The 288,358-nt window shown below is 44.8% G+C and overlaps 5 protein-coding genes, 1 long non-coding RNA gene and 1 other non-coding gene across 16 annotated transcripts; 3 read left to right on the forward strand and 4 right to left on the reverse strand.

Moving 5' to 3' along the window:
* Positions 1–10,494: 10,494 nt before the first annotated feature.
* DISP1 (dispatched RND transporter family member 1) lies at positions 10,495–128,263 on the reverse strand. The gene is made up of 10 exons (XM_054712963.1): positions 128,146–128,263; positions 95,753–95,817; positions 94,448–94,510; positions 51,808–52,333; positions 34,578–34,607; positions 27,370–27,493; positions 26,388–26,515; positions 25,954–26,051; positions 22,574–22,671; positions 10,495–14,073 (listed from the first exon to the last, which is right to left on the reverse strand). Exons 3-10 carry the CDS (start codon positions 94,491–94,493, stop codon positions 10,510–10,512), a joined length of 4,614 nt encoding a protein of 1,537 aa, XP_054568938.1. The 5' UTR covers positions 94,494–94,510; positions 95,753–95,817; positions 128,146–128,263; the 3' UTR covers positions 10,495–10,509.
* Positions 128,264–154,179: 25,916 nt separating this feature from the next.
* Positions 154,180–176,825, reverse strand: BROX (BRO1 domain and CAAX motif containing). Of its 3 annotated transcripts, XM_028158026.2 has the most exons (13): positions 176,496–176,824; positions 172,904–173,020; positions 170,942–171,048; positions 170,510–170,606; positions 167,218–167,313; positions 165,958–166,030; positions 164,663–164,768; positions 163,289–163,378; positions 161,268–161,353; positions 160,132–160,213; positions 159,693–159,843; positions 157,548–157,707; positions 154,180–156,362 (listed from the first exon to the last, which is right to left on the reverse strand). In XM_028158026.2, the coding sequence occupies exons 2-13, from the start codon at positions 173,002–173,004 to the stop codon at positions 156,279–156,281; spliced, it is 1,233 nt and encodes a 410-aa protein (XP_028013827.1). In that variant the 5' UTR covers positions 173,005–173,020; positions 176,496–176,824; the 3' UTR covers positions 154,180–156,278. The 3 variants fall into 3 exon arrangements, with proteins under 3 accessions (XP_028013827.1, XP_054569095.1, XP_054569096.1); XM_054713120.1 differs by lacking the exon at positions 163,289–163,378 and having other exon boundaries at positions 176,496–176,825; XM_054713121.1 differs by lacking the exon at positions 167,218–167,313.
* A 73-nt stretch (positions 176,826–176,898) lies between these two features.
* AIDA (axin interactor, dorsalization associated) lies at positions 176,899–207,021 on the forward strand. 4 transcript variants are annotated; one of them, XM_054713122.1, is made up of 11 exons: positions 176,903–177,225; positions 184,456–184,525; positions 190,768–190,821; positions 191,074–191,142; positions 191,265–191,319; positions 199,581–199,644; positions 199,802–199,908; positions 200,783–200,905; positions 203,126–203,248; positions 204,962–205,079; positions 205,206–207,021. In XM_054713122.1, the coding sequence occupies exons 1-11, from the start codon at positions 177,116–177,118 to the stop codon at positions 205,300–205,302; spliced, it is 990 nt and encodes a 329-aa protein (XP_054569097.1). In that variant the 5' UTR covers positions 176,903–177,115; the 3' UTR covers positions 205,303–207,021. The 4 variants fall into 4 exon arrangements, with proteins under 4 accessions (XP_054569100.1, XP_054569099.1, XP_054569097.1 ...); XM_054713125.1 differs by lacking the exons at positions 204,962–205,079; positions 205,206–207,021 and adding an exon at positions 203,737–204,239 and having other exon boundaries at positions 176,899–177,225; XM_054713124.1 differs by lacking the exons at positions 191,074–191,142; positions 191,265–191,319 and adding an exon at positions 187,270–187,324 and having other exon boundaries at positions 176,902–177,225.
* Positions 207,022–209,428: 2,407 nt separating this feature from the next.
* On the reverse strand, positions 209,429–244,691 carry MIA3 (MIA SH3 domain ER export factor 3). Of its 2 annotated transcripts, XM_054712903.1 has the most exons (29): positions 244,558–244,691; positions 241,321–241,454; positions 237,506–237,592; positions 232,095–234,924; positions 230,275–230,436; positions 229,065–229,180; positions 225,009–225,134; positions 223,749–223,770; positions 222,921–223,009; positions 222,563–222,640; positions 222,360–222,470; positions 221,113–221,184; positions 220,806–220,910; positions 220,056–220,178; positions 219,853–219,964; positions 219,017–219,072; positions 218,832–218,922; positions 218,358–218,496; positions 216,634–216,735; positions 215,464–215,524; positions 215,328–215,363; positions 215,184–215,251; positions 214,963–215,060; positions 214,174–214,308; positions 213,370–213,435; positions 212,943–213,019; positions 212,764–212,835; positions 211,165–211,315; positions 209,429–210,244 (listed from the first exon to the last, which is right to left on the reverse strand). In XM_054712903.1, exons 1-29 carry the CDS (start codon positions 244,688–244,690, stop codon positions 209,937–209,939), a joined length of 5,760 nt encoding a protein of 1,919 aa, XP_054568878.1. In that variant the 5' UTR covers position 244,691; the 3' UTR covers positions 209,429–209,936. The 2 variants fall into 2 exon arrangements, with proteins under 2 accessions (XP_054568878.1, XP_054568877.1); XM_054712902.1 differs by lacking the exons at positions 229,065–229,180; positions 230,275–230,436; positions 232,095–234,924; ... (1 more) ...; positions 241,321–241,454; positions 244,558–244,691 and adding an exon at positions 226,572–226,814.
* LOC114234518 (uncharacterized) lies at positions 226,984–231,640 on the forward strand. Of its 2 annotated transcripts, XR_008555330.1 has the most exons (3): positions 226,984–227,457; positions 227,891–228,056; positions 231,546–231,640. It is a non-coding gene; the product is annotated as an uncharacterized LOC114234518 (long non-coding RNA). The 2 variants fall into 2 exon arrangements; XR_008555329.1 differs by lacking the exon at positions 231,546–231,640 and having other exon boundaries at positions 227,891–228,557.
* A 5,694-nt stretch (positions 244,692–250,385) lies between the features above and the next one.
* Positions 250,386–273,404, forward strand: TAF1A (TATA-box binding protein associated factor, RNA polymerase I subunit A). 3 transcript variants are annotated; one of them, XM_054712967.1, is made up of 11 exons: positions 250,386–250,441; positions 252,764–252,886; positions 255,142–255,311; positions 259,286–259,399; positions 260,713–260,911; positions 264,344–264,474; positions 265,712–265,870; positions 266,453–266,519; positions 268,099–268,222; positions 270,117–270,271; positions 273,067–273,404. In XM_054712967.1, exons 2-11 carry the CDS (start codon positions 252,766–252,768, stop codon positions 273,177–273,179), a joined length of 1,353 nt encoding a protein of 450 aa, XP_054568942.1. In that variant the 5' UTR covers positions 250,386–250,441; positions 252,764–252,765; the 3' UTR covers positions 273,180–273,404. The 3 variants fall into 3 exon arrangements, with proteins under 3 accessions (XP_054568942.1, XP_054568944.1, XP_054568943.1); XM_054712968.1 differs by having other exon boundaries at positions 250,394–250,426; XM_054712969.1 differs by lacking the exon at positions 268,099–268,222 and having other exon boundaries at positions 273,067–273,136.
* Positions 273,405–277,775: 4,371 nt separating this feature from the next.
* Positions 277,776–277,848, reverse strand: TRNAT-UGU (transfer RNA threonine (anticodon UGU)). Its single transcript has one exon. It is a non-coding gene; the product is annotated as a tRNA-Thr (tRNA).
* Between the last annotated feature and the right edge of the window lie 10,510 nt (positions 277,849–288,358).

Consider the following 288,358-nt stretch of genomic DNA (forward strand, 5'->3'; position numbering starts at 1 on the left):
TTCTCCTGAAAACCTCAGCAGCTCAGAATGCAAAGATGTTGGGGGACAAGCCAAAGGAGTGTTTACTGTGGGGTCATGGGGGTCACTGGGGGGCAGGTCTGCGATCCCAGGGGAGACAGGAGGGGAGGCAGTTAATTTGCAGGACCCGGGGCCGCGCACGGACTAGTTTGCTGGCCGGGAGCGAGGGGCTGAGGGATGCAGACAGGAGCTGGCCCTGCTGGGTCCCACACTGAGCCACCGACCCTCACCCACAGGGATCCATCACTGGCCCCTGTGTCCGCTCAGGCCCTGTCCTCCCCGCCCCTGCGGCCTTGGGTCAGGCTGCTCATCTATTTTGTTTATTTTTTGCTTTGTTTTTTAAAAATATATTTAATTGATTTTTTTACAGAGAGGAAGGGAGAGGGATAGAGAGTTAGAAACACCGATGAGAGAGAAACATCAATCAGCTGCCTCCTGCACACCCCCTACTGGGGATGTGCCCGCAACCAAGGTACATGCCCTCGACCGGAATCGAACCTGGGACCTTTCAGTCCGCAGGCCGACCCGGTGGTCGGCAAACTCATTAGTCCACAGAGCCAAATATCAACAGCACAACGACTGAAATTTCTTTTGAGAGACAAATTTTTTCAACTTAAACGTCTTCTAATGCCACTTCTTCAAAATAGACTCGCCCAAGGCCGTGGTATTTTGTGGAAGAGCCACACTCAAGGGGCCAAAGAGGCGCATGTGGCTCGAGAGCCGCGGTTTGCCGACCACGGCTCTATCCACTCAGCCAAACCGGTTAGGGCAGGCCGCTCGTTTATATTCCCATCCTTGGGGCAGGTGTAGCTCCTGAATGAGCAGGGTGCACAGCCCTGACGCCTCCTAGGCAAGGTCACCAGGGCCCTGGGTCCCGTTTGAGGGAGTGAGGGGGGTGAGGGGGGTGCACTGGTGTCCCAGACAGCTCAGCAGGAAGCAGCCATTCACCCCGCAGCCCAGCCAGAGACTCAAAGGGGCCAGCCTCAGGGCCCCTGGAGAGGGCGGCGCTGGGTTTGTGTCTCTCCAGGGCTCCCGGGACCTTAACTTCCCTCGGCGCCGACTCGCCCAGCCTGGCCTGGGGGGAATCGGCGCCCACCCGAGGCCTGGCGTGTCCTGGCCGTCGGGTCACAGGACAAAGCCCGCAGCCCGCCCTTCCGTGTGGGTCTGGAAAGATGCTGCGGGGGGACCATCTCCCCGATCAATGTCAGGATATCCCCTCCTCCCGGTTGTAAAGAAAGGCCTCCCTCGGGAAGTTCCAGCCTCCTGTTTACTCCCGCCACCTGCCCCGGCGGACGAGGGGGGCCGGCCGTCCTCTCCCGCACCCAGCCTGCTTCCTGCCGACCCCGGCAGCCGCGTCCAGGCCGGGCTTTGTCCCAGGGGGTGAGGGGGGACGCCATGGGCCTTCAGCCTGGGAGCGAGCGGGGCGGAGGGGTCCCAGGAGAAAGGCCTGCGGGCGGGGTGGCGAGAAGGCAGGGCCCGCCCGCGGTGGGCAGCTCCTTGCCCGGGGAAGCCTCTGGACCCTCACAGACGGTGTGCACAGACGGCAGCGCCCTCGCCTCGTCCGTGGACCCCAGCCTCTGCGCTTGACGGAAACCCAAACAAGAAACTGACGGACCCGCTGGGCCCCCCCAGCCGGGTGCCCCAGGCACACCTGCCTGCCAGGTGCTGGCTCACGGCCTGGCACCCCTCCCTCCACCTCGCCCCACCTTGGACACAGCAGAGGCCAACCCCGCCGCCCCCAGTGGGGCATCGCACAGGCTGCCACCAACAGCCAGCCTCCTGCACCAGCAGACGCCGGCCCCCACCACAAACTCGTCACCGAGACAGGCCGCAGGCCGCGGGCCTGAAAGACCTACCTCCTTCTCTGCCGCCGACCTTGACCCTCGGAGCCTCGCCTGCTCACTCCGTTTCCAGCTGGACAGCCAAACTCTCCCGCTCAGCATTCAACCCTTGGCGTCTCCGTCTTTATTTTCGCGTTAACGACCCTTTGCGCACAGGACAAACAACGCTGCCTCCGAATATAACGGGTCCTGAGCATCATTAAGCCGCAAACTGGCCTCAGCTGGGCGCGTGGGCTCAGCCCCACCCACGTGCAGCCCCAGCCTCCCGGAGGCAGGCGGGCCGGCAGGTGCGAACCTAACTCAGGTTTTTTCCCTTAAGATCCGACTCCCCTGGCCTCTCCTTGGCGAGTCAGGCCTCCAAACGCCCTCCCATCGTGAAGGGGGACGGAGAGCCCAGGCCCAGCCCTGCAGGCTGTGTGAACTCCAGCTGAACCTGGGTCTCAAGGATGTCATTCCCCAGCGCCTGTGGCCAGGTGGCCTAATGAGTGTTTCCTGACTTTTCTGCTCCTCAGTGTTCGCATCCATAAAATAGGGAGAATATTGCTGACTTCTTACCGAAGGTTGTTAAGGGATCCACTGGCTCATAAATGAAAAGGGGCTAATTACATAGATCCGTGGTCGGCAAACCGCGGCTCGCGAGCCACATGCGGCTCTTTGGCCCCTTGAGTGTGGCTCTCCCACAAAATACCACGGCCTGGGCGAGTCTATTCTGAAGAAGTGGCGTTAGAAGAAGTTAAGTTTAAAAAACTTGGCTCTCAAAAGAAATTTCAATCGTTGTCCTGTTGGTATTTGGCTCTGTTGACTAATGAGTTTGCCGACCACTGGACTAGACTAAATGTTACCGTGTAGTTGGAAGCTGTGAGGATTAGGCAATTGTGGCATATTGTGTGCAAAGGGGTAAAGAGTATATGACAGTGGTCGGCAAACTCATTAGTCAACAGAGCGGCAAGCCGCGGCGGCTCGCGAGCCGAGGTTTGCCGACCACTGATATAGATCACAGGCAATACTCAGCGCTCCTTCCACTTTTCCTGCTTCTCTTTCCCATGCGTCTCGTACACACCTTGATCACAGCACACACCTCCATTACAGGCCACACTTCGATTCCAGCATGGAGACTGACCTGTGTCATTGGATGATTTTCTTACGTTAAAAATGTTTAAAGCAAATAAAGTTAAAATCGCATCGAATAAAGAGCACATACACAATGGGAAATTACTCCCTCCTTAGTCACTAGTCATTAGAATCTACACATGGATGGCAGGCGAATCAAGGGGAATTCAGCTCCAGTCCGCAGAGGGAGCCTCTGCTAAAAGTTTTGTCTGACTCGTCCTAAACATTTTTATTTGCAACCCTTTCCCCCACTTCCTTCTGCACCGTGGGCATCTCTCCACGCAGCTAAGCAACGCCTGCATCATTTTTTAAGGGCGATGCAAAGCACTCCGTGGTTTTATTTAACCGGGGGTCTGTTGGTGGACGTGACCTCTGTTTCAAATTCTCGCCACGAGCATCCCCACACATGTATTTGGCGCCCGCGTGCTATCACCGCTAGAGGAAAGGTCCTTAAACACGGGGCTCTTGTGTCACACACTAGAAACATTCACAACTGTTGTCAGGAGCTGACGTTCCGAAATACTGTGCTGATTTTCTCTCATCCAAACGGCCTCTTTCCCCCACGTCCTCTCCGACGTTGGGCGCCATCGATCTTTAAAATTCTGGCCAACCCGATGGCTTGAGTGAGTCATCCAGCGAATAGATGGCCCATTTGTAAGCCTCCGCCGGTGAAGTGCCCTTTTCCATCATCCGCCCGTTTTTCTGCTGGGTTTCCTTCTCTTTTAGTCCTGGATGAGAGAGATATCGATCCTTCGTTATAGGTGTCGTAAAGGTATTGTTTCTTCCAGGCAGCATTTATTTTTTATTTTTTAGAGAGAGAAGGAAGGAGAGAGGGAGAGAAATATCAACGAGAGAAACATCCAACGGCTGCCTCCTGCACGCCCCCTACTGGGGGTAGAGCCCACAACCCGGGCATGTGCCCTGACCAGAATCCAACCGGTGCGTGGGACGTGGCTCCACCGACTGAGCCACACCGGCCAGGGCTGCAGTCATTTGTTTTTTCAGGTTATTTTGTTTACTACTCTGGGCTCTTGGAAGGCAGGATGGGGGGCCGGCTCCCAGCGCTTCCTGTTGTGTAAATGAGCGAACCTACACCTGGATGGCAGGCGAATCAAGGGCAGGCAGTGTCTGCGTAAGTAAAACCTCTACGTCAGAGGCCTTTAAAATACACTGTATATTCTGGAAAATCTCAATTGTGTCTGTTTTCTGAAAGTTACATCTCCAGTTCATTTCAGTAAAAACCACTAGGGAGCTTGGGTTTCCCGTTTCAATTCCTGAGACCCTTAAAAATGAATGTGAAATCGATATTAGGTGGCCGTATGCAGATGGATAAACAGCAAATAAAACACTAGGAAAATACGTGTCTACCTCGAATAAGAACTAAATAAAGATGAACAGGCTGATGAATATTTGTATCATAAGAGTGGTCATATAGACTGTTAAATGAAGATAATGTCAAGAAATCATCAATCGTTTTAAAAACGACTTAATCATGGTCGGTTTATATCATGGGGGGGAAATACACCTGGACTCCTAGGTTGGCACATGTCAATTGAGTGATCAAGTTAACTACCTTAACCTCGATTTCATCATCTGTAGATAGAGGAAAAGTGTCTGCTCAGACTACTTTAACCATCTAGCCATCCTTCCATCCATTCTTTCATCCATTCACTCATTCATTCATTCCTTCACAACTTACTAGCTCACATCTTATAGTGTAGGTTGATTGCATTTAAACGAGGGTGTATGTGAAGGTGACTTGTAAGCTACAAACAAATACTCTACAACCATAATACGAAGGATAATCCTAAAAACGTTTTGCTCTGAAAGCTGGCGGAGGGAACAGCTCCGTGGTACCCGAGAATACAATGTATGAGAACATGGACACATGCAGCTCATTTAAAACACTGTGGTGGTCACAGTGAGACAGACTCGGAGAAGATAAAGCTCTTATTATATTGAAATGTTTGCACAAATGTACACACTGAAAACATGTATGTACCCACATTTCTATACTGTAGAATACACACAATAGTTGCAATAGAGGCAAGTATGTAGATAGCAAATGACAATGGTTTGTGAAGAGTGTGACAGTGGTAGCTACAATATAGTATCTACCGTCTCATCTCATTCAACCCTTGCAACTCGGTGAGGTAGGTGTCCCCAACGTTAGGTTATAGATGAGGAAACTGAGCGAGTAGAAAGGGCTGGTCTTGCTTTTCAACCTAGGTCTTTGTTTTTTAAACTCCAGAATCCCTGATTTTTTTTTAAGGACTTGCTGCTTCATAACGGGGCAATTCTAAAATGCAGATTATTTGAAGCATAATTTCAACTTTTTAAAAAATATATATTTTATTGATTTTTTTTTTTTACAGAGAGGAAGGGAGAGGGATAGAGAGTTAGAAACATCGATGAGAGAGAAACATTGATCAGCTGCCTCCTGCACACCCCCCACTGGGGAAGTGCCCGCAACCAAGGTGCATGCCCTTGACCAGAATCGAACCTGGGACCCTTCAGTCCACAGGCCGACGCTCTATCCACCAAGCCAAACCGGTTAGGACTAATTTCAACTTTTTAAAAAGGTCTTCGTTGTACAATGACAGGCTTTGGGAATCCCTTTTTCTCAGAGGGCATCAAGCTTGCTTTTTCAGGGCTAGAGTCTTCTTGAAGGTTCTGTGTCGTCGTAAGCCCTCGTCCGGGACCTGAATGCAATGGGCAGTCCTTCAGTCGAGTTTTGTAACTTCGGCGTCTGCTCTCCAGGACTTCGTCTAGCGAGGAAGACGGATGATCCATCACAACACGGGATGACGGATGCGGATGGTGCACCCCGGTGTTGGGGTGACTCTAACGGGCTGTGGAGTTTGACCACGTGAGGTCACCTGGAGTTCCCTCCAGGATGGCCCAAACTGCTTACAAAGATGGATCAGACTGGTTGGCCCTGAACCCAAATATGACATCAGAACACAGAGAGCGTAAGACCTGCCCTCCACTTCCGGAGTGGCTCCAGACGCGTTCTCCCAGCCCGTGGGGTTTGTAGCCATCGACGCCCAGGTGAGGAAAACCACAGCTCTTGCTCTCAGGACCGGATCTGTGCCTTCTGGGTTTCTGAAGGATTTAGAGGATTTAGCGGATTTAGTGGAGAGGGAGAGAAATATCAACGAGAGAAACATCCAACGGCTGCCTCCTGCACGCCCCCTACTGGGGGTAGAGCCCACAACCACGTTTTGTCTCGAAGTTGGCTTTTTAACCTCTGCTCACTCTCTGATGGTAACGTGTAGATGTCTAGCTAAGTGCTGTGTATTCACTATGATTGGAAATGTCCCCCTGTGTGCCAGTCAGAGCCCAGGGTTCTTCTTCTTATTATTATTTTAAAATATACTTTTATTGATTTCAGAGAGGAAGGGAGAGGGAGAGAAACATCAGTGATGAGAGAGAATCATTGATCGGCTGCCTCCTGCACGCCCCCTACTGGGGATCGAGCCCACAACCCAGGCATGTGCCCTTGACCGGAATCAAACCCGGGACCCTTCAGTCCACAGGCCGATGCTCTAACCACTTAGCTAAACCAGCTAGGGCTCAGGGTTCTTTTCAGGTCCTTTTCAGAATAGGGTAAAAATTCAAGTTGGGATCTTATTCAACGATCCAAGATTGTTTAGCATCTACCTCTTCCCATCCGATCTATCCCACTAATCACAAACACACTATTCAGAAAACTGAAGGTGAAGAGATCAGACTGCAGAAAAGGACAGACACTGGTGAACTTCAACCTGAGTGAGGATGCCGCCCGAGATTGGCTGGTTTCCCAAAGCCTTCTCTCAGATCTCTGCACGGAAAGCAATTTTGCTGGAGGGAGTTGGTAAGCCTGCGGCGTTACTCCACATCCCGCCTTCCTGGCCACGTGGGATGTCGCTGGCCAGCGGCCGGAGTGCTGAGGACCGGAAGTGTCCCTGCAGACCAGGCAGCTTCCGCGGCCGAACAGCGGCCCTCGTGGGAGCGAAGAGCATCCAACGAAGATCACAGCTACGTCTGCTTAAAAATAGATGCTGTGGTATTATTCTCAGCTAGTCCTTCAACATCTGGTAGAGATCTGCCTAGCCCTAGAGAGCGCCAGTCCTGCTGGGACCGTTCCTTATCGGTGAGATTTGTACGGGTCACATTATGCTGCCAAAAATACTGCACTGACGTCGTGTTGTAAACTCCGGAGGTTTGATTTCTTAGGCAGGCAAATAGCCTCCTTGTAATCTCGTTTAGATTATTGATTTACTTAGCAAATCCCTTCTCCTTTAAATAGTGGAAATCGAAAGTCCAGATCACTGACCAAAAGGGTCCAATTAGTGGGTAGAGGTTGAGCGAATTATCCTGATTGTCACTTTGTCTCAAGTTCAAACCAGCTCCTTTGTAAGAATCTTACTAGTTAAAACAACAAAGCTCTTGCTGAAAATGACCTGCCCTTCCTTCATTGTTCAGGAAGATGTAGTTACAGTACAGAAAGTTATGTGAAAAAAATAATGATAAACGTCGAAGTCTGGCTATTCCAGTTGGTTTGAGTATATGAAGTGTAACTTGATTCACTGTAATTGTCACAGGGTCGGGGATATCACAGAGTCATTACTAATAAGCAACAAGTCAAGAAATGGATTGCATTTTAGGGGTCTGGGGAGGACGGGGGAGGTGCTGACTGGTGTTTCAAATGTTGGCTTCAACCCCCTCTGAGGAAGATGTATGCTCTACAGAGACGCTCTTAATCCGGCCATTGACTTATCTTCTTTAAAAATATATATATATTGTTGATTTCAGAGGGGAAGGGAAAGGGAGAGAGAGAGAAAACATCAATGATGAGAGAGAATCATTGATCGGCTGCCTCCTGCACATCCCACACTGGGGATGGAGCCTGCAACCTGAGCACGTGCCCTGACTGGGAATCGAGCTGTGACCTCCCGGTTCCTACGTCGATGCTCAACCACTGAGCCACGCTGGCAGGAGTGACTTATCTTCTTATTCAAGATTAAAATTCTACGGGCCTCAAGGTGGCCTAAAAGACACTCTTGAAGAATGTCCATTCTAGGAGGACCCCTTTTTTGTACGACTGAAGGTAGGACATCAGTGCTTTTTTCCCCTGCCCGCCCTGCAATTAGAACAGCACTCTCGCGCCGAAACCGGTTTTGGCTCAGTGGATAGAGCGTTGGCCCGCGGACTCAAGGGTCCTGGGTTCGATTCCGGTCAAGGCATGTACCTTGGTTGCGGGCACATCCCCCGTAGGGGTTGTGCAAGAGGCAGCTGATCGATGTTTCTCTCTCATCGATGTTTCTAGCTCTCTATCCCTCTCTCTTCCTCTCTGTAAAAAAATCAATAAAATATATTAAAAAAGAAAAAAAAAAAAAACAGCACTCTCGCATCCCATGCTCAGGAAGGTCTGCCGATTAGCAAGCTGCGACCTAGCTGGCCGGCGTGTGGTCACGCTCATGCTGCAACCGAGGGCTCAGGGAAGTCCAGGGAAACGGTGTTGATCCGGTCACTTGGCGCGTTGTTCTTGGGTGTGCACACTAGTTTCTTAAGCTCAAGAAAAGAGACACACACAAAATCCACACAAAAAATCCAGAATCAGGGCAGTTAAAACACTGTCAAGAGCAAAAGGTACAAGATTCTGCTAGTCAACTACGGATATTCATGCCTTATCTCTTTTTCTTTTTAAATATATTTTATTGATTTTTCTCAGAGAGGAAGGGAGAGGGAGAGGGAGAGAGAGTCAGAAACATCGATGAGAGAGAAACATTGATCAGCTGCCTCCTGCACACCCCCTGCTGGGGATGTGCCCGCAACCAAGGTACATGCCCTTGACCGAAATCGAACCTGGGACCCCTCAGTCCGCAGGTCGACGCTCTATCCACTGAGCCAAACTGGTTAGGGCGTCTCTTTTTCTATTTAATGCAAAGATATAAAACCTCTTAGTGTATAAAAATCAAACATTAATGAAAGTGGCCGTTTTAACAACAAAAAACCACATCATCGATTACATGGATTAGTGTAGCAACTGGAGATAAACGAAATGCCAGCAAGCACTATGGAAAAATCCTCGGTGCAGTAAAGAATATTTGAACATGATAGTTACCTCTGCATTAAAAAAAAAAAAAAACCCTCATAATTTCAATAAATTTCTACTCTCATGGCTATGTCTGAATCCAATGAGAAGCAACCTCAATTGAGCCCTTGAGTTATTTTAACCTAGGCTCCATTTGTTTCTTCTCACGTGACCCTCCTCTTTTAAGAGAAAAGACAGCTGTTTTCAAAGTCATTGTTTCCTCATGTTTCCTTCAGAAACGGTCCTAACTGCTGGTGGAGAGATGGTTTCCATGTGAACCAACGTGAATCAGGAACATTTAATCGTCCGTAAGACCCCATTTGTAAAACGACTCTTCCTATTACCCGTGACACAAAGTTTCAAAAGTTAGAGTGACTGAGGCTGGGGCATATATTATTGCGGTGGGATTTAATATCGGAGCAGCTCAGCGTAACTTTGAAGAAGATTGTCTTGGGGGGATGTGCATTTCACGGCAATTACATGCAAGGGGAAGCGGGGTAGCTTCTTTCCAACAATACACCCCGCTCTGGGCCCAGCCCACTTCCCAACCAGCCGGGGATTAAAAGGTGAGCTTGCAGGGAAGTCAGGAACGACTTTGGTCACGGGGACCCCAAGCTCAAAGGCATGTCCTCGGAACAGCCTGTAACTCCTTCACTAAGCAAATACCCTCCAAGTTACACACATTTCACAGTGAAGGGTCCCTTTCCTCTTATAATTTAATCTATTATCTTTGATTAAATTCTCTAGGACAATGCAGTTAGAAATAGTGATACTGCGCTGCCCAGTGACAAGGAATTAACGTCCCAGAAATATTCAAGTAAACGCTGGAAAGCTACCTAGAAGCGTGGTTTGGTGGAGGTGGCTTGGAGTCAGAGCACCATGAGATCCCTTGCAACTCTTTTTTGAAAGCCCCGAATAACATGCAGATCTAATTTGGAAAACTATTCCTAGAAAATAACAAATGTAACTTTTTTTTTTTTGGTGGGGGGGGGGGGGAAGTGGTATTTAGAAGTATCTCCACCCGTTTTCTTCAGAGGACCAACCTGGAGGCAGGATGCCGAGGGTTAGACTTCCTGAATTCGGCGGAAGGAGCTCTACTCCGTGGTGTGCAATCAAATGTCCTGACTTCGGACACCCACAGGCACCAGAAGAGGCCACCAGGCAAACGGGGTTCCCGGAGAACGGAAACTTCTAGGTAACTCACACTCCGCTCTGGCTCACTGCTAGGGGAGACCCTTATTTTTCAAACCGGATTTAGATGTAAAACAACTGGGTTTTTTGAAAACATAAACCAGATCCTCCACCACGTCTCAGATATGGGTCCGGCCGTTCACACGGAATACCCAGTCTCCCGGGGCCTTTAACAAAGTGAGACCTCCTTCCTGCACATGTGGGCTCCGTTTCCCCTTCAAAGGAACAATCGAGGCGCCGTTCGGAACTCAGGGTTTAATACTGCATTTATTAAAGTGTTTTTATTAACAGACTTTCGCCAGAAAGTTCCGCGTGTGCTGAGACAGCGGGCACGGCGGCCTCGAAGGCGGGCGCCCGGCAGTGCGCGGACCCGCACCGCGCCCGCGCCGTCCTGCCGCAGCCCTGGGGGCGGTTCGGGCAGGCCCCGCGACCGGCCTCCCCCACGAAATGGTTCAACAGGAATTTCGGTTCGTTCGGGTGTAAACGTTCCGAGTTCACGGGGCCGCCGGTCTGTGACGGGCAGGGCTGGGCGCCCCTCTCCGCCCGGTCGGGCTGCCCCGCGGCCCCGGCGTCCTGGTCCGCGGCCCCCGCCCCGCCCACCGCGGTCCCCGGGTCCCCGTGTGCACCGGGCCCCCTTTGGCTCTCCTCAGGGTCACCTGCTTTCCGCGAGGACCCCGCGCTCCTGCGGACCAGCGCTGCCGGCTCCTCGAGGCCCTGCGGGCCGTGCCCGCCGCCCCTGCCCGCCGCGTCCTGGGCCTGCGGGTGCTGCGGGTGGAGGAAGCAGCTCGGCGGCACGGGACCCGGCACTGCGGGGGGGTGCGCTCTGGCCTGCAGGCAGGGGCAGTGGTGGGCGTGCGGGACGGGGTGCGGCCCGGGCACAGGAGCCACGCCGTTCTGCACGTGCACGAAGCCGCCGGCAGCGCGGGCACACGGGTGGCACGGGCAGTCGCCCATCTGCTGGCAGGAGGGTGGCCCGTACTGCAAACGTCTGTAGGCATTGGGGCAGCTGCAGCTCTGACCCAGAGAGAGGAAGTGGCGCACGGCGCGCTGGTCCAGCGCCGGCTGCAACAAGGCAGAGCCTGGCTCGCTCCCGGCGCTCTGGCCCAGCTCGCCGGGGTACGCTGCGGGCACGGGCCGCCCCGCACCCTTGGCCGGGCCGCCGAGAAACTCGGGGCAGACGTGGGTCTCTTCGTAAGCGGCCTTCTCAGAGGCGGGGCGGCTGGGGGACGCCAGAGGCTCCAACTCGTAGAACTCGTGCTCAGCGCCGGACTTCGGGCCCCGCGGACCCACCTGGTAGGCGCTCGCGCCGTGCGCTTTGCTCGGTCCCTTGTCCGGCGGCCTGGCGGGCAGGCGGCGGGAGAAGGCGCCGCACTGCAGCTTCCCGGGCAGCGGGATCTGCCCGCAGGCGCCCTGCGGCCCGAGGCAGCGGCACAGGCACTGGAAGAAGAAGGTGGCGAAGGCCCAGCTGACGCACATGATGAGCATCATGAAGGTGCCCAGCTGGGTGTAGGCCAGGACGGTGGACGGCATCATCATGGCCCCGGCCACGAAGGTGGTGAGGGCGGCCATGGCGATGGCGGAGCCCATGCGGCTCAGGGAGAAGACCACCTTCCCCTCCCGGTCGGCGTCCGGGGCCAGGCGGTAGGCCACCCCGTAGTGGACGGCGAAGTCCACCGACAGGCCCACCGCCACCGAGATGGTGACGGACTCCAACACGTTCAGCTCCCAGCCCAGCAGGACGAGGGAGCCGACCGTCACAGATATGGTGCCGGCGATGGACACGATGGCGTAGAGGCTGATGATCACGTTCCAGGTGGTGAGCAGCATCACGCTGAAGGCCACGGCCACGGACAGCCCCATGGCGACCAGGGTGCCGTCCGAGAGGCTGTCCTGCAGGTCGTAGAACTCCAGGTTGCTGACGAACCAGCCGTTGCCCAGGCCCTCGGGGGCCGAGCTCAGCTCGCGGGAGATCCACGCGTCCACCTCCCCGTAGAACTGGTGCATCTTCTCGTAGGCCAGCGTGAAGAGGTAGGTGCTCGGGAACTCCAGGACCACCGCCCGGATGGTGTCGTTGATGTCGAAGCGGGGCCCCGGGGTCTTGCTGTCCAGGTGGTACCCCGTGCTGCGCTCCAGCTCCATGATGGCCCGCTTGATGCACAGCTCGAAGACCTCCTGCTTGTAGGGGAAGCTCCAGCGGCTGCAGCAGGGGTACAGGGCCGGCTCGTCGCAGTCCTGGTTCTCCATCCAGCGCTTGAAGGTCTCGATGAAGCAGCTGGTGAAGTCCTGCTCGTCCGTCTGGTAGAAGAACGTCTGGTTCCGCAGCTTTTGGCAGAAGTGCAGGATCCAGACCTGGGACGCGGGGCTGGCGATGTTGAAGCTGCTGTCCAGGGTCAGCTTGCCTTTGCTCTTGGGGTTCAGCGGGTTGCCGTTGTCCTCGGGGGACACCCCCCAGATCACCGTGATGGGCATGTGCAGCTCCTCGCCGTGGTGGACGCGCTCGAACATGAAGAGCTTCTTGTACTCGGCGTCGTAGCGCTCGAAAGGGTGCGACGACCGGAACACCTGGAACTCGGCCAGCTCCAAGGAGGGCAGCTTCATCTTGGGGTTCACGCACACGATGTAGGCGCCCCCCACGGTCAGGGCGAGGAACCAGAAGAGCCAGAGGTAGCGGAACTTGATGACGATGCAGGGCAAGACCTTCTCGAAGAAGATGCGCGACGCCTCGGAGACGGCAAACAGCGCCCTGTGGCCCGCCCGGCACGCCGCCGCCCAGCAGCTCTTGTGGGGGTACGCCTGCGGCTGGGGCTTCCGGAAGCAGGGGAACATGTTGAGGAGGTACCGCTCGTGCAGCACGACCACGGCGGGCAGCCACGTGACCATCAGCAGGTAATTGACCAGGATGGCGGTGCCCGCGTACACCCCGAAGCAGCGGATGGCCGTGATGTTGCTCACGTAGTTGGCGTAGAAGGCGGCGGCCGTGGTGAAGCTGGTGACGAACATGGAGAGGGCGGCGTGCTGCAGGGTGACGCCCACCGTCTCGGCGGTGTCGGCCTGGGGCCGGTCGAACTTGGTGTGGTTCCAGACGTCGCACAGGACGAAGGCGTCGTCGGCCCCGACCCCCACCAGGATGATGAGCGCCGTGAGGTTCATGAAGGGGAAGAACTCGAAGTTGAACACCACGCGGTAGAGGAAGTAGGAGACGATCAGGGAGCTGATGATGGCGAACATGGTCATGAGCGTGATGAACACGGACCGGGTGTAGACGCACATGACGAGCAGGACGATGGCGATGGCGATGGCGGGGTACACGGTGTCCATCAGCAGGTAGTCCTGGAACAGGCTGTGCTTGATCCCGAACTCGATGCCGGTGACGGTGGTGACGCCGTCGGACGCGTTCCAGTGCTCGAAGTTGTCCAGGTAGATGCGCATCATGCTCTCGCCCTTCTCGGTGGGCGAGAAGAGCATGCTGTACTTGAGGGCGGGCGCGGGGTGGTCGGCCGCCCTGGGGGCCATGAAGTCCTTGTCCACCAGGTAGTGCAGGATCTGGTAGACGGCGTTGTACTTGGTGCACTTGCGCGGCACGTGGGCGCACTTGAGCTGGTCCTTCCGCCGGGCCGCCGCGTCCCAGCAGTCGGGCTCCAGCGTGCCGTTCTGGTAGTGCTTGGCGCAGGCGCGGAGCAGCTTCAGCGTGTGGGTCACGTCCCGCTCCACGATCTTCTGACAGGACGACCGGTTGTTCAGGATGGCGATGTAGTTGCCCAGCGTCCAGCTGGGGCAGCAGGAGGCGGCCGTGGTCCTCTGGCAGAGGTCGCTGAACTGGGGGTGCGCCCTGATCTGCAGAGACAGACACACGGAGGACTGGCGTTTAAAAACAGGGTCGCTCACCGGGGCAGCATGGCTCAGAGGTTGAGCATCGACCTATGAACCAGGAGGTCACGGCTCGATTCCCGGTCAGGGCACAGGCCCGGGTTGCGGGCTCGGTTCCCAGTGTGGGGCGTGCAGGAGGCATCTGATCCATGATTCTCTCTCATTGTTGATATTTCTCTCTCTCTCTCTCTCCCTTCCTCTCTGAAATCAATAAAGACATATTTAAAATAAATAAATAGGACGGGTTGCTCAAAGGTCTGGGTTAAGGTGGCCTCGAGGGCCAGGGAGTTACAGAAGGTAAACAGCCATCCCCGGTGTGAATGCCGAGTGTGACTTCCCCCCAGAGCCCTGCTGTGGCCAAGTCCTCGCTAGGCTCCTTTCTCTGGTTGGGGATGACAGGCAAGTGTGAAACAACTTCAACCAGGCTGGTGTGGTCTCAGAAAGGGGAGGAAATTAACACCTCTTCGGTAAACAAGCCTTTTCAAAGTCCCTCTAAAAAGCAATAAGGTGGAAAGGCTGAGAGAGTTCTGCATGCACACCTACCGGATCAGTTAAGAGGACAACGGTCCAACTGATTCATGACACAAATCTGTGGCTTTGCCCCAGATTTCTGGTTATCAGTGTGAAATGTTGGGTGATGAAGGTATATTGGCTCAATCAACCTGGCTGGAAGCAACATGCCATCCCCTAGAAACTGTCAGTGAATCAGGAAGCAAGTGGCTGGGGTGGCTCAGCTGGCTGGGCCTCGCCCTGTGCACCTAAAGGCTCAACTCCAGGTCGGGACACATCCCCCCAGCTGGCAGGGAGCTGGGAGGGGGCGTGCAGGAGGCAGCCAACCATGGTTTGTGCTCATCGATGTTTCTCTCCCTCTCCCTCTTTCTCTAAAAAAATCAATAAAAAATCTCTTTAAAACAATTTTTTAAAAAAGCGACTGTTGATATCAGAAACGCTGATGACAAAGATGCATGAAAGCCCTGGAGTGAAACTGTTTCCTGAAATATATACACTCACAGGGGTGGGCAAAAGTAGGTTTAAATATAGTTGTACCAAGAAATAACACAGCAATCAATCATACAGGAATATAAACTCTTGTGTTCTGCATACTCACAACTGTGAACCTACGTTTGCCCTGGGATAGATCTGATTTTGAATGAACATGTACAGTTAATACCGTAAATAAGAGAGAGTTTAAGGATTTCCTCCGCATCCTTGAACGTTTACGCTGAACCCCGGGGAGAATGTCCTCTCTCGCACACAGGGCCCTGCTGCCTGGTGGTACAGGGGTGGCGACCCAGGTTCCGCGGACGGCACTTCCTCTAGGCCACGCTTCCCGGAGGAGGCTTTTCTGCTGACGGCTGTTCTGGTTACAGAAAACGGGAAAGTTGTCCCAGCGCCAAGCCTGGCACTGCCGATTCACGCGGAGGCCCGCGCCCGTCCACGGTCTCCGAAGCCTGGAAAGGCCACGCGTGGCTCCTCCTCCCCCGAGGGAGAACAGGAAACAGCCCCTCCCGGGAGCCCGAGCAGACTCCTCTCCGAAGCACCAGAGCGAGAGAGACGACCCACTTCTCACGGCCCCGAGTCTCACTTGCCAAAGGCTGTTCCAGGGAGGAAACGCCGAAGTTCAAGAAGGGTGTGAGCGCCCGGCAGGCCGGCGTGGCTCAGTGATTAAGGGTCGACCTAGGAACCAGGAGATCACGGTTCGATTCCTGGTCAGGGCAAATGCCCCGCTTACAGGCTCGATCCCCAGTAGGGGGCGTGCAGGAGACAGCCCATCAATGATTCTCTCTCATCATGGATGTTTCTCTCTCTCTCCCTCTCGGAAATCAATAAAAACATATTTAAAAAAAAAAAGGGTGCAAATATTTTTTATTAAACCCATCTTGATCTTTATTCAAGTGGGCTTTACCAATCACGCATGAAATACCTTCTCCAAGTGAAGGACATGTTGGTACAAATCACCTCTTTGGAACTGAAGCTTACCAAAGAACCAAGTCACTCAGAACCTAAGCTGTCAAGATACGCAGTTAAGCTTTTGGGGAGTCAAAAGTTTTATGTGGATTTTTGATAGCACAGAGGGTTGGCACCCCAAACCCCCATGCCGTTCAAGGTCAACTGTACTTTATTGGGACTAAGATAAAATAAATTGGCCATGTACTGGGAACTGCTGAAGTTGGGAGGAATTCTTCTGTTATTCTACTTCTGCATTGGTTTGAAAATTTCCATAAGAAGAAGTTGTTGTTTTTAAGGATACTCTGGCCCTAGCTGGGTTGGCTCAATGGATAGAGCGTCGGCCTGTGGACTAAAGGGTCCCAGGTTCAATTCTGGTCAAGGGCACATGCCTGGGTTGCGAGCTCGATACCCAGTAGGGGCATGCGGGAGGCAACCAATCAATGATTCTCTCTCATCATTGATGTTTCTATCTCTCTCTCCCTCTCCCTTTTTCTCTGAAATCAATAAAAATATATAAAAAAATAAAATAAAGATAATCTGTTGGGGTTAAAAAAAAAAAAGAGCCAAAAAGGCTATCATTCAAGCGTACTAAATTAATGTTTAATTTAACGGAGCCCTCATTTTTAATCTCACTTCCAAAGAGCGATAATTACTTGACATTTCACCAAATAGGATAATTCATATTTAGCTGCTTCCAGGGGAAGACAGTCACATGGGCTGTCAGGGGAAGCAGCTGCCTAGCGGACACCAGGGGACTCCGGGAGAGCACCCTCCGGGCGTCGTGGAAGATACCAGTTCCCTCCCCACAGAGAGAACCCGCAGCTGCTGCACTCGGCCTGGGGAGCTGAGAGGCAAAGCAGCCCCAATGTCTGACCGCTTCCACCGGAGGAAGACAAATCGCACCCATTAGGAAACCCAGGATCTGCTAGAAGGAACCTGTCTGTAGCGGATGAAGTGACCGAACGGAAAGATAAAGGAAGCAGGTTGCCAGCTGAAGCTGGGAAAGCGAACACAGAATCCTGTCCTTGAATAACCTTCACAAATAATAGCAGGGTTGTTGTTTTCCACGAGGGTATCTGATCCAAGGTGAAAATGCTGGACCAGATGAACACTACTTGGACGGCCACTATCAAAAATAAACGCCAGCAGCCTCCGGAGAGGCGATCCCGGTTCCAAGGCGGTGCTGGCGGATGGACCACCTTGCAACACCAGTTTCGAGGGCGCGTGCAGGGTCAGGAATAAGGACAGCGCTGAGACATCGTGACGTGCACTCACCCGGGGCTGGAAGCTGGTGCCTGAGGCCCTGAGCCTAAAGGAATGGAGTACAGGGAACTGCCTACGGTCAGGAGTGAGGCCGTATGGTCCCATCCGCCCTCCGTTCAAAAGAAAAAAAATGTTCCTGACACCTATACCAGATGAATACGGCACAGTGGTCCTTGCCCTCAAGTGGCTCACGAGCGACAGGGAAATCAGACCAGAAACCAGTAATTCTAACTCGGTGTGAGAAGGACCACCGTGTTATGTGCAAGGGTCTGTGTGAAACCTGCAGAAGGGATGCAAGGGCGAGTCTGTGTGTGGACAGCGGCCCTAACTTGGTGGTGCGATTCAGCCAGGTAACACTCGGTTATACACTGAGTGGCCAGATTATTATGATCTCTGAATGCATAATAATCTAGCCACTCAGACATATATATATATATATATATATATATATATATATATATATGTATATGTTAGAGGACCAGTGCATGAATTCGTGCATGGGTGGGGTCTGGCCAGCCTGGCCAGGGGGAGGGGACATGGGCAGTTAGCTGGCCTGCCTGCTGGTCGAACTCCTGGTCGAGGGGACAATTTGCATATTAGCCTTTTATTATATAGGATATACACTGAGTGGCCAGATTATTATACGTTCAGAGATCATAATAATCTGTCTACTCAGTGTATATTACCCTGTGGGGCTTGGCAAGCAGGTATGTCTTCATGCAGAAGACATAGATTTCTGCCATATTTTGGGGAAAAGAGTTCATACGGATGATTTCACAATCCTTGACATTTATAAAAACAGGAACGGGGTGAGTGAGAGCGATTTCTTGTAACTCGTGAGCACCGTAACTCTTAGTTGGAGGCATTCGCAAATTGGCTGCTGTCGAAAGCCATGCTGCTTATGTGGCTGCAACGTGTCCCTGCACAGTCCCTGGTTAGACAGCAGCAGGGTGGGGCTGGCTTAAAATAGCGGGTAAAGGAAGACGAGAGAAAAAGGAGGCGGCAGCAGAGTTTTAAATAATACCTTCACTTGCAAAACTAGCGGCTGAGTTGGAGCTATTTTAAGAGGCTGAGAAAAAGCTAAAGGGAAGCAAGTCAGCCCCTAATCCCAGGTTCTAGTAACTGCTGGCCGCTCCTCCCCACGTGACCCCGGGCCTGTGACTGAACAACTGCAGGGACCCGAGAGAAAAGAAAAGGCGGGGGCGCCGCGGCCTTCCTTAGAATAAGCACTGGCGAGGGCCTAGCTGTCCACGGAAGTTGCCCTGGAAAAGGGGGTCGTAGGCACCGAATTTCAAATCCCTTCTACCAGCTGATCGCCCAGAGTCCCGACTCCGACGATGTGCAGAGACTGAGAGGCAGGGACAGGGTTTCCGGCAGAGACAACACAGAGAAGCACGCTCCCGGCACCAACGACCAACTGCCAGTGGGCCCCGAGGTCAAAGGGCAGGAAAGGAACGGAGAAGATGGGGCGTCAACTGAGGCTCCTGCGAAAGGCTAAGGAACAGACTGTCCGGAGGGAGCTGACAGCTTGGGAACGGGAGGGGGGGGCAGGGCTGTCTGGACTCCGTGTGTCTGGGGCTTGTCATGGGAACGAACGCTGGGGTTGAACTCAGTGTGCTGTCAGCACAGGCAGGCGACAACGGAAGCATCCGGTCCCCCTGGATATGACACTGAGGACCAGATGTTTTCTAGGGTCGACCTACCGACCGTTAAGCTCTTCTGCTCTGTGTCATTTGATGTGTGACCCATTCAACGTGATATTGTTAATATAATCAAGTGCTTAAGTACAATACTAGCATTTGGGGGGAGAGGGCGGAGGGAGATGGCCAGGTAGCCTCGGGACACAGTTTGCTCAAACCACGGCAACAAATAAAAGCCCGAAAAGGGTCCAGAGCTGGGAGACTAAAAAAGGCACAGCAACAATCTGAAATAATCTGAAATCTGACCTGCTAACCAAGAGGTAAGATGCCACTGAATGTCTTATCCCTACGGGAAAGGTTTCCGGTTCTGGGTTCATGGAAGAGTTAGTTAGAGGCTAGAATACAAAGGCACTAGCCATTGGCAAAAATAGCATTTAATTTAACAAGTTAAAATGACAAGCATGCCCTCTGAGGCAGAATTTGGGGACCCCCGTGAATCGTGCTGGTGTGGGTCTGTCACTGGCTGGGCCACTCACTGAGATGCGTGTCTTGGGCGTGTTCCGCACGTTTCACAAGTGGACCACAATGCTTAGGGCAGTGATGGGCAACCTTTTGAGCTTGGTGTGTCAAACTTCGCCAAAAAACTGAGCATAACTCGGGTAGTGTGTCACTTTGAGGAAAAAACATGATTTCGCAAATGTTTCATCCTCAGGAGCAGCAAATGTTTCATCCTCGGCATGTGGCCGCCTCAGCGGCCGCGTGTCATCAGAAATGGCTACGCGTGTCAGTGCTGACACGCGTGTCATAGGTTCGCCATCACTGGCTTAGGGTGTCCTTGCTACGGATTACCAATCTGACCGCACAGCTATCCAATCCTTATTCGGAGCCCAGGGGAGAAAAACACTCCAAGAAGCAGAGTGCACCATCCCTTTATAGTCTGCATTCTGCAAGTGTACTGAAACCACTACAAGGCCACATACTTAGATTTCCTCGCATTCACCTCTTGTAGAAATGCTTCTACTATAACGTGTGCCTGCCTCCAACCTGCTGAGATGGGGTCTATCAACCAGCTAAGGGTCCATACTGTGCCTCTGTGAGCAGGGTCAGAACCTTGCACACACCCTGCTTTTTGATGGAGGCTGTGAGGATCGAGGGGCGGTCCTCGCCTGCCTTACTATCAGGGGGTGCAGGGCATCCTCTAGAAGCAAACTGGTTACCCTATTTCTACGGCTTTCCCCGGACTGTGAATTGCTTTTGGCGGCGGCTGTCAGGGAGGGTACAGACAAGCCTGCTGCTCCCGGCCAGGAAGTGTACAGGATTACGGGGTATGTGTTCTTTCATGTCAAATCTCACCCTCATGTCAAATCTTCCTCCCGTTACTTTCCCTTCGTGTCATTCATTCCACTTTTTTTTATCATGTCCGTTCTGAATGCCTTTTGGTTAGCCACCGATGGATGCTGATTTATCCATCTGCTCTGTCTGAAGACGGGTTATATGTGAAATTGTACTGCTCCCACTCAGGAAAGCTCTGGTGCCTCAGCATTCTGGCTTTTGAGTCTTTGAAGGCATCACGGAATAAGCTGCTAGCTCTAACAGTGACACTTATTCCAGGCCATGGTGCCTCTCTGAGGTTCGTTTGAGTGGGAAATGGCGTCTATAGTAAAACTGAACAAAAATGGGGTATTTCCTGCATTTTGGGAGCATGAGGCACAGGCTGGAGACCTGGCCGGGCTCAAATCCTCCATTTGCCACTTCCCTCCTGTGCGAACTTTCCTCATCTATAAAATGGGCAGTAAGTCCAGCCCGTGGGGCTCAGTGGTTGAGCACTGACCCATGAACCAGGAGGTCATGTTCATGGGCCGATGCTTAGGTTGCGGGCTTGATCTCCAGTAGGGGGTGTGCAGGAGGCAGCCGATTGATGTTTCTCATCATTGACGTTTCTCTCTCTCCCCTCCTCTCTCTGAAACCAATAAAAAATATTTAAAAAATAAATAAAATGGGCACTAATAGTACTTAAGTCATAACACTATGGTGCAGATGAATAATAACTCAATGAATAATGAAATAATTCCTTAGGTGTTTGGGACACGTCCTGGCAGACATCAGCAGCACTCAAGAAACATCAGCTATTAATCAACAGCGTGAATTCAGTCACTACAGCGCCTTCGGGGGAGGAAGATCTAAAGATCAACTGTGAAGGTGGGATAAGGAGAACTAGGAGGTATGGACGGGAAGGAGCTGTTCTCACGCAAGGTGTGAACATCCAGTAACCAGCTTGTACCGGCTATAAGTTCCAAGGTCACCAGCCTCGTGAGTAAGGTAAAGGACGGGGCATGCAGTCTACTCATCGCAGATACTCTACCATCTCCTCCTCCAGGCCTCACTGTCCACAGAGGAAGGTGGAGCCCGTGACAAGGAGAAATACCTTCACAGCTTCCAAATAACGAACTGATCGCTGTGGGGAAGAAGAAAATGCGGCCGACGAAAACCGACCGCTGGGAGGGAACCGCTGTCTGTTTACTGATGGTCTGCGCCTCCGGTCTGTTTGGAGCTGGACAGAGACAAGATGGCACTTGCAGCAAATCCTGATAGCTCAGCCCACGGGGAAGTTCCTTTCAAAAGGTATCAACGCCTCTCAGGAGGAAGAGAGTCAGGAGATCTGGGGCCAACTAGCTAACCTGAACAGCCACGTCCGTTCTCACAATGAGACTGCTGGTCTGGGGGACCTCAGCGTCCTTTCTCCTCGTACCCCATTAAGGAACGCTGTTGTCAGAACAGGCCATTGCCCCGATGGCCAGGCTAGCTCTTAGCATTGCATGCGCTTCCATTTCCAGCGGCACCTTAGGGGGACGTGACGCTAAGAATGCAATGAGTTCCTTCCTGCCTGGTCACTGTGCTTGGACAGGCCCAGGAGTGACATCAGACAGCAGTTTCTACCTGGAGAAACTGCCTCTGAACTCGTGAAACTGACAGCTCTCCCAGGCCCAGGGGCGGCCTTGGCACGCTCTGGCCTGACAGCTTTAGGGCTCCAGGACAGGAAGTGCTGTCTGCCGGCATCCTCTGCCTTCTCAAGAGCACAGTGTGTGGAGGTTACTCTGGCCATTTGCACAGATCCCGCTTTCTAGCCTTGGAGGTCCCTTTCCCCAGCCTGTGCCCTACATTTTCCTTTGAGGCCACAGGGAAATGGCCCCCGATTGCTAGGCAGGCAGCATTCGGCTGTATGATTAAGGTGCTGACAGTTGCCTCAGGGGGAAGCGTGGTGAACAATGAAAGCAGATTAGGAGAGGAAATATGACAAAAGAAGGAAAAGAGTCTTAACTATGTATGATCCTGAAAGGAGAGCTGCTGTGAAAGAATACAAAAGACTGTCAAGGACAAAGAACAGGAGAGCGAAAGAAAAAAGTCCTTTATTAGGGTAGACAGCGTGGGAGGGTGGGGACAGAGACACTTTGATCCTGGGATCTAAGAGACTGCCAATCAGCCTGACTCTGTTTACTCCTCAGCAGGTGAGCCGGCAAGGACTCCCATCCGATCAGACAGGGCTCGGCAGTAAGAGGAGTTTCAAAAACATCGCCTCATGGGTGCCAAACCTATTTCAGTTTCCCTTTACATACCCTTGAATTATCTACATTGCACATCGATTTAATTGCTGGTAAGTTCCATAACGTCTCTCCGCCGGCTGAAGTAAACACTACTCGGGAATAGCGGTCACCTGTGGATATGAAACAAGAAAAGAAACAGGGCTATAAATTATTCATGGATTCATAAGACTGGGCATTCAGAAGCGATTCAAACTGGGAAGCCACATGGACAATTCATTACCGGCAGGGGAGCCCTCCCTTCAACAAATTCCAGGAGAAAATGTTAAAAAAAAAAAAGCAACTCTATGACATTGTCTTCGCTCAAGGCCTTTGTCTACTGTACTCTCTGCACCTGAAAAACCAGAGTCACATGACAAATGAAGTCCGGGTCAGACTCAATGAGGAAGAGCCATCCATACGAACGTTCAGCAGGCAGTTAACTGAACGCCTCCCTTTTAACCCCACCACACGTCACCACGATGGCATATCACATCCGAGAATGACGCACGAGGGACTGTTGAGGGTGGATGGTAAGGATGCTCTCTGGCAGCTAACTAGAGAGGAGGCAAGGCAGGTGATCCATTAAAGGCACTAAAAACAGTCCACTAAGTACAGACTGCTGGCCAGGACCACAGACCCCTCCACGTCCTGGCTGAGCTCACCAGAGTAGAGAAACTGTGCGGAAAATCATCTTCATATAAAATTGTGGACGAAAGGGGCCACATGCTGACCTGACGAGCTCAGGGGAGGCCTGCATGGCGGTCTTGCAAACTCAGAGACCTAAAGTAACCACAAAGGATGGTCTGAAATGAAACCTTAACTAAATGCAGTTATGGTGGGCAGTTACATCCTAGGCCAGTATCTTTACCTACAAGGTCAACCTTTACCTTAACTGAGCCTGTCTGTCTTTTTGCATCTATGATAACATACCCTTGAAATGTCTGGGTAACTTGTAACTTCCCTTTTTTTGGAGCCCCTGGGGCACAACCAAATGTGGTGGGCGCCAGGACAAATGCCACAAATTCCTTCATTATCATGTTAATTGTCCCTGCACCCACCTAAGTATGTGTCCATCATTTTACTTTTTATCCAATCCCAGGGTTTCCTCCACTTTGCTTTATCCCACCTCCTTGATCTATCACCAATGGATTTCATGTAACCCACCTATGTCCCTCCTTTGATTGCAATGTATAAATACAGGTGTAACCCGCCATTCTCCGGAGCATTATCTCAATTTGTTGAGGTTCTGCTTCCGGGCATATGTCGACAGTTTGGCTCAAATAAACTCACAAAAATTCTTTACAGGTTTCAATGGTTTTTTTTACGTTAACAAAATATATTTCTCAGTAAGGGAGGCTGTGTGATATTCTGGAAAGGGCGTGGTCTTTGGCGTTAGACCTAGCAGGTGATCTTGGGCAACCAACTGCTTCTCTGCACCTCGGCTCCTCACTGGTTAGATGGAGACAGCAACACCATCTCAAACAGCCGTGGGGACTAAATGAGACGGAAAAGGGGTGCTCGATAAGTCCTCTTTCTGCTTCCCTGGCCGTGACAAAAAATCCAAACCAAGGAAAACAAAGCTAATGAGTTTCACATGATCTAAAATGCCTAACTGTGCTAACAAAGAAACTCAACTTGCAAATGAATGAATAAAGCTTTATTACATAAACTTTGTTCACGATTATGAAGTTTTCTTTAGCAAACTCTTGTCTTCATCAAATGGCTGTTATCTTATGTTGATTGGTTTTGCAGATCAAAATAAGCTTTGTGGAACAGTTCATTCGAGTAGTCAGAGAGGACTTTATCAGGGAGGGACCTACTGCTCAAGGGACAAATATTTAGTGCTGACTACAGAAATATAAACGAGACTGTATCTCGTGAATTTGCTAATGTGCTTCCTGGTTAAGAGAGATGCTGGTTAAGCAATATCTAGCAACACTTTGAGAGAGACAAGCTAGCTGAACATGCAACTAACCAGAAACCAACTTTTCTAATAGGAGAAAAGAAACTTGCATTGCTTCCTAAGATCAGTATAAAATACTCCCTAATCTCCTTTCTATCTCGCTATGACTATGTAGGGAAACAGTATCCAAAACAAAGACCCAGGGGCTTGGCAAGATCTAGAAACATCCGAGAGCAGATCAAGTCCTCTGTGATCTGATCTACAGGAAGCTACACATTTTAAGAGATTTTCAACAACCAAAAAGGCTAAACTCAAAAGAGCTTAATGCTAATGCTCACTGACAGAAACCAGTTCTCCAGTACCTCACTCCTCCTCTAGGCTGATCGGTGACTGCCACACTCGCATGCATTTCCTCTAGCCCAGCAGTCGCCAACCCGTGGTCCCTGAGGTCCAAAAGGTTGGCGACCGCTGCCCTGGCCGGTACCCATCCCTCCGCGGCAGCTGCAGAGGGGCTAGGCCAACTCTAGGCGACGGAAGATTTTCAGCAAGTTTGCTGCCAACATAAATCTGGCTTCCTGGCCTCGGGGAAGTTCTTACAATAATATCTGGGCTCTCATTTCTGCTGCAAAGTAGCAATTGCTTTCTTCCCAGAGGAGCTCTCCAGCTCCCCACGCCCATCGCTTCTTGCTGTCTCTCTCCCGCTAGGCTAGCGTCACTCACTCACAGCATGACCCAGGTCCCTGTGGCACTCAAGCTTTGGGCTTCTGGGCTTGACTTTGCTCATCTCTCGGTCTCTAATGCCTAAGGACAAGGCAGGCACACAGAAAACATTTTGAAGGAATCAAAATTTTAAAACTACATTTTTGGTCAGACAGATTATTTCAGGGTTCAATCCCAAAATGTGTACTATTTTTTAAATAGTACGAGGAATTTTAGCAAGTGACATGAGCCCTAGACAGTTTGGCTCTGTGGTGGGAGCATCGGCCCGAGGACTGAAGGGTCTCGGGTTCAATTCTGGTCAAGGGCATGTACGTTGGTTGCAGGCTCAACCCCTGGCCCAGATTGGGGCTTGTGCGGGAAGCAACCAATCAACCAATCGATGTGTCTCTCTTACATGGATGTTTCTCTCTCTCTCTCCCACTCCTTTCCATTCTCTCTGGGGAAAAAAAAAATCAATGGAAAAAATAACCTCGGGTGAGGATTAACAAAACAAAACAAAACAAAACAAAAAGGTGAGTTGAAATTTGGGGCCAGCACAAGAATTTTACTAGATTTATATCCTCCTTAAAATCAGATACAACTCAATCATCTCTTCCATATTCATTTTCGTTACAGGTAAACAAATTCAGAGCAGTGGCTGACTGACCTAGAGATGTAACTGACAAGTTAACGAAGCTAAAATCCCTTTACGACCAGCCACACAGTCTATCAGTCCCGATTTTAATCGTGTTCAATCTCAAGAGGGCCAGGAAGCCGCTGAGCGCTGTGACCACCCACAAACACCACTCACTTGGAACATCGCAGAAAAAGCTGTCTTTGTGGAAGTTCCAGTCAACTTCTCTCTTTTCTCTCTCATAATGGTCGTCCGACCATCTGTCATCCCGATGGCTGAAACAGAGCAAGTGGATCTTCAATAAGGTGCGAGCTATTTCAAGGCCCATCAACGGGCCTGTAACAGTACATCCTCAAAGTCATGGCCTACTTAGCACTTGAAATTAAGTTGGAAGAAATTAATATAAGCAACCAACATTAATTTTCTCACTTCTGAAAGAAAAAAGCCCCCAAATGCTCTTTTTTATCCCAATACAACGAAACCTTACTAGACAATGACAATTTAAACATGATTTTGAGCCACACATTTCATATTTTATCTTTTTGCTCAGGCAATGTTTAAAAGTGGAATTCACTAAGCAATGTTTTGTCTGAACGTTAATAAATGATTACCTTTTGGCTTGCTCATCTGCATATTTAAAGGGATAATTGGCTAAGGTTGCTTTGTATCCTGTATTTTTCACCATGTTATTCCACGTGACCAGTCTCTGGCCTATTGTAGTCCCTCTTGGTTCAAAACCCTAAGGCAAAAAGTGACAAATTCCTGTTAGTGTACTTCATTTCAGGCTGAGGGTAGTTAAGCAGTTTGGAAAAGCAATGTCAAGGTGATGAACAGCTTTTAACTGAAAATACACACACAGAGGTTCCTTACAGCTACCCCAGAGGTGACCAACATTAAAACAGATGACTTAACCTGATAATGATCACCTATTTGCTGTGGCAAAACATTTTGACTCTTTGGTATGTCACATGTCTCAGGGAAGGGGGAAAAAACTTATCTAAAGCTTTTCTTTCAAATTCATACCTAAGCATTTCGTAAATGCCTACTTTTAGGTTATAACGTATTATGGTCAAATTAAATTATATTGTGCATGTTACAGTGTTTTACAAAGAGGATATCATTAAACTTGCTCACATTTTCCTCATTATTCTGCCCCAAAGCAGATTTTACTTAAAAACAGACCCTACTATCGCTTAGCAATGCCGAAATTCCTTTAGCTTTTTTGGGGGGTGGGGGTGGGGAGGGGGGAGAAGCCAGTTTAAAGAATTCATGAAAATCTTTTGTAGTAAGAGATTCTCCAATGTCTTGCTCTTTAGATTAAACATGGGGACCAAGAAGCACAATGCCCGGATATTTCACGGTGAGCATGTTTCTTGACCTTTAAGGATCTGAGAACAGAGAAGTGACACCTCTAATTGGCAGAAAAGGCTTGAGAAGGTTTTTAAAAAACCCCTCAATGGCTTGAGAAGGTTTTTAAAAAATTGGATCCCATATACCATAATGCAATTGGTATTAACATACTTATTTTTTTTTTTTCAAGATGGTTTTGGGCTAAAGAAAATAGATAAACGCTCCCGGCCCAACCCTCCTTACCAGCAATGGGTCAGAGAAGTCAGGAAGCTCCGGCACCAATACTCCGACCAAGGCACAGACCACGATGAGCACAGTGCACATGCCCAGGACCACCACGGGCCAGTCGGCAAGCAGGGCCGCGTAACTACAGGGGCAGAGAGAAAGCGCCGAGAAGGCCTCTTAGAAGCAATGGAGAGTTGTGCTATCTCCGACCTAGTGCAGGTATGTGTCCAGAAGAGCCCCGATGAGTTGTGAGTATTTCTGTGTAATTGTAGGAGATTACAAGATCACTGTCCTCTCACTCGTGCGATGACGCAGCAGCGGTCCTCATGCCACAGGCTGAGAGTCAGAACACGGTCTATTTCTGACAAATAACATGTCTATCGACCTCTGTGTCTGGGAAAGAGGATCTGAAATTCACACTTCCTCCGTGGGAAGATGTATTCTAGCAGAGGATCCAAACTCCTCTCCTCTCTCCCAGAACTCTGGGTGTCTGTTTATCCCCTTTCTCCAGACTTTTACTCTGGAAGTTCTGGAAGAAGAATTCAGCCCATAAACAGATTCCTAGAGCGTACATCTTCAAAACAGCCGAACCGAACCAAAGAATCCCCTGAACCTGTAACTGTCGTTCCAGCTAAAACTGTAATGAACATGCCCACTGGTCTGTGAGCTCCAGGCGGCACAGCTTTTTGCTTTATGTATTTATTAGTGCAGTATCAGAGCCTAGAACAGTATCCTTTCAAAGGTGCTCAATAGCTACCGACTGATTAGATGAACAACCACTCTCCAACCGCTACCGCCTGGCTTTAGTCTCTTACCACGCCTCGGAAACCCCTCTCTGCTTCCCAATGCTTCCCACGCCCTCCTTCACCAGCTCTGACCCAAAGACCTACTTCTGTGCCCCCCCCCCCCAGACCTGGGCCACGCCTTATTACCTTGGCGCTCAGCAGAACCTAACTACACTGAACTTCTGCTAAAATGCAAAATCTGTCTTGCCAACTCCAAGTTTCTTGAAGTTTTATTACACGTTTAAGTTGTGGACAATTACTCTCAAATTCTCATCAATGCCAGCTCACTGGGCTGCTGTGATGGCCATTTCTGGCTCACCTGAAACCGGCTTCTTCTTCTTCTTTTTTTTTTTAATATATTTTTATTGATTTCAGAGAGGAAGAGAGAAGGGAGAGAGAGATAGAAACACCAATGATGAGAGAGAATCATTGATCAGCTGCCTCCTGCACGACCCCTACTGGGGATCGAGCCCACAACCCCGGCATGTGCCCTTGACCAGGATTGAACCTGGGACCCTTCAGTCCACAGGCCGATGCTCTATCCACTGAGCCAAACAGGTAGGGCTGAAACCGGCTTCTTACTCATGTATTTGTGCACGGCTTCTCCAGCATCATGCGAGATGCTGGCTGTGTAAACAAAGCTGGGGCTGTAAATTCCATTCTGAAAAATAGCTGCTATGTGTCTCCAAGAATAGATTGTTGATGTTTACATCCTACTCTCGCAGCTTCACAGATCTGGCTTTGTGGGGATATTTGCTTCCAACTACATTTTAATAAGGAAATTAAAATATAACAATTATGCTTTAAGGGAGCATTTGCAGGGTTGTGTTTTTAAATTACACCTTTATTGATTTCAGAGAGGAAGGGAGAGGGAGAGAGAGATAGAAACATCAATGATGAGAATCACTGATCGGCTGCCTCCTGCACACCTTCCCATCTCTCCCCCGACGGGGATTGAGCCCACAACCTGGACATGTGCCCTGACTGGGAATCGAATGGTCTCCTGCTGGTTCACAGGTCGACGCTCAATCACTGAGCCAATGGGCGCCAATGGGCGTAGAGGTGTTTTTCATTGTTATTCTTTTAAAAGTAATCTTGGGAAAATAAAGCATGCTAGCCTGCACTTACAAGGAGTTCCTTTATATAGATTATCATCTCATTGAATTCTCACAACAACTTATGAGATGAAACCAAGGTGCAGCCTGCTATAAAATAAATAGCAGAATGTAATGCACAGCATGGGGACTAGAGTTAATCATATTGTATTGCATATTTGCCAAAATAAAAGTTCTCATCGCAAGAAAAAAATCTGTGTGGTGACTGATTTAACTAAATTCACTGTAGTAATCCTTTTGCAATATATAAAATATTGAATCATTAAGTTGTACACCTAAAACTAATATAATATTACGTCAATTATATCTCAATAAAAAGTCCCAAAGCTTGGAATCCAGGTAGTCTAGTTCTAGAATCTGGCCTCTTAACCACTATGATATCATCTCTGCTTCAAACACAAGAGAAGCAAAAGCCATCTGGAATAAGTCAGCTTCTTCCCAAGTTCACATTTTAAATTAAATTCCTAAGCCACACTCACAGCTCATTTCTCGAGGCAAAACCACCTAGATCCGCATGACTTCAAGTCTGACGATCCCTCGCTCATCAAGGGAAGATTCCGCCAGATGAGATGGAATGACCTTTTAAGAATAATTCTGAATGTCATGAGGAGCTATAAACCACAATAGGCTGGCGGTGGTTGTTCAAACGTAACAGCACACACCCAGCGCTCCTATTCTTCATACTTTATTTCCTCCCCCACCAAACGCAAACTAAGGGGCAAGGAACGGTTCTGAAGCAGTCAAGTCCTCGGTCAATAGCACACTCTTCCTTGCTGCAGACTGAACAGAGGCCCTCACACGCCAGACCTTGAAAAGATCAGCCCTGCAAAGTGAAAATGCCCCGGGCTTCCATCATGACTCACGAGACTCTACTTTAAGTGGATCATTTTCTTTCAAAGGAGCCAGAAGTTACTCATGTTTACCTCCAAGCACGTTATCAATAGAGGGCAGTGGGCCCCCAATCACTCAGCTTTCCTACTGTGGTTTACATCACCCCTACAATGACTTGTTTTGTGTTCTCGAAAACGCTGCATGCACATGCGCAGCCACCTTCAAAGGCCCGCTGCCAGTACTGCTTCCCTCCCTTGAAAGCATTTGGTTTTGATTTGGCAGCGCCGCTACCCACGACACACATGTGCTGACTACAGAGGGCATTACGGTTTCAGCACGCTTCTTCCCCGCGTTTCACCTGACTCGATCACAACCCTCCTCACCCAGATGTTTGGGGCGCCAACCTTGCGGGGTGAGCTGTTCCCACCAGATCAGTGGTTCTCAACCTTCCTAATGCTGCGACCCTTTAATACAGTTCCTCATGCTGTGGTGACCCCCAACCATAAAATTATTTTCATTGCCACTTCATAATTGTAATTTTGCTACTATTATGAATCGTAATGTAAATATCTGTGTTTTCTGATGGTCTTAGGCTCTACAGCAGCGGTTGACCCACAGGTTGAGAACCGCTAGCAGGGTTGCCTAAGACCATCGGAAAACACAGATATTTACATTACGATTCACAATAGGACCAGGCTGTGGCTGAGGGCGTTTCTGCGCCTCCGGCTCCCTAGGCGGAGGCACATGGAGCCCTGGGCACCACGCGGGAACACAAGTGTCGTGCACAATGTGCAACGCAGACAGGGGCTGAAATATTAAGATGAAAACCAGTAAAGCAGGAGAGTGGGGACATAAAGGAGATTAAAAGGGCCTGTGAAATCTCACTGCTGTGCACTCTCGCTAATTCCATTCCTGGCAAGTCCTGGTTCAAGGTATATATTCTAACCAAGTTTAAAGAATTAAGCACTTGAACATTATTTTCTTTGGAAAGGGGACCAATGGAAGAATTTTCAAAAAAGACCACTCCTGCCTGGCCGGAGGGGCTCAGTGGTTGAGCACTGACCCAGGAACCAAAAGGTTGCTGGTTCGATTCCCGGTCAGGGCACATGCCCAGGTTGCAGGCTCGATCCCCAGAAGGCAGCCGATCAATGATTCTCTCTCATCATTGATTTCCTATCTCTCTCCCTCTCCCTCCCTCTCTCTGAAATCAATAAAAAAGTATTTAAAAAAAGGACCACTCCTTTCACTATTGTATGTTCTGCATATCTAGCTATCACAGAGTACGTGCTTTCATCTGCCTGTTCTGATTTTGGACAGCCTGAGATTGAAAATGCAGCCCACCTCCGTGACACCTGGCTGCAGCAGGCAGTCACCTCTAGTGACTGGCCAGTGCCCGTTTTCCCTGAGGCCCAGCTGCCCAGTGCGGGCCCACAGCCCCACCCAGAGCGAGGCCAGGTAGTACACAGACCCACAGGCCTCGCCTCCTTCCACAGGGTGAGGGAACGGAGGAGCCGAGTGAACAAAATGTGCTCGTGGGTGAACTGTGGGTCTGAGTGGGTGGCACGCTGCCTGGCATCCTGGTCCAGGCTGTTACTGCCACGCTGGCGTTTTCATGAGCATCCAATGGGAAGTCCCTCAAATATACTCTTAGATTCGCAGCCACCTTATCATTGGGTTTATGCTGCAACCACATCAGAAATAACTGTGAAAAGAAAGAAACTAAGCCCCTGCCGGGTGGGGCTCAGATGTTTTGGTTGGAGCATCGCCCCATATACCAAAAAGTTGCAGGTGCAATCCCTATTTGGGGTGGGGGGGTGGGTATGGGAGGCAACAGATCGATGTCTCTCTCTCTCTCTAAATCAATAAACATATACTCGGGTGAGGATTAAAAAGAAAAATGAATAAACTAAGTGTCTTACAGGGCAAACTTACTGTTCAGGTGACATCCTAGGGGCCTCTTGAAAATGGGCCCTTTATTACAGTAAGGCCCTCTGCAGCACATGGTCCTCTTAGCTTACAAAGATACTTTTCTCCCCCTCCCCCCGCCCCCCCCCCCCATGGCTTTCTGGAAATACTTTTCTTTCTCCCTCTCCCTTCCAAGCAGCCGGTCACGCTGCAGAGTGGCAAGTGCCTTGGGCCTGAGGCCCTCTTTTCCTGACCAACCCCCAACCCCGAACCCTCTTCTAGCCTGGACCTTGCGCTCATGGCTCCTCTGAAACCGCTCAAATCAACTAGCCCAGTGGTCGGCAAACTGCGGCTCGAGAGCCACATGCGATTCTTTGGCCCCTTGAGTGTGGCTCTTCCACAAAATACCACGGCCTGGGCGAGTCTATTTTGAAGAAGTGGCGTTAGAAGAAGTTTAAAAAATTTGACTCTCCAAAGAAATTTCAATCGTTGTACTGTTGATGTTTGGCTCTGTTGACTAATGAGTTTGCCGACCACTGGACTAGCCAGTCTTGGTTTTCAGGTGTCTTGACCTGAGCCATATTTAACACTCTAGCTACCCCTTTCTTCCTAAAAATGCCACCTTCGGTTTCTCCCTTTCTATTTCCCTCAGCAACCCTTCCTTATTCCTCTTGTCCCTTAAAGGTGAGCATTTCAAAATGTGAGTAATCATAGGTTTCCCACTTTAAATGGATCCATTTTCTTTCTAATGAACCAGAAGTTATGCGTTTTTACCTACAAATCCAGTGGCATCAACGATCAATTTAGTGGGAGGAATGACTGAAACTTGAGAAATGTCACGAAAGAAAACAGGATAAATAAGTCTTTCTTTCTTGTGAAGCGATGAGATTTACATAGTAACACGCAGGGCATTCTGGGAGTATAAAACTGGCAGACGTGGATCTTAGCGTTTAATGCAGAAAATCAGGTGCACGAACACCCACTAACCAGGAAAGCAGAGAGGGGTTTTCGAAGGGAGAGGCAAATGCTTTGTGAATCCTTCCAGCGAGGGTGGGGCCAGGACAGGCCTTTTCGAAGAAGTTGCACTGATATGTGTAAATACTGAAAAGAAATGAGGATTTGAAAAAATACCAATCTAATAGAAAAAAATATGTACACGTTTTTAAAATGCAAAATTTTAGTCATTTGAGAAGGCTCTAGTATTTCTAAAAAAAAAGAAAAAAGAAAAAGAAAAGAAAATTCGCCCTAGCTGGTTTGGCTCGGTGGATAGAGCATCAGCCTGTGGACTGAAGGGTCCCAGGTTCGATTCCGGTCAAGGGCATGTACCTTGGTACATCCCCAGGGGGGGGTGTGCAGGAGGCAGCTGATCGATGTTTCTCTCTCATCGATGTTTCTAACTCTCTATCCCTCTCCCTTCCTCTTTGTAAAAGATCAATAAAATATTTTTTTTAAATGAAAATCCATCTTCATAATATGCCATCTCTACTGATATAGCCTCTTCCCTTTATTTTTTTCACATTTTTTTTCAGAAAAATGGGTAAAGAGAATGTAGTATATGCGTACAATGGAATTTCATTCGGCTTTTTAAAAGGAGGGGAATTCTGACACATGCGTCATGGATGAACCCTGAGGACAGGATGCTGAGCGAAACCAGCCTGTGATGAAATCACACAGAACACTGTCTGATCCCTCTGAGATGAGGTATGAGGGTGTCTGATTCACAGAGGCAGAAAGAAGAACGGGGGTTGCCAGGGGTTGGACGGGGCGAGTTCCAGTTTTGCAAGATGGAAAAAGTTCTGGAGATGGGTGGTGGTGATGGCCGCATAATAATGTGAATGCACTTCATGCCACAGAACTGAACGCTTAAAAGTGGTTAAAATAGTAAGCTTTATGCTGTGCATAAATTTTACCAGCATTTAAAAAAATAAGTGTTTTTTAAATGGAAGGGGAATTTACTTGTATTAAAATTTATGAAGTCATTTTACTCCAAAGACAGGGCTTCAGAGTGATCACATCTGAGCATTTTTAGCAAGTGAATTCCAAAGATGGCTTTGCGTGTTTTCCGGTGTAATCACATTATACCTGAAACCATAACGTTCAAGGACATCTGACGAGACAAGACTGTGTGTTCAGAAACTCGTATTCATTTAAAATTTCGCTCTCCCACTGGAAAGGCAGAACTTTAACATTTTCACGCAGAACAAGTCCTCCACCGCAATAGGGCAACACAATTTTTAGGGAGAAACACAACCCATGTATTTGAAAAAAACTGCCATGAATTCAAGCCATGTGGGTCGGCACAATATGATGCATCTCTCTTCTCAATCGATCCATTACAGGAAGGAGAGCAAAATCATTAGGCCAATGCGAACGATGAAACACAAAGAGAATAAGGCTAGAAATCCACCTGGAGATGAAAACCACTGAGGAGATAGGGTCCATCAAGCAACCAGCTCAGGGGAAATGTATTTCTCCTTCACAAAACTATGAGTGAGGAAGGTGGAGGCAGCAGCGAAACGTGGAGAAAATACGAGGCGGGGAAAGCATGCAGGCAAGATTGCTATTTAATAAAATGATCCGATCACTTTACCTTTTTGGTAACTTGAAAGGTCTGGATGGTCTGGAAAAAAAAAAAAAGCAAAGGAAAAACCATCAGAAACAAAGCACTATGACATAAAGGCTTAATGTCTGTAGTCAGCATTTCACTCCTCTCTTCTTCTGGAAGAATCCTGGGAGGGCAACAGGGATTTGCTATCTCTAGGTCAAAAGTGATCCTCAGAACCACTGGGACAGGCTATACTAAGATCTGCATCTGCAAAGGAATATTTTATTATACACGTTCTGGGTTGTAACAAATGTAAATATTCTATTTCTTCCTACATAGCACTGCTATCTTCTTGTTGCTTTTTTTTTTCGCTGAGAAATTCATGGGTCTGTGACTAGTTTACTCCTCAGAGACAGAAACTACGGATTCATCGCATTCTTTCTGCTTGAGTAACGACTTCATTTTATGTTCAACTTGAGACCCTAAGTGGAGATTGTCGACATCGATTGAGAAAGAAAAATTGAGGTTCCCACATAGATCCCTCCTGGGAAAACACTGGATCCTTTTGAAGTTTTTGTACTAATGGACATGACAAGCAGATGTTTGAAACGCCCAAACCACAACTACAGGTAAGACATGAAATCCCTTTGATTCGCCGTGTGTTATCTATCTTTCCCTCTCCCCTGACAGCCGCCCCAGAAAACATCTGAGAAAGCAGGCAGGCAGGCACCCATCGCACACTTTCACCCCTCAAATGGAGTCTTCCTCCATCTGTGAAATCTTTCTACTTGCAACTTTTCATACCTGTCTAGTAAAAGCTGCAGGGTGATTTTTCATACTCCAGACTTATGCAGACAAATAAAAACTCATAAAAACAAACAAATCTAACTTCTGTTATAGAAAGAAAATGTTTTCCCAGCATTCTTTCACCTTTTAATACCATACGGCTAAAACACCCCCCAAAATAACCACCTCAGCTGGGCACCACTGCCTGCACTTCAGTTAGGTCTTCAGGGATGACACTGGCAGGTTCCAGGACCCTCTCCCACAGGCTGGGCGCGGATAAGCTGGGCTGGCCCCATCCCCAGAGGGCTAGGCGGAGTGTCATCCTTTCTCTCCCACTCAAGAAAGCGTTTCTGTGTGAAAGTGCGAGACAGTGACATTGTTACAGGGCTAAGCTCAACTCTGCCCTAAAAAGGTGAGTAGATAAAGCACTTACAGACCCGGGGCCCGTGGTTAGGAATCAATGGCCCTGGCACTGCACGGCTGAGAACTGTCACAGCAGCTGAGGACCCTGGCTTCACGACTCCGATGACCAGTGAGCTGGGGTATGTCAAGGGGACAGCTAATGAGACTGTCAAGTTCTCAGAAGGAGGGAACTTGACATGATGAGGGGCACTGGGGCAGATACAGAGGCAAGGAACAGAAAAAAGTTAAAAAGCTACCAGTGAGCTTCCCTCACCGTTTTGCTCTCTTTTAATAATTTCTGAGGAGAGCGTGGGAGATTGAAGGGCGAGGGAAATGGAACGCTGAAACATGAAGACATGTCACCCGTCTAGAGAACTCTACTGTGGACAGAGCTGCAGGATTAATATCACAACTTAGAGAGGGACAGTTATCAGTTTGCACCAATTCCAGATGGCTCTGCCCAGCACTTGGGAAAATCCAAGCTCTGGAAAAAACAGCTTTGTGTGGTTCGGAACAACTAGTAGCCAAACTTAGGTAAACAAGTGCTCCAGGCAGCATGTCTTAGTCCCGTGGTCGGCAAACTGCAGCTCGCGAGCCACATGTGGCTCTTTGGCCCCTTGAGTATGGCTCTTCCACAAAATACCACGGCCTGGGCGAGTCTATTTTGAAGAAGTGGCGTTAGAAGAAGTTTAAGTTTAAAAAATTTGGCTCTCAAAAGAAATTTCAATCGTTGTACTGTTGATATTTGGCTCTGTGGACTAATGAGTTTGCTGACCACTGTCTTAGTTGCAACAGTTCCATGGGATTGGGCCCTGTTGCCTTTTCACACATATCCTGCAAGTAGTAACTCGGTTTCAGTGCCGACATGTTATGAAGAAAGCGTTTGAAAATAAAGAATCCACACTTTAGTGAGCATTCTTGAAAAGATTTCCATCAAAACCACCACCATTCTTCATCGTTAAGTGTTTGCATGAATGACACTGGCACACGGGTTCAGCCACGAGGATGAAACAGGAGCCCTGGGGACATGCTAAGGCTGCCGCTAATTCATCTCTCATGCACCAGCTCTAAATGCTCTGGTCTTGTCCAGTGATCTGAAGAAGAACAATAACCACAACCACTCGCACGATGCATTTCCTGGACGCTCAAGGGATGCTGACTCAAAGTACTGGTCGTGTTGACGTCTGAAATTGTTGATATGAACAGAGTCCCAACTATTACACCAAATATAAAATAACCTAGGAGGCAGGAGGGAAAGGTTGGGATTGGAGTTCTAATATTTACAGTACCAAGCACTTTTTACTAGTAAATGTTAGAAAAGAAATTGAGCAAATACGTAAATGTCTTTTAAAAGTTTGGAAGAGAATATGGCAAATCAATAGCCCTGCTTGACATGGGAGAAGAAATCAAGAGTAAGTTTTTGTATCTTTAAGTTCTTCGTGAGGCTATATTCATTAATTATTTGTGTAATTAAGAAGTGGAAAGAATTTTTACAAAGGGAAATTGCACATGTGTTCATTTATGTATGTGGCTGAAATATTTTATTTGAAGATGTCTCTCACTGATACTGATTTGGGGAGAATGGGGCACCCTGGCTAACTCAAATAGATTAAAAAAGAGTAACACTACACACGGATCATAAGCTTTCAAAGAACTTAAAAAATACATTTAATACAAAATCTACAGTTCATTCTGTCAGCTGATTTACTACACAGTTGAAGTGACACCGAGTGATTTGATCATCATTGGAATCACCTGGGAAGCTTATTAAAACAGGGATTTCCAGGCTCCTCCCCAGGGTCTGGCTCAGTGGGGCTTGGAGTAGAGCTACATGGTCAGAGCTTGAACCACTGCCTGGGACGACCTGCCAGGAAAATGTGACATCCAGAGAGGAAACAACTGGAGAGTAACACAAGGACCATCAGAACTTAAAGGACTAGGACAAACATTCAGTTGAATGAGGCACAGGGAGGTGATATTGGAACAGAGTGGTCCAAAGAGTAGCCTTGAACTTGACGGAAGAAGTAGAATTTGAGCTAGGTCTTAAAGGACAGGTGGGCTTCAGATGGATAAACAGGAGGGAGAGAGAAAGGAAATAAATGTTGTGAAAAACCTCTGCTAAACAGCACTGCGGGGCAGCGTAGCTACGTCAACAGGCCTTCCCGAGAGGGAAGAGGGAGGAGGGAGGCTTGTTGGAGCAGCAGTTGTTTGGCGGGGGGGAAGCAGGAGACTAGAATGGGCCATAGAAACAGGAAGCTGCTACAGTTTCTTGAGCAAGAACGAGGATGATGAAAACACTATTTAGGATGAATGACCTGGTGGCAATGTGCAGGATGATCTAGAAAGGGAAACGCTACAGATAAGGAGACGAGGTCGGAGCTGCTGCAGTGGTCCAGGTACACAGTGCCGAGAGAGAAAAGTGGAAAAGACTAAGTCTTCCTTTAAGGACTCAGAAAGCTTCTGAGACGCTTATAAACATGTGAATCAAAACTATGAGCATCAGCCCTAACCGGTTTGGCTCAGTGGATAGAGCGTCGGCCTGCGGACTCAAGGGTCCCAGGTTCGATTCCGGTCAAGGGCATGTACCTTGTTTGCGGGCACATCCCCAGTGGGAGGTGTGCGGGAGGCAGCTGATCGATGTTTCTCTCTCATCGATGTTTCTAACTCTCTAACCCTCTCCTTTCCTCTCTGTAAAAATCAATAAAATAAAAAAAAAAACTATGAGCATCAATTGTCAGAAATATGCATGGTGTTACAAGAAAAAAATTATGATGAAATTTCAGATAAACCAAGATTTATACACTGAGTGGCCAGGTTATTATGACCACCTGACGTTTGTAGGCAAATTAGCCGTACACTGCATCATATGGGATATGGAAGCCGAAGGCCTGTTCGAACACCTTTGCTGTCTGCAGTTACCAAGATAAAACGTCTCCAATTCGCACAGGAACACAGGATTGGACAGTCGAGCATTGGAAAAAAGTCATGCGATCCGATGAATCACATTCCCAGTTGCATCATGCAGATGGCAGAGTGAGAATTTCACGGAAACAGCATGAAAGCATGCACCCCACATGCATGAGTACAGCCCTTCAAGCTGGTGAGGGCAGTGTTATGGTTTGGGGCATGTTTTCCTGGCATGATTTGGGCCCTTTAATTCGTGTGGAAAACGTCTGAATAGCACAACATACCTAAGTATCGTTGCTGATCAAGTTCATCCTATCATGTTGATGGCATATCCTAATGGAGATGGCTTCTTCCAACAAGACAATGCGCCATGCCACGGCACTTGTATTGTGCAGGAGTGGTTTCAAGAACATGAGAGAGACTTTACCTTGCTTAGGTGGCCCCCACAATCACCAGATCTCAATCCAATTGAGCGTTTGTGGGACGAAGTTAAAAGAGCCATCAGGCAGCTGGTTCCTCAACCATCAAATCTCACAGAACTGGACAGTGCTATTCGTCAGGCATGGTGTCAGATTCCTCGCATCACCTTTCAACATCTCGTGGAGTCGATGCCAAGAAGAATCGCCGCAGTATTGAAGGCAAAAGGTGGCCCAACGAAGTACTGACGGGGTGGTCATAAGAATCTGGCCACTCAGTGTGTATCCTATGTATATTATAACAATTTCCACACACACTGTTGTTTAATATTTACCTATAATGAGGTCCCTTAAGTACAATTAGAAATGCTGAAAGCTACATTTAATGCATACTTATATAATGAATTAAAAATAGTGGCAGTGCTGACGGAAGTGAATTTCGTGACGATTTGGATTACAACATAAAGAGGTTTTCCAAACGATTAGTTTTATAAGTACATTTTGGGGGCTTAGTCAACAAATATTGTAGTAAAATAAGAAAGACACACACATTTCTCCACTTTCAAAGTTTTATGGATCTTATCTATAAATAGTAAAATGTTCTGCATTTTCATTACCAACTGTACAAATTATATCAATAAGAGTAATATATTAATTATAACCTCGGTGAAGATATATTTGCATTTCTGAAAATAGGTTTCAGTTATCTATTTTATTAATATGACAAGGCCTCCATCAATTAGACCAGAGATTAAAAGTATAAACAATCATAATTTATAAACTTTATAAACTTGCCAATTATCTTCTCCTCTAACATCTGCCAGTTCTCAATTTTTAGTATAACATGTCTGTATTTTGTTCAATGTAAGAGCTATTATTTGAGCTCAAAATTACATGGAAAGATTACTAATCCTTCTTCGATTAGTTTCCCACATATTTTGGATTATTTTGCCCCTTCAAAATTACTCGCTATTGTACAATTTCAGTTTGGAAGGTTAAAAGTCACACCTGCTATTAAAAAAAAAAAAAAAACATTGGGGGGAGTTAAAAAAATAATAAAAATCCACTGTATCAAAATGAATTCCAACAGTGAAACCAATACTCTGCAGCTGCTGTGACATCTTCATTTTACTAGCCAGGAGAATAGACTATTCCCTCCCCTTCTGCAGAAATTCTTTAGTTATGCTTTTAAGAACAACAATATATAGTGAATTGATTTTCCTTCCTAACCTACATTTTCTCATAGTCCTCCTTTAGCATAAAAATTAAATTTAGGTATTCCAAATAAACGCCAAAAGCTTTCATAAATAAAGATCAAAAGCAAAACTCTAACACAGATTTTTATAAAAATAATACTGATAGAAAAGGGTTTTCTCAGCCAAAAGTCTGAGTTAAAAAAGAGAATCTGAGACTGAGGACAACTGAGAATTTTCTAAGAAAAATGAGGACCCTCCCCCCCAGGGTGGGACCTCATGTTCTCAGGCTGTAGTGGGGCCCCTGTGACACTCTACTTCCGGCTAAAACCTTAAATTCAATGTAATCATTTCACAACGGTGTAGATTCTGTTTGCAGCCCCAAAACTATGATATATGCCAATGATACCCAAGTGCCACTCCAAAGTTTAGGAACTTATTCTAAGGAGAATGTATTAAAAAGACCACAGGAAGAAGAAGTTATTAAATGGGGGTTCATCTTGGGTTTTAACCTCTCTGTCTTCCATCCTCGTCTGTAAAATAGAGTTGGATTAAATTATTTCTAAGGTCTTCTCCTGCCGTGAAATTCGACTGTATTCTCCTGTGGAATTTCCACTCATAATTATTTTAACACACTGCTAGGCAAAAGCTAAGAAGCCAGGTTCCCCCATCAAAATTCTATATTGAAATATTCCATGTGACCAATAAAAACAGTCCTCCTGTAAGGGAGGTAAGATGCTTTGAAAAGTAATGCTGGCTCTTTATGTGAATAGCTAGAGAGGCGTTTTAAATGGCCAGACAAATGGTTTAACGAAAAAGTGCTGGTGGGAGGAGAGGGCAGAGTCCCCCGTCTGTTAACTTAGATGGACAGGAGGCTGATGAACTGGATGCCAGGAACACACCTGTACCAGCAGGTGTCAAAGGAGGAAGTGCTATAGGCAATGGGGCCAGGTCATCAAAGACACTCGTGGTAAGAAGTGGTCAGGACTCATCCAGTTCACCAACCCAAAGGGTTTTACCAGAAGAGCAAACGTGAGAGCGTGCGCAAGTGGAAAGAGTTGTTTTTAAATTTCCAAAGCCTCGTTCCTGAGTTTCCCATCCACTATCTAAGAAAGGCAAGATAACATCTTTATTTAAAATATATATATATATAAGTATATATAAATGCTTTTTATTGACTTTAGAGAGAAAGAGTGAGAGAGAGAGAGAAACATCGATGTGAGAGAGAAAGATCAATTGGTTGCCTCGTGCATGCCCCCTACCAGGGATCGAGCCCCAAACCTGGGCATGTGCCCTGACCTGGGAATCTAACTGGTGACCTTTTGGTGCCTAGTATGACCCTCAACCAGCTGAGCCACACCAGCCAGGGCTCTTCTTATTTATTTATTTATTATTTATTTATTTATTTAAGATCTTTGATAAACATTTCTTGCTTAATGTTTTCCCATTCTAAAACATGAATTTTAATTTTTAAAGGAGCCAAGCTTTAATGAGGAGATCAATTTTGTTTTAATGTTGGTTTTGTTTTCTGATTAAAACACACATTCATTTTTTTGTCTGAAAATGCAGAAAATTATAAAGAAAAAATCACCCTTACTCTCACTACACAGATCTAACCTCAGTTGGATCTATTTCCTTTCAGTATTTTACCCCTTGTGCCTAAATATACACATTAAAGATGCACAATTAGGGTCATAGTCTCAAGTGTTATCCATCTGGATAATGAGCTTTTTGCCATGTAATTAAAATCTGAAAACATGATTTTTATTAGCTGTATAATGTCCCATTCTTTTACCATTACTTATATGCACATAACTAGTCACACTCACACATTTCTTCATGTCTCTTTTGCTTATATACATCTGTGTTTCCTATTTATTTAAAAGAGGTCTGTATGAAAGCTAAAACATCACAATGGTGGCCAGTATTTTTTCCTGTTTGTAGCATGTTTTTCGACATGACTTCTTGGACATGCATTTTAAGTTTCGTTAGTAATTCCTATCACTTCTTTTACAAGCAGAGAGTCATCCGTGACCCGACGCCAGTTTGCCCCCCTATTTCGCTTACTCTGCCTTTGAGAGGCGCCAGGTATCATCTTCTGTAAAGCCCTGTTTTATGGAGAAAAGTAGAATCGGAAAATCCATTTTCCTAAAACCCGTGGCATCTGATATTGTGACAATCTCGCGCTGATCGTGGCACACTGCGGCCAGGAGACTGAATTTCCCCGGTCGGGCCGAGCCCCCGAGCCGGCCCAGCACGGGCTGTGGGGTGGTGCCGTCTAGCAAGAGCTGCTCCCTCGAGCCCAGTGATGGCTGGGACAAGTGCGGGCTCTGACTGGTCCTACGACAGTGGGAACAGACACCTCTCGGTGAGCTGGGGCCCGCTTTGTGAGCCAGACGTGGGGAAACGGGAGGAATGGAATAGGGGATCCGCTTTCTGCGGTCCTGCGTCCTGAACGAGGGCTGACTAGGGTTTCCTGGCTTGTCAGAAGTCTCAATGTTAGCCCGGCCGCATTGAGAATGGGGACGAGGCAGAGTGGGGAGCCCGCGGAGCCGCCCAGGGGCTCATGATTCAGGTTTCCTACACACTGGGGTCTGTCCCATCCGTCCTAGTGGACCCACTGACCCAGTTCTCCTCACAGAGTCACACTGTTTTGGTAATTTTGGCTTCAGGATGGGCAAGTCCCACGCCGGAGTATGTAGGACATCCTAATTCCCTTTAGAAAACCGATGGGCAATTTAGAGCGTTATTCTTGCATCTGTTACTTGAAAACAACTCCGGTTCATGAAAGATCAGATGAGATTATTAAATGGGCCCCCAATCAAATATGAGAACTTTAGTTCCCCGAGGACGCGCACATGCTAATTTATAATCTAGAACAAAAATCCTAAAAGGAAATTGCACAAGCCTTTCTACTCCTTGAGAACAACCCCAGGGCAGTGGTGTGACAGCAGACCCCTGTGCTCGCCTTGTACACAGACTATTTCTCGCAAAGTAAACTCACATTCAAGCCTAAGTCAACTGAGCACAGTGCGTTTTCCCAGACCCTGGCTTCCACTGCGCTGTTTTGGAGGGAAAGGCTCTCATACGTAGAATCCAAGGGCTCTTTCTTGTCAAAAACGTTCAAAACACGTTTCTGTTCCTTCCTCCTGGCCCCGAACCTGGCTCTTCCGTATGGAAACCTTAAATCTTTCCATAACCTTGGCTCACCTGTGCGAGAACATCTTTGGCCGAGGGACAAAGATGCGTTACTGTCCTCCCAGAGGGAGGCTGCCTCGGGACAGCCCTGCACTTCCCCAGCGTCTTTAAATCAGTCCTTTGTCATCTCTTCTCCCTCCTGGAAGTTTCAGTCCCCCCCCCCCCGGCCCCCACCCTGCGTTGAGCAGCGAGCAGTAAAGCACCAAAACAGGAAGGCGACAGGCGGACAGGGACCCAGGGAGAAGGCGAAGAAGCCCGGATGTGCACAATGGACCAGGTCACTAACGCCCTCCCGTTCAGATCCCGAGGAAAATGCGACCTAACTCTGCTATCTTCAAATCAAGAAAAAAATATATAAACAAACTCTCTGTATAAACCATGGTGGCAGCTCAGAGTGGAGTTGGCTTTACGGTGAAACTCTCCTGCTAGCCCTTCACATCGATCTACTTTAAAGGCCTGGTAAGCATTCAGTGGCTATTGATCAACTCAGAAAACAACCCCCCCCCCCAACTTAGCTGTTAAATAATTTGCAATATCCCTCTAGAGACACCAAGAATATCGCCGAGATGTGATAAAAGGCTGCAGTGAAAATGACAAAAATGTGCATTTTGCACGTATTTATAAAGCCCCAAGCCAACCTAACCAAACTCGTTGGCAAAAGAAAGATACCAGGATTCCAAAGAAGAACGTTTTGTGTGCAATGTACGTGAGTCTGTCCGTCCCACTCAGACTCAAAACCCCTGAAAGCTGGAACAAATCAAATGTTCATGGAACAAACAGCTTGAGTTCCAATGTAAGTTAAAAGACTCTTTTCTATTCTTAGCAGAGCTTGGTCCTAAGAAGCAAGCAAGCAAAAAAATAAAATGAAAGAAAATGATGCTATTTCCCCCCCAGTTATTTCGGGAAACAAGAAAGGAACTGTATCAGACAAAACTGGATGAGCATGGGAGAGGGGCCCACTTCCTCTTCTATTATTAATTATTTCTCCTGAAAACGAGGAGCGTTCTGAGGTCTGGCAGATCACTAGTTAAAGGACAGTTATTCTGCGGCCCCGGAGAGGTGAGGGGAGCAGGGCATGGGAAATTCCTTTTCAAACACATTTTTGTCCCTGCCACTTACGAGAGGGAGGGGGAGGGGCACCCCAAAGGTCAACACACCACATGGCTCAGGCCCTGCGCAAGGCACACCCTCAAAGAGGAGGCTAAGAGTGCCTTATTATTTATTTATTTATTTTTTATTTATTTTATTTTTTTAAAGAAACCATTTAAAGCAATTTGAATTCTGCAAAGGGCAACTGGTTAATCCAAAATATTTTGAAATGGTTGCAAGGTAGCCTGGGTTAAAAGGAAACCTTCTTCGCCAGCCAGGAGGTGAAGGCCGCGTGGTTTGGTTGGAGGTCTTAGAGCCAGCAGCCCTGTGTGCCCCATTTTAAACGTATTCTCGATTATAAAGTGCTTGCCCTTAAACTCGAGCCGCTCCCTGCCGGACTGCTGCTGCGAGCCCCGTACAAAACATCCTAAATAGGCACATCGGTTAGACTTCTCTTAATAAGATGCGAATAATCGCTAATAAGAGATCCAAGAAAAGCTCATAAGAAAGCCAGAAAAATCTTATTAAACTTAACTAACTTAAGAGCATGGGATGCTGGAACAAGGTCCAAATTTCTTAAGCCAAAATCCCAGGCACTAGAATTCTAAGCTTTGGGAGAAGGAGGTTGGGGTAAGAGGGGGGGAAAAAATCCCTAGAATTTGAAGCTTAATGTAGGGTTTAATTCTGTGTTAGAGGGGAACATTATAACAAGCAAATAGTACACTTAAGTAAATCTCCCCAGGGGTAGCTTTACAATGAAATAGCTTCAGTTTCTGCTGGCCAACATGGTAGGCCGATCGATGGCTGAGCGCGGAAAACCAAGTCCCAGACGCATGCCTGAGAAGCAAAGGCCCAGAATAGTTAGTGTCGGCCAGGACCAAAATAATGATCCGAGTCCAACTGCCAATGAAACAGCAGTGGGAACGAAGACGCGGTCAATGATCAGATTCCTGTTTAAACGCCTAGAGTGCAGGGGGAAGGCGCTACAGGAATCTCCCTCACTGAGCTCTGACTTGTTCCTATGGCCGGCTGCAAGATTCCTCCCTCTGAACACCCTTCTTCCCAAGACCCACGCCATCCCTGAAAGGACTCTCGATGCCAGGTCTAGGAGTCCGGGGGAACCATGGCAGATTTCTGAGCAGGGACAGGAGCGACATAATGGAAGCAGTGTTTAAGGAAGGGGGCGGTGGGCAGGCCCAAGGGACCGCAGCCGCACAGACGGCCTGGAGGAATGAATGCGCTAAGTGTCCCCCTGTGCTGCTACGGACTGGACGCACCGAGTCGCGCTCGGAAGCAGTCAATTGCTCCCATTCCCGCAGAAAGCACCCTGCTTGAATCGCAAGCCATTTGGTAACTCCGAGTCCTGCAGCAGTCCAATGGGGTTAAAGCAAACCGATTTAGCTAACCCAGCAGCTCAGCAAAGTCACACAGAAGGAGGCATCGCGCCTGCTCCAGGCCCCTCTCATCTTCTTCCACCTTCTAAATTCATAAAATACACAGGCACGAAGGTAAGCCCAAACTCTTATTCGGGAATCCGGTTCATCCACCCGTTTTATACCTTGCTGACTGCTTATAGAGTCACTTACGCCAGATTTGCAAATCCCCAGGAGGTGCCCGAGCTGAGCAAACAGAAAGGCTACTGGGGGCTCAGCCTCCCGGCCCCTCCCAGGATTCCTCAAAGGGGCCCCAGCATCAAGTCAGAAAGCAGCTTAGGAACTGGGGGAGTGGACTGGGCCTCTGACTTCCTTCTTTCCTCTTCTTAGTAGGCTATAATTTTTGAAATGTTAGAAACCACGTTATTTGGGGAGGTGGTGGTGGGAGGGGAGTTAAAGGACAGGATGGGCTATCCCCAAAATGAACTCAAACGACAGTAATCAGACACCTTTCAGACGGACTCAAAGCCTGATGAACCTCCTCCTGCTGTTTGGCAAACAGCTCACTGCGCTGGACCCATGGGGCCTGATTTTCATTATTCAATTAGAACAGCCTCAAATCAAGCTCTGCAGCTGAAGGACCTGAGTGGGACTCAAATATTTCCTCCGTTCATTCAATAATCACTTTCTAGTGTTCACTCAATACCTGGCTCCTTGCTAGGCCCTGGAGCAATGCATTCGTACAAAGAAATTGGCTCAACAAGCGTAGGGAAATAGCAAGGAATCAAAGGTGTAAGAAGTACAGAATTACTGCATTTAGAGTACTTAGATGCTTAATAAATACACAAGTAAATGAATACACAGTATGTGGAACCCGCTGTTCCTAGCGCTCTGGGGAGCAGTCTTCCTTGACTATGGCATATTGGTTTCAAAGGCCTCCTCGGGTCCCCACTCCAGCGCAGGAGACCGCCTGCCAGGCTGCCTCCACTTGCTCCCCGGCTCCCATCCTCCAGGCCTCCTGTTCCCTTACTTTGGGCAGCTGGCTCCCCCATCTTCCCTGATGCTTCCTCTAAGTGCTCCTAAGCCCCCTTTTCCTTTTCTGGGACTCACCGAGCCCTCGACACTTTGATTTTGGTCCTCAGAGAGTGTGGTTATTTTTGCCTTGATCATCTCTTTCCTACTAGACTATAAGCTGCCTGATGGCAGTGACTAATCTAACTTTGTGAGGTTTTTAAAAACACACACATTTAAGCTTCATAAATTAAAAAAAATTTTTCCTGAGATTTTTTTTTTTGTAATCACTCATTCAACAAATATTTGGTTCCAGATATGCCCCAGGCAGTCGGCTTATTTCCAACTCCCAAACACTGAGCAATTGGTTATCTGGTTTGTATATTTAAAAAAAGAGCCTGGCCAGTGTGGCTCAGTGGTTGAGCGAGGACCTATGAACCCGGAGGTCACAGGCAGATTCCCAGTCAGGGCACGTGCCCCCCCACACCCCCCGCCCCCGTTGCAGGCTCCATCCCAGTGGGGGGTGGTCAGGAGGCAGCCAATGATGATTCTCTCTCTCTCCCTCTCCCTTCCTCTCTGAAATCAATAAAAATATATTTTTTAAAAGATACAATTTTGTAGAGTCAATTTTTCTGAAAAGAACACAAAATAGTACAGCAATCAAAATTCTCCTATAAATATTAAGTTCTATAAATTCTTTTAAATTACACTTAACAATCCACCTAAGTTTGAGAAGAAGATACTACAGATAATTGCCTTTTTCCTGGAATTAGAGCTGCAGTTGATCCATAACAATGACGTGTATGTTTGCCAAATAGTTTACATTTTTGAAACTTTAGTTTTAACCACAACGAAAAAGGAACAGTTGAATCATTTCTTTTTTGTTCTTCCCTCTAAGTACCTGCTAAGCAATAATATGGAAAGGGGGTAAAGAACATATTACTTCACGGCAAAATGTTATATTAATTAATTTTATAAAATAAGAAGGGCATTGTTTCTTGATATTGATGGTTAAAATACAAGATGACCAAAGCTCATATTCTGAAATGTATTGCAGGCTGTGCAAAGCATTCCACGAGGCACAGCACACTCTAAAATCTGCTCATTTATAGCATAAAAAAGTCTCTAAAAGAAGTGCTGCTAATAAAACAGGCCTTCGCTCAATCCGGCTGCCAAACTCACTTACTTTGGCAAGTGAGCTTGGAACATTTAAAATTTTACAAACATTATCCTGTTTTAAAAAGTTAATTTGGACTACTTTAAGGAAAGTAAAAATAAACCCTGGTTGCAGTGAAATCAAGATTTAATCTGACCAGACCTCTAAAATTAACTATCTAATCAGATTATATAATTAGTATAAGGTCTAGGGGCCCTGAGTTGGGACTGGAGAGGCCCACTGATTCCCAATAGCCCCCTTCCCCTCTCCGGAGCCAGATCTGCGACCTGTTCCACTTGCTCTTTCCTGGAGGCTGATGGGGCGAACTGTGCGATTGATAAATAAGGATGAAAAGCCATACTTAGCTACATCAGGATTCAGGAATGGCTTGGCTTCCAAAACAATGTTAACAGAATTAGCGCAGGCAGTCAAGAATAACACCAACGAAACAGAGAAGACAATGAAAGGAATAAAGAGGAGAAAGGAATGACTGTTTGGTGCTCTGTGCAAAATGGCCACAGTTATCCATCTTTACAGAGAGAGACGCTAACGCTGAGAGCTGAAATACTACCCAAGGCCACAAAGCTAGCAAATGGCAGAACCCGGATTCCAACGCACCTGCCATAGTCCTAGACAGGTTACAACGACTATCAATAAACAAAGACCAATGATTTTTTAGCTGTTAGTAACCTTTCAGTGCGAAGAGAGGAAAAGAGGGGGAAGTGAACTTATAAAACTGGCTCTCTTTGTGTGTTAATAGAAGAACAGGAGATGCCCCTGACAAAGCACTGGTATTTACCTTCACTGCCCTCGGGAACAAAGCAGCTACTCAGTCAATATTTGCTGATCAAGGAAGGCAACCTGCCTGTGGACGGCTCACGCCCCATCCAGGTGGCTTACCCTCCACGTTACTGCCACGTCTGTGAAGATGGGGACATGGACTGCAGTTTTTAACCTGTCCCCAGCACTTAACACTTAGCAACTACTCATTAAATACTTGCTAAATAAGTGGGTAACTAACTTGAATTTCTCCACTCATGGCTCCAACATCTTACAAAAGCCATTGGGTTGAGTCTGGTGATGTGGGCAAATCGGAGACTCTGGGGTCTGTGTCCATGTCCAGGTTCATGCTACCCTGCTGATGAAGTGTTCACAGTGATGTTGGGTTCAAATTCCCTAGCTAACTACAATCACACAGTCACCAGGGCTCAGGAAAGGGGAAAGGGTGGCTCACCGAAGGCCAGGGGTAGCAAGGTAAGACACTTCGGAAAATGTTGTTCAACGTTGTAACTACCCCTGGACATGATGATACAGCATATACAAAAGAGCAAGGCTTCCAGTAGTAGTTCCTATCTCTTTTGACATAAGACAAGAATCCTTACTTCTAAAGAGTTCCCGCCACAGACAGTAACTAGTGTCCTAAGGGGAAACAAAAAGAAAACCTCTGAAAAGAGTCAGAAATTGGAAAATTAATAAAGAGCCAAAGAAGAAAGGAAATAGAGGTTACAAAAAATTACACAGTCACAATATATGGGGGGTGGAGGGGGGGTGGGGACAATGTTTATTTAACCTTTAAGGGGCTGAGCTAATGCTGGGGGGTGCTGGGCCCCTCTGTGCCAAGCCTTCTTAACTCTGCATAGCTGTAACTCCTCCAGGGTGCCACGGGGAACACTCAAACTGACCATCTGTCTACGAAATCACCTTCAGGGAAATAAAAATGCAGCTGGCAGGTGCCCAAAACCATCACAGGTTGCCTGCCACGGTCATGCGTCTGTGGCATTGCCAAGTATCATTTACGGAGTCCTCCAGTACCACTGAGCTCATTTCTCTGCGACACCAAATTAAAAGGTAAGTGCAGTTTGGATTAGAAATTTTGTATGCTATTTTTGGATGCAGAACTCCTTAGTAATTGTCATAAACCATTGCCCCTTCCATTTAATATGGCAATAAGAAGATCCCCGATGAATACTTTGCTTCAACCAGCACACATGGAACGTGACTGGCTCCTGCGAGACATTTTCCAGATCTCGGCAGGACAAAGCGCAGGCCAGGAGCCTGGAGGCTCGGAGACAGCCCGACTGTTCAGGATGGAACACTATCGTCACTCATGACCAGCCAAATGACCCTTCACCCGCCATCCATTCTCCTCACTTTCCTTCAGCATGGCTTTATTCTTGCATACTTCCTCCCACTCCCATGCTCTGCCTCCTCGTCCTTTCTCACGTCCTGCTCACCCTTCGAGGGTCACTCAATTCTCTCTTCTCAATCAGACTGTCCCTGACCTCATTCCACAGGGATCCTTCCCACCTCTGAACTCCTAGGGGTCTCTACTGTTTCTGGTGCAAAAAAAACCTTCTTATTATTCGTATGTTATTTTGTAATTCTCCAGGTGTTCTCATGACCAGCTGATGTAGGACCTGTAAACCTCTCCAGCATGAAATTATTTCTAAACCCTGGTTCAAGTCACCATCATCTCTCACCTGAAGTACTGCAACAAGCCTTCTCCTGGTCCTCCTCTCTCCAATGGTCCTGACCCAGTCCAACCTGCTCTCTACCATGCAGAGATCATGGGCCTCTCTAACAGGCAAATCTGACAGGATTTCTTTTTGCTTAAAAATCTGTGATGTCACAGCCATTAAGACGGCTGTAATTAAAACACACACACACACACACACACACACACACACACACACACACACACACACACACAAAAGAACAAGTGTGAGCAAGGATGCGCACTGCTGGTGGGAATGGAAAGTGCCACAGCAGCTGTGGACAGTTTGCTGGCTCCCCAAAAAGTGAGACAGAATGACCATATGATCCAGTCATTGTACTTCTGGGTGTAGACCCGAAAGAAGTGAAAGCAGGAACGCAAACAGCTATTTGTTTACCCCTGTTCACAGCTGCGTGAGTCACCACAGCCAAAGGGCGAGGCAGCCCAACTGCCCACTGACAGATGACTGGCTAAACGCACCGTGCTCTAGCCATGCCTACAACGGGGTGTTATTCAGCCTCAGGAGGGGAGGGATTCTGACATACTACTCTAAGGCTGGGATGAACCTTGAATGAACCTTGCTAAGTGAAATCAGCCATTCACAAAAGGACACGAGTACTCTATGATTCCAATTCTATGAGGTCCCTAGAGTAGCCAGATTCCTGGTGACCGACAGGAGAATGGTGGTTGGCAGGAGCTGGGGGTGAGGCTAACAGGGAGTGACTGGATTTCATGGGTATGGAGTTGCAGTTTGGGAAGACGAAGAATGTTCTGGAGATGGGATGGTGGTGACGATTGCATGGCCATCTGGAAGTACTTAATACTACTGAACTGTACACTTAAAAGTGATCGCTTTTGTTATATATATTTTTCCACGATAGAAAAAATAACAAACAAAAAACATGCACACACACAATACCTTCCACTGGCACAGGATCAAGTCCAGCGATCTCCTGAACGTGACTGACAGTGCTCATAGGACTTGGTCCCAGTGTCCCTCTCCTCTCCAACCACGCGCCCTTCCTCCAGGGCCCAGCCAGGCTCAGCCATGCTGGAGTGGGCTCACACTGCTCTATAAATCTTTTTCATTTTATTTTAATTTATTGGTTTTGAGAAAAAGAGAGAGAGAGAGAGAGAGAGGTTTGTTGTTCCACTTATTTATGCACTCACTGGTTGTCTGTGCCCTACCAGACAATACAATCAGTCACATTATGAATGCTAACGGCTCGCCAAGCTTTGGGACCACTCACCTGATGCTGGCTATGTGCTGTGGCACAGGCTGATGCTGAAAATGGTCGGGCCAGGGGTGGTGCAGGCAGAAGGATGGAGAGGGCTGGAGGCAGCAGGCGGTATGGTAAACAGGAGCATGGTGCGGACACAGAGGTGCCGAGTACTCGGAGTGGGGCTGCATGCAACACGAGGCCAGAGCAGAGGGGGACGCCGCGCCGGCCTCGGGGTGGCACTCCTGGTGACTGCTATGGCTGGTCAACGGGTGATGGTATGGGCAAGGATGGCAGCACTGCGGCAACAGCGGAGTCGCTCTCTGGTTGTCTAAAGGCAGGAAGGATGATCTGACTGTGCCATTCACTGGCAGGCATCCGTTTGGACTCACTTTTGCTCTTGGCGCTTCTTTGGGTGTGAGCTGCTGGGCTGCGAGGTCTCCGTCAGAGGGGGGCAGGGGACTGGGGGTGGCTGCGCTGGCTGCGAGGCTGCCATTGCTCAGAAGCACGCAATCGCTGTTTCCATTGCTCATAGCCATGCTCCGATCTCTGGACCCTAAGGAAGACATATCAAATCATCCAGTTATCGTGAGGCAGGCGGATCTGTGGAAAGTCAGGAAAGATACTTAAAAACAGCTCTTTGGAAACAAGGGTTGTGGTTATGACTGGTCTAGTTAACCTTACATGAAAGCCAACAAGAGGAAGAGAATGGTTTGGCTCGCTAACCTTTCTGGAACAGCACTCTTCTGTACAGACAAAACAGCTTCAGGAGAGCCCTCTCTCCAGCCTCCCCCACTTCTGCAGACCTCAGGTACCCGGAGAAACCACCCCTTTCCCGTCTGAGGCCATGGTGTTTTCACCCCCTGTGAAAACTACTCAACAGGGGCATTGCTGAGCAGAACATGCCAGAACAATGCACAGAGTTCCCACCTGCATCCTCATGCCCAGAAGATACCCATTATGCTAGGAGACAATTTTAGCATTACTGATTTACTTACCTTTTAGATAAAACTCCTCAAACACACACCAAGACAGACACAGACACACAGACATTCCATTATATAAGTATCACAGCTAAGAGAGATGGAATTTAATCAACTGTTTTAGTAAAAAGACAAAGCATTTAGAAATATGAAAAATGTACATCAAATCAAGGAGCTGTTTGTTGCCTCTCATCAGCCTTATCATCGCTTTGAAAGGGGCCTGCCAATCCCACTGCCTTTATAATGGCGACGGAGAGGGCTTTTGCATTGTTGCAGTCAATACTGTTGCTCTCTCCTTCACTGAGTCACTCCTGGGTATAACTATGTACTATAAAATATAGTTTCATGTGTTTTATAAAACATTCAGATAACATACCTAACACCAAGCAATGGCAGTGAAACGTATTCTATTATCCCAGGAGTAGGAAGGCGGGTAGGGAGCTAGAAGAGCCCTAACTGACCCAGGAGGCACCAGCTCTAATCCTCCATCCCTTTCTCAATGTGCCAGCTCAGCAAGATCTGCTCACTTAAGCTTCTGTTTACTAAAGAACAGATCCTCCCTTCTGTTGGTAACAAAAGGAAAACGCTGTGTGCAAATGCTCTGAAAACAATAGAACATAAAGGCCATCTAAAAAGGCACTTACTCTTTTTTTTAAGTTAATTGAAATGTAAGACATTTATTTGTATGCTTAAGAGAAAGGCAGTCTAGATAATGTAAGAAGCTGGATGAGATAAATGCAGTCATTTCCCAGAAGTGGAAACTCTCACTCTACAAATACTGAAGGCACATTCTTTTTCTCGCCTCCACCCATGACTCATGCTCCGGAGCCTCCCCTCCAGACCTCGGCCAAGCTACCCCAGTAGATGGGATCTACTGGGCTGAATGGGAAACTCAATGCCTGCCTTTCACCTCCCATCAGGAGGACGGAAGGAAGGAAGACTTTTCTGGTTTGATGGTTTGGTTCCACCATCCCAGGTTGGTTAATATCTCAGAGTCTATTTTTTTTAAGTATTTAATTCAGTCAATCCTATTGACTCTAATCATAGCTGTTGGGTGAGTTGTGCTAGTGAAAGTATCTATATATATAAAACCCTAAGCGTCTGGCCAACCATTCAACCGGTTGACCGTCTGACCAATTGGTATGATCAAACGGTCAACGCAGGAGCTTCCCCCTGGTGGTCAGTGCGCTCCCACAGTGGGAGTGCGCTGCTCAGCTGCCTGACGGGTGCCAGACGCCAGGCTTATGGCTGGCAAGTACAGCTGTGGTGGCGCAAGCCTCTCCCGCCTCCGCGGCAGCAGCAGGCACAGCGGGGCTGGGATGAGCAGGAGTGGCGTGGCGCCCAACCCAGGCTCGGGCTCCTCCCCAGCCACCTGCCGCTTTGCACACTACTGCACCCCTCGGGGAATATTGGATTGCTGGTTTCAGCCCAATCCCCACAGGACAGGGGACGCAGGCCAGGCTGGGGACCCTACCTGTGCAAGAATCCGTGCACCGGGCCTCTAGTCTAATAATAAAATCCTCAGTTTTCAAGTGAAACTGGGCTTAACACAGAGGCTATCAAACTTTCTCCAACACCCTCCCAAGTGCCCTAACATCCCCTCTGAGCTCTTGTCAAGTCCATGTTTCCCTATCTTCTTACGGAATCTACTCCTCAGGAAAAAGTAATTCCTCGCCCAGCCAGCATGGCTCAGTGGTTGAGCATCGACCTATGAACCAGGAGGTCACAGTTCAATTCCCAGTCAGAGCACATGCCTGGGTTACAGGCTCGATGCCCAGTGTAGGGTATGTAGGAGGAGCCGATCAGTGATTCTCTTTCATCATTGATGTTTCTACCCCCCTCTCTGTCTCTCTCCCTTCATCTCTGAAATCAATAAAAATGTTTTTAAAATAATTATAATAGTTTTTCTTTTCCTTTGTAACCAGAATAACAACTATCATTCCCTCTTTTTTTAAAGTTACAAATGTATCATTTTGTAGTTACAGAAGAGTTAAACAGATTTTTGCAGGCCAGCCAACGGACTTAATCACCATTTATAACATTTTCCCCCCGATGTGGTAAAACGCAGCTCAAATGCCAAATCACTGACTTACAAATGAATTTCTGGAACAAAACCTGTTTCGTAACTTGGAGACTTCTTGCGATGAATTAGGAGCTAGTGGACAGTAAAGAATAATTTGAACTCTGGCTTGTCGTGGAAGTAAGTCACATGAGCTTTCTATGATTGTGTCTTTAATCATAAAATGAGAAAAATCACATTGACTTTATAAGTTGTGAATTACAAGGAAAAAATAATAAAAAGCAAAACCAGAAGAAAGATTGTCCTAAGAAATGTCTATGGATCAAGTTCAGTAGATGCACTTGTGTAGGATTCGGGGACCAGGAGAACAGCAAAGCTTCCATCTGAACTCAAGAGCTGACCCAGAGCCATCAAAGAAAGAGCTTCTCTCTTTAGAACCGAGACAAATGAGAAAAAGATTTGATTTGAGCCTTGAGCCTAGGATAGAACAGGAAAGGGGATGAGACAGAGGGAGAGTCCACATCATAAAAAAAAAAAAACACTACTGTAAATGTAATGCTCTGTGATTATAAATGCAATGATCATGGTATTCATGGTGGGAATTTAAACTCCGTTTTGGACCAAATATAATGAACAATTTTAAAAGCAGCTATGTTGCAATCACCCGTTTTCCCCGGGGCCATAATACACAGGCCTGCCAGAGAAAAACTCTTCTGGAGGTGTGATGGGGCCCATGGCCAGAGACTTTAGTGCGTTTCCTGCTCATGCATTTAATATGCCAACAGCAATACAGTCACAGCCACTAATCTCATCTCCCCATTTCACCTCTTCTACTAGCATTTTAATATTCTGGGTGCTTCCGCGGTGTGGGGCTTACGAGGCCTTTGGCCAAGCACCATCTTTTGATTATATTTTAAAATTTAAGTGTTTTTTTGCCTTTGAACCTCAGTTCTTCAAATGTATAAATCAGGCTAGTAATCACTGTCCATCTCATAGGATTATTATGAGAATATAAAAATGTTTTGAAAACTATAAAGGGCAATGTTTTTATAATGGAAGAATTATCATTATTGCTTCCTTGAGTGAGAATATAAAAAAATACAGAAGGCTGCTCCCTACTTTGAAAGCCAGAGTTGTGTTTTAAGATGGCAGCTGAGACATCTGTATCTTGGAAGAAACAGCCTGGCTGGGTCTGCGTTTGAAAGTTGAGAACCTGGGTCACGTTACTCACCCTCTTAGGGTCTCTAAGTCTTGCTTGTTCTTAGAGTTAAATCTGTTTGAAATGCAAATTGGCTCAACCCTCTAAGAGAGCAATTAATCAAAATTTAAAATACCCTCATCTTTGACCAATAATTCTACTAGGCACTATCCTTGGACATATTTGAACAATGTGTGAAGATGATGTATGGATAAAGTTGTTGACCGCACCACTGTCTGTACCAGTGAAAACAGGAAACGAACTAAATCAATACGAGAAAGAAACTCTGTCATGTCCATACGTTGGGTGTGCTGTACAACAAGAACAAAAATGTGTTGGCTCAGGGTTACTGCTATGGAAAGAAGTCCAAAGCCGATCTTCATGTGTAAATAAAACCTAGCTGCAGGACAGCCTTTATGGTATGAATCCAGTTTGTTAAAAATGTGAGGGAGACACAAATACATGGTTAGAATACACAGATAATTTCTAGAAGGACTTAAGAAAATGCTACCATTATTTTGCGACAGAAGGTTGGACTAGGCCATTGGAAAGGTGGAGAAGTTTCACATTTTACTTTCCATACCACTTGCAACTTTTACTACAAATGTATCTTCTATATAGGATTTTAACAAAACAACACAAAGTTTCTAGCATGGTGACTAATAATGAACAAAAGGTAATTAATATTAATATGCAAAAGCAAACTTGTTTTACCTTAAAGGATAACGAGATACCTATTCACTGGATACATTTAAAAATGTTTATCTTCTGATATATATGTGCTAGTTTACAATAACACCCTACACAATATATCAAATAGTTAGAGAAAGCAGGGAATGAAAATGGAGCTAGGGAATAAGAACAGATGAATACAAACTACTCAGAAAAATAAATATTCAAACATATATATAAATATATATTCCAAAAATATATCTTATCTTACAGCTTCCAAATTCTTAGAAACATAATTATTGTTTGTTGGACTAAAGCTACCTAAATCAAGAGCACTCTGACTAGTTCCATAAACATTAAGCAGACACGACAGAGAAGACACACACCACATTTCAGTCATGCTGACATGTAGAGAGAAAAGTCATCCGAGTTCACGTGAGGAGAAGGGTCGGGCAATTGCATCCTACTCTGGTCTGGGACTCAGGAAACTCAACACCTATTAAGACATAAGGAAATTACAATGCTCCGAAGACAAAAAGTTGTATCTCACTGAAAATGTTATCATCTACACTAATAAGAGAAATATGCAAATTGACCACACCTCCATGACACCCATCAGCCAATCAGGAGTAAGTATGCAAAATAACCCAACAAAGATGGCAGGTTAATTTGCATGCGCAGGCGCTGAACGGCTGGGCGGGACACCTGCTATGAGGGGAAGGGCAGGGGGCGGAGGGAGCTACAGGAGCGGCGCTCTGGCCAGGAGCAAAGATTTGCAGGCTCCGGGCAGCCGGGAGCAAAGCCAGGGGAAGGAAGGCCTATTCTTGTACAAATCTTCGTGCAATGGGCCTCTAGTATAATCCTAATAGGGTCTGTTTGAATTATGGACATTTTATTTGTCAACATATGACATGCTAAGACGTGCTAATGATGCCAAATTTACCCAAAGGTTGCAAACTGTTGAGATGGTTCAACATCTAAAAAGAGTGTTATGAAAAGCTCATGGTAACTTCTTGGAACTGGAAGTCAGAACTGCTGGCGTGGCCAGAAAACTGTCAAGTTCAAATCTAAATGTATTGTTGAAGAGGATACACAGACCTGCCCCAATTACCACAGGAACCATTTAGCAAAGCCATCACTATCCTTCACCAACAGCTCCTCTGGCCTGCAGGCACATCACCTCATCCCACAATGGCCACACCAGGGCACCGCTTTTTCCAAGCACTTTCCCATGCTTGAGCTCTCCTGAGTTGATCCTCCTAATAGCCCTCAGAAAAGCAGGAGTGGCAGGCATTGCCGCTCCATTTTGCAAAAGACAATCTGAGACACAGTCCCCTCAGAGCCCGATGCCAAGGTTTGGAGGGCTTTCGGCTAAACTACATTCAAAAGCTCAGGTGACGTATTCCAGGGTAACTGGATGCTTCATCAGGTTCCGTAACACCAAACTTAACAAGAAATGGCAAGACTGGATCACCAACAAGGCCCCACATTGTACCCAATCATCCTTTTCAGAAGAGTGATGCTCTGATAGCACAGTTTCACTAGATAAAATACACAGCACTGCCTGGCCGTGTGGCTCAGTGGTAGAGCATCAACCCATGAACTAGGAGATCACAGTTCAATTCCCAGTCAGGGCACATGCCCTGGTTGTGGGCTCAATCCCCAGTAAGGGGTGCGCAGGAGGCAGCCAATCGATGATTCTCTCTCATCATTGATGTTTCTATCTCTCCATCTTCCTTCCTCTCTGAAATCAATAAAAATATATTTTAAAAAAAAAAAAAACACAAAAAAACTAGCCCAGTGCTTCTCAGAGAGTAAGGACCGCTTGGGAATGATGCTGGAGTGCAGATTCTGATAGAGCCCATGTGGAGTGGGGCAGCAAGCTGCCAACTGCATGCCCACCCTGCTGGTCCCGGAGAACACTTTGTGTAGCAAGGCCCGGCCACAGACAAGGTGGGGAAACAGAGAATGAGGCCGAAGCGAGGACAAAATGATGCACAATTAAAACAAGTAGGGAAAGGACAACACTCGACAGAGAAATAAAGGCCCATTTTTCTGATTAAAACAGAGAAAAGTAACAATTTTAACAACAGTGGTTCTAATTCACAGCCAAGTTTAATGCTGGCTTATTTTATGACCCACACTGTTGTGTGCATCGAAAAACAACCAGTGAAATCTTTAATCTTTTTAGAGCAACACATACATGGACTGAAGCACCTGCCCAGCTAACTGGGGGAGATTGTCTTTTTCTCTCCAGCGGTCCTACATATCAACAGATGGGTGTAGAGAGACCCCTGGAGTCTTTTCACAATGGGGATAAAGGCAGGCTGGGAGTACCGCACCCATTATTTACCAATCCTGTTTTAATATAAAACAGCTCCTCTTGCCCTAGCTGGTGTGGCTCAGTGGATAGAGCGTTGGCCTGCGGACTGAAGGGTCCCAGGTTCAATTCCAGTCAAGGGCACATGCCTGGGTTGCGGGCTCAATCCCCAGTAGGGGGTGTGCAGGTGGCAGCCGATCAATGATTCTCTCATCACTGATGTCTCTCTCTCTCTCTCCCTCTCGTTTCCTCTCTGAAATCAATAAAAATATATTTTAAAAAAACACACACAGCTCCTCTTAAAACTGCTTGATGCTTAGCCCCAAATGATGGTCTCATTTCTGATCACTGGTACTAAGCTGACTTATTCATACTTAGTGCTGTGGCCAGAGAATAGATAGCTTCTCGAAAAGCACCAGAGAAACTGACAAAGAATTGGGTTTTAGGCATCGGCTGCCGTGGGCTATTCAAGACGGGTAGTATAAGGACATCAACTAGGTTTTGTCTCCCAGAATATTTTTCCCCTCAAAGGACTATTAAAAATGTGTGTGTTTTTTAAACTCACTGTGTGAAATACTTTCTTTGCAACACCTCTATGAAGATATTGTTAAACCATTATAGAGAACACTGAGGGTCAAAAATATTAAAGTATAACCCATCCAAATCACATGGTTAAAATTCAATCTCAGACTAGTACGACTCAAAAAGCAAGGCTTTTCCACTACCTCAGGATGCTCCTAGGGCATTGCCAAGTTCAGCTAGCTTTTATAGGCCCACTAGAGGCTACTGATATAAAGTTCAGTCTGAAGGTCCACATGAAAAATATTGTCTGAATTCAGTATTTCCCAAGATAGTTTAAAAAGGCACAATCCAGCACTTAAGAAACATATTTCAGTGAATTAAGTATCATATTATGCAGACCTGAAAAGCAAGGCCATGGACTGGGTCATGTAGCATTTTAAAATATATATTTTTATTGATTTTAGAGAGAGAGGAAGGGAGAGGGATAGACAGATAGAAACACTGATCAACTAACACCTGCACACCCCCTACTGAGGATCGAGCCCACAACCCAGTCCATGTGCCCTGACCAGGAATCAAAACCAACAACCTCTTGGTTCATGGGTCGATGTTCAACCACTGAGCAACACAGGCCAGGCGGTCATGTAGCATTTAGACTATTTCACAAAAATGTCACTGTGACTTGACAGCAAATCTGAATCTTTAATAAAGAACCGGCACTTTTAAGGAACTATAAAGAATGGTCTTAAATAAGGAAATATAATCTTCTTCCCTGCTGAGACAAATTAAATTTTCTTATTTTTCTTCGAGTTCATGAACTTTCTACCATTAAACTCTCCTTCAGTAAGAACATTTCTAAATATCTTCACTTAATCACCTATAAACATTTTATATGTTGCAAAGAACTATACAAAAATAAATTATTATAGTTTTTATTTCCCTTCAGCATAAACTGCAATGCGTTAGAAACCATTTTCCCAAGACACTGTCATCCATTTGAGAATACCCTAAATATACATTTCATAAGAACTTTCTAGGTATTAGTATGCTTTCTATCACACCATGAAAAAGCAAAAAATCCAAAAGTAAAGATTACTATTCTTTTACAATGAAAATGTACTACTTTCCTATTAAATTTATATTATTAAGGTAGATAAAACTTATGATAACAAATACCAATGTTGAAAATGGAAACCTACCTAACACTTTTATATAACTTCTTTTAATATGAGGTGTGTGTGTATATATATTATTTTTTAATGTATTTTTATTGATTTCAGAAAGGAAGGGAGAGGGAGAGAGAGAAACATCAATGATGAGAGAGAATCATTGATTGGCTGCCTCCTGCACACCCTAGATTGAGCCCCCAACCCCGGGCATGTGCCCCTGACCAGAATCAAACCTGGGACCCTTTGGTCCACAGGCCGGCGCTCTATCCACTGAGCCAAACCAGCTAGGGCAATATGTGGTATATATTGATAAAGGCCCCCATAAACTGTAGATGTTATACGTTTCATTATTACCAAAAACGTTCATAATATTTACAAAGAGCTTTATGATACAGGGAAAACTTAAAATTGCCAGGCAAAGTCCTCTACCCTTCATATTTGCAACAACAAAAATAAAAATCAAATAACCTTCGGAAGTGTACGTGCCATAGCAAATCTGAAGACCCTGAATTTAGGAAGCATCTTATTGCTGGATGTGAGTTAGGCTGTCAAGGCAGAGCTATTATACCTGCAGGGTGAGCAATAGCAGTGTCAGGGCTGCGGAGACATGAATCTCATTGCTCTCCTTTATTTTATGTCCAGTGTGCCTGTGGTAACAGATCAATGTGGGAAGAGAAATGTGGGTATAAAATAAAGTTTATCTTTCACAGTCTGGGGTAAATGATAGTCAATAACATCCTCTTTTTAGCATAAAAGCTATCTTCCTACATATATATTTCAAGAGAGATATATTTCCCAAGTTCATCCATAAAAATTATCATTCCACACAATCTTCACCACTTCTCCCCACGCTTACAAGGGCTATATTCATAAGCATCAATGCTCTTGATTGAAAGAGAGAGGTTTCTTATATCTTTGAGTTCCTATTCCAGATGAATTTAAATTCCCCTTAAAATATTCTATTCCAGTTTGGCTCAGTGGATAGAGCGTCGGCCTGCGGACTCAAGGGTCCCAGGTTCGATTCCGGTCAAGGGCATGTACCTTGGTTGCGGGCATATCCCCAGTAGGGGGTGTGCAAGAGGCAGCTGATCGATGTTTCTCTCTCATCGATGTTTCTAGCTCTCTATCCCTCTCTCTTCCTCTCTGTAAAAAATCAATAAGATATATATTAATAATAATAATAATAAAGTCTTATTATTAAAAAAAATATTCTATTCCAGTTTGGCTCAGTGGATAGAGCGTCAGACTGCAGACCAAAGGGTCCCAGGTTTGAGCCCAGTAAGGGCATGTACCTCGGTTGCAGGCTCCTCTCCGGCCCAGGCCCTGGTCAGGGCTCATGTAGGAGGCAACCAATCAATGTGCTTCTCTCACATCGATGTTTCTCTCTGTCTCTCCCTCTCTCTTCCACTCTCTCTAAAAAAATCAATGGAAAAATATCCTCGGGTGAGGATTTTTAAAAAATTACATTTCACTAGTTTTATTAAGCTGCACTAATTTCTACTGAATCTTAAGTCTGGAGACTTATGTTCATTTGGATAATTAAGAATATACAAAACAAAACTAGAGAAGTTTTCTATAATCAGAAATATCAATAGTCTTTCAAATTCTAGAAAATCCTCTAGATAAGTTGTCAACTAACCCAAGAACCAGCCAAGACATTCATTGAGAGTCTGCGGCAAATCTTGAAGGAAATGCGATAAATATCATAAATATTCACAAGTTACAAATCTATAGCAGTCTCAGCCCTTTCTGCACATTACAGTCACCCCAGTGATAAATAAGTAAAAAATTACAGACACGGTCCCTGGCTCTGAGGATATGATTTAATCCATACTGTAATGTGGTGTGGCCATTAGTTGTTGTTTTTTTTTTAATATATTTTTATTCAAAGGCCAAAGCTCTATCCACTGAGCCAAACCAGCTAGGGCAGCATTAGTATTTTTAAAAATACTCCCCAGATGATTCTATTGTGCAGCTAGGGGTGAGAACCAATGACTTACAGTTTATAAAAGTAATGCTAATCCTATATAATAAAGCCTAATATGCTAAGTGTCCAGTCATCTGGTCAACCAATCAAAGTGTAATATGCTAATGATATGATAAGGCCACTCAAATTTTCACTATGACGTGCACTGACCACCAGGGGGCAGTCGACCAGTCACCTATGATGTGAACTGACCACCAGGGGTAGACCTCTGACTGGTAGGTTAGCTTGCTGCTGGGGTCCGGCAGATCGGGACTGAGTGAGACGGGCTGGACATGCCCTGGAGCCCTCCTGCAGTCCCTCTCTGGCTGGCTAACCTCCCGTGTCCCTCCCAGGCCCTGATTGTGCACTGGTGGGGTCCCCTGGCCTGGCCTGCACCCTCTCGCAATCTGGGTTGAGGGACCTTCTCTCTCCAGGGCACAAATTTCGTGCACCGGGCCTCTAGTCAATTTATAAGAGCAAGCAAATGCCACTCAAAATAGTCAACATTCAAAACATATTGCTTGAAATAAAGAATGCTGCTGTATAGTTATAAAAAATTGGACCAAGTACTTCATGTTAGATATGCTTTGAAGTATTTGATTATCTTAACTTTTTTTTGGTTATAATGAAAAGGGGTTTCATCTATAGTACTTTTAAAGTATAAGCATGGGGACAAGGGTGCAGCAAAGAGAAATCTTTATTAAGACATTAGTTTGAGAGACAACAGTGCAGAATGTATGTGAAATAATGTTGTGGAGACATAAACGAGCGGTCACATACCCTCAATCACTTAGAGATCATTTGAATCAAGTTTAGGATACAGCCAATTTGTCTCATGAGTTCATTTAACCCTCAAGAAAAACTATACCCCAACACCTGCCAATCTCTAAAAAATGAAGCATGTTAGAAAAGCTATTAGAAAAGCATGTTTTCTTAAGTTTTATGCAAAAAGAATAAACCAGTAAGACAGAAAAGATTTTTTACTGCATTTTAAGCATCTTAAATGTTCCAATTCTCGGATCAGACAGCCTCCAGACAGCAGGCCTGCTACCCCGCCCCACCTCCCCGCCAAGTAAGAATTACAAGATGTCTTGGTCATAAACAGGTCCCTCAAGATGGGATAGGTCTATCATGAGACCATAATACTTCATCTCGAACTATTTGGCTCCACTAACATCGCAAAACAGGCAAGTTTACAAGTGAGCAGTGTTACTGTACCACCCCAGTCCTGCTCAGAAACAGGCTCACATTACTGAGCTTCACCAATGCTGCGAAGGGATCACACGCGTCTGAAGTCACCACGCATGTCTAGGACTTCACACATCTCAAAACCTCAGACTTAGCAGGAAACATCCATCACGGAGGTCAATCCCATTAAGAAACGTCTATTCCCAGACGCTGCGAGGCAAAAGAATGGGAGAGTTTTGATGCCATCTTCCATAAAGTCAGAAATGGAGACCAATCACCATAAAGGCCCTGGAAGTTGTCTGACTTAGATGGCAATGTGTGGGTTTTAATACTACACTTGGAATTATCTCAGCTTTTCCCACAAATGCTAAGTATCTGAGACCACCAGGCCCCACTCCCTGCTGCTTGGGGAAGTCTGAGAAGCAGCAAATCAGATTCCTAGAGCAGCTCCCAGTTGGGTTCTCCCCGCAGAGCGCCCCCCCGACCCCCCCCCCCCCCGCAGCCCCATGACATCTCAAGGGGTCCCTCCGCCCACTGAGCGACCTGGGAAATGGCTCTCAAAGTTTTTGCATGAAGCACATTTCACTTAAAGGACTCTGAGATGTTAAGCGTAGGAAAACATCTTTTCTTACTTGAATTGGGTCAGGAAATTAACTTAGTAATAAGAGCCTGGATACACCTTTCAGAAGCCTTTTTTCTATTCTTTACTTAAATTACCACTATAAATGCTTATGATTTCTGCTGTTTGCTTTCTTATGAACTGAAATTATATTTACTGTTCCTGTGGGATTCCTGCTTGCACACAGAGGTAATTAAATCGTATTGTTCAGTTAGCTAGGTGGCTTCCTTATTTATAGGCCTATGAGCACCTGCAGTGTTCCCTCTGAATACTTCTCTTACAGTCTAATATGTGGGCCTGTCCTAAGCGAGCCTGTTGAATAGAGATTAAAATGATGAAAGAATAGAAGATAGAGAGAACAAAGGCACCCTTTTCCCCAAGTCTCCCTTTCCTAATTTGCTATAGTAGCTTTGTTTTATATTTTTTCCAAAAGGCTGGCAGGCTAAGCAGTTCGTTTGTCTACTCCCTGTGTTAGGATGTGATCAATAAATTACAATTTTTTAAAAAATGGGCAATGTTCACAGTCAGCGTGCCAAGACTGTGCATCGCCCACACGAGGGGTAAGAGCCCCAACAGCTCAGCAGCTATAAGGAAAGGTGCTCAGCAAACACTGAAAAGCGGGCTCCCCAACGCTTGCCAAAAAGGGCTGACGGGTTCAGTGTAAATGACAAAGCCAACTGGGATGAGGTGAAAATGTTGGCTGAATCAATTTTATAACACATATAACTCATTTCCCAGACCGAGGCAAGGGTAACATGCATTTTCTTTTCTTTCATTTTTAAATTGAATTTGTTGGGGTGACATTGGTTACGACTTTGTAACACATCATCTGCACACCGGCCGTGTGCTCACCACCCAAAGTCAGGTCTCCTTCCACCACATTCATCCCCACTCTGCCCTCGACCACCTCCCCCAAACACCCTCACCCTCTGGCAATCACCATTCTGTTATCTGCATCTCTTATTTTTTCTTAATCCCTTCACCTTTTTCACCAGAAACATGTATTTTCTCAACTGACTTGCAGGGCCATCATTCCAGATTCTTAAGTATAACACATTTTTTTCATAATCAACACAACTAGCTCATGCTCACGGTTCTATAATTCAGGTTTGAAGTGTAAGCTAGATGGAGCGTGGGAAGCATAAAAAATACTCCGCCTTGTTTTTGCATCCTGCAAGCTACAAGTGGAGCCCAAGCCAATGAAATACTCGGATAGACAAGGTTTTGGCAGCGAAAGCATTCTAAGAGAGTTTTTTGTAGAAATGCGAAATTGTAAAATAAATAAAATATTGCAAAGAGACTACTTACTTTAACATTTTAAAAAGTAGAAATGTGTCAGCCCACATTAAAACCATGGGAAATAGTGACCCTACTGTCTACAGTGAGACACTGGTTTAGAGCTTATTGCCAGAGTTTGGTGACTTCCCAGCCATCAGAGGGAACTGGGGTTTCATTAAATTATAAATACTAGCATCTATTATAGCCTTCTGGTGGTTAGAAGTACATATTTCATTTACTTTCAACAGGAATACCTGTCAAATAATATTCTAGCAAATTGTGAAGTACGTTGTCTATTTATTTCTTGCATTTTCACTGAAATCATTATGATCAGTCCATGATTTGCATGAAATACCTGTTTTATGAAATTTTTATCGAATTTTCTAAGATGTACATTTTGCTATCAGACACACAAATATTTCACAAGTTAAACTAGTTTGAATTTTTCTACCAGTCACATATAAATGATCCATCCTCATTTTAAACAAAAGTCAATGTGGCAAATATATTCTGACTTGTGCTTTAAGTAATGAATCCAATTATAATGTAGTTGCCATTGTTAAATTAAAATGCATACAGTACATCATAAGGCATTTAATGGACTCAAATACAACTGGAGGATGTATACCAAGTTGTGTCTTCGAAACGAACACTGATAAGAATTAAACTTGCCTGGAAGTTCAGTCCCCAAGTGGTTCTTCACAAGACTTCTATTTTTGTAGGTGGGAAGATGCTGCTGTCTTATTCCTTTCTTACAATATCTGATTCACAAACGCGATTCAAGTCGTTCCTACAGGCCTGCATCTAGTTTGCTACGAATGGGTAGAGTAGCACATATTTTTTAAATTCTCTGATTTAGATAGTGGTTACAGGAAAACCTCAAAGCAGGAAACAATGGTTTACGGTGCTTTAAATCTGAGGTTTCCTTCCAGCTTCATAAAGAAAGCACATTTGAATAAACTCTCCTAAGAAACAGCTTGCCTCGCCTTCTAATGCAAGAGGACAATTTAAATACATATCGGATTTTAATGCATGGGGAAGCCCTTCCAAGTTTACACGGAAAAGCAATTGCAAGTTGGAAGTTTAAGTTCGATTCTAGAAGCACAGAACAAAGTCCAGTTTTCAGAGTCCGGTCTCCCCAGATAACACATGGGCACATACCCACGCAGGAGGCAAAGGATTACCTTGATGTTGAAAGAAGAAACTTCCCGTCTCCTCTGGGTCGGCAAAGGATCGCAGCAGCAAAAGCCCCAGCGGGCTGCAGGGACACAGCCCAACAGCAAGCGAGAACTGGGCAGGAGCAGCTCCCGGCGAGCGCAGGGCAGACCGACCGAATGACAAGAAGGTGCAGCTCGCTCTGAATGAGGCGTGTTAGGGGCTGGGACTTGCAGTGTTTGCTCTCCTATAGGGCAGGAGTTTCCCTCCTACTTAACCCCTAGGGGCAAGGTCTTAATAATGGTAACAGCTGGCATACAGAGGGGCTTGATCTGAGCACAAGGTCACCAGCCAGGATATGAAGGTGACATGTAATTTCTAGCCTTTTCCTGCTTCTACAGAGAAATTGCACGAAGGGCTGTTTTCAGTTATGCGTTCCTTTGATCTCTTGGATTTAGAGTTACTTAGTAGATTAAAGCCATGCTAGCTGATATTATTTGCTTGCTTAGACTAACTTCAGTGTCGCAGGATCCGTCTTCTGACACTCGGGGCTACTGCATTTAAACTAACACAAATAAACGCCAACCCGTGTTTATTTCCGAGTTCCGGGGATTCTGCTGTTCCTTCGCAAAGGGCTTTGAGACCCTGCTTTTTAGGGCAGCAAGTTCATCGTTTTTAAAAGAGGCAGAGTCTTCTTTATCAAAGAAGCAAATATTGTTTAAAGGTTATAAGTGATTCTCTGCAGTTTTCCCAAACGAAACCAGCACTTTGTTAAAGGAAACTGACGTGGCCTTCACACGTGAAGCCACAGTCACAACATAAAAACCTGGTAAATACCTGCAAACAACCACTTTAAACTGACAAATGACATCCACTGGCAAACAAGTGATAATTTACTGAAATCATGAAATCTAACTCTTCATGACTTCTTTAATGAAAACGTGGAAACAATTCTTTTAACAGGCTGTACTGATTAATTATATGAAGACAGCACTTGCAAAATGAAAGAAAATAACGCCAAAGCACAAGCAATCAGACAAAAAAAATAGGTAAAACTGGATTTCATCAAAATAAAAAATCTGTATGCATCAAAAAAGACAACCCATAGAATGGAAAAAAATATTTGCAGATCATATATCTAAGAGGCTAGTATCCATAAAACATATAGAAACTTACAATTCAATAATAAAAAGACAAATAATCCAATCTAAAAGAAACCAAAGAATTAAAATGGACATTTTTCTGAAGAAACTACACAAATGGCTAATATGCACATGGAAAGAGATGCTCAACATCGCTCATCACTACGGAAATGCACATTAAAACCACAGTGCGACACCACTTCTCGTCCACTCAGATAGCTATAACGGAAAGAAGGAAGGAAAAACATATGTTGGCAAGAATATGGAGAAAGTGAAACCCTGATGGGAATGTAAAATGATGCAGCCACTATGGAAAACAGTCTAGCAATTCCTCAAAAAATTAAACATAGAGTTACCATATGACTCAGCAATTTCGCTCCGAGGTGCAGTTGATTTTCATTATTTGAGGATTCTGTAGTTACAAACTTGCTGAAATTTATTTGTAACCCCAAGTAACCCCCTCGGAGCGTTCGCAGGCATCAGGCATGCGTGTGCGGAGGTGGAAAATGTGAGCCCCGGTGAGGATGAGCAGGCGACTGCCTCCTTGGTTCAGCTCTCAGGCTGTAAACAAGTGTTCTTTCCACAGTCTATGTAATGGCCCTTTTTTCACATGTTTGTGCTTTTTCTTGGTAATTTCACTGTTTAAAATGGCCCCAAAATGTCATGTGAAGTGCTGTCTAGCGTTCATAAGCTCAAAAAGGCTGTGATGCGTGTTAAACAGAAACACACACAAGACAAGTATTGATTGGTTGTCAAAAATGTAACTCTAGCCTGGCTGGTGTAGCTCAGTGGTTGAGTGTAGACCTATGAACCAGGAGGTCACAGTTCGACTCCAGTCAGGACACATGCCTACATTTCAGGCTCCATCCCTAGTAGGGGCGTGCAGGAGGCAGCCAATCAATGATTTTCATCATTGATGTTTCTAAATTTCTCCCTCTCCTTTCCTCTCTGAAGTCAATAAAAATATATTTTATTTAAAATGTAACCAGAAACTCAAAGTAACCTAGTCCTGTATTTCCCTGTGAAGTGATCACTCAGTAGTCACCAATTCGGCACTGGCAGTCTTTCTGAAATACAACTAGGACAAATAAAGAGAATCAACTGTATACACCCAAGAGAACCGAAAACATATTGATAAAAAAATGTGTACACAAATGTTCATAGCAGCATTATTCGTAACAGCCAAGGAACAACTCAAATGTCCATCAGCGGAAGACTGGATCAACCCAATGTGTCCATCAACGGGACACTATTTCGCCATAAGTAAAAGAATCACCAATACATGCTACAACATGAATGGACCTTGAAAATATTATGCTAAGTGAAATCCAGACAAAATAGGTCACATATTGTATGATTCCATTTACACGAAATATCCAGTCAAATCCATAGAAACAAAAGGTAGATTCGTGGGTACCTGGGACTGGGGGGGGGAGGACAGAAGATAGGAAGTGACTGCTCATAGGTATGCAGTTTCTTTTTGGGTGATAAAAATATTTGGGGATAGTGGCTCTGGCCCTGCCAAGGCAACCGCAGGCGGGACTCAAAATTCAATAAATCTAGGAGCTTTTTTCATAGCAACATAAACTTATATGAAGTGAATTATATTAAGCGAATGATGTTATAAATACCCAAATGGCCCTTGGCAGAATCAAGGTTCCCCACCCTGCATGAGACCAGTAGTTCTAACGGGCATTCATTCGCAAACGTGAGTGTGCGTCAGAACCTCCTAGAAGACCTGCTAGGAGGCAGACTGCTGAGTCCCATCCCCAGGGATCCTGGCTCTCAGGACTGGGGGCGGGGGGGACTGAGAGTGTGCTTTTTTGGAAGTTCCCAGGTGATGCTGCTGCTGGTCTGAGACCACATGCTGGGAGTCCCTGCGTGAAAGACCACGCATGAGCTCATGAGCTCACAGCGGGGAGAAGAGCCAGTCCTGCGGCGGAAAACGACAGGAAGAGGGAGGGAGGGAAAAGCAGAAGCACTTAGTCAAGTAAATATATTGAAAGAGCCAGTCCCTGCGATCTCAGGGTATGCTGACGTCATGCCGTATGGATGCCAACTGCTATAATACCCAAAAATCCCCACGGAGGGATTGGAGAATTCAAATGAAAGCGAAGGCGTTCACCCTTCTTGGATGGTTTGGTTGAGTTTATTGAAGAGGCCAATGCCATTTCATTGTGCTTGTCCTTGCAAGAAAGGCAAACACGGGCTCTGGGGTGGTTGATCCCATAAACAACTTCAAGAAGGCCCTTCAATGAGTTCAGGTGTCACAGAAACCGAAGACCTGAAATCTCCAACTCATACACTTGCAAATTCTAAGTTACGTTAGTAGGTAGGTTACTGGTTTGTACATTTAACCACGTGATTTAAAACTGTTGGGTTCGCTCGGTTAGTTGGAGCATCATCCCAATATGCCAAGGTTGTGGCCTTGATCCCCATACGAACATCAAATCAATGTTTCCCTCTCTCTCTCTCTCCCTCTCTCTCTCTCTCCCTCTTTTACTTCCTCTCTCTCTCTAAAATCCATAAATAAACATTTTAAAATCTTGTTGTGTTCATGTAAAAATAGACCATTTAAAGCACACTTTAAGTATTGTCACATGGAATACATTATTTTATAAATAATAGTATTATTTCCAATCACTTCAGTATATTTCTCAATATATTATTTAGAGTGAAAAGGAAAATGCTAGTAACTTTATCAAAGACCCAATGTTCTCCGAAACCAATATCCCTGTTTTTTTTTAAATCACTTATTTGGGTTTCTTTCTGTCTTCAATATTAGAGAGAGAATACGGGAGAGGGAAGGAGAGACAAGAGCTAGCAGGTACTTTTTAAAAACTGGGGCGGGGGGGTCTGGGGGGCGGGGACCCAACCACCTGCTGATTAACAAACTCTTTCACATCTGAACTCAGGCCAAAACGTAATCCTAGATTTTGTTATATTTATTGACATTTAGAAATTCCACCTAGTAATCTGTGTGTGTGTGTGTGTGTGTGTGTGTGTGTGTGTGTTTGTGTGTGTGTGTGTGTGTGAGTGTGTGTGTGTGTGTGTGTTAAATGTGCAGTTATAAATGAGTAAACTGTGGACTCAGCTAGACAGTAGAGTCCCTTAAAAATCAGTCAGGTTTCCTTCCAGTTCGGTCAAGTCACAGCTTAGCCATTAGAAAGGACAAGTTCAGAAAAAGAAGCCATGGGAAAGTTTTGCAGATGACGCCCTACATTGCATTGCGGTGTTCCTGGAATACCGATGGCTGGGGATGGGGTCTTAGATTTCAGACGTGAGAGGGGCCTCTTACAGGGAGCTGAGGAAGAGGGGAACGTACGTGGCAGGCAAATCCTTGCTGGGCAATTCACAATGGGACACAGGAGGTAACCGCTAACCAGCCCTGCCTGACGCCCTCTTGTTCACCACGCTTACTTTAAATGAGGCTAAGGTGGCATCCTAAGAACTCCTTCCTAAAGCAGGCTTCTCTCCTTAATCTTTCAGGCAGGAAAGAGGGGGAGGGTCAAAGGGTCCCTCTAAGTCTTCTCAATAAATAGCTTAAGTCAATATCCCAAAAAGGCAGCTCAGGGGGCAAAACTTCGGTCCCTTAAACTCTCCAAGGACATTTCAGTATGTGTCCTGTCAGAAGCTCCAACTCAGTAATCTAAAATACAAATTACCTCATCATCCTCAAATAGCATCTTGACTTTTCTTTCAGTCTTTGTCCCCTGACCCCCAAATTTTCACTTAGGTATTTATTTACCGATCTGTGCTGCATCGGGATCTAGGATGAGGGTCATCTTTGGCCGTTATGCCACCGCCTACCCTTGTTTGCTTTCAAGAGCAGCCACTGGCACGTATACCCACCCCTTCCTTCCCATTCCCTCTCCCACTTTCTACGTCCTAATGCCCCTCGGATCGCTGCCACAGCGTAATGATGTGACTCACCTCTGCTCTCCTACATTTCAACCTCAGCAACACAGAGCTTCCAGATTCATCATCGTAACAGCGGATCCCCGAGCTGCTCCCAACGCTAACCACTGAGCCACGATGGCTGGGCTCTAGTATCACTTTTCTACCCTTCAGGAAGATCTAGTACCTGGCAGTACTTAACAAATGTTAATTTTTAAAAATGACGTTTTATAATGTGTTACTGTTACATATGTCCTTTATTAAACAGAATATATGTAGTTTTGGAAGGCAGTCTGCAAAATAAAACTCAGTACACAAATCCCATTTTCCTGCTGATGTATATGGGCCCCAAGGACCACGGTTGTGGGAAAGAAACAACGGCCAAGATTCCATATATTTTAAGGATGACTGCTATGTTGCACTGTTCTCTGCTTTTAAATTCTGAATATTAAACTGCTGCTGAATAATAAGCGATGTCAGTCATTGGCCTTTATCTCTAACCAGTAGAAGTCACTCAAGAAGCCGATACGCAAGCTTATTCTTGGGCAGTTCTGAACATTTCTTTTTGTTTGGTTTCCAAGGTAGGATTGTCCTTGGCATTAGCAGAAATATTTTTAAAGAATGAAAACAAATAAAAGAGGTCTCCCCCACAGTGAGCCATTAACTTTAATGGACTTTCTGTTTAAATGCCAATTGATTTTATTGTAGCAATTATGAGTTCTGTGATAAAGTGTCTTGGAAATAGGTGAATCTAGGAAACTTAATTTTTACTCATTACATCCTGTGCTTGATTCGATGAAAAATGATCCATACAGTTGACCTTAAACAGTGCGGGAGGGAGGAGAGGGATAAAGGTGCTGATCTGGTGCAGTGGAAAATCCACATATAACTTCCGACTCCCCAAAAAGTTAACTACTAATAATCCACTGCTAACCAGAAAGAAGCCTTACAATAATATAAAGTTGATTAATGCATATTTTATCTATTATATGTATTACATACTGTATTCTTACAATAAAGATAGAAAAAAACAAACTGTTATTAAGACAATCATAGCCCTGGCCAGGTGGCTCCACTGGCTGGAGCATCATCCCATACACACAATGGTTGTAGGTTCGGTCCCCATCAGATGCACATAGGAAGCAACTGATGGGTGTTTCACATGGATGTTGCCTTCTCTCTCTCTCTTTCTCTCTCTCTCCCCCTTTCTCTCTCTCAAATCAATTATATATAGCCGAAACTGGTTTGGCTCAGTGGATAGAGCGTCGACCTGTGGACTGAAGGGTCCCGGGTTCGATTCCGGTCAAGGGCATGTACCTTGGTTGCGGGCACATCCCCATAAGGAGGTGTGCAGGAGGCAGCTGATTGATGTTTCTCTCTCATCGATGTTTCTAACTCTCTGTCCCTCTCCCTTCCTCTCTGTAAAAAATCAATAAAATATATTTAAAAAAATAAAAAATAAAAAATAAAATCAATTATACACACACACACACACACACAGACATCTATATGTATATACATATATAAATATGTAGATATATCCTCAGGTGAGGTTTAAAAAATTTTTTTAACCATAAAAAAGAGACGATACATACAATATCCACGTATAAGGGGACCCGTACAGTTCAAACCTGTGTTGTTCAAGGGCCAACTGTAATCCAGAAAGCATTTTGATCATCCAGAATGCAATTCACTTACTGATCTGTACATACCAAAAATGTTAATGAAGATCAAAAGCTCGGGTGTATATATTTTAAAGCAAAAGGTACAGAGATTAGTAACTTTCAGACAAAAGGCAGTCTTCTTTTTTTCTGCGAAGAAAAAAGAATCTTACTGGGAAATATCAAAAGCAGCCAAAAATGTCAGCCCTCCTTAGCTGAACTGAAAAATTACTATGAAAAAAACAGAAACTTTTAAAATGTGAAAATAACTCCAGCAGGTTAGTTTACGATGGGTCTCACGCTGGAATTCTGGGGAACATTTTGTCTTGACATGAGCAGTGTGAACAGCTTGCTGCCCCAGTCTGCCTCCCACATGAAGTATAAAGAATGTGCTGTGTGTTGGAGGAGAGAGGAGGCTCAGATTTGATCATTTTATATCAAAAACAACTGGATCATTTCAGCCATAACAAAATAACTAGACTGTGGATCGTCTAAGAATATAATCTGGTACTGCACAACGATTCAAAAGCAAAACATAATACACCCCTGGACTCTGGAGAATTTCCCAAATATTTTTGGTTTGCAATCTAGGATTTCAAAATAAGATGTTTTACTTTCACAACAGACATGCCTGGCAGGAGCTCCCCGGCCAGAATGAGGACCGCTGCGTCTGAACTGTCACTTAATGAGAACATTATCTTAACACCTTCAGTTGCATTGTTGCCAGACCTTAAATGAATCTAAATGAATGCGGTGTGCCTATGTTCAGAGGGATTATGACCAATAAATCGAAATTTTCTGTAAGTCAGACTGCGAATATTTATGGCGAAAGTTACCCTTACTTTCCTTATGTCATGAAATAAAAATACCTGCCAGTTAATTTTCCAAGGAAATACATGTGTCACCTGCACACAAACACCCGTCACCAGAGCTAAACGCTTGCATTACGTAATACTGTGACATATCACATTCTCTCGCATCAGACGAGGTCGTATGGGAGAAAGCCAGTGAGCACTCTAACCCTATTTTATTTATTTGTATTTCTTGTAATATGTGGTCCTATTATTGTTGGCAAGAAAGAACCTTAAATTACCCAAGCTCTAAGAGAGAAGGCATTATTAGGGTTAGGTATTTCACAAATGTAGCGGGAGTTGATTTATATGTTGAAAACACACTTATTCATTATTCAGAAGTTTCAAGCACTTCAAAATTATGCAACTCGTGCTATGTCTGGCTTCAGAACGTTTTTTATATGAAATAAAATTCCGTGAGATGGCTGCTAAAAGATAAGAAAAAATGTAATAAAAATAGAAAAGGAGAATATTTTTATCAAAATTTAAGAATGCAAGATATATACCAGAATATTTTATTTAGGCCTCTCAAAAATCTTTTAGAATATCCCAACATAGCAGTGTTGTTAGACTTAAACCACAGGCATGACTGAAAGAATACATTTATAAACAAGGGACATTAGAAGCTAGGATTAGGTCATGGGAGGTAAAAGTTTTCTTAATATCTTTAAAGACAGCATGTCACAAAGCTCAGCACAGGCCACTTCAAAAACATAGAAACAAAGGTCATCACAATGACTGATATGCTCCACAATCAGGCTTTGCAACAACAGGCATCTCTGGCACATTCGCTGCGAAGCCCAATGCCGAAAGCCCAGGCAAGGGTTCCAGTTGGTCACTGCCACCCGAGTGGCAGGCCTTTCTGGGCTGTCAGCCAGAATGGACCTCCTGGGTGCGGACTGGTAAATGCTCCAGCTCCGGTGGTGGGAACTGACATGACGAGGCAGCTGCCCCGAGACCCACACCAAGACCCACGTGTGTGCTATGACGTGTCCAAAAGACTCAGCATGCTATACCTGGGGCCAGAGGAAACCTGCCCCGTCTTTGAGGTATCCTTCACCGTCAACATCTTTAGAGAAGAAAAATCCACAACTTGCCTTGTTAACTTGTTTTCAGGAAATCCAATGACTTAAGATCGCAAAACCTCTGACAAAAATGTAAGGGGAAGTATTTAAACTGAATTTAACATTCCTATTCCTTTATAACAAAAAGCTGTACAATGAAAATGACCATGACTAACATGTAACAAGCATTGGAGCAAGCACTGCTTTGGCAAAGGAACACCACAGGAGAGGGGCAGTCGGATACGCTGATGGCAAAGCAACGGCAGGAAAGTAAGCTCCCACAATTATTTACTAAGAGTTCCAAGGCATGTTAACAGCAGGCTCTCACCAATATGTCCTCTGCCTTCACAAGAACCCCAAAGAGCTGTGTGTCACCGTGCTATTAGCAATGTCCAGTACTCAGACACTGCACAGTCCTGATGCTGCCAGGGAAGAAAGGGTGACAAGAGTGTTGGAGCCCGGCAGGTGTGGCTCAGTGGATAGAGCGTCGGCCTGCGGACTGAAGGGTTCGACTCCAGTCAAGGGCACATACCTGGGTTGCGGCTCCATCCCCAGTGTGGGGTGTGTAGGAGGCAGCTGATCAATGATTCTCTCTCATCACTGATGTTTCTATCTCTCTCTCCCTCTCCCTTTCTCTCTGAAATCAATAAAAATATATATATTTTTTAAAAAGTGTTGGAGCGCAGCAGGCGTGGCTCAGTGGTTGAGTGTCGACCTATGAACCAGGAGGTCACGGTTTGATTCCTGGTCAGGACACATGCTCGGGTCGCGGCTCAATCCCTAGTAGGGGGCGTGCAAGAAGTAGCCGATCAGTGATTTTCTCTCATCATTGATATTTCTAACTCTCACTCCCTCTCCCTTCCTCTCTGAAATCGGTAAAAATTTATTTTTTAAAAAGAGTACTGGGGAAATGAAACTAGTAAGCTCTTTGTTCTCTTCCTAAGTTACAGCATCTGCCTTGCTTAGTCACCCAACAGTCTTTGCTTTCCTGGACATCGCCGTCAACCACCAGGAATCCTGTGGGCTCTGCTTCGTTTCCTCAAGTCTCATCCCCTCGCACAGTGAGGGCACCGTGGGCACAGCCTCAGTCACAGCAAAGGAGCGGCAGGCACTCCCCTGTGCCAGCCCTAAGGGAGATTAGGCAATGCAGTGCTCATTCCTTCCCCTGCCAAGTGGAACGCCTTAGTAACAACGGCGGCCACACCCTCCTGGCTTTGTACGGAGTCAAATCCCGCCTCAGGGATCCAGCTCAGAACCCCTGGACAGAAACAAGCAGAATGTCACAAACCTCTAACATAGCCCTGGTCTTGCATAACGCTAAGATGTACCTTTTATTTAGATCAGTGGTTCTCAACCTTCCTAAGGCCGCGACCCTTTAATACAGTTCCTCATGTTGTGGTGACCCCCAACCATAAAATTATTTCCGTTGCTACTTCATAACTGTAATTCTGCTACTGTTATGAATCGTAATGTAAATATCTGTGTTTTCCGATGGTCTTAGGCTCTACAGCAGCGGTTGCGACCCACAGGTTGAGAACAGCTAGCAGGGTCACCTAAAACCATCGAAAAACACAGATATTTACATTACGATTCATAACAGAAGCAAAATTACAGTTATGAAGTAGCAACGGAAATAATTTTATGGTTGGGGGTCACCACAGCATGAGGAACTGTATTAAAGGGTAGCGGCATTAGGAAGGTTGAGAACCACTGACTTCGATCAAAGCGTGCCTTTTGGAAATAACCGCTTTTGCTCATCTGTGATTCTAGTTGCAACAACGGTTACTGGCAATACTGACACACCGACGACTGGTACCGGAGGCAGTGCCAGGGCAACCACAGCTGGGCTCGGCTTTTATGAAGCCAGGATACGCGAAAGATGCTCAGTATCTGCTGCCAGGATCTTAACCTCCTCACATTCTTAGACACTGTCGAAGACTCAAGTGGACAAGATCTCTCAGCACATCTACTAAGACGGGACAGTGTAGAGTCTTATTCTCACAGTGATAAAGAACTCTGTAACCTTCTCAAAGGGCAAGTGAAAAAAGGGGGAGGGGCAGGTGAGAAGACAGAACAAGGAGGTAAGACCCTGATGTCCACGCTGTCTTGTCTCTGAGGGCAACGCCACCGAGCCGGTCAAAAAACACACCTTGAATCCAAATGAATAATCATGTACAGACCTCACCACGCCACAAGAGGGATTTTTTTCTGATTCCTAACTTCAAAGCATAAAACGAATATATCCCATTGGTATAATACATGCTGAAAGGCAATTAAAGCTGTGTACAGTGATACCCTGGACTCTGGATTCCGGTCCTACGCTTGGAAAGTTCAACTGTGGAGTTGCACAAGTTCCTTTTAAAAATGTAAATCCTGGTCCCTTTGATCAAGACTGACTTCAAATAGAGGAGCAAGGAATTTTATAACAGCCAAGGATTTTAATGATTTCCTTCGGATCACCTGGCGTCAGGGGACGCCTGTCCTGGCTGGGGTAGAGGAACATGTAATAGTATTATTTATATAAACAGAACTTACCCATTTTTTAAGAATGTTTTTAAAGAAATGACCTACTCCCACTTTCAAGTACAAGTTTGGGAAGAAGTTATCCCCACTTGGCCCTGGAGTGTTCCAATTATACAGAAGATTTTATGGGCGTTTAGCCCAAAGATGAATGCCAGTAAGAGGGTCCTATTTTATTTTTCACCGATTCTTTTACTGAATGTTTAATGCTAATATCTTATGATTTTTAAAGACTAAAGGTTAAATAGTTTTTATAGGGAAAGAGGAAAAGGAAGCTACAAGGGCAACATCTTATTGCTAAGCAAATAAAAGAATATAATTTGAGTAATGTAGTATTTTATGAACCAAATTCTTTTTTCAAATAAAGTAACTTGGATGTTCATATTTTAGATAATATGGATCTAACATCCCCACTCTATATTTACACACACAAACTAATATTTTGATATCTGAAAGCTTATTATTTTATCCATAAAAATAAACTTAGTCCATTAACTTATTTGCTTCATTCTTAATATTTTATATGATGACTCCATCGTAATTTTATATTTCATTTCATAGGTAAACCTTTTAAAAGAACACAAGTGACTACCAAGAACCAAGGAGATAGGGTGAGGGCGATACTTTTCACAAAAATCGAAATAAATATTTTTAATGTACTAAGTTCCAATCACTATTTTTTACTTTATTCTGAAACTTTCATGCACAGTTGCAAGTTTCCTAAGTACTTTTTTTAAAGCATTCCTGCTGTAAAAATACAGTCCCTCAGGTTGAGCGCCCTGCAGACTGTCTCATATCTCAAGGCCACATCTCTGCATATGGCGGCCCCGCTCCATCCCGGTCCCCACTACCTCATCTGTCAGTGCCCAGACATGAAAGCACGTGCCTATCACTCTGCTATTTTTCTAGCTCACATTCTTCAGTGAAACCTAAAGTAACCAAATAAGTTCAACAAAAGTTTACCGAGGCTTATGGATATGGTGTGATTGGCTTTTTTCCCCCTGCCGTCTAAGAAGCCCTGAGAATACATTCCTGTTAAAAGGAGCAATTTGATTAATCATGAATCAACTCCCTATAATTAACTTTAAGAAATCCCTTGTAGAAAGAGAGTTTGACATATGAGGAAACGAAGGCAAACAGGGATAAAAGAGGAGAGAATGAGAAAAAGGAAGTGACAGGCCAATGGAAAAAGGAATGTGGGAAACGGAAAACAGGCAGTCTGAATATGATAAATTTAAGACAAACACATCAACAATGGGGGAGAAAAGGAGCAAGGCGGAAACGAAAGTCATCTGAGGGGAAAATAGGAAACAGAAGGGAGAGGACAAAATCCAGCACTGAAAATTAGGTAAAGCAGAAGAAAATTTAGGTGGTGTATGCCCTAATCTAACAGAGCAGTAATCTTGGTTTCTAAAACAACTTATTAGGAGAAAAACCACAAATACAGACAATTGCAACCTACAGAGTTATTACAAAAGTAGGATTAAGCACTCCTGGGCACTGCCAATCTTAAGATTCCAACTCGGTTTTTATTATAACCCCATAACACCCATCATAATTCTGGACACAGGAACTTGCTTAAAGCACAACAAAATAAATAATGCTTACGAATAGCCAACTGCCTTTGATTTAATTTTCTGTCCATCACACCTCTTTGCTTTATAATTTTATCTTCTAGGAGGATAAACACATCAAGTGTAAAATATATTGTTCTGGTTTGAGCTAGTTTTGTTCCCACTATAACAATACATTAACATTGTACTTGAGAAATAGCAAGTCTCCGGTTAGTTCTGGGTAAGCTGGCAAGTGTCCCTCCATCTGCAAAGCTGAGAGCCGGCGGTTACGCCACCAAAGCACAGACCTCTCTACTGCTGTCCATTCAATGAGTCATATTACTGCACAGCTGTCCTAACTCATCAAATCGTGACATCATCCATTTACAGCTGAACGTGACTTCAGTGGGCATCGCTCCTACAGAACCCCTTCTCTTCCAGATAGTACCTGGCCAGCTTGCTCATTTCAGAGTCCCTGGGAGGCCCTTCCACATGGGGTGCAGGGTCTCTCCCCGTCCCTCGTCCCTCAGCAGGAGGCTCTGATGCAGAAGTTCTGGAGTAGAGCCCTGGTGTTTGCATCTCTAACTAGCTCCCAGGTGATGCAGAAGCCAGGGAACCGCACTTTGACAACCACTGCTGCTCTAGCTTCTTCCCCCTTCTACTACATCCCACAGAGTTAACTGAGCTAATCCCCTCAGTCAAGAAAGTCATAGAGTAACCCGGGGATCTCATACTAAAGCTAGAACGCCTCAGTTTAGTATGTAAGGCCCTCTTGTTAAGATTCCTCATTGATCCCCCCTCATGTCGTGGCCAAACTAACAAACCCTCTCTCAGTGCTTGCCACCTCAGCTGTCCTCTCCCTGCTGAAAGGCTCTCTTCCTTACCTGCCAATAAATGGTCGCGATTTTATCAATTATTTGTATGCATCCAATAATTCAACAAATGTTTATGAAGCAAGTACCTGTAATATGTTAGTCACCCTGTGTAGTGCCATGAAGAGAACTGAGGTTAAAACCTTCCATAATTAACCTCAAATCAACTCTAAACACTCATGCTTCTATGTTCACCTTAGAAATTAAATTCAGCAGGCAAAACTGACCCCAATGCTCTCGGAACTGGTTTTCCCAGGAGTAGAAATGGAGATAGAGTGAGTCTTAATATTTTCTTTCTTGGCCCTCTTAGATAACTTAGTTTCCATTTCAAAGAGCTCTAAAAAGAGTTAAAGCATAATAAAGATACCACTACGTATATGTTGGATAGATTTATAATACCTTCCTCTCCTGTAGCAGGTTTTAAAAAGGAATTGCTGCCCTGGCCGGGTGGCTTAGCTGGTTGGAGCACCATCCCATACATCAAAAGGTGGCGGGTTCGATTCCAGGTCAGGCACATACCTACACCCAGTCAATCCCCAGTTGGGGTGAGTACGTGAGGCAACTAGTTGGTGTCTCTCTCTTTGTCTCTCTCTCTTCCTTCCTCTCTCTCTCAAAAGTCAATAAAAACATATCCTTGAGTAAGGATTAAAAAAAAGTAATTGCTAATAATTACAGATAGATGCTTGGTCTTCTCTCCAGATAGATGGAAACTAAAATATTTGAGGGCGGGAAACAAGCCTTCCATCTTGGCATTTCTGGAGTTTAACAGAACCAATAGGTCTCAAAAGTTAAACAAAAGGATGAAGCCACTCACTGCCTGTTACATTTTCAGATAAAATATTTGCACAGATAACACTACAGCAATACATGTATAGTGATAACATTTTATTCACTCTTTTGAATAAAATATCTTTCTTAATCCTCAAAGTCCTATGAGTACATTTTAAAATGTGCTTTTACTCATGCTTAGCTAATTTTTAAATATTTATTCATATTCCAGTACAAATCTGAATGAAGTCATGTAAGTTATCCAAAACTAATAACCCCATGGAATAAATGGAATTATTAATGATAAAGGAAGCTTTCACACAGACCCAATTAAGTAATTTTATAATTTTATTAAAGCATGACAGAAGAGTCCATGTAAGTGCAATAAAGTTTAATGGAAACTCAGTCTGGTACTAAGAGTAGGCATTATATGCAATGAAAGCATAAATTATAAATAAGAAATAATCTCACAAGTCTCTATTTCCTCAGAAATTAGCCAACATATACTTATGATCAAATTTATGTGTTCAGAGTTTACAGATAGCTATGGCAATGCTATATATTGTTTACACAGTCTGCATTTGAAAAATGAAGTTATTCTTTAATTAGTCATTTCTAAGCCAACGTTAATGGTTGTTTGAAAATGAGGCTCATTACATGATTCTGTAAATGTACTCCGTAATAACTAACATTAGCACACAGCTGTACAAACATATTTACCATGACCTAGTCTCTCACCACAGGTGTGTATTTTCCATCCTGAGCATTACTAATATGTATCTCAGACTGGCTTGATTTAGCATTAACACTGAAGGGAAGAAATATTTCTTAAATTATTTAACTACTTGTAAAATAAAATGTTAACCCAACAGAACACTTAATATGTCATAATCCATCTTATTTTTTGCATGTTATGCTCCAACTTGTTCCAAAAAAAAAAGGTTTATGGTAACTTCTTAATTCCCTTTTTATTTTAAGATATATTAATAATAAAATACTAATCTAGAAAGCAAATAAAATCAGTCTCAAAATAAATTATCCTACTTGCATTTACCAGCAAACATCACTTGCAGCCATGACTACTATATTTTATGTTTTTCTAGTAACATAGTAAAATAAAGCTTAGGAAAGTAAAAAATTCCAATAGTATAATCAAGTGATTAGAAATCACGTTATTAGGCAAAGCAAACGTCCCCGAATAAGCTAAATTATTCTTTCTAAATTTAATAAAAAGTGTATTAAGAGAAAAGGTTTCAGTAATGAACCTTTAGCCTCTTTTGAACATCAAGAATAGTAATGTGTTAAATGACACTGCACAAGTCTACAACTATGTTAGTAAATAATTAGCATCTACAGTACAGTTCAGAACAAATGCTTCATAATGACTTATGACATAACAGATTTCCTAAGCAGAGGCTTAGGGAGCTCACACAAATACATTTTCTACCTAACAAATAACTCAGATTCAATCTTGGAGATCACTTTTTAGTTTTGAAAGAATAAAATAGATTAAAAACCTCACACTGGCATGTAATCAAATACCGTCTATGTTTCCAGTGATTTCTAAAGATGTCTAAACCTTTACATAAAGGACATGAGACTATTTTTCAGCTGTTGTCAACACCCATTAGCCTCATCCTTCCTGATTAGGGAAAGGAAAAAGCAGGCTACTGTTCTTTCTTTTCTACAAAAGGGATCTGAACTGTAGGAGTACACAGTACATATACTAGGTTTTATTTGATCTAAATGCAAACACTGAAGCAGATAAGGATAATAAAAAATGTATGTAAGCCCAAAATCAATGTTTATTCACTCAACTGTCTCTTTCTAAGGGACTGCCCAAACAAGGCGTTAACACGCAGGAGATCCCCTCCCTAGCTTCTGAGCAAACATCTCTGGGAATGTGTTTGATATCTGATAAGTCAAAAATTTAGAGGAATATCGTTCAGTAAAATTGGAAGATAATGTCAAATATCTCTGGTATCAAGACTTTGACTGGAATGTCATGTTAGAGAGAGACATGCCTAGACTCTGAATGTCACCAGAAAGCTTTAAGGAATTAAGAGTGACTTTGGAGGTAGATAAAATCCCCTTGGGGGAAAAAGCCTGGTACCTTGCTTATTTACATGGTTCAGGGCAGTCTTTCCAGGTAAGGAATGAAGGTTGCTTTCCTGGGAAACGGCAAAGGAAGAATCACGAGACATTTCTGGGGACCTCATGAACTTGAAGAATCCAAAAGCTATAGGTATTGCACGCAAAGTCTGATGGCAACTGTGTGGCGTGGCCTCTTCACCTTGAGAGGCTAATTAATGGAGATTCCTCATGAGATTCCAGCAAAGCAGATTTAAGAGAGCCTATATGATCCATTACGATTCTTGTTATGTTTATGCAAATAATCAGGCTAAATTGAAACTGGACTTATTGCAGTAAGTATATTGGTCTTAATTTGGCTCTTTGATAAAAATGAGGATACTAGTAAATCCAGGGGGAAAACTGAGTGTCAAAAGAATCTATAATACACAGTTGTGGACATTAGACTCAAGTCCAGTTCATTGTCTTCATACTTTTATTTTCTGCCTATCAACTGAACTGGATCCTGAATTTTTCATCACTAGAGATGTTACTTGTTGGTCAGGGCAAACAACATGCAAAATCTGGACTACCCAGACTAGAGGGCACCCCAGAATCCTTACCTGGATACTGCCTTTCATGGGACCATTCGTCATGTTCTTATTGTTCTAATTTTTGCCCCAATACCATTAAGATTTATAACAAAAGTTGTCTTCACCAGGTTACAAGTCCTACTTGTACTCCAGGAAGACAGCCACTTACCAATCCTAAACACCATCACAGCCTCCTTCCACACCCAGGCCTCACCATCCCTCTGACAGACAGCAAGGATCACTTGGCTCTGAAGGAAAACTGCCCCTCTTCAGCAGGAAGCAGCTATAGAAGAGACCCTACACCCCTATCCCTCAAAGAATTCGGAGCCAAGAACCCTTGGGGGGGAGGGGGGATGATATAGTATAGTAGGCAGTTAGACAGACACGAGCAGAGTAGGAACGATAAGTCAGGTATGGAAGGTCACCAGGGCAGAAAGCCTCCGGAGCCTAGCAATGGGACAAACTTGGAGGATAAGTGTTTGGGGGTGGGCCCTGGTCCCCAGGGTGAACTTCCCCTCCTCTAGCATATCACTGGGTATGAGGTTCAGACCTTTCCCTGATCTTTCCTCCCCGGTAGGTTGCTAGTCATGTGGCAGACCCCTTTAGAAGAAATAGGGGGGCTGAGAATGGCCTCATAAGATTCTCACACAAGCCCTGCATGACCACTCCCTTAAGCATTAAGCCTTGGAGATAACATCTAGGCCTCAGTTGTATTTCAGCTCCAGGACCAGAAAAGCAGCAAGGCCAGGCAGGGTGATGCCATGGCTGACATCAGGACCAATTGCGATGACGAATGACCCCAGCCCTGGCACTGACCAATCAGTAGAGACCACGACCATGAAAGGGCACACCCGGAAAGCTGATGAATATTCTATTGAGATCCTCCCTTGACACCTCCCCTAGAATTCCTGCTTTTAAAACCCACAAGGCAAGGGACCTAGAGCAAGCCCCTTCTCTCTCTCTCTCTCTCTCTCTCTCTCTCTCTCTCTCTCTCTCATGCCAGTGCCTTTTCCCACCCCCTCATTCCCCCAGGCTCACTCTCACTCTCTCTAGAGCATGCCCCTGCCTTTCCCCTTCTCTCCCCATCCCCCCTCCCACCCTCCACATTTCCTTTGCCTTTCTCCTAAGCACCATGGGCCCCACCTCTGAAAGGCATCGGCCACAGGCTTAAACTTTTATACTACATCAGCTAGTGCAGACTTTCCCCACTCAACCCATGTTATATTTCTTCCATATACTCTAAGCTAGAGTCCCTCGGAAAGTGACCAGAACTTTACAAATAGGAGGATTTAATCAGAAAGCTTATGTTTTGTCTCAAAGAATGTGGCCAGTGAAAATCAGATGGCAACAATTCACCTGTAGGACACCAAGACATGAAGCAGAAGGGGAAAAAGACAGGAAAAATGCACGGCTAGCTGTGAAGATTTAAGACATACGTGGAAGAAGATAGATTCCTCTGATTCAGATTAGATATGGAGCATTTTTTAAAGTAAATCCAAAATGAACACACTCATGTTTTTAAGGCATGTGCAGGTTAACTAAGACACCACATAATTTAGCCTCTGAAAATGCAGAAAAGTAAATATAATAAAACTGGTACGTACTTTTAAATTATAAAACGCTCAAATAAAAGTGAAAGCTGTAGATGTTAAGGACTGTTTCCCTGAGGGAATGGAGCCTACCTCATTATTTCTGGACTTAACCTGACTATTAAGTGCAAAATTAAATTATTCATGACAGGTTCACTGAACTGCCTCCTAATAAAGCACCCTAGAAATATAGAACAACTCCCCATAAATTTACGTGGCAAATGCCTTTTTAAAAATATACAAAATGAGATGCTAACAATATTTTAATTATACTTTTAAAATGTCATCATGTTCTTATTTTTAAACTTTATGAAAGTATAATTTACACGCAATAAAATGTACAGATTTTAAGCATATAGTTCAATGAGTTTTGGCAAAGGAATGGATACATCCCAATCAAGATAGAGAATACTTCCATCAGCACAGGTTTTCTTTACCCTTTTTAGCCAATCTTCCCAATGAACTCCACTCCAGGTAACCATATAATAGAACCACATAGTATGTGCTCTTTTGTGCCAAGTCTCTTTTAGTCACCAGATGTCTGTGAGAGTCATCCACAGTTGCGTGTATCAGTCTTCCATTCATTTTTATTGATGAGGAGTACATATTGCATTGAATGTTTTGTTTATCCATTCCCACTGATAGACATTTAGTTGCTTTCAGTTTTTGACTGTAATGAATAAAGCTGATATAAACACTCATGAGTAAGTCTTTTGTTTCTACAAGGGCATATGTTTCTATTTCTTTGGGGTAAACATGTAGGTATGGAGTTGCTGGATCGTAAGTTACGTGTGTGTTGACCTGCTTTGCAAGTGGTAAAGCCGTTTCACACTCTCATCAGAAATGTCCCACCTGTTCTTCTCTTCTTGTTATTCTCGGTCTCTTTCATGTGAGCCATTCTGGTAGTTCTAAGTGGTATCTCATTAGAGGCTTTCAGTAACTGAAGTGTCTTTTCAAGTCTTTGCCCATATTTTAAAAAATTGTTTCTCTTTATCATTGTGTTGTAAGAATTCTTTAAACATTCTAGATATAAGCCCTTTGTCAGACATTGTGTTACAAATATTTTGTCCTATTTTGTGCCTTGCTTTTTCATTTTTAAATGGTATCTTTAGAAGAAGAAAAATTAATTATCTTGAAGTCCAATTTATCAAACACTGTTTTATCATATGAATAGTGCTTTTTTTTTCTTTTTGTCCTAAGAAATTGCTATGGTCTGAATGTTTGTGTCCCCCCAAAATTCATGTTGGATCCTAATGTCCAATCTGGTAATATTAGGAGGTGGGGCCTTTAGGAGTTGGTAAATCCTGTGGGTGGGGCCTTTATTAATAGGATTAGTGCCCTTATAAAAGAGTCTCGAAGGAGATCCCTAGCCCCTTCCGCCACATGAGGATACAATGAGGCGTGTACCACCAGAAAGAGGACCCTCACCCGACGCTGTTGGCACCCCGATCTTGGCCTTCCAACCTCGAGAACTGTGAGAAATAAAACCAGCTATTTCTAAGCGACCCCATCGGTGGTAGTTTGTTATAACAGCTAAACAGACTAAGGCAGAAATCTCTGCCTACACTAAGGTCACAAAGACCTTCTATGTTTTCTTCTAAAAATTTTGGTTTCAGGTTTTACAATATTTAGGTCTGTGATCTATTTTTAGATCATTTGTGCATTTGCTGTAGATAAATATATTTTATTATTATTATTACTTTTAATATATTTTTATTGATTTCAACGAGAAAGGGAGAGGGAGAGAGAGAGAGAAACATCAATGATGAGAGAGAGTCATTGATCAGTCACTTCCTACATGCCCCACACTGGGGATCAAGCCTGCAATCTGGGCAAGTGCCCTGACTGGGAATTGAACCGTGACTTCTTGGTTCATAGGTCGACACTCAACCACTGAGCCACACTGGCCAGGCAATAAAAAATATATTTTTTAAAAAGTATTTGTCTGTTTACCCTGATTTTGGTTTCACTATTAAAGTCAAAATCGCTCTGATTACACAGATCAGTTTCGGATTTCATGTTGGAGTATTCCGCAGCCACATTCACACCTTCACTTTGCATTTCTTCTATTAAAGTGTACAAAGAAGTGTAGCCTGTAGCAAATGTCAAGCACTGGAAACCAGGAGTGAACAGTATTAGGCAGTATTCAAATAATGTAATGCTTGGATCTCCTAGTAAGGTTAATAGCATAACACAGAATCCGTGTCCAAATCCCCAATTTAAGAATTTATTTTGCTGTCAAAACTTGTTATTTCTTGCAACACCACTTATTGGACTCATACCAAGTATACTATGTGAATAAACTTATTAATACTTCTTCTTTGCAAAAATGAATCACTATTAGCTGTAGACAGGGCCAGGGAATTCACACTAACATATGGCAACAGCCACAAACAAGGCTGACTGCGAAGCCTTCTCTCCTCCATGCTCCTATCCAGGTTCCAGAAAGATCCATCTTAACCTGCGACTCCGTGTCAACGTTTCCTGCTTTTGCTTTGGGCTTGGTATCAGTGGATTCCTGTGAATCAGCGCTCTCTGCTTTGATTGCTAAACTTCAATTCTCACAGGAGAATTAAAACACTTTCCGTTTATCATTTGGAATCTGAAAAAAGGAAGCAAAGCCCACATGGCAACACTTCTCTTGAGTCTCTTTATCTCCCTTCCAGATCCCCTCTGCCACTCCCATTGAGTCTTCTGCCAACAAAAGAACTCAAAAGACACAGCTCTCAGCTATGACTGATCTGAAAATGATTTCAAGGAAGACACAGAACTTTTCATTACTTTCTTCGTTAAGGTTTCTACTCTGAAACAACAAAATGGTATAGGCTTAAAAAATGTTTCTTTCAAGATTGTCTAAAATGAAAATTGTTTTCCTTGGAATGTCCTATATTGCTGAAGTAATAGGAGCATCGTTAAGAAACTCTTAAAAATCATTTCATCCACTAACCCATGTCTCTAACATATTATTTTCCTTTTTCTGTTTCTTGTAGCCTTTGCCCCAAAACATATGAATTTCACAGAGTATAATAACATATGGCTGGCTATGACTATGAAAAAAACAGTCACATGGGGAAAATGATAGACCAATGAGCAGCTTACATTTGGAAGCAAAACAGTGTCACAAACCAGACAGTATCCCAAGTGCTACTGTTGGCATTGTCTCCCCTAATCAGAAAATCTCTTGAAAGAGTTCCTTTAGGAACTGCTGAAAAGCTCTTATTTGGGGAAAACAGATTCCCTATCATCAATCAGTTCAACAGACAAGACATACGAGGTAACTGGATATCCAACCAAACCCTGGCTTTCAAGGGATTAAACATCAATTTATTTAATACTCGCTTACTGAGATTTTAAGGGTATTTTCTTTCCTCATTCTTAACCTCAAATACTTGACTTCAGAAAGGATCCCAACACACTTTCCCAAAATATATCACAATCATAAATACAAAATCCATACTACTCAAAGTATAAAATGTATTTTTTTAAATTAGAATCTCAGAAAAAAGTATTTATTTTCAATGTTTCAAGTTAAAAAACAAGTAACTTAAATATACTAAGAAATCTCTTAAAAGTCTTTCAAGTAGGAAAAAACATTAGAAAACTGAACATTATCAGTTACTCAAGATAAGGTTGTTACAAGAATAGCAAGAAAAAAGACGTTACAGTTTTCATAGTTCTGGTAGAAGTTAACACGGTGGATGTTTAGGAAGATTTAGTTACTCTCTCCCAGTTTGTGAGAGAAAATAAGGGTTACGCCAACACTTTCTGGTTTGTCTGTTATCGTCAATGTGCAGCTGAATTTATTCTGTTATCAGAATATCTTCTGATAAAAACACCAAAAAACTCAAAGTTTAAAAGACTCCCTCATTGTGTTGGACATTCTAATTTTCATCATTTTTATACTGCCCGGCCCGAAGCATTCTCTTGCTACAGAAAACAAATTTACCAAAAGGAAAACTTTTTAACTCTTTTCATTCAATAAAAAATACCTCTGAAAACTTTACTTTTAAAAATGCTTTGCTTAAGATTTACTTGTCCTACACATGCAATAGCTTGAAAGTCTTACTTTTTAATTTGTTCAATGCATATGTGTATATATGCATGTAGGGTTTTACTCCATCTCATTCATGTCCATGGAGTGGCCAGCCTGGTTTCACATGGGATACTTATTATGGGTGACTAGTCTATCTAGAATAAAAAATGACTGGAGGGCCTTTCTCTCCATTGTCCACCGATCACTTGGAGGTGAATGGCGGAACCTTAAATAGGGCCATGTTGGGACTATTTGGGATAACTCTATAGAGCTAAACCATCTCCCAGAAACCGTCTTAAATGAAGCAACTGGTATGAAACGCCAACTTGCTCCTAACATTCAGGCAGATCCACTTTGCAAAAGGGTGAAGTCCTTCGGGGATTTGTAGCCAAGGACCCAGGAGAGTCCCAATCGGAACCCATGATTAGTGACTCAGATCAGTGACTGAATGACCAAATGACGGCGGGTCAGCAGTGTCAGTCCTCTGTTATTCTGACCTCTAACCCCATTCCAACCTGCCAAATTAGGACAAAGCTCTCTTTCTATTCTTAAAGATACCATTCTTTTGAACATAAAAATATCAAAAACAAGACTAATGCGATATTTATAGATACTAAAGCAAAGAAAACCACCAACAAAATGAAAAGGCAATCTACTATTTACAAATCATATATCTGATAAGGAGCTAATAGCCAAAGTATATAAAGAACTCATACAACTCAAAGCAAAAAACTAAACAATCTGATTAAAAGTGGACAGATCACCTGATTTTTCCAAACAGGTACATGGAAAGATGTTCAACATCACTAATTATCAGGGACATGCACATCAAAACCACAATGAGATATCACCTCACACCTGTTAAATGGCTATTATCAAAAAGACTAGAAATAACAAGTACTAGCAAAGATGTGGAGAAAAGGGAACCCTTGTGCACAGTTGGTGGGAATGTAAACTGGTGCAGCCTCGATGGAAAATGTTATGGAGGTTCCTAAAATAATAACTGAACTAGCATACGGCCCAGCAATTGCACTTCTGCGTAATTATCCAAAGAAAATGAAAATACTAACTAAAAAAAAGATATATGTACGCCATGTTCACTGCAGCATTATTTATAATAGATATGGAAACAATCTAAATGTCCATCAACGTATGAGTAGATAAGAACATTGTGGTAAGTATGTATGCACACACTCATACAATGGAATATTATTCAGCCATAAAAAAGAATAAAATCTTACCATTTGTGACAACATGGATGGAACTTGAAGGCCTCACACTAAGTGAAATAAGTTACACCGGTGGTCGGCAAACTCATTAGTCAACAGAGCCAAATATCAACAGCACAACGATTGAAATTTCTTTTGAGAGCCCAATTTTTTAAACTTAAACTTCTTCTAACACCACTTCTTCAACATAGACTCGCCCAGGCCGTGGTATTTTGTGGACGAGCCACACTCAAGGGGCCAAAGAGCCGCATGTGGCTCGCGAGCCGCGGTTTGCCGACCACGGAGTTAGACAAATACAAATTCCATATGACCTCTCTTGTATGTGAACTTAAAAATATAAATAAATACGCCAAGCATAAATAAGATAGAGGACTGATTTGTGGTTGCCAGAGGTAGGGGGTGTAAAGTGGGAGAAAATTGTTTTTGTTTAAATAAATTGAATAAATAAATAAGTAGGTAGATGAGGAAAACAAGATTAAATTTTAAAAGACAATATGGCACTTATAAATGATTACCTAGTTCAGGAAACTATCGGCTGGACACTAACAAGTGTTCTGACGGTGAACTGAAGAGCAGTGGGAGCAGACACCTGGCCAAGTTTCTTTGAATGTCAGCTGCCAGGGAAATGCCCAGATGCCGAGAGCAGCCAGCCCAGAGGGTGACAAGAGGCAGGACAACAGGGGCTTGCAGTTCAGGTATGCACACAAGCATTCCAGCCATGCGCCTGTCTTAACAAGCAACACTCCGAGGTGTCCGAGGGTAACGCGCTCCAGCTTCCAGCTCGCCGTTCCCCATCAACCTGGCATCGCGAAGAAACCTGATAACGTGCTGCCGCTGAAACCGAGCCTTCGGCTTCGGTGACTGTTTTCCCCACTCCAGAGCCGTTAGAGCTGGCTTTTAAAAACATCTCAACCACACGTTTGTGTTTATGGATGGGTGTGCGTTTAGCAATAACCTGGCCCTTCCCAGGAATGTCTGCAGTTAAACAGCCGGTGCCCCAAGAATTCACAGAGACGCACTCCATCGACCTGCAAATGCCCATAAGGAATCATTTTGAACAACTAATCCTCCGCCTTTAGGTAAACCAGATTAACTCCAACTGATCTCTCTGGAAGCTCTCCGTAGAGACGTGATGTTTCCAATCACTCGTAGCTATTTTCCAGTCCCTCTTGGCAAAGGGTTTTTCTTTCTAGGCTTTCTAGGTCAAACGATTGGCCCCATGTGAGCAAAGATTGCCTTGAGTCACTGCTTCAAAGGCAGCGCAACCTAAGATGGTCTCGCAGAGCCGTCCTGACATCAAAGTGCACGCCAGCTTCCTATGCCTTCGGGATTGACAGGGTTAGTCTGTGTGAGGAAGGAACTTCAAAGAGCTGGCCCCCAGCCAGCCACAGTGGGGCTCGGCTGTCTCCTCCACTAAGTTAATCCTCCTTAAGGAAGAAATGCAGGTATCAGCCACCAGAGCAATCGAACCGTCTTCACACAGCCACTGGAGCCAGCTTTGTCTGAAAATACGTTTGACGGCTCTGTGGTCTTTTCCCATGTAACTGGAAAGCGCACAGTAGGTGCTCAATAAACATTTTTGAATGCACGCATACCTGAATCTAACAGCAGGCCATCAGGTGGGGTAGCTGTTCCTGTCATCAGGGGTGCTATCTAATAAACCTCCGAATATGGCTCGGCTTCCTGTCTCGTGTGCCCCCAGCACTCACTATCCAGATTCCCCAGGCCAGGCTCTCTGTCCTCAGCATCGGAAAAACAGAGAGGAGGGACAGAAAAGGAATGTGCGTATCAGCTCTGTGATCTGAGCTGGAGACGGAACGCGGAAAGATCTTTCTCCACAAGCCCCTCCTCCCATAGCTATTAGCGTGGCCCTCAAGGATTTTTCAAAACAAAGTCCTCTTCTCTGTGCCAACGGCAGGAGAATCACAACCTTTTTCTCCCACCTCTCATGAGCAGCAAAGTAATCCGTACCCCCCATTTGGAATGCAAATCATAGAAATGTATTTCTATACCAAGAAATTAGGCAAATTCAAACACACACACATTAGAAATTTTAAAAGGACTGATGAAGTACATATTAAAGTAAGTATTCCATTTATCAATAGTTCAAAAATGTTTTCATTAAAACTATTTTATTAATTATTAATACGTTAACATAGTGAGAACAGTGTTATTATACGTGTGTGTGCTTTTTAATTTTGCTTTAACCCCCTGTGGGGAAGTGATCTGTGAGTCTGGTTCTAACTGCAGTTCCTTCAGGTACTTGGTTTAGTTTAGTGGGAGAAAGAACCCTCACAGACAACACGTGGCTCCAAGTGAAAGGCGACTCTTTTGCTGCCTTATCATGACACTTGTTTTTCGGTTCTACCCATTAGTTGTTAGAGGTCTGAGTGTTAATTTAAAATGTTCAAATGTGCGCAGCCAGTGTGGCTCAGTGGTTGAGCATCAACCCATGAGCCGGGAGGATGCCGGTTCCATTCCTGGTCAGGGGAACATGCCTGGGTTGCAGGCTCCATCCCAGGCAGGGGGCGTGCGGGAGGCAGCGGAGCAATGTTGATGTTTCTCTCTCATCGATGTTTCCATCTCTGTCTCCCTCTCCCTTCCTCTCTAAAATCAATGAAAACATTTTTTTATTTTATTTTATTGATTTTTCACAGAGAGGAAGGGAGAAGGATAGAGAGCTAGAAACATCGATGAGAGAGAGACATCGACCAGCTGCCTCCTGCACACCCCCTACTGGGGATGTGCCTGCAACCAATGTACATGCCCTTGACCGGAATCGAACCTGGGACCCTCCAGTCCGCAGACCGACGCTCTATCCACTGAGCCAAACCGGTTTCGGCAACATTTTTTGTTAAGTGTTCAAATGCTATAAAGGGATGACGTTGGCAGCGAATACCTCGAGGTACCATATACACACAGTAAAAACAGTCACTCATAGCGGACTCACATCTAATACGTTGCAGAATTGGGATTCAAAGACAGAACGCATGCTTGCAAAGTCAGTGCAATAAACCCTCTTGCTTCTCAAAGCGCGACCACAACCAGCTGCAGCTGCTGGGAGTGTGTTAGAAATGCGGGTTCCCAGGCCCCGCCCCGCGCTATTGACTGAGCCTGCTTTTTAACGAGACCCCCAGATGATATGTAAACACATTCCACACAGATATAATAAAACCACTTCAATGTCTCATACCTGAGAACACTGAACGCCTGCCTACCTGCAGGCGCTCACTCCTAGAGAATTCAACTTCACATGGTCTGACATCCAGACATTTTTAAAAGCCTGAAATGACTTACATTTGAGAGCGGCAGAGACACATAACCATCTATTTATCTATATTTTTTTACCTTGATCGTTCACATGATACATGCGCAGTGTGCATTAGTGAGGCTTTCTGGGGAAAAGCTCCCACAAAATCATGACTATCTGAACCTCTCATATTGCACATCAATGTAAGCAATAGTCACTGCATTTTCCGCAAAACCGCTATATAAGCCCCCGAAAATGTGAACTACTCAAAGGCGGGCACCCATGTTAAGAAATAGTGCAGCGCCTCAGTACAGAGCAGCAACACAATTAATGTTTGCTAAATGGGTCCGTGAAACAAACAGCGATCACCTAGGTTCAGGTTGGCACTGCGATGAACACCGCATATACATCCTATATCCTCACAACAATCCTTGGGAACAGGAGTCAGAGGCTGAGGGAGGGAAAGTAACTTACCCACCGTTACATACCTGCTAGGAAACGGCAGTTCAATTCAGGTCTCACTTCAAAGCCCATGAGCTAGACCCGCGGTTCTGAAAACAGGCGGACATCAGAATCACCTGGAGAACTTTCAGCCATTCCCCCCACTTCTCGGCGTCCCTTTTTGTCCTGCTCTGACTCTCGGACTCATGTCCCACACACTCACACAATAACAAGTAAATAAAACCCCAAACTGAATGAACACAGTAACAGATGATCCTGCCTATATCATCAATAACATAAGCATGGTGAGGGGGGAAAGAACTGACCCTAATGAACGTGGATAACACTGTTTTGAGTAAATACTATAAGACTAAAGAAAGAACTGTACACACTATTATACGGGAGTTAGTACATTTATTTGTCATGGGGGGACCGGCTAGTGAAACTTCTTTGTGTCACGGTTTCTTTCCCAACCTTGGCACTCCTGGCATTTGGGGCCATGTAACTCTTTCTCCGGAGGGCTGTCCTGTGCATTGTAGGACACTGAGGACAACCAAAACATCTCCAGCCAATGCCAGAAACAGCCCCTGGGAGACAAAACTGCCTCCAGTTAGAACCCCTGCTTTATCTGTCTACTAGGTTTGAACGAGTAAGTAAACATATTAGAGAGAATGGAGCCAGGTTCTTTCTCTCATGCTGGAGAAAAAAGTTACAAATAAGAAAAGGAGAAATGTTAGAAAGAACCCTGTCCTGTTGGGTTTGAGTAATGAATATCCGTGGACTTGCTTTCCAGCTTAGAAAAATCTTTATAAATGTTGCCTTTTTAAAAAAAATCAAGTATTACAAGACAAGCGGGGTCCCCTTGACTCCACAAGCCAAGTGGAACATTCTGGATCCTATTCCCTCTCTTCCCCCTCCAGGGAGGTCACCGCTGCCCTGAATTAGGGGCTGGCACTCCCATGCGTGTCTTACACTATTACTACATTTATGTGGGGACTGCTAGAAAAATCTTCCCATTCTGAATAAAGGAAAAATACTGCATGCTCAAAAAAAAGAAAACATTGTTCTCTGTCAGATGCTCTTCCAAGAATTTTAACTGAGCAATACCTTTCCGTTGTCATGACAACCCTAAGAGGTAGGTATGTCACCGCATTTTGCTATCTGCTACATCAAGTTTCCCTTAGGAACTCTTCTTTTCAGAATTTGCCTGGATGTTTTCACCTATTTTTTTCCTTCCCGGCAAACTTTAGAAGCATATACATATCTTAAAATACAATAGCGACATCCAAAACTTTTCATTTGAATTCATTCTAGCAGGCATCTAATTAGTGTTTTCTGATGCTATTTCCTACCTAAAATATTCTGCTCCTCTAAGAGGTCAAGAGATGCTCCCGCCATTTCCATTCTTTCTAGGCTCCTAGTATGTAGAAAAGAAAAGAAAAAAAGCCAAAACAGTTAGAATAATTCATAGTACATTTTATAGTTAACACAGAAGGAAAAAAAAAAAAACATACAACTATAAATACAACCTTAATTGGGGATAATATTAAGAAAAATTTAAAATTAAGGCCCTTCATGAAAGTAAGGCCCAAGCTAAAGGATCCACCAGTCCCATCCCATTATAAGCTCCAAATGCTCCTTCATTGTCTAGCTTCACTTTACCCCCTCCAAAAACTAGTAAACCAATGATTTCCTTTGATCTGATAATCATCTCATTTTCATTTAGAGCTATAGTAACAGTATCAGAATTCTTCATGCAGGCTTAACTTTAATAGTTTCATTTGAAGAGCTACTACGTAAATTCAGTTGCAAGTTACATCTCCCAGAATATAGAAAAGATCAAGGAAAAGATATGATCCCTCTATTTTTCTTTATAGTTGTTTCATCATGTATAAGTTATTTTGTTCTTTTATAGCCTGAATCAACTAATCCTTAAAATTATCATGAGCTATTAGATCAAATGGTCATGGTTTCTACAAGCTTTGCTAGCTCCTCAGAGAGAAAGAATTCCTCTGTTAAAACATCTCACATTGATGTTTCTCTCTCTCTCTCTGCCCACCTTCCTCTCTTCCACTCTATCAAAAAGCAATGGAAAAATATCCTCAGGTGAGGATTAATGAAAAAAAAAATGTAGTGCTTGAATCAGATCTTGATTATAATCTCATGGTCTTTAAAAGGTATTAATTTGGTGCTACTTTAGTGAAAAAAATAAAAGCTTGCTACAAGAGCAACTGATTCTATATAACACACAAACCTTAACTAAGAAAAGGATTAGTATTTTGTTTTCTCAATCTCAAATACACTCAAATTGTTACTGACGTTTTTCTTACGTTTTAAATTGACTAATTTTTATATTTTATGTGAAGAGCTGCTTTGTTAGTGCTATGTGAAACCTATGATTAAGAAACTCCCAGTAAATATTTACATTCAAAAATATTTTTTCTTTTATTAGTACCTGTGATTTAAAACAAACAAACCATCTCTTAGGGCCTGAGGCACCCCTAATGTTGGAAAATTACAAGGACATTTACACTTATTTGGAGTTACTGAAGGCTCAGAGCCTTAGAAAACTTATGAAAATTCGCAAAATGCAGAGAATTAATTTTGTTCCCTTTTAAAAAGAAGACTGTAATTACACCAAGCAATTCATTTCTTGGCAAAAGAAGGTTTGAGTCTTAATTAAATCAAGGGCACTGTGAGAATTTATTAGCCTTGGTTTCACATGGAAACAATATTCATCTTTCATTGGTGAATATACTAGTTCAGTGGTCGGCAAACTCATTTGTCAACAGAGTGGCAAACCGTGGCTCGCGAGCCGCATGTGGCTCGTGAGCCGCAGTTTGCCGACCACTGTACTAGTTTAACCCATTTATTGCTAAATACAAAAGATTTCTGAAATAAACTAAGATGAAATATGTTAACATTATGTGAATCAAGAATATGAGCATTTGAAAAGTTGGATCTTAAGGAAAGCATGTCTAAAAATTATCTTTGAGATGTTCCTTTTTGTATAGATGTTGCTACTGAAGAATCTGAAGGTATTAGAAACACTAGAGTTGAGCCAATCAGTAGCCAGATAATCTGTATTTTTCTTCAATGAAAAAATCGATTACCTGACTTCACTGTTTTAAGCTTCTTAAAAAAGAATCCTAAATACACAAAGCTACGGATTGATTTCAATTTCTATTTATTAGATCTCTTTACTAACGAAAGCCTATACTAACAATAGATGCCTCCTCTAACAAACTGAATAATATAATGATAAAGAGTTAATAATCCTTCTCAGTCCCACTGCATGAGATAATTAATGCTAACTACCTAGTTATCCCTCCATGATGCTCATTCAACTACTGGACTACCACATCTCCTGTGGGTTATGTTCCTGGGCTGTCTGTACCCCTAAAGAAAACAGTGAATTATCATAAAACACACCAGGGGGCCCTTAAGTGAAAACTCAAACAGCAACAAAAACGGAACTTCGGCTAAAAGTGCAGAGACATTTTTAGAAATTTGGCAAGCATACCTGCCTTTACTAGTTAATACGGCGTGTGTGTGTGTGTGTGTGTGTGTGTGTGTGTGAAAAACCAGTAATATAGGCTGATGCTGGCGCAATAAAACAAAATACGCATCAGGGAATCTGATATAACAACACTACCACTCCCAAAGTAAGTGACAATTCGGGGATTTTAGCTTTATATGTCATACTTAAGAGATATGAAGCCATAAAACTTTGCTTTTAATAATTTAATCGTGGAAAAAAAGGTGATTAATGTAAAGTGACCCTTTTTTAGTTTTTTTCTTTAAATAGAAAAGGCTTTCAAGACTGAAGTGCTTTAAATGTCGTGATCTTTCTATTCGTTGTGGAAGCTGCAGACACCGGCACTGTCCCTATAAACATGGGGGACATTTCTAAATAAATGTTCCCATAAAGGGCCAATTTTGTGGAAAAGTCTTCCTGAAGGCTTTGTTCTATGTTTAGTAAAATATCTTGTTTCTTTGAATGCTCTATTAGAAGTTACAATGCATATGCTATATGTAACATTCTTTAGGTAAACAGAAAAAGCAAGTCGTTTTTAAGCAAGTTTCTAGGAATAAACTAAGAGTTTATGAACAAGAAGCTGTTCGTTTTAATTACATCAGAGAGAAAAATAGAGCACATTCCCTGAGGTTTAAGGGGGGTGGTGGAGGGGGGAGACGGTGCGGGGGGGAGAATTCACTTCATCGTGAATGGCTGCCCTGAATTGTAAATCTGTAACATTTGAGGGCATAGGTGAATGAAACCCCACTGCTTTCCCCCAGATTCCTCACAAAGTTAATCATATAATTTGGCAATGAGTCCTAAGGTTATCAGAAATTTCTAGTCCCTGGCTCATAAGTTATCGTCAAGCATCCTTGCTTAGAAGAGCTTAATAATAAGCAGCAGGGAAGTGGAAATTCTTTTTGCCTTGACAGCAGGGGGGATAGGAAGAGAATTCAGATGAAGAACATATTTCACATCGCCAGGGCTGACAAATGTGAAAAATGTGCCAGACAGACTCTGCTGGCTGCAAGTTTTATAATTAGAAATACTGAAACCTGTTCAATGGCGCCGCCCACTTCCAGGGGTTTTTTGAGCAAAACAAAAGAACGATTTTTCTTCTGTTGCAATTTTATTTATAACTTTTTCTTCTTGCAAAAAAGACTTCATATTCACTGAACAATTTATCTGGTTTCATGATTTAAATGTTAAAAGAACAACAACACGCACACACGAGAGTATCATATGGAGTCATGTATCATCTGGTTTGAAAGTGTAAAATGAAGATGTTGGAGAGAACCATTTGTTTGACAAAGTTTTATTCAACATCTAAGTCAGGCTAGGCATCGGTCACAGCAGTGCGGCTATTTACAGAGAGAACACCATGAAGGCTGTATTTACTCACTCATTTAATCAGGGGTGCGAACGCCGGGCCCAGGGGCCCTAATCATTTGGTCTGGCCCTGCCAAGGCATTAGGGGTGAGTTGGATTAAAAGTTTGACCACATACAGCAGGCTAATGTTTAAGATGATAATTTTGTATGGCCCACGAATGATGTTATAAATATCCAAATGGCCCTTGGCAGAAAGAAGGTTCCCCACCCCTGATTTAAATCCTTAAAACATATAGTTATCACGTACTGCCAGGGCTTGGACAAGATGCTAGGGATATAAAACAGTATCATGCAGCCAAGTTCTCCACTGTTGGAGAAGGGAGTTATAAACATGGAGGACTGGGATGAATCCTGGGGTGCTGAGTGGAATAATGACTATGAACTCTTAAGTTAGATATAGAACTTTAATTTAGACACAGACGTAGACACACACACACACACGCTTCCTAGCTCAGTCTGAGAGACCGAAGACCTGAGAGCATCTAGAACCAATGACCCAATAGAGCGATGAGCACACCCAGATCTTGATTTTAAATACCATTCACCAGGAAAGGGAGTCAGGGCCCCTTAGAAAAAGGCTGAGCCCAGGGTTGGGGCAAGGAAGGACTTAGGACGGGGGTCCTCAAACTTTTTAAACGGGGGGCCAGTTCACTGTCCCTCAGACCGTTGAAGGGCCGGACTATAGTTAAAAAAAAACTATGAACAAATTGCTATGCACACTGCACATATCTTATTTTGAAGTCAAAAAACAAAACGGCAAAAACACCCGCATGTGGCCCGCGGGCCGTAGTTTGAGGACGCCTGACTTAGGACATCTTGTTACACCAAGAAGTAAGAAATTCCCAAAGAATGATGAAAGCGTATCACCAGGACAGGGGAGCAGTTTGCAGGGGCTCCACAGGACAAATCTAGAGTCATTCAAGAATCAAAACCATTAATGACGGAATGGAATGGAACTCCTTGAAAAACAGAAGAATCTATGGGTTCAAACGAATGCAAATGAAAAATAAAGACAAGTGAAAAAGGAAACGCTTCTTTAGAGCATAAAGCCAACTACTGAATGTGGAAGAACAAATGAGGGGTGCAACTATGGGGTGAAAGTTTAAGGAGAAACAAGACATTTTCAGTCCCAAAGGGTATCTCCACCAATTACATATTAATTGCAAAGGAGAAGCAGTGATGGGACAGTGGAGAAACCTGGGGGATATAATTTAATCAAGTGAAAAATCAGTAATATTTGTACATTGATATCCTGTGTCTGCTGACATAATCTACTAGGACACACCTCCCTTCTATGGTTTTCCTTCCAATGACAACCTAATAATTAGACAATCTGATAATTAGACAAACCCAAATTGAGGGCTCTTCTACAAAATAACTGACCTCTACTCTTCAAGATATGTTAAGGTCAAGAAAGAAAAAGAAAGGCTAATGAACTATTCCAGATTAAAGGAGGCAAATTAGACATGAAAATCAAGTGGAATGTGTCATCCTGAATTGGATACTGGACTGAGAAAAAAAAATAGCTACAAAATATATTATTGAGACAATGGGCAAAGTTGCATATGAACTAGAAAATGGTATTATGTGAAGGTGAAATTTCCAGATTTTGATAAGTGTACTGTATTTTATTATAAGAGAATGCTCTTCTTAGGAAATACATACTGAAGTGGGTAGGGGTAAATGGATACAATGCTGACAACTTAGTCTCAAGTGGTTCAGAAAACCATTATGCATAATTTAAAACTTGGTGAGCAATTGGTAAATCTCAATAAACAGTATAAATATATGGCATTTCCTTGTACCAATTTTGTAATGCTTCTTTAAGTTTGCAATTACATCACCATTAAAAGTGATAAAGAAACACAACATTATAGTTCTTTCATTCATAAATGTAGCCATTCAGTTAACAGTTAAGATTCTGCTATTTGTCCGACAGTGGGCACAGATGAGCAGAACACAGATCCCTACCCTTGAGGACATCCCAGTATTGTTCTATTATTTTTATAACAAGAATTGTCATAAACATAAACACATATTGTCCATCCACTTCAACATTCTGACCCAAAATGGCAAATGGCATCGATGGGTATCTTGTGGCAGGAAATAGCTGCTTTCCGTGACACCAGCTTTAAAAACTTAGAGGCAAATCCCTAATGCAGCCTTCCTTTTCCTTAACACCCTATTACACGCCTGTCCTCTGCTGTAGTATGTCTATCACCAAGCTGGTGTCTACACGGGCCCTGGAACAAAGCCTGGCTGTGTGGGTGTGGAGAGGCCCGCCGTCTCCAGTTGCTGGAATGTCAGGCCCACGATCACCGGCTTCTCATGGGAAAAAGGCAAACACTGCCTTTGGGTCCCGACCAGGAAAATTGAAAACAGTAAGCAGCCCTACCTGGATTAGTAATGAATGACAGCCACGCAGCCTGGAACTATTAGTTTCATCTGGGCCGGAAGGAATCTCGGTGCAGGGATTTAGGCTGCGGCGCTGCTATTTGCTGAGAATTTGGAAAATTAAACGCGGATCCCCTGGAAGTAGAATGTGGCCGTGCAGATCACAGGACCTGCAGGCGGTTGCAGCCAAAGGTCTAGATGTGAGATCTAATAAAAAAGACTGTGTGTCAGAATGAAGTTTTCAATGCTCCCATTTGAACTCAATAAAAGATCAGTGACATCCAAGGGGCTCAAAATATTCACATCTTGGAGCTGCCAAGCTAAATAATTTAATATCTTCTTGAACAGAAAAGTCTTTGCCCCCCCCCAGGGCATATTTTTCAAAATATTAAATGTCCTGTTAGCTTAGACCTCTTGCAAGCAGCTGCATTCCTTTTTGGAAACTGGAGAATGATGGTTTGCCTCTTCTATAATTGGAGAAAAATTCCAGTCACATTAGGTAGGAAGCCTTCAAATCGCATACCTCCGGAGCTTAAAAACTGGGGTCCTCTTAACAGTATGCAAAAGTTGAAATAGTCAAAACTCTTCCAAGGGTAGAAATAAAAGGGAGGAAGCACTTCTCACGGCAAAATTAAACCAGTGATCCCTTTACATTTGTTTCTGTAAGCATGGAAATCACTGAGCAAGCGAATGAGATTAACTGGGAAAGTCAGAGCGCCCTGGTATAATGAATGAACGCTCAGTCCTTGACTTAAGAAGTATGGTGCCGGGGCTATCGGCTGGTGCATAGTAACGAGTTCCATGTGCTAACCCTGAAAAGGTTAAGACTCATTATTGGCTAAAATATGTTGCTTTCTAAACAGTTCAGTGTGTCGGTTACTTTCCCATAGATTCTTCTTAATGAGCATAATGCACTTTTCCACTGGGTTAGAAGATTTAGGAACATAACTTTCAGGGCTTTTGAATATTAATTAATTGCTTAAATCTGCTGTTGCTAACAGGTCCTCTACAATTCCCACAGCGTGGGACTCCTGTCCTGTTTCCTTTCCCCACTTCCCTTTCTACAAGGAGAGGGCACAGGAGGGATGGGAGGAGGAAAGAATAGGGGAGCCAGGGGAGAGGTTCCTGATGGGGCTCCTTGTCACACAAGAAAACGCTCCCGACTGGTACACAAACCCCCTTACTCAGGAAGGTCCTCTGACACAGAACCAAGCAAGAATTGGTTCGCTGTTTTAAGTTGTTTTGCTTTGTTTCTAGTAGTAGCTCCCCAGTTAAGGGTAAGGGAGTAGGCAGCGACCCCTCTCTTCTTAGGAAAGTCTTCTTTTCTAATGTATGTTTTTATTGATTAGAGAGAGAGAGGAAGGGAGAGAGAGAAACATCAATGATGAGAGAGAAACATCGATTGGCAGCCTCCTGCATGCCCGCTACTGGGGATCAAGCCTGCAACCAGGGCTGGTACCCTGACCAGGAATGGAACCTGCAGCCCCTTGGTGCCCGGGACGACACTCACACCAACTGAGCCACGCTAGCCGGGTGTAGATGGCATTCTAAAGCAAAATTCACTCTTCCTCAGGCCCTATCCATTTTTTTACTGCACTTACCTCTATCTGTATACAAACACACACACCATATATGTGCATACATATGTGTATGTATATATACATATGTGTGTAGATGCATTTATATGTGTGTGTGTGTGTATTTATGATTTTCTCAAGGGCAAGGACCTCAAGTGTCATGTTCACCATTGTACACCCAGAGCACATGCTAGGTACTCAGTTTATTGTTGATAAATATGTATGGTGCCGTGCTGGCTAAGCTCCACACACTAAGTGAGCAGGATTGACTACCCGTATTCTTTATGTACGTTGGGGGGGGGGGGGGCGGTGAGGAGGTAAGGGATCTGTTTGGTAATTTGGTTAGATTACTCCCCAGTGGAATCCACGTCCTTGAAAATGGGCGTTTTATTTTAATGCCGTTATCAGGGCAGAGGTGAAAGAAGAGCTCTTCTTAAAGGGATATTATTCTCCTCCAGACTTTTGCACATGGTAGGATGTGTGAAGAATGCACTACTTGGGTATCTTCTTTTCCTAGAGGAGTTTTAAATTTTTCAGGCTGTCAGGATGACTCATGTGAATGATGATTTTTAGTTAAGAAAACAACTTGGGTTCTTTGGCCAACTCGAAAAAAAATCCCCCAAGTCTACGTTGCTGTTTTGTTATCGTTGACATGCCTGCCTTCAAAGGCTCAGAGAAACCCCAAATGCTGTCAATCTGGAATTTTCCCTAATGAATTTATAACTCGTTCCAAATTCATTGGTTTCTCACTAGACAATTGGTTTCTAAAATATTGGCTGCTTTGTTTCCAAGCTGGCTGGGCTGTATCATACAGAAATGGAAAAGAAATTACAATGAGAAATATCTACTTTGGTTGAAATGGAGCTGGCCATATGGAATGCATAATGTTGTTTCTCTAAAAACCACTAACATTTTGCAAAACAAAGCTGTTACACAAATAGTAAAGCACAACACAATACTGCAACGGCTGATGAATTGCCTGGGAATTCAATGCCTTTCTAATACTATGGGACAAATCTCGCATGCTCTCCGCGTCTAGAGAGCAGAGTGATGAGATCTTCCCAAGTCCAAAGAGGCCTCCTCATACCAATGAGGCAACTAGTGAAGAGACGCAACAAGTCATCTGGGAGGGAGGGTAGTTACACCCCATTGGTCAATGGTTCCTAACCTTGGAGAAAGCGTGAAATCCTCCGAAACCAGGTGAAGGACTACGGAGCCCTCCCCTCATCACATGTGGACAGTGTCAGGGGTTCTTTAGGTCTCCGAAGGGCATTCAAAGGTCTCAGGTTAAGAGGCCCTGATGCAGAGATTCAAGCCTACAAAGAGAAAGGAAGGATGGCCGCTGAGCCTGCCAAACAAAATAACAGGAATCGGGAAATATTTAAAGCTAATAAAAACTTGGGGGGAAAGAGAGTTAAAAGAGAGAAAGGGGCCCTTAACCGGTTAGGCTCAGTGGATAGAGCGTCAGCCTGCGGACTCAAGGGTCCCAGGCTCAATTCCGGTCAAGGGCATGTACCTTGGTTGCGGGCACATACCCAATAGGGAGTGTGCAGGAAGCAGCTGATCGATGTTTCTCTCTCATTGATGCTTTTCTCTATTCCTCTCCCTTCCTCTCTGTGAAAAATCAATAAAATTTTTTTTTTTTTAAAAGAGAGAGAGAAAGGGTGGGAAGATTAGAAAACTAAAGAGAAAGGGGGAAATAAAAGTAAGCAGAGGAGTAAAGGGAGATGGAGGGAAAGCACACGAGGGGTGAAGGTCTGCTCTCACTGAACTTGACCGCCGGCATTCACTAACTGTTGCTCGTGTGCTAATGATATGCTCAGCATTTTTCATGTAATTAAAGCTTACACATCTTAAATGTATACCTATCTTATATGTTCCAGAGCTCAAGAAACGGGCACAGAAAGACTGAGTCTACTGTTCAGTAGACAGCCAGTGACGGGGCTGGGATTTAAACAGAGACCTGCTGTTTGATCCCAACGCCAGCCTCGGCGTCCTTACAGCCATGCCCCTCTACGGCCTGTCTTCCTGACTCGGAGACGCAGCTCTAGACCGCTCATATCTGCTCCTCCTGAAGGCAATTGTCTAATAATGAAAAGTGATGCTAGAATACATTATCTGTCTTAACAGACACTGAACCAGATCCAGATTATTCTCCTCAAGATCTGAAATGCTCGTGATTTTATTTTCCAGTTTTGTTGAGATGGAATTGACATATAACATTGTGTGTCATGATTCTCATTCCAACTGAAATGGTACTTTTATGTATGTTTTTAATTTCTGGAAATTCCATGTATCAAAAGATTTCATATGTTTTAAAATAGTAACAAAAATGTACTAGAAATATGGCTTGTATGCCTGGCCCGTGTAGCTCAGTGGTTGAATGTTGGCTCATGAACCAGGAGGTCACAGTTTGATTCCCGGTCAGGGCACATGCCTGGGTTGCAGGCTCGATCCCCAGTGTGGGGCGTGCAGGAGGCAGCCTGATCAATGATTCTCTCTCATCATTGATGTTTCTATCTCTCTCTCCCTATCCCTTCCTCTCTGAAATCAATAAAAACATCTATTAAAAATTAAGTTAAAATTGTAAAAAAGAAAAGAAATATGACCTGTAACAGTCCACTGGCATTCACCCAGATTACACCCCGAGGTCTTTGAATTGCGTAGCTTCCTTGCATGGTACATGTTTGTCGGACTGGCCGCCAGCTGTCTCACGTTTCTTGTTTGTAACAATACTGTTTTGTTAAAGCTGCCTTCCCGAATCACAGATACTTTTTCAGCGACATTGATCTTGAAAGGTTTATGCTATACAGATTTGATCTATTGCATCTCAGTCTGGTTTTGATTTAGAGAGCCTTCTTGGTATGAATACCAGGTTTACAAGTAACTTCATTCTTCTCAGAATTTCAGTAATTGGTATTTTTCACATGGTTACCAAGCGAAAAATAGAACGCATGCTTCAAAGCTGGGGTGCCCCCTGACAATGTGTTTCTCTTTTATAAGTGAATGGTTGAAATCATCTTGTCACAGGTGTGGAACATATAGAGAACAGATGCCTGGGTTTAAACTGCACTGATTTACCTTATAAAAATACAAATTAATTACATGATTTGAGTCACAGAACTAGAGGAAGCAGTAAGAGAAAACAGTATTAGCACGAGGTCCGAAACTACCATCATTTTGTTAATATGTAGCGTGTATGCAGTCCCTGTTCAGGATTCAATGTGGAATACAGAGTTAACATCTTGCAAAGCAGAAAACACAAAAGAAGCATTCCAAAAATGTGGCCTTTTGCCTTCTTTGTGATTGGTATCATATAAGAATTTGAGGGTAGGAGGTGGGGGGACAAATAAGTATTTTGAAATATAGTTCCCAGGAAGTTAGCATAAAAACACTATTTAAATAGTCTCATCATCCCGTCCATATGTTTAGGAAAATGTCTCAGTGAATGTGTGCAGTTCTGATATAAATATTTCCACAGCAGCAGAAAACAACTAAAAAACAACTAAAAACTAAAACATATGTTTATTGGTGTGTATAAACATATGTATTTTTCACACTATTTATATTTATTTCTTTATATGTCTGCTTCCCCATTAGATATAAGCTGTTCAAGTGCTCAAGGTAGAAGCTGTGTTTTGTTCTATGCTCAGCGACTGGCACACCGCGGTGCTCAATAAATGCTTGTTAAATGAAGTAAGACATAATCTCTGCCTATAAAGAGGCTGTAATCTAGAACACCTACAATTCTAAATAACTGTCATCTAATCTTGGTTGCATCTCTTCACATAATTTATCTATACATAAAGTTTATCAGCTTGGGGGAGAGATCAACCAAAAGACTTGTATGCAGCATGACAACAGGAGGGCAAGGGCATGAATGGGGGCGTTGGGAGGGTAATGAGGGACTAAGGACACATGTAATACCTTAATTAATAAAGAAATTTAAATAAATAAAATAAAATAAAGAATATCAGCTTTTGTCATTCTATAAGCACAGTATAAAAATTAGGAGGCCTAGCCCCAGCTGGTGTGGCTCAGTGGATGGAGCGCCGGCCTAGGGACTGAAGGGTCCCGGGTTCGATTCTGGTCAAGGGCACATGCCCAGGTTGAGGGCTCGATCTCCAGTAGCGGGCATGCAGGAGGCAGCCGATCCATGATTCTCTCTCATCACTGATGTTTCTATCTCTCTCTCCCTCTCCCTTCCTCTCTGAAATCAATAAAAACATATTTTAAAAAATAAAATAAGGATAATACAACCTTACTTGCATGAAAGTGTGATGTGAGATGTCTGCATATGTAGACAAGGAATGAAAGAATATCCTTATAAGTGGTTATGCTGTGATGGAAATAGGAGGGAAGTACAGTGGAAAGCATTTTGGTGGCATCATTTAATCCTTTTTACAAGATAACTCTTTTATATAGCAGATGTAGCATAGCTTTATTACAAAACCATGATATTGTTAAGCTATAAAAAATACCATAATGGAGACTATATAACAACATAGAAAAATGGATACAGTGGGTTAATAAAAAGAAGTGTTTTCACTAAGAATCTGGCTATGCCCCAACATGTGTGCATAGGGACAAAGACTAAATGTCCTGCTGTCACATGAGTCAAGAGTGTGAGAACAGAGCTCTTCTCCATTCATCATAAATCTTTTCCTTGTCCTATATTCCAGTCCTGGCACAGACCATGCTATTTCCTGGAACCATAAGCCTTAGCCTCATCTTTGCTCCCCATCCAATTTACTCTGTCTCTAAAATGCCATCAAATCTATCCTCTTCCCTGCTCTCCTAGTTCGGGTTATTATCAACTCACACCATCTTTTTACTCTTGGTTGCAATCTCTACACTGTCACTAAATGTTGGTCCATGTACAAACATTTTCTATGGGTTTCTACTGACTACATACACCTACACACACACACACACACACACACACACACACACACACACACATCATACTCAATATGCACAAAAAAACAACTCAAAATGGATTATAGACATAAAAGTAAAAGCTAGAAACTATAAAATTTCTTTAAAAAAAAAATCTAGGATGAAATCTTTAAGACCTTAACTAGGCTGGGCAAAGATTTCTTAGACAAGGTACAAAAAGCATAAACCATGTAAGAATAATTGATAAGCTAAATATCAAAATAAAAATGTATGTCCTCCCAAAACACCATCAAGAAAATGAAAAGGCAAGCCACACACTGGAGAAAATATTTAAAATACATAGAGCCACCAGAGGACTTCTATTCAGAACATATGAAGAACTCTTAAAATCCAATAACAAGAAGACAACCCAATTAAAAAATGGGCAAAATATTTGAATATTGAGTTTGAATTTTTGTCATCTAGCTATTCCCATCCTTCTTTATATTCAAAACAACTCTTTCATGGTCTATAATTAAAATAAAGCAACTGTTGTACACACTGGGGAGTTATTCTGAACTCTGTTTCATAATACCTTAAACTACTCACTTAGAAATACAATTATCAATACAAAACCCATTGTAATTTTTTCGTGCTGTTGCTTTGCGTCATGGCACGGTGCCACATAATGTAGTTTTCTGCATTCTGAAAAACTCAACATCTTACTTAGAAACAGCTTTGAAAATTGGCTCATGGCCTACTTGCAACTGATACCGTAGCTTAAATACCTTTCCAGCAAAGTTACACTAACTTCAAAATATTCTGGGATCAACCATTAAAATGTTTTTGTTTCGGTTACAACACTAATGAGCACCAAATGTTAGAATTTGTTTTAACGACCTAATACATCAAGGATTTTCTTAAAAGGAGAGGCTGGATCAGCTCTCCATTATATAACGAAAGGTAGATTAGTTGGTACCGATATAGATAATACTTGAAAGATTTAACATACTTAAGTGTAGAATCAAGCATTAAAAAAGTTAAATTCAGAAAGCCTGCTCAATTAGCCATCTTATTTTTTCCCTATAAAAATACCAAACTCCTGGCTTCTCAGCTACACTTGAAAGCCTCCTCCCCTTCATTCCTTGCAGAAGCCACTTAACCTTCACCTTGATTTCCCCACTCCTGTAAAATGGGTGATAATACTATGCTTGACTGCATTTTCTTCTGCTGTGAAGGAATATAAAGTATCAAAGGAAGCAAAAAGCAGTTAGAGGAAATCTCAGCATACCCGGTCTACTAAATCCCAGTAAGAACCACTGATATGACAAGATTTGGGGAAACAGATGTGTACATGCTGTTTTAAATACGCAAAAACAGAGTAGCGAATGGGCTACTCGGGATATATTCCGAGATGAATGTTTAGCATGTGAAAAGGCAGCACTTTAAGGACAAATGCAATTCCACGTGTGTCTTTCCCAGTCCCAACACCACACCTCAACGAGGGTGCACTCTGCCATTACCTTCAGAGGCAGCCATGATGGTGACACCATTTATCTGCTTTTGCTGCGGGGCAGCCCCTGCTTTCAGACCTCCCCGATATCTATCCATCTTGGTTGCTACAGCCACCACTAATAATCTCTCTTTCCTTTCCAGCACTGTTTCGTTTTTCTCTTTTTTGATTGCTATTGTGATTTGACACTTCTTGGCTTTTGTGTGGTGTGTGTGTGTGTGATCTTCTTTATCCATTCATCCATCAGTGAACATTTAGGTTGTTCCCATATCTTGGCTATTGTAAACAATGCCACAATAAACATGGGGTGCGTATGTCTTTTCGATTAATGTCTTTGTTTTCAGATAAATACCCAGAAGTGGAATTACTAGATCATATGGTAGTCCTGCTTTTAATTTTTTGAAGAACCTCCATACCGTTTTCCATAGCGGCTGAACCAATTTACATTCCCACCAACAATGCACAAGTGTTCGCTTTCCTCCACATCCTCGTCAACATTTGCTATTTGTCTTTTTGATAACAGCCATCCTAACAGATATGAAGTGCTACATCATTTAGCTTTTGATTTGCGTTTCCCTGTTGATTAATGACGTTAAGCATCTTCTTGCATACCTGTTGGCCATCTGTAAGGCATCTTTGGAAAAATGTATTCGGATCCTCTGCCCCTTTTTTCATCAGATTGTTTTTTGCTATTGACTTGTATGAGTTCTTGATGTATATTTTTATATCAACTCCTTATCAGATATATGATTTGCAAATATTTCCTCCCATGCAGGAGACAACCCGCAACTCTTTAGAGTTTTGTTTAGGCCACTAGGTAGACTGCAACAAACTGTAATAGCTGCAATAAATAAATACAAATGTACCAGGGCTTCAATAGGATAGACGTTCAGCCCTAACCGGTTTGGCTCAGTGGATAGAGCGTCGGCCTCCGGACTGAAAGGTCCTGGGTTCGATTCTGGTCAAGGGCATGTACCTTGGTTACAGGCACAGCCCCAGTAGGAGGTGTGCAGAAGGCAGCTGATCAATGTTTCTCTCTCATCAATGTTTCTAACTCTATCCATCTCCCTTCCTATCTGTAAAAAAATCAATAAAATATATTTTTTTAAAAGACAGACGTTTATTTATCTGTCACATAACAGTTCATGGGTAAGTGAGTGATCTAGGGTGGGCAAAGAGCTCTACTCCAGGGGACCCAGAAGAGCTGGTTGTGCTGTCATCTCCATCACTTAGTGTCCATCTCTGGGCCCAAGACTGCTGCTTCCATTCTTGCCATTGCCCAGCCAGAGGGGGAAAGAAAACAAGCACCTCCAGGGCAAGCGCCTTGGTCTTTAAGAAGATGACCCCAGACGTTGCCCACATCTCTTCCTTTGACATCCCAGGGCCCCAGCTTAGTCACGGGGCTCCATTCAGTGTACGTGGTTGGGAAATGCACTGTAGTTGGGTGGCCATGGGTTAGCTAACATGGGGTGGGACTACGAGTTCTATTTCTCAAAAGAAGAAAAAAAGACCAGTTACTGGGGTACAGTTAGCAGTTTTGTCTGCATTATCAAAGATGGAGGGAGATGGTAAGGAAGGGGATGGGAAGGTGGAGAGGGATGAGGACCCCAGTACAGAGAGAATGTGATATAATTGGTATGTCCTATAGCCCAAATTACTCCAATTTAGTTCATGAAGACTACTGATTTTCTTGTCAAGGACACAAATATAACCCAAGTAAAATTTAAAAATAAGTGACCCTTTCCAAATGTGAAATTACAATTTTGCCAATGAAGCTGCTTCTGACAACTGATAAATGTCTTTTGAGTTATTGCATATAATTCAACAGAACATGGTATCTGCCCCACAGGAATCTATGAAGGAACATAATATATATTTAGTCTATAAACAAATAATGAAACTCACAAGACTGGCACTATTTGGAATGCTCATATTATATCTGTAGAACTTATTGCCAATGATATACAAATACTTACACATGGAAACAAGATAAAAAACTAATACCCATCATTAATTGAATCCCTACTGTGTGCCTGATACTGTAGTAGGTACCTTACATATATTATCTTTCATTCCAACAACTCTGCAAGATACTATTTCATTTTATAGCTAATAAAAAATGAACATTCAAAAGAGGTTGAGTAACTTGCCCAATATCACTCAGCTCATGTGTAATAGAGCCAAGAGTCAAATACTTCACTTTCAAAAAAATTAACTTGAAGGGTATATTTCTCCTACTAGTTGAGCACTGACCTATGAACCCGGAGGTCACAGTTTGACCTCCTGTCAGGGCACATGCCCAGTTGTGGGCTCGATCCCTCAGTGTGGGTGTGCAGGAGGCAGCCAGATCAATGATTCTCTCTCCTCACTGATGTTTCTGTCTCTCTCTTCCTCTCCCTTTCTCTCTGAAATCAATAAAAATATTTTCTTTAAAAAAAGAGGACATTGTCTTAAAATATATAAAGTCTTAACTATCATCTATCAGTACACGAATGCTAATTTGCATATATAAAAATATCAACAGGGTAGCATTTTGAAAGTGTGCAGCCTGGACGCTACAGGTGTGTAAGCTTAAGAGTACACGTTATCTGGCTGGGACAGAATGTCAAAGGTACGGCCTCATGTGCCCCATTATCTTTCCCTGGACCCAGACCAAATTCCTCTTCTGGATTCTCCATTCAATTGCTAAGCCTGGATTCCTGTGTCGGTCCACAGAGTCTCGCCAAACATCTTTCTTTTCAGTATTGTGTCCTCCAGATTCCCATCTATCTTGTTGATTTTAATCTGAGGCAGACAGAGAACTCAAGAGAAGCCTGCTGTTGCACCTCCTGCCTCTTTACTGTTAGGGATTATTAGCCCACAGGGGTAGCTTATCTGTCCAGCTACAGAATAGGGCGCTATGCTTTCTTATACCATTTATTCTGAGATGGGGAAGGAACAATCAAACATCTGAGGAAAGCTGGTGAATGACCAAAAATGCTGAAAAGTTCTTAAACTTAGAAATAAAGAAAATGTGTAAGCACAGTTCTATAAAGATGTTGGGTACACAGTAGGGCAGCAAACAGGGTTCTGCCCTCAAATCTGAGCCTTAGCACATGGGTACTTGTGGCACGCTGCCTGCCTCCAAAGACAGAGTCCACCCCTTACATCTGACATTAAATAGCTCTTCAGGATGCTATAAAATGCTCTCTTAGCATCTTATTCAAGTCTCATTGCAACAACCAGCGACAGGAAGAACTATCCCTCCCTGGATGTTAAAGAGAAAACAGATTAAGAAAAACTCTATTTCTTGCTCAGAGTGACACACATAATCGAGGAGGAGCCAGGCGTCCAGCCCAGGTCTTCTGGCTCCAATTCCGCTACACCCAGGGTCTCGGAGGAACAATGAGTCTGGTTTCTGTCAAGTGAATTTAGAGCTCAATTCCTAACATCTGAAATGCACGCTTCGGAACCCATACATCACACGGAAGTTTCACACAGTCGTGGCAAAGCAGCGGTCAGCCACTAAAGGGACGTAAATTCTGAGGAACAAGGCGCAGCAGCAGGCCTGGGCCTTCCCTGGTCCCTTGTCCTCAGGCCAAACCCACTCCCCACTCTCCAATACGAGTCTCGCCACACAGTCTGAATATGGAACTAAGCTGTCCATGTTTGGTCTCTAAAATCAGAGACCGAAAGGCAATTCAGGGTGAAAAAGCAGCGAGTACTGGAGGGTAGCTGTGGGACATCCAATGTTAAATGCCATCAACCCAAGACCAGTGGTCGGCAAACTCATTAGTCAACAGAGCCAAATATCAACAGCACAACGACTGAAATTTCTTTTGAGAGCCACATTTTTTCAACTTAAACTTCTTCTAACGCCACTTCTTCAACATAGACTCGCCCAGGCCGTGGTATTTTGTGGAAGAGCCACACTCAAGGGGCCAAAGAGCCGCGTGTGGCTCACGAGCCGCAGTTTGCCGACCACGGCCCAAGACCAAGGAGTGACCTTGAACAAAAAAGCGGAGATCTGGAAGGACCCACTCAATACCCCCATGTCTGCCACACTGATGTGACTTCCTGTGAGGTTGTCCAAGAGACTTGACCTCGCCTACCCTTACCACAATGCTTTCCAAACTCCCTTTTCTGAGTAAGAAAACAACAGCAAAGACCAAAGGAATAAACATCATTCATCTCATCTCTGTGAAAACCATTCCCCGCCCCATGTGGTACAGGTGGGGCTGTCACACACAGAACCCTGACAGTCTTGCCCACAGGTTGGAGGCAAGACTACTGTGATTCCTTTGGAGTGCTTTTGGATTTTATTTTTAACTTACTTAAATTAAACTCAAAAACTTTATTTTCATTTTAAATCTAACTTAAAATCAACAGTAGCCAAAAGAAATAAAAAATAGCTAAAACAATCCTCCATTTAAAAGAGTCTCAACTGTCCCTGGGTCCGGGTGAGACCATGTGTCCCTGGATCCGGGTGAGGCCTCGTGCACCTAGGCCCGGGTGAGGCCACGTGCCCCTGGGTCTGGGAGAGGCCACGCGTCCCTGGATCCGGGTGAGACCATGCGTCCCTGGATCCGGATGAGGCCTCGTGCACCTAGGCCCGGGTGAGCCCAAGTGGCCCTGGGTCTGGGAGAGGCCAAGCGTCCCTGGGTCCGGGTGAGACCATGTGTCCCTGGATCCGGGTGAGGCCTCGTACACCTAGGCCCGGGTGAGCCCAAGTGGCCCTGGGTCTGGGAGTGGCCAAACGTTCCTGGGTCTGGGTGAGACCATGTGTCCCTGGATCCGGGTGAGGCCTCGTGCACCTAGGCCCGGGTGAGGCCACGTGCCCCTGGGTCTGGGAGAGGGCAAGCGTCCCTGGGTCTGGGTGAGACCATGCGTCCCTGGATCCGGATGAGGCCTCGTGCACCTAGGCCCGGGTGAGCCCAAGTGGCCCTGGGTCTGGGAGAGGCCAAGCGTCCCTGGATCCGGGTGAGACCATGTGTCCCTGGATCCAGGTGAGGCATTGTGCAACTAAGCCCGGGTGAGGCCACGTGCCCCTGGGTCTGGGAGAGGCCAAGCGTCCCTGGGTACGGGTGAAGCCAGATCCTGGGTCCGGGTGAGGCCGTGCACCCCTGGATCCATCCGGGTGAGGCTGGGTCCCAGGCCCGGGTGAGACCACGCGCCCCTTGGGTATGGGTGAGGCCACGTGCCCCTTAGTCCGGGTGACGCCGTGCCCCTGGGTTCGGCCGAGACCAAACCAGAGGGAGTCGGACCTCCATTACCACCATTTGTCCACCATCCAGAGCTGAGGGGTCAGTGCTGACATGTACACATAAGGAACTACTGGACATCGAAATTGGGTCTCAAAAGAACTGTTGGTCCAGGGGGAAGCTCGCTACAGATTGATTCATTTGCCTGTCAGCATAACTATTATTGCTCGTCTCACATTCAGTTCTTATTAGTATATATCTAGTGACATATGATCTCGCTCATCTAGGGGAAATGATGAACAACATAGACTGAGGAACAAGAACAGAACCAGAAGCAAGGAGGCATCGATCGGACTATCGGGCCTCAGAGGGAGGATAAGGGAGGGTAGGGGGAGGGTGGGGGGAGGGGGAGAGTTCAACCTAAGGACCTGTATGCATGCATATAAGCCTATCCAACGGTTAAGTTCAACAGGGGATTGGGACATGCGTGGGGAGAGGGGTGGGATGGGAATGGGGGGATGAGGACAAATATGTGACACCTTAATCAATAAAGAAATTTAAAAATAAAATAAAATAAAATAAAATAAAATGAAATGAAAGCAAAAAAAATAAAAATAAAAAATAAAAATAAAAGAGTCTCAACTGAAAAAACTACGAAGTGAAATACTAAAATTTTTGTTAGTAATAATAGTTTTCTATATATCTTCTGATCAGGAACCAGAAAGTGGAAGTTCTTATTAAGACCTTAAACATTAGAAAATTTGCTAAGAATCAATGACTTGGTGATCTGACAAATCGGTCATCACAGATAAGTCTAGCCCCGCCAGAGGGTGAGAATTGTGCACAAGCTCACTGAGCCACCAAGTAGTTGGTCAGGACTCCGGCCGGGAGTTTAGAGGCTCTAGGGCCTTGCCCTTACCCACTAGACTCTTCTGCCTCGTTGGCACTTGGCACACTATAAACATTCAATTGGTTCAACAAATGAATGAATCTCACTGTTTCACAAGGTGTAGAGTCTCCTCGGGATGGCACTCAAGTCCTCCAAGTCCTAGCCCCAAGCTGGTCTTCCCCTAGGCCCTCACCTGTGCCACATTCTACAGCCAAACTGGTCCCTCCAACACACCCCGAGAGTCCCACCTTCACTCAGGCTCCCTCTGCTGGGTGTTTCCTCCTCTACACTATGTCTCCTTATCTTCGAGTTTCAACCCAGATCATGATGTCCATGAAGTTTTCTCTACTCTCTTTGTCCTGTGAGAATATCTCCCTCATCTGAACTACTACAACACTGCATTCAGCAATTATAGGATGTAGGGTCTTCAAGGATAAGAGGTAAGAACTTACAGGTGTTTATAAATTCTCCAGCATCAAACATAGTTCTACATACATCATGGACATTTAGAATGTATTTGTTGATTTAAGATACCTTTATTATCCAAAAATAAACTTATTGCCTGGCCAATGTGGCTCAGTGGTGGAGCACTGATCCATGAACCCAGAGGTACTGGCTCGATTCCTGGTCAGGGCACATGCCCATATTGCGGGCTCCTTCCATGCAGGAGGCAGCCAATTGATGTTTCTATCTCTCTATCCCTTCTCCCTTCCTTTCTCCCTAAAATCAATTTTTTAAAGAGATTTAAAAAATAAATAAACTACTTATTGCCTCTGAAATAATCTCCCCACTTTTTTACATCATTGCCTAACTTAAAATCATAATTCCATATGTGTGCACACATACAACAGCCAAACCGAGCGGTACTTAACCTGGAGGCGTAGCTCTACCCAGATAATAATGCTGACATTCTCCATGTTGAAACAGCCCAGTTTTTAAGAAGAGAATCATCAGAGAAGCATTTCACATTAGCACAAATGGAGGTCAGCATATTAAAGGTTCTATACAACTAACATGTACACACATCCTGTAAAGGAAAGATAGGACCCAGGAATAATTTTAATAGTAACCACATGTTGAAAACAACGCAAGCATCGAAATCCCAAAGGCCCATCAGTCATAGGCGCCACTTAACCCACCTTTGCAAGTTCTTTGAAAACTTAGATACTGTTCTTTAGGGATTAGGCTCCTTCCCCACTAACCCTAAAACAAAAGCAGCAAGAAGATCTAAATAAAATAGAGGTTACAGCCTGAACTGGTTTGGCTCAGTGGATAGAGCATCAGGCCTGCAGACTGAAGGGTCCCAGGTTCGATTCCGGTCAAGGGCATGTACCTTGGTTGTGGGCACATCCCCAGTAGGGGATGTGCAGAAGGCAGCTGATCGATGTTTCTCTCTCATCGATGTTTCTAACTCTCTATCCCTCTCCCCTCCTCTCTGTAAAAAAATCAATAAAATATATTTTTCAAAAATAGAGGTTACAATCTCACCTACTGTCATTTCCGAAAGACAGTCACCAAGTACCAGGCACACAATTTGACTTTTTTAAACGCAATGGCCTGTGAGCCTTAGCCCAAAGCCAACTGCTGATGGAAGGCACCGTGTGGAGAGGACCAACCAAATGTACTGCAGAAATCTCTGCACTGAAATTTGATTTAAAGAGGCCAAAGGGAGGAAGAAAGGAAGGGAGGGAGGGAGGGAAGTCCCAATAAGCATACACAAATTGCACAATCTTCTTTTCATTGCAGTGACCCCAAAAATAAAAAATAAAATCGGCCTGCAAAGAGTCCTTTGAAACAGCTGCTTGGTTTCATGGTCAAGTTGTGTGGTTTGTAAGACTTGAAGCTATTCAAGTCGGTGATAAACACCGACTCACATGACCCACTTGAGGAGAAGGCCGGGGACTCTGTCTGGAGTTTACATTGGCTGTGCAAATGAATGTACTTAGTCATTGCTCAACATCACCGCTTACAAAGCAAGCAATTGTTCCCCTCAAATGCTCATCTCCTCCATTAGAGCTCATTGACAACCTCTGCCAAAAACCACTACATTAAGACTGCCTGCTACAGATTGAATAACTTGATAAAACATTAACCTCAACACATTAAAAAATAGATGGGTTAAGCGCCTTTTCGATTAAGATATTATTTTTAACAGTGTTTATCTAGTGAGCAAAGGAAAATCACACCGTATGTAGGTAATCATATTACAAGATTACATCAAAGAAAGAACAGAGGAAGCATGCTTTAAAGTTATTTTCTATTCTAGATGCCCTCCTAATATATACTCTAAACAAGAAGAGTAAGTAAAATACAGTACATATACTATTTTTATCATGCATGATTTTTCACTTAAAAATGCATTAAAAGACACATGAGGAAAACTTCTCTTATCAAAACTCCTTTTGAGCCTAATTTTTTTTAGCCTCACCTGAGTATATTTTTTCCATTGATTTTTTTTTTTTGAGAGACAGTGGAGGGGAGGGAGAAGGGAGAAAGGAAGAGAGAGAGAAACATCAATGTGAGAGAGACACATAGATTGGTTGCCTCTGGTTTGCACCCCTACCGCCCGGGGATTTGAACCTACAACCAAGGTATGCGCCCTTGATCGGGAATGGCACCCGGGACCCTTCGGTCGGTGGGCCAATGCTCTAACCACTGAGGAACTGGCCAGGATGTGAGCCTAAAATTTAAAGAGGACTGATGAGGTGTGTTTATCATCTCTCTGAAGATTACAGAAGCCCCTGAAGAAGTCCTCAGAACAAACTTGGCCGAATTTCAATATGAAGAAGTTTGACGTGTTCGTGGTCATTCACCCACTGCGTAAACCTCGTGGAGTACTTGTTCTTATCTGAGCTTCGCACACGGCATCCACGCCCAGATCAAGGCATCCCTGGACCCTGTTTATCTCAGAATATGAGGCAAGATAAAACACTTAATGTCCCATTAGGAGATTTGTTTTTCTTTTTCTTCCTCAAGAGGGCAGTCAATATAAGGGAGTCTTCAAGTTTGGGGGTGGGGGAAGTTACTGATTTGGTGCTTCTCATAGGAGAGGAAAAGTATATTTTCCTTCTACCCTTCTAAGTTCTCAGCCGGATCTCTATGACAAAAAAAACTGATTCACAAGAGAAAAGTATACATATTTATTTATAAATTTTGTGAGACAGGAGACTTCCTAAGGAAATGAAGACCAAAGAAATGGTTAAATCTGAGTGTTTTAAGGTTTGATGAAGAGTAGAGAATCATGGGAAAATATGACAGACAAAAGGAGTACAAGCTAAGAGTAATACCCTGGGGAACTCAGCAAGGCCTGTCTGCTCGGTCCTCTCCACACCCCTCCATCTGGAGATAAGGGTACTCCTCTCTCTGGGTTCAGGGAAGGCACCTCTCACATGAGGGTCTTCTGACTTGCTCCAGGGGAAGGTCATATCTGATTTTATACATCATTCTCAAATAGGACATTCCAGTCAAAGCCTTAGTAGTATAACCAATGTTTTCGATTATGTCCAGTTACAAAGAAAACGGGTTCTTTATTTGTTGTTGTTGTTGTTAATCCTCACCCGAGGATATTTTCCCATTGATTTTCAGAGAGAGTGAAAGGGAGAGGGAGACTGAGAGAAAGAAACATTGATGTGAGAGAGACACATCGACTGATTGCTTCCTGCAACCACCCTGACAAGGCTGGGGATCGAGCCTCCAACCAAGGTATATGCCCTGCAACTGAACACAGGACCCTTCGGTCCACAGGCCAACAACGCTCTATCCACTGAGCCTAACTGACTAAGGCAGAAAACGGATTCTTGTTGGACTTATGTAAATAGCTATATTGCCATGAAAATAAAATTACTCAATAAGATTTTCTGAATTCTGGAGGGATCACATAGGGAGAAAATTATTTCATCTTTGTTCACAAAGGTACACTTTACCAAATTGCTGTAAATTATAGATAGCTTAAGAGAAAAGAGGAAAACAAAACATTAAAGAACCAGCAACGTTTCAAACAAAAAGTCATTAAAAATTATAATCATCCTCATCAGTTCGTGTAATTAATTCTTGTTCTGTTTGATCTTGGTGAGCAGTTCTATGAATCCATCAACTTCTTCATTAGTTGAGAAAATTACTCACTCCATTGGCATGGTCTCAAGTGATGGCCTCACTGAACATTCTCGCCTCAAGCTGATTGTAAACACTTTCAGAAAAGAATTAGGAGTGAAAAACAACTGTCTGTGAATGACAAAAGACTTCTAAATGGTCATGGTTAGAGATCCCAGGAGAGGTCATTATAATGTAATTGACAAGAAAATTTGTTTATTTCAGTTACATACAATATTTTAACATAACTGGAATGTAACTGATAACATGATGCTGAACATATCATGAGTGTCAAGGGTATTGACAAATTTCAATGAACTTTTACTAGTAACAGGGTTTATATGTTTCTATAACCTATATCCTTACAAATATAACCTAAAGAAGGTTTACCATCACTTTTTTTTTTAAATCCTCAGCCGAGGATATATTTTTCCATTGCTTTTAAAGATGAGGAAATATCAGTTTCCTCGTCTTAATAAAAAAGAGATGGTTAGCCCAGGATCTTAGCATGCAAGCCAGGATCTTAGCACAGCCCCTGGCACACAGATCTGCAAAATACCATTTCCTTCCCCCTCTTTTCATGACAGTGAAGTGTTCACTGAGAAACAGGCACTGTTTTAGATTGCTGAGTTAGACTAGTTCAACCATGACTATTACACAGAATTCAGCCATCCTTGTCTCCTTGGCTTTCTATACATCCCTCCCTTAATCAGGACTAAACAGCTTCCGTATGAAATTATATTATGTGTAGTACCTAAAGCTCATTACTATTGCAAAAGTGTGCCTATGTGTGTTTAGGTTTTCAGGTTAAATTCAATCTGAAGTCAATGCCCCTTCCACAGCAAAATGTAAAGGTTAACACTTCAAATAAGATAAAGAAAATCCAGTTGTACCTTGGCTGGTGTGGCTGTGTCATCCCGTGCACCAAGAGGTCACTAATTCGATTCCAGGTCAGGGCACATGCCTGGGTTGCGGCTTGATCCTCAGTAGGGGGCAGGCAGGAGACAACCGTTGGATGTTTCTCTCTCTCTCTCTCTCTCTCTCGTTCTCTTTCTCTCTCTCCCCCCGTCTCTCTAAAATCAATAAAAGCATGTTTAAAAACAAAAGAAAACCCAGTCGCTGCTTTATTAGGTAGCTGCCTATCCCTCCAACCCCAAACTTTCTAGGAGAAAAAGACTATGAATTATGTCACCTCAAAGATGTGTAACTCACTTCAGTTAATTCAAACCTGTGAAAATTAGGAACGAGTGTGTAATCCCAAAGTACAAATAAAATAAAATCATGCTGTGTGAAGATTATTTCATGGGTTTAGAAATTGTGCTCCGAAACTTAAAGTGTTCAGTTCAAGTTTAGAAAGTCAAGCATTTCCCAATAATGCTATGCTAAGGTTAACTCTAAGGAGGGAAAAGGTGAGAAACTTTGAATTCAACAACCCACATATGGATGATCCATGCCCTCACCCCCTTTTCTAATTCTCCATGGCCCATTTTAAATTCTGAGTGGATTTTCCTCCTCTACACCAGGCTGCTTTCAGAATGTCTCCATCTGCATATTTTGTAAAATAAAAATTAATTTCCATATGTGCCTAAAATAAAGTTCAAGTGACACTATAACGCCAGGTACAGACTGCTCTAACTGCTCGCTTCTACGAGTACAAAGATCTGACCACGCCGACCTTAAAGCACAGATGCCAGAGTCAGCCGACGGACCCATCCTCTCACCTGGGACAGAAACGCTAAGCGCTGAAAATGTTTTGCAAGAAACCAATTGGCAACCACTAACCCTAAAGATGAAGTTTTATTGGAAGAGAAATGGAAACTGGGCCTGCACACACAGCCGCTAATGGGGAGCGACAGGGGGAGCTCTATGAGTGGAAACCTTCCACGGAGCTGCCTATGTCTGCAGCAGAGGCATCCGCTTGATGCGCAGCAGAGCAGGCAAGGGCTCTGGCCCCCAAGTCAGGTCGCCGGGATTCAAACCCCAACTCCAATTACTGTTCATTTGGCCAAGTTATTTAGCCTCCATCTACCTCAGTTTCTGTGTCTGTGAAGTTGGCGTAATAATGGCCCTTAATAGGATTACAGTGAGGATTAAATTAGATAGAACAGATGTGAAGCACTTAGCACAGTAACTGGCACATAGTAAGTACTTAATACGTGTCAGCCAGCGTGTAATCATTATCCTCTTTCTAAAATTGTTTTATACCACCACAGTAGCAGAAGTATCAGAAAGCATCTTAGTCCTGGCTGGTTTGGCTCAGTGGATAGAGATAGAGTATCAGCCGATGGACTGAAGGGTTCCGGGTTCGATTCCGGTCAAGGGCACATACCTCGGTTGCAGGCTTGATCCCTGGTCCTGGTCAGGGCATGGGTGAGAGCAACCAATCAATGTGTCTCTCTCACATCGATGTTTGTCTCTCTGTCTCCCCTCATTCCCCTACTCTCTCTAAAAATCAATGAAGAACTATCCTTGGGTGAGGATTAACAACAACTAATAATAAAAAAGCACACTGCACAGAAATTAAATTATATTTTAGTGACTCACTCCCTAATAGGAGTACATAACCCTAATGCCCATCAACATTCAGCAAATACAACAACCTGGATCCCATACCAAACAAACACAAATTTAAAATCATTGAAAAGTACTCATCTGCTCACTGGAGCCCAGAGTTCTAATTACTAATAATTAGGTTCCAGTATTAAGGGACTGATTACATTTTTCTATAGTATACTGCTGCTGAAGTGATCTTGAGGGGTAACCGTAATGAAACCATACTAAAGTCAAAAAGCATCAAGTCCCATCAACTCTGGGGGAAGCCCAGCAATTCCATAGCCCCTCTCACAGCTGGCAAGGAGGGCATGCGAGCCACGGCCCATTCCAACCAGCTTAGTTCTCGCCCGTCCCAATGAGTAAAAGGATCTACTGCAGATCATTCCAAAAGTTTGGTTTGCATTTGACCTTGACAGCCCGAGAAAACCTGAGCGGTCTCAGGGAAAGTAACACCTCTATCTAAAACCCACAAGTTGGGGATGAAAAGGAAAGAGAGTCTCTAAGTGCTCGAATTCTACCACCCCCACCCCACTCCCCCAACCCCAGGGAGAAAGTATTTCAGACGGAACTGTTAACTGGCAGCTGCCCCCATCAGTATCACCTAAACAGGCTTCCCGAGCAGGAATCTAATAACCACTTATTTGGCAGCCACTAATTTACTCTTCATTTCAAAGCGGCCTTTTTATCTAGGTGTAAAAGAATGAAACTGCCTAAAACATTTTTTTGCAGCAGATGGAAATGCATTCATCATTACTCTCCATTATACTTTTCAGCTGGCAATAACTGTGGTTGTAAAGAAAAGAGAGAGTTTGGGTGCTTTTAATCAAAGCTTGGATCCTAGCCCTGCCCTGCAGCAGCCTGTAATATGAGGAAAGTTCCTGCTTCGAATTCCAAAAGAAATGAGTTTTTATGTGAGTGGCCCCCTCCACCCACCGCCACCTCTCTGCTATTGCTGTTATCCACGCAGCACATGTCACAAGCATCTACGACTTTAGATGCGATGTTAATTCTGGTACCTTGGAAAAACACTTTCACTAATACACTGATCGCATTTCATAAACGTTTAAAGTGCAACAAATGGACCATAAAACACTTCTAGAACAACTGCATGCGGTGGGCATTATTATGCTTATTTTGCAGGTAAGGAAGTAAACTCAGATCATGCCAAAAACCTGGCAACCTTCTAAAGGATCCATTTACGCCCTACAATGTTTTCTCGGTGCCCCACAGAACCCTAAAGTTCCCTCTAGATTTCCCGATTCGGGCCCTATGTGCTTACTGGGAGTACTTGGGTTTCAACACAGTAGGTTCTCTTATTCTTAACTCCTCAAGCAAGCAAGCTCTCTCAGTCCCTGTCCTGGTCCATGCATTCTCTCCACTTAAGTTCCTTTGGAATATCCCCCGTGAATCATCCAATGGCTAGCTTATTCTGACAGATCTCTTCAAGCCCTCTGGGTACCACATGTCACCATGTGCCCTCAATAGGATATGCTGTCCACTTGGAAATACCTATGACATACCCACTTCTCTCTGTTTCTCGCCCCCACCATGTCACTGAATGGTCTGCACACCACCTCCATTCTCTTAACTATCAATTCATACTCAATCCCTTCCATAGAAACTCAAAATGACCCTCTCTTCAGAACGCCTGCCCTTGACCCCTTCACCTAACTGTAGTCACTCTTGTAGCAGAGGGCGCACTGGCCTGGAAACCAGATCTGGCTTCTGCTCCTGGTCCTTCCACTCGCTGGTATTACCTGAGCAGATCACTCCACCTTCCGGGACCAGTTTCTCAACCATAAACGATGGGCATTAGACCGCATATACTGAAAACTGACCCCCAGCTCTAAGAATGTTTTATGCAAAAAGATTAGCAAAGAGCATTAACTTATAAGAACAAAAATTATTATACAATGTTAAAATTATGTAAGGCATCTTAAGTTTAAAAAATATGACATAAAAAAAACAAAAACAAAAAGAAAATAACTTAAGTTTCAAAGGGTGACAAGGTTCATTAAATTGTCCATTTTCTACTCTTTGATACATGAATGAAAAACCCAGGTAATCCCTTAAAGATGATAATATAAATACTCTCCTATTTGCTAATCTCTATGCAGAATTTTATATACATGGTTGTTTAATATACCAAATGGGTTTTAAATACTAACTGTGGATAGTCTTATGTGTTAACTTGGCTAGATTATAATACCCAGTTACTTAATCAAACATTAATCTAGGGGTTGCAGTAAAGGTATTTTGTGGTTAATGTACAATAAGTTGACTTTAAGTAAAGATTACCCTTGAATGTGTGTGTGTGTGTGGGGGGGGGGGGGGGGGAGGCAGGGACGGGGAGGCTCATTTAATGAGTTGTAGACCAAAAGAGCAAAATCCAAGGTGTCCCAAAGAAGGAATTCCACCTCAAGACTGCAGCAAAACTCTTGCCTGACCTTCCAGCCTGCTGGCCTGCCCTGCAAATTATGGCCTTGCCAATCCCCACGATTCCATGAGCCAATCTGTTAAAATCACACTGTGGTTCCATTCAAAAAGTAGTACTGCCCTGACTGCATCATCCCATGTACCAAAGAAGTTGTCAGTTCGATTCCTGGTTAGGGCACATGTCCAGGTTACAGCTCGATCCCCAGTGGGGGGCATGCAGGAGGCAGTCTATTGATGTTTTGCTCTCACATCGATGTTTCTCTCTCTCCCTCTCTCTCTCTAAAAATCAATTAAAATATATTTTTAAAAAATATTACTGATACCAGGTATCTGTAAACTTTTTTTTGTAAAGGGCCAGTCGTATCTCGGCTTTGTGGGCAAGGGACTGCTGTGCTGGATAGCACAGTTTTAGACTATCAGAGCTGAAAGGGGCCCTGGAGGCCATAAGTTAGCCATTCTTAGCCTAGGGAAAGACTTCCTACAGCTAGAAATTATGAAGCAGCTGCAGAGAGGAATACTACTGCCGTAACAATGGGGAAATTCAGAACATGATAGAATCCAGTCCTTTTCACAGGCAGTTGCTGAGACTAAGGGGCCAAACACCTCATCCAATCACATGGCCCATTAGCAGCACGGCTACTGCTAGAACCCAGGTATCCCAACACTCAGTTTAGGGCTCCTTCTAGTCCTCTACCAGGATGGTGCTAACTGAATGAAAACCCAACTCCTGCAGGTCTAACTTCCCATTCACTACCCACTAAACGCAGCATCCATCTCACCAACTAATAGACTTTCTTCTAAGCTAGACTTCGCTACTGGCAATTTTAACTTCAAAAATCCGGAGATGAAGAACTAAGATTTGAACCAAGGCTTTAAAAATGGTCTATTGGTTTGGGTTTTAAAGGTCTGACATTGGCTAAAAATGGAAATAATCTCTGCATACAATCTATGTCTGTCTATATATAATCTATACATAATTATACATCTATATAATAATAACAATGGACTAAGGCCATTGGCAAGGCTAGTTTCCAAGAACATTAATGATCGTTTCCCTCTATAGGTCTTTTTTTTTTTTCTTTTTTATAGTTCTTGGCAGTTTTTAAAAGTCTTTAGAGTATAGATGAGAGTTCATATACAGTTCAAAGGCTAAACTCCAAAGCAACATCATATAAACATAAGAAATGGCAAGTCCCAGATAGTTTCTATCAAGCATGTTTTCAACTCTTCTAGTTGTGAGTGTGACGTTTCATTGTGAGGGCTAGGAGAGACGCAGGTATGTAATTACAATGATTTGTGTTTTTCTGTTCTTCAGAGACGCTCATGTAAAAGTGTGTGGTAGGGAGCGGAAAACCCACTACAAACCCTGGAAAAGCCTGTAAGTAATTCTTGGGTCTCCCAGGGAGTGAGGGTACCAGGTCCAAGGAACCATCACTGATGACCCTTTTCTGCAGGAGACGCTGTATAAACAGAATCTGGAGATGATCTGCCATTAAGCCCTACAAAGAGCATTCAGCCCCACAAGGAGCATTAGCTACTTAGCTACAATCAATCCAAAGGCAGCCCTGACTCAACACAAGCTTTAAGAATTTATAAGAAACTCAAGCACGGATTCTTTTCAAGAGTTTATAAGCTACAGCTAATAATACTGTACATCTGAAATCTGGAAGAGAGTATATCCTAAGTGTTCTCAAAAAAGAAATAAAATGGTAACAACGTGACGTTATGATCTGTTGTTTAGCTTGATTGTGGTAATCATTTCAAAATGTATATGTATATCAAATCATCACATTCTACACCTTAAACATATACAATTTTTATTTGTCAATTATACCTCCAAAAGCTGCGGGAAAAGAATTTACAAGCTAGCAAGACACCATGGCACCAACGAATAGAAAATGTTCCAGTTTATGTGAATCCGTGCAAGTCAGAGGACCAAATCAGATTAAAAATGAGCTGCACCAATACAGTAATTTTAAAAATAATAAAGTTTAACACTGGAAATATGAAACTCTGGAAAGAAGCAAAACCATCATCTGGTATCACTCTCCACCAATGACAATGCTACAGCTCTCCCCAGCTCCCCTGCCCAGCTAATGGCAAACAATTCACTTACCATCTACTTGAAGCTAAGAGAGCCTTTGTAATCACACTGAAGTGAGACACTGTATGATGTAGACTAGGAAGTGCGTATTAATTGCAGCCAATAAAACAAATATAATGTAGACGATAATTGCAATTACCTCCGATAATGATTAAAAACAAGCCCATTAGGGAAAACTACACGGGTCCACGTGTGCATAACAACAAATCTTGGGCTACCGATGCATTTTTTTAAATACTGCTGATGGCAAATAGATTTTATTTCCTTGTAGCAGAAATAAAAAGTAACAGTACGTGCTGAAGTAATTCAGTAATTGCACCCTAATCTAAAATTGCCCTGGCGGGTTAAACCGAAAAACTAAACCCAACAGAGGTAACTTTTAGTATTTAGTGTGAGCAAGTCTGGCAGGAAAAAAAAAAACAAAAAAAACAAAAAACAATGAACTGTAACTGCAAACGGTTTGACAGCTGGGTTTTCCCTGTAATTATCACCCTCATTCTAAATGCACTTAAAAGTTCATTTCCACAACAAAGGCAACCAGACAGCCCACGCTCCGCAGGGTGGACGAGACTGCAGAGGAAAGCTCTGGTGGGCTCGCTCGTAGGCAACAACTTTGATAAAGAGCCGTGTCTGTTGGACAAAAACAGGCAGCTTACGTTGGAACCTGAATGAAGGAGGGTTCACGCTTCCCGAGGAATGTGAACTATTTTCCTGGGACACATACACCCTCGCCCTCTCACACACCCGCACACACATGCACACATGCACACGCACAGCCAGCATTCATTGAAAATGCAGGATGCCAGTTCAGCCTCCCATACCAGTAGGTGCCTGACCGTCTTTCCGACCCGTTAGGTCAGGGGTCCTCCCCCGGGGAACGCCCCTCGCAGGGCCGACCCCTCCTCTCCATCCCGCCCCGGCCAGCCCACCTGGGCCACCGCGCGCCGCCCGCACCACCAGCCAAGCCCGGGACACTCCCCCACGCGGAACGCTCTCCCCACGGCGGCATCCCCGCCCGGGTCCCCGCCCTCCCCGCCCCTCGCATCCCGGCCCCGGCCCCCTCCCCTCCCCGCCCTCCCCGCCCCCGGCCTCCCAGCCCAGCCCCTGCCCGCTACCCCGCGGGCTCCCCCGTCCCGGTCCCCGGGTCACGGTCCCCTCCCTCAAACCGGGAGGCCCGGTGCTCCCTCCACCGCGCGGGGGCCCCGGACGCTGCGGTCCCTACCGGGTCTCCCCTCCGCGGTGCGCGGCGGCTGCGGGGCCGGGGAAACGTCCACTGAGGACGCAGTGCCGGGCGCTCGGCTCGGGACCCGGACCGGAGCCCGGCTTCCGCCTCGCGCCGGAAAGCTTGGCCAACGGGACCGGAAGTCCCGCCCTCCCGTGGCTCGGGCAGCACCTAGGTGCGGAGTCCCTGGCGCTGCTCTCTTTCCAGGGATCCCTCGGCCCTGGGCAATCGCTGGACCGGGCGTCTGCCCTGCTCGCGCCCTGTGGAGAGCAGGATGGCTCAGACACTGGCCCTGCCCTGCCCTCCACTCTAGGAGGAAGCTGACTGTTTTTTAAAATATGTATTTTGATTTCAGAGAGGAAGGGAGAGAGAGAGAAACATCAATGATGAGAATTGCCTAAACAGGTTTGGCTCAGTGGATAGAGCCTCGGCCTGCGGACTGAAAGGTCCCAGGTTCGATTCCGGTCAAGGGCATGTACCTTGGTTGCAGGCATGTCCCCAGTGGGGGGGGGGGGGGGGGTGCAGGAGGCAGCTGATCGATGTTTCTAGCTCTCTATCCCTCTACCTTCCTCTCTGTAAAAAAATCAATAAAATATATTTTAAAAAAAAGAAAAAGAAAAATGATGAGAATCATTGATAGGCTGCCTCCTGCACGCCCCTAATCGGAATGGAGCCCTGACCTGGAGTATACCGTGATCTCCTAGGCAGTGGTCGGCAAACTCATTAGTCAACAGAGCCAAATATCAACAGTACGATTGACATTTCTTTGGAGAGCCACATTTTTTAAACTTAAACTTCTTCTAATGCCACTTCTTCAAAATAGACTCGCCCAGGCCGTGGTATTTTGTGGAAGAGCCACACTCAAGGGACCAAAGAGCCGCATGTGGCTTGCTAGCCGCAGTTTGCGGACCACGGTCCTAGTGCATAAGTCTATGCTCAACCACTGAGCCACACTGGCCGGGCTGGAAGCTTACGTTTAAACAGAGGTTAGGCCCTGACTGGTTTGGCTCAGCGGCTAGAGCGTCAGCCTGCGGACTGAAGGGTCCCAGGTTCGATTCCGGTCAAGGGCATGTACCTTGGTTGCGGGCACATCCCCATTAGGGCGTGTGCAGGAGGCAGCTAATGGATGTTTCTCTCTCATGGATGTTTCTAACTATCCCTCCCCCTTCCTCTCTGTAAAAAAATCAATAAAACATATTAAACAGAGGTCAATCACACTACGAGGCAGTGCAAGTGTGATAGAAGCCATCACAATACAAGGTGGTCTTGCTTCATTCCTTAATTCAAGTCTTTGTCACCTGCTATATTATCACTCACGTAACAACCAAAACAGAGGAGAACCCCTACGTTATGGAGTGAGGGAGGCACTCAGGGCCGTGAATGAGGCACAGAATACGTCCAACAGTGGCCTGTCCCTCAGGAAGCCTGGTGTAGGACACGGACAGATGCATGAGTGAACAAGCGGGGGCAATGGAAACACCAAGCATGAAAGGAACTGTGGCAGTGCTGAAGGGAACAGTGGGGTGGAGGGAACTGGACAGAGAAAGATACACAAGGGATACGCTCTTCAGTGGAAACTAAAACAATGAATGAGTTAAAGGTCACACAAGGTGGGAAGGGGCATGTAGAGGAGAAGGCTGCCAGAGAGCGAGAGCTTGGCTGGATCAGGGAGCTGGAGGGACAGACAGTTCATTTAACAGGGTCTGAGGTCATAGAGACAAGAGCAAGCACAGCAAGAGGAGGCAGGGCCAGATCAGGAAGACCGCTGAGCCTTAGACCAAGGAATATGGACTCTAGACTCCATGCAACAGGAAAGAGGAAGGGGGGTTCTCTAGGGCAGTGGTCGGCAAACCGCGGCTCGCGAGCCACATGCGGCTCTTTGGCCCCTTGAGTGTGGCTCTTCCACAAAATACCACGGCCTGGGCGAGTCTATTTTGAAGAAGTGGCGTTAGAAGACGTTTAAGTTTAAAAATGTTGGCTCTCAAAAGAAATTTCAATCGCTGTACTGTTGATATTTGGCTCTGTTGCCTAATGAGTTTGCCGACCACTGCTCTAGGGGAACAGTAAGTTATGGGTTGACTAGGGTGACCGACCTAGTCGTTAAAGAAAAACAAGAACTTGAAAGATCGTGGATAGAACATTTTACCCTTCAGAGTGAATTCTCCAGCTGCCATACCCATATGCAAAAGCAATGGATGACTACTACAACCCTATAAAAGCAGGACCACCAAAGTTCAGATCCCTCAAGTTGCCAATTGGGCAAATCACCCCCAATCCACTGAGATGCCAGCGGAAGCCCCAGAGAACCATGAAACAGGCCAAGTTCATTGTCAGCTACAGTAATGAATACTGTGGGCTCTATTGCTATTTCCTTGCTTGTTACTAGTGTTTAACCTTTTGCACTCGGATGTCGAGATTAAAATTACTCTTTGAATGTATCAATAATTTGAAATATAAAAAAATCCAAATAAATAAGTTCGTATGAAACGAAACTCCAGTTTTTTATTCTACTGCCGCATTTTGTAAAATCTGTTGTATTTAAAAAATTAAATCCCGAGTAGAATAAAGGAATCGAGAAAAAAGCAAGCAAGTGCAAAGGGTTAATAAATACCTTCTTGCACGCCTAAGCCCCCTTTTTCCCATTTTAAAAAAGAAAAACATCATTAGCAGTTCTATCTGAAACCATTTCTCTTCCCTTTGCACGTGCTGTGCTTTAGTCATTTGTGGCCAAATAAACTAGTCCATAGTTGGATAAATCACAACAGCATGTTCCCTGGAATATTAACAGTTTGCAGGAAAATTACATTAAAGATTGCAAATTGAGTGACAATTAAGATCAACTAGTTGAGAATTAATAATTCCCAACTCTGCTGCAGAGTACTAATGGCAAGGTAGCATCTATGAGGACCTCAGTCTTCTGTGATTCCAAAATTCCCCTGAGACTAAAGTGAAAAATGACTCTTACTACATTTGGGGTGGTGTTTCCCTCCTAACAGGAGAGCTTCCCAGGAAATGTTTCAATGTAATTGAAATATCTAAAAACAAAGCTTTTGATATTTTGATCTATTTTTTATTGTAGTCAGATATCTATACTAATAAAAGGATAATATGCTAATTAGACTGGGAGACCTTCCAGGAGACTTTCCGATGTTCTTCTGGATAAAGCCATGGTGGCGGGGCCGAGGTAGAGGCAGTCAGAGGCCAAGACGGGAGGGCAGTTGTGGGTGATCAGGTCAGGATGGGACAGCAGTTGTGGGTGATCAGGCCGGTGGGGGGCGGGGCCATTGGGGGTGATCAGGATGGCGGGGGGGGGGCCATTGCGGGTGATCAGGCCAGCAGGGGGAGGGGCAGTTGGGGGTGAGCAGACCAGCAGGGGGGCCAGTTGGGGGCGAGCAGGCCGTCAGTGGGGGCAGTAGGGGTGAACAGGCCAGTGGGGAGGGCAGATGGGGGCAAGCAGGCCAGCAGGGGGGCAGTTGGGGATGATCAGGCTGGCGGGGGGGGGTCATTTGGGAGCGAGCAGGCCGGTGGCAGGGGGCAGTTGGGGGCGAGCAGGCCAGCAGGCAGAGTGGTTAGGGCCAATCAGACAGGCAGGCAGGTGAGTGGTTAGGAGCCAGCATTCCCGGATTGCAAGAGGGATGTCCGACTGCTGGTTTAGGCCCGATCCCTGTAAACTGGCAGTAGGACATCCTTCGAGGGGTCACAGATTGGAGAGGGTGCAGGCCGGGCTGATGGACACCCCGCCCCCATGCACGAATTTTGTGCACCGGGCCACTAGTATAAAACATAAAATTGACCAGTTTAGACATGTAAGTGCCTTTGGTGGCATTAAGTGTATTCATCATGTTGGGTAACCATCACCACCATCTATCTTGGGAACTTTTTCATCTTCCAAACTGAAACTCCACATCCATTAAACAATAACTTCCTACTTCCCCCTTCCTTACGTCTAAGTTTATAGGTTTGTACATCCCATAAAAATATCGCCAACCCAGATGCAAACCCTCTTGAAGTAAACATATTTATAAATAGAACTAAAATAGGACCTTATTCACCTCTTTTCTCCTGTGGAACTCAGATGGAAACATGGTTTCCACAGAAACACATTGTTTAACAATCAAACATTTCTACTGGCGGCCTCTTTAAGGCCTACACCAATGGACATTCCATATGTAAACGAGAAACACAGCAGGGAAACTTGGCATGAGACTCACTAACTGCAAGTTTGGGTGCTCGAGTTCCCAAGGACTTGTACACAAGTTAATAACTTAAAACTCCAATCCTTGTCTTTCTGCAAAAACAATGAGCATTCCATGTGTCTGATTGACGCAAAAGCCTCGCTTTGTGGGAGTCTCAACGAAATCAAACTAAGCAGAAATGCTTCTGCCAGAGATAGCTTCACCGGCTAAATTCCAACCTGACTAGTAAAACAAGAGTTTTCCATTCAATAAAAATTTCGCTCCATGGTTTGACAACTGAAATAGACATGCAGCTCTACTCCTATCTTAAAAATCTCATCGTGCCCTAAGTGGTTTGGCTCAGTGGATAGAGTGTTGGCCTGCGGACAGAAGGGTCCCAGGTTCGATTCCGGTCAAGGGCATGTACCTTGGTTGCAGGCACATCCCCAGTGGGGAGTGTGCAGGAGGCAGCTGAATCGATGTTTCTAACTCTCTATCCGTCTCCCTTCCTCTCTGTAAAAAAAATCAATAAAAAATATTTTTTTAAAAAAATCTCATCGTTAGGTGAGTAATAGGATGAATTTGCAGCTGAGTCTCAATGACACAAACTTCTGTCCTAAGAAGAAATGATCTGCAGGCTGGGAAGGTTGAGGCCAAACTTTCCCTGTAAAAACAATGTATACCTTAGAGAGGAATATGTCTTTTCTACAAAAGACTCTGGTTAGTAAGAATTAACTTATTTTATAGCATTCTCTTAAAAACTTTTAAAATCAAACAATACAGCCCTAGCCGATTTGGCTCAGTGGATAGAGCGTCTGCCTGCAGACTGAAGGGTCCCGGGTTCGATTCCAGTTAGGGGTGCATGTCCGGGTTGCGGGCTCGATCCCCGGTGGGGGGGCATGCGGGAGGCAGCTGATCGGTGATTCTCTCTCATCATTGATGTTTCTACCTGTCTTTCCCTCTTCCTTCCTCTCTGAAATCAATAAAAATATATTTTTAAAAATCAAATAATACAATGCAGGTTGGTTACAACTGCCTTGAATAGACATGACAGGATCATAGAGAGTTATTTCTGATTACTCTGTGTTTTTTGTCCTGAGGTGGGCCTTCGCCACATGGCAAATGCCCATTGCCCATAAAGATACCCTGCATATAGAATTGCCAGACAAAATACAGGATGCCCAGTTAAATGTGAATTTCAGGTTATTTTTTAGTAAGAGAATGTCCCAAACAATGCAAGTACATATATGTTTCAAATATTAAAATTATTCACTCATGATGTGAAATGTCATTTCTTTTTTTAATGAACAAAAACAATGAACTGTTTTGGCCAAATCGGCCTGAAACAGAAACTATTGGGTTCTCTAGCTAACGTGGTTTTTACCTTCCTTTTCCTGTTCACTCATAGACTCAAGAAAAAGGATAAACTTCCTTGCTTTTTTTGTTTAAGATTCCAAAGCGATCTCAATGGCAGAGGTCGACAACAACCCTTTCTACACCTTAGAAAGCATCCCTTTCTCTGAAAAGCTGGACTCCCCTCTGGATTCTCCCAGAATTCCAGGCACTCACAGGCTCTTCAAGACACCGAGAGCCAGCTGCTCTGTTACTTTTTCTTTTCTTTTTTTTTTAAATATATTTTTATTGATTTTTTTACAGAGAGGAAGGGAGAGGGATAGAAAGCCAGAAACATCGATGAGAGAGAACCATCGATCAGCTGCCTCCTGCACACTCTCTACTGGGGATGTGCCCGCAACCAAGGTACATGCCCTTGACCGGAATCGAACCTGGGACCCTTCAGTCCGCAGGCCGACGCTCTATCCACTGAGCCAAACCGGCTAGGGCTGCTCTGTAACTTTTTCTTAAAAATGTAACATCTATGAAAATAAAATACAAGATTAGCTTAAAAAGGGATATCACGAAACAACTAGAAAGTATAACCATACCCACATTTTTAAAGCAGTGATTTCTCTACGATCTTCAAGGGGAAAAACAGCCCTGCCTTCCAGTTCACAGGGCATCCAGCCAGCAGGTCTGATTGCCGCTGGGCAGGGTGTAACCCTGTAAACTGAACAGGAACCAGCCACCTTTGGCTCAAGTTCACTATCATCTCGAATAGCTTATATCCCATGATCCATGTAATTACACTTAGACTTGTCAGATCACTTAGGGGCGTTTTTATTTCAAAAATGTGATCACTGAACCTTTGATATGTAGGCCACTAACCATTTTGAATGCCGCTGGAACAAGACTTCTGAGAGAGATGGATTCCTCAGACGAAATTATGAAACATAATCATCAGCCATCCCAGAGTTCCTCCTTCTTCCCAACCCTTGTTAGGGTAATAATGGAGATGTTAGCTGAAGAGGTCTTAAGCATTGATCTTTTAAGGGTGTTTTTATTCCCTGAAAAATATTCCTTTAAAAAAAAAAAAAAAGGGGGTCTTCAAGAATAACTAGCCCTGGCCGGTGTGGCTCAGTTGGTTGGAGCATCGTCCCATGTACCAAGAGGTTGCAGGTTCGATTCCCGGCCAGGTTAGGGCACATACCCAGGTTGCAGGTTTGGTCCCTGGTTGGGGTGTGTGCAGGAGGCAACCGATCAATGTTTCTCTCTCACATCAATGTGTGTGTGTCTCTCTCCCTTCCTATAATCAAATAAACAAATAAATAACATAATGAAATCTCTCACTGTCCTGCTCCATACCACTTTTTTAAAAATATATATTTTATTGATTTTTTACAGAGAGAAAGGGAGAGGGATAGAGAGTTAAAAACATCGATCAGCTGCCTCCTGCACACCCCCTACTGGGGATGTGCCCGCCACCAAGGTACATGCCCTTGACCGGAATCGAACCTGGGACCTTTCAGTCCTCAGGCCAACGCTCCATCCACTGAGCCAAACCGGTTAGGGCTCCATACCACTTTTGACATGAATCATGTCCAGTGTCCCCACGCTGTATATGCTACCCATCAGCCACTGACTAGCCGTCCTAGTTATCCACTGGACTGTCGAGGTATCTCAGTGCTTGTGTTCAAGTCGCCCCTATTTTACTTACTAATGGCCCCAAAGCACAAGGGCGGTGATGCTGAATTCGGATGTGCCAAACAGAAGCCATAAAGCACTTCCTTTAGTGAGAAGGTGAAAGCTCTTAAGGAAAGAAAAACAAAATGAGTTTTCTATCTCTGAAACTGTGAAGCAAGAGAAATCCGTGCTAGTTTTGCTGTCGCGACCCACAGGTTGAGAACCGCTAGCAGGGTCGCCTAAGACCATCGGAAAACACAGATATTTACATTACTATTCATAACAGTAGCAACATTACAGTTATGAAGTAGCAACGGAAATAATGTTATGGTTGGGGGTCACCACAGCATGAGGAACTGTGTTAAAGGGTCGCGGCATTAGGAAGGTTGAGAACCACTGCTCTAGAGAGACTTCAGCAAGAGATCCCCTGAAACGAGTGACACCAAGCCATTTACTGTGACTAACGGATGGTCCCACGGATCCAGGAATAGGTTCTGCATCTTATCTCACCTCATCCTAAGAAGGGTAAGTACAGCACAACACGATATTTTGAGAGAGAGAAACCACATTCACATACGTTTATCACAGTGTATTGTTATCATTGTGCCATTCTATTATTAGTTATTGAAGGTAAACTCTTCCTGTGCTTAATTTATAAATTGAATTTTATCATAGGTATGTATAATATACATATATACATATATGTATATATATTATATATACACACACATATATACACATACACACACATATATGTGTATGTGGTTCGGTACTATCTGCAGTTTCAGGCATCCACTGATAGTCTTAGAACGAATCTCCCGTGGCTAAGGGGGGGACTAGTGCATACACTATATATTTATAAAGACTTTGAAATGTATGGTTCAATGCAGATAAGTTCATTAAGGGGCAAAGTTTGTGAGACTAGTCTTTAGAAAACAACACTAACCCGGCCAGCGTGGCTCAGTGGTTGAACATCAACCTACGAACCAGGAGGTCACAGTTTGATTCCTGGACAGGGCACATGCCAGGGTTTCAGGCTCGATCCCCAGTAGGGGGTGTGCAGGAGGCAGCCGATGCATGATTCTCTCTCATCATTGATGTTTCTATCTCTCTCTCCCTCTCCCTTCCTCTCTAAAATCAATAAAAATATATTTTTGTAAAAAGAAAGAAAAGAAAACACTCGAAATCTATCGCCACCTTAAGCTAGTTGTAAGGTCTACAGAGAAAGATTCAGACCTTTCTTATTTTAGCTAGAGGAATGCCAACTCAATTTTTTCTAAGGCTCTATTTTTCTATTATCAAAGCATACTTTGAATTAGTCCTTTCTTTTGAAAAAATTAATGCATAGTTTATATTTCCTTCTCCATGCCCACACCTTCACCGCATCATACTTCTTTAAAAAAAATGATGAGGAAGAAGGAAAGATGATCAGAATAAGAAAATCAAATAGTGTTTGTGAAGTATCCTTGGTGCCACCGGTTATGAATTTTGTTAGAGTGCAGTCATGTAATGACCCAGGTCGTTGAAGTATGATCGAGTTACACTCATTCTCATGTAGAACAGATCTTGAAAAGAACTTAATGGTGCCATTATAATTACTGCGGATCAAAATTACTGTGGGATGATGATTGTCCATTAATTTGACAATGACAGCTTAAGTGCATGAGCACTCTATGGAGATACTTTTACATTGATATATTGAAATGTAAGTATAAGGAATATAGTACTTTAAAAGGCACTTTTAAAGCTTTCTTGACAATATCTATTATAAGCCGCCCAACCACTATTTCAATTGCTTTGAATCTAAAAATCCCCAAGTAGAAGGAGAGTAGGTGGAAAGGAAGAACAATAAGTAGAAAGTAAAGATCCAACTTTTTTTTTAAAAAATGGTATTTTTGTTATTCAACACTTCTAAGCGTGCGTACGTTCTTACCGGAGATCACAAAGGGACCCGAGCATTACAGCGTATTTGTGGTCTCAGTATTCGGCCAGACTGAGGACAGCGGGGCAGCCAGCTGTGGGCCTTAACTCTGGAGCCAGATGAAGGGCTGGAGTCCTATCCATCCCATGAGCCTCACTGAGCATCTCAGGCAGGAAGAGGGTGTGGGCTGATGCCTTAGGTTGCTAGGACCCCAGGGCTGCTCCAGATTCCCTATAAAGGAGGGATGACACCCTGGCAGTGATCTGGTTAGAACAGGGCAAGGAGCTTTTCCTGAAGCTGTTTCCAAAGCAAACCTGTAGTTTTTGTTTTGTTTTTCTTAAACTATAAAAAGTGCTGGCCCAGCCCTGGCCGGTGTGGCTCGGTTGGTTGGTATGTCCCGTGCACCAAAAAGTTGCAGGTTTTATTCCCGATCAGGGCACATGCCTGGGTTGTGGGTTCAATCCCTGGTTGGGGCACATGCAGGAGGCAGCCATTTGATGTGTTGCTCTCACATTGATGTTTCTCTCTCTCTCTTCTCTTTCTCTCTCTCTCTCTCTGTCTCTCTCTCTCTATCCCTCCCCCTTCCTCTCTCTGTAAAAATCAATAAAAAATTATATACCCTATCTGCCTTGCCTCTCACAGCATTAAAAAATAAGTCCTGGCCCTAGTGTACGTATTTGGGGTGGCTTGAGGAAGGCTGATGGAGCTATATGATGTGGGGGGTATCCCCTAAGTCCCTCTCTGGAGCTTCTACTACACATGCTTTCCTGCTTCTCCCACCCTCCCATTCTTCTCTCAGAAATAACTTTCTAGACACCCCCAGACGCCTCCCCCTTACTGGAGCCAGGCAATGATTCCTATCCATCCTCATTGCACAACCTCTGCCGCCTGCCCTTCCATGAACCTCATTTCACTGCCAATATCGCCTCTGCCGGAAGTCCCGGCACGCCACGGCTTGGAGTAGAGTTACCTTAGTGGAGCTCATTTGTCATTCTTTCCTCGGGGCACCTTAAGGCTCTTCATTAAGACCATTTAACGAGTACAATTTATTTCAGAGAGGTTTTAGTTACCGTCCTCTATCATAATAAAAGTGGCTCACATGTATTGATTAGTTTCAATTTACTCACTGTTCCAAGGGCTTTGCACGTGTCTACTCGATTAGTCCTCACAATAACTAGAAACTGTTTTTGCCTAGTCCTGAACTTTGTAATAATGCAGTCATACAGTATGTACTCTTTTGAGTAGCTTTTTTAACTCAGCAGGCAAACTCCATGGATGCTAGCTACCTTAGGAGATTTTCAATGTGGGAAATGTTAGGGCACGAGGCTGAAAGCAGTAAAGAATTACAAATGTATTAGGTCATCTGGAAAACCAGATGGGCTGAGCCCCAAAATAGCGTCAGCACCCGGGGAAGGGGAGACAGAGATTATAAAGGACTCTAGGTGGGCTTTTTCAGCGGGGAATTCTCTGGATGGGTCCGGATCCTGGACAAGTCCGGAGGGGAAAGTTACTGGTCTTAGCAAATGGAATGTGGTCTAAGCGAAGGGAATGGCGGTTGCAAAATGACCTAAAGGTCAGTTTCCCAGGGGAGAGGGTATAGATTCGATTATTTGATCAGACCCAACAGGAAAAAAGAAGACAGGTGAGTTTGTTTAGCTCATTTCCCAACAGGAAGTGGGTAGTGTGGGTCTGTTGTCCAAGAAAGAGCCATCAGAGTAAGCTGCGTAATCGGTGACACTGTTTTACTCATTCTGTATCTGCAGCTCCTAACCCAATGCCCTGCCTGGATACGATGCTCAGTAAGTATGTGTTGGATGAAGGATATACAGAGATTGAGGCGTGATCTGCATTGCAGGCCTTGCAGTGAGAACGATGGTGGTTAAAATCAAGGACATGAGCCCAGGTGGTTTGGCTCAGTGGATAGACTGTCCGTCTGCGGACTGAAGGGTCCTGGGTTCGATTCTGGTCAGGTGCACATGCCTGGGTTGCAGGCTCGATCCCCAGTGGGGGGTGTGCAGGAGGCAGCCGAGCAATGATTCTCTCTCATCACTGATGTTTCTATCTCTCTCTCCCTCTCCCTTCCTCTCTGAAATCAATAAAAATAAATAAAATCAAGGACATGAAAGGAGAAAAAAAGAAATGTAGAATCTAAAGACATTTTTTGTCTCCCTTACTTGACCTTGAATTATCTCACTGTAAATTATGGGGAATACAATGGATAATTCTTAAAATCAAATAGAGAAAAAAACAATCTCGGTACCTCTACAAAATATATATATATATAATAATAATAATAATAATAATAATAATAATAATTTTTAAAGCATTCTGGAGCCAGGGGAAAGGTTAATACCATGTTATATTAGCAAATAGCTACACCTAGTGACCAGCTCCAAAAACAACACGGGAGTTTTCCATGAGCCCTCACTGCGGTCAGACCTGTGAGGAAGGGAGGTTTTAGCTATGGGCCAGTTCTGCTGGTGGGCGTGACAATGACAACTCCTATTTTCATGGTCCTTAATAATTCACAGAACACCCTCCTCTCCCTGATCGCCTTTGGGACCTGAGATCAAGCTTGCCGAGTACACCTGAGGCTCGGTAGAGAAGCGGGTCTGGGCTGTGTTCGTGGTTGGATGCCCTTTGCTCCAGGTCGGATGCAGAAATGGCCCATGAAATCAAGTGGCTCTCTTCACCCCGCCTCCTTCAGGCTCCGCCGGGTCCGTACCTGTGACGTTCCTCCTCCTCCCTGCGGGCAGAGATGCTGTAGCTGTGTGTTTGGGTTGTGCCCTCGACACGCATCGGACCAAGGGGCAAACGGAAGCGGAAGTGCAGCCTCCACACGCCAGGCCACGCACCGTGGGTGCCATCCTTCCGAGGGCTGTCTTCCCCTCGTTCACACAAAGGCCCTGAAGGTGGGGAGGCCCTCCCTGCGACCCCTGCATCTTAGGAAGTTCGAGCCCTTAGTGGCCAGCGGTTCCTGAAGGTCAGGCATGGTCCAGCACATCAGAACCTCTTGGGTCACTTGCATCAAGAGACCCTTGGACTGCCCTAACCGGTTTGGCTCAGTGGATGGAGCGTCAGCCTGTGGACTCAAGGGTCCCGGGTTCGATTCCGGTCAAGGGCATGTACCTTGGTTGCACGCACATCCCCAGTGGGGGGTGTGCAGGAGGCAGCTGATGATGTTTCTCTCTCATCGATGTTTCTGACTCTCTCTCTCTCTCCTTTCCTCTCTGTAAAAAATCACTAAAATATATTTTTAAAAAGAGAGAGAGAGAGAGAGAGAGAGACCCTTGGACCTTTGATTAAAACCTCGGAATGTAGAGATGGGGGATGTGTGTTTTTAGCAAAACCCCCTCTCCCCCCTGCACAATCCAGTCTGGAATGCACTGTCAGCCATTTCTCACCCAGTTTTCTTTGACTACTATCCGGCCTTTCATGCCTGTTAGACTTGCTTCCTTATCTGCAGCACAACCCCCTGAGGCTGTGGATTCCATCATATAACACTCATTACCCACTGAACCCCTAGCATGAAACAGGGGTTCCTAGGGAAGGGCTGCAGGGGCTGCAGGGGGTCCAATTCCTCAACAAGGAGCGGTCCCTCAACACGCAATCAATCCACATACCAAAGGCTGCTTGAGCACTCACTGTGGGCTGGCCCTGTGATTGCTTGGGACTGAGTAGAGTCCAGGGGTCCTCAAACGTTTTAAACAGGGGGCCAGTTCTCTGTCCCTCAGACCATTGGAGGGCCGGACTATAGTTTAAAAAAAAAACTATGAACAAATTCCTATGCACACTGCACATATCTTATTTTGAAGTAAAAAAACAAAACGGCAAAAACACCCGCATGTGGCCCGCGGGCCGTAGTTTGAGGACGCCTGGAGACGGTCTGCTCACATTCTGCCCGCAGTGAGGGGCGGGCCATAGAGATAAACAGACAATTACAGCGGAGTGTGTCGGTGCAGGAAGGAGCAGTGAGGGCCGACGGGAGACAGAGGAGGAGCAGACTGGGAGGCCAGGGGTGCTCAGAGGAGACTGGGGGTGTCACGGGAGAAATCGTATTCTGGGCACAAGCCTAGAGGTCAGAGGGAACTTGGTTTGTTAGGGAGGCTGGGGAGTAGGTGAGGAGGAAGAGGGGAGGGAGATGAGGCTGGAGAGATAAACGGAAGCCAGGTCATGGATGCCATAGCAGGGTGGCCTTGGCCTTGGTTTAGCTGTAAACAACCCCCTAAACAAGTCAGATCTTTAATAGAGGGGCTTGTTTGGAAAGAAAATCCCACTCCTCAAGGCTCCTGCTCATCCCTGAGGGTTAAAGGAGGCCCTCCAGACCATAGCTCCTCTCCAGTGTATCCCTGGCTTCCTCCCAGCCCTCATTGCTGGCAGGGGGCTGGGGTGTCAAATAGTAACATATAGTCCTGGCTGTGGGGTTTGCTCCCTCACGTGGGGTGAAGAGGATGCAGAGGACTTCAGTGAATTGCTCATTCTGGGAATTGGAGGTGCCGAGGAATAGAATCTTGGCACAGGATCAAGAATACCAGATGCGGGGACAAATGGGAAAATCTAGATTGGGCTCTGTGTTAGGGAGATGTTACTGTTAAATGTGTTAAATATTACAATTAGGTAGGAGAGTATCCTTATTCTTAGGAGACGGTGGCTGAAGTATTTAAGTGTAAATTGCCATGATGTCTACAATGTAATTAGTAGATAAGGAGATATAGATATCTGTATATATCTATATCTATATCTATATCTATATCTATATCTATATCTATATCTATATCTATATATCTATAACTATCTACATTAAGATAGATAGATAGATAGATGATAGATAGATAGATAGATAGATAGATAGATAGATAGATAGATGAGAAAAAGCAATTACATGGCAAAATGTTAACAGTTGGTGAACCAAGATAGATGAAGGCTATATAAATGCTTATTGTGCTATTCTTTCAGTTTCTCTGTAGGTTTGATATATTTCTAAATTAAAAGTTGGGACAAGAGCCCTAACTGGTTCGGCTCAATGGATAGAGCATCGGCCTGCGGACTGAAAGGTCCCAGGTTCGATTCCGGTCAAGGGCATGTACCTTGGTGGTGGGCACATTCCCAGTAGGGAGTGTGCAGGAGGCGGCTGACTGACGTTTCTTTCTCATCGATGTTTCTAACTCTCTATCTCTCTCCCTTCCTCTCTGTAAAAAATCAATAAAATATATATTTTTTAAAAAGTTGGGACAAGAGAGGAAAAGACTACCAGGTACCTGGCACAAGTCAGTTCTCAGACCTCAGGTTCCCATTTCTCTGAGGTGAGGCTGGACGGGGCCTCCTCACTTCAGCATCTTCGAGCTCCCAGAGTACACAGATCTTGAAACCCTGTTTTGAAGTTACAAAAGCCTCATTCTTCAAAATCAAAAGGCATGGGCCAAAAGACGCAGAAACTGCTTTTTTTGCACACTCTGCAGGATTCTGCATGCTTGCCCGTGTTGCAGCATGATTTATACAAACAACCTAGTCAGCATCCCATTGGACAACACACACAGGAATCATCCCATTCTTTAGGTTTCAGCTTTCTTGGGGTTTTGGTTCTGAACTGAACTACCACTCAAAACACCGAGTTCTCATTCCAGGCACTCGTGATGGATGCTGCCTTAAATAATTCACAGCACAACTCCATCATCTGCTACCACGACAGGCCTCACTCCAGAGACGTATGAAATGTGTGCGCAGACCACTGCATGGGGGCCCGAGAAATGCAGCGAGGGTGTCTTTTGAGAGGAGAGGAAGAACGTGATTTGTAACTGGTGATGGGATAAATGACATGGGGATGGCGGGATTAGGGGAGGAAAGCTATCTGCTTGAACACGTTCTCTCTGAGCTTCAACAGCTGCCAGCATGATACACACCATTCAGGGGAGTGATTATCCGGGAAAACCCTGTCTGATCACAGACCTCTCAGTCTACGCATCCTCTGCCATCTATTTGCTTTATGCGCACGTCTGACAAGGTCCCTGAAGAAACACAGCAGATGATCCCTTCTTTTAGCAAGATTTTATCACCCATAATTCACCCCTGCTATGTCCATGGGATGGAGACAGTTGTACATTTCAGTGCACTGAAATTGATCAGTGTTCCTCCAACTTTTTAACCTTGACCCAGAGAAAGAAAAGCATTTACCGTGGAGATCCAGCGTACTCAGTTCGCTATATAACTGTGTCTTGTGTATTCTTCAGCAGAGAGGTGTGACAGAGCACTGAAAATCAGAGCTGACGTCACCTGCACGCTGGTTGAATGAAAGTTCATATTTGGAATCACAGAGCTGGGAGTCATGGGAGGTGCCGAGACCATGGAGTCCCCACCTCCTGGTTCTCCAAAAAGACCAGGAGGGCCCGGCTGGCGTGGCTCAGTGGTTGAGCGTCGACCTATGAACCGTGAGGTCCCGGTTTGATTTCTGGTCAGGGCACATGCCTGGCTTGCTGACTTGATCTCCAGTGGGGGTGCGCAGAAGACAGCCAGTCAATGATTGAGTCTCTCTGATCATTGATGTTTCTATCTCTCTCTCCCACTCCCTTCCTTTCTGAAATCAATAAAAAATATATTGAAAACAAAGCACACACATAAAAACCAAAAAGACCAGGAGGATCCAGACACCAGGGAGTGTCTTTTGAGTCTTTGTGTCTCCAGGATTCAGTAGACGGCCTGGCAGTAGTTGTCACTCAGCTAACATTCAGTAGAAGGAGAGAAGGGAGGAGGGACGGGAGGAAGGTGGATGGGAGGAAGCAGGAAAAGAAGGCTTAGCACTGTAAAATGATATTGCCAACACTGACCTCACAAGCCAGTTCTCCGCTTTCCCAGTCCAGCCCCGTCTCCGCCAGATTGTTCGCATTTTTAACATTACTGATGTTGTCCAAAAATGCCATCCATTTTCCTGACACCGATGGCAATTCCACTCTGAAAGCAGTTGCTTTGCTTCGCTGCAGCTGTTGCCTCCACGTACCTGAATGCCAGCGCTCCAGCTGTCTTGATGGAGAGGCCTCGTCTGCAAGGAAACAAGACAAAATCCTTTGCTGCCTTAATTCTAGTGGGAATTTAATTTAATTAGCACCCGATTTACACAGTGCACTCCTGACAGCTGTGTTTGTAGAGCATCATGGAAGCAAGAAATTACCATCCATTGAAACCAGCTTCAAAGCCGATTTATCTTCCTGCTCCATCTCCCCAGCCTCCAGCTTTGGGGACTTCTGCGCGTTTATTGCACACTGCACGGAGGTTACAGTAAATAATGCTCCAGTAAGTGCACCAGGACTTGTGGAGTGTTTAGTGCAGGCTTGTTCCAGAGCCTTCAGAAGATGAATCTGAAAATGAGGCTTTGGAGGTTTGATCAAAGGACAGGTGTTTTTTTAATGGGTTTCAAGGAACATGAAGGATCTCAGATGAAGGGATCTTATTACCTGGGCCAAAGGAGCAATCGCAGCAGCAGCAACAGTGTTTGGGGCCTGCACAGCGCTCTCTGCTCAGGAAGGAGGGGGAGGGGGGCAGGCTGTGATGGACTATCCACTGGTACCTATCTGTGAGAACCTGGAGCTGTACTTGGGGAACCAAGGGACTGGTTGTAGGATCTTACCCATCTACACTAGTAAAAGAGTAACATGCTAATTGGCTGTACCTTTGCGATGCCCACCAGCCAATCAGGAGTTAGTATGCAAATTAACCCAACAAAGATGGCAGGTTAATTTGCATACACAGGCGCCCAGTGGCAGGGGGCAGGACACTTGTATCATCACCATGGCGACAACATAGGTGTTCCATACCACCCCAGCCGCTCAGGGCCTCTGGGTAGCGTGGGAAGGTAGAAAGGCGGCTCCGGCCAGAGTGAAGGCGGTGCTGGCAGCAGGCGAAGGAAGGCCCATTCTTTTTTTTCTTTTTTTTCTTTTAATATATTTTATTGATTTTTCACAGAGAGGAAGGGAGAGGGATAGAGAGCTAGAAACATCGATGAGAGAGAAACATCGACCAGCTGCCTCCTGCACGCCCCCTACTGGGGATGTGCCCGCAACCAAGGTACATACCCTCGACCGGAATCGAACCTGGGACCTTCCAGTCCGCAGACCGACGCTCTATCCACTGAGCCAAACCGGTTTCGGCGGAAGGCCCATTCTTGCACAAATCTTTGTGCATCAGGCCTCTAGTGTTTTATATTCTCCAGTGTCTAAACAGAATTGTTCAATGAGTGAACAAATGAATGGGTTCAGACTGAGCTTTTAAGCCAAGTCCAGTCATTCACTATTGCTCCTGTCCAACCAACCCATCATCTGAAGAATGACTGGCATGAATTTAAAAATCACTACCCTGGCAGGGGGCATAGGTGATAAGGGAGGTTCTAACCAAGTTCAGAGAAGGGAGATGCCCATCTAAATGAGAATGCTGGGGGTAGGGGCAGTTTCAAAGACGGAGATGGAGAGAGCTGGGGCTTGAATGATACAAATGTTTTATTGGAGATTCGCATTTCAATAACAAGGGAGAAGAGGTGGGAAGCCTAGAGAAAAGATTATATTCCCATAGATAAAAAGGCATGAGATAAGATGTTCTTAAGGAGCGGGGAGCTTGTAGAGATAAGAAAGGTAGAATAAGCTAGGGCTAGACCATGGATGACCTTGAAGAATTTCAAATTTTATTCTGTCACCAGGTGGGAGACCTGATAAGATGCACGGTTTAAAAGAAAAACCTCTGGCCGAGACCGGTTTGGCTCAGTGGATAGAGCGTCGGCCTGCGGACTGAAAGGTCCCGGGTTCGATTCCGGTCAAGGGCATGTACCTTGGTTGCGGGCACATCCCCAGTGGGGGTTGTGCAGGAGGCAGCTGATCGATGTTTCTCTATCATCGATGTTTCTAACTCTCTGTCCCTCTCTCTTCCCCTCTGTGAAAAATCAATAAAATATATTTAAAAAAAAAAAAAAAGAAAAACCTCTGGCACCAAGGTCAAGAAAAGACAGAGGTCCAGGACAGACAAGGTCAAGAACAGACAAGCAGAGACAAGCCTTTTCATGCCCTCATGAGAGACTGAGTGTTTCCACCAGAAAAGCAATCATCAAGAAATAGGTCCACCCCCTAGCTGATTTAGCTCAGTGGATAGAGCTTCGGACTGAAGGGTCCCAGGTTCAATTCCGGTCAAGGGCACGTATCTCGGTTGCAGGTTCAATCCCTGGCCCGTGTGGGAGGCAACCGAGCAATGTCTCTCTCTCTTTGTCTCTCCCCCTCCCTTCCACTCTCTAAAAATCAATGGGAAAATATCCTCGGGTGTGGATTAACAAAAAAATAAAAAGAAGAAAGAAAGCAATAGGTCCTCCAGGAAAGCCTGGAAATGGGTTTCAGCGATAACAGAAAGGATGAATTGTGGGGATTTGACAATGAATAGATTGATAGCCGAGAGTCAAGGTTGTCCTTAAAGTCCTGCCAGTTTCCAGCGTGGCTGACAGCAGGAATGGCGGTGCCATTAAGAAAAGAGAGAAGAGCCTAAAGAAGATGTGGGTGAAAAAACCCACAAAAACGTTTCCCACTTTCATCTGTCATTTATACGTGACATATGCCCATTTTCTTAGTACTATTCCAGCCTGATAGAATAAGGATATTAGAATTAGAAGACACTTTATCTGTTTCAGGGTTTCTCGAAGGAAGCTCCACGGATTTTCTGCTTACTGAAATGCTCCGCGCACAAGTGATTTGATAAGCAAATGCATTGGAAAATCCTGAATATATTAGATCTGCTGTTTGGAGCTTAACAATGCACATTAGCATATTAAACACCTGGGAGAGTCCTGCAGCCGGGAAACGGTTCTCCTTTTGTATAACTGAATTCCTCCAAAAAATTAAATTTCTCAGGCCATTTTGAAATATGAACGTGAATACTATTCAGGACAGACTTGGGGGAAAGCTCATTTAGTCCAAACTCCTCGTTCCCTAGATCAGAAAACGAAGCCCAGGGACAGTGAACGACTTTTCCAAGGTCACAGAACTCTCCGGTGGCCGAGCCAGGGCTAGCATCTAACGTTCCCAGCTCCTTGTTCAGTGCTCTTCCTACTTCCGCAGGTTTCCGAAGGCGGCTTGTGTATCTTTCCTAAACGAGAATCAGCCGGAGGGTGGAAGACTCCATTTGTCCTGCATAGTAAGTCCTCACTCAAAGTCACGGATAGGTTCTTGGAATCTGCAATGTTAAGAGAAAGAAGCATACCAAAGCCAACATGATCTTGGGCGGACTGATTTAAGCAAGGGTGATGTTCCTACAGGATATTTCTGGTCACAAAAACATCACCAGATTTCTAAATAAAACCCCAAACACTCCCCTTATTAAGCATTGGGATACCGGTTATACATACACTGAGTGGCCAGATTATGATGATCTCTGAATGCATAATCATCTGGCCATTCAGTGTGTATTCTATATCATAAAAGGCTAATGTGCAAATTGTCCCCTCGACCAGGAGTTCGACCAGCAGGCAGGCTGGCCAACCACCCATGTCCCCTTCCCCTGGCCAGGCTGGCTGGACCCCACCCATGCACGAATTCATGCACCGGGCCTCTAACACACACACACACACACACACACACACACACACACACACACTCACTCTGAGTGGCCAGATTATTGTGCGTTCAGAGATCATAATAATCTGGCCACTCAGTGTACCTTTCAGAAAGATTACATTCAGAATGACAGAGCCAGGTCCCTGCCCCCTTATCCCCAACATACATGGGACCATACCAGGAAGATTTTCTCTCAAGAGCTTTTCCCATCTTCCCCTCTTTTGCCTGAAAACCCGACCACTGTGTTGGCTAGCTCTTGGCAAACACGCCTTAGGTGCCGGAGGACAAAAATGGTTCACGACGTGGGTGGTTCCATTTTGCTGGAGGCGTGAAACGTGGTTCTATCTCATGGCCGGAGGCAGTGCCATTTGGCAGAGGAGGGAAATGTCCACGGGAGTAATGGAAGGGCATCTTCACCAACAAGCCCTCGGAGATGAAAAGACCCAAACTACCCTTGGCAGGCGGCTCCTTCAGGGAAAGACAGTCCCATGATTTATAAACGGAGGGGAAGGGTGGGGCCTGTGGGCGGCTGCCAGAGAGCTTCTCTCATCCCTTCCGCCTTTCTGAATTTCCACTGTAAATATTAAGGTTTGGGTGACTTCATCATTAGAAAGAAAAATAATAAAATGAAAACTTCAGTTTACCTCCATTCCGCACAATGAAAGGTGGCAATCACCTAAAACAGTGGTCGGCAAACCGCGGCTCGCGAGCCACATGCGGCTCTTTGGCCCCTTGAGTGTGGCTCTTCCACGAAATACCACGGCCTGGGCGAGTCTATTTTGAAGAAGTGGCGTTAGAAGAAGTGTAAGTTTCAAAAATTTGGCTCTCCAAAGAAATGTCAATCGTTGTCCTGTTGATATTTGGCTCTGTGGACTAATGAGTTTGCCGACCACTGACCTAAAACATCAAGGACCAGAAAGTCATTTGAGTTTCTTATTTTTCTTTTTTAAAAATATATTTTATTGATTTTTTACAGAGAGGAGGGAGAGGGACAGAGAGCAAGAAACATCGATGAGAGAGAAACATCGACCAGCTGCCTCCTGCACACCCCCTACCGGGGATGTGCCCGCAACCAAGGTACATGCCCTTGACCGGAATCGAACCTGGGACCTTTCAGTCCGCAGGCTGACGCTCTGTCCACTGAGCCAAACCGGTTTCGGCTTAAATTGAGTTTCTTGATTCAAGGCTTTTTGCTCCATCATGTGCTTAATTGGGGATATTTGGGTCTTGGCAAAGAGTTGGGGGCGTAAATATTGCTGGGAGAGGAAGTCAGTTGCCCCTTTCCCAATGTGTCATTGGATCTTGGAAGCTTCCAGATAGAGCTGGGCAATACCTTTTCCCCACGTGTTGTTGAGCATCCGTGACTATACAAAAGGCAGAGATGCCTCCTGGAAGGAAAAGGACTAGGACCGCGGCTCCTTCTCCAAGTCGGATGGACCGGGATGAAGACCAAGGCGAGGTGGCATGGAAGAACAATAAAGGGAACCCACCAGGAAAGAGGGGGGGGTCTGGACAGGCGACACGAATGATACCACTGTCTGGGTTGTTGCCGGGGAGTGTTGGTTCTGGTTCTGAGTATGGCTAATGGTAGAATCCCTTCCTACTGAGTTACTTTGATATTGTGGTTGGGCTTTGGAAAATTGGCTCCGGATCTGTGAGTAAAAGAGTTATAACACCAAAGAGCTGGATTTCCTGGAAACCTAACTTTGTTTGGAGGGGATGCTGGTGTTTCCGGGTACACTGGAGACCCACCTGGGGGAATCAGCCAGTGGAAAACACGGGACTAGGCAGTGGTGGCCAATGAGACAGACACACTTATTTTGTAGGAGGTGGTTGCTGGGTTCGCCCCCAACACGCCACAGTAAGGTAGGAGGCATAGTGATACGGCTCAATGAATTCAGTCTTGCCTTGAGGAGTGAGGCAAAATTGGGGCCCTCTGAGGGCAATCTGAGTCTTGGATGAGTACCCGAGTCCTTATGAATCTTTAGGAATAAAAACATACATTCGTTATCCGCTGCGGAGTCAAACCTCATGCCAATATCTAGCAGCTAGCAAGCGGCCCTTTTCATTAGGAGCCGAGATGGCTGGGCCTCCGATCCATTCCCTTTGCTTTCCTTGTCACTTTCCTTGTGTGGAGAGAAAGAAGGAAAACTTCATCTATAAGCCAAATGCTGAACTCCCCTCTTTTAGTTAATTTTTATTGCCTTTAAATGAAATCGCAATAAAGCTGACAAGCGTGGAGCCAGACTGCTTAGGTTCAAAACCCTATGACTTAGGGTCCCCGTGTCTCGGTTTCCTCATCTATAAAATAAGAAGGATGTGGTTTGAATGTGTGTGTGAATATAGTACCAACCTCATGAAATTGAGGAGTGAAGGAGTAAAGACGCATGAAGGAGGTAGAGCAATTCTTAGAGATAGTGTTTAGTAAAAGCTGGCTCTTATGAAGTACCTATCACTTGGAAGGTCATCTGGAAGGACGTCCGGAAGGTCGTTTGGCTGTCCGGTCTAATTAGCATATTATGCTGTTATTGTTATAGAAAATATTTTAAGATTGTATCAGCTAATTTGGCAGACTGAGCTGATGCAGAAGGATTCTCCTTATTGTTCCAAACACACAGAAATGCTGGATAAAATGAAGGAAACAAAATATTACATCAGGCCGCACTAAGGAAGAGAGAGGAGGGGAGGAGGAGAGAAGGGAAAGGAATTGAAGGAGTGGCATGAAGGAAGGAAGGAATGAAAGAAGAGAGGGAGGGAGGGAGGGGTTGAAGCACAACATTCTAAGAATACTACTATTGCCAAAGTACATATTGTCGATGCCATGAGAAATCAAACATTCTACAACAACCCAAAGAAAAGAAAAATGCATTCAAAAAGCAGCTGACCTCCATAATCCCTTTGCTTTCTCTTTCGTTGCTTTCACCAGTTCTGGTTCTTTCTGAAAGCAGTACGTAACTTGGTGCTAGAAGCTGGTTGCTGAGTGGTCATTCATACGGGGCCCTGGATGGAGCGTGCTGACGTGGAACCGTCCGCCTGTGTGTGACCTGCAGGCTAGACTGTGAGTTGCGGGAAAATCCGTTAAAGTTGCACATTCGGTATTTAGTAAACCCGGTAGCCCTCCAACTTGTCTTCATATCAGAATCATCTGGAGGTCTTTAAAAAACTTCCAAGGCCCGGCCAGTGTGGCTCAGTGGTTGAGTGTCGACCTATGAACCAAGAGGTCGCCGGTTCCATTCCCGGTCAGGGCACATGCCCGGGTTGCAGGCTCGATCCCCAGTAGGGGGTGTGCAGGAGGCAGCCTTCTCAATGGTGTTTCTATTTCCCTATTCTTTTCCCTTTCTCTCTCTCTACAGTCAATAAGAATATATTTTAAGTAATTTTTAAAAAAACAACAACACACGTCCGAGGCCAGGCCACATCTCAGACCACTTCAATCACAATCTCTAGGGATGGGGCGGGGGCATTGGTTATTTTTGAAGGTGCCCAGGGGATTCCAGTGTGCAAGCAAGTTTGGGGACTCGTATCCTAAGGAGAGTGGAAGATATAACTTAAAAATTGAAATAGATTTGTGATACATGACTTACTTTTCTTTAAGAGGGTTTTTTGCTCTCTGAGCCTGCCTCACCCACCTTTCCCCCAAGCTAAAAATCTTAAATACCTAGTTTATGAAAAAGGCCTAACAGTCTCATGGCCTTCCTCCTTGCAAAACCAGCTCTCACTTCCAAAATACACACATTTCCAAACAGAATGAAGCACTCTGTACCCCAGACACCTGGCTCACCCCCATTCTCTTACAGACGCATGGCCGCTGTTGGACCGCTGAAGAAAATGCCAGTTTCTGTTCTAAGTGATAATGGTGTACATTAGGGAGACATATGCATCTTTTAATTCAGAGGGGCTCTCTTCACTAAAGGGAGGGGTAGAGGAGAGCGGGACGGTACCTGCAGCTGATTTAGTGGGTGTCTCCTGCCACCTAGTGGACATTTTAGGATGTGCTATGAGAAAGTCCTCTAATCACAGTGCCTGTCACATATAGAGGGGGCTCAGTACTGCAGTGTGGAATCTACTTCTTTTTATTTACAAAAACCTTGGGAACATTGCCAACTTCACACCAAGTGCCTAGATATGGATGCTTTGAAGTGATCTTTCAAAGGACCAAACAGTCCCTGCCACGTGCTTCAATTCCTATGAGCGCCTCTATTCTTGTTTCTTAAAACCCCCAGATGTCATTTATCAACAGCTGTTCCCGAGTATATAATGTAATTAATGGACAATAACAACTCCCTGGCCTTTCTACGTATATTAGACTGCCTCAGGGCTCAGTGATTGTAGATCTTCTGTTTGTTTGTTTGTTTTTAATCTACTGCCTTGATGATCTTGTTTATGGCTTTAAATGCCATCTACACATATTCATACTGGACATTTTTATATCCAGGTCGGTTTCCCCCTGCATCTCAGAGTCATAGATTCTACCGTCTACTCAGCATCTCTTCTTGGGTGTCTAATTGACAGTGTCAATCCTAACCTGTCTGTAAGTCTTTGCTTAGCTCTCTCTGCCTTCTCCTCCCTACTTCCCCCCCCCCCCGCTCCACCGCCCCCCCTCCCCCCCCACACTCATTTCACTAAACAGCAACTCTATTCTTCCAGGTGCTCAGACCAAAAACACTGGAGTCATTCGCGATTCTTCTCCTTTCACAACACCTCACATTACATCCACCAGGAAACGCTCTTGGATGTTTTTGCAATCCTAACAGCACCACTCCACTGCCTCCCACCTGGTCTAAGGCAAAACCTCTCACCCGGATGATGGCGGCGGCCTCCTAAGTGTCCCCCTACAGTCCGCTCCCAAAGCACCCAGAGTCGTTACATCTTAGGTCAGATCAGGTCACTCCTCTGCGTAGAACGTTCCAGGGGGTCCCCACCTTACCCGGAGTGAAAGCCCACGTCCCTGCAATGGCCCCCAGGCAGCGGACCTGGCCCCCAACACGTTGCTGACCTCAACTTGTAACCCTCTCCCCTCACTCCGGCCACAGGCTCTCCCCCAGCAGGCTCTCTGTACAGGCCTTCGCTCAGACTTTGTTCGCTCCCTTCCTCCAGGTCTGATTTGAGCTCCTTTTTGAAGGCAACTTCCCATTCCCTTGACCACCCTGACCACCACCATCACCATCACCACCACCGAACACCTGACCTCCTAGGCGTGTTCTCTCTCCTTGGCACTTACCCTCATGGAACACACTTCCCTTGTTCGTCTTCCTCCCCCCGCCCCCCGCCCCTCCCCTGTCTTCCAGGCAGAGTGGGAGGGTCTTCCCTGTGAGCTCCTGGCTGTATCTCCTCCCCTACAATACCTGACACGCAGCTGGAACTCAGTATTTGTTTAGTCAATGAATCATAACAGTTAATTCATTTTAATATGGGGCAAGGTGCCAGATAATAGATTAGAAAAATAAGGAGAAAACAGACTTGTAATGTTATCTCCTGATGTTAAAATGGCCACCCTTTAATATACTTCTCATCACATTTACACATTAATCATTGCACTTTTAACTCCTTCACTGAAATACGGCATTGTAATCTGCGGCGACAAAATGACGTCCTAGTTCTAGATCTTGGCATTTAACTCCTGGAAGGTTATACCTGAAATTTCCTAGAGTTCTTTCCGCTTCCCTTAATCAGAAAATGTTTCCAGGGAACCAGGTTAAATGCAGCCAAGAGCGGACATAAGACCTCCTCAGCACTGCTCACCTGGCCACGGCAGGTCGCTGCTCCCAGCTCCCACCCTCGCGCCCCCCCAAGGCCTGGAGCCCCTGGTGACAGCGGATGGGACACCAACGCCCACAGGGCAGTCCTCACTGACAGTGACGCTGCAGTGTACTTGTCGGCACCAAGTAAAAGAGGTAAGAAACGTGCTGTTTTCTAAAGGATGGAGGACAAGGAACTGTGTCTGAACACGGTTTTACTTCTGAGCACATTTATATAACATTGAGAATGCCACCTCAAGGTTCCAAAGTACAGTGTTCTGCAGAGCAGAGCTCAGCCGTGATAAGCTCGCTAGCGAGCCTACCACAGTCCGCAGACCGTATCACCAGGACAGACACTAGGAATAAGGCCAATCGAAATCGTGCTTCGAGACGAAGGGGTGAGAAGTACCAATAAACAGAAACCCAATAGCCTAGGGCGTGTGGAACAGCTAAAGGACTCAGGTAGCATAAAACAACGGACACACATGGATCTGTCACTTTCCGATGTCACTGTGAAAAATTATGGTATTGCACTGTGTTAACTGTGTCACTGGCTTACTCAATGGAAAAAATATTTACAGAACAGCAAATAAAAATGTCAATGAAACTGTAAGTAAAATTACTTTTATTTCCATAAATAAAAAGATAATTCATTATACAAACAACACTGTCAGCAGAATGTTAGCTGTCATTATCTGCTTTAAGTGAAGTATGGAGTGTCTGCAGCAGTTAATGCAAATAGTTCCCTCTCTAGACCCTTCAGGCAACTTCCTCACATTCCTCAGCTTCCCCAAGCTCTCAACACATTTTCCAACAACATGACAAAAGGGATATTTGAGTCACAAAGCATCGCCTTTGCGCCTTTGCGGAGTCAACAGAACGTTTACCTGCTTAGGTCAAAGTTGCCAGTTTCGGACTAAACTGCCAGTATTTACTGCGTATCACAGAAGCACTGAGCATACTACATGCTTTCATTCCGTGTGTGGTAGTATGATGCACACGATGTCCACGTGAGAATTAGTAGCTTGATCAGTAAGCACTGGTACCTATGATAAGCTGACCCTCCGGGCCCAGCTATAAGCCGCATCAAGGACAGCTCAGTTCTTGCAGTTGCTGGTGTACAGAGAGATGGCGAACAACTTTGTAATCACAATGCAGTGAATTTAATTAAAATATTGTTTCTATAGGCAGCAAACTACAATGTGATGTCTGTTCGGGTATTACTCTACTTATTCTGGAAACGGCAGGTTCAAAACACGTTTTACAGCAAGGAGCATTTCCATATGTTACTTCCGGTAGCATTTCACATATTTTTTAAACACACTGATCCTATGTAGCTTGTTTCAAGAGTGTAAATTATGATTTTAGTAAGCACTTATTTGAGCACAATATTGATTCAGACAGGCATAATCTATTTATTCTTCATAATGAAATGTTTATTCCTATTTCAACACTCTATGCAGAGTTTACTTATTTCTCAGAGTTGCTGTGTGGATTCAAGGGTTTATCTATGGAAGTGCTTGGTGCAGGGCCCGGCATGTAGTAAGCTCCAACATATACTGCTCTTATTACTAAGTGAGCCAGCCCATTTATGATAGGCAAATTAGCTAATGCCCCCAGAGAATAATCAAAAGATAAACCTACAGGTGTATGCATCTACTATATCCCAAGTCTATGTACATACGAAATGATTTCAAATATTACAAACTATTGTTAAGATCATACTGTATCTGTTGTTCTGTTAAGTTTTTGCTCTGGCCTCTGGCCTAAAGCAACACATATCCTGTGTATCTGAAAAATCATATAAAAGCAAGGTACACGAGCCCAGGTAACCAAAGCATTTTACTCTAACTTCTCTAACAAAGAAGTGGAATGACGGTGTAATTCAACCCTCCCCTTAGGTTCAAAGTTTCTCTCGACATCATGCAACATCTGACTTCTTCAAAAACCTTTTTGTTCTGGCTCCCCTCACACAGAAACATACAAGCTCCTGCAAAGTTCTGCCCTGGGAGTGACAAACCCATTAGAAAGGAACTCGTCAAAACCTGTGTAAGTTTACAGACAGACAGGTGCAGGGCCGCCAGAGCAGAGGTCCTTTAAATGATCTCAACATCCCTAAACACTGATTTTTGAGTAAATCACAGATTCGATCGTAAGGGGCTGGGTATAAACATTGTCTAACCTTTAACTGTAAGTGACTTTTTTTCCCCCAGCGGAAAAGGTAACTAACGCAGAACCTAAGTCTGTGCTACAATGAACAGAAGGGTGAAGGGAAAACTGTCTGTTGAAAACAGACTCCTGTCATTCTGCTGGGATCAATTAAAAGGAAGGAAAAGAAGTTTTTTGTAAAGAGAGAAAACATACCCAAGACCACGTGATTCTGGCTTATACTATATTAACCTATAATTTATTACTACCCAGAGTGTGGGGGGGAAAAACACAAAAAACAAAACCCAACCTTTAAATACACTCTTCAGAGGCAGAATCAAGTCTTTCCCATGTTGTCCTGGTTAAAAAGGAGTGTGGAAACAAAGCATGAAGCCTCAGTATATTAGAGATCTAACAGCTAAACTGAAGGCCGATTCCCTCTGGATGTACTCAGTTATTCTACAGGCTTCGGAGAAATCATTTCAGGAAATGTGGACGGGGGTCCACGGCTTATCTCGTCCACTAGCCGCGCGGCGCCCACGCTCCGGGGTCGATGCATTTAGGAGACGGAGCACCCCGTGTCCTTCTGAGGTTTGATGTCTGGCTCTTTCACAGGCCTCACGTCTTCCGCTTTGGGTTTGGTCTAGGGACAAAGAACAGTGCGACGTAAGGACAGAAGCTAAGATTCGGAAAAGGAACACCAGACCTTTCCACTTCCAGCTTTTAAAAGACGCCCCGTTAAATTCTCCACCACCGGGAGGAGCGGAGCTGTTCCGAAGGCTACCTGTCAGTTCGACTGAAGACGTAACGGAAAGCACCGCCTCGGTGAGGATGGAAAGCTACGGGGCCAAGATCAGGCTCCTGCTCCTCCTGCGCTGTCTGAGGAGGAGGACCGAGGATGATCGTGCACGAGGAGCCTCTACATTTGGAAATCACTCGTGACAGTGACAGGCACTGTTCTGGAGGCGGGCCAGGATACAAAGGCAGTTCGTTTAAGTCTTGATGGCTTTAGCACGGGTGGGGAATGAAAAACCACCCCGTTTCGAGGGAGAATTAATCCCACTTCCTTTTTGTCACAGAGCCCTCCCTCTTTTGGAAGTCAAACCTCAACACTTCTACTTCATCTACCCTTCGATTGAATACAGCAGGAACTTAGATAGACGTGAACACAAGCAGTCTTATTTGACCCGTGGGTGATTCCAGGCGATGCTGAAATCAGGTCAAGCTTTCAGTTGCCCTGCCTTACGCTACATAAGAACAGGGAGCATCACTAGAGCAATAGACGTGGGCGAGCCATCCTCCTCAGAGGTGCCCTCCCACTCTCTTCTCACAGGAGGCTCTCACAAACTGGAAAAGAGGCAAGACAATGGGCTGAAAACAAGGCCCGACGATCAGGTGGAAAATCAGGAGACAATGAAGGCCTCGAGTTCTGTCTCTTGAGTCCTAGAACACATTTCATCAAGCGCTGCAGTTAGCTAATTTAACATTGAGACAAATATATATATATCTACTTGTGCAGAGAATAATATCAAAAGGCTAGCTCTGAATTCTTTTTAAACATCTGTGAATGAGCCCTGGCCGGTTTGGGTTAGTGGTTAGAGCATCGCCCATGGACCAAAGGGTGTCGGGTTCGATTCCTGGTCAAGGGCACATACCCCAGTTGCAGGTTCCCCAGCCCTGGTAGGGGTGCGTGCAAGAGGCAATTAATCGATGTGTCTGTCTTGCATCGATGTTTTTCTCTCTCTCCCGCCCCCCTCCCTCCCACTGTCTGAAAATCCTCGGGTGGGGATGAAAAACGTGTGAAGGAGTGGAAAACCCAGTCTCTTACGCTGTCGTCCTTGGGCCTTTTGGTGAGGTCAAACGCAGCCAGCGTGTCCGGGGTCCAGTGCGCACTCGTAGGAGGGAACGCGAAAGGCACGGGCTCCACCAGGCCGTAATTTGCTTTGAGTTCCAGCTGTGGGGCTTCCGTTGGAATTTTTTGAAAGTAGCTGCAAAAAGCCATTGAAACAGCAATTCACTCATTCATTCATTAACTATTTGAGTGCCTATTATGTTCAGGGCCCTGTGCAACCTGCCTCATGTAGCTTACAGATGAGGAGGTGAGACAGTCAAGAAACCTCGCCAAAACCGGTTTGGCTCAGTGGATAGGGCGTCGGCCTGCGGACTGAAGAGTCCCAGGTTCGATTCCGGTCAGGGGCATGTGCCTTGGTTGCGGGCACATCCCCGGTTGGGGGTGTGAGGAGGCAGCTGATTGATGTTCTCTCTCATCAATGTTTCTAACTCTCTCTCTCTCTCTCCCTTCCTCTCTGTAAAAAATCAATAAATATATTTTAAAAAAAAGAAAGAAACCTTGTTGATGACGACACGGTGCGACTGAAGCTATGACAACACAGAGTGCCATGGGAACACAAGAGAGGACAATTAACCCAGACTGGGTTTGGGATGCCTTCCGAGGGGAGTGATTAGCTAACATGAGGCATGTTCAAGGGCGTGAAGGCGCTCAGATGACCAGGTGCAGGAGCAAGGGGAGGGACAGAAGGAGACCAAAGCAGGGACAACTTGGGGTTAAGTTTGCAGCCCACTGTTGAAAAGCTGTTTTGTTCCTAATATATTTGCTACTGGACCTTTATTTAGAAAGCTGAAAAGAAAACTGATAGAAATGAACGTCACAAAAAAAGTACGAAACCCACGTGAAAGACTGAGGGCCAATAAAAGAGATCTTGCTCAATGAGGAGACGTCGCTATTTCTGAATGGAAAGGCACTCAAGTGATGAGGACTGTGGCTTTATCTTCTTCGCACTTCACTCTAGGTCAGTGATGGCGAACCTATGACACGCGTGTCAGCACTGACACGCGTATCCATTTCTGATGACACGCGGCTGCATGCCAAGGATGAAACATTTGCTGCTCCTGAGGATTAAACATTTGCGACTCGAGTCTTGGAGTTGGTTTTTTCCTCAAAGTGACACACTACCTGAGTTATGCTCAGTTTTTTGGCGAAGTTTGACACACCAAGCTCAAAAGGTTGCCCATCACTGCTCTAGGTTTCCCACATTGAGCACATTACTTCCCTATTTCCAATAAACTCATAATTTTTAAAAAGTATGGGAACTTTAAAGATCTTTAAAAAAATGTATCTACCAACCTACAGTTCGAACAATGCTGATTTAATAACAAAACTGAGACAGAAGGTTAATCTCCCTGCTTATAGGTGGCTGAGACCAGAGTGAGATGACTATGCAAAGGGAGTTGTGAGGAATATATATAACATATGGAGAAAGAATGGCAGGGAAACAGAAAATCAGGACCGTATAAGGGGTTATTACGTTAACTGAAAATTCATGTTTAAATTTTGAAATCTGCTTTTATACATTGTCATCAGAAGCAGAATAAGCGTTAAGACAACACAAGTAAACTTTAGTACCAATTTTAAGAGAAGATTAATCTTAATTGCAATCTGACATAAAATCTTTGGAAACAGATCAATGCATACAGTTCGCCCTCCTCATCTGTGTATCCCCAATCGTGGATGGAAGTTACAGATATTTACCAAAAAAATCTGCCCATAAGTGGATCCAAGCAGTTCACACCTGTGTTGTTCAAGAGTCAATGGCCTACTATCATTAATATTACTTAGACTAGAGGCCCGATGCACGAAGATTCGTGCAAGAATGGGCCTTCCTTCCCCTGGCTGCCAGCACCGCCTTTGCTCCGGCCCGGAGCTGCCTTTCTGCCTTCCCACGCTGCCCAGAGTGGTTGGGGCAGTGTGGAAGGCCTGTGTTGTCACCATGGCAACGACGCAAGCATCCCGCCCCGCCCCTGGCCACTCAGCGCCTGTGTATGAAAATTAACCCACCATCTTTGTTGAGTTAATTTGCATACTCACTCCTGATTGGCTGGTGGGCATCACAAAGGTACGGTCAATTTGCATCTTACTCTTTTATTAGTGCAGATACTGCTAAGCTTTACTCACATAAACCCATTTTCTCTCTGACATTTCTCTAGGGTATTCTTCACAAGGTTTCCAAGTTTCCTGAAGAACAAGTGTTCCGAAGGCTTGACTGTTGGTCCAGGTCCTTTGGTTTCTCCATATTCTTTGCATAATGCTTCTGCCTTTGCAAAGGCTGCGTGTGAAAGGGATAGAAAGTCATTTGATTTGAAATCACTATTGATTATTCACACTAAAAGCGCTTTAAATCGGAGAAGGCAGGGAATGCTGCAACAACACCAGCATCAGTGCAAAGGGAAGCTGGGTCCTCTCTAGAGTCTAGGTTTCTAGAAACGTTTTTTCTTTTCTCCAATTCCCATCCCCGTTCATGAACTCAGCCAAAATCTCTTTTAACTGCCTCTCCCCTTTAAGATAAAACATGTGTTTTTAAGAAGGGAGTTAATAATCTGGTGGGAATACTCACATTTTTCTGCTTCTTGGAGAGACCTGATTGCCTCACCACATTTATCACTAGCCAACAAAGTCTGACCGTGGTAACAGTAAGCCTGATAAAAGACACAAATTTTCATCACAAAAGATGCTTTCCACTGCCATTGTTTTATACATGCATGAGATAAATCATTGCCTTTGTCCACTGTTTGAAGTTGCAATGCAATCCCTTACATGTATTTACTTGAATAAGCGTTCCCCCATCTCTGTTAGTATCAAAAGTAGAATTATATCAAACCTTTGGGCCAAACTAGTCTTTTAACCATGGGCTGAGAGCAAAAAGCATTTGCTGAAACCTGTATCTAAAACTAGGGCATTGTGGGTAAAGGAGGGAAAGCACTGTGCTAATGGAGAGGGAGTGGGAGGGAGGACTTAAATTAGGACTAAGCCAGTTTGAAGCATGAAGTCGGATATGCTCACTCTTTAAATGACTACATCAGTATAAGGATAGCACACACATGGTCTTATGCAGCATGCTTGAAAACCGGTTATAAGGCATAAGAAATGAAAATATCTACCTAGATCTGAAAAAGGGTGTTTTTTTGTTTGTTTGTTTTTTATTTCAGAGAGAGGTAGGGAGAGAAACATCGATCTGTTGCATCCCGCCCCAATTGGGGATCGAACCCGCAACCCAGGATGTGCCCTGACCAGGAACCTAACCCGCCACCTTTCAGTGTATGGGATGACGCCCCAATCAACTGAGCCTCAATGGCCAGGGCAATGTTTGGTGGGTACAAGAGACAAAAAGGCCACTTCCCAAAGAGTGCTTACTGATAGTTCTTCACCAGCGAAGGTAAAACATACACGGTATGCCTTAAGATTAGAATTAATTAGTAAGTATCTTTCTACAGGGTGAAATGAGAGAATTCTTTAGTATGCAGAAGCTTCCAGCTTAAAAGTGGGTTCCACTGCTAGAACCCAGTTCTGAGTTCTCCATCCTCTCTCTCCACCCACCTTAGTTCACAATGGTGGCTGCACCGACTGCTGGGGACATCTACTGAGAACTCCATTATTTGTAAAATGCTAATGAAGGGTCGGGAGAGATGGCACACCTGGCACTCAAGGGCTGGGAAGACCATAACTTATTGTTTCTGGGTTATGCATACTTACATAAGCCGTGTAGAAGCACATTTTCAAGAGAAGGTATTTTCTCCATTTAGCAGAGTATGCAGGCTCCAAACTGGATAAAGTATGATCTAAAGTTACATTTCAAAAAGCAAAATATCATTTCACCCTGATTCACTAGAAGACTTTTAGTTCATGTGTTCAGATGCTAAAAGCAGAATGACATTCAAGTCTAAACTCGAACATTTACACATTTTTAAAGACCTCGCTTTATTTCAAGTGATTTATTTTTCCCAATGACTATATAATAAGATTGGTTAAATACCAGGGGCCTTCTTTGATTTGATGGTTAATGTAATTTAGGTTTAACATAATGATAAAAATAGATATAACTAAGGACTTGAAGGTAAATATGATTTATACTATTACATTATCTATTTTTTTAAAGTTATATAGCAACGCAGAGTAGTCTAGTCACCCAAGTCAGAAACATGAAGGACACACTCATTCACAGCCCCATCACTGAATCTCATATGAAATACACACATTCACACATCCTGCCACGCCTCTCTCAAATCTATTTCTTCCTCCCCATTTCCTACTTTGCTATCTTTGTCGAAGTGTTCCTCATTTTCTCCTTACATTATAAGCATTCCTCCTAAGCACGCCCATTTCTCATCTTACAATTATAGGGACCTTTTAAAAATTCAAATTCAATCAAGTCAAGTTTACTTTATATAGTTTAATGGGCCCCAAACATCTACTGAATAAAGGTCTAACTTCTCAGATAGGCTTGCAAACCAGTTCATGATTTCACCCACCCACACTTTCCTAACTTCTCCTCCCAACACTCAGCCTGTGTTTTATTTATTTTATATGTATTTTATTGATTTCTTTACAGAGAGAAAGGGAGAGGGATAGAGAGCTAGAAACATCGATGAGAGAGAAACATCGATCAGCTGCCTCCTGCACACTCTCTACTGGGGATGTGCCCACAACCAAGGTACGTGCCCTTGACTGGAATTGAAGCTGGAACCCTTGAGTCCGCAGGCCAATGCTCTATCCACTGAGCCAAACCGGTTAGGGCTCATCCTGTGCTTTAGCCAGAACATCTGTCCAAAGCTCCCAGAAGGAGCTAAGTTCCTTTGTATCTCCATAAACTACAGAATGTTCTCCTCTCCCCATTGCTCAAGATTCCTAGCACACTTCGAACTTCTATTTACATTTCAAAATAAGGCTAACACACCACCTTCCTCTCGCAGGCCCAGGTCCTTCGGGCTTCTATTTCACCACTGTAACATCTTATTTCATGCCACAATAATGTGTTTGTCCCTTTCCCTAGACCAGTGATGGGCAACCTTTTGAGCTTGGTGTGTCAAACTTCGCCAAAAAACTGAGCATAACTCGGGTAGTGTGTCACTTTGAGGAAAAAACAAACTCCAAGACTCTAGTCGCAAATGTTTCATCCTCAGGAGCAGAAAATGTTTCATCCTCGGCATGCGGCCGCGTGTCATCAGAAATGGCTACGCGTGTCAGTGCTGACACGCGTGTCATAGGTTCGCCATTACTGCCCTAGACTGTGAATCTGTTCTACTGATCTTTGTGTACCCAGTAACTAAAATAGTAACCATCCCATACACAGGAACATGTATGTGTTCCCTAAGTAAGTGAATGAAAAGAAAAATAAGCTAATGAGATGACCAGAGTTCTAGTCCCAGCTTCTCAACTGCTAGCAGTTAAATGATGGGTCAGTTATGTTAATTCTCTGGATTTTGGTTTCTTGTCTCACTAAAGATAGTAACTATAAAGTTGTAATAAAGACCAAAATTTTTTCAAAAGCAAAACAGCTATATAATTATTAAGACATAGTTGGTTAAAAAGTATAGTATCGTCCTTTCCATTAACTGTGAACAGCTCTAATTCTTTTCAACAAAATTCATAAAATAATGCAGATATTATTGCGTGAAAAGTCTGAGAATTTTCCTGATTTGCTTGTTCCCTATTTAGCCCGGAAGTTAATCTGAGCATATAAAGGCTAAAAGTGTAACACGGGATTATGAACGTACCAGCTTTCTGATAGAAATTGGCTGTTTCATAGGCCAGCGCGGCTATTAGTCCCGGAGCATGCTTCAACTCAATGGCTCGAGCAATTGTCACTGTGACCAAAACACAATCAAATTAATCTAAGTTCAATTATAATGGCAGAAGACAGTCCAACAACCTATGTGGGGTTTTAATCGTTTCTTAAAAGTTTTAATATGAAAAGTATGCTACAGAAAATGCAAACACAAACTGAGCTTGCTGGCTCTGATGCTACTTTTTATTTTAATTTTTTAACGTTTTCATTGATTTTAGAGAGAGGATGAGAGAGGAAGAAAGGGACAGAAAACAAGGATGAGACAGAATTGTCAATTGGCTGCCTCCTGCATGCCCCATTGAGCTCACAACCTTGACCGCCTGGCTCATGGGTTGACACTCAACCACTGAGCCACACCGGCGGAGCCCATTTCTTTATTTAAATAAATCACTGTAGCCAATTACCATCTAATCACAGGAAATTACTACTATAAAACAGCATGATGTAAGAAGAAACAAATACCTCCAGGGCTCTGGAATCAGAAATAAAGCAAAACAAAAGCCTACAAAGTTTATTGTTTTCACCTAAGTCTTCATTTATTTCCTGCCATTGAAAGGGGGTAATTTCAAGGCAAGCCAAATAGTGGAAGAAGAAAAGGACTGAGCAAGGTCGAGGCGGACAAGATGAGTTACAGAATTAATTTCATTCTGTCAGAAACAAAGTGAAATCAAATCCTTTTAACAAGAGACATGAAATTGTGAGGCCTTTATCCGCGAACTAAAAATGAAGGCAAATGCTAAAGGAAAATTATTCCTCACTGTAAATTTTTCAAAACCTAAAACTGGATTCCAGCTAATTCTAATTTGAAAAAGAATTGGGTGAGGGTGGGGGGGTGGGTAGTTCAGTTGGTTAGAGCTTCATCCTGATATGCCAAGGTTGTGGGTTCGATCTCCAGTCTGGGTATTTACAAGAAACAACCAATAAACGCATAAATAAGTGGAACAAAAACCTCAATGTTTGCTTCTCTCTCCCTTCCTCTCTAACTTTTAAAGAAATTAATTAATTTAAAAAAAATAATTTTTGTTAATGCTGATACAGACTTTCTTTTTTAAAAATATTTTTTATTTATTTTTTACAGAGAGGAAGGGAGAGGGATAGAGAGCTAGAAACATCGATGAGAGAGAAACACCGATCAGCTGCCTCCTGCACACCCCCCACTGGGGATGTGCCCGCAACCAAGGCACATGCCCTTGACCGGAATCGAACCTGGGACCCTTCAGTCCGCAGGCCGACGCTCTATCCACTGAGCCAAACCGGTCAGGGCCAGACTTTCTTTTAAAAACACCTTACAATCTTAAGGTACCTTCTTGCGCCTCAGCCTGGCACTGAATAATGTAAGCTTCCATGAGCCGTGCTTCCAAATCTCTCCCCTTCTCGGCAGGTGTGATAAGCCGTGGGATGTGACTCTCCTGAAAGAGAAAGAAAGAAAAAGAAAAGGCAAGTTTCTTTTAACCCAGTTGTGAGAGATGAAGAAAGTGGAAGCTGATGGAGATTTATCAGAAATATAAGGTACTAACAAAAAATGTTAAAAAAAAAAAAAAAAGGAAAAATACTAAGCTTATAGAGAATGAAAACTCCTGTACACTCAAATGTTCAAAGCTTTTTATAAGCTTTTGTAAAAATAAGAAATTCAAGAACAAAGTCTGGATCATAATGATTGGTTAGGTGTGTAAATCGTATTTTCACCTTAGAAAACGTTTAACTGAAACAGTCACCTTTTGAATGGCAGCCAGCACTGCTCACTCATATGAACAACTGGATATAAAGACGACGACAATTCTACAGCTCCCTCAGGGTCACAGCTTTGTAGTCACTGTAAAAGCATCTTATCTTATCCTAAGAAAACCCAACACTGGTCTCCAGGAAATAGTGGTTTAGTGAGCATGAGATGCAGGTGATTCTGGTTGGAAATATATTAATCTTTCTCCTAATTCCCATCCATCTTCAGGCAATTCAGTATAACTAGTGCGTACGGCACGCCCCTGCAGAGTTCCCACTGAGACAGAGAAAACACAGCAGCTCAGTTGTGCAGAAGTCTGACTGCTTCTGGCCACTGCTGCAGACAGCAATAAGAACCGCTCAGCACCAGCAACTTCGGTGCTCTGTCTTCTGCCTTCTCAGAAGGGACAGAAGAATAAGCAGTGAATTACGATGTGCGTTTTCTCATTGTAAAATCCACTGGTGATTTTCTAAAATGAAGACACTATTCTATAACTAGCCCCACTCAACACGGTCCTTAACATAAGGAAACCAGAACACACACTAGTACTTTTTACATAATGAATAATGCCCTCGTCCTCCACCCCGAAGAAGTAAAGAAAAATTATTCAAGCCTGGCTGGTGTGGCTCAGCGGCTGAGCATCCACCTATGAGCCAGGAGGTCACGGTTTGATTCCCGGTCAGGGCACATGCCCGGGTTGTGGGCTCGACCCCTAGTGGGGGGTGTGCAGGGGCAGTCGATCAATGATTCTCTCTCATCACTGATGTTTCTCTCTCGCTCTCCCTCTCCCTTCCTCTCTGAAATCAATAAAAATATATTTTAAATTTTTTTTCAAGAATTAAAGCATTAGAAATATATTTTATTATTGTTTCTTTTACCTTTAAATGTTTAAAAATCCCAGCTGCAATTTTCAGGCTTCGATGGACCTCTTTTGCTTCCTCTTCTGTAATGCTTAAAGACAGTGGTGACATTACTTAGAGGATCAAAGCCGTTGCTGGTATTAAAACCAACAACTAATACATTATGTATCTTAAAACCAAATTAGTCATTTGTGCTTCTCACCACTAGCTTTCCTCCTTTTAGAAAATCTAATTTGACATTTAACAAATGCACATGAAAACGATCCAAAGAGAAGAAACTACAAATGAAAAAAGAGACGCTGTCCAGTGGTCTGAACAAAGGCTTCTTGTTTTTCCTTCCAGATGATCTTCTGTGCATAAATGGCATCAAACGTTATACACTTAATGCATGCACACACTTGAAAAACACATAAATACACGACATTCACTACTCTGCTCTTTATTTAAACCCCTTCAATTGCTTTAGAGATAATTTTACATCAGCCTACACAATTCACCTTCATTTTTTAAAAATTGTATTTATTGGGGTGACACTGGTTAATAAAATTATATAGGTTTCAGATGGACAGTTCTACAATACATCATCTGTATATTGAATTGTGTGTTCACCACTCCGTCAAGTCCCCATCCATCAACTTCACTCTTAAATGGCTGCATATTATTCCTGTGTTCAGATGCACCAGAGTTGGCCGTGAATTTCATATTGTTAATATCCACTTTCACTATATCAAAATTGTATCTCATTTTATTTCACAATTCTTTAATCCTTCAGAACATCTTTTGCATCCTTTTAAAGCCTTTTTACTTATGTTTCTGTGAACTGTTTATGTCCTTTGATTACCTTCATTAGATTTGTTGGTCTTTTCCTTGTTGACTTGTAAGAATATACATTATAAAAATAATTTGTAGTATGCATTGCACTTTTTTTGACCCATCTTTTTATAAAAACAATTTGTAAAATGCATTGCACTTTTTTTGACCCATCTGTCATTTTAAAAATTCTGTTTATAGTACTTTTACATAGTCAATATTCAATCTTTCCTTCTCTTGGTTTAGGATTTTATTTTAAAAGACCTTCCCCATGACAAGATTATTCATTTTTTTCCCTTCTTTTGACACTGGCTCCATAATTCTGATACTTAATATGCTACCATTTTGAAGCAACCTTTCACTTACCAAAGTGGTACTTCTTATCAATAGCCTAGATTTTTTCATAAGAAAGCTCCATATACTGGAAAAATAACACATACGCATATAAACCACCCCCTTTTAACTTACTTTTCTTTTCCAGCCAGTCTCGAGGCATATTTGGTGTACCATAAAGCTACATTAAATCCCATGGAAATTAATTCAAAAACAGCATCCTGCTGGGCACTAGAATCATAAACATGATCATTAAGTTTTGCCAATTATTAAGACATCTCTACATGAGACCTACTGGTACATCCAACTCACATCCAACTCAAAATTATAGATAACTCTATACTAACTGAAAAATGACAAAAACAGTCCTTGAGTTTTACACAGACGGAGAGATAAGACACACACGTAATTAACAATGAAGGACTAAACACACTGCCCAGTATGTACTCCGTAACAGTAAGCCAAGGTTTTCTAATGTAATGATGATAGAGGTAAGCATGAGACTAGTAGTTGTTCCCGAAGGTTACTGTGCATAGAGTAGCTTTAAAAACACTGATTTCTGGGACTCAATCCCAGAGAGTCAGAAAGTCTGGGAGGGGCCCAGGATCTGCATTTTTAACAAGTACCCAATTGATTCTGGAGCTGGTGGCTCTTATACCACATTTGAAGAAAGTGGAATTCATAGGAGAGATGGTTTCAGGCTAAATTATTAAAGAAGACTTAATGTATCTACAGAATGTGAAGTGTGCCCTGAAAGATGGCTGCCAGGAAGCAGAGGCGTCCCAGGTGAGGGAACGCTGCTGCAAAAGCACAAGAAGTCTGACCATTTTCCTGACAGCAGAGACCCCACTAGCTTGACTGGCACAGATAGATGGTTCATAAAAACAAATCGAGGAACAGAGGCAAAAAGCCAAGCTGGAAAGAAACTGAAGAGGATTTTGAGCTAAGCCAATCAGCGTACTACAAAGAAAAAGGTCTTAAAGTCAAGTATACTAGTATTTTATATCTTGTTTCCTTCAGGTTCTATTACTAAATATGACACAAAGATGACAAAAGCTTATTAAGCAAATAAGAGAATACTAATTTTTAATCACTAGGCTTCTGCCACGACCCTGAAAATTCCTCATACATGATCTCATGTATCTCAAATGAGGAAGAAAACAATGCCCTTATTTTACATACACAACACTAAGATAAAGAAAAATTATCCGAAGGGGAGAAACCAGAATCATGATTCTACTTTGTTGCCTACATCTTAAAAGAAATGGAGACATAGAAACTTTTTAGATTAAAAAAAAAAAAAAAAGATCTGTTATAAGACATATGGTAACTCAAAAATAACTTAAAAATAACTTAAAAACTACCGTTTAATATGTTATACAAAAATATGTTATGAACAAACTACCTGAAAAAAATTTAATGCATAGTTTCATAGCTTATTCTTTTCAGCATTGAGATCTTCCAAATGAATTACCTCTGATGATATAGTAGGCATCTCTAATGTATAACTTTAAAGTAATAAAATAGCTTTGCTAATTTATAGTCACAGGAATAACTTCCATTTTTCCTTCATTTATTTCAATTTGCCTCACTCCCAAATATTCCACTTTTATTGAACCACATCTAAGTAGTGGTCAGAGCATATACAGTTGAGGAAACATTTTTCAGAAAAGCTATATTCATTCTATACTCGTAAGTGTATTTTCTATTGCATATCAGTTGCAGTCAAGGATAAAGTTACTTAAATATCTCGGATGTACTGACTATTCAGTAGTATTATTTAAGGCCTCTATCACATAATTCTGCACTGTCTCATAAAACTATGCAGAAAATGCTGTTACAGGGATCAACATGTGGCACGGTGGGGAAAAGTGCCAAATGTATGTGATGCAAAACAGTCTTAGAAGCTGCCCAAGTTTTCTAATGTAATAAAGATAGCGGTTTGATTCTCTAAAAAAAAAAAAAAAAAAAAAAAAAAAAAAGTTTTCTTAAATAAAAATATTCCTTAATTTTAGATAAAATACAAAGGAATCACAGAAAGGAAAACAAAAAATGAGGACTTGGAAATCCTTAGGATCCCAGAATATCAAAATGTGGAAAGGATCCAAGAGTCCCCAACTTCCTACCCAATTTATGATTTCTACATACAACATTCCCAAGGAAGGAAGGAAGCTCACCTTCACTGAATGTCTATTATGCGCCTGGCGTTATATTAGTCACTTAAGATAAGTGTTCCTATTCTGCTTCTCACAAAGGCCTCTACCTGCAACCCCCCATCATGCAGCGGAAGAGGCGGATGTTCACGCACTACAAGCCCTGAGATCGCACCTAGTTATGTGTGAATCCAAAGTCCACACTCCTGCCTCCAATGCCTGAATGTCTGGTCTTTCAGCTGTCTCCATTTCCTTCCCTTCTGATTTTAGAAAACAGTAATTCTAGCAAATTGATATAAAGATACACAACCATTTAAATAGCTCAGTGGTGTAAAAAAAAAAAAAAGTAGTTAAATAAAAATTTAGCACCATTATATCTGCTTCGTGTTATAATTAGATCTCTTCTAATTAGTCTCAAATAAGTGGTAAGAAAGTTCTGAGGGGGGAGTTTTTTAAAATGAGCAGAAACAGTGTAGAGAAATTAGGAAGAAAATAAATATTGTGAATCAAAAGAGTGTGGAACTGGGGTGGAATTGGGAAGAAAGGAAGGAAGGAAGGAAGGAAGGAAGGAAGGAAGGAAGGAAGGAAGGAAGGAAGGAAAGAAAGAAAGAAAGAAAGAAAGAAAGAAAGAAAGAAAGAAAGAAAGAAAGAAAGAAAGAAAGACACTGACCAAAGATATCTGAATTATTCATCAGAAAGGAAAAGGAAGGGAAAAACCAAATTCTGTTCTGCCTGAATGCAGGCAAAGATCGAAAGCTAGCTTTGGGTTCTAAATTCCAAACACTCTGTGTGTGTCAAGGCTGGCCCAGCCAGCATGGCTCTTTGGTTGAGCATTGACCTATGAACCAGGAGGTCACGGTTTGCTTCCCAGTCAGGGCACATGCCCAAGGTGGGGGATCAATTCCAGTAGGGGGCATGCACAGGGCAGCTGATCAATGATTCTCTCTCATCACTGATCTCTCTATCTTCTCTCTTTCCATTCCTCTCTGAAATCAATAATAAAAAAAAATAATAATTTTAAAAGTCAAGGCTATTCTAGTTAACATTTGTATTGATTATCTGAAAAACAGATTTGGTCCAGGAGAAACCTTGTATTTTTACTTAACAGCATGTATTAGGAGTTTAGGTGAAATTTTAAAAATTAATTTCCTGATAAGAGAAAATACTGATTGGGTCTATATTTTATATCTTCAAAAACAGGGGCTATGAGTTAAGTACTGGCTAAATAGTTTAAAAAAAAATGGCTTCAATTTAGTACGTTTAGCACTGCCTACCTTGGAACCTGTCCTTGTAATGTATCGGTCCACTTGAAATTTTGAATATATCGTAACTTACTTTCTTGGCTAGATTCATCCAATGAATTTATGAAACCTATAAACGGTACAAAACATTCCAGTTTTAGAAAGCAATATCAAGTATTAAATTTAGAAAATTTTTCAGATAATGACTTTTCCAGGTATCTGAATGAAACTCCTAACCTCTCTCCCCCTTTCTGTATCTCACACCTTCTCTAAAGTAACACGTTATGAAATATGAACACATTTAATTTGCAAAATGTGAGAAAGACCACATTACCACTCTTACGTTCTCACATTTCTGAGCCTCAAGCATACCAGAGAATACAGCCCAGAAGACTGCACTCCGATTTGAAAAGTCTAAGAATTAAATGAGAACTTGTGCATAGCTGTCTTTTATAAATAACTCACCTTGTAAAAGGGAAAAATACGCATCGGCCGCAGTCTTCATCATTTCTGGGTTACAGCTCAAATCCGTGAACAATTCAAGCAGCCGTGCCCTGGACGACCTCAAGTCACTTCCATGAGACAGAGACAGTCAAGTTAGTAAGCTGTGTTACAATGAGTCTGCGTCAAAGAGGCTTAAAATTCCCAATTGTAACTTTTAAAACACCACACACATGCACGCACACATACACATCTCCTCTAAGGTATTGCTAAGTACAAAGAAATGAATTTAATTAGGCCTAACACTGGAGGTAACTGAAATTTCTAGTAACAATTGTTTTAAAAGTTGTACTAAAATAAACTCAATCCAATTTAAAGGGACAAATCATGGGCATTACATGTAATAAAAATACATATAGCAAGTTTTAATTTAAAAAATTAAACAAACACAATCACTTAAGATGGGAGGAAGGCCTTAAGAACGAGTAAACTAAACTGCTCAGTTCACAATAAAATTTAAAAAAATGGAAACTGAATACATTTGTGCATGATTTTAGTATCTTGTTGAAATTTCAAAATTTGATATTTTGTCAAAATATACTTTATCAAGTAGAAACCCATATTTTAAAAATGAAATTGCATTCTGTAATTCAATATACACGTAAAGAATATGTAAAAACGTGTGGTCATTAGTCATTTTAAAATGTCTCCCTTCCCTTTTACTTCTCTGCAGCAGTAAATGTTGCAGATCCACCATTTCCTTCTTGAAATTCTTTTCTCCCTTGATTCCAGTAACTCTACATTTTGAAGATTCTCCTCTTATCTTTAAAGGTTCCTTCTTCATTTTTTCTATGCCCCCCTTCTCACTCTCACTCCAAAAATGTTCAGTCTCTAGCTTCCTCCTTTTCTCTCTTCTGAGGTCTCATCTATTCGTGCAACTTTCTAAGCAACCCTAGATCTACATCATCAGCTCCAACTTGGTCCTGTTCCAGCTCCACATCTAACTTCAGAAGGCAACTTGCTTAGTGAGGGTCCCAGCAATCACATTGCACTGACAATGTCTGAAGACACTTGTGTGCAAATGGCTGAAGACTAAATTTAAATTGTAAGCACCAAGAGTTTTCCTACCTTTTGCTCCAATTACTTCTTCCCACAAAAAAGCACCATCTCCCTTGATTTTCCTTTACCACAAGGTACCATCAATGCCTTGATCACCTTGGTTCTCTATCTCATATACAATGAATGCTTTCAACTTCCCAGAGCAAATCTGGCTAGCTGACCCCTCCTTAGAAATAGCTCTTGCATCTCTTTTTGTTCTAGTCCAACTACTCTAAAACAAAGGTTTTCTTGATAGAAATGACTTCTCTTCTTTCTTACTATCTACATTAGGAATCAGCCTACTTTTCCTGTAAAGGGCCTGGAAGTACATACTTTAAGGTTTCTGGGTCATCTAAGCCTCTATAGGATAAGCTGTTGTAGAGAGAAGGCAAAGGCAACCATAGACAATACGTAAATGAATAGGGGTGCAGGAGCTGTGTTCCAATAAAACTTTATTTATAAAAACAAGCAGTGGGCCAAATCTGCTGAACAGGGGTTTGCTAAGCTATACAATTTATTTAAACTCCTTTCTCCTATATGAACACTCTGAGGGCTATTCAGGTCATAGGGTCAGAACTCAATGAATTTAATATTCAGCCAATTAACAATACCTATATACGACTTTGTAGAGTCTCTTATACGATTATAATAACTCTTTTATTGTGATTGCTTTAGCCTCTCTGGGACTCACTGATTTAAAACTAAGGACCCTGGCCTGGCAAAGTTTAAGTAATCTATGATTTAACTCTTCACGTCACTTATAAGTTTGTAAGGAGTCTAAGTTTAGGGACAGTGTGTTGCATACTTCTGGACTGACCATGGGACCTAAATAATTCCATGGTACCCAAGGGTGACTCAAACAATACCTTTGAGATTGATGAAACTTACCTGCAAATTTTTGAAGCAGCAGGACTAGTGACTACGCCATAATAGTTAAAAGAAACAGGAGCTGTGGCTTTTAATGGATTCCTATGAAACCAATGTGTCATTTTCTCCAGATGTTTCCTATTTTTAAAAAATGCATACAAGTTAAATAATGTAAATAGTGTAAAAATAATTATTTTTAAAATAAAATTTTACTATAGGTATATACACTTTAATATAAAATACATGTAAAATATACATATATAAACAAAATGCTTCACTGCTGTAAGTCAACCTTGTTTTGTCTATGTTTAGATCAGGCCTATTAAAAAATAGCATTTGTATTATGCTAAATGAAACAAGCCAATTTGAGAAAGACAAATTCACATGATCTCACTTATTTGTGGAATCTAATGAACAAAATGAATTGACCAGCAAAGTAAGACCCAAAGCATGGAGACATGGAACAGACTGACATACCTCGATGTGGGGTTGAGGGGATCAGAAGAGATAAACCAAAGGACTTATATACTTACTAGAGGCCTGGTGCATGTGCACTGTTGGGGTCCCTCACCCTGCCTGCACCCTCTTGCAATCGGGGACTCCTCGGGGGATGTTGGACTGCTAGTTTTGGCCCAATCCCCGTAGGCCAGGCCAAGGGACCCCCACCAGTGCATGAATCCGTGCACTGAGCCTCTAGTATGCATATAAGATCTTTGGTTAATCTCTTCCCGCCCTCCTCCTTACCCACTTCCCTCTGAGATTCATCAGTCTGTTCCATGATTCCATGCCTGTGCACTGAGTGTCTGCCCCCTGGTGGTCAGTGCGCATCATAGCTACCAGTCGAACATTCGAACGGTCAGAGGGTCACTTAGGCTTTTATATATATAGATATGCACAGCCCATGGACACAGACAATAGGGTAGTGAAGACCTGGGGGGGTAGGTAAGGACTCAGAGGAGGGGGATAAAGAGGGGGTAAAATGGGAAATATCTGTAATACTATCAACAATAAAAAATATATTTTAAGAAAGTAGCATTTGGACATTTGCCCACAATAACTGCAATGTTAACCTGAAGCAGTAACCTTTAAACCTTAATGTACATTAAAGATTACCTGGGGGTGTGCTCATTAGAATGCAGGTTCTAAATCAACATCTGGGGTATGACCTGGGATTCTGCGGCTGCTGGTCCCTACACTACACTTTTGAGTAGCAAAGTACTAGACTTTGGTTGGACAGCCATAAGTGAGGACAGGGAACCAGATGAATGTAATTGCCAAAACAGGCAATTCAGACTGCTAAGGTTACTTGAGAGAAATAGGTTTTATTTTATTTTATTTTTAATCCTCACGCTGAGACCAGGATCAAACCCAGGGCCTTTCAGTCCACAGGCCCACACTCTATCCACTGAGCCAAACCGGCCAGGGAGAAATAGGTCTTAAGTTAACTATACTTCCCCCATGATAATGCTGGCATCTACTGACAGGTTATATAGCATGTGTTCTATAATAAATACACTTTCAACACAACAGCAAGTAAGGATCAATATTTTCGTGATTTAAAAAAATGATACTTGGTCAATAATTTGGAAAACAATGTAAGCAAAATGGCAACTACAAAACAATTTAAATTTTTTAAAAAAGGTGTATGTCACTTGCTATAAATTCTTGAAGGTACATAGTGCAGATTTTACAGGAAAGCCTAGCTGAAGACTTATATGTGGCAATCAGATTCCAGGAAGTAACAGACAAGAAATTCTGATAAGGTTTAATTAATTTGGAGGTATTATACAATGTTGTCGATCAGTATTTCTTAATGGAAGAAATACCCTGGGCTGCACCTCCCTTATCTGTTTAATTATTCACCACCAAACCGGTTTTGGAGCGCACCACTGAGTTTAATAATGAAGAGAAAATGCATTGTGTTCTCAAGAAGAAACTGGGCAAGTTCACTTCTGACTCAAAACATTTAACGAGTCCTGATTCTATATATACATATACTAGAGGCCCGATGCATGAAATTCCTGCAAGGGGCTTGGCCCTCGCAGCCCCGGCTTCCCCCGGAAGGTCGTCCGTCAGGTCGTTCTGCTGTTGGGTCTAATTAGCATATTAGCTCTTTATTATATAGGATACATATATGTATATACACTGAGTGGCCAGATTATTATGATCTCTGAACGCATAATAATCTGACCACTCAGTGTATATCCTATATAATAAAAGGCTAATATGCAAATTGTCCCCTTGACCAGCAGGCAGGCCGGTCAACCACCCATGTCCCCTCTCCCTGGCCAGGCTGGCCGGACCCCACCCATGCACAAATTCATGTACCGGGCCTTTAAAATATTGTGTGCCATTACCTCTAGAAGGCTGATTTACATACATGTAGATGCTGTATTATTTACTTAGGTTATAAAGGAGGCAACATGGATGGTGTCTAGAAGATTACATATACATAGATATCTCTCTCTCACTATATATATATATAGATAGATATAGATATAGATATAGATATAGATATAGAAACACACACACACACACACACACACACACAGATATACAGATATACACTGAGTGGCCAGATTATTATGATCTCTGAACGCAAAATAATCTGGCCACTCAGTGTGTGTGTGTCTGTGTGTGTGTGTGTGTATACGCACACACACACACACACACATATATATATATAGATATAGAGAGAGAGAGAGAGAGAGATCTATGTATATATAATCTTCTAGACACCATCCATGTCCGCCTCCTTTATAACCTAAGTAAGTACAGCATCTACATGCATGTAAATCAGCCTTCTAGAGGTAATGGCACACAATACACTTGATTTTGTGGCAGCCAATTTCCTGCACACACTCTGTTAAGGCGGTCTGTCACTTCCGGGATGAACGTGTCGGAGGGTTATCTCTGTGCTGTCTTCCCTGCCCCAGCTGTCCCAGACCCCGCACCCCGGTTTCCAGGGATTCCGAGGGTGGGGTCGAGGGACGCCACACCCACCGCAGGTGCAAGGGGACCTGCAGAGCCACCGACACAACAGCGGGACTGAGGCCGCCACCTAGCAGGCTCCCACAGTTGGGACTTGACTACTGACAGGGGTCCCCCACTTCGGAGCCCCCGAGCCCCCGGGTCCCCAGAGGAGCCTACCTGAGAGGCGCCCCGGGGGCCGGAGCGTCCGCTTCCTGTTTACCACCAGCCTCTTCCCAACCTCCGCGCCCCGGCCCGGCCTGGCCCGGCCCGGCGGCGGCCACCCGCGCAGGCGCCAACCCCGGGCGCCCCACTTCCCGGCAGGCATTTCTGTGGAAAACCAACACTCCCCACCCGGGGCGGACGGGCCGACGACCGCTGGACAAGCCCCCCCAATACCAGCGGAGAGGCGGGCAACCGGGGGTCCCGCGGATCTGACTGTCCATGCTGTAGATTCGCGGGGCGCAAAATAAATTTCCTCCCTTTCTTTGGTGTCAAGATACCAAAAGCAGACTTTGGGGGACCACTAGCCGGGAGCCTATGGGGACTGTGCAAAAAGGGGGTGACCCCATTGTCTGGGACTCCAGGGACGCGACAAGGGCAGGATATTGCTGGGAAACGCCCGTCCTCTTGACACACTTACCGGATTTCTCGGAGCCCGGACGGCAGTCCTCCTACGGGAAGCAAGGCCGGGTTCGAGCGGCCAGCGAGGAAGGGAGGGACGCGGAGAGCCTGGCCCCGGAGCTGGGGCGGCGGGAGCCGCGCATGCGCGGGCCGGGGTCACGTGACCCGGCGGCCATGACAGCTACCGAGGCAGCCGCGCGGGCCGCTGGGGGCGGGGGCTGCCGCGTCGTCGCAGCCCCTCCGGACGCTCCTTTCCCCGGGGCCCTTTCCTAGCTGCTCCGCCCTGGTCTTTCCTCTGGAGCGGCCGCCTCGTCTCCAGAGAGAAGCGCCGAGGAGGCCGAGGCAGGCGCGCCCGGCGGCCGCTGAGGGAGCGGGGGCGGCCTCAACCTAACGCGGGGGCGGGGCCTCGGGGGCGGGGCGGCGGCGGGGCGGCCGCCCGCCGAGCCGCCAAGTTTGGCTGTGGCGGCAAATGGGCTTGGGCGGCTCCTCGGCGGGTGGCGGCGGCGGCGGCGGCGGCGGCGGCGGCCGGAGCGGTTCCTCCCGGCCCTGTTAATGTCGGGGCCCGGCCCGGGGAGGATGGCGCCCTAGAGCCCGGCCTCGGCGGGGCAGGGGCGGGAGGGGGACGGGCGGGCACCGGCCATGTCGGAGGTGACCCGGAGTCTGCTGCAGCGCTGGGGCGCCAGTTTTCGGAGGGGCGCCGACTTCGACTCCTGGGGCCAGCTGGTGGAGGCGATAGACGAGTATCAGATGTGAGTGACTGGGCGGCCCGGCCCGGCTGCGGGGGCCGCCTCCCCCGTTCCCGTCGGTCTCTCCCATCCCCGTCCCGGCGGCCAAGGCTTCCTTCTCAGGGTGGGGCCCCGCGGGCACCGGGGCGGGATCGCCCGGCCCCCCGAGCAAGCTGCCCTGGACACCGCGATCCGCGGGCTCCCGGGGCTCCCTCGCCCTTCTCCCTCCGCCTGCGCCGGGCCGGTCCCCATTCAACAGGTTGCCCTGGTCTCCCCGGGGCGCCTTCCCCATCAGGCTGCCTACTGAGTTCCTCCCCGCCCCCCCTCGTCCCCCCGTCTCACGGGTCCCCCGCTTGCAGTTTCCTTTCCTCCTTCCCCCCCCCTGCCTCTCGCATTGAGGTTGCCGCCCCTCAATTTCTCTGTTAGAATCTCCGCGGGGTGGGGTGGGGTGGGGTGGGGTGGGGGGGAAAACTTGGGTGCTCTCCGCCCATGTTCCAGGCACGAGTGGCTCTGTGCACGGTGCCATCCTCCCCCCCCCCCACTTCACCCCCGTGTGCAGGACTGGAGGGGACCCACTGGTGGCGATGGAGAGGGGCGGGGGGGGGGGTGTGCCCCTGGGAAGCAGCGAGGCCAGAGGTGCCTCACCAGCCCAAACTAGGGGTCCCCCCCCCTCTCGCGCCCCCTCTCCACCCATCCTTCTGTGCGGAGAGCCCTGTTTTCCCAGTGCACCTCGGTTCCGTTTCGGTTTCTGGGACTGTTATTTGCTCAGCGGTGCAGTGTGGGTCCCACCCACCCACCCACCCCCTCGCTCGGTTGCTCTGGGTGGAGTCCGCGCAGGATGTGAACAGAGAAGAGAGCAAAATGTGAATTAATAGACCACGCACGGGAGCGGGCCCCTCCTCCCTTTCCTGTGTAGAATGTATAGCCGCCGGGTGCGTGTGTGTACCAGTTGCTTTGATCAGCCCCCAAGTCCGATTTCTTTTCCCTTTCTAGTTTCCCCTTACCCCCCCCCCCAAAAAAAAAGTAAGATTTTTTTAAAAATTATTATTACAAGACAAGATTTACGTCCATAGAAAACCTTGCTTAGATTCTTAACACATTTTTCCTGGAAATAACTGGCTGCTAAAATGCCACTGCAAACTGTTGCCATTAATTACTTCTTGGGTTAAAAGCAAGTTATTGTTTGAGGCTGTAGGGAATATGAAACCATGTGTGTGTAACATCTCTCCCCCGCCCCCCCCCCTCAAGTGTCTTCTGGGAAGAATATAAGATTGGTACTTGGAGGATCTAAATTCTTGGTCCTTTCTCTACAATAGTTATTTGGGTTTTTATGTGGCCATTCGGTTGAATGTGTACATGTTCTCCTTCCCCATCTTACTGACTTTGAATTGGCTGTAGTTTCAGAAGGCTCAGAAAACAACCCTGCTCTGGGCCCTTTTTGCCATGCATATCATTTGATTTGCACTTGCACTTGATATCACTTGCTCTTGCCACTACTCAGTGAGGATATTATTCTCATTTTACAAAAAGAGGAAACAGAAGCTTGGGTTAAGCAGACCACCTAGGGTCTCAATACTATACCGCTGAAATCTGAGGTTTTTAAAAAATTCCCAATCCTGTCTGCTCTACTCCATAGTATTTAAGGTGCTTTATTTAAGATGTGTCGTGTATGTAATTTGGGAAATTAGATTTTCTTCATTACCAAAGAACATGTCCTTCCATACTGTCGCCAGTTAGGCAGAGAGCACCTATGTGTATTCTCATTCTGTGTGTTGGCCAGAATTGCAGACCCGGAGGTAGCAAGCTGCCTCACGGTGAAGTGGTGGGACTTCGCAGCTGTTGGCTTTGAGCAGCAGAGCTCCCAGTGGGAAGTGGACAGTACCATGTCCAATTGGAATTACAAAGGAAAGTGGAATATGCAAGCTGTTTAGCTAGCACTGGGTAACCGGCACATACAAATCTGCTGTTGGACCTCCACACTAGCTTTTTATTTTATTTTTTAATATTTTTAATTTATTTTTTTACAGAGAGGAAGGGAGAGGGATAGAGAGTTAGAAACATCGATCAGCTGCCTCCTGCACACCCCCCACTGGGGATGTGCCCGCAACCGAGGTACATGCCCTTGACCGGAATCGAACCTGGGACCCTTCAGTCCGCAGACCGACGCTCTATCCACTGAGCCACACCGGTCAGGGCCACACTAACTTTTTAACTTGGTCATTTAGAGTGCTTCTCAGATTTTAAAAACTGCCAGCGTAATGATTGACTTAAATTCTGTAGCTGTATAAAAATGAGGCTACCTATAAAATGAGGTTGAAATGTTCAAAGCAGCGCAATTTACAACAGCTAAGATCTGGAAACAGCCCAAGTGCCCATCAGTTGATGAGTGGATAATAAAGCTGTGAGACATTGACCTCATGGAATACTATGCAGCAGTAAAAAAAAGAAGGATCTCTTACCCTTTGAGACAGCATGGAGGGACCTGGAGAGCATCATGCTAAGTGACATAAGCCAGTCAGAGAAAGACAAGTATCACATGATCACACTCATATGAACAAAATAGGTCCAGAGACAGAAGCATGGACCAAACTCTGGAATCTCAGAGGAAAGGTGGAGGAGGGTGGATGGGTGGGAAGAGACCAACCAAAGACCTTGTATGCATATATGCATAACTCATGGACACAGACAGTAGGGTGGTGAAGCGTAGGGTGGGCAGGCTAGAAGGGGTCAATGGGGGGAAAAGGAGGTATATGGAATACTGTCAACAATAAAGATTTTTAAAAAGAAGGGAAAAAATAAAAGGTTGAATTTAAAATTCATATATTCAAAAAGGAAGGCGAATTGTCTTTTTTGTTTGAATTATCTGCGAGGAAAGGCTGCAGAAAAGAAGACCATTTGGGGGCTACTAAATGATGTAAAAAAGAATTGACAGGATATAGTCACTGACGGGATATTGAGAGTGAAGAAGGAGGGAGAGTCTAGGATAACTGGCATTTCTCACGGGGTAGGCAGCAATGTCTTTATTTTTTACTTATTTTTTATATATTTTTATTGATTTCAGAGAGAAAGGGAGAGGGAGAGAGAGAGAGAAACATCAATGCTGAGAGAGAATCATTGATCGGCTGCTTCCTGCACACCCTCCATTGGCGATCGAGCCCACAACCCAGGCATATGCCCTTGACTGGAATCGAACCTGGGACCCCTCAGACCGCAGGTTAATGCTCCATCCACTGAGCCAAACCGGCCAAGGCAGCAGCAATGTCTTTAAGGTCATACTACCTACAGGAGTGAATTTATGTGAGAGGGGTGCTCAGGGGGAAGAATGATCATGTTTAATATTACCATAATGTAAGATACTATAGTGTAAACAGTTTCATCACTCAACAAATGAGAGCTAGGGGAATAAAGACCAGTATGATTTGATTTCCACCATCAAAGCCCTGATTGTCTAACGGGAGGATTTCAGAGTGAACTGGGCATTGCTATTACCGAAGTGTGAAAAGAAAGTGCTGCCACATTGCTTGCTGTTTCCTGAAGATTTTGGTTTATGGCTTTTGTACTTTTTTCTGGAACACTTTTTCTGTCCACCCCCACCCGCTCGACTCAGTCTTGCACATTCTACCCCACCAGTCCTGCTTAAATGTTTTCATTGTAATTAGCATCATCTAAAATACATTATACTTTGTACTAGAGGCCCGATGCACGAAGATTCGTGCAAGAATGGGCCTGCCTTCCCCTGGCTGCTGGCACCGCCTTTGCTCTGGTCAGAGCTGCCTTTTTTGCTCTGGCCTGGAGCCGCCTTTCCACCTTCCCACACTGCCCAGAGGCCCGGAGCGGCTGGGGTGGTGCGGAACGCCTGCGTTGTCACCATGGTGATGACACAAGTGTCCCGCCCCACCCTGCCCCCAGCCTCTAGGCGCCTGCGTGTGCAAATTAACCTGCTATCTTTGTTGGGTTAATTTGCATGCTCACTCCTGATTGGCTGGCGGGCCTCACGAAGGTACAGTCAATTTGCATCTTACTCTTTTATTAGTGTAGCTATTTGTTTGGTGTAGTCTCTCTCCCCACTTGAATGTAAGCTCTTTGAGAGCAGGGTATCCAAGCTATACTTAGTGTCCAGAGCAGTGCTAGGCTATCATCAAATAATTCCTTAGTTAGATATTAGATAATTATCGTATTCTATTGAATGGATAGATTCAGTAGTATGCTGTGGGAACAGAAGAGAATTGATGCCAAAATACTGTTGGAAGGTTTAAACAAATTATTATGGCAAAAACAAAATTTTTATCCAAAATAAACATTGTTGATGAAAATAAACTCCATTTAGCAGGTGACCTCTTTCAGCAAGCTGGGGGATATGTGACTCCTAACTTATGGTAGAGTGGTATGGAGTCTGTTGCTCAGAATCAGATATTTCTCAAGAGGTCTTAGTCTAGCACATGGATGCTCAGTAAATATTTGTTAAAGTGAATGGGTGAGTTTGATGACCGAATAATACCTGCTGTTAATCACCTTTACTGTCTATAATAATAAAAGCATAATATGCTAATTAGACTGGACAGCCCAAAGACCTTCCGGACGTCCTTCCAGATGACCTTCCAGATGAAGCCGGGGCTGCGAGGGCCGAGGCAAGCTGCTGCAGCTGCAAGGGCTGAGGCAAGCCACCTCGGCTGTGAGGGCTGAGCCCCTTGCACAAATTTTGTGCATTGGGCCTCTAGTGTCTTATATCAGTGCTACTCAGAGTGGTCCACAGATCGGTGCTGGTCTGCAAACTGCCACTGGTCTGCAATGAGATAAATAAAGGAATTGAGATTTAAGATTTAGAAACTATAGCAATTTAACATCTGCACCATCATTTGTATTGTATTTTATAGAAGTATTAGTCTGGAGCAGATTGGGGGGGAAAGAAGTGGTCCTTCACTGAAGACAGTTTGAGAAGCACTGATTTCTGTCACGGATTGCTGTCACTCGACTACTTGTTTATGTGTTTAAAGTATAGTTAAAACTCCCCTTTGAGAATAGTCCTGTTTTATCTGTAGGAAGCACTGTAAGGTGAGTGTATTCTCTAGAGAAGAATATTTGATGGATTTCTCACCTCTACTAACAGAATGGCAACTCTTGCACCTTGCTCGTCTGATACACAAAAGTATGTGGATTTTCCCTCAAGGGACACAATCATGTCTCACTTTGCCTTCAAATGGTACAATCATTTATGGATTTAGCAAATTATTGTTTTTGTCTAGGTTTTAAAAAAAGTTTAAAATAGCCCTATCCGGTTTGGCTCAGTGGATAGAGCATCGGCCTGAGGACTAAAGGGCCCCAGGTTTGATTCCAGTCAAGGGCACATGCCCGAGTTGTGGGCTCCATCCTCAGGGTGGGGCGTGCAGGAGGCAGCCGATCCATGATTCTCTCTCATCATGGATGTTTCTCTCTCTCTCCTTCTCCCTTCCTCTCTGAAATAAATAAAAATCTATATAAAAAAATAACTATTGAGGTTTAACTTATATACCACGAATTCACTCATTTTACATAAGCAATTAAATGAATTTTTAGTAAATTTTCCAAGTTGGGGAGCCATCCCTACAGTAAATTTTATAACATCTTCATCACCCGAAAAGACCCCTGTGCCCATCTGCAGTCACTTCATATTCCTACTCAAACCCCAGCAACTGCTAATCTATATTCTGTCTCTAAAGATTTGTCTTATCTAGACATGTCATGTAAATCGCGCCATCTAATATGTGATCCCTGTTTGTGGCTTCTGTAATGTTTTTGAGGTTCATCCATGTTGTGTGGCATGTATCACTACTTCATTCTTCTTTATGCCAAATAATATTCCATTGAATGGATACACTCCTTTTTGTTTACCCCGTTCATCAGTGGGTGGACATTGTGGGTATTTCCACTTTGGGGCTGTTATGCATAATGCTGATGCTGTAAGCATTCGTGTACAGGTGTTTTTGTGTGAATATATGTTTTCAGTTTCTTTGGGAATATACCTAGGATTTTGAAATTGCTGGGTTATATGATAACTGCTTAACTTTTTGAGGAATTACCAAAGTGATTTCCACAGTGACTGTACCATCCTACAAGCAACATGTGAGGGTTCCAATTTCTCCACATTCTTGCCTACACTGTTATTTTTCTCTCTCTCTTTAAAAATTATACTCATCCTAGTGGGTGTGACATGGTATCTCATTATGGTTTTGATTTGTATTTCCCTAATGACTAATGATGAGAGAGATATTCATGTGCTTATTGGCCATTTTTATATCTTCTTTGGAGAAAAGTCTGTTCAAATCCTTTGCCCATTTTTAAGTTGAGTTATTTGTCTTTTTCTTTAGTTGTTAAGAGTCAATCCTGTGTTTTTGCTGCCTCAGAAATCGCTTTGGATCTTCCCTGTTGAGTTGTACTAGTAGCACAGCTTCATCCTTGAAAATTCACCCAAGGTCTCGCTGCTATTTGTAATTTTGATGATAATTGGGCAGACAATGAGTTTCATGGCTGATTGGTGGAGTTTTCTTTATTTTCCATGAAAAATGTTTTCCAAGTATAATTTGGTTGGGTATTGCCACTTTGGCATGGCTGTAATGTGGACTAATCTTACCAGCAAATTAACAATAGACTGATGAAGTGTCTCTGGTTGTACTGTTATTGGTGCTCACCGGAAGTTTTAAGCAGCATCTGGACAACTGCTTATTGGCTTGTTCCAGAAGAAATGTATGCGTACAAAAGAAAGTTGGATTACATGCCACTTGAGGTTCTTCCCAGCTCTAAGATTCTGTTTTTACTGTGTAGAGCTCAAATTTGTCCCAGTGAAATGCTCTGAAAATTATATCTTATTTTAATTGTCATTGTATAAAAAGTTTGATTCTAAAGATAATGTAGGTTTATACTTTGAAACCAGAACATAGTATTATTGTACTTCATTGTCTGGTTTTTTAAAATATTAAAATTGTGCCCTGGCCAGTGTGGCTTAATTGGTTGGGCAGCATCCCATGCACCAAATGGTTGCTGGTTCGATTCCTAGTTAGGGCACATGCCCCTGTTGCAGGCTCGAGCCCCAGTAGGGGGCATGCAGGAGGTAGCCAATTGATGTTTCACTCTCACCCTCTCCCTTCCTCTCTCTTGAAAAATGTATAAATAAATAAAAAATTTTTTAAAAATAAAAGATTGAAGTTGCTTCACGTTGTTGCACTTGAGATATTTTGCTTTCCTTCAGTTCTAAAGAATATATGTTTTTTCTTCTTACAGATTAGCAAGACATCTACAAAAAGAGGCCCAAGCTCAACACAATAATTCTGAATTCACAGAAGAACAAAAGGTATCATAGAATAATTGCCAGATATGTCAAATTCCAAATGAACAGGGTTCCGTCTTTTGATTCCATTAAGCAAAAACAAAAAACAAAACTGTTATACAAAGAATGATACTGATGATGCTGTGCTGAACATTGTGATCACAAAGAGATACCACGTGATTTGCCACTTAGTGAACTTCTTACTTCATGAATTTCTTTACTTAGCCATTTAGGCTTTGTTTATCTTTAGTGGAGATCATCCACACGTTGGTTGGGAGGGAAGTCCATAAACTGGAGTTTGATTATGAGTAATTGTGTCTTATTTTTAACTCTGAACTTTCTTAACTTCTCTACCTCCTTTCAAAACAAAACAGACATCCCCCCAAAAAAAGTCACCACTGAAAAAATTAGTTCAATAGTTTGACATAAGATTCTGTCACAAAATAAATGCATAAGATTGCAGAATGTTTCAATGGTGCTCTTTCTCCTTGAATTAAAATTTTAATGTGTCATGTTAATTCCTTGTAGAGATGATGAAAAATAGGATGTTTTAAGAAGCTTTACTTTAAAGAGTGAGATGAAGTGGGAAGAAACAATTCCCATTTTTTCCTGGCTCAGAGTATCTAATGTAAAATCAAATTTTAATCTCATAGATAAAGAAAAAAGACTTGTGTCAGTTTCCCTTCATCTCTTAAGAAAACACATTGTGAAAACGATGGTGACTTAATTTGCTTGAATTCTTTTTTTGTGCAAAGAGTGGGAGTGGGAGTGATTTTTTTTTTTTTTTTTTTTGGGTAGACTTTTTAAGGAAGCTGAAACAAATTTATTTTGGTCCTTAGGCCTTGTATTCATTTGAGTGTTATTTATAGGAGTTTGGAAAGGAAAAAACCCCTAAAGATTTTGGTTAGCCATATTTCTTACACAAGATAGTATATTTGCATTTTAAAAATATTTAGGATCTACATTATCTAATGTACTTTTTTTGTGTTGAAAAAGAAAAAATACATTGCTACAATTTAAAAGTGTACTGTTCTCTTTTTCTTAATAATTACTTATACCCACAATAGATTTAAGATATTTAGGATTTGCCGAAACCGGTTTGGCTCAGTGGATAGAGCGTCGGTCTGCGGACTGAAGGGTCCCAGGTTCGATTCCGGTCAAGGGCATGTACATTGGTTGCGGGCACATCCCCAGTGGGGAGTGTGCAGGAGGCAGCTGGTCGATGTTTCTCGCTCTCTATCCCTCTCCCTTCCTCTCTGTAAAAAATCAATAAAATATATTTAAAAAAAAAAGATATTTAGGATTTGAGCCCTTGAAAATAATTACCGTAAAGGAAATGATTGGTTTGCTTAAGGAACAAAGACTATATGCTTTATCACCTCTGTAGCATTTGTGAAAACTATGTAGGAATTGATTAGGAAGTGATCAGCTGGTTTCACAGTATTGAGAATTAAATGACTGCCATATTTTATTTTTATTTTTCATTTTTTAAAATTGATTTTTAGAGAGAGAGAAAGGGAGAGGGGGAGAGAGAGAAACATTGATGTGAGAGCAAAACATCGATCTCCTGTCTCCTGTGCACTCCCTACTGTGGATCAAGCCCAAAACCCAGGCATGTGCCCTGACCGGGAATTGAACTGACAACCTTTTGGTGCACAGGGCAATGCCTAGCCAACTGAGCGACACTGACCAGGGCTGACCCCCATATTTTAATCACTTATTTGCCTTGAGTTACTAATATGTTTTGTCTCCAACATCTGCTGCTTAGGTATAAACCTATGAGCAACATGACCTCAAATATAAAGTGATTTGACCTAAACCTTTAAATTTAAAAAATGCCATCAAGAAATGACCTTTGCCTGTACCTCCTCTTATCCTGGAGGCCTGATTTCTGAGGTGCTATTTATGATAACTGCCTGGAGGCGTTTGTGGCTGCTGGTGGTGGCCACAGAGAGAGCTCATGCCTGCCTGCCTATTCCTTGGGCTTAGAGAAGGACCCCTAACTCAATCTGTACTACATTATTAATGGAAGGCCAAGTTGTATACACTTACACATTCAAATTGCTTTAAAAAATACAGGTGAGACATTCACAACAGGGGAAAAACTCTCCTAATGACATATAGGCCTTATTTGAATGTCACATAAGGAAGAAGTTGCTAACAGATTAGAAAACAAAGATTTCCCAGATCTGATCTGGAGAACACTGGCTCTGAGAAATTAATAGATGTTACTTGAACAGAGAGTTTGTTACTTGTCAGGGCTTTTAATATGCCAATGTGTATGTTGAATTTTTTTCCTCTTTTTAAAAATGTATTATTTAGTTAGTTAGTTTTGTATGTTGAATTTTTAAAGAGTTTGGATAATGAAATATTTCTTAAATTCATTTGTTTTTGGAAGTCCTGCTCCAAACATTTCATTGGGTCTAGTGTTCTGAAGAACATGTTGTGGGAAATTTTGAAACCAACTGTTAGGTCTGCAAAATGAATTGGATGCTACACCTGGAACATAAGGCAAAGTAGGAGAGAGTCAATTATGTTTTCCTCAAAAGAGGAAAATGGAAACTGTTCCCTACATTATTCTAAGCAGACTTGTTCTTTATGTTTTCCATTTGAATTCTATTTCTAAGCTTTTACTGTTTTCAGTGTTTTTGTAGCCGTGATAAATTTGAGAATTATGGCAATCATTCAGTAGTTGGTGGGACTTTGAAAGGAGATTTTAAAGAAACCAACCATATTTCTAAAATGCTTCCTTTATGTGCCCTGACCAGGTATCGAACCGACAACCTTTTGGTGCACAGGAAGCTTTTTGCTTTCTAGCTCACAGTAAGCTTTCAAAATTATTTGATGAATAAATGCTTCATTATTAATCGTAGGTTATTGATATTTATTCATATATGATTATTATTTTAAGGTAAGAGAAATCCTAATTTTTGAGAGCATAAGTTATATACATCTCCACAATATTTATTTTAAGTCTAAAGGACTCTAAAACAGATCTACTGATCCCTCAAAACTTTACTAATTGGTGATAAAATATTCATAGGGATTTTCTAATCATAATATCCACAAAGACTTCCGGTGGAAAGTAAGAAAATTTGTGATTCTTATTTGATCCTCCCTCATTATTAGTTGACTTGGCTTTCTATTCCCAATAGTTTTGTCATAATAACAACTGGGTTTAGTGGCCAAACAATAGCTGCCAAAAGCTTTCATTCCATTAAGTTCCCTACTTTGGTGTAGTAGATTTTCTCATGTAAGTTTCTGGGCAGAATAGAACATCATGTCTCATGATGCTTAGAAAGTCTTTTTCTGTTTTGAGTCACATTTGGTGGTAATGAGAATTCCAGCACTAATGCTTGTATTATATTTCTAGGCATCCCCTTTCTCCTGCCTCCCCCTTCGCTTCCTCCCTTTCCAGCCTCCCCCAGCTAGAGAGTAGATGACTAGCTGTTCAAGTCTAAAAAATTAAATCTGGATTGAGACTATACTACTTCAACTGTGTATTTTTAAAACCTATTTAAATTGAATACATTTTAGCAAAATTAATGTAGCTCTTTAATTGTCTAATTTTGATTCCACCTTTTTTTTTTAACTTGCTCTTTTTGGAGTTGTCAGTTTCCCTAGCAACAATAAACTAAAATAGCCAATATTCTGAAAATGAGAACATTTACCATTGCATATCATATCAGGCATGAGCAATTAATTTGAATGAAGTGCTGATAATTTAAATCTTTCTAAATTTAAACTTCACTTACCCTCAATGCACATTAGTTAATAGTCAGTACTTACTCTGGCACAAATGACTGTGCTTCTCCGTCATTTTTGTGTCCATTTGTTTCTAGGAAAGGTGAAAGAAACAATTACAGTAGCAAGCACTGGATTTTGACACCAATAAATCCTGCATGTTTTAAAAGTCATTGTTACATCTGAAAATGATAGTGTTTCACTCCTCTTTTAATACTGATGTTGGGTGTGGTCCCTTAAAATAGTTATGAATAATGCCTATTGGTATGTTGCCATAGTTCAGTAGATTCCGGCTAAAAAGCTGTTGCTTCTGCTTAACTTGAAGAAATGTTCATTTTAAAATAGGTTATTAGTGGACTTATAGTTGTTAAACTACATTTTACTTTAAAAGTTAAAAGTATCAAATCAAATGGATTTTAGAGTAAAGAAGGAAAAGGAGTTAAGTAAGATTTTTATATTAAAGACTTGCTCATTGATATATCTCACTTAATACAGACAAAATCCTTGTTAAAAGAACATTTTTGAAAGAACAAAAAGTATGGCCAAATGGTATTAAAATAAATGTATTGCTTTTTAATATTTTGTATAGAAAAAATTTTATATCCAGGGCAACTTACTTAACCTCTGTTTAATTTTCACATCTATAAAATGACTGTCTCTAACTGATAGAATTATAGTGAGGGTTAAATGAATTAAAGCTTATAAATCACTTAGGAGAGCTTGTCCGTAAGTGCTCTATAATTGTTAGCCATTACTACTCCTATATTATTTATGTTTAACATTATTTATTAGTTTGTCAGAGTTGAGTGGTATATTTGAATAACAATGATTAGATTTTTTTTTAGAAAAGATTCACTGATTTCTATGCAAAAGCTATTTGAGATGTTATATAAATCTATCTTGAATCCTTTTGCGCTTAACATATTTAAATGCAATCTTTAAATGTAAATTTTCAGAATGAAATTGGGTATTTTCTAAACTCTTATGTTGGGATTGAAAGGAATTTTTAGATTGTGGAGATAATTAAATATGGTTACTTATGCATTAGCCAAGAGCCACATCTTGCTTCATAGTGGTTTATTTTGTGAGTTGCTGTACCAGCTTTTTATTATTGATATAATAATTGCAATAACACACACTAGCCTAAGCACCGGGGCCAGGACGGTACTTGTTACTCCTCTTTGCTCCTCATTATCTTGCAGAGAAAGCTGACAAAAGAGAAAACCACCATATTCAACTAACATTTATAAATTTAGAAAAACATGTCATTTGTTTGCAGAATAGTTCATTGTGAAGGCACTGTAAATATTGTACAAAGATACTTCACTTTTACGGTCTAGATTGATTTCTAATAAAAACTTAAGAAATGTCTTTTTTGGAAGGACTTGAAAGTATTGATGGGCATAATTCGGCTGCCTGCTCTTACAGATCTTTCTTCTGTGGGTGTCCTCCTTTTCATAGCCTCCCGAGCCATTCACGTTCTCGTTTATTACCATTTACTTGGATACTTTAAATAACCTGACTGATCTTACCTTCAGTCTTTTACCTTTTCTACTTTAGCCTATGGATTCTGTTGTTACAACAGTATTCTTAAAGGGCAAATCTGATTGTCATTCTGTGTTCAAAAACCTCCTGTATAATTTACTGCTAAAGTAATGACAGATTCCTCAGCTAGTCATTGAAAGTCCCCTTCAGAATGATGCCCCCATCCCCAACACACACACACACACACACACACACACACACACACACACACACACTCTCACACTCTCACACTTCATACTTCAATTTAGTTTGGGACAAATGAATCATGACAATTTTCTAAGCTTTTTTGTTTTAAAATCCTCCCAGTCACTGGATCATATAGTCTTGTCCTGTTTCTTCAGAACAGACAGTGGCTTACTTTGCTGAATCTTATAGAATCAAGTGTCTCTTCTTTAGATTACAGTGATTCTGTCCATGTCGTATCTTATACAGTAGAACCTGAGCTTATTAAGGTCAAGGACTATGCCCTGTCACTTAATATGAAACAGACCTGACTGTGAAAATTGCCACCATTCATCACAAGTACTAATTTTGCTTAGTAGTGCCTATGTATTTAGTTATGTAAGTCATGATTGGACTTAGTAAAAATTAAATTATATCATGCTAACTTTCAGATATTTTAACTTTTAACTCCTTTAATGAATTTCAGGCTTTATGGAGGAAAAGAGAAGGCAGAACTTGGGAGGGAACAGGTTGGAAGTCCTTTTCATTGCCCTTTAAATCATGTCATAAAGCTGTCGTCAAAGTAAACTTAATTTAAAATTGGTTGTGGCACATTCGGACTCCCTCTTCGCAGCCCTTTGCTGCCTGTTTCTCTTCTTTAAAATCTGTAAGTCGCTAAAAAGAAGGAGAATTCAACTTATTTTTAGAAATTATACTGGCACATCCTTTATCAATAAAAATTAACTGGTGATTTTGACAACTACTAGTTAATAGTTACAATGTTTGGTATTTATAGCTTTTTCTTTTTCCTACAGAAAACCATAGGCAAAATTGCAACATGCTTGGAATTACGAAGTGCAGCTTTACAGGTAAATAGGGTTTTGCCCCTCTTTCTGATATAAGGAAACCACCAACTGTTAGGTCTGCAAAATTAAGGAAAAGAAATTATTTTGAACTATTCTAATGAAACATTAGGCATGACTGCTAAGAGCAGTATTGTCTCAGGAGGGTTTTATAGCAATAAGAATTCATGAGTTAAGCTCATATGAAAATATTTATATTCATTTTTTTATAAACTAGAAATAAAAGATATAACTTTAATTTTTTTCTGTTATTATTAGTCTGAATGTTCCCAAAATACAACAACAAACAAAAATCCGCTTCAGACTTGTCATTTTTCTACTTTGAAAGTAAGAAATAGATTCATTTATTTTGGCTACTTTTGGACTATTTAGTTCTTGCCACTTAAAAGACGTCGGGTATAATTAAATATTTATAGTAAAAAGATATAATATGCATATTTTAAATTCAGTCCACACAGTCCCAAGAAGAATTTAAACTGGAGGACCTGAAGAAGCTAGAACCAAGTAAGTTCATTAGATATATTAAGCTAGAACCAAAAATATTCATTAGATATATTAAGATGATTTAGCATAAATGCTTATTTGATTTATTTCTGTTACTATTTTGTCCTGTGTGATTTTTTACCCTTTTATAATTCCTGTAGTACTTATAGTAATTTTTATTTGGTTTACCTTTATTTAGAATATGAAAAATTTGATTCTGGGTTGTACTTGCCTCACCTATATGTTTTAGCCTTTATTTTGTTTTAATCACTGTAACAAGACTCCAGTTACTTTGGTAAGCGTTTGTAGTCATGTCTACTGGAGAATTTAAAATTATAGTCATTGATGCCCATTTATACCATGACATCCAAAACTACAGTCCAGTTGTTTGAGCTGCTCTACAAAATATTTTTTTTGTTGTCCTCATTTTCTTTCCCTTCTTGAAAGCTCTTTTGAAGTAAACAATTTCTCCAACTGTTTTGGTGGTTAGGATGCTGCTAAATAAAGCTTTTTTTGCTGGTTCAAATGAATGGTCTCTTAGAGAAAATGTTTGCAGTCTAGGCAAAGGCACAAGCATTGAATACCACCATAGTCCATTTTAGGGCATTTTCATCACCCCAAAAAGAAATCCTGTACCCAGTAGCATCCACCCATTTTCCCAACTCCCCAATTCCCAGCCACTGGTTTAATTTCTGTCTCTCTAGATTTGCCTATTGTGGACATTGCTTATAAATGGAATCATATAATATATGGTCTTTTGTGACTGGCTATACATACTATTGTTTTAAGAAAAGCACATTGGTAGCTTTAATGGTTATTTAATGATTATATAATGTTTCTAAAGAAAATTATAATCAGTTTCTCAATGATAAGCATAATTAGGACTTTGGCCCCTTATTTAGTAACTATTTTTTATTAGGTTTTTGTTTGTTTGGTGTGTTTTTCCCCCAGTTTGTTTCCAAATAAAACTTTAAAATCAAATAGATATGTAGGATGGCTGTAAAGTGTTTATCCTTAGGTCTTTATCATCTCTCCCTCTAAATGTGTCCACTTATTTCTCCTATTGCCTGAGCACTCAGGTAAACCCACTCAGTTGCAGTTTGCTAACTGACACGTGCCCATGACCTCACAGCTTATAAATGCCAGAACTGTTGTTTTGTTTTGTTTTGTTTTGTTTAATCTTCATTGTTGAAAGTATTACAGATGTCCCCTTTGTTTTTGTTTTTTCCCCCATTGACCCCCTCCACCCACACATGCCCCTCCCAAGCCTTCACCACACTATTCCAGAACTTGGCATTGACCAGGGTTCTGAGTGGCCCCAAAGCCTGTGTTTCCTCCACTGCACTCTATATTATACCTGTAACGTTAGAATATCGACATCAGTCCTAAATATCAGAGTGCTCCAGTTCAAGCTCCTGAGAGGTTATTGACACACATGTTAGAAGATTGGACTAAAATCTGCATTAATCTTCTATTTCTTGTGTTTTTGTTTGCTTTTTATTTTTATTTTTTAAGATTAGGGGTAGGAATGGAAAGGAAAGATAGCATTATTGGGATTCATTCTGTTATATTTTGAATTTATATAGTTCTTTTCATATGGACTTCTCCCTCCTTGGTACTTATTAGCTTTTTAGATGACTTTAATTTGCTCTTGCCTATTGTATCTCAGTAGGATATGCTCTGTAATTTTGATTTGATTAAAGCTAGGCACTTGTGAGTTAATGATTGTATCAGAATCATTTTCTATAGGTTGGTGTTTGATATGTTTTAAGTTAAGTGTACTTAAACCAGCCTCTGCCTCTTCTAAGACTAAGAAAATTAATGAATGACTGTACCTTTCAATATGTGGACTTGGCTGCTTTATTTTGCTAATGTATTTTTCCTTCAAGGTGTTTAAATCTCTTGATAATCCTGTCTGAAATATACTAAAACTAAGATCTTGAAAGTACTAGTCGTTTAATTTTCTTGTGTTAATCCTTAGTAATATCAGCATATCACATTTCAGATCCCTGCCACTTCCCCTTTGCTTATCCAGTTCAGCTGCACAGTCCGTTCTATTCCTTGAACAAGTCAGACTCGTTCCTGCCTCAGAGCCTTTGTTGTTGCTCTCGCCCGTTCTCTAATACTTGGAAAGCCCTTGTCCCAGAGCCACTTGGGACAGTTCCTCTCATTCCAGGTCACAGCTCACGCATCTTCTAACACGTTAGTTGTGAAGGGCCTACCATGTCCACCTTAGCTGAAGTTCTCTCCTACTCCACTCGCACAGCCTTCCTGTTTGTGGCCTTTATCACGCTCAGCGCATCCTTGTTAACTTGTTGGCTCATCTCTTGTCTGCTTGTCCTCACTGTGGCCTAAGATCCATGTGTGAGGGCAAGAACCCTCTGTCTTGATCACTGCCATATCTCAAACATTATGGGGCATTATGGACATTCAAGGCACATTTGTTGAGAAGAGAGTAAGCGGAGGGTAAGGGTAAGAGCTGGAGGGAGGGAGAGAGAAAATAAGAATGAATGAGAATCTAGACACAGTCTCAGATTTCTCTCTCACTGAAGGACTGAGTAGGGGTGCTATATTATATTATAAGAAGTCTGGTAAACACATCTCACTCCTGTGGAAGTCATATAATTGCAGTCTACACTGGATTTCCTCCTTTGAGATGACAGCACGCCATACCTATTTTAGCTTTAAGCTGCAGGACTCCAAAATTAGGCTGAATAGGATGAATGTAAAATCTTGGGAACGTTTTGGATTGCCCACTTAGGGCCATTACTTCACCTTCATATGACTTCAGGTAATTACTGGAAACCCATAAGGCTAGATATGAAGCACATACTTATAGCACCCCTCCAACGTAGGCAGAAGAGTAGAACTCCTCTCTGTCAGTTTACATGCCAGAACGTAGTCATGGAGCACAGCCATAGTCCAGGAGGTGGTGCCATAGTGTGTGGTTTCAGACTTCCCTTGAGGATAATTCTTTCTTTATGTTTGTGTGCATGTATGTTATGTATATGTATGTATGTATGTATGTATGTATGTAATAACCTTTATCATAAGTGATAATGTTTATATGTATGTGTATAATACGTGTGTGTATACAGTAAACTTTATATATGAAAATTATAACCAGATTTACCAAACTTTACCAGTTTCATATAATTGAGGGGGAATCTAATCAGGACATAGAATAAGACATGTTCATGTACCTCTGATGTCAATCTTTAAATGTCATACTCCAGGAAAGAGGCATTACTTGTCTGTTCCTATGTCTCACCTGGGACTTTGTACATAGAACTATTTGGGGATTTGTTTTCCATGAGGGCTTTGAGGCTCTGGAACTTATCCTCTCCTTAGAGAGCTGACAGTACTTTGAAATTATCAGTGGCTGGAGCATTCTACGGATATTTCCATTTGCTAAGATCTGTAAGTCCATGGACAAATACATGATAAGATTGGCAATTTTCAAAAATTTTTACTATGCAGAGAAAATTGATTAAAAATGGTCATTTGTGGAGAAACCAAGATGGCGCCATAGGTTAAACACCTAACCCGCAGCCGGGCACAACAATTTCAAAAATACAACTAGAGGTCAGAACGGTCATCGTCCAGAACCACAGGAAAGCTGGCGGACTGAAATGCCCACAGCTGGGGAGAAGGAGAAGGCCACGGGGACAGTCGGGGGAGCCGCAAAAGCCTGAGGTATGGAGAAACGGACGGAGACACGAGCACGCGCGCCTGCGGGGAGGATAGAGCCGGAGAGGAAGGGGCGGCTGACGGCCTGGCCGGCGTTCACTGGCAGGAAGGAGATAAAGGCTCCGGATTGCGCTGAGCGCCGGCTCCGACTGCACTGAACCCCGTTCTGGGTGAAACCCTGGGAAGCCAGGCGCAGGCTGGGGGAATGAATCTGGGCTGTGGGGCGCAGGCACAGAGGAGCGGCGGAAGGCAGAGCTCCAGAGGCGCGCGCAGGAAGGGGCGCAAAGGACGGACTGTTGCCTGCGCCACTGAACTGCCCTAGCGGGAAGGAGACAAGGGCTCCGGACCGTGCTGAACCCCAGTTCTGACTGCACTGAACCCCAGTTCCGGGCGAAACCCTGGGAAGCCAGGCACATGCTGGGGGAATGAATTTGGCCTGTGGGGCAGAGGCACAGAGGAGCGGCGGCTCCAGAGGCGCACACGGGAGGGCGCGCAGAGGAGGGACTGTTGCCTGCGCCACTGAATGGCCCTGCTGGGAAGGAGACAAAGGCGCCAGACTGCGCTGAGACCCAGTTCCAACTACATTGAAACCCAGTTCCAGGCAGCGGGCGAAACTCCAGGGCGCGTTTCTCTCAGAGGTGTTTGCAAGGAATACAGAGGGACACAGACACAGGAGCTTCATGTCTCCTGCACAGCAACTCTTCCTAGATAGACAAAGAGGGTCCTCATGGACAATTGGCCTGGAGGACAATTCCTCCTAGTGACACCAACAACAATCAAGACTTAACTGTAGATACTCACTCAGTTTCGCAACTGCGCCGCCCCCGCAGGCCGCCCGGCCCGGGGCACTGGGGACGCCGCGGCGGCAGCGGCTTCCGGAGCCCGGCGGCCGCCCAGCGCCCATCCCCGCCGCGAGGCCCCCGCGCGCCTGGTTCCGCGGGCCGCGCGCCCCGCACAACGGACGGAGGCCCGGGCACCCTCTCCGTGCACCTCCCGGCGCCACTAGACCTCAGTAGAGTTGACTGAATTCAAGGGATTAAGAAGAACAAATTGGGGAATTCGAAAAAGATGACGGCGGAGGTGAAGGCTGATGTGTTGCCTCACATGGCAGTTTCGGAAATACAACTGGAACATGGACTAGTGAGGGTGGCGACTGCTGCTCGCGTCTCCCCAGACCGGGCGGCTGCTCCTCTCAGTCAGCACCGCCGCGGGGGCCATGGGCTCGTGGGCGCCGCCGCAGCTGCGGTGGCGGCGGCCGCGGACTCGGCGCAGCAGCTCTCTGTGAAGGAAGAGACCATCTTTCTGCAGGAGGGGCGCATCCGCGCCACCGACCTGGCCGAACTGCGCAGTGAGATCCTCAAGGCCCCGGAGGCCGCCAACACCGATTTGGAGGATTCTTAGGAGTTCTCATCTTACATTCAAGCCCTTTAAGCCATTTTGACAGAGGAGAATCAAGAAGGCGGCTAAGTTAAACAAAGGAACTGCGAACTCCACCGTGCACAGCAATTTCAGGGGCACGAATGGAGGACAGAGCCTCTGCCATCCAGAACTACAGGAGAGATGGCTGAATGGTAGATTTATAGCTAAGAGGGAAGAGGAAACCAGCGAAATCGGAGGGGATGAGGTGTGGAGGCGCGTGGGTCTGGTTGGTGGCGGGGGAAAGGGGCTTTTGTTCCAAACCTAGGGGAGATTAGCTCTCCATCACACTGAAATCCAGCTTCTGGGGACCCGTGGGAGACCCAGATGCCTGCGGGGAGAGGCGGGACTCTTGCGGAGGTGCCAAGCGCCCCTGGGTCTGGGGGAGGCCGCGCTCCCCTGGGTCCGAGTGAGGCCAGGGGTCAATAGATCCAGTTGAGGCCTCGCGCATCTAGGCCCGGGTGAGCCCAAGTGGCCCTGGGTCTGGGAGAGGCCAAGCGTCCCTGGGTCCGGGTGAGACCATGCGTCCCTGGATCCGGATGAGGTCTCGTGCACCTGGGCCCGGGTGAGCCCAAGTGGCCCTGGGTCTGGGAGAGGCCAAGCGTCCCTGGGTCCGGGTGAGACCATGTGTCCCTGGATCTGGGTGAGGCCTCGTGCACCTAGGCCCGGGTGAGCCCAAGTGGCCCTGGGTCTGGGAGAGGCCAAGCGTCCCTGGGTCCGGGTGAGACCATGCGTCCCTGGATCCGGATGAGGCCTCGTGCACCTAGGCCCGGGTGAGCCCAAGTGGCCCTGGGTCTGGGAGAGGCCAAGTGTCCCTGGGTCCGGGTGAGACCATGTGTCCCTGGATCCGGGTGAGGCCTCGTGCACCTAGGCCCGGGTGAGCCCAAGTGGCCCTGGGTCTGGGAGAGGCCAAGCGTCCCTGGGTCCGGGTGAGACCATGTGTCCCTGGATCCGGGTGAGGCCTCGTGCACCTAGGCCCGGGTGAGCCCAAGTGGCCCTGGGTCTGGGAGAGGCCAAGCGTCCCTGGGTCCGGGTGCGACCATGTGTCCCTGGATCCAGATGAGGCCTCGTGCACCTAGGTCCGGGTGAGCCCAAGTGGCCCTGGGTCTGGGAGAGGCCAAGCGTCCCTGGGTCCGGGTGCGACCATGTGTCCCTGGATCCAGATGAGGCCTCGTGCACCTAGGTCCGGGTGAGCCCAAGTGGCCCTGGGTCTGGGAGAGGCCAAGCATCCCTGGGTCCGGGTGAGACCATGTGTTCCTGGATCCAGATGAGGCCTCGTGCACCTAGGCCCGGGTGAGCCCAAGTGGCCCTGGGTCTGGGAGAGGACAAGCGTCCCTGGGTCCGGGTGCGACCATGTGTCCCTGGATCCGGATGAGGCCTCGTGCACCTAGGCCCGGGTGAGCCCAAGTGGCCCTGGGTCTGGGAGAGGCCAAGTGTCCCTGGGTCCGGGTGAGACCATGTGTCCCTGGATCCGGGTGAGGCCTCGTGCACCTAGGCCCGGGTGAGCCCAAGTGGCCCTGGGTCTGGGAGAGGCCAAGCGTCCCTGGGTCCGGGTGAGACCATGTGTCCCTGGATCCGGTTGAGGCCTCGTGCACCTAGGCCCGGGTGAGCCCAAGTGGCCCTGGGTCTGGGAGAGGCCAAGCGTCCCTGGGTCCGGGTGCGACCATGTGTCCCTGGATCCAGATGAGGCCTCGTGCACCTAGGTCCGGGTGAGCCCAAGTGGCCCTGGGTCTGGGAGAGGCCAAGCGTCCCTGGGTCCGGGTGCGACCATGTGTCCCTGGATCCAGATGAGGCCTCGTGCACCTAGGTCCGGGTGAGCCCAAGTGGCCCTGGGTCTGGGAGAGGCCAAGCATCCCTGGGTCCGGGTGAGACCATGTGTTCCTGGATCCAGATGAGGCCTCGTGCACCTAGGCCCGGGTGAGCCCAAGTGGCCCTGGGTCTGGGAGAGGACAAGCGTCCCTGGGTCCGGGTGCGACCATGTGTCCCTGGATCCGGATGAGGCCTCGGGCACCTAGGCCCGGGTGAGCCCAAGTGGCCCTGGGTCTGGGAGAGGCCAAGCGTCCCTGTGTCCGGGTGAGACCATGTGTCCCTGGATCCGGGTGAGGCCTCGTGCACCTAGGCCCGGGTGAGCCCAAGTGGCCCTGGGTCTGGGAGAGGCCAAGCGTCCCTGGGTCCGGGTGCGACCATGTGTCCCTGGATCCAGATGAGGCCTCGTGCACCTAGGTCCGGGTGAGCCCAAGTGGCCCTGGGTCTGGGAGAGGCCAAGCGTCCCTGGGTCCGGGTGCGACCATGTGTCCCTGGATCCAGATGAGGCCTCGTGCACCTAGGCCCGGGTGAGCCCAAGTGGCCCTGGGTCTGGGAGAGGCCAAGTGTCCCTGGGTCCGGGTGAAGCCAGAGCCTGGGTCCGGGTGAGGCCGTGTGCCCCTGGATCCATCCGGGTGAGGCTGGGTCCCAGGCCCGGGTGAGACCACGCGCCCCTTGGGTATGGGTGAGGCCACGTGCCCCTTAGTCCGGGTGACGCCGTGCCCCTGGGTTCGGCCGAGACCAAACCAGAGGGAGTCGGACCTCCGTTACCGCCATTTGTCCACCATCCAGAGCTGGGGGGTCAGTGCTGACATGTACACATAAGGAACTACTGGACATTGAAATTGAGTCTCAAAAGAACTGTTGGTCCAGGGGGAAGCTCGCTACAGACTGATTCATTTGCCTGTCAGCATAACTATTATTGCTCGTCTCACATTCAGTGCTTATTAGTATATATCTAGTGACATATGATCTCGCTCATCTAGGGGAAATGATGAACAACATAGACTGAGGAACAAGAACAGAACCAAAAGCAAGGAGGCATCGATCGGACTATCGGGCCTCAGAGGGAGGATAGGGGAGGGTAGGGGGAGGGTGGGGGGAGGGGGAGAGTTCAACCAAAGGACCTGTATGCATGCATAGAAGCCTATCCAACGGTTAAGTTCAACAGGGGATTGGGGCATGCGTGGGGAGAGGGGTGGGATGGGAATGGGGGGATGAGGACAAATATGTGACACCTTAATCAATAAAGAAATTAAAAAAAAAAAAAAAAAAAAAAAAAAAAAAAAAAAAAAAAAAAAAATGGTCATTTGTGGTAAAATTTTAAATTTGATGCATAGAATAATTCATGTTCCTTTCTCTTTTTATTCTAGTCCTAAAGAATATTCTTACCTATAATAAAGAATTCCCATTTGACGTTCAGCCTGTCCCCTTAAGGTAAAGTAAATACTCACCAATATTTGTTTTCTTATTTTACACCTATTTTTGTCAACATAGTTTATATCAGCATCTTACCTGGGAAGTGAGCAGCTGGGAGGCTTCCCTAGAATACTTGGTTTTGTAGCTCATTATACTTCTGTCCTTTTGCATGTAGAAGAATTTTAGCACCTGGTGAAGAAGAGAATTTGGAATTTGAAGAAGATGAAGAAGAGGGTGGTGCTGGAGCAGGGTCTCCTGATTCCTTTCCTGCTAGAGTTCCCGGTGGGTATCTTTGTTTTAACATAGTCATAATATAATCCCAGGTCAGGGTGTTGGGACTGATTTTGGTACTCGCTAGTGGGGAGTAAGACACCTCCAAAGCCCGTGTCAGTCTGAAGCAAACGTTCATGGCCATGTTATTGGCAGGAGCTGTTTTAGAAGTGTGGTCTGAAAGTACCTTCTGTGTCGGGGCCCCCAAGACTGTGTCGGGGGCCCCTCAGGTTTGGTAATTCGCTAGGAGGACTGAGCATATAGTTGTACTCACCGCTATAATGTATTGCAGTGAGAAAAATACAGGAACAGAACCGGCAAAGGGATAAGGTGCGCGAGTAGGGAAGCCAGGTGCGAGCTTCCGGGAGTCCTCCCGGTAGAGTCGCGTTGTGATTAATTCCCCCCGCGACGAATGGGAGCAGCACGCGGAGATGGGTTCTGTCGGGGAGCACAGTGGGGACTCCGTTCCCGAGCTGGTTCTGGGGCCGATCACATAGCCACCCTCTGCCGAGCACTGGCCGATCCCTCCTCCCAGAGGAAAGCAGGTACTCAGCATAGACCGCGTTGTTTGCCCAGACAGCTGAGGCCCAGTGGCTGTTCTTATCAGGGGGTGTGGGAACCCTCCCCAAATCCAAGTTCCCAGACACATGCCCAGGGCTGACCTTGCAAGCCGGCCTTTCCCAGAGTGACAGTCTCGTTCCTGCTCTGTTAACTCTTTCCTGTTAACTGTTATGGTGCTTGTTTAATTAATCAAATTGTGGTTATTAAACCTGGACCTGGAGGTGGGGGACGGGGGAGGAGCGGTGGATAGAAAGCAAATAACGTAAAATATTTACTCTGAAATTTCCAGTGGAGCTCATTTTTATTGCTGTTTCTCTGTTACCAGGTACTTTATTACCAAGGTTGCCGTCAGAACCAGGAATGACGTTACTAACGATCAGAATTGAGAAGATCGGTCTGAAAGATGCCGGGCAGTGCATTGACCCCTATATCACAGTCAGTGTAAAGGGTAAATAACTGTGTCTGCATGTTTCCCCTCTGGCGAATTTTATAAAACGGTGTTTCTCATTGGGATAAATGGGGGGACTCTCGTGTCTATGACAGCTCATTTTTCACTCATTCTACAGTGAGGCAAGATCCCTGAGAAGGGGGCATCATTCCTTCTCTGAACATTTCTGAGAGATTTACTAAAAGTATTTTCCTTTTATAACTTACACTCATGTTTGCTTTCGAGGTGTTTTTTTTTTCCCTGTGTCTTTTATTCTTCAAATTCCATCAAGGGTGCTGCCTAGACATATACACTGTCTTCACAGCAAAGACATCCTTCAGGAAACAGGTTTAAAAAATGTCCCCACCTCCCAAGGGTGTGTGGTTCCCTTTGCACAGCCGTGCTCTCCTGTCCCCTTGTGCCTCCACTTGAGGCCCTCTCGTTCCTGTCCAGGGGAGCCCTTACAGGGAGAGCCGTGCCCAGGTGGGCGAGAGTCAGGGCGTCGATGACTCATCCATGGAGAAGGGAAACAGGACATATCCGTAAACATCCACACCCAGAACGCAGTCCTGGGGACGCTAAAATGTGTGTGTTTCTTGTCCTGAGCTATGTTACCAAGGTTATTAAACATGGTTAGTCTTAGACTAACACATTTTTTGTGTCTACTATCCAGTGATTGATTCCTTGAAAACAACTTTTTCTGTCTTTGGTTTAAGAGGGGAACCACAGCAGTTGAGTTCTTTTATTGCATCGCCAAGCATTTTATACAGAACTTGACTGTAAAGCACTCAGTGGCCTTTTAAAAATAATTATTGAGTGATTGAGAATGAAGTTGTCATACTATTATTCAGAAATGACCACACAGTTAACCCTTTGCACTTGCTTGCTTTTTTCTCGATCCCTTTATTCTACTCGGGATTTAATTTTTTAAATACCCCAGATTTTACAAAGCACGGCAGTAGAATAAAAAACTGGAGTTTCTTTTCATACAAACTTATTTATTTGGATTTTTTTATATTTCAAATCATTGATCCATTCAAAGAGTAATTTTAATCTCGACATCTGAGTGCAAAAGGTAAATTTAATCCACAGTTAATCTGCAGTTTGAGGCAAATCAATGAAACAGATATGGGCTGAAATGAAATGGGGGGAACTTTCACCAATGACAGGAATAAATTCAGACCCATGTGGGTTCATTAGTACCAAATAAAAGAAAAAGGAGTTTGGCCACAGAGGAAAATTGTAACATGGAGAAACCACGATCCACAGCACTAGTGCTGTGCTACTTTATCTCTTGATGTGCAGTTATCAAGTCCATGGTCGACTGGAAAGCATTTGTACCCGACCTTATTTTATAGGCCCTTAGCAAAGCTGCATATCTCATTTGGGAAAATACACTGTGAAACACACAATGTCATGATAACGTGATAGGTATTATGTTACCTTTGCATACACGTGGGACTAAAATATGTTTTTGTGTAAATATCTCTAGGAACTGAAATAATTAAATGTGCTAAATCGTTTTTAGTCCCCTAAGATGGGCCTGTGGAGTGAAACACTGAGGAGTCATTAAGCGCGTCCCCATTGAATTTGATTAAACTGGAAGATTCCCGGCTCCAGGAAATGAAAACCATACTCCATACATAGTGCACCATCTGGCTGTTGTAAATCAGGTTATGTTACAGCAAATGGAACCAGAATGTAGGTCATATACATGCAAAAGCATTCACGTATGGAGAGGTTTCATTGGCAGGTTTCATGTCCGATTGGTCCTCCGACTTGAATGTAACGGGGATTCTGATAGTGGTCAGTTCACAGGCCTTCCCATGCCATGCACTTGATCCGGGTGGGAAGTAGGGGTATTATTCACATTCCAAACTGTTATTGCACTCAAGAATATAATGTCCTGTTCCCTGGGGGAAGACACGATGCTCTCTTCACCTCTGAACTATCCGGTCACATTGTGTTCTCTCCAAGCTTCCTTAGGTAGCCGGTCATGGCAAGGCTTCCTCTGCTGGTCCCTGAGGCCCCCCCCCCCCCTCTCCTCAGCTCCCTCCACATACCTCTGGAGACCACAAGGTCTTCCTTCAGCTGGCCGCCCACACCATGTGGGAGCCCCGTTAACGGGGAGTCTGCTCTCGGCTCTTGCCGGCCTCTGGGAGACATAACCCCGGGGGTTCCTGTGCGCTTCTGAGTCTGTGCATTGGAAGGCTGCTGAGCAGAAACTCTCTTCCTTTCTAGATCTGAACGGCATAGATTTAACTCCTGTGCAAGATACTCCTGTGGCTTCACGAAAAGAAGACACCTATGTTCACTTTAATGTGGACATTGAGCTCCAGAAGCATGTTGAAAAATTAACCAAAGGTGTGTAATCGTCAGTAACTGACCCCTTGTGCTCAGAGTTCTCATCTTGTTCGTGTTTGTGGGCCTGGTGACGTAGCAGCGTTGGAAAAAGTAAATGTCACATAGTGTTTATGGAACTGAATGAAATGTACATTTACATTTAAATGTGGGAATCCGGAATTGTGTTCTCTAGTTGTATAGTAAATAACATGTAATAAAGCAATCTTCCATAGTAAAATCTTACCATCTTAACAACAAAATAGAGTGAAAGCTTTCTCATACCGAAGAGCTGGGGAAGCAGGGCTCCTGAAGATTAAGTCTCTAGTCGCTGAAAGAAACATTATTTCCCAGCGGAATTTATTGGGCAGACAGACTCTATCGTTTGCGTTAGTTGGCAGGAGGGTGAGAAAGGACAAAAGCAAATTATTAAAAAGCTGAAGTTACATTTTCAAGTTGCACGGTTCTTGGGATGAGACGTTTCTCTTGCCTTTTGTCCACCGGAATGCCAGTGTTCTCTGAACAGAAGACTTCGGAGCCCCTTTATCTCCAGAGATTCAGATGTGGTGTTTGAAATGTCCAAGCCCTGTGCGAGGATTGCACAAGATACACACGTGCCTTTTGAACAGTGGCCACGGCCTCTAAAACAGCCGTCGCCAACCTTTCCGACCTCATGGACCACCAGTGGTCCTCGGATCACCAGTTGGCGACCGGATCACCGGTTGGCGACCGCTGCTCTAAAAGACTTGATCTTTTCCTTCTCAAATCGGGTGCTGCTGTTCCTGAGTCCTAAAAGGCGGTCCTGCCCGGCCGGCGTGGCTCAGTGGTTGATTGTCGACCTATGAACCAGGAGGTTGCAGTTCGATTCCCAGTCAGAGCGTGTGTCCTGGTTGTGAGCTTGATCCCCAGTGTGGGGCGTGCAGGAGGCAGCTGATCAATGATTCTCTCTCATCATTGATGTTTTTGTCTCTCTTCCTCTCCCTTCCTCTCTGAAATCAATAAAAGTATTTTAAAAAATAAAAGACTTGTCCTGCAGCGCTCCTGTTAGAGGGTGATTCTCTGAGTGTGAGCAGCTTCCTGGTTAGATGCAAATGCTTGGGCCCGCCCCAGACCTCCTGGTGCCCTCCAGAGTTTGAGAATCGCTGTGTTAGCAGCATAAGTAGATAGGACATGCTTAAGAAATAATGTCCAAGAAATTTCAGTGTGAAGTGTGCCTTCTGCAGGAAAATATAACAAAACTTTGTTTTCCATTTAACTCCATTGCTCTGAGAAATGTTTCTGATGTGGGGTGAGGGGGCGTGTTTCACGGGCTATTTGATTATGTTTGTTTTATTGAGCTGTGTTCTTGATGACTTGACTCGCAGGGTGTTAAAAATAGGACTGTATTCAGAAGTTGACTCCATTCATTTTCCCCCGCTTTGAATTCGTTATGTACAGTGACTCTAGTTTGAACTGATATTAATACTAATGAATATGCTGTACTCTGTTCACGTTTACAAGCATGTCAGCTCATCTTCCTAGGCTATTCTCATTTCACGGGGCGTTCTTCGATCAGTCTGGCTCAGAAGTTTTGCTAGAGTTTGGAGTGACAGCCACAGGCATACCATCAGACCGTATAACAAAGGTTACCCTATAAAATTATGCCAGTTGTTGCTTGTTCATATGCTTCTGGTGATCAAAGAAAATGTATTGACGAGAATGGTGCTGTCTGTGGCTAATGCTTTTTTCATTTCTTAGGTGCAGCTATATTCTTTGAATTCAAACACTACAAGCCTAAAAAAAGGTTTACCAGTACCAAGTGTTTCGCTTTCATGGAGATGGATGAAATTAAACCTGGGCCCATTGTCATAGAACTGTAAGTGATGCGCTTATGGAGTTAGTACTAACGGAATGGTGGCTACTATTTCTTCTTAGTATGTGACCTTGGAATAGATCGATTATCAAAGTATTTTAAACAGTGGTTTTTCTATTGTGGTTACAGATACAAGAAACCCACTGATTTTAAAAGAAAGAAATTGCAATTATTGACCAAGAAACCACTTTATCTTCATCTACATCAAACTTTGCACAAGGAATGACCCTGACATGAATAACCTGGAACTTCTGTGAATTTTACCACTCACTACAAACATCGTAGCTCTGTAGAATCCTCTCCCTTCAGCAGGCAGGAAGCAGGCCGTGCCAGGCCAGTGGGCCAGAGGGAGCCCACTGCAAAGCTGTAGCACAGAACCCATGTCCAGCACGTCACTGACATGTAAGACTCTTTTGGATACAGGCTTACTGTAGGTTTTGAAACATGTTTTTACTTTTCTATTGATTGTGCAGTTAATACTCTCTTTTCTAATTGACCACTACTGCCCTGCTTCCTGGAAAAACACTGTTGTGGGTAGGGTGTGCTCATCTTCAAACTTACTACAGCAATAAGAATGTACTAGAGTTTACACGTCTGTTCCCTTCTGCTCCACCATGCTCTCTGGGTTTTTTGAATTAATGTCAAACTTTGGGCCGATGTGGGTAGGATAGTATGAAACTGCTTTGGAGCGTTTGGACCAGTTAGGCTGTCCAAGAAGGAAATTTCTGGGCTGCTCCTCGAGGTGGCCTAAGTTCACCTGATCTCATCCTTCTCCTGCTAGGAGTGTGCCTTGGCCGGATCAGTATCCATATGGGAGTGTTCCCAGGTTGTAGCTGTGATTTTTCCCGATGACAAGATTGTTTCGGAAAGCGAGCATATTTTTAGTCATGTTGATTTGCTGTTCTTCCACATCATATTGTTATTCTTTCTGATCGTGATTCTAGGGCTAATGCGGAACCATCTCAGAATAATTACCAATTTTTAGATGGGCTAATAATGTCTTCTAGATCATGTAATCTAAAAATAATTTGAGTCAGATGCTAATGAGATACTGCAGGAATAACTGCTGTTTTTCTGACAACTGATTGTGAAACCTGGAAACCTGCATACCTCTTATAGCATTGAGTATGCGAAATTTGGAGATACTCTATTTTTTTTTTTTTTTTACATAGGTAGATAGGATTGCCATTTATTTCCTGTTTAGATATATCACCATTCATCCATATGGAAATATGCAGGTCATTAGCTTGTTATAATTTGACTATTTACATTATTTTTGACTTAATGGGGCATAAATAAAACTTTCATAGTATACACAAGGCGCCTGTTTGGTACACAGAACATTAAATCTGGGGTGGGCTTTCTGTGGGTTAGATGTAGAGCCCACATATTTCATATCACTACTTTCCATGACCAGTGCTAGCACGAGGGAATGGGCTGCAGTACTGGGCCTGTTTTTAAACTAGTGTAATAACCTGTCATACCGTTCAGTATGTTTGCTTTTGAAAATAAGTAACCACCATTAAGTTGTCCCAGCCCTTGCACTTCAGGAGATCTAGTCTTTCAGTTGTCCGTTGGGTCAGTTCCATTTACTGAGATGGATGTCAGGAACTTTAGGAGCCTGGAAGAATTCTCAGCCAAATTTAGTCTGGTCTCTCATCTTGATTAGGTTAATTTCAAAATGGTTCCGTCCACAGTAGCTGGAGGGGATGAGGAATTGCCTTAACTAACTTTGTTGTTCACTCAGCTCTTAGACTGTGAGTTGTCAGCCCCCCAGACTGTAAGCTCCTCCAGGGGCAAGAACCACACTTTCTCCACGTCATGTAAACTGAGGGGGCGCAGCGCTCTGTACCCTGCGGGACTCAGGACCTTTCGTTTGAAGTCGCTGACAAGACCTAAGAAATTCTCCCTCAAAAAACCTACTATTAAAATGTAGCAAAACTGACATATTGTTCTTTCTCTTTTCTCATAGACCGTAAGACATGTATAGCAAAGTGATAATTTATATGAAGCATCTGCTACTGTTCACTAAGTATGTTTTATATGAACTACACATGCCTTTCATCAGTATTAAAGAAGCTTAAATTGAACACTGTGTGAGTAGCTTAGCTTTAATTCAGAACGGAATGAAATAACAAAGCAAGTGATTGTCTTGAAGCAGTAGACACAGAATACTCCACATCCCACAGTAAATTAAATTTACTTTCAAATGAAAAAAAAAAATCAGCCATTGAACAGTAACCACAACTGTAGAAATGTTTTCTGGCTGAAACATTGCTGCTTCATAAATGAGATGATTTTAAAAACCACGCCCAGAAACACAATGACTGGAGATGGCTTCTGCCATAGCTGTGACTTTGGAGATGGCCGAGTGTGACATACTGAGGGACGGTCCCCTGCCCTTTCTGGATATTGGCAGCTTGCCTGGCTCCACTGCCAAAGCGATGCCACCAGAGGGCTGAGAGGCGGCATCCTGCAGGGACAGAGGTGCTCAGGTCGGGAATTCTCTACAGTTGGCTGACTTTCCAGTAAGAGGAGGTAAATGCCCCCAAAAGCTTTAGGGGCCCAAAAAGACTCCAGCTCTGATTGATTTAAAAATAGATTTACCTTTCCTATTTGATTATCTTCCTACTTGGTATAATCTACATTTAAATGCTATTTAAAAATAGAAATTATATGAACTTAATCATTACTTTGTCCTAAAAGAGATTGAAATATTCAAAAGTTGCATTTGTGGTTTGCTCTTATTTTACATGGTTAAAAAATAACTTTTGCTATTAACTATGGAGTTCTTCTCAAATTTCTCCTATTCTTGATATTAAGTGGGAGGATCTATTGATGGAATTCTTTTGCTGAAGATATGTTACTTATGAATTTTGAAAGGGTTATCTTCTTTCAAAGGTCCTTATCTTTCTCAAGTGGTATATGTGTTAGTGGTTTAGTATAAAGGAAGATTTGGTTTCACAGTGAGGCTTTTGCTTTCTGTTATTAGTGGAGTAAATGCCCTAACAATGACAGGCCCTGGTGTAGGTAATATTATAGTCAAAAAGTTAACAGGGATATCAGGTTTTTATCATTTTGATTTAATCTAAATCTTAAACTTCTTAAAATATACTATGAAGTTACTATAATTTAAAGGGTCTAAAGAGTTAGTTCTTAAGAAACATTGTTTTAAAACCATGAGGTAGCCCTGGCCGGGTGGCTCCGTTGGATGGAGCATCATCCCGTACACTGAAAGGGGGCAGGTTCGGTTCCTGGTCAGGCCACATATACAGGTTGTGGGTTCAGTCCCTGGTTAGGATATGAACGGGAGGCAACCGATCGATCTTTCTCTCTCTCTCTCTCTCTCTCTCTCTGTGTCTCTCTCTCTCTCTGTGTGTGTGTGTGTGTGTGTGTGTGTGTGTCTCTCTCTCCCTCCCTCTCCCTTTCTCTAAAATTTCAATAAAAAATTAAAATTTAAAATAAATAAAACCATGGTGTAGTAAGAGTACTTTTTAAGTATGGTGTAATCCCAAATTCTTAGGTATACTGATTTTTAAATACAAATGCCAACATTCAAATATTAACTGTGGAGTAGAATCAGTCAACAAAAAGAACTGAGGTCAGCCCATGGTTACTGACCTAGGGCATGTCACAAGCGTAAAATCTTAAATCATTCTTTCTCATAGTATTCTCCTCTTCTGATGGTTTTTGCCATAGTCATTGAAAATCATAGGCAAGGTATGGGAGAAATAATAGACTTTACTTTTTTTAATAAAGGCATTTCCTTTTATGGTCACAAGACATTGCTTTCTTTTTTCTGTTGTGCACCCTTAAAAAAATAATTATTTTTATTTATTTCAGAGAAGAAGGGAGAGAGAGATAGAAACATCAATGATGAGAGAATCATCGATCAGCTGCCTCCTGCACACCCCCCACTGGAGATCGAGCCTGCAACCTGGGCATGTGCCCTGACCGGAAATTGCACCTTGACTTCCTGGGTCACAGGTCAGTGCTCAACCACTGAGCCAAACCGGTGGGCTTCTGTTGTGCACCCTTAATGCACAAATGGCAAAAGCAACAGAACATCAGGCCAGACACTCCTTGCTACTCCTGTACACTCACCTTCGGGAATGACCCAGGCAGGCAGTCACAGAAAGCCGCGAGTGCTGTCAGATGGCCATGGCTGCTCTGAAGTGAAGGAAGCCCTCAGTCCTGGGGCCTGGGTGACCGAGGCCGAACCTGCTGAGCAGGGAGCAACAGGGATCTCGCTGCCTGGCCACCCGCAGCGGTGCTGGGAGCCGAGCTTTCATCTTTCCCAAATGGCACGAGTCTCGTGAGAAAACAGTGCAATGAATCAACAGACTCTTGGGAAACATTAATAACCAAATTTTAATGAACTTCCACTACAAAGAACTTCAGCAAGAGGGGAGATAAAGTTCAGTGATTTCTTAGTAAACATTTTTAGCGTAACAGTCCTTGCGACCAGATACTTTAAAAATTCAAGCTTATAAACACCGTTGCTCTGCGTTCAACTGGTGTCCACTAAAAACAGGATAATAAATGGAAATACATGTTCTTATAGCATTTCCACAGGAAATGTTCATATTTTTCATGACGTTCTAAATCATTGAACAGTTACATATGCTACATGAACTAAAACACAGGTATTCTTTATTGCACATTTCAAAGTTGGGAGGAGGCTCTAGCTTACGAGGTGATTTTTATTTAAGGGGAGAAATGGTATTTTTTCATTGTTTGGCTCAAAAATGCACACTGCCGGGGCAGCTTAGGTCTAAAAACTAACTTTATTTAAACTTCTGGATTTAAGACTGTAATGGGTAGCGCACAGTCCACCTCCTCTCCGGCGACATGTCGGAGTCACGGGCTCTGTTTCAAGGTCTGGGAGGCGCCCTGGCTGCCGCTCTGAGAGGCAGGTGGGGGCTCCTCTCTGGAGCCAGGCGGCAGTGAGTCTCTTGCAGCAGGTGAAGGGTACTCCGGGGGGCCATGGCTCGGGGGCGGTAGTCGGGGACCAGGAACGAAGTACTCCCGGGGGCCAGGAGAGCCTCCAGGTCTAAAATGAGGGTGTCCCGGGACAAATCCTCGAGGGTCGAAAGGCACATCCCGTTTTCCCGGTGGAACGCCGGGTGCGTACTCCCTGAAGCCTAGAGGTGGCCGGAAACCAGGACCTGGAGAAATAAAAACGGCATCACGTATGAACATACATGTAGACGATTCCAGGAATGTTGATCTTTAATGTTTCCCAACCCTAGAAGTCAGGGGGTGAAGCCCCGCTTTCTACATCAGTCACCCTGAGGCTCAGCAGGTTTAGGTGACAGGCCTCTGGCCGGCCCGCCATGAGGCAGCGCAGGCAGGATTTCAGCACAGCTCTACCTAGCTTGTGGTTTTTCTACGTCACAGGTCTCCCATCTTTATCTCACAAGAGCTTGGCTTGTATTTGACAGATCAAGGAAAAAAGGGCTTCACAAGATAAAGAAATTTTGATAAAGGAAATCCTGTCTACTGTATCAATTAAAAATTCATGCGGTGCTCAGCACGGACCTAACTAGCCATCAAAATCAAGGTGCGTGCCCCTCTGGGAAGGCCTTCCAGCTCCACCTGATTAAACTCAGCAACACCCATTGGGCAGCTATTCCACTCCACCTGCTCTTTAAAACTTCCTGCCCGTTTATTCCCAAGGTGGGGAGTGAGGGTTTAGCTTCCCTTTATACTCCGACCCATTCACACATAGAGCGTATGTAGCTGTGTCCTATTGGACACACTGAGCTCTCGGAGTTCAGAGAGTAGTGAGTTCTATCCATCACAGAGCCTGGCACGCAGCCCCAGATGTTCAATGAACATCTGCAGCAGTAATATTTCTGGCTTTCTATAAGCAGCGCCTTTCTGCTGTCTACAAGAGATACCATTCTGCCCACCCCAGCGGAGGGAGATTATGCAGCCCCTCCCCCCCATGTGTCCTAAGAAACCTTAGGACAAACTCAAAGGGACTCGGCCAGCTTTACCCTTTCATTGCAGAGCCTGCGATAGCAACTGTTACAATCTTAGCAAGGAGCACACAGAAAGGTGATTGGCAAGTCAATAATCATACCAAATGGTGGAGGGAATGGCCGAGGCCCGAAAGGCCTGCAGAGTTGAGGAGGTGGTCCGTATCGGATGGGTGGTGGGAGCGGGCCTCCCATGGAGGAGCTCATGAGGGGCACGCCTGGGAAAGGAGGGGGCCCTTCTGCAGCCACATTCACCTGCAGAGCAGAAACGGGTCAAGTCTGAAATACCTGGGAATGACAGACCGAAGCACCAACACCAACACAAGCTGGACCCCAAGGCAGCAGATGCCAGGCGCCTGCCCATGGGCAGAACCAGTGCCAACGACCACCCTCCTCCCACTGGGCCCCACTGGCAGCTGGGCAGGCAGGACGGCACGGCAGCGAAGAGTTCTGCTGTGATCATGCTACTACTGGTATGTGCAAGTGGAAAGGGGGAAATCACACCACGCTCCACACGGCGATCTATTTCCAGGGCATCCCCTCCCGCCAGCATCCCTCCCCTCACCACAACCGCTCACAGTTCCATACTAAGAATGGAGAGAAGAAAGAGAACAAAAACCATTCTCTACACGCGTCATCTTAGCTACTATTCACAGCACCTTCCGTTTCCTCTCATCTAATTCTCAGATCTCTAAGTCTCTACGTCCGATCATCTGGTTTTAAATATCCAAGAGCACAGAGAGGAGCAGACACTGTGCCGAAGTCATCCAGCATGTAAGGCTAAGGCAGGAGTCAGGATCAGGGCTGCTCTCCCCACCTCTGTGCCCTCTACAAAGCAGGCTTTTCTCTTTGAAGCCTCCTACTTCAGAGGGGTCTTGGGTCTTACTCAAGCTGCCCCTGGAGAAAAGGCCTGTCCGGAGAGGTGTGTTCTGGGAGTCCTGCACCAAAACAGGGATGCGTTTTCCAACAGAAACAATGTTCCGTGTGTAAGTGAGGCAGGCCTGGCGCTAATCCTCACCTTCATTCACCAGTGATACTGTGTGATGTGAGATAAGGACTAATCTTTCCTCACGGGAAACTGGGCTGGAAATCCTAAATAATTAAATTCATGTATTTCTATTTCAACTTAGAGAAGCCCTGTGAGGTATGACCAGAGGACTCCCAGCTAGAGCCGCTATACGAGTGACAAGAGAATGCTCTCATGGGAACCTCATTTAAGGCTCTTGCCGGAACTGGCACAGCGGTAATGACAGGTTTTCCCTAGTCAGTGTCTCACCCCCGGCAAACATCCTTCTGCTACCAAGCTGTGACTTCAGGTTATTCAGGATAGGGTTTGCCTACTGTACAGCTGGAGGTGGTCTTAGACAGCAGACCGCCCGGCGTATGTAGTGACGATGGGTTATGCGCCACACAGTGGATTTACTTTGCCTGAGAGCGCTCACACGGAAGCACACGATGTTTTAGTTAATTACACATGTTTTAGTTAATTACAGCACTCCAAACGGGTTAACCACCGAACCAAAACAGAAACCCGTCAGCCAGTCAGATTCCAGCAACGGAGAAACACTCGCAAGTCCAAGGCCAGGGGAAGCTCACACGGCCGTGCAAGTTCACGCAGGCAGACTAGTGCCAGGGCCTGCGTGTCCTTTCGGGAAATGCACCAGGCGTGTCAGCCCAGGGCAGTCCTCGGCCTGAGTACTCACTGCTCCTGGATGCTCAGCCACAGGTGTGGTGCTGGGAGCTGCAGCGCCTTCAGGCTCCTGGGGAACCGTTTGCTTTTTAAAAGATAAACGAGACAGTACAGATATAGCCGCACACACGGAGAGTGACGGACGGCACAGAGGGGGCTGCAGACACAGGCCAGCGGTTCCCGGATACGTACCTGGCCCTCACCCACCTTGGAAGGGGAAGCGCTTCTTGGGCTGCTGTTCATCATGGGAGCTGCACCAGACCCGGGCTCTGTCGGAGCCAGAGGATGAGTTAGACTCAGAGTTACATACTCCTTGAGGAAGAATAAAAATCCCTCTACCCACTGCCTCCGTGATTCTGTTGTTGTTTTCGTAATATATTTTTATTGATTTCAGAGAGGAAGGGGGAGGGGGAGAGAAATAGAAACATCAATGATGAGAGAGAATCATTGACCGGCTGCCTCCTACACCCCCTATTGGAGATCAAGCTCGCGACCCGGGCACGTGCCCAGCCCAGGAATCGAACCATGACCTCCTGGTTCATAGGCTGAGGCTCAACCACTGAGCCACACTGGCCGGCTGCCTCCATGATTTTAGACTTTGAACACACCAGGTCCCTACCAGAGGCAGAGGGGCTCCCAGGTGCCTCAGAGCACTGGAGAGGAGGCGGAGGCCCGTCCACTGAACCTTGAGGAAGAAAGAACAGAGCCCTGGCGTGGATTTTCAGAAGGAATAAACCAGGTGTGGGCAGGGCAGGGCTCAACTCTGCCTAGAAAGGAACATTAAAAACAGGGCCCCCAGTACCTACGAGGGGAAACCACAATTTATGCCCAGACTTTGAGAATTAAAATAAGAGCTGCCTTAGAAAGAATGGCCACAAAACTTTCGATGAACGGACTGGTTAGGGACCGTACGCCGCAGGCTGATGCAGGGGTGCAGGCTCACTTTTCCCGTTTGCATGTAACGCCTTCCATATCTTACCGAGTCTCGTAGACATATTTATGAAAGAACCAGACCTAGCATTTCATACTATAGTGAGAAATGGCTGTGGCAGAAATTATAAAGTCTTAAAGCTTCTTTTATAATATTTCAGAAGGGAACTCCATAGAAATTTAGTTTACAGATAAAGGCTTACACCTCACAGTAAAACATAAAAATAGAAGCAAAACCAATATTTATTATTTATGCTTTTACTTAAGTATAAATATACTTTATGTATTTATTTATATGTAAAGTAAATAATATTAGTGATAATAAATAGATGGTTTCTGTTCTAAAGCAGATCTTGCAGTAGACTATTCGAAATAATAAGAAAAATTAAGAAATTCTCTATGTTAGGCACAAATTCTAAAAAGTTTGCATTAGAATTCTCAAATAAAGGGCAAGGTGCTCTTGGAACAGTTTACAGGCAACGTGGATACTCACCAAATTCACTTCTGGGCACATCTCTTCGACTGAGCGTGGCAGAGAGAGGTCTTGTGGGCGGGTCTCTCGGGGGCGGGGAACATTCTCCGCCACTCACGGGCGAGGGGCCGAAAGAGCCATTCTGGCTCAGGGGGCCTGCAGGTGACAGTCCACCGTTACCACTTCAGGCAACCTCTCTTTTCTTTAACACACTGCGGACGGATCACGAGAATTCGCGTGTTTTCTGTTCTACGGCTTGTGGCCAATCACGAGAATTCTTTGAAAAGATATTAGCTTGTAAGAACATGTAATAAATAACCTCAAAATGCAATGGGTATTTAAATTTAAAGCGTGCCTTTAACATTTATGTAAAACGTTTTTTGTATTCGTTCAATAGAAACTTATCTGGCCACTGGGTAAAGCTGGAAATAAAACGACTGGTCCGCAATGTGTTAAGTTCTTAGGATTGTTTCTTTTTTTTTTAAAAAAAATATATTTCTTTATTGATTTCAGAGAGAAAGAGAGAGGGAGAGAGAGATAGAAACATCCATGATGAGAGAGAATCATTGATCGGCTGCCTCCTGCATGCCCCCCACTGGGGATCAAGCCCGCAACCCAGGCATATGCCCTTGGCCAGAATCGAACCTGGGACCCTTTAGTCGGCAGGCTGACGCTCTATCCACTGAGCCAAACCGGCTAGGGCTCAGGATTGTTTCTAGGGCATCATTATATTACACACAGAAATAAAGAGTAACCTGTATTCAGTTTGCACCAAAATACAGATTGCTGCCCTCTGAAAGCGCTCCCCACCTCTTCGTGGAGGGTTCTGTGCGCTGGGCCTCCCAGGCATGGGTTTCACAATCACAGGTTCTTGCAGCATCGCCATCTTCTGGGTCAGTTCTAATAGCCTGGAATATGGAGCGAGAATGGACGTAAACATGCGATCGGAAATCCATTCTTATTAAACACCACACAGCACAGCCTTGAAGACCTCCAAGTGCGCTGACCAAACAGGGGTCAAAGCCACGTACTTGTGTCTCAAGTTGGCTGCTTCCCTCTTCTCTTCAGCCATAGCTCTTTCCGCCGCACGAGCTTTGAGCTTTTGGAGGAAAACACATCCAAGTTCAGCTGTGGTCGACTATGCGCCAGATGAAGGGAAGGGGAAAGTATCTTACCCAGTTCTCGTGCGCCTTCTTCTCATTAGCAGAAATCTGAAAAAGGTAACACACCAGAAAGGTATGTTTATGGGTTCATTACACTAGCCTGTCAGAGACCCCAAAGAGTCCTGCAGCTGCCGGGCGGTATACCCACCTGGTCTTTAAAGGAGCGCTCTGTTTTCTGCAGTTCATCCTCCAGTTCTTCGATTCGCCACCTAAGAGTTACACGTGCTTTTATCCGTCCAGCACAACTGAATTAGATGTGACGTAATCCTACCATGTCCCCTTTACTGTAACTGCACCCTTACAGATTTCCCCCATCCTAACACAGAAATGTATTTTACATGGTTATAATTAAGAGTACAGCCCTAGCCTTGACTGGTTTGGCTCAGTGGATAGAGCATCGGCCTGCGGACTGAGAGGTCCCAGGTTTGATTCCGGTCAAGGGCATGTACCTTGGTTTCGGGCACATCCCCAGTAGGGGGTGTGCAGGAGGCAGCTGATCGATGTTTCTCTCTCATCGATGTTTCTAACTCTCTATCCCTCTCCCTTCCTCTCTGTGAAAAATCAATAAAATATATTAAAAAAAAAAAAAAAAAGAGTACAGCCCTAGCTCGTTTGGCTCAATGGATAGAGCGTCCGCCTGTGGACTGAAGGGTCCCAGGTTGGATTCCGGCCAAGGGCACATGCCTGGGTTGTGGGCTTGATCCCCAGTAGGGGATATGCAGGAGGCAGCCAATCAATGATTCTCTCTCATCATTGATGTTTCTATCTCTCTCTCCCTCTCCCTTCCTCTCTGAAATCAATAAAAATATATTTAAAAAAAAAAAGTACAATATAATCAAAACTAATACTATCTAATTTCCTTATTTATTGTAACAGCCAGAGATTCCAAGTTGATACATTATAATTTCTTTAACTGTTCTTTAATATGTTCTCAAATAAGCCTGCTATCAATATCTCCCTCCAAAAAAAAAAAAATATCTCCCTCCATACAGCTCCTTCCTTTAATTATATCCACAGACAGTTTCCCAGAGCTGAACACTGGGCCCATCAATGTCACGGTCATTTTAAAGGTCTGATACACCAGACAGCAAACTGTCCTCCTAAAACAGCTATTAAGCCACCAGATCTGCTGGCGTGAACCAAGTTCCCTCGCATTCACCAGTGTTGGGTGGTGGGAAATTTTTGTTAAACCTCTGCTAAGTGAAAATTTCTTTTTTGCTTGTGCGAGTTAAACGTATTCATGTCCTTTCACCATTATTTATGTGCCATGTTGTTGTACAAACGGAACAAGTGGTTTTGGTGAAAAGCCTGAACTCACCTGTAGGTTTTTATCTCCTCTGCCGCCGAAACCGCCTTTTCGTCGGCCGCTGACAGCCGCTGCTCCCTTTCTCGCCGCTCAAACTCCTCTTGGCTCAGCTTCCTATGAAAGAGCCAGTTGGCAGGTGAAAGTGTGTCTCTTTTTCCCCAGCGCCTGTCTCAGTGCCTCCACTCAAGCCCTCAATGCCTCCACTTCCCATCCTCTCTGACGCACAGACAAATTCACAAGAGGGTTTCACACCTGCCATTTAGGGATGCAAACCAAGCTCTGGCCTTTGGCAAATCACCTGCACTTCCCAACTTCTCTCCGTAATTCTCTACTTATTAACAAATAAAACAAAGAAATGAGAAAACAGTAGGTGCCCCATGGGCAACGTTCTGGGGCTCGAGACAATGGAAGCTCATTTGACTCGTGTGGAAAGCCAGGGCCAATCGGCTGGACACAGTCAAGCTTATCAGGGTGAAGCAGGGGGTAATTCTGATTCCTACCGCGGGGAGACCTGTAACTACTTCTCTTACTCCTGTCACGGAAGGGCTGTTTCTCCGCGGAAGACTGGCACCATGAGAAGACAGTCCGCCGAAGAAAGAGCCTTCAAAACATGTCTCCTGTCTGCGCAGTTAACCACAGACACTTCCACACTTCCGGTCCCAATCCCACTCCCCACCTGCTTCAGTGGGATTGGGATAGGAGAGAGAAAAGCTAAGGACTGGCCATGTCTATGGAACAGAAGGAGAGTCTGACTGTCCCGTCATCGGTGTATTACCTACAGGAGACTGGTTTTAACCCAATAACCTGCCAGCTCAAGCTGTCAATCTAACTGTAACACAAATGACAGTTTCCCAGAGCTGAGCACTGGGCCCATCAGTGTCACGGTCATTTTAAAGGTCTGATACACCAGACAGCAAACTGCCTTCCTAAAACAGCTATTAAGCCACCAGATCTTATTTATTGTAACATTTAACGGTTTAAAAATACGATTTTCTTGTTACTCTTGGACTTCTTTGCACATAGTTCTGATTCAAAAGACACTTCACTTGAAAGAATTTTCTATGAATCAGAAGCAAAATGGGAGAAGAGCTATAGTAAAAAGGGTTAACACCAAAGAGAAAAAGGTTTATGTATTCTTAACTGCCCATTCAATACTTCAGCAGGTATTTTATGAATGGCTATAATAGACTGGTTACCTAGTAAGATGCTAAGATTAAAGTACGGACAAATACTATTATTATGTGCCACTCAATCAAAACTGATGGGGCATTCTGCAAGACTTGGTGATCAAAATCTAAAAGACAGGCCAACATCCTTGGCATGGTTACATTATGTAATGTTTAGTGTATCTGACTTATATGTATACCTTCAATAGCTAAATATTCCTTTTGAAGTATTTATTTTACTAAAAATAATGTATATAAATCACTCGGGATTTTTCAAGACTACAGAAAGGGTAAGGATCATAAAACTTAACAAAAAGCACTTCTGCAGCAGTAACTGTTAGTACCAACACCACCCCCCTCCAGTAAATGCGTGGGAACAATTTCCGACAACTGGTTAAAATGGAAAGAAAAATACAAGTTATGGAAAATGGGGTAGAAAGGCAAAAAGGCAACCCTAACTTAATTATGGATGGAAAACCTTGATAATCTTTAAAAAGGAGACCAAGGGATCGGATAGTCACGCCTTTAGTTAAGCGACCATCTTGTTGCCAGCGACCCAGGAGAACGTACTTCTGCAGCGTCATCTCCTTCTGCTGGTAGAGCTCGTTCAGGATCTCCACCTTCTGCTTCAGGGTCTTGTTCTCCTCCTCCAGCCCCGCCTTGGCGGCCTGCAGGGAGCTGCGCTCGTCTTCTAGCTTCTTTATTTGGTCTGCAGAGGAGACACATCTGAGCTGCATGTGCACAGGGACTCGGCAACTTGAGGGTTGCCATTCTTTCTCTTTCCAATGCAATGATTATTTTAATTATTTTTGTACTGATTGCAGAGAGGAAGGGAGAGGAAGAGAGAGATAGAAACATCAATGATGAAAGAGAATCACTGATTGGCTGCCTCCTGCATGCCCCCTACTGGGGATCTAGTCTGCCTGTGCCCTGACCAGGAATCGAACCGTGACCTCCTGGTTCATAGGTCAATGCTCAACCACTGAGTCACACCAGCCGGGCATCCAAAGCAATTCTTTGTCTTCCCAATATTTGGCAACCTACCTTCCAGGTTACATTTTGTGGACATCGAGGCTCTCAGCTTACACTGTAGGAGTTTTAGATCCTCTTCAACTACTGATATTTCCGTCTGTGTCTAGAAAGTGCAGCAGAGAGAGGTGTTCTTAAAAGGAGGCACAGTAAGGACTCACAGGCACTTACGCCACTCTGTTCTACACAAAGGACGGTACCCGAGAAACGTCCATCATCTGCTTAATCTGATTTTTCATCTTCTCACTTCGGTCACCTAGAAAACAAAAGGGTTTCATTACTTCTTCCTCCCATGCTTTTCAACTCTATTTTCTCGATTTCCCCCAAATGAAAAATGACCATGTTTAAATGCTCAAAGTCAACACAAATGCACCAACAGAACTGACTAGGCTACTTGACTTGTAAGAGAGTTTGTGCAATAAAAATGTTACCCATGCCATTCGTGAGCAAAAAGGTCTACGTGAGGCAAAGCTCTCTCTTCCCTCTCACATCTACCTCCACCTGGCCAAGTATCTTCTTTAGAAAGACTCATTCCTCTGTCCTCCCCTTGAGTCTGCTGCCGGGTGGGGCTGAAAACACCCGCTATGCGAGCAATATCCAACTTGGGAAACAGTATCTGGAAACTTCTCATCAGGAAACACGGCTACACCTCAGCCTTGCTCTCCTGACCCTAGTCAGTTCATGGCTCCCGCCACCTCATTCTGAAAGTCGGCTGTGGGGCCTTCAGACCACAGAGCTACAGAGATGATGAGCATTAAATTCCAGTGTCATCTCCGTGGAGGTGGGAAGCAAGTTTCTCCTCCTGACCAGTGTTCAGTGCCCAGCACCAGTGCCCAGTAGTGGGATGGAAAAGAAAAACCAGTGTCCACTGCACACCCACGGTTATACCACAGCCCAGCCACCCACCTCTGCCCAGCGCACACAGACGCACACACAGATCCAGCAATGTGTGCCCACAACCCTAAAGGAGCATTGGTGTACTTAATTAAAGACAGGAAGGCAGAAAGAGGACCAGCCTCCCCAAAACCCATCTTACCTCCCACTTCCCCATTTGCTAGTTCATCTGATTCATTTCCTGTTCTATTCTGATGCTCCGATTCAGATTCACAGTCTAACCGATTCAACTGTGTGATGCAATTCGTCAACGCCTGGAAAAGAAGCAGAAGGGTATTAGAAAGAACCTCTTGGTTACATGGGGATTCATGAGAACTACACATGTGCTCCAGGGAATGAACTTACATGGATATTATCATCTTTTTGAGTAAGAGTTACTTCCAAATCTTTCTGAGACTTCTCAAATGATTTGATTTGCTCACTGAGCTCAGCGTGGGATTTATTCAAGTCTTTGATTTCCTGCTGCAACTGAAAAGGTAAAGCACATGAATTTCCGAACGTTAGGGCTTTGTACTGGAGACATCAGGACCACGTGAATGAGACAGGTTAGTACGGAGCCAAGCTCCTCTTTGCCCGTCACCACGGGCTAAGGCCTGGGTTAAGGGCGAAGGCAGAGTGGCTCCAACCCTCAGAAGCTGATCCAGTTTACTGTATCCTTCAGAAAATGGCAGCCAATTCAAGTAACTAACACCCAGTAGGAAGAGAAGGGTACAATCTCAGTCTCCCAGACCCAGACCATGTCATCTTCCCTTGGTCAGTGAAGCAGGAACTGCTTAGACTAATTCTGCAGTTTAAGAAGCAAATCCACCGCCCCCTTGAGGCCATTCAGGTTAATAACTGGTTGGTGTTTGAAGACAAAGACTAAACACTCTGCTAGCTCTAAGAAACCTTACAGAAGAACAGAAAACCCAGAACAGATGGAGAACGAACACATGTACTCAATTTGGGGAGCACAGTTTAAAGTTTGCATATCTCAGAATAGAATCCTGCATACATATTTCATTTCCTTAAACACAGATCTGAGAAAAGATATTCAAGAGGCAATGATATTCAGCTCTCTAGTTTACCAAATCTATGGCATTAGCTTTTCTCTACCTGGTCTCTCTTCTTCTTAAGCTTAGCATTTTCTTCTTGAACCCGATGACATTCGGACTTCACCTTCTCTTCACTAAGTTTAGCTTCGTTAAGGGCAATTTGAACCTAATGCAAAACACTCCCATTAATGAATTGACTCCAAAGAAAAACAAACAAAAACCCCCCACACACACACAAAGTTTCACTTTCCCAATTAGACGTCAGATAGTTTTTAGTTTTTTGTGTGTTCTAGCACAAATAAGAGTTTGCTCCTCAATAAAACTAAGACATTGTATTAATATCTTGCAGGAATTGTAGGAAGCTTTACCTCTGAAAGTTCTGAGGCATTCATGGCAATAACATCCTTTAACTTCTCTAAAGATACCTTGTTTTCCAGTATCTGCCATGTGGAAAAGAACATAAAAAATACATTAGGATTTCAGTAGGAACACTGGGCTATAAGCTAACAGGTATGTATAACAGGTAAAAGCAGGTGACCCAGCCTTAGCCTCCAAGAAAAGTCAAGAATGTAAAGAGATGAGGAAACAAGAAAATAATTGGAGGCATTAGTGTTTCATGCCACCCACAACTTTCCTGGCTATGAGATGATGCAGTAGAGGACCAGACAAAAAGGTGAAAGCAAAGAAAATGAAAAAAATTTCCCGGTTTGGCTCAGTGGATAGAGCGTCAGCCTGCGGACTGAAAGGTCCCAGGTTCGATTCCAGTCAGGGGCATGTACCTTGGTTGCGGGCACATCCTCAGTACGGGGGTGTGCAGGAGGCAGCTGATCGATGTTTCTAACTCTCTATCTCTCTCCCTTCCTCTCTGTAAAAAAATCAATAAAATATATTAAAAAAAAAAAAAAGAAAATGAAAAAAATTTCAAGTAAACCAGTCCAAATCAATGGTTTTTCCTAGTAATAGAGAAAAAGATCACGAGGTCACTTTAAAAATTCTCTGGCCTGAACTAAAAATGGCTGGACTGGAGAATAGACACACCTCACCTACGGAAGACTTCCAAATAAATTACGAAGAACGCTGCCTCCCCAGGAGGGGGGGCGCCTCTTCCCCCTTTAGCTGTGGGCTGTGCCTTCCAGAATACAGCAGGCCAAGGTGGAAAAGGGGTGACTTTACTGTGGAGCGGCCTCAGCCAGGTGATCAAGTTCAACTGGGTGTGTGATATATGGGAACCCTCTCTCTACTATGCTGAACTTGAACTCTAAAACTGTCCTAATATTAGAAGTCTATTTTTAAAAAGAACCACGCAAACAAAACAAAGTACTAGCGCTGTTCAACTGGGCTGGTTTCTTAGTTGCTCAGCATGTTTTGGGGGTTGAGCCAAGCCTGGGCTGAGGACAAAAATACTTCCTAGGACCCTAAGAATAAGAACTTGTGGGATTAGCATTTAAAGTTCCTTAAAAATGGACAGACACAGGTTTAACTCCCCTGGCTTCCACTCTTACTCTAGTTACAACATGGGAAAAGGCAGAGTTCAGCTCACCGAATCTATAGAATAGCTTGAAAAATACACAGTTTGAAATCCAAGTGCTGGTGACACCTAGACCAAAACTCTTACCAAGTCCTCATTCTTGGCATTCTGTTCTCTCTCAGATTCTAACAGAAGACGCAGATTTTTTGCTGTGTCATTCAGATTGTCCTTAGTTTCTTCAAGTTCCTTGATTCTATCCTATAGAAAATGATATTAAAATTAATAATAATTACTTGCTTTTTTTCCTTTTGTTTTTAGAATGTAATCTCAAAATGATCAGGGATTTTTACCTTAAATTTAGTTGCTTCATCAGAGAGAATCATATTTTGTTTCTTGGTTTCTTGAACATGCTTCTTTGATTCCTTGATCTATTTAGATAAAGCATTCAGAATATAGAAATATGAAGTAGAGTGCTATCAAACTTATCTCCATCAAAAAAAAAAACACAAAAAAAAACAACTTATCTCCATCAGGTAACCCCTTTAGAAAAGAGAGTAGTACTTTATACATATGATGGTTGCTTCAAATTTGAATGGTTTGTAGGGAATAATGGTATTAAAAATATGATTTAAAAATAGCATAATAACTATAAGACAGGAGGAGGAAATCAAGCTGGAACCATGGGGAAAGAAACTAAAAGAATTATACCTTCTGCTCATAATTTGACAATTTTTGTACAAGGTCTGCGTTTTCTTTCTTGAGCATCTTCAACTTCTCAGAAATTTGCTGTTCAGTGACTAAAAAGGGAAGGGGGGCGAATCCATAATGGAATTATGACTTCTAAATAAAACTGAATTACCCAATCTATTAGCAACAAAGACATCTTATCCTGCACCATGAAGGAAAAGAACTTCTTAGCATAACTATCAGCCTTTAAAAACCAATCAGATAAAGGTATAAAAATATTAAAATTTAAGAAAAATATAATAAGAAGCTTTACTTCAATGAGTTTCCAATTAAAATTATTTCAGAGCTAGGAAATACAGTAAAATATTTCAGCTCTATATCCTTCCCTTCAGAAAACCCCTTTCTTCACAGAAACTGTGGTTATTTCAACTGTACTTAACCTGCAAAGAGGAACAGACAAAAGTATAGCATATTGATTTGCATCTCTTATTCCTCAAATTATCTACTTAAATATATACATATACTGTATTGATTATACCATTAGCCCAGGAACACTGTTCACATGTAATAAATTTGCATTCCATCAATATTTAAAGTCAATCTGCCCCAAATTAAACCAATCATCTTCTTCCTACTTCCACTTTGTTCCACCTCATCTCCTATCTCAGTGGGTAGCATCACCATCTACTCTATCACCCAAACTACAACCCAGCATTAGTGAAACCTTCAGGAGTTAATAAGTCAGTCATATATCAGATATGACTATATATATTTATAGCTTGTAAAACTCATATCAAACACCAATAATGAGGAAACAGTACAGATAACAAAACCAGCTTAAATATTTACCTTGGTACACATGACTCTTGACCTAAAAGAGAGAGAAATAAAATTAAATTTGATTTCATTATTAGAAATAATATATTTTTAATACAACAGTCAAATCGTAACTACAAGAAAATTTAGTAACAGTTGGTTCAGCCTAATGAGCCATAGGGTTAGAAAAGGGTTAAAAAGCATTTCAAATGTAATTGGTAGTGATACTTCATAAATAGTTTGATAGATAAAAGCAATAAGGCAAACACCTCATTTTGCAACAAAAGCCACACTTATATATCTATGGAGTGAGCACCAATCTTATTAACCCAGTACCTAACTTTAAAAAAGGAAAATGGATAATATTTTCACATTAAATACACTAATGCTTCATTTACCGGAAATAACTTGACAACCCCAAATTGCCAGAATGAGGTCTAGAAACAATGACTGTTCAAAAAGACAAAATTAAAGGCATCGTCTTTGTACTAAGACAGTGGTCGGCAAACTGCAGCACACGAGCCACATGCGGCTCTTTGGTCCCTTGAATTTTTAGCAAAGGCCAGCTTAGGAGTACCCTAATTAAGTTAATAACAATGTACCTACCTATACAGTTTAAGTTTAAAAAATTTGGCTCAAAAGAAATTTCAATCGTTGTACTGTTGATATTTGGCTCTGTTGACTAATGAGTTTGCCGACCACTGTACTAAGAAATGCTTCTTGCTCTCACCAGAAAACACCTTGGAAATCCTACTTAAAGTTGACTACTGGCTGAATTTAGAAGTCTAATAAATAAGCTAGATCATTCAGATTTTCCCAACCCCCTGAGAATAGTGGTTATAACCCTAAAAGGGAAAGGAGACTGGTGCAGGAAAATGCATGAACAAAAAGACAGCTAAGCCCTAGCCGGTTTGGCTCAGTGGATAGAGCGTCAGCCTACGAACGGAAAGGTCCCGGGTTTGATTCCAGTCAAGGGCACACGCCTGGGTTGCGGGATCAATCCCCAGTAAGGGTGGTGCAGGAGGCAGCTGATCAATGATTCTCTGTCATCATCCATGTTTCTATCTCTCTCTCTCCCTCTCCCTTCCTCTGTGAAATCAATAAAAAAAATACTTTAAAAAAAGACAGCTAACACCAATGAAGACTACACGGGATTATTTTACAAGGGTAGTGTAGATTATATGCATTGATTTGTGTTCATGCTAGGAAGTGAAAAAGAAACAAAAGGGCCAGTGACTATAAAATATTCCTTGTATCTATGAGGCAAGGTATAAGTTAATCTAATTTACTCACAGCAAGGATGGTTCTCCAGAAGAAAATGACAAATGAGAGAATTCCCAAGAAGGCAGTGATAAGTACAGGCTTCCATGGCAGTCCATAAAAATCAGGCTGAACATCACCAGGCAGTGTAGAAAGGAGCTGAAACAGAAATATTAGAAGTAATAAAAACTTTACATCAGAGCGGCCACAAAGAACTATCCACAGAAATTCTAGAACAACCTCTATCAGATAGCTACCCCCTCAAAAATCTTCAATAGCTTCCACTGTTTCTACAAAGATTGGATACTGGCAGCCTCACATTTCTCTCTCTCTCTCTTTTTAAAAAAAATATATTTTATTGATTTTTTTTATTGATTAAGGTATTACATATGTGTCCATATCCTCCCATTGCCCCCCACCCTACTCCTGTACATGCCCTCACCGCCCCCCCTGCTGTCTCTGTCCATTGGTTATGCTTATATGCATGCATACAAGTCCTTTGGTTGATCTCACCCCCTTACCCCCAACCCTCCCCTACCTTCCCTCTGAGGTTTGAGCATCTGATCGATGTTTCTCTGTCTCTGGATCTGTTTTTGTTATTTTAATGATTTTTTAGAGAAAGTAGAAGGGAGAGGAATAGAAAGATAGAAACATCCATGATGAGAGAGGAACATCATTGATCTGCTGCCTCCTGCATGCCCCCCCCCCCAAGGGATCGAGCCCCCACAAGGAATCGAGCCCATACCCGGGCATGTGCCCTGACCAGGAATCGAACCCTGACCTCCTGGTTCATAGGTTGATGCTCAACCACTGAGCTACACCAGCCGGGGCAGCCTCACATTTCTTGTTTGATTTGAAATGTTTTAAACATTATGAACCTAAATGTCTTTAAGTTGTGCATGTATTTCCAGTTTGCGACACCACATCACCTTGTCTAACACAGGGCTAGAATCCCTCTGGATCTAGCTGCTTTTTAAGACTTAAAAAGCCACATAAAACAAAAAAAATTAAATCCTGTACCAAGTAATCAAGTTTTACAGCAGCAAATAAAACCGAAATGGTAAAAAGTAACACAAAAAATGCGCTTTTCCCCTAAGACTGTACATCCTCGATTGTATTCCACTCTTAAAGACAAACGCCGAGGAGGGCCGGGCAGCTGGTAACTGGCCGAGGCCCCCCTGAATGTAACGGTCATCTGTAAAACGCAATGCCTCCGTTTTAAGTACTTCCTCGAAGGCAGTGCAGGAAGCACCTGCCTGCCTCTCACCGTCCCCACCGCCTTCTGCCCGTTCACGGGGCCTGTCAGACGGGCCCCACCCCCACGGAGCAGGGTCACTGGGCAAGGAGGCCCGCGGTGAGGATGGCGATCGCCGCCTGGGGTAACACAGCGCCGGCTGCCCGCTCAGTGCCCAACAGAAAAGGGACAGCGACACCGCACACACGCTCCGCCGCCTCCTTAAGCAGCACCGCAGGGTCCCGCGGCCTCGGGCCTGACACCCCGTTTCTCCCTCGCCCCGTCCGCCTGGGCACCCGCTCCAATCAGAACGGCCACCGGCCCGCCCGGGCCAGGGTCCCTCCCGGGAATGGGACCGTCACCTCCAGGAGCTTGGCTATCAGGGCCGCGTAGAGCACCGACAGGGGTCCCAGCAGCTCCGAGTCCCCCGGGGAGGCGGAGACGGAAGGCACAGTGGCGGGCACTGAGTCCATTGCGCGGGGACAGGCGAGCCGAGGCGACGCTTCCCCCAGGTCCGGCCCCGGACGCCCCTCTGGTCACCGGTTCCCCCTTCGGAAAGGACCCGCGGGGCGGGAGCCGGGAATGAACTTCGCCTTCCCCGCCGCCAGCGCTGACACTTCCTACACCTGCCGTAAACCACGTCACCAGCCCCTGCCCCCGGGCGACGTAAACGTGCCGACGGGGGCGGGGCCGCGGGGGGCGGGGCCACGGCGGAGGATCCAATGGTCGAGCGCGGCGGGGAGGGAGCGAACAGACCTGCGCGGAAGGCACAGACCTGCGCGGGGAGGAAGGAGGCGCACCTGCCTCAGGAACGGCGGGAGAAAGCGCGGTCTAGGGGAGGCCCCGGGCGACCGGGAGGAGGATGGGCGGGGCCGGCCACTCGCCCGCCCCGAGCCGGACCCTAAGTCCCCGCGGGCTGAGCCCCCAGACACCCGTGGTCCCGCCCGCTCGCGGTAGGACCGCCGCTCTGCCTCCAGGCGCGGCCTGCCTCCCCGCGTCTCAGGTGCTTGCCCCGCTCCAGGCTCCCTTCCCGACCCCCAGAGGCTCCCAGGGCCTCACTCTCCTGCTGACGCCCCTTAAAAAGCCATAGCCTGAGCCCTAAGGAACCATGTCATTCTCACGCCCACGCCAGTGGGTTCAGTTCTGGGCCCCGCGTTTGATGGTTGCGGGACTTCTGGAAAGAGACGAGGATTATGAAGAAACGGGACAGTAAGCTGGAGAGAAAACAGTTCTTGCAGACCTTTAAAGGTATGTCTTTGCGTTGAGTATAAAGTCAATTCAGAAGAACAACAGAGCAAGGAAAACAACCAGGGAAATCCAGAATTATGCTTTATGCCTCCTAGAATCTTGTATTCCTAGCACAATACTTGGTACATCTTGGGCCATCAAAATGCTTTGTACCCTTCAAATCTATGTTACTTTGCACCCTTTTCTCTTGCCATTCATATCTGTCTTCTCCCATCATCCCCCAAGCAGGTACTGCATCCTATATCACATCTGTGTCCCCCAACCCTGGGTTAGAACAGGGCTCTGTGCATACCCATAAGTAAAGTGAATAAAGAATCCCTCCCACATACGGAGACTGTGAAACTTTCGAAGTGATGATGATGTATTCTGATCATCAGACTTGAATTCTGAGCCTCCCCTTAATCGCTGAACATTGCATTATTCTGTTTCACAGGTCACACACACCTTCACCCGGCCTGCTGCCACCACAATGACCACGGAGGAAACGGAAAAGCGGTTTGGTTTTCCTCCAGCCTTCCCATCCCGGTGGCCTTCCTCCCGAATTCCTTCGGCATTCGACCTCTTTACACTGAACCTCTGATCATCCAAATGAGAAGCAGGTAGGGTTCGACGCCTACAAAAAGCCAGGCACTGTGCTAGACACTTTCTGTTACCAACTCATGTAATCCTTACAACAATCGGAGTAGGTATTATCTGAAATAACAGGACCGGGAGGAAAAGTATTTTGGTAGGGGATACTTTCTCTATAGCTCCAAATAATTTACCAAGAAAAACCACCCAATTTCAACCAAGACCACAAGGGGGAGCTACGACCTAAAAAGCTTAGCTAGTAAACTAGACAGATAAAGGATCTCATTTGGGTCATGACTTCTTTAGGAAGATAAATCTGAATAAATATTTTACCATAAGTGACTCTTTCTGAGAAACAAATCTGACCATACCCCTTTTCTGCTAAAAACTTGAAAGGACCGACCCCCATCCCTAACAGTCTAACACACCAAGATGTACAACTTCCTTTATGCCTGACCATTACTCTGCATTTGAATGACACAACAAAGCTTCCCCGGCTCCCCCCAAATAAAGTTTTATTTATGCCTCCATCTCCTTGAACATGTTACTTCTTCTGACTGCACACTGCTCCCCCCGTCCCTCGCCCTTTTATTCAACAACAAACTACACATCAAACTCCCACTGGCCCTTCAACTCTGCCCCAGACATGTCTCAGCCCTTGTCTGACCTTCTCTGACCTTTGTCCCACCACAATGAATCTTATTTATTCAACACAGTGCTCACCACCAGGTCAACACACTCTTTCGGCCTGTATGGAAGTGTGTTCAGGTGGATGTCTTATCTCCTTCCTAGACGGGAGGGTCCTTGAGGGGAAGGACCGTGTTTTACAGCTGTGCATGTGCCCAGCTCGGGCGCACAGCAAACCCTCCTAAGAGCCCATCAGAGCCACGTACCTGTGGCCTGTTTCAGAGGCCCTCTTCAAAGAGCCGGGAGTCATTTTCAGAAAAACACCTTAGGTTTCTCACCTCAAGCTCGGAATCAACTTAAAAACTAATCATCAACATTCTATTTGAGGAAACTATGCATGTCAAACTTACCGTCGTAGTCAAATAAGCCATGAAAGGCATCGCACTAGCTGGCTCTTCGGCATGTACTTGTAGTTGCTCTTTTCCGTCAACAGCATTGTCAGGAGTGCTTTCCGTTACAAATATCCCTACAATTGAGGGGGAATTTTTATTGTATGCTTTAGAATAAGAATATTTTATTGTATGCTTTAGGATAAGAATTGTTTCTTTTCACTTATAATATTTATGACCACTAAGGAGTAGTCACTGTGCCCGGATCTGTGGCTCTTAAAGACGATTATATGGAGAGAAAAATCTCAGAATTCCCATTAGGGCCATCAAAGCCTTCAGTTATAAAATGAACGCAGCTGCGCCCTCCCTGGTGTGGCTCAGTTGGTTGGGTGTCATCCTGGGCACCTAAAGCTTGCCGGTTCGATTCCCAGGCAGAGCACATGCCTGGGTTGTGGGCTCGATTCCCGCTCTTTTGCTCTCTCCCTCTCCCTTCCTCTCTCTCTAAAAAATGTTGTTTTTAAAACAACTTCCTCAGGTCCGACGAAATGAGCTGCTCTCCCACTAGACGTTCCCTGTGCTCTGTGATCCAGTTACTGTTCAAAAGTGTCTGTCTGCACTGAACCATCCCATCCTGCAACGTTCTGTACTGTTTCCTGAACTCGTACAGTATAACAATACATGGACATAAATACCCCTTCCCTGTTTAAAAAAAAAGGTTTTTACCATGTCCAGGTAGCATTTTAACAAAAGAACTGAGCTACACTGTATTCTACTTTGGGGGAGGTGGAGTGTGGAATGGGGGTGAAACACTGAATCTGTGAGTTTTGGAGCAGTGGGTCTCAAACTTTCAACCAATCAGAATTTCCCGGAGGGCTGGTTAAACTCTGATTGCTGGTCTCCACCCTGAGAGTTGCTGCTGCTGCTGATCTGGTTGAAACTGTTTTAGAGCCTAAGGCTTTTAAAGTACATTTTAGTTTAAAATTAGTTGCCTAAGCTAATGCTAGCAGTCACTGGTGTGTGGGTTACTTACAGTCTCCGGCCTGTGTCCTATGATTGATCTCATGTGTCTTAGCTCCTGCTTGTCTCTGTTGGTTCTAGGATTTCTTACTTTCAGAATGTGTTCATACCTGTATTACTTTCCCCTCTGTTTCCAATCTTTAATAACAAATCTCCTAGAAGCTCTTCTTTAGGACATGCCTCTACTTTGTAGAGAAAAATTAGCAAGCTTTACCTGGGTGTTCGTCTTTCTCAGTATTCAGCTTCTGTGACACTTCTAAGACACCCAGGTGACTAGTCACAGGTTGATCTGAATGGCCGGGCTCCTCGGGAATCTGCATTTTGAGATCTTCTATGTTCTCTTGTGGGAAATTATCTTCCAGCGGTGGCTCTTTCTCTGCGGGGAGGAAGAATGCATTGCGCCAACAAAGCTTGCTGAGTCCCCCTGAACTCCTCCCACTGAGCAGCACCCCATCACAGCTCCGGGGCAACCCCCTCTGCCCGCCGAGTGCTGGCAGCTCATGGAGCACAAGTGGGCAGGAAAATAAGAGTTTCAAATGATCTGATCTCACTCAGAAGACAGCTAACCTACATAGTAAAATGTACAAAGAAACCCTTATCCCAAAGTACTTCATAATTAAATGTATTTACAGTAGGGACGTCAATAACCCTAAGGGCCTCTGGCCCACACAGATAAATGTGCAAAAGGGAGTCCCAGTCAAGAGCAAAACTAGGACATGTCTCTTCTACACAGAAATGACATGAACTCGTTCATACACAAGCATGCCTGTCTCAGAGCCAGCACCGAGAAGGGCGCACATACAAAGGCAGCTTGCTGAAGTGCCTTTCAGTATTGTCAAAGCACCTCTGACGGTCAAAGAGAACCCATTTCCGTCCCTAAGAGGCTCAGGGCATAGCCCAATGTGTGACCACAACAGAGATGGATTTCTTTCAAACCTCAGAATCTACCCTGAAAATTCGAGTTGTACATTCTAATCCACTAAGTATCTGCTTTCATGAAATGCAAAGGTGGTCCCTTGCCCAAAGGCCCAGGAAAATTGGCAGTCGGGGAGAAACATTGACCCTGTGCCTTCCTGTCCGCCTGGTACTCCTTCACATACCCTCAGTTCAAATCCCTGAGTTTGAAAAGCATGAGGGGCAGAGATGAGGGCGTGCAACTCAGAAGCAGCTTACGTTAGGACACTGGCTCAGGGCCAGTTCGGCCACTCTTTACTCAACTAGAGGCCTGGTGCATGAATTCGTGCATGGTTGGGGTCCTACCAGCCTGCCCCAATTGGGCCTATTGGGCTGGGCTAGTGGGGGGGGCAGGAAGGGGATGCGAGAGGTTAGCCAGCCGGCCCTGCCCCAGATCAGGGTAGGTGGGGGGGCAATCAGGGGCGGGGCCGGCTGGGGGGAGGGGCCGTGGGCTGTTGGCCAGCCAGCCCCGCTCCCTGGTTGAACTCCTGGTCGAGGGGACAAATTGCATATTAGCCTTTTATTATATAGGATGGCTTCTATGTGTCAGCTGCTGTGTTAGACTTCTCTGCATCCTGGCTCAGTGCTTGGCCAATCCGAAAGCATGAACCCCAGGGCCCAGTACAAGTGACCTGACCTTGGTGACTGCTCCCAACAGGCAGAAAGAACATGACGTCCACCAAAGATGCAAGCTGGGAAATGAAGACCCTCAGGCCAGTCAATCCTTGTTCTGACTGCAGTTACTTTGTGATTGAGAAACTGTGTTCCGGAAAGCGCTTTCATCATTTCACATGAAGCTTGTACCTGGTTAACAGGTCTATTCTGTGCATCTTTTTCTCATTTGCCTCTTTATCTTTTTATAAAGTTTCCTTTCGAAAGTGCTACCGTTCTCAACTGTTCTAAGGAGAAGACAGCAGGAGACCCTTATCCGTGCCTGGAAGAAGGCAGGAGGGACGTGGGGACCTCACTGTGCTGCCTCCTGCCTTTAGACACGCTGTCAACTGTGGGCAGGGCTCTACAAATAAGGTATAAGGCACTTCGGCGAGCCCCCAACCCACTCGACAGGCCACAGGTACTTACCTTCCGCTGGCCGCCCCGAGCTGCCCTCTGGAGACTGCGTCGTTGCCAGGGGTCCAGGCTCCTCCCCTGTGGGGTGTTTGTACCTGACAAAATAGATCAGGTTTTGAACATCGTCTAGCACCGCGGCCTCTTCAAAAATGTTGCTTTCCTTCATTCCCGAATCTCTCCATTCGGTCACGCGCGCATCGAGCATCGTCTCTGCTACGTTCAAAATCTGGGACTCAGACGCCCGGAAGACCTTGTCCAGGACTTTCTCCACATTGTAGGGCAGGCTGTCCCGCTGAGCCGACCTCAGCTTTCGCGACATTTCTTGGAACATGGCTTCCAGCTCGTGGACGTGGAAGTACTTCTGGAACCGCTGCAGGGACCGCTGCTCCTTAAAGAAGCTGCCGATTATAGGCAGGTCCTCCCTGTGGGCGCTGTGCTCCGGCCTTGTGGTTGCGTGTGCAGTCCAGGGGATGTCGCCTTCCCGTTCCTCGGCAGCCGCCCCCGGGCTGTGTGTGTCCATGAACTTCTCCGTGTCCTCCTGGCCTGCTTTCGAGAGCTCTGGCCCGGGCTCCGCTGCGAGCCCCGAGGTCTTTGGCTGTTCCCCAGGGTTGTCTTCTTTAAGGTAAGCAGGGTCTTCACTCTGAAGCACTTCGCCTAACTCCGGAGTCTGATAGTTTCTCTTGTCAGGAAAGTCACTCCCTTCCGATGGTCCCTGTGCTTTCTGATCTGCAGGAGGGCTTTCTTCTGACTCCGCCTCCGGGCCACCAGGTTCCTTGCCTAACGTGCCTACTCCTCTGCCCTCAGTTTCATTTTTGCTTTCAGTTTCCAAAATATTACTAGTGTTTTCTTTGTTTTCTTCAGTTTCTACATTAGTATTTATGGGGTCGAAAATTCCACTTCCAGAGACTTGCGGATTAACATCTAACTGCCTGTCCTGCATCTCAGGGCCTTTTTCTTTAGACTGTTTTGCACTTGCAGCATTTTCATCCTCCAGCAGTTCTTCAGGGCTGGAATCGTCATCCTCTGCTTCTGGTCTTTCAGGATGGAAGCCTGGGACCTCTGTGCCATCAGCCTGGCCTGTTGTTTCTGCTCCCGGAGCGCCTGGCTGTGGATGAGCACGCTCTTCCCTGAAGGGGTCCCCTGTGACCGCTTCCTCACTTAGCCCTGTCTTCTCCTTCACTTGCCTGTGAACTGCAGCAGCCACATCTCCGCCTGGCTCCCCAGACAGATTTCTCCCCAGAATGGGACCCTCATCTTCCAGTTCTGCTGACAAACCAATTTCATCGGGAGAGGAGAACCGAGGTTGATTTTGAGTTTTAAGAAGCTGTTCCTCTTTAAATTCCTCACTTGGATGTTCCGCTGCGAGCATGTGTTGTTCTGGTCCATTTCCGGAAGCATCTACTCCCTTCCCCACACTGTCTCTGGATGCATTATGCTCATTATCTTCCAAGAGCCGTGTACCATCCATGGCTTCCTGTTTAATCTTTTCTTCCTTCATTTCATTCCCTGCAGCTCTATGTTCCCATACATTCACTGAGCCACCTTCCGAAATCTGTTCTCCAGGCTTCTCTTCATGGACCATTTCTTTTGAGATATGAACAACTGCTCCTTTTAGATTGTTTTCTTTTTTATAAAAGGCCGATTTTAATATTTCTTTACCCTTTTCAACAGCTGGCGAAGAGTTGAGGTTACTGCTTTGTGTGGCACCAGGCAGAGTCCTGTCTTCTTTCTTTCCATCCTCTAATCCTTTCTTACCTTCCACCAGGTCCCTGTTGGATTCCTCAACTGTCCTCCCTTTTCCTTTAATATGAAGTTCTGTGTCCATTAATGGGTTTTTGTCATTATTTGTTTTAGGAACTTCTACAGTCAAAAGACCATCTTCTACCTTTTCAGGGTCATTCTCATCTGCTGCTGATTGTGGTTTCCCCCATTTGCTGTCTGGGATTAATCCATCCTCACCTTCCTCTTCTTCCTCTTCATCAGAACTCTCGAAATCCATACCTGTTTGTTCTGCACCTTCTTCGACAGCAGAGAAGACAGTATCCTCCCAAGTTGTTAGTATATTTTTATCACCCTTTTTGATGCCAAGGGACTGAGTTACCTCCACCTCATCCTCTTCACTTGAATTCTGCTCTTTATCGGTTGAATATTTCTCAACTTCAGATTTCTCTGGCATTTTCAAATCCTCTCCATCTGTGAAGGTTAGTAATGGCAACTCATCCAAGTTTTCTTCATTCTCTTCCTCTTCGTCCTTCCCAACTACGTAGTACTCATCATCTAATTCCTCATCAAAATCGTCTTCTAATGAAGTAACGAGTCTGGTTGTCTCATCATCAGACACAAGTGCATCGGCAGTGGAGCCAAATTTGGTTTTCAAGTCCATAGTCATTTCTTTTTTCAAAAGTTTATAAGCATCAGTCTTCTGCTCGTTTGAGAACTGAGAGCCATTGCTGGTTAGGTTGTTTTCACTGGCTGACACGTTTAATTTATCTTGAAGCATGTCTTCCAGCGGTTCCAATGAGGATTGACCTCCCTGAGGGTGAGTTCTTTGACTGTTTCCATGGGGGTGGTTCTTCTGAGCCTCATGTCTGTCCTGGAGTTCCTTGGTGCTTTCTGAGAAAACACTTTCTCTTTCCTCTGAGGTAGCTCGCACTGAATCAGGTGCAGGGTCACTTTCTTCAGATACTTCAGGAGGTTCTTCCACAGGCTGAGAAGTTTTTTCTAGAGCTTTCTCAGAATCTCTAGTTGCAGAATTGTGCAAATCCAAAAATCCTAGAAGTTCTTCTACATTATAGTTATCGAAACTGTCTCTTCCCCCATCAAAGCACACAAAATCTGTCTCCTGTAAGGGAAAGAAAAACATTAGTGTGTCTGTAGCCATGTGTCACAAGAGCAAACTCTCAGGCATGCCAATGGCAGCGATAGCCTCAAAGTCATGTTTGGCTCTAGGGGGGCTTTTGTGCCAGCCCCGGGCAATGACTGTTCCTTGGTAGTCGGGAGACAGGAGGCCGGAACCCACTTTTCCCTGGCTTTCTGCTTCCCCGAGGAAATACTTTCACATGAGTAATACTCCCAGCTTCCCTTCCTTCTCTCTTCCCCAGGGGAGGAATGACTCAGGCAGCTGGTGAGTTTGCCCTGCACCATCCCTGTTTTCTGTTTGGGACCAGCTGGAAGGAGCACACATCCTCTCTCTTCTGTGCTGTCAGTTATAGGGACATCTCCCCTGGGAAGAGCCAACCTGCCACCCCTCCCCCTACTGAGCTCTGCCTCTGGCTGTATTCGTCTGTCTCATTCTAGACTGCAATGGTCGAAAGCCCATTATTTCTGCACACTTGAGGCATGTTTGCCAAAAAGCTCCATCAATAAATAATGGAGACAATTTAGTCTCCATCTGCCTGACTCCTGGGTCTCTCGATTTGTTCTGAGCACAAAAGGTGAAAAGTGAGGTGTCTGTGATTGGGTCCCCCAACTTCCAACATTGATACCTGATGTCCTGGGAATTCACCCCGTAAGACTTTGTCTAGCTCCTCTGCCATCCTGCTTTCTAGGCTGAATCTCTCTGCCAACCCAGCCAGAACCAGGCAGAATCCCATTCTTGTCGGTTGGCTCTGAGTCTACACAGATTTTGGCTCTTATTTTCCTTAGGTTGGGAAAGATAAATCAGCTCAAGACGTTTGTTTTTGAAATACAGGTGGCCCTAACCGGTTTGGCTCAGTGGATAGAGCCTTGGCCTGCGGACTGAAAGGTCCCAGGTTTGATTCTAGTCAAGGGCATGCACCTTGGTTGAGGGCACATCCCCAGTAGGTTGTGCAGGAGGCAGCTGATCGATGTTTCTCTCTCATCAATGTTTCTAACTCTCCCCCTTCCTCTCTGTAAAAAATCAATAAAATATATTTAAAAAAATAAAAAAAGAAATACAGGTGCACAGGAAGTAAAAACGTAAAGGAACAAAGAATGGTGTCAAGGGGGTTCCCACCTAATTATTACAAGGATAACTTGAACACAAGTAAGGGATATACTCTAAATCAGGATGCTTGGTGTCATTAAAATCTGCTTTCAGGACTCTCAGTAAACCTATATTCTTCCTTTCCTCCCTTAAAAACCATATGACATAAAAGGGGCCAAAAGGGAAAAGTTAAAAAAACCAACCAAGATAATTTTCTTCTCCTAACTAAACTGTCACATTACCCTGGGGAGGCCTGACCAGTGTGGAAGGGATAAATTGTATTTCCTTTTTTCCATCGCATGCATTTCTAAGCCATTTTCTTAACTGAGGGAAGCATGCAGAGGTTGGTGCAAGGAGAAGGCAGATTCCCAAACAAGTGAGGTCCCTGTGACCAATGAACTGCTGTCTCCCACTTATCCCGAAGTCTCTTCATTCGGGGTGAGGCCAAACAGGCAACAAGGCTGATTTTATGACCCTTGGGATCATCAAGAACGTTTAAGAATAGCGATGGCCCCAAAACGCCACCCATTCTGCCACTCTCATCTGAGAGCTGCTCTCGGCCAGCAGCTAGCACCCTCTGCAGCGCCTCCAAAGAGCTGCTCCAAGACTTCTGAGTGAAGGTGGGCATCAATTATTATAACTGTTCAAACTGCAGAAATAATCAGCTGAATGAGGATCTCAGAACACAAAATCCTTATCTTCACAAAGCTATTTTAAGTCAGTGCTCCCTAGTGGAGTGATTTATAGAATTGATGCCGTTGGTACCTTGTAGATTTGCGACAGGCCTGCATCTGAAACTCGCACGTTCCCTTTTCCAAATCTAAAATGTAACCATAATCCCTTAAATCACTGACAGGTCAATGATAAGAAAATCCCCATAAATCTGCATTTCTGGCCTAGTACATAAATTAGGGTTTGATCAATTTAACCTGATTTCTGTCTACGTAAACTGTCTAATAGCTATTCCTTTTGCTTATAAGAATTATCTCATCTTAATAACTAAATGCAAAGATATTGAATTCTTAAATTTTTTTCATATAAAGTAACAAAGAAAAACCCTGTTACTTTACACAGCCTTATATACGATGTGCTTCAACCAGATTTTAAGTCTCCTAGATATTCTTTTCAAATTTTTCTATTTTTAAAGGTAAACTGATTCTAAATTAAAATCTGAAACACAAATGTTAATTTTTTTTTTTTTTTACCAAAACACATTCAAAGACTTTAAAAAATACAGCAGGTCCTTGAATAACATCTTGTTCAATGTCATTTCATTATCATGTTGTGAGATGCCATAGAAACGTAACTCTTGCTTATATTAATTAACCTTGATAAAACTGGCTTTGTTTTATGTCATTTTGCTTAAAGTCAAAGAACCCATAGAGGACATGAAGTGAGTACTTAATGTAGTTAACAACTGATGAATTTGTAAGCCAAATATAATGGAGAACCAAAAAAAAAAAAACACACAACTTACATCTGCTGGAATTTGTAGTTCTTCTTTAGTATATTTATGGACTACCTGAAGTAAATCCTTTGGAAAATATCCAAAAATACGTCCAACCTATATAAAAAGAATGGGCAAAAGAAAAACTATCAATCAAAATTCTATACAAGAAATATTGTAAATGAGAGGAAATATACAAATGGACAGGTAGATATAACCACAGAAATACACAGTCACTATGATTACAGAGATTATTATTCTAATTAAAATTAAGTATATGATATTGCAAAGCCAACTTTTCTAAAACCACTTATGTTTTCTTTCAACATTCAGCTTACTGCTAAAAACAGGGCACATAAAGTTAGATTTTGAAGTAGATAAAAGATCTGCACAAGAGAAGATTGTTGTATATTATATAATTAAAACTATGCAAATCAAAGCTGATTGGAAACACAATTCCAGATAACCTCTAGCAAGAATTTACCTGCATGTTGCATAGCACTGCTCACAAACCAGTACTTATGTCTCTCTTAAACCAATAAACACCAGTCATGAAAATTAATAAGTGAAAAATATAAAATTTCTGAAATGTATTGATCAACACGACAAAAGGCGAACAAATGTTTATTGATATTTATGGGTTGTACTAGCTTTTTCAAAAACTAGATTTCCCAGGTATTTGGGGAGAAAATAAAATTCATACTAATCGCTGAAGCCGGTTTGGCTCAGTGGATGGAGCGTCGGCCTGCGGACTGAAGGGTCCCAGGTTAGATTCCAGTGGGGGCATGTGCCTTGGTTGGGGGCGCATCCCCGGTGGGGGGTGTGCAGGAGGCAGCTGATTGATGTTTCTGGCTCTCTATCCCTCTCCCTTCCTCTCTGTAAAAAATCAATAAAATATATAAAAAAAAAAAATTCATACTAATCTACACATCAGCTTTAGTTTTATGGAGAGTAAACCTCTGTAGAAGATGATCCCATTTATCTACAGCACTAGCAGCTAAGGTTATACTACTAAGCATGTCCTCTTGGGAAACATACACTGCCTGTTACTAGCTGCAGTCTGAAAGAGCGTGTTAGATCTCTTCCCAGTCATTCCAGAAGGAGACTGATAGGCGGATCAAAAGCACAAAAAGAAAACAAAAGGCTATCTTATCACTAACTCCTAAAATATCCTCATTATGAGTGCTCTTGTTTTATCTGGCAACTACCTGAGAGCCAGTGTTGGTGGCAGAGTAGTGCCTTGGAGATTAGATAAGCCAGGGCAATTAAAAACTGCCACATTGGCAGCTGAAGTCTGAAATTCTAAGAAACCCAAAAAGACGGTAGGATGAAAACTAAGAAATAGAGAGAAGAATCATTTGAAAGCCAAGGAGAGAGAGTTTTCATTTCCTAAAGTGTAAGGGCCACCAAATGAGAGAGGAGAGTGAGGGAAAAGATCTTTTTCTCCTTCTCAGGAAAATTTTTTATTTAGAGAGAATGTGGAAAAGGGGAAAAAGTCAGCTCTGTAGAGAAAGCAAATACATTTATCTTTGTGTCATCTTTGCTATATAAAACTTTATTTTTATACTGGGTGGGGTCCCCTTTCTTATGACCTGACCCCTCCCCAAAATGTGGCAGAATCATGGGCCCTCGTAACTAGGAGTAATTTTTATATCTAAGTGGCTTCCAACTATCATCCCTGCCAAGGAACTGCTACTGATTTGATTTTGGGGGGGGAGGGGAAAGCAAAATACTTTTTCAAGGGAACAAATTCTGCATAGCTACTATGCAGACAAATGTCAACGCCACCGCCCTGAAAGGAAATATTCAAAAGGAAGATGGGTTACACATGGGCCCTTCCATTTCAGAGCTTTTGATTTTATAGGAGCTAAGACAGCACATGCACTACCTGCAATGCAAAGCAGAAAAAGGGGTCCCACAAGCAGTGCAAACACAGTGTCCCCTAAACAATTATCAGACGGCAAAGACCCCTTCTGTTGGGTGCAGGGGGCAGTGCTTCCCACAGAAGGCAGGATGAGAGTTGGGCCCACAAAGCCGGCAGGTTTCTAGACGTGAGTAAGATGGTGAACAAGAGTGTGGAGGTAGCCCTAACCGGTTTGGCTCAGTGGATAGAGCGTCGGCCTGCGGACTGAGAGGTCCCAGGTTTGATTCGGGTCAAGGGCATGTACCTTGGTTGCGGGCACATCCCCAGTAGGGGGTGTGCAGGAGGCAGCTGATAGATGATTCTCTCTCATCGATGTTTCTAACTCTCTATCCCTCTCCCTTCCTCTCTGTAAAAAATCAATAAAAAAAAAAAGAGTGTGGAGGTGAAAAAATGCAAGTTGAGTTCACTTATCCAAATGCTCAAACTTGACCACCAGATTAAAAATGCAGCATAGGGACATGGAAAAAAAACCTCTCCAAGAATAAAGATTACTAAGAAATCTCATGTGGTAGACTTGAAAGAAACAGAATGGATTCTTCTTTGTATCAAATGATTCAACTGGGATTCTGCCTCAATGCAGGACTGTCCCTGCCCAGCTGGCCTTTGAAGGTTCCTCCCTGGGAATCGGGAAGGCCAACAAAATCAACCTGCTGTGCCCCATGGAGGAGTCTCAAGCCTTATTTTCTGTTGTTCGTTTGGCGTTTTACTGAGATGGAAAGCTTTCAGAGTCGGGACTGGATATTTCTCGAAGTTTGGACAACCCCAAGGACATCAAGGACTGTTGCTGCTTTCAATAAATACATAGTCCACACATCACACTTTTTAAAAAGGACAGTAACTCCTAAGCCTCCCAATCAGCTCACTCCCAGTGAATCTCTTCATCGAAGACATCACAGCAGGATGCGTTCACTGCTTTCCATGTCTGCTGTCAGGACAACCACGGAACCGGGTGGAATGGAGCTGCTGGGGCAACTACTGGCAACAAGTGTCCGAAGAGCAGCAAGAGGAGGGCCCAGAAGTTGCCAATAAAACAAACAAGAAGGCACACAGTGACAATGACATTGTGGCTTTTTAACAGACTGAGAACAGCACACATGATTAGGTAACTGTTCCCAGAGCTGCCAGTTTTTCAAATATTAATAATTTGGTAAAAAACAAATGCACACAAGATCAACTTTCCTCATGAATGCCTGAAAACCCTATCTCGCACATAGCTTACAGGGATAAGTCTCAAACCCATGAATCCTTCCATTTTAAAGCTACGAATGTCAGGCTGCACCATTTCAACCTTTTTTATTTTTAAAGTATATTTTATTGATTTTTTACAGAGAGGAAGGGTGAGGGAAAAAGAGTCAGAAACATTGATGAGAGAGAAACATCGATCAGCTGCCTCCTGCACACCTCCTACTGGGGATGTGCCCGCAACCAAGGTACATGCCCTTGACTGGAATCGAACCTGGGACCTTTCAGTCCGCAGGCCGACGCTCTGTCCACTGAGCCAAACCGGTTAGGGCCCATTTCCACCTTTGCTATGTATGGAGCATGCATGGCTGAAAGGCCTAGAACGTGATGCTGAGGAGCAATAGCTGGAAGCAGTTCAGTTCTATTTAGGAAATCTCTGCTGAGCCCCTACTCGGTGCCAAGCCTGGTGCCTGCTGGGGACACGCAGCAGAGGACAGGTTACCGCCATCCAGGACCCCAAGAAAACAGTTACTGAAATCGTCAGTGCTAAACGAGCCCATACAACGTCAGAAAAGAAAGCGTGTCCTTTTCTCCATCATCTTCCTGGCAGAATTTGCACGTGGCTCACCAACTCTGCAGGTTCTAAATTGCAATCCTTTTCTTTTTCCCGAATAAATCTTTTTTGGTAATGAAAAAGGAAAAGAAAAGAAAAAAGAAACTATGTCAAATTTTTACTTACACTTCCAGCCCAAACTTCCGGCGACGTCCCCGCCAGTTTATAGTAGACATGGACATGGTCTCCTTTTTTAAAATTCACAAAACGACAGTCGGGGCCTGTAAAGTCTTCTAGAGCCTCAGCCCGGTACATCAACACTGCATGTAAAGAGAGAAAAGAAATAACCAGATCTCACGATTCAACTTGCACAGCCCGTATTGATTGATCAGGAAATACAGGAACCCACTGTCAACAGCTTTCTCCGGCACTGTCTGCACTCGATCACTTTCGAGTCACATGCTCCAAGCATCTAAAACCTTTCGAGCTTTATCATGAGAAATCAGGACAGCGCCTGCAAGCAGACAGGGCAGAGGGAAACTCTCCCTAGTTTCCTTTATGGAAAATGCGGAGAAACAAAAACCAGTGTGGCCACCACCACCAAAGGCTGGTCTCCGATAAAACTCTCGGTTCCCGCTCTAACTTGCTAGTCCTCCATCTTTGCTGCGTCACAATCACAAAAAAAGCTTCCTTTTGCAACTGGGTAAATTCAAGGGCAGATGCTGACTCGCCTAAGCATGGCTGCATGCAGAGGTAACAGGGCCTGGGGAGAGCACCCAGGAACCCCCAGGGGGTCAATTAACTTGAACGAACCACTAAAAGGCACTATTTTTAAGTGGCTCTAATTGCTACCACCCAGCAGTAAACACTGTCAGTTTCATTTGTGGCCAAGTTGTTCTTTCCTTACAATATCGAGGCAAACTGACGGGAAAGGATGTCACACCCTATGTGACAGATCCAGTCACATTACAAGGAAATATTTCCTGAAGGTAAAGAGTGTTTACTGTAGCCCTAACCGGTTTGGCTCAGTGGATAGAGCGTCGGCCTGCGGACTGAAGGGTCCCAGGTTCGATTCCGGTCAAGGGCATGTACCTTGGTTGCGGGCACGTCCCCAGTAGGGGGTGTGCAGGAGGCAGCTGACTGATGTTTCTCTCTCATCGATGTTTCTAACTCTCTCTCTCCCTTCCTCTCTGTAAAAAAAATCAATAAAATATATATATATATATATATATATATATATATATTTTTTTTATCGATTTCACCGATGTGCTGGCGGCCGGAGACTGAGGAGTCCAAACAGAATAGTGTCAGTCACCGGTGACTGACATGGCGCTTAAGGTGTTAAGAAGGTTTCAGAACAAAGTTAAAATAGCCTTATTTCCCTATTTCTATAAACAAAACCAAAAGTGGACATCACCTGTGGCAGGGATTAAGCAAAACTTGTGAATACTGTTCAGGAGTTACCTTCAGTCTTAAATCACACCTGATCTAGAAACTGGTGGAAGTATTTTTCATTTTGTTGGCCAAATACACAGTTTTGCATATAAGATTAAATGCAATTAAGTAGCAGAAAAAAAAGGAAAGTGGAATGGAATTAATACTTTTCTACAAGGCAATTAGCAATAAATACATGAAAACATATCTTTATGTATTTGAGGGACAAACATAAAAGGGGTTATTTGGATTTTGAAGCTAAAAATCTCATTATTTTAATGCATGCCATCAACCTAATTCAGATATAATAGGGTGAGAGGCCGGATTGAAGGTGATAGGCAATTTAAGACTGGGGACTCTCCGACAGCTGGGAATAGCCATGTTTCTCTCGGTCCCCTCCGAACAGATCATTGAGGATTTCTAATCATAAATGGGATGACACCATAACGCAAGCTGTAGAACAGCTATCTGAAAAGCACATGCGTACAACGCAGCCCCTACCCTGCTTCAGCCGCTTCCTGCTGTGTTTGGTGACATCTGGTTGGACACCTGCCATGTGACCACTTCAGGGCCCTTCCAATACCCTGTCTCCTACCGAGGAAGCATCCGCGCTGTGCTTCTCCAGGCAACTGGTTCCGAGGAACTCGGGAGGGACAGCGCTTGGAAGCGCAGAAGAGCGGCTATTCGCCACCGCCGGCCCTGCGTGCTAACAGCCTGGGTTTGCTCCCAGAAAACGACAGGAAAACCCCGTGGAGCTGCGCCGCCTTTGTGGCGTTTATTTACACGGGCCCCGGGGTTACCTCCAGGAATGGCTGCAGGGATACAAACTCCAAATGATGAAACCGGTTTTTGAATAACGCCAGTTTGCATCGAAGTAGCCAAACGGTAGGCGGATGGCCTTTCCAGAAAGATCGTTTTCTGTACCTTTTGACTACTATGTATGAGCAACCTTTTCGGAAGCGGTTATTAGGAAGCTGAGGCCATCTGAGACCGGCCTGGGAGGCTGGAAGATGGGTCTTGGTTCAGCACACGCCTAGCCTCAGAGATCCCGACAGCGCCAGGGGCGAAGGCTAACGCTGGTTGGGTTTATAAGACCCTCTGGGTATTGAACAGTTATCACTGTGAACTTGAATAATCCTCCATCGGAGCCTGAAGATCTCCACCCTTCGCCCCCACCCATCTGAGGCAGGGGAACAATTCCGCTTCCTGCACCGAGAAGAGGAGGCTGTGGGGTCCCAGGTGGCCGAGGCAGACCCTCCCCCACTCTCGAGAGCCAAAGACTGTGGCCTTTCTGGTGCCCTCCCTGCCCGGCTGCCTGCAAGACTTCCGAGCACAGAAACGACAGGACTGGGGCAGAGCCGGACGGAGACCTCGGAATACACCGCCTGCCTGGACGCTGAGCCCGTCCCGACCCAAAACTCCGGTGTCTGCCCAAAAGGCGGCACGCGCCCCAAATCCTAGCGGAGCAGAAGGGCAAAAGGGGCAGCGCCCTTCCCGAAACCGATCATCACCCTTGAGCAGGGAGTCCGCCCAGCGAGCCCTGAGCGCATCTGCCCCCCGGACAGCACCCACCCCGGTCCCCGCCGCGGGGGCAGGAAGGCTCTCCGAGTCAGCGTGGGAAGCCCGGGGCACGCGGCGCGCCACCCCATCTCCCATCGGAGCCGGGCAAACGAGGGTGGCGGACGCCGGGAGCTGCCCCGGGATAACGGGGGCCATCTCCAACCCCCCCCCCCAAGTCCCCCACCCCGGTCAGCGAGGGAAAAAGAAAACGCCGGCAACAAGTGGGAGGCGCAGACCCCGCGGCCGGGGCCTGCTGGCCCGGAAGCCCGCAGAGCCGCCGGGCACACACACGCAGGGACCCCGGGCTCGGTCCCCGACCCCCGGCCCGGCGCTCCGCCCTCCAGCCCGGGCTGCGACTCCCCGGCGGCGTGCGGGCTGCCCAGCTCCCGCCCCCGCGCAGCGCGGCCCCGGCGGCCCTCGGGCACTCACTGCTGCATTCCTCGTCCGCGCAGAGCTTGTGCTCGGAGAAGCGCCGGCTCGTGTCAGGCTCCAGCCGGCCCGGGACCCGCCAGGGCAGCCCGAGCAGGAGCAGGCACAAGGGCAGCCCCGGCGCCGCAGCCATGTTGTGGTCACCGCGGGGGCCGGTGACGCGGAGGCGGAGGCCGGCGGCGCCAGCGGGCGGGGCCAGGGCGGGATGGGGGCGTGGCCAGGGCGTGTATGGGGCGTGGCCGGGCGCGAGGGGCGGGGCCTGGGCGGGTTGGAGTTGCTGGTCTGACACGTCAGCACGGGCCCTGGGAGCGGATGCCGGGGTCTGGGAGGAGGACCGCAACTGCATTCTTCGCTCTCCCCCCCGCGCCCCTCCGCCCTGCGACCTTGGATCCCCCCAACCTCCCACCTGTTGGTGGGATGGCGCGAGGTTTTCGCCGCCTCTCATCTCTGGTCCGCAACCCCCATTCTTGGTTTGGTACCTCCTTTTCCCAACTATGAAACCCCACCCTGACACTGTTAGCCCCTGTTTGAGGCTCCATCCCGGACACCTGGCCCCCACTTTGGTTAGCAAGGGGAGAGTGAGTGGAATGGTGCGTTGGGGAGGTCATTAGAGCATGTGGCGGGTTTGGTCTTTTGAGGGGGCCTGGGAGGTAGAGATGGGCAATGGGTCCCCGTGCTGAGATCTCCAGATGCTTGGGTCTTTATCCATAAGGGAAGAAGTAACTGAATTCAACACAAATGTGTGGAGCTTCCATTTTATGCTACCAGGCCACGCCAGGCACCGAACAAAATCCTAGGGTGGTGTGCAGAAATATGTAAATCAAAGACAAGATATCTGGCCCTGCCTAAGGAAGCCCACAATTCAGGGGAAACCAAATGGCATAAAAACTAATAACGAATCAATGTCAGAATAGGCGAGGGGTAATGGCAGCTAATACTTATTATTTTCCTTAGGGGCGGGTGTTATTCCAAGGCCTTTAGACGTATCAATTCATTTAATCTTCAAAACATTTTTTGGCGTGCTGCGGACTTTTAGTAAGTAGTTTATGTGTGCCATGAGATGAGAAAGGTTGAAAATCGCTGATCTAGAATATACAAAGGACTCTTAAAATTCAATAATAAAAAGACAAGTAACCTGAAGTGTTATACACCAGGTTAATCCTAGTAAAGGTCTTGGTTAAAAATAAAAACACTATGATTGGTTGCAATATAGTGAGTAAAAAAAAACCAACAGACACACATTTCTTTACTCTGTCAAGTCAGCCTGCACAGCATCATTTCCTCCTGAGCATCTTGAGGTCTTCCTTTCTTCTCTCTTCCCAGATTTCTGGCTTTTGTGTCTAGTGCCATTCTGTGTGGTCAGTGTCCAGGAGACGGGCCTGGCTTTTACACCTGTGCCCAAGGAGCCTCAACTGGGCTCCACCTCTGAGGGTGGAGAAGGACTCTGGATCCTCATCATATTGTTTAGAATGGAAACTCCTACAAGATCAACAAATCTCTCCTACTATTACCAACCATCTCTTAGTAAGAATGGGGGGATGGGAGGGAGAAAAGAACCCTGGCACACAATAAGTGCTGAAATGTGTTGGGGTACAAATTCTAAGCACTAAAGAGCTCAAAGAAGGAGGAAAGTAAATGATGGTGGTGGGATATGAGTTAGGTCTCGGTGAGTAAGTGGGATTTAGATTCTAAAAAGACAGGAAAGGGCAAGTTGAAGAAAGCAACCTAAGACAAAACAGAGCAGGAAGTAATTTTTAAAGGACAGGAAGGAGACCTAATCTTTCTAGAGTGAAATGATCCTATTAAAGAGAACTGGGAGATAAACTTGGGTGGCTGGGGCAGGTCAGCTTATGAAAATCAAACACAAGAATTAGACTTAGTAGAGCCAAAGACAGAAAGCTATCAGACTTAAAGGAATCATAAAATGGAAGTGAACTTTAAGTAAATATCCTATTCTGAAAGCCAAGGAGAATGAGTTTTGTGTTAAGCGTGGCTAGTAGGGTTAAATCCTTCTCCACCATTAAAAAGCATGTCAAAGAGTATGTTCTACTAGGAGTGAGTCATGTGCAAGCCAAGGTCTTCTATCAGCATGTTCTGTTTGTCCAGTCTTGGTAAATGTCCCCATTTCTATTGTACAAAGGAAGAACGGCAAACATCTGAACCTGCCACTAATATATACAGTAAGCTTGTATGTCAGTTCCGGTTTCCGGTTCTGCCTAATTTACCTTGGCGCTATTTTCACAGAAGTCAAATATTTGGTGCTTTGAAACAAATGCAGAACAAATTCCTGGGTGGGGCCTGTACAACTCAACTTGCACAGTGAAGGCTGGCTTATCCATTACAGTTTTCAGATATGACTTACTTCCTTACAGGACGACAGTGGAGGCAGGGAATGTATCAAAAGAATTAAGCTAGCTATCAGGAGTGTAATCGTGTGACCCTGGGCGAGTCATCTGTTTTTCTGTGTCTTAGATTCCTCATCTACAAAATTGGGGCTAAATATTAACACTTCATGGTGTTGCTTGAAGAAGCAAATAAGATCACATATTAAAGATCTCACAAATAAGATCACATATTAAAGATTGCCCATTTATGTTGTTTAAACAATTAAACAGCAAACACATCTGGCTCTTAGGCAACAGGGATGGTTGATGGGGCAACGAGAGTCTCAGCAGATCAATGACTTCGTCACAAGGGAGACATTTTTAGATGGAACCTACCCTGGACGCTTCCCTTCTTGCTATAAGTCAGTGTGGCAGGTAACAACCTCCCAGGCTGTGCTTGGCAGTTCAAAAGCGCCTCCTGGAGGAGCTACTAAGAACTGAGAGGAAAAAAAATAGGTCCTTGATGTACAAGCACAACCTGTTAACAGATCACACATCCAGACAAAGCAAACCTTCTGAATCCTCAGCATTTTAGTTGACACATTCAGTGTAAAATTAGGAACAGGAACATAATGCCATCATGAAGACTATTCAAGTGTGGATGTCAAGCAATTGCATACAGGAAGTGTAAGAGTTCCCTGCAAATATAAAAGTACATCCCTATTAAAAGATGAAAAAAAAAAAAAGTTCATCCCTATTTAAATATGCATGGGATAGGAAATGATATGGAATGCATTAAAGGATGAATGAATGACATCAAACCAGAATGATTAGATGGATCTAAACCTGACATTTCCCTTGTTTCTCACTGACTCCCTAGAACAATGCTGTCCAATAGCAATATGATGCTAGCTACAAATTTAAAATTTCTACAAATGACATTAGAAAGGTAAAACAAAGAAGATGAGACTAATTTTAATAATACATCTTATTTAATACAATACATCCAAAGTATTACTATTTCAACTTGTAATCAATGTATGATTCTTAACAAGGCATTTGACATTCTTTATTTTATATGAAATCTTTGAAATCTGTTATGTATTTTACACTTACAGTACATATTAATTCAGACTAGACACATTTAAAGTTGGCACAGCTCAAGAAGGCAGGGATTAAAAATTTACATCAGATCCATACCATACATTTGTACATATTTGTACATTTTGCATATACTTATTTTAAAGAAATGAAGAGCTTAAAATTCTTTTTTTTTAATATTTTTTTATTGATTTCCAAGAGGAAGGGAGAGGTAGAGAGAGATAGAACCATCAATGATGAGAATCATTGATTGGCTGCCTCCTGCATGCCCCCTACTGAGGATCAAGCCCACAACCTGGGCATGTGCCCTTGACCAGAGTCGAACCCCGGACCCTTCAATCCGCAGGCCAAAGATGCTCTATCCACTGAGCCAAATCATCTAAGGCTTAAAATTGTGTTTTAGAATTTAACATATTTTGGCCAAGCTCTTTTGGAACTTTTGCCGAAGGAGAAGGAAGGATGGTGGTTATCTCAAGATCTACCAATTTTTTTTTTATTTTTTTTTGTAATTAGAGGTTCAGATTATTATTGGGATATTTGAGAATCTCATTGCCATTTCAGATGAATCTGAAGACCTTAATAAAAAGCATACAATATAGTTGTCATTATGCTCCTAGTCATTAAGTGCTAGCTATGCATTTATTGTGTATTTCTCATAATTATCTCACACACATTTACTATTCTTGATAGAGAAACCAAGATTGATATTGAAATGGGTTGGCCCTGGCCAGGGAACTAAGTGATTAGAGCATTGTCCCAATACGCCAAGTTTGCAGGCTCTCTACATAACAGTTTGCAGCTTTTTAAAAAATGTAATGAATTATATTAAGTTGCTCTTTAGTGCAATGAAATTGTAAGAAAGTCTGTTCCTTACGATATGTTTCCTTCTAGATTGGAGTCCAGAAAACCTTCTGCATGCTTCGTTTTGTTTATATTATTTCTGTCATGCCATTTCTTTATCTTATTTATGCCATTGGATGCGATATAGCATAGTCATTTTCTTTTTTACTCTCTTCACCCAACACATTTCTACCAGAATTGAACTGTGGGAAAGGGAAGGGGTTAGTAGGCATATAAATATATTAGTTTTTAACTATGTCTCTTTTATCTATTGTTACTTAAGTTGTTTTAAGGACGTTAAAGTAAATCATAAATTTCTCCTCCATTTTTGTGAGAGCATGAATTTCTAGCCATATAAAATCAGTTCTGGGTGGGTTTGGGTGAAAATATAGCTATGGCAAGAGATGAAATGTAGCATGCCAAGCCTTTAGACTAGAAGCCTTTGTCGATGTCATTTGTGTGCCTTCCTGGACCGCATCATCACTTAGGTCAACCTTGACAGTGGAGTTAGAGCACAGCTTGAGTGAGGCCAAGGGCTTATGACACAAGAAAGAGCTGAAGGAACTGTTCTTGCAAGCTCATAGCTGCTGCATGGTGTTTTTTTGAGGACAACACAGAATCAAATATTTGTAGCGAGGAATTCCTGTACAAACTCTTACCAGGCCCTTCAATCAACTCTACAATATTCTGATTCTGCTCAAATGGCTCAATTTCAGGGTAGGGAAAAGTCTTGAATTTCCTGCGGCAGCCTATGCCATTATTTGTGCAGCCTTACAAAATTCTTGCAATGACTTTAAGGCTGCCTCCCTTTAACTTGCACTCCTGAGTCCTAGTTCTGTGAACTCGGATGTTTTGAAATAGTAGCCTGAACCCCTTCTTTCACAGACCAACCTCCCAAATTTTGGCGATATTTACTTCAGGTGTCTGTAAGGATTAATTAGATGATTTATATGCCCAGTGCTGCCATTGGTCTCCGCTTTGCCAGGGTTGTCTGGCCTACAACTCCTCAACTTTCCGTTACTTCACCTTTAGCCACCCTCCTTCCGACCCCTAGTTCATAAAAAGTTTGTCGATGGTCCTCATGACAGTGACTGCAGGTGTCAGCAGAACCACCACTGCTGAGAGGAAAAACAAATCTTGCCCAACTTTTGGGGAGGCAGTCAAGGGTCCCCTAAATTCAAAACTTAATTTTAATAAAAGAGAAAAATGATTTCAAAGGAGCAATGGAAAGGCTATGCAGATTTGCTGTGCTCGGATCCACTTGCCCTCCGGTCGCCCCAATATCCATTTGCAACGAAAGTCTCCCATTCATCCAATGTCGATAGACCAAGCTGCAAATCTGGAGTGTGCACAACGGGAGGGCGGGAGTTGGCGATCACTTCCGGGTTACCTGGGCGGGGGAACGGGCTGGGGGGCGGGGTCGAGCCGAGGACCGCGCAGACTGCGGCGCCGCAGGAGGAGTTAGGGGCGGGGCTGCGTCTGCGCGTTGCCAGCGAGCCGGGAGCTGGCTTCACGCATGCTCACACGGAGCTGTCGCGAACTCCACTTCCGGTGTTTGCTCGGGCGGCGTCGGAGCCGGGACTGCGTTCGGCGGGACAGGCGAGGTCCTGCTGCGGGCGGTGAGGGCCGCGGGTACCCTCCATCCATCACGGCCGGCGGGAGGGTGGAGGGACCTTGGTGAACTTGGCACATGCATGACACGCCTGCAGCCTTTGAGACTCTGGAAAGGGACAGCTGCTTCTATCAGGACTCGATAAAATGCATGCGCGTGGGGTTCAAATTCTGGTGCTGTTTAAAACCCATGCTCCTAACTCTAGAATTTGATATTTTATTTTATTTATATTTTTAAATTTCTTTATTGATTAAGGTGTTACATATGTGTCCTTATTCCCCCATTGCCCTCACCCCCCTGTTGTCTGTGTCCATTGGTTAGGCCCATATGCATGCATACAAGTCCTTTGGTTGATCTCTCCCCCTAACCCCCCCTCTCCTGCCTTCCCTCAGAGGTTTGATGGTCTGATGGATGCTTCTCTGTCTCTGGAACTATTTTTGTTCATCAGTCTATGCTGTTCATCATATTCCACAAATGAGTGAGATCATATGATACTTATCTTTCTCTGACTGGCTTATTTCACTTAGCATAATGCTCTCCAGGTCCATCCATGCTGTTGCAAATGGTAGGAATTCCTTCTTTTTTAGCGCAGCGTAGTATTCCATTGTGTAGATGTACCACAGTTTTCTAATCCACTCATCTGCTGATGGGCACTTAGGCTGTTTCCAGATCTTAGCTATGGTGAATTGTGCTGCTATGAACATAGGGGTGCATATGTCCTTTCTGATTCGTGTTTCTAGCTTCTTGGGATATATTCCTAGAAGTGGTATTACTGGGTCAAATGGGAGTTCCATTTTTAGTTTAGATTTTGATTTGGAAAGATTTCGCAGGCAGTGACGTGGAGCAGCAGAACTGGAGGCAGGGTCTCTAGTTAGAAAGCGGAGGCAGTAAGCTAGACCCAGTGTGAGGGTGTCCGGAACTAGGGTGCTGGCGTAGGATGGCGGAGAAGGGGGAAGATGCACGTGCCAGCAGGCGGCCATCAGCAGGACCTCATGAGCCATTGGACCGGGGAGCGAGGGAGTGGGCCCTGAGCATCTTGAGGGTTAAGTCCAGACTCAGCTTGGCACGTGGCTGTCTTTCTAGATTCTTTGTCCGCCCTCACTTCTGCATTCCCATCCCCTCCTGCACACAGACCCCAAACTCCGTTCATGCCAATTAGTTTGAAGTTCTAGTTATTTATTTTTTATATATATTTTATTGATTTTTTACAGAGAGGAAGGGAGAGGGATAGAGAGTTAGAAACATCTATGAGAAAGAAACATCAATCAGCTGCCTCCTGCACACCCCCTACTGGGGATGTGCCTGCAACCAAGGTACATGCCCTTGACCAGAATCGAACCTGGGACCCTTGAGTCCAGGTTAGGGCTAGTTCATAGAATATTGTCCTCACCTTTCTCGTGACCTCGGGCCAGGTGACGTTTCTTCACTGAGACCCTCAGTTTTTTTTTCAACATGAAAATGGGAGAAAATAATAGTATTTACTTCAGGTGTCTGTAAGGATTAATTTAGATGATTTATATGCCCGGTGTATAAAAAGGGCCCATAAATGTTAACTACTATTACTGTTATTATTGTACCGTTTTGTTATTATGCAGTTTTGCTGTTTCTTCCCTTATTACATTTTTAAAAATTAAAAAATATATACCTTTACTTGATTTGAGAGAGGTAGAGCTAGAGATAACTAGAGAAACATCAATTTGTTGTTACACTTATTTATGCATTTATTGGTTGTTTCTTGTATGTGCCCTGACCCAGGATCAAACCCCAAACCTTGGTGCATTGGGTGGATGCTCTAACCCAGTGGTCGGCAAACTCATTAGTCAACAGAGCCAAATATCAACAGGACAACGATTGAAATTTCTTGTGAGAGCCAAATTTTTAAAACTTAAACTATACAGGTAGGTACATTGTTATTAACTTAATTAGGGTGCTCCTAAGCTGGCCTTTGCTAAAAACTCAAGGGGCCAAAGAGCCGCATGTGGCTCGTGAGCCGCAGTTTGCCGACCACTGGTCTAACCAACTGAGCTACCTGGCCAGGGCTGCTGTTTCTTCCTTTAGATTTGAGTCGTTTTCTTTTTTAAATCAAGGGACAGTATCTTATCTATCTTGGTGTTTTCCTGAAACATAGTTTCTGTCTGTTTTTTTGCATGGATCATTTATTTTGGTTGTTGCTGACAAATTTACATTTTTAAAAGGAATTACTAGATACCCTTAATTTTGCTGATCGAGTGGTATGTACTAGACTAAGAAACGTCTGTTTTTCTGTAGAACTCAGAAGGCTGTGGATTAAGACGTGCAGAAAGTAACGTATCTTCTCGGTTTGAAATAGGTATGAGTGATTTCAGCGAAGACTTGCTGAGGCCCACGAAGGAGGATGACCCAGCGGAAACGAGTGTCCGCTCTAGTTCAGGAATGCGTCTTCCTTGGCTCCAGAAGCACGTAGAAAGTGTGGGTAAGTAAAACACCGTACAGCCATTTTACCTTCCGTGCAAGAGATGGTAAGATCCCATACAAATGCAACGTGAATAACCAAGCTTGGTTCACTTTTCAAGATAGGAATAAATAGATGACAATTTCTTATGCTACTGCCAAAAAGAAATAAAAAAAAGATGATTTTTTGTTTTAGAATTCTTTTTAAAAAATATATATTTTATTGATTTTTTACGGAGAGGAAGGGGGAGGGATAGAGAGTTAGAAACATTGATGAGAGAAACATCGATCAGCTGCGTCCTGCACACCTTCTACTGGGGATGTGCCCGCAACCAAGGTACAGGCCCTTGACCGGAATTGAACCTGGGACCCTTCAGTCCGCAGGCCGATGCTCTATCCACTGAGCAAAACAGGTTAGGGCTAGAATTCTTTTCCTTTGAATTAATAACAGTCTGTATTATGGCAGATACACATTTCTTTTTCTTTTTACTGAGCATTTATTATATCCCTGACATTGGCTAAATTTATCCTCTGTAAATCTACATGCTAGGCATTTTAAAGGTGAGGAAACTGAATCTCAAAATAACTTTAAGGGCTGGATGTGTTAGTCATTCACTTTCTCCTCCATTTTCACCTTAAGGTAACTCATATTGCTTTTGTTTATGAAGCCTTGACTATCGGCACAGTTCTCTAGGAGATCAATTTTAGGAAAGAGTATGCGAGGAAGTTGATTGCTGTAACACTATGTTTGCATGTACCTGTTAGTCTGTGTACTCCCAGAGTAAGGGTACCTGAGCTGAAAGACTGCTGGCCCCTATGGGTCCCCTAGAGGTGTGGAAAGGGAAGAGGAGTGGCAGTATGCAACCAGTTACTCCTATAACAGGGTTGTCACTAATTCCAAATATTCTTAATATGAGTATTGTCAATTCTTTTATTTATTTTTTTACTAGAGGCCCACTGCACGAAATTCAGGCATGGGTAGGGTCCCTAGACCTGGCAGGTGATCAGGGCCGATCAGGGCCTTCCTTCATTCTGCACCGCCCCCTGGTGGTCAGCACACGTCATAGTGAGCGATCCAACTCCTCGTCTCCCCAGTCAAACTCCCGAGGGGACACTTTGCATATTAGCCTTTTATATATATATATATTTTTAATTTTAAGTCTTTATTGTTGAAATATTACATATGTCCCCTTTTTTCCATATTGTCAGTTCTTTAGAGATCTAAATGCTACTGTCTGTAAACCTGTTTCAGTCTAATTTGCATTTAATATCATTGAGTTACTAGGAACTCAGTCCTTAAGAAAATTAAAGTCTACCTCTTGTTTTCAGAACCCTGGAAGGTAATAAAGGCCCTGCTTGCCTAGGATGGCCCTAATGATTTCTACGCATTCTAACTACCTGAGACTATGCGTTTGGACAGATTCTACTCAGGTTGTTTAGTACAAGAGTGAAAGGGTGATTGACAGATTTGAAGGGTTTGTTGACTCTGGTAGAACATCAAATCACACATCTCCACATTAGACTTTTTTTTTCCATTTGCTGAAACTAGTTAAAGTAGTGTGAAAGAGATTGTTTCAAGTGAAGCTAGCTTTGATATTTGGGATGGGCTGGATTAAGGTAATACCCACTGTTGTACTTGTTAATACTTCCGCTTATCAGAAGTAAGTTTTTGAGCTGTTGAATCGGGGTCACTGGGTAAAAGACTCCTCTCTTTGCCCAGCCGGTATGGCTCAGTGGTTGAGCAACAACCAGTGAACCAGGAGGTCACGGTTGGATTCCTGGTCAGGGCATATGCCCCGGTTGCGGGCTTGATCCCTAGAAGGGGGTGTGCAGGAGGCAACCGATCAATGATTCGCTCTTGTCATTGATGTTTCTATCTTTCTCCCTCTCCCTTCCTCTCTCAAATCAATAAAAACATATTACCGTATTTTCCGGCGTATAAGACGACTGGTTCCAAAACCGGTTTGGCTCAGTGGATAGAGCGTCGGCCTGCGGACTCAAGGGTCCCAGGTTCGATTCCGGTCAAGGGCATGTACCTTGGTTGCGGGCACATCCCCAGTAGGGCGTGTGCAAGAGGCAGCTGATCGATGTTTCTCTATCATCGATGTTTCTAACTCTCTATCCCTCTCTCTTCCACTCTGTAAAAAATCAATAAAATATATTAAAAAAAAAAAAGACGACTGGTTTGAGAAGATTTTCCTGGGTTAAAAAAGTCGTCTTATATGCCGGAAAATACGGTAAATATAAATAAAAACCACCTCTCTTTAATCTTTATAGCGACCAGAGGGAAAAAGGAGAAGGATTTCGCTCAGACAACAAGTGCCTGTTTAAGTTTCATCCAAGAAGCCCTGCTGAAGCACCAGTGGCAGCAAGCAGCCGAGTACATGCACAGCTACCTGCAGATCCTGGAGGACTCGGACAGCAACAAGAGGCAGGCTGCGCCCGAGGTGAGTCAGCGCGCGTCTGCGGAAGAGGTTACTGATCCCTGGGAGTTTCAGCTTCTTGTGGTGGAAATGGTTCTGATCTTCACCACCTTTTCTTCATCTCAGAAGATGATTGTTTTGTGTTTCTAACTGCTAAGGCCAAACTCTGGAGTCCTCTTGTTTTTTTTCACGTCCCATCTCCAAACCATCAGAAAGGCCTGTTGGCTGTACGTTCCGATTCCCTGGGGTCTGACCAGGCTGCCCCTGGATCCAGGCCGCTGCCATCCCGCTGAGACGGCTGTTTGCCCTTATTTTTTTTTTTAAATTTTTTTATTGATTAAGGTATCACATATTTGTCCTCATCCCCCCATTCCCATCCCACACCCCTCCCCACACATGCCCCCACCCCCCTGTTGTCCTTAACCGCTGGTTAGGCTCATATGCTTGCACACAAGTCCTTTGGTTGATCTCTCCCCTTTACCCCCACCCTCCCCTACCCTCTGTTTGCCCTTTTCAGCACAGCAACCAGAGCGACGCTTTTTTTTAATTTTAGAAAGAGAGAAGTCGTTTTATTGAGATACTAGAGGCCTGTTGCACGAGGTTCGTACAATAGGCCTTCCTTCCCCTGGCTGCCAGCACCGGTTTTCCTCCGGCACCCGGGACCTGGGCTGCAGCGGAGCCAAGCCTTCAGCCTTCAGGCTTGGCTCCGGCCACAGCGGAGCCTTCAGTCTTCAATCTTTGCTTGGGCGGAGCCTTCAGTCTTCGCTCTGTGCCTACATATGCAAATTAACCCACCAGCTTTGTTGGGTTAATTTGCATACTCACTCCTGATTGGCTGGTGGGCGTTGTGGAGGTATGGTCAATTTGCATCTTTCTTTTATTAGTGTAGATCAGTGGTTGGCAAACCGCGGCTCGCGAGCCACATGTGGCTTTTTGGCTCCTTGAGTGTTCTAACGCCACTTCTTCAAAATAGACTCGCCCAGGCCGAAAACCGACTTCTGTGCATGGGCCATGAAGTTTCAATCGCACTGTACGTGTGCACCCGCACGTGGTATTTTGTGGAAGAGCCACACTCAAGGGGCCAAAGAGCCACATGTGGCTCGCGAGCTGCGGTTTGCTGACCACTGGTGGTAGATAATTAACACACCATACAGTTCTCCCATTTCAATCGTTCAGTTCAGTGTTTTTTCTTAGATACAGAGATGTGCAACTGTTACCATAATCTAAATGTGGACATTTTTGTCCTCCCAGAAGAAATCCTCTACAGACTTGCTTTCAGTCCCTGTTCTTCTCTTCACCCCTTTCCCCATCCCCCCCCCTCAGCCCCTGGCAACCACTAATCTAGGACTTTCTATTCTGGAGATTTCATCTAAGTGGAACCATATAACGTGTGGCCTCTGTGAGTGACTTCTTTCTCTGTACATAATGTTGTCAAGGTTTACCCATGTTGTGGTGTGTATTTGTACTTCATTCCTTCTTATTATTGCAAAGCAATATTCCATTATATAGATCACAGCTCATTTTATGTGTCCATTCATCGGTTGTTAGACATGTGGATTCTCCCCGCTTTTTGGTTATTGTGAACAAGGCTGCTGAGACACGCTGTACAAGTTTTGGTCGGGATGTTTGGGCATGTACCCAGGAGTGGAATCGCTGGGTCCTATGGGAGCCGGTTAATCTCGTGAGGACCTAGTAGACTGCTTTCCAAAGCGATGACACCATTCGACCTTCCCACCCGCAGTGGGTAGGGCTCCAGTTGCTCGCATCCTTGCCAACACTTGTTATTGTCTGTCTGTTCATGACAGCTGTTCTAGTGGTTGTGAAGGGGGCATCTCATGGTGGTTTTGGTTTGCTCCCAAGTCCTGTGACTAATGACTGATGCCTCAGCAGGATCCTTTTAAGACGTGAGGCAGCACGCCACTCCCCTGCCGGAGACCTGGTGGCTTCCCATGTCACTGCACGTAGAAGCCAGCGTCCTCTGGATGCCTGCGTGTTCTCCATGTCTTCCCGCTGCCCTCCCGCTCCGACCGCTCTCTGACCTCTCCTGTCACTCCCCTTGTCTTTTCCTCTGCACCCTCCCCGCCTTCCTTCTCTTACTTGGACAGGCTCTGACTTGCCTGGTTGTCTTTGCCTTAGCTCCTTCCTTTACCTGGAAAGGTCTTCAGGACTCACTCTAGCTACTCCCCTCCGAGCCACGTTTTCAGCGGGGCCTAACGTGCCTACACTTGCCGCTGTACACCCCTCTCCACCTTCCAGCTGCCACTCTGGGTCCCCTTATGCCCCTCCATTTGTTTCCCATAGTTTTTGCCAATTTAATTATGACGTTTCTTGGTTATTGTCTGTCTCTCTACAGTAGAATGTGATTTCCAGTCGGGCAGGGCTCTGGAACAGTGCCTCGCATATACGGTTAAATTTGGTCAGTAAAAAGCAGTTTGTCCAAAATAATTTCACCTGGAAGTCTCAAATAGCTTTTATTGATTTATTTTTTAAATATATTTTTATTGATTTCAGAGAGGAAGGGAGAGGAAGAGAGAGAGAGAGAAAAATCAATGATGAGAGAGAATCATCCATCAGCTGCCTCCTGCACGCCCTACACTAGGGATGGAGCCTGCAACCCAGGCATGTGCCCTGACCGGGAATCGAACCTTGACCTCCTGGTTCAAAGGTTGATGTTGCTCAACCCCTGCACCAAGCCAGCCGGGCTCAAATAGCTTTTATTAATACAGTAACCAGTGTATGAGTTAGAGATCTAATAGGGCCAAAAACAATCTGAAAGAAAAAATTTTCCCATTGATTGAAAATTTAGTTTATGGACTAACGTTTCATACACCTTTAAATCACTGGACAGGCCACCGGCTCTTTTTGTCCAGAGTTTGTTTTGTAAGGTGAGGGGATTGGATCAGGGATTGCTAGGCACCTGTTTGGAGCAGTGGTCGGCAAACTCATTAGTCAACAGAGCCAAATATCAACAGTACAACGATTGAAATTTCTTTTGAGAGCCAAAATTTTTAAACTTAAACTTCTTCTAACGCCACTTCTTCAACATAGACTCGCCCAGGCCGTGGTATTTTGTGGAAGAGCCACACTCAAGGGGCCAAAGAGCCGCGTGTGGCTCGCGAGCCGCAGTTTGCCGACCACGGGTCTAGGGCTTTCGTTGGATACGCAGATTCCGGGGCTCCGCCCCAGGTCTGAATCCGAGTCTGAATCCCTGCAGTGTTTGTTTAACAGGTAGTGTTTGTGTACAGCCAGGTTTAAGTACACTTGTGATAGGTAATGTCCACGTTTTCTTCAAGCTCCAGAATGCTCCAGTCTGGCATTCTGCCAATGAGGTCTTGACCCCTCTAAGCGGGGAAGATGCGTTTTACGGTTATACCAAACCACCAGTCTGTATATTTATAGAAATGACGGATTTAAAATTCACTTAAATTTACTTTCAGGTCGGTGTTATTGAATTGCTTTACAGTGGGGTAAGAGAAACAGAGTTCACGCCCATGGAAAACGCAGAGCTCCAAGTTCTGTCAGCAACATTGCGGTGCTGTGGGCAGGAAATATCTCCTATTAAAATTTGCCCGTAGCTGATAAACATTCTTAAATTTGAGCCCTAAATGTAGGTTACATATAGTCAGTAGTTAGCAAGCTTGCTGGGATCTCAGGAAGTATCTAGTCCATTGCTCTCATTTTGGTTTTTCTCCTATCTTAGTTAAAAATTTTATCTTCAGTATATATCTTAACTGCCTGCCTTCTTTAAACTACTAATTTAAAAATGGCACTATTATAATTATCTGGTATTTTAATTGGTGGGAAAGATTTAATCACATGTGATAACAATATTAGTTTCACTGGGTGAAGTCTAGTGAAATATTGATGGAAGTGGTATCTAGGGAAAGAAATTATAGGTTGCTTTTGAATGAAGTAATCAGAAAAAAAATAGCTTTCTTAGGCAGACATTGGTTAAGGCAAAGATTTTACATTTTTGTTAGTAATTTCTGTTTTGACAGATTATTTGGAAACTCGGAAGTGAAATTCTCTATTATCACCCCAAAAGCAGTGTGGAGACTTTTAATGCCTTTGCGGACAGGATGAAAAATATCGGCGTCATGAATTACTTAACGGTAAGAATGTGGGCTTTGCGAATTTACCTTTGCAGTGTTCATTTTTTTTTTTAAGCAGTAATGCTATTGAGTCACAATCTTTTTAAAAAATAAATATATTTTATTGTTTTTTTACAGAGAGGAAGGGAGAGGGATAGAGAGTTAAAAAAATCGATGAGAGAGAAACATCAATCAGCTGCCTCCTGCACACCCCCTACTGGGGATGTGCCCGAAACCAAGATACATGCCCTTGACCGGAATCGAACCTGGGGCCCTTCAGTCTGCAGGCCGACGCTCTATCCACTGAGCCAAACCGGTCAGGGCTGCAGTGTTCATTTCAACAAAACAGCTGGTCTCAGCAGTGAGGCAGGCAGTCAGGTCAAAGGCATGAACAGAGGGTGAGAGACCTGGATAAATAAGAAGCAGAGAGGAAGCAGTGCTGTGGGAACCATTGACTTCTCCGTTTCCCATCGCCCACCTTGACCTCTGCGTTAAAATACCTGCTTGTTCTCTGTCTCGAGCCGCCCACACCAGCCCTTTGGAGGCGGCACTTGTGTTCGTTGTGCTGAGGGGCCACCTTCTCATCCTTTGCTCGGGTCGCTGAGCTCTCTAGCAATTGGCACTTTTGGAAAAGGATTGAACTAAACAAATTGGGAGTTTGAATATGTGAAAACGCCGCCCCCCCTTCCCCCCAGCTCTCTGGAGATATGATTGGCATATCACACCGTGTAGGTTTAATGTGTACAGTGTGATGATTTGAGCCACATACGCGTCATGAAAGAGTTAATCACAATAAGGTGAGCTCGCACCTCCTCCATCTCACGTAATTACGTTGTGGTGGTGTTACGGTGAGAATGTTAAAGCTCTACCCTCCCGGGAACATTCGAGTATACAATTATTAACAGTTATTAACTCTAGTTACCGTACTGTATATTAGAATTCCCGGAACTTGCTCATCTCATAACTGAAAATGGGTGCCCTTTGACCAACATCTTCCGCCTCCTCCACCCTCAGCCCTTGGCAACCACCAGCTCCTGTGTGTGGATGCGGCTTTGGAGCAGCATCTGAGCCAGGACTGTCTGTCTCCCGGGCACAGTTCTTTCCCTGGATCACGCTGTCCTCTCTCTGTAAGCTGATACCCTTTTACTCTCATCCACCTCATGCTGTTCCACACTTCTCCCCTCTTTGCTGGATTGACATTTCGGTTGACGGGGACCGTGCTGTCACATCATTTGTGTCCTACCAAGATCTTAGCCCAACATACGTCCTATTTCTGACGAATGGTTTTCTAAGCACCTAACAGGTCCTGGTGCATGTTCTTGTTATGGTTGTAGATCTCCTTGCAACACGCGTTATACCTTCTGCATCACGGGATGCTGGACGACGCCAGCAGGAATCTCAGCCAGGCGGAGACGTGGAGATACGGTGAAAAGTCGTCGTCCCAGGAGGCGTTAATCAACCTCGTTCAGGCCTATAAAGGGCTTTTGCAATATTACACTTGGTCTAAAAAGAAGAAGGAATTGTCCGAGCTCGGTGAGTGGATACAAGGGAACTGTTTCTTGTGGCGATAAGACTGGATCAGAGGGACACAGGGATCTTAAGGAGTAAATCTACTCCCCGACCTCCCAGCCCAGCTTTATCCAGATGTTACAGAGAGCAGATGTTTCTGTGGATGTAAAATTCTCCATCATCTTTCATATACCGATGTATCAAAAACCTTTTCATGCAAAACTTAGATGATTCATAAATTACGTTTATGACCATTTTAGATTCTTTGCTGTTTTTAAATGATTTCCAAGAAAGGTGACCATTTTCTTCAGCAGGCATTATCGCATATCATAAATGTTTCTTCATGTGAGTTTAGAATGGGGTTTAGTGTGTTTTATAATGTTTCTCAGAATACTGTTTAAAGAATAGAGCAAGATAAAGTTGTTTCATCTCTGTACAAAGGTCATAACAGACCTTTTTTTTTCTTTCTCAATATGTTTTTACTCATTTCAGAGAGAGGAAGGGAAAGGGAGAGAGAGAGAGACACATCAATGATGAGAGAGAATTATTCATCGGCTGCCTTCTGCATGCCCCTACTGGGGATGGAGTCCACAACCCGGGCATGTGCCCTGACCGGGAATCACACTGACCTGGTTCATGGGTTGACGTTCAACCACCGAGCCACACCAGCTGGGCACAGACAATTCTCTTGATCATACCAGAAACTGACCACGTGTCCTTCTCAAACTTGGTTCCCTTGCTCTTACTTTCTACTGGCCATGGTATCCTGCGCTAGTGCCACCTTTGTGCTTTAAAGCTGTAGGTTGTTTTCATTTCCTTTCTCTTGTTTAGTTTTTCTCCGTAGCTTTTTGGGATTAACCCCTTTTTAATCCAAAGTAAAATCAGGACAGTGGTTTTCTCAAGACAATGGAAGGAAAGGCACGTATGGGGTTCTGGTTTTCTATCCACATCTCGGTCTTGGTATTTATCGCGTCGTGGGTGGTAAGCAGTGTTTTCTTATTATGCTTATGAGGTAGGTAGTATTTCCTTGGTCTCTGGTCGTGTGATTTTACTAACCTCAAAATTCCCTTCCCTCTTCCTATTTCTTTTTTTTTTTAAAAATAAATATTTTTTATTGATTTCAGAAAGTAAGGGAGAGAGATAGAGCGATAGGACCATCAATGATGAGAGAGAATCATTGATTGGTTGCCTCCTGCACGTCCCCTATGGGGCGGGGGGATCGAGCCCACACCCTTGGCATGTGCCCTTGGCCAGAATTGAACCTGGGACCCTTTAGTCCGCAGGCCGACGCTCTATCCACGGAGCCAAACCGGCTAGGGCCCTCTTCCTATTTCTGATCTCTCCCAAGACACTTCGAAGTGCGGTGTTCATCGTGATAATCCTGTGTGGTCTTCATGCCATCTCCTTATCCCGCCTGCCCTCTGCCCCCCCAGACTCGGTAGACCCCTCATTCTTACACTTAGACCCAATAGACTGGCCATCCGTGCAGCCTGTGTTATCGGACTCTCCACCTCGTGCTTTGTAACTGCCCCGAGTTCTTCCCTGTGTGTTTTCTGTTGTATCTCCTCGTCGGGACCAGTCAGATCTTTCGAGGTCCCGTGTCTGTCTTCTGTTTCTTCGGTTAACCTGGCTATAACGCCCGCTGCGGCATTTAAAAAAACCCACAAACAGGCTTGCTGATGCTGATTAGGTAAGTTTTCAATTCACTGTTTACTTTCTTACACGTGGTTAGGTGGAACTGAAGCAAATATTTGACGACAGAAGCAGCTGGAACCTGGCATTTACGCCCTCCCCCGCGGACGGGTGATCCGGGCCCTTCCTGAGGCGGCCCTCTGTTCTGTAGCAACAGGAGATGGAGATGGGATAACACGTGGCGCTCTTTTTTTTTTTTTTTAATATATTTTTATTGATTTTTACAGGGAGGAAGGGAGAGGGATAGAGAGCTAGAAACGTCGATGAGAGAGAAACATCGACCAGCTGCCTCCTGCACACCCCTCACTGGGGATGTGCCCGCAACCAAGGTACATGCCCTTGACCGGAATCGAACCTGGGACCCTTCAGTCTGCAGGCCGACGCTCTGTCCACTGAGCCACACCGGTTTCGGCACGTGGAGCTCTTTACACGACTTCCAGCCTCCAGTGTCTGTTGCGTAGGGAAAAAGCCAGGGCTGGCTCTGTAGAACCACGCTCATAACACAGCACATAACCACGTGCTCAGTGACTTTCCCTCGCTGCTCCGGTGGCCTGTCCTGGTTGGATTGGATGCCCTTGGTGACTGGGGACCCCCTTCCACAGGAAGTTCACACCCAACGTATACTTATTCAGGGATCCCCCCTTTTTGCTTTAAAATGTTTTTCTAGCCCAGCCGGTGTGGCTCAGTGGTTGAGCGTTGACCTATGAACCACGGTCCGATTCCCAGTCAGGGCACATGCCCGGGTTGCGGGCTCCATCTCCAGTGGGAAGCGTGCAGGAGGCAGCCGATCCATGATTCTCTCTCTCCCTCCTTCCCTCTCTGAAGTCAATTTAAAAAAGTTTTTCTGTACCATTTCTTACCTGCTTTCCTCTTATCACCTCGTTTCCAAGCCCATATTGATGTGTATTCAGTGGATCTACTGGGGAGAGAATACCGATCCCTCTTTTTTTGGGGGGACGGGTTAGTTTTTTGGTTAAAAAGTAGCACAGTTACCAAAAAGTATTGTGGCCGTCTGTTAGTTGTTGCCTTTGAAAGACTGAGTAACTTCCTTTTAAACCTTTAAGGTTGTGAAATACACAGTAAATGCTCACTGAACATCGTTGATAGGTTCTGTGACTTTAAGTGAAATGACATCTGATAAAACCAGTTTTACCGCAGGCTGATTGATATAAACGGGTTAAGTTCCTGTGGCATGTCATCCACAGTATAACGAAATGACGTTGAACGCAAGGTATTATTTGAGGACCTGCTGTATGGCTCGATGGGGTATAGAGCAGAAGGGGTATAGACAGAAAAAGTATAAAAAAACACATGTGTGGTAGAATGCGTGACTATAAAACAAGCATCCCTGTACCTGCCTCCCAGGTTAAGGAGCACAGCATTGCTGTCACCATGAAGCCCCCCACCTGTCCCCCCCACTTCCATTGCCTTGAGAAAGCCACTGTCCTGATGTTAATTTGCTAGTATTTGGTTGAGGATATTCGCATCTGTGTTTCTGGAAAGATTGGTCCGTCATGTTCTTGCGTTGTGTTTGTCTGGTTTTGGTCTGAGGGTAATACTGGCCTCACAGAGTGAGCTGGAAAGTGTTCCCTCTGTTCTTTTTTTTGAGGGGGGAAGAGTTTGTGAAGAATCAGTCTTATCCTTTAAATGTTTGAATTCACCAGCAAGGCCATCAGGGCCTGAGCTTTTCTTGTGGGTAGTTACTGATTGCTGATTCTGCAGTCAGTTCTGAGTGATTCTTAAAAGTCTTTGATCTTCGATTAGATGAGGATGATTATGCTTACAGCACAGCATCCCAGGACATGTTCAGCCACAGCTGGAAGACGCCCATCAACTTCTCTGCATTGATCCAGACTCCTGGGGTTTGGGACCCTTTCGTGAAGAGTTATGTAGAGGTAAGTAGACTTCCCATAACATTTTATTAGTTTCATTTTTTATTAAATATATTTTTATTGATTTCAGAGAGGAAAGGGAGAAGGGAGAGAGATAGAAACATCAATGATGAGAGAAAATCATTGATTGGCTGCCTCCTGCATGCCCCCTACTGGGGACCGAGCCTGCAACCTGGACATGTGACCCTGGCTGGAATCGAACCCGGGACCCTTCAGTCCACAGGTGGACACTCTATCCACTGAGCTAAACCGGCTAGGGGCTAGTTTCATTTTATTATAAGCCTAACCTCTACTGATCAGAAGGAAACGAATATTTAAAAAATATCTCTTTTTTGGTCTGAACATTTTTTGGTTATTTTACTAGTATACTGTAAATGTTACTTTTGTTTGTTTTTACCGCTGGGTAACATGTCATAGCCAAAAATTTATAAAATAAATAGCAATATAGTTGTAAATGTCAACTCTATATTATTTTTATAAAATAAATAACAATATAGTTGTAAATGTCAACTCTATATTATTCTTATCAAGCTTAAAAGAAAAGCTAAAAGATCTTTTATGACTCGGTGGGATATAGAACGGAAGGGGACCGAAATCTGAAATTAGGTCACGACATACCCGATGAAGAATAACGGCTGTTATCCCAGAGTCATCACGGAAGGACAGAGGGCCATGGCGCTGGGCACTGAATAGACCCTCAGATAATTGGCTTTGTGAATGCGTCACGAGGGCTAACGTGATAATTGTGTGGTCAGAAGAGCGCCTCTGAGACCAGGTGCTGGAGAACCTGGAAGGTCCGGGTGACGCGGGGAGTGGGATGAAAGGGACCAATTCCCACGCACTCCTTTTGTGGCTGAAGTTACGTCGGGCACTGGGCGAGGCACGTCCTGTGTTCTCTTTCCAGCCTCGCGTGCTCTGCTGTAAGCGCTTCATTTCTTGCAGGAACAGTGCTTAGGGGAAGTTGTGCGTTTTTCAGTGACAAATAGGCTAAGGGTACAATGGGAACCAGCAGGCCTTGGTCGTAAGTGACCTGTGTGCTCCATAGAGGCTGCCACGTGCTGCTGAGTCAGACACTGGCATGACCACCCGACCCCACACAGTAAATGCTGTTTTTCAGTTTTATGACACTTTTCTTATTATGATACTTTTGTACCCATCGTTAACTTGGGCATTATCTTTCCTGTAACTGTCTTACAGAATTTAGCTCAGATACTGTGTTTTTGTTTTGTTTTTTATACAGATGCTGGAATTCTATGGGGATCAAGATGGGGCCCGAGAGGTCCTCACTAATTATGCCTACGACGAAAAGTTCCCGTCCAATCCCAACGCGCACGTCTACTTATACAACTTTCTGAAGAGAGAGAAGGCACCAAGAGAGAAACTGATAAGTGTGCTTAAGGTATAGATTTTTTTAAAGAAGATTTTTAATTGGTTTTTAGAGAGAGGAAAGGAGAGAGATAGAAAGGAAAGATAGAAATATTGGTGGGAGAGACATTGATCAGCTGCCTTCTGCACGCCCTCTATTGGGGATCGAGCCTGCATCATGGGCATGTGCCCCGACCGGGAATCGAACCGGGAACCTCATGGTTCATGGGTCGATGCTCAACCACTGAGTCACACTGGCTGGGCCTGTGTGAAATAGATTTTTCCCTTTATTTTTTTTTCTCAGTTTTGACTTGTGAAAAGAAATTAAATTATTAAGTGTGGTAAACAGTATAAAAAATGTATGAGAAAATAAAAAGTCTCCATCTGTTTCCCCTACACCTCTGATTATCTTGTTATCAGTGATTTTTAAACAATAGCTTTACAGAGAATCCTTTCTGTACCCGAATTGAAACTGGATAAAAGCTAAGTAACTTTTAAATCCATGATTCATTCACTGAAGGGCTATTGGCGAGTAAGAGCTTCATTTGAAAGTAAGCTGAAATTTGAGAAATGCTTTTTGAATGTGCAAATATCACAAGATTATCCTTTCTTCCAGATTTTGTATCAGATTGTACCATCTCATAAACTGATGCTAGAATTCCATAGATTACTGAGGAAATCAGGTGAGTCGTGTGTGTTTTATTTTTTTAAAAATATATTTTATTGATTTTTTACAGAGAGGAAGAGAGAGGGATAGAGAGTTAGAAACATCGATGAGAGAGAAACATCGATTAGCTGCCTCCTGCACACCCCCCACTGGGGATGTGCCCGAAACCAAGGTACATGCCCTTGACTGGAATCGAACCTGGGACCCTTGAGTCCACAGGCCGACGCTCTATCCACTGAGCCAAACCGGTTTCGGCTCGTGTGTGTTTTATATCTCTGTGGGCAGATAAGCTGTAGACGAGGGGGTCAGCAGCCTAAGGTCCCTGGGCCAAACCCCCGATCGTAGTTCTGGAGCCCAGACACTCCCATGCACTGACGTGGTGCATGCACAGTTGGGGGCATCCATCCCCCCCATCCCCACAGTCAAACACCCATGTCTGACTTTTGACTCCCAAAAACCTCAGCTACTAATGGCCCACTGTTCAAAAAATGCACGGCAGCAGTCGCCGCGTTGTGACAGAGACCACGCGGCTCACGGAGCCTGCGTGTTTACCGTCTGGCCCTTCACAGGAGCAGTTTGCTGACCCCTGCTGTAGCATGCTAGGCAGCAGTCCGCCACAGAGAAGTGGCTTAGTGTGTATAACAGCCCGTTTCCATCACCGCTGCCTTGCAGCTCAATATAGAAAAGAATCAGCTTCACGGGGAGAAACCAGCCTAAGTCCAGGAGGTGGCGAGCCCGTCTCGGTGCCTCTCCTCGTAGGAGACAACATGTGACCTGCCCACACAGGGCAGGCGCGTTAAGCAGTGTTCTCCGTGTCTGAGGTTGATCCTCGGACAACATGGGTTTGAGCTGTGTGGGTCCGCTTACATGCAGAATTTTTTCAATAAATGCTGTAACTCCTCCTTATGATTAAAAAAAAAAATAAATATTGATATATATATAAATATATATGTTTATTGATTTCAGAGAGGAAAGGAGACGGGGAGAGAGAGAGAAATATCAATGATGAGAGAGAATCATGGATCGGCTGCCTCCTGCCTGCCCCACACTGGGGTCGAGCCCACAACCCGGGCATGTGCCCTGACCGGGAATCCAACCGTGACCTCCTGGGTTCATAGGTCGATGCTCAACCACTGAGCCACACTGGCCGGGCATGATTTTCTTAATAACATTTTCTTTTCTCTAGCTTACTGTATTGTAAGAATACAGTAAATAATACACGTAACAGACAGAATACGTGTGATCAGTATGACCTCTGGTGAACAGTGGGCCATTAGTAGTTAAGGTTTTAGGGAATCAAATGTTAGACGTGGGTGTTTGACTGTGGGGATGGGGCGATGGATGCCCCTGTCTCAGGCGTTCGGTTGTATAGCCCATTCAGAGATCAGAATCCGCATTCCGACTCCAGTAGCACGGACTGAATTAGTGAATTTTTCAGATTCTTCACAGGAGGGTATGAGTACAATGAATTGTTTTAGATTTTTAGCCGAATTAGAGGCTTATGGTTCAGTAATACTTGATCAGCTGATGAAGTGATTGTTTCAGCTTTGTGTGCCTCAGTTTCTTCTGTGACCTAATTGCTGTGACCATTGCAGACCAAGAAGAGCACCATAAACTGGGGCTGGAGGTGCTGTTCGGTGTCTTAGATTTTGCTGGATGCACTAAAAACATAACCGCTTGGCAATACTTGGCAAAATACCTCAGACAGATCTTAATGGGGTAAGTAAGAGACGCATGGTATTTATTACTGGGTCAGCGTAAATCATAATATTTCCCAGTATTAGAGCTGATAATATGTCAATTTTTAAGCAAATAAGGTATTTGATTATGTTTTTGGATTTCTTTTTTTAAAAAAATATTTGTTATTGCTTTTAGAAGGAAAGAAAGGGAGAGGAAGAGAGAAAACCATTGATAGGCTGCCTCCTGCACGCTCCCTCCTGGGGATTGGGCCTGCAACCCAGGCATGCGTCCTGACTGGGAATGGAACCCGTGGCCTCTCAGTACATGGGCCGACACCCAACCACTGAGTCACACCTTTCTTGAACTGTGTCTTCTGCTGCTTTCTTCTGATTTTATAAAAAATAAGGACACATAAATTCACAAGTATAAGATACAAATATTCTCTCAAGATTTTTTTACGTTAACAAAACCAGTACCACTGTTAGGTTAGGGAATATGTTGGTTTTCAAATTGGAAATAAGGACGAGGCGCGATCATTCCCACTCCGTGCTGGACTCTTGTAAAGGTCTTTGTGATTTGCATGTTATTAACTTCTAAGGTCACATGGGAAGCAGCTTTCTTCCCAGCTGTTCCCAGTAATTTTCAGTGGGGTTTTAAGGCCTCATAAGATCATGGAAGGTTATTCATTCAGCAAATATTTCTTAAGCCCGTGGTGAGCTAGGAATCTAAAACGATAGCTTTGATCATAACATCATTAGTGTCACATTTTTACTTTGTGAGAAGAAGGGATGTAAAAAAAATTGTTTCAGCCTTAGCCGGTTTGGCTCAGTGGATAGAGCGCCGGCCTGTGGACTAAAGGGTCCCAGGCTTGATTCCGGCCAAGGGCACATGCCTGGGTTGCGGGCTAGATTCCCCCCAGTAGGGGGCGTGCAGGAGGCAGCCACTCAGTGATTCTCTCTCATCATTGATGTTTCTATTTATCTTTTCCCCTTCCTCTCTAAAATCAATAAAAAGTATATATATTTAAAAACAAATAGTTTCATTAACTCATTGTATCCATTTTGGTTGGTTAGGAAGTTCATGATCAGTGGGAACCTGTTTCAGCCTTCAGATCTGACCTGACCTTGGAGGTGGAACAGAGCTGATTATAAAATTGTAAAATGTTTTTGGTGTTGTATGTTGACGTACGCACTGTAAACCATTCTGCAGATCGAAAGCTCTGTCTAAGCCCCATCTGAACCCCTGCTGACCATAAGATTCTTGAAGGCAGAGAAATGTCCTGTTCAGTTTTTGAACCGGTGGGAGTTCTGCCGCAGGACACAAATAGGTCCTAAATGTGTATTTGCTCAATTAAATTATTCATGAACTCAGCCTTGTCCGGTTCAACTGTCAGACCTGTGTGTTCATGTATTTACATAATATCTGAATTCGGATAGTAATTCTTTATAGCATGTAATTTAAAATGAGGTTTTAAATAAATTTTTAAGTAGTAATAATAGCTAACATTTATGGAACACTTGCCAGGAGCTTTAATGAGACTGCTGTATTGCTGGACCAGTTTAATCCTAATAACAATGCTGTGAGCTGGTGCCATTAATATCCTCAAGGAAATTGAAGCTCAGAGAGGTTAAACACCTTGGCCGGGGTCACATAGGTAGCGAATGGAAGATCTGAGATTTGAATCAGGATTTTGACTTCAGAGTCTATGGTATTAACCACACTGCGCCATACAGAGCTGGCTATTTAGTTAAATGGAAATAGGACATAGAAATCAATGAGAACCGGAACGGGTGTGGTTTCATGCGTGTGCCCTGCCCCTGCCAAACCCAGACGTTGGTCTGAAAAGTCTTCCTCTCCTCGTTCATAGACTCTGCTTCAGTTCCCGTTCTGACGGCGCAGATCCGTCTCCAATGTTGACCTTTTTCTTTTCCAGAAGTCATCTTGCCTGGGTTCAGGAAGAGTGGAATTCCAGGAAAAACTGGTGGCCAGGCTTTCACTTCAGCTCCTTTTGGGCAAAAAGTGATTGGAAGGAGGATAAAGCTTTGGCGTATGAGAAAGCTTTCGTAGCTGGAATGTTGTTAGGAAAAGGTACGTGTTTTCTTTTTATCTAAACGTCTCTCGTAGACGATTTTGAAATACAAAGTGTGACCATTCTTTCATCTGACAGCTCACCGCCTGCGGCTCCTTAGGTTGTTTCTGTGTCTTGGCTATTGTGAATAACGCTACAGTGAAAGGGATACATGTATCTTTATGATGGTGTTTTAAAAAACATTGTGGGGAGATGCCCAGAAGAGGAATTGCTGGGTCATATGGTAGCTCTAGTCTTCTTTTTTAAAAAGAATATATTTTATTGATTTTTTACAGAGAGGAAAGGAGAGGGAGAGAGAGTTAGAAACATCGATGAGAGAGAAACATCCATCAGCTGCCTCCTGCACACCACCCACTGGGGATGTGCCCGCAACCAAGGTACATGCCCCTGACCGGAATCGAACCTGGGACCCTTCAGTCCTCAGGCCAAGGCTCTATCCACTGAGCCAAACTGGTTAGGGCTGTAGCTCTATTCTTAATGTTTTGAGGAGCCTCCATGCTGTTTTCCATAGAGGCTGCCTGAATTTACGTTGCCACCAGCAGGGTTCCCTTTTCTCTGCATCCTCTCTAACACTTGTTACTTCTCATCTTATTGATAGTAGCCATTCTGACAGGTGAGAGGTAGTATCTTCTTGTGGTTTTGATTTGCATTTCCCTTATAGCTAGTGAGGTTGAGCACCTTTTCATATATCTATTGGCCATCCACGTGTCTTCTTGGGAAAAGTGTCTGTTCGGGCCCTCTCAAGACTGTACAAAAAGACTATTAAAAACAATAAATAAATATAGTAGAAGTTGCAGAATACAAAATCAGTGTACAGAAATCTGTTGTGTTCCTGTGTACTAAAAATGAAACCTCAGAAAAAGAAATGAAGAAAACACACAATCCCATTTGCAGTTGCGAAGGAAAGGATAAAATACCTAGAAATAAACTTAACAAAGGAAGTGAAGGTCCTGTACTCTGAAAACAACAAGAGATTGCTGAGAGAAATTGAAGACACAGAAATGGAAAGACTCGCTGTGTTCATGGGTTAGAAGAATTAGCATAGCTAAAATGCCATGGTGCCTAAAGCGAGATACAGATGCAATACAATCCCCACCAGAACTCCAGTGGCGCCCTGGCTGGTTTGGCTCAGTGGATAGAGCGCCGGCCTGCGGACTAAAGGGTCCCAGGTTCGATTCCAGTCAAGGGCACATGCTCGGGTTGTGGGCACGATCCCCAGTAGGGGGCGTGCAGGAGGCAGCCAATCATGATTCTCTCTCATCATTGATATTCTCTCTCTCTCTCCCTCTCGCTTCCTCTCTGACATCAATAAAAAAAAAAAAAAAAAGAACTCCAGTGGCATTTTTCTAAGAAGTAGAACAAAAATTCAAATTTGTATGGAACCACAAAACACCCCGAATAGCTAAAGCAAAACTGAGGAAAAAGAGCAAAGCCAGAGATACCACACTCCCTGACTTCAAATTACCCGACAAAGCTACAATAATCAAAACAGTAAGGTATTGGCAGAAAATAGACACCCAGACCAATGGAACAGAATTGAGAGCCCCAAAGTCCACACCTATGCGGGCAACTCGTTTTTGACAAAAAAGCCAAAAACATACAACGGAGAAAGGAAAGCCTCTCCAATGAATGGTATTGGGAAAATTGGCAAGCCAAATGCGAAAGAGTGAAACTAAACCTGCTACCTGACATCATACACAAAAGGTAACTCAAAACGGATTAAAGGCTTCAATATAAAACCGGAAACAGTAAGATACATAGAGGAAAACAGAGGTACTAAACTAGGGACCTTGGTCTCAGAGGGGATTTTGTGAACTTGACCCCAAAAGCAAAAATACATGAATGGGATGGACATCAAACTAAAAAACTCTGTGCAGCAAAAGAAATCAACAAAACAAAAAGGCAGCCAACTAAATGGGAGAAGATATTTGCAAACAATCCGGAGAGAGGCTAATATCCAACATATATAAAGAATTTATACAACGCAACAACAACAAAAATAAACAATCCAGTTTTTAAATGGGCAAGAGGGCCTGACAGAACTTCACACGGGCACCGGGCACTTTTGGCAGAGTTCTGTGATCACCATCCAGCTACTTGCTAGGTGGTTACAATGACTAGATAATTCCTGATCTAACCTGTGGTTTGTTTGTTCTAATGCTTTACATCAAGGTTTTCTACACGTAACTTCCTTATTGTTATAGTTGCCTCTTTCGCTGCTTTTACAAGCTAAGTTTGAGAAGGATTCTAGGCCTAGCTGGTTGGCTCAGTGGATAGAGCATTGGCCCGGGGACTGAAGGGTCCCAGGTTCGATTCCGGTCAAGGGCACATGCCTGGGTTGCATGCTTGATCCCCAGTAAGGGGTATGCAGGAGGCAACCGATCAATAATTCTCATCATTGATGTTTCTATCTCTCCCTCCCTCTCGCTTCCTCTCTGAAATCAATAAAAATATGTATTTCAAAAACAACAACAAAAAAGAGAAGGAATCTAGGATAATTTGATTTTGGAGAAGGCTCATTTAATATAGAATGCCTATCACCTAAATAAGGGTGTGGGAGGCATCTTAGAAAACCAGCTAAGGTTGACGCTTTAATGTTGATGGATCAGCTAGCAGTACATCTCATTGGCGATGGCTCTGAGAGCATGCTTAGACATGTTGGTATAGACAGTAAAACTCATTCTGTTTCCATAACCATTAATATGCCAGGAATGAAGCAAAACTAAAAATGTAGAAATATATTTGAAGTATTCGATAAGTATTAAAACTTTCTTTACTTTGTTTATTTTTTTAGGTTGTAGATATTTTCGGTATATTTCAAAACAAGATCATCAAGTCTTAAGGAAGAAATTTAAGCGGATGAAGAAGTTAGTGAAAAAACACAGTATTGTAAATCCAGGACCCTGATACTGAATTTTAGTTATTTCAGATAAGTAGCTACAATGTAGTAGCTGAATGGATAATTATTGAATGTATTTATTTATTTGGTATTTTAAGAAGGCCGTTTTATATGGCTACAAAACAGTTATTTTTATTTATTTTTACATTTTCTCTTACTAGTAGTTATAGCTGGAGAAACAGTCTCACTACCTTTGTTCTTGGTAAATAAATATTTTTCCTTTTTGTACTGTTAAATATAATATTTATTAAGGAATAATCTTCAAATAAAATATATATTTATTTAACCAGAGAATACACCTCTACAGCAGTTATTGTTATTTGCAGATAATTTGCCTGACTTTGTGCAATAAGTCATAACTGTGGAACTGTTAAATGAATTTCTTATTTCAGATTCTAAATGATCCATGTTGGATTTACTATTATGACAAATGTTTTGGTGATGAGTTCTGTTGAGAAACTTTGGAAACCAAGAAAGATCTAGAAAAGGACTCTTCCTCTTTCTCCTTTGGTGTTAAGACGGGACAGTTTGCGGCTGAGTGACCTGATTCCAGAAGAGGAATTTGGGTCAGAGAAGGTGGAGGGGGCTGGCTGGTTCCAGCTGGCGCTGGCTTAGCTTCAGAGGGCTCTAGGCTTGTCTGCCTTTGTGTCTGTATCTGGCACAGCTAAGCCATGCTTTGGAGCTCCCGAGTCCTCCCCTTTCTCTGGGAAACGGGGTACAGCAGTAGGCAGCTGGACAGGGGAGGAGACAGCCAGTGAAATAGGGTCCCAGGGTCACACAGTAGGCCCGATGGGAAGTGAAATAGTGTCCCAGTCACACAGTAGGCCGATGGGAAATGAAGTAGTGTCCCAGGGTCACACAGTAGGCCCGATGGGAAATGAAATAGTGTCCCAGGATCACACAGTAGGCCCGATGGGAAATGAAGTAGTCCCAGGATCACACAGTAGGCCGGATGGGAAATGAAGTAGTGTCCCAGGGTCACACAGTAGGCCTGATGGGAAATGAAATAGTGTCCCAGTCACACAGTAGGCCTGTGGGAAATGAAATAGTGCCCCAGGATCACACAGGCCGATGGGAAATGAAGTAGTGTCCCAGGGTCACACAATAGGCCTGATGGGAAATGAAGTAGTGTCCCAGTCACACAGTAGGCCTATGGGAAATGAAAGAGTGTCCCAGTCACACAGTAGGCCTGTGGGAAATGAAAGAGTGTCCCAGTCACACAGTAGGCCTGTGGGAAATGAAATAGTGCCCCAGGATCACACAGGCCGATGGGAAATGAAGTAGTGTCCCAGGGTCACACAGGCCGATGGGAAATGAAGTAGTGTCCCAGTCACACAGTAGGCCCGATGGGAAATGAAGTAGTGTCCCAGTCACACAGTAGGCCGATGGGAAATGAAATAGTGTCCCAGTCACACAGTAGGCCGATGGGAAATGAAGTAGTGTCCCAGGGTCACACAATAGGCCTGATGGGAAATGAAGTAGTGTCCCAGTCACACAGTAGGCTGGTGGGAAATGAAATAGTGTCCCAGGATCACACAGTAGGCCGATGGGAAATGAAATAGTGTTCCAGGGTCACACAGTAGGACTGATGGGAAGTGAAATAGTGTCCCAGTCACACAGTAGGCCCGATGGGAAATGAAGTAGTGTCCCAGGGTCACACAGTAGGCCCAGTGGGGAAGCTTGGCTCGGAGTATGAGCTGAACTTTATAACATCTTGCGAAAACTGGTAGAGTGAGTGTTTCTTCAGTACTCTTGTCTTCCACACATTTACTGTTCACATAACTAGTATGTATTTGAGTTCCGTGAAGGCTCACTGACTTCAGAGAAAATCCAATATTTAAATGGCAAACCATGTATTTTCCTTATTGGCTTATATTCCCACTAAATTTAAACCGTCTGCAAGAACATTGGGGGACATACTATGCTTTGTCAGTAATTTAATTCAATACTTTAAATTTAGTAAGAAATGACTATCAACAAACAAGTACCCAACCTTCTAATAAACATCTGAGACAAGTAGGGGACTCGCAGAACCAGTAAAACCAAGTGAAAGCTCCGACGGAAGGGGCCAGCCCTGCATCCAATGCTCACACCTAACTGTGCAGTAAGGGCAGTGTGAACCCACGGCTGACATGGCTTTAGGTCCATGGGCTAAAGCCAGTTTCACGAATGATAACTGACAGCACTTAGCAAGCACTTTGGGCTGTGCATTTCGTCATGTCCTCACCACAGATCCTCTGAATCATCCCCATCTCACCGAGGAAGGGAGTCAGGTCCTCAGAGATTAACTAACTTGCCCCAGGTCACAACTGCTAGGCTTTAGCGGGGTTCCAAGGACCACGCTCCATGTATACTGTCTGTACCGACTCCCGAGTTAGTCAGGGCTTGCTTATTACATGCAGAACACTGAGCTGGGTGGCAGCCCTTCATTTAAAAAATTGTTCCTTGCTGGCATGGCACTGCACGTCTCTATTTTGTTTTGTAGATGCTACGACCTGAGGTGATAAATCAGCCCTTGCTCAAAGAGACACACATCTGCTGATCGCCCCAATGTGTGGCATTGGCCCAAGAGCCACGTTTCACTCCCTCGTCGTATATACCCCAGGTCTAGGAGGAGGCCTGTGCTGACGGGTTTCCAAGGAAAGCTGCCCCCTAAAATGCTCACCCCCTTTGCAGTTTCCGAGTAAGTAGTCCTGGTCCTGGGGTCATTCAGGATCTGAAATGGCTTTGCACACAGACATTCCGTACCAGCGAAGTGCTGACCCTTCTGTGAGCATGGGGAGTGTTTTTCCTGCCTGGGTGGGACCCATTTCCTCAGGGCCCTGGGGACACTTCACCTCACCGCACACACCCTGAGCACAGGAAGGCAAAACAACCCACGAACCTGTGTGTTTCAGCAGAGCTGAGAGCCGGCAGGCCAAGATGGACCGGTTAACTGCCACGCGTCCGAAACGGAAACCATCCCACACGCCACGATATTTTGAATTTCATTTAAAAAACCCTGCCGTTTGCATTTACGGATGCTTATGGCGTACAAAGGGTAAACATCGTACAGTTTGTACAGTCAATTTAAAGAATACATTTCTCTTGCCCTTTGTGGAGTTTAGAATTATTTTGGGGAGGCATTTGGTTTCATTTCAATCAGTGCCAGGCACAGTGCAGGCTTTGGGAGACCCAGAGGCCTCTGCGGACCCCAGTATTTCCTGGTTAGAAATGAACTTGACCTCAAGGTCACAGGGCTCTCACTCCCTACACCTGCAGAAATAGGAGAGCTGCAAATAGAGGCCACATGTGTACTTCCCTTAAAACTTTCTGTTAGCCACATTTTAAAAAAATAACTGGGTAAGCCCTAACCGGTTTGGCTCAGTGGATAGAGCGTCGGCCTGCGTACTGAAGGGTCCCAGGTTCGATTCCGGTCAAGGGCATGTACCTTGGTTGCGGGCACATCACCAGTGGGGAGTGTGCAGGAGGCAGCTGATTGATGTTTCTAACTCTCTGTCCCTCTCCCTTCCTCTCTGTAAAAAATCAATAAAATATATTTAAAAAAACCCCACTAGGTACAATGAAAGTAATTCTATACTTTATGTAATCCACCCTATCTACAATAGTAGCACTTCAACACATAATCAATGAAAACATTACTCATGGGAAGGTTTATATATAATATTTTTGGAACTAAGTTTTCCTAGTCCGGGCTGTGGTTTACGTTCTGCACATCTGGATCCGGACTGGCCAGGTTCCAGGCCTCAGGGCCACACGTGGCTAGAGGCTGCTTCACAGACAGCCCTTCACCCCGCTCCAGCCTGGGATGCGGGGGGAGGAGGTCGAGGGTGGGCACCCTCCTGCGTTCAGGAAAGACTCTTGGCTCTGGAGTCACGCGCGCTCTGCAATTCAGCGGGAAACGGAGGAATGAGGATGGCTGCAGGCACTGGCTTCCCGAGCAGCGTGGGCTGCTTGCTTTGGGCCCGGACCCGGGATGCAAGCTGGGCTGCAGGCTGGGCTGCGAGGCCGGGGTGCCACGTGGCGGCCACAGCCTGGCTTCCATCCCGGCCGCTGCTGGCCACGCTCCGGGGATGCTGGTCCGGCGTTTGGGGAGAGGCGGGCGGGAGCCGGTGCCACAGCGCCACCTGCCGGCCGCGCGCGCGCACTGCAGGCGCAGCGCCTCCTGCGCCCGCCCCGCAGCCCGCGCCCGGGTTCCCGCGGCGGCGGACGGACGCCCCCTCCGCTTCCCGCCACTCAACGCGGGACGCCGTCTCCCGGGCGCCGCGAGCGAGCCGCCGGGGCCTCGCGCCCCGGTTCCCAGCGCTCGGGCCCGCAGGTGCCGGGAGCGCCCCGGCCGCCGAGGATGGCTTTCCTATTTCTTTCTTTTTTTTTTTCCCCTTTTCTTTCTGCTCTTGGTTGCGGCCCAGCATTTTCTCTTCCGCGTCGCATCCAAAGCGCAGCGAGGACGCCCCGTCCCTTGCATTTCAGGAGGGAGGACGCTTGTCGTCGTGCCGGATGGCGTTTTCAGAGGTGACTTTTCCACTTTTGGGGAGTTTCTGTTCTGCAGGTATGCGAGCTAATGAAGGAAAAAAAAGGAAAAAAAAAAAAAAAAAGCCAGCCAAAGGCCCCAGCGAGGATCGAACTCGCGACCCCTGGTTTACAAGACCAGTGCTCTAACCACTGAGCTATGGAGCCCACTTGTTACCTGGGAGACTGCAATCCAAGGACATTGGAAGCAGCCCTGCTGGAGCTGGCAGGCTTGTGAGACTGGCTGACCCCAGGCACCCCCATCTCAATAATAATGGTTGCTGTGAAGACTGTGAAATGCCAGGAGAAAAAAAAAATGCCCACCATAGGATAGGCAGAAAAAATACCCCGAATCCCAACGTCCTAAGGTTAGGACCACAGAACACTGACTCATACCTGCGGTAAGTGATGCGAACAGACAGCGGCTGGAAGGGAAGATGCTAAAAGTAAATGTAGTCACCTTTCCGTCGGAGTACAGCTCTGCTGGTGCTGTGACCACTTGTATCGAGTTTAATACTCGTAGGGGAGTTAGGGGGCCTGTCTTTGCTTCTCAGGAGTAAGTGATTGGTGATGGATGAGTTTGTGATGGATGAGTTTGTTGATTCAACACACTCATATCCCACCCACCCTTGGAGAGAGTATAGGTTAAGCTCTGTCCTGCTCTTTTTTTTTTTTTTTAATATATTTTATTGATTTTTTTTCCCAGAGAGGAAAGGAGAGGGATAGAGAGTTAGAAGCACCGATGAGAGAGAAACATCATCGATCAGCTGCCTCCTGCACACCCCCCACTGGGGATGTGCCCGCAACCAAGGTACATGCCCTTGACCAGAATCGAACCTGGGACCCTTGGGTCCGCAGGCCGACGCCCTAACCACTGAGCCAAACCGGTCTTGGCTGTCCTGCTCTTTTTTTAAAAAAATGACTGGGATCACGAAACGATGCCTCATTCCCTTTTGCTTAGTGAACTGTTTACCAAAGGAATGAAGTCATGGCCACGGCATGATCCATCTCGGCATGAAGGAGAGAACGAAGAAGAGCACGTGTTCCCAGTGGCCCACAGGCCTCTCTGCTTTACCTCCTTCAAGCCCTTGCTCCTCACATTCTCTTTCTCGAGGAGACCTTTCTGCACCCGCTATTCAAAGCTGCACCGCCCCCCTCGTCCTCTCCCCATTCTGCTTAGCCCTCTCCCCCACGAGATAAAGGGCTACCTGTGTGTTTATTATTCTCTTTCTGCCTCTTCCTACCGGAATGTCGGCTCTTCGAGGTCAGGGGTGTTCGTTGTATTCCCCGCTGTGTTTTCAGCGCCCGGAATAGCGTGGAGCGCAGCGTAGGTGCTCAATAAGTGCTGACTGATTGACATCGATGATGCCATCCCACTGCGTTATAAACCCAACCCCGAACGCACATGGGGACGTGGCAGCAATTAGTGGCTTCAGGATCAGAGAGCTTACGTGTGTTTGTTCAGGGTCAGGTGAATCGGAGTGAGCCGGATGTGTGGAATCCCTGGCCTCTGGGCTGGTGTGTAGCGGGGAGAAACCCCAGCGCCATGGTCTTGGGGTCCAGTGCTGCGATTTCAGCCTTCCTGAATTGGTTGAGGTTTGTTCTGTGACCTAATATGTGGTCTGTCCTGGAGAACGTTGGAAGCAACTGTTTGCTTTTCGGTTTTTGGGATTCAGTTTGGGTGAAGTTGATCTCATCTCATGTGGCGTCGTGGTGTCCCAGGCTGGGCACAGGCATCGTGAGGGACGACATCTCAGCGTCCTCCTTTGTAAAACGCCAGTGATGATGATGAGGAGGAGGATGCTAATGATCACAATAACACTATCATCGCCTGTGGGTACTCGGGAAGAATCCGTGAAACCGTGTGTGTAAATACTTCCCACAGAGCCTGGCGTCTGGGGTATCCTTGGTATGAGTTATTATTATTATTTTTTAAGTGTATTTTATTGATTTTTACAGAGAGGAAGAGAGAGGGACAGAGAGTCAGAAACATCAATCAGCTGCCTCCTGCACACTCCCTACTGGGGATGTGCCCGCAACCAAGGTACATGCCCTTGACCGGAATTGAACCTGGGACCTTTCAGTCCGCAGGCTGACGCTCTATCCACTGAGCCAAACCGGTTAGGGCGGCATGAGTTATTTTTATTACTAGTTGCGCCTAAAAGTATTGTGTGCAGCCCTCCCAGTGTAGGGGGTGGCTCCCAGAGATGGGGGTGACAGGAGGCAGAGGGAGGGGTGAAGAACGGGGCCTTCAGGCGCCCAGACGGTGATTTCTGTAGCCAGAGCTCCTCCCCGACACCGGCTGAGTGAGATGTTAGCGCAGCTTTGGGAGAACTGAGTCATCTTCAGAGAGAAGAGCTTTTCTCGCCTCCCGCAAGACCGCGGATTAGAATGAACCCGATTGAAGTCGGACAGGGCCGGCTCTCCCCAAGGCCAGGAAGAGGGTCGTCTTTCAATGGGTGCAGCTGTCTTCCGTGATGTGCTTCCCCGTGACAGTGGGGCGGGGCTTCCACGCCTGGTGGGTAGAAGGAGATGCTAGCAATGGCTAGTTCAGGGACAGAAGGACAGTTGGGACATGGAGGGCATCCCAAGAATTGCTCAAGACGTTGGGGACAATCTTATGAGACAGAGAAACTAGCCAACCCCCAGCAGAGCTCCTGGTGAGCCCTGTAAGGGCGAAAAGACCTCTAGTCTAAGGGGGGGTGGGGCCTGAAGGTAGAAGCAGAGCTGGAGGGTCTTACAGTTCATCATCTGGTCGCATGGGTCTCAATTCTGGCTGCATGCTAGTTACCGGGGATTTAAAAAAAAAAAAAGTCATTGCCCAGGCTCCAGAAATTCTGGTTTAATTGGCTTGGGGTGAGGGCTAGGCATCTACACTAATAAAAGAGTAACATTCTAATTGACCGTACCTTTGTGACACCCACCAGCCAATCAGGAGTGAGTATGCAAATTAGCCCAACAAAGATGGTGGTTTAATTTGCAATCGCAGGCGCCCAGCGGCCGGGGGCAGGGCGGGACGCTTGAGACACCATGGCAACGACGCAGGCATTCTGCACCACCCCAGCCGCTCTGGGCCTCTGGGCAGCGTGGGAAGGCGGAAAGGCGGCTCCGGGGCCGGAGCGAAAAGGCAGCTCCAGCCAGAGCAAAGGCGGTGCTGGCAGCCAGGGGAAGGAAGGCCGATTCTTGCACGAATCTTCGTGCATCGGGCCTCTAGTTCCTTTATAAATGCTCTTCAAGTTATTCTATGGAGAACCTGATCTTACCAATCCATTTCATCTTGTAGAGCAAGCATGTCAAACTCAAAGGCTAACATGGGCCAGATAAGCAAGGTTTAAGGTTATGTGGGCTGCAAAAAAAACAAAAGCTTCCGTTTTCTTAGAAACGTAGGTTTATTTCGATAGAGACATGAGGAATACAAAGGGCTGAAATAATGAGTCATCATGAACATAAAATAATAGAACATTTTATTTTATTTTAATTTTATTTATTTAAAAATATATTTTATTAATTTTTTACAGAGAGGAAGAGAGAGGGATAGAGAGTTAGAAACATCGATGAGAGAGAAACATCAATCAGCTGCCTCCTGCACACCCCCTACTGGGGATGTGCCCGCAACCAAGGTACATGCCCTTGACCGGAATCGAATCTGGGACCCTTGAGTTCGCAGGCCGACGCTCTATCCACTGAGCCAAACCGGTTTCGGCAAATAATAGAACATTTTAATAAAAATTAATATTTTTTCTTGAACATTAACTTACCAGACACTGAATAACTGCACAAAATAAGTGTAACGCAAATATATAAACCTATTTTTCTTTTTCTCCGGAAGCGAAATATTTCCTGTTGCGCACACCAAACAAGTCAGTCCAAGACGAACGCCGTGGCCATCGGCTGCTAACATATTCGCTGCTGGTATTAGCGGAGAGAAATGGTGCGCCTGCGTGTAAGGCGCGTAAGGGAAATGAACGCAACACGATTATAGTAACCAGCCATTAGCCAACATTGTAGATCAGGCGTCCTCAGACTACGGCCCTCGGGCCACATGCGGGTGTTTTTGCCGTTTTGTTTTTTTACTTTAAGGTAAGATATGTGGCAATGGTAAGATATGTACACATATAATACCTTTTTTTTTTTTTTTTTAATGAATCTTTATTGTTCAGATTACAATTGTTTCTCCTTTTTCCCCACATATCTCCCCACCACCCAGTTCCTACCCCCCCTCTTCCCTTACCTCCCCCCCCCCCGCTGTCCTTATCCATAGGTGTATGATTTTTGTCCAGTCTCTTCCCATACTCCCCACACAGACACCCCTTTCCCCCTGAGAATTATCAATCCACTCCCATTCTATGCCTCTGATTCTATTAAGTTCACCAGTTTATTCTGTTCCTCAGATTTTTAATTCACTTGACTTTTAGATTCACTTGTTGATATATATGTAATTGTTGTTCATAATTTTTATCTTTCTTCTTCTTTTTCCTCTTTTTAAAGAATACCTTTCAGCATTTCATATAATGCTGGTTTGGTGGTGATGAACTCCTTTAGCTTTTTCTTATCTGTGAAGCTCTTTATCTGCCCTTCAATTCTGAATGATAACTTTGCTGGGTAGAGTAGTCTTGGTTGTAGGTTCCTGCTATTCATCACTTTGAATATTTCTTGCCACTCCCGTCTGGCCTGCATGGTTTCTGTTGAGAAATTAGCTGATAATCGTATGGGAGCTCCCTTGTAGGTAACTAACTGTTTTTCTCTTGCTGCTTGTAAGATTCTCTCTTTGTCTTTTGCTCTTGGCATTTTAATTATGATGTGTCTTGGTGTGGTCCTCTTTGGATCCCTTTTGTTTGGGGTTCTGTGTGCTTCCTGGACTCGTAAGTCTATTTCTTTCATCAGGTGGGGGAAGTTTTCGTTCATTATTTCTTCAAATAGGTTTTCAGCATCTTGCTCTCTCTCTTCTTCTGGTACCCCCATAATTCTGATGTTGGTTCGCTTGAAATTGTCCCAGAGGCTTCTTACACTATCTTCAACTTTCTGAATTCTCTTCACTTCATGCTTCTCTGGAGGAGTGTCCTTGGCCTCTTTGTATTCCAAATCTTTGAGTTGATTCTTGCAATCCTCTAGTCTGCTTTTGGGTCTCTGTATAATATTTTTTATCTCAGTCAGTGTATGTTTAATTTCTAGTTGGTCCTTTTTCATATCCTCAAGGGTCTCATTGAATTTATCGGCCTTTTCCATGAAATTCTTGAAAAACCTTATAACCGTGGTTTTGAACTCTATGTCCAGTCGCTTATTCTCCTCCATTTCTTTGGTTTGTGATCTGTTTCCTTGCCTTCTCATATTCTCTGCTTCCCTGAGTTGGTAGGGTAGTTTTGTGTACTAGGTGTCCTATTGGTTCAACGGGTCAGCCTCCCAGTTACTTGAGGTGGACACTCTTGGTGTACCCTTGTGTACTGTGTGTTCCCCAGCAGGAGCTACAGCAAAGGCTAGTTTTCTCCTCCTTTGCTTGGGCGGTTTTGGAGCAGTCTGGAGCTGTAGTTGGTTAAGCTGCCACAGAACAGGCCATTTATATGCAAAAGCCGCTGTGTGGAGCCTGGGCGGGTTTGTAGAATGTGTGGGGCGGGGCCTCAGGGTGGGGCGGGGTCTCAGGGCGTCACTAGGCTGGGGCGTGGCCAACGGCGATGGCTGCCGTCAGCCGTCTCTGCCTTTCCCGTTTCCAAGTCCCTGCGCCCCACGCTCCAGCGCAGTAAAACAATGATTGCTGGGCGCACCACTGCAAAAAAGTCACTCTCACTTTCCGACCCGATGGCCGAGAGTCCAGCTTCTCCCCGTAGGTGCCTGGGTCCCCGAGTGTCCCCAGAAACTGGATTTCAGAGTGATCGGGAGCTTGTCTCCCTGCGGGTTGAAGAAAAGCCGCGCACCCAGCCGCCAGCCGGCCCGATTCGCGTGCCTCCGTACCTCAGCTTTTCAGCGATTGTGCTCCTTTCTCTTCTCAGCTGTAAATCTTCCACTCAGCCAGCTTTCCCGTGGTTCTGGGTGGTAGACGTTTTTGTCTTTTAGTTGTGTTTTTGAAATTGTTGTGTGAGGCAGCAGATTAGTTGTTTAACTATGCCGCCATCTTGGTTCCTCCTCCCATACAGTCCATATAATACCTTAATAAAAAGAATTGAAAGAAAAAAAAAAGATAAGATATGTGCAGTGTGCATAGGAATTTGTTCATTTTTTTTTTTAAACTATAGTCCGGCCCTCCAACGGTCTGAGGGACAGTGAACTGGCCCCCTGTTTAAAAAGTTTGAGGACCCCTGTCGTTATTAATAATGATGTATCACAGGATATTGTAAAGATTACATCACAAAATTTTTATTGAAACGTTTCTTACATACCGTTATATTGGCTGGGCCGCAAAACCATTTGTTGTGGGCCGCATGCGGCCCGCGGGCCGTGAGTGTGACATGCTTGCTGTAGGTGAAAAAGACTTCGGGAGCTTAAATAATGGACCCAAAGTAAAGGCCACGCAGGTGATGTTTGGCCACAGGGTGGGAACTCAGACTCGGGGCTCTCTCCCTCCCCCTGAAACCAAACGTCCTCAGCCTTGACACTCTGGGTTGATTTTAGAGGATTGTGACCGTGCTCACGTGTGTAAACCTGCATCTGGATATGGTATGTGAACAGCGCCAGCATGCTCTAGGGCAGGGGTCCTCAAACTTTTTAAACAGGGGGCCAGTTCACTGTCCCTCAGACCGTGGGAGGGCCGGACTATAGTTTAAAAAAAAACTATGAACAAATTCCTATGCACACTGCACATATCTTATTTTGAAGTAAAAAAACAAATCGGCAAAAACACCCGTATGTGGCCTGCGGGCCGTAGTTTGAGGACGCCTGGTTTATGGCATCTAGAATGCCCCTAAACATTCACCGTGTGCAGGGTAGACCCTCCCCAAACAGAGGGTTAGCCAAGCCGTGGTGCCACGTGGGGAGGCCTGCTCTAGAAATCGGAAAGGAACGGGGAGCTCGAAGGCTGGCGCTGGGGGTGGGAACAGGCTGGTGGTTTGGGTTCGTGCACCGGGAGGAGGCCGGGGGCGGGGGGGGGGCCCTGCCCCGCCCTGTCTCCGCTCTCAGTCGCCACAGAAGACTTCGCAGCTGCTGACCTGCCGGTGATCGGTGATCGCATGGCTGGGACTTGGTCCCCAGAGGTGCTGGGAGAATGCGCGGCCGGGGAAAGCCAGGGCGGTTGCATCAGGCCCCGGGGGAGGGCCGCCTTTCTCCACGGCGGGGCTTTGGGCACCGGGGAGGCGCTCTGTCCTCTCAGGAGCTCACCATTTATACATGACAGCCGCCAGCGTGGGGAAGTGTGACGCGGCGATGGCAGGTGGATAACGGACTCAGCTTTCTTTCTGGAGTCTTGCGTCTTAACGTAGTTATCTTCAGAATAAGCTAAATCCAGTACTGCTAGGCAAGGCCTGTTGCGTGAGGAGAGAAGAATGCGTGTTAAAACTCTCCTTGATAAGAAAAGAAAAGAAAGGGAAGGGAAGGGAAGGGAAGGGAAGGAAGGAAAAAGGAAGAGAGAAAAGAGAAGAAAAGAAAAAAAGACAAGAGAAGAGAAGAGAAGAGAGAAGAGAAGAGAAGAGAAGAGAAGAGAAGAGAAGAGAAGAGAAGAGAAGAGAAGAGAAGAGAAGAGAAGAGAAGAGAAGAGAAGAGAAGAGAAGAGAAGAGAAGAGAAGAGAAGAGAAGAAAAAAACCCAAAACTCTCCTCGGAGCACAACACTTGGTCAAGGTGACCACGGTGTTTGGCTGCAGTTGAGCGAGTGGCCACTAGGGGGTGCCACGTTCCCGCACGAGAGGAAGCTCTGCCTGCGTGGAAGGGACTGAATGTCAGCCAGGGAGAACACGCACCCCCGAGTGAGAAATGAAGTAACAGGCGAGATTTAGTTCTTAAAACACGTCCGCAGCCCAGTGGAGCACACACTGCCGTGGCAGGTACATTTCCTTGCTCGGATGGACGGACGGAAAAGGGCATTACCTGCCTACGGGCATCTGGCTGCAGATGCCGGGTTATAAAAATACACAATTCAGTGAAACCACGGGGCAGGCCTGGCCCGGGGAGCGAGAGAATGAGACCCAGCTGGGCTCGGCCACAGGTCTGGGCTGGGCCTCGGTGATGAGTGTTGAGTAAATGGGCTGTGGTCACGTGGAGACCCCTTTTAATTAGGAATTGGGAGCGGCCTGGCCCCACACCTGGGCGGGGATGCCACCTCTCTGAGCCTCCGTTTGGATAGGGGTCACCGCCGTTACCTGCCTTAGGGGGTAAGCAGGGTGTGGATCTGCAGGAGGCAATCGTGGGAGTGGAAAGGAGCAAGGACCAGACGAGTGTTGTCATGGTGACGGGCAGGCTCCACGGGGACCCGTTCAATTGTAAAGGAGACTCGCTGGCCCCCAGGCAAGTTCCCGGGCATCCTTGCCACTTGCCTCCAGACGCGTGGACCCCGCTGTCAGGCCCCGCGTGGAAGGGTGGCTGTGAGCTGGTCGCCCCGCATTCTAGTTCTGCCAGCGACGAGCTCTTTGACCTTGGGAAGGTCATTTCACTCGGAGGAGCCTCTCAGGTGTAAAACATTGACCAAATGGGCAGGGAGGTTGCAAGAGGGCCTCCGGGCTGCCCCCAACGCGTGTTCAGGTCCATCAGAAACAGGTTTGCAAGTCACGTGGCGGGACAGCCCCGCGTGAAGGCAGAGGAACGGTGAAACCCAGGAGCGGGGCCGCGGATGGGGATGGGCTGATGCCCTTCCCACCATTTCAATCCCTTTCTCGTTGTGTCTGGACTTGGTCCCTCCCCGGACTTAATGGGTCGAGGGAAGAGTTTATGGACTTGGAACAACATAATGATACCTATCACGGATGGAGCGGCAGGGACTAGGGTTTTGGGAACATTCGTTTCCCCAATTTAATCCTCGCGAGCACCTGGAAGGCGAGGATATATCACAGGCGGGGAGCGCGGGAGGAAGAGGAGGGAGTCACTCTCCGAAGTCACAGGTAGGTGGGCGGTGGAGTCGGGAGGCTGAGTCGGGGCTGTCTGGGGTGGGCAGGAAGCTCGGCTGCCCCGTGGGAGAAGCGGGGGTGCTCACCATCCCTCCCTGAGGGTATGCGGCGTCTGGGGGCGGGTCGGGGCGGGGAAGGCAATGCAGTAAGTTCTTGTTCAATCACTGCAACGTCAAAGGACGGACTCACAGACACTCCTCCACGGAGGCCAGAGCTTTGTCTCTTATCTCGAGGTGCACACATTCATGGGTGATAAATAGCCGTGGACCCCACGGGGTGGCCCCCAGGTGGCTCTCCGAACGGCCAGTTTAGAAACTGGTCAGCGTGCCCGGGACACGTACATGGCCCTGCTGGTCAAGGCCCGGCCGAGTGAGGCCCCATCTTCCCCCACGTGGTTGAGGGCAGGCCAGACCCCGAACCCCTGGGCGATGCAACCAGGGCCAGAGCTGCTTTAGGCTAGACCCGTGGTCGGCAAACGGCGGCTCTTTGGCCCCTTGAGTGTGGCTCTTCCACAAAACGCCGCGGCCTGGGCGAGTCTGTGTTGAAGAAGTGGCGTTAGAAGAAGTTTAAGAAATTTGGCTCTCCAAAGAAATGTCCGTCGTTGTCCTGTTGGTATTTGGCTCTGCGGACTCATGAGTTTGCCGACCACTGGCACCCACCTTCCTGCATTGACCCACCAGGGGCAGCCTCCAACACCCCTCCCTGGTCACACCTTCTTCGGGTTGAAAACGGCTCTTGAATGAACTTCCGTCTCCAACTTGCCAGCGGCTCACCTTGACCCCAGCCTCGTGGCAGGTCCCCTTAGAGTCAAAGGTCACCTTGTCTTCCATGCCTTGGCAAGAGCCGCGCTCCCTGCCCCAGGACCTGGGGGCTTTGGGGATTCGAACGACACTTGTCAGCGTTGCCTGTGTCATCCGTGTCAGGCAGGGTGTCTGGGGAGAGTCCCTACTAACTGTTGAGGACCCACTATGCTTCGGCGACTTATTAGGTATCTGTTGATCGCACTGACTACTCCCAACCTCCCTGCCACGCAGCTGTGGTTAGTCCTGGTTTAGGCATGACTTTCAGGATGACCTTGGCTCTGATTACGCAGCTGAAAACGTACGTGGGCTTGAAGCCCAGATCCCAGGCCTTCCTGGTGCCTTGTCCTAGTGGTCGGCACACTCATGAGTCCGCAGAGCCAAATATCACCAGTACAACGGTTGAAATTTCTTTGGAGAGCCATGTTTTTTTAAACGTAAACTACTTCTAACGCCCCTTCTTCAACATAGACTCGCCCAGGGCCGTGGTATTTTGTGGAAGGGCCACACTCAAGGGGCCAAAGAGCCGCCTGTGGCTCGCGAGCCGCCGTTTGCCGACCATAGGACCTCTGGAATTTTGCGCCTTCCTCAACACAGGTTTATCTCCGTATCTTTTCTCCCAAAAGGACTGTCTCTTTGGTGACCAGAGTGTTGCTGGGAAGGGGCTAGGCCGCGGTTCTTGCCTGCAGGAAACGGCACCACAGCTGTGGGCGGGGGGGCTCACACAGCTGGTGGGGATGCATGGATAATGGGAAGAGGTATCCCAGATGCCCCAAAGGGGAGGTGATAGGCTCGGTTGGAAGGCGAGACGCCGGGTGGTCAGCGGAGGTGCACGGAGCAGGTGGGAGATGAGTTAG

The sequence above is a fragment of the Eptesicus fuscus genome, chromosome 24 (assembly GCF_027574615.1).
Source record: "Eptesicus fuscus isolate TK198812 chromosome 24, DD_ASM_mEF_20220401, whole genome shotgun sequence".
NCBI classification, from domain to species: Eukaryota; Metazoa; Chordata; class Mammalia; order Chiroptera; family Vespertilionidae; genus Eptesicus; species Eptesicus fuscus.

Excerpts from the sequence above, each read along its gene's own strand:
- BROX (XM_028158026.2), bottom strand. The coding sequence starts at position 173,004 with ATGACACATTGGTTTCATAGGAATCCATTAAAAGCCACAGCTCCTGTT. Across the intron at positions 171,049-172,903 it reads GCTGCTTCAAAAATTTGCAG|TGACTTGAGGTCGTCCAGGG; the intron begins GTAAGTTTCATC and ends GTCTCATGGAAG. Across the intron at positions 160,214-161,267 it reads TGTGCTTCTACACGGCTTAT|GCTTACTGTTACCACGGTCA; the intron begins GTAAGTATGCAT and ends GTCTTTTATCAG.
- TAF1A (XM_054712967.1), top strand. The coding sequence starts at position 252,766 with ATGAGTGATTTCAGCGAAGACTTGCTGAGGCCCACGAAGGAGGATGAC. Across the intron at positions 255,312-259,285 it reads AGAGGCAGGCTGCGCCCGAG|ATTATTTGGAAACTCGGAAG; the intron begins GTGAGTCAGCGC and ends CTGTTTTGACAG. Across the intron at positions 270,272-273,066 it reads TGGAATGTTGTTAGGAAAAG|GTTGTAGATATTTTCGGTAT; the intron begins GTACGTGTTTTC and ends TTATTTTTTTAG.
- MIA3 (XM_054712903.1), bottom strand. The coding sequence starts at position 244,690 with ATGGCTGCGGCGCCGGGGCTGCCCTTGTGCCTGCTCCTGCTCGGGCTG. Across the intron at positions 215,061-215,183 it reads GCAGCCAACTTGAGACACAA|GCTATTAGAACTGACCCAGA; the intron begins GTACGTGGCTTT and ends TCCATATTCCAG. Across the intron at positions 211,316-212,763 it reads TGGCTGAGCATCCAGGAGCA|GTGAATGTGGCTGCAGAAGG; the intron begins GTGAGTACTCAG and ends TCTGCTCTGCAG.
- AIDA (XM_054713122.1), top strand. The coding sequence starts at position 177,116 with ATGTCGGAGGTGACCCGGAGTCTGCTGCAGCGCTGGGGCGCCAGTTTT. Across the intron at positions 200,906-203,125 it reads TATCACAGTCAGTGTAAAGG|ATCTGAACGGCATAGATTTA; the intron begins GTAAATAACTGT and ends CTTCCTTTCTAG. Across the intron at positions 205,080-205,205 it reads GGGCCCATTGTCATAGAACT|ATACAAGAAACCCACTGATT; the intron begins GTAAGTGATGCG and ends TTGTGGTTACAG.
- DISP1 (XM_054712963.1), bottom strand. The coding sequence starts at position 94,493 with ATGGGCTTTGAAGTGAGACCTGAATTGAACTGCCGTTTCCTAGCAG. Across the intron at positions 26,516-27,369 it reads ACTTCTCTGACCCATTGCTG|GGTTTTGAACCAAGAGGGAC; the intron begins GTAAGGAGGGTT and ends TTTTTGCCTTAG. Across the intron at positions 26,052-26,387 it reads GCAGATGAGCAAGCCAAAAG|CCATCGGGATGACAGATGGT; the intron begins GTAATCATTTAT and ends GCTCTGTTTCAG.